General features: G+C 39.7%; 3 protein-coding genes and 1 pseudogene across 5 annotated transcripts in view; 2 read left to right on the top strand and 2 right to left on the bottom strand.

Moving 5' to 3' along the window:
* Positions 1-12,872: 12,872 nt before the first annotated feature.
* On the top strand, positions 12,873-161,534 carry LOC128358286 (pleckstrin homology domain-containing family A member 7-like). Of its 3 annotated transcripts, XM_053318510.1 has the most exons (27): positions 12,873-13,150; positions 13,362-13,438; positions 13,674-13,731; positions 93,451-93,534; positions 115,468-115,582; positions 123,161-123,265; positions 125,387-125,459; positions 129,164-129,264; positions 137,976-138,157; positions 140,452-141,006; positions 141,469-142,021; positions 142,942-143,025; positions 145,625-145,678; positions 147,148-147,213; positions 148,775-148,855; positions 149,482-149,631; positions 150,099-150,200; positions 150,631-150,742; positions 151,305-151,435; positions 151,589-151,783; positions 152,261-152,357; positions 153,125-153,216; positions 154,171-154,434; positions 157,855-158,028; positions 158,824-158,957; positions 159,282-159,415; positions 160,792-161,534. In XM_053318510.1, the coding sequence occupies exons 1-27, from the start codon at positions 13,068-13,070 to the stop codon at positions 160,812-160,814; spliced, it is 3,879 nt and encodes a 1,292-aa protein (XP_053174485.1). In that variant the 5' UTR covers positions 12,873-13,067; the 3' UTR covers positions 160,815-161,534. The 3 variants fall into 3 exon arrangements, with proteins under 3 accessions (XP_053174485.1, XP_053174487.1, XP_053174488.1); XM_053318512.1 differs by lacking the exons at positions 12,873-13,150; positions 13,362-13,438; positions 13,674-13,731 and adding an exon at positions 55,360-55,799; XM_053318513.1 differs by lacking the exons at positions 12,873-13,150; positions 13,362-13,438; positions 13,674-13,731 and adding an exon at positions 57,991-58,087.
* Positions 161,535-162,023: 489 nt separating this feature from the next.
* LOC128358287 (NLR family CARD domain-containing protein 3-like) lies at positions 162,024-167,172 on the bottom strand (annotated as a pseudogene).
* Positions 167,173-169,512: 2,340 nt separating this feature from the next.
* Positions 169,513-173,538, bottom strand: c5h11orf58 (chromosome 5 C11orf58 homolog). The gene is made up of 5 exons (XM_053318514.1): positions 173,402-173,538; positions 171,596-171,679; positions 171,422-171,482; positions 171,088-171,197; positions 169,513-170,137 (listed from the first exon to the last, which is right to left on the bottom strand). Exons 1-5 carry the CDS (start codon positions 173,453-173,455, stop codon positions 169,889-169,891), a joined length of 558 nt encoding a protein of 185 aa, XP_053174489.1. The 5' UTR covers positions 173,456-173,538; the 3' UTR covers positions 169,513-169,888.
* Positions 173,539-177,142: 3,604 nt separating this feature from the next.
* LOC128358350 (transcription factor SOX-6-like) overlaps positions 177,143-239,136 on the top strand; it is a 109,142-nt gene continuing 47,148 nt past the window's right edge. The window contains exons 1-4 of the mRNA XM_053318592.1: positions 177,143-177,390; positions 216,357-216,582; positions 219,632-219,842; positions 236,562-236,651. Coding sequence (XP_053174567.1) covers positions 216,358-216,582; positions 219,632-219,842; positions 236,562-236,651 — 526 coding nt within the window. The 5' untranslated portion in view covers positions 177,143-177,390; position 216,357. The remainder of the gene's footprint in view (positions 177,391-216,356; positions 216,583-219,631; positions 219,843-236,561; positions 236,652-239,136) is intronic.

Here is a 239,136-nt window from a genome sequence, read left to right as displayed (position 1 = left end):
GTAGATACAGGTCAAATTTGACCCAAGAACAGCTTCAATGGACAAAAGTATAACTCTTCAAAATAAAATAAAATATTTTTATTTCTGTGCATTTGGGCCATTTTAGTAAAAGTGATCAAATTTCAGAGTAAAATACATTTTGGGTGTTTTTACAGTTGTCAAATGTCAAAACAGGTCAAATTTGACCCGAACAGTCCTTACGGGTTAATACACTTCCTGTTTCCTTTGTAGTTTGAAGATGACATCTGAATTCCTGCAGAGGGAGACAAAGTGATACAGAAAATGCTCCAGATAGTTGCTTCAGGTTTCATCAGTTCAACTCTTAACAGGCTTCATCTGATTATCTGTCACTGCAGACACTGAAACTGAAATAAAAATAAAGGAGGAGTCAGAAATAATAACTCAATGTCACAGACAAATAAAGGATCTGCACAATTTTTTTGAAACGTGGATGTCTGTGATCCAATATTCTAAACCCAAGAATAATTTGCAAGCTTTTCACTGTATCCCGGGACCTTCTTCAATAAATGATTACTCACATAAACTCATCTAAATGCGACAAATTTGATCACATGAAAGCCAAGAAAAAGCCAGAAAGTGAACCTTGAGTTTAACACAAATAAGTTTGTATGTTCCCAAGGTGAAGATGAAATGCTCTACTTTGGTGTTTGGCTGTGTATTTCTTTTGATGATCACATTTATCCTTCCTAATTTAAAATGTGTAATTCAGTTTAAAAACTTTCCCTGAGCAATTATTTCTCACCAGTTTCATTTGCTGAAACTAATTGAGCATATTGAAATTGAACTAAGCATCTCATAACATAAATAACTAAAGTATTTCTCTCCGGCTGTTGCTCAGAGTCTAAAGGTTAAGCTCTGAATCCGCTGGTCTCCCTCAGGTGATAAATTTAGTTTTTAAATTTGGGCAGACAGAGTGAAGCTCTATCGGGCCTGCAGGCTGTTACACAAGTCACAAGCTCTTGTATGGAGCAGAGCCATGCATTATTCACCCCACATTTACATAAGACACAATGGGGAGAACAGTGCCAGAAATGTGTACGCCTGAGCTCTCTCTCTCTCTCTCTCTCTCTCTCTCTCTCTCTCTCTCTCTCTCTCTCTCTCTCTCTCTCTCTCTCTCTCTCTCTCTCTCTCTCTCTCTCTCTCTCTCTCTCTCTCTCTCTCTCTCTCTCTCTCTCTCTCTCTGAGCATTTCTCTGACTTTCTTTGCCACCTGAGGTTTTTGCTGTTCTGCCAATGGATGTTGACGCAAATACGGACGAGGGCAAAGACCCTCAAACTCCTCCCCAAATCCCTGAAAGCCTTAGTTACACATTACAACAACAGAGAGAGTGTGAGGGAGAGAGGGAGAGAGAAAGAGAGAAGAAGGGAAAGACTGCCAGATGAAGAATTATATTGTTTCTGTGCACATTTGTCTTTTTTTTTTGGGGTGCCTTTCTTTCTATCTGAAGGCTCTGTTTGGTGAGGGGCTCGAAGTCAAACAAGGCTTTGCTGTATTGCTAAATAAACAGAGATCGGCTTAGACTTGATTTACTTCAGAATTCCTCGCCCATGATGTAAGTGTTTTATAAGTTGCCCCCAACATATAACGATTAAATGATTTATATAGCAAACATCACTTTCTTTAGTGTTACATTTTGTTGTAGACTTTTTTGCAGTGCACATGAGACACTCAATAATAAGCCATCACCTCTTCTGTTCTTCTGTAACCCTGAAACCCTAACCCGGCAGTCTAAGACACACATGTCATATCAACTGTACACATTCCTCAAAGTTCCTCAAACTCAAATATACTATATCATTAACAATTTTAACCCTTACATACTATTCAGGGTCAAATTTGACCCCGTTTTTAAATTTTAGAACTGCCCAAACACACTAAACACATTTATTTTAGCTAGATTTCTCTTAATGTGAAATGCAGTGTATAAAAATGGAAATACAATGCATCATTTTTTTTCATTTTTGTGCAGCTGATACACATTTTTAGTTTGACCTGTGTTTATTAAAATGTTGTTGTGTTCTTCATATTCTATAAAATATTCTATAACTATAAAATAGTAATAGACTATATTAATGACTGATGGTGAATTTATGAATGTGAATTGGTGTAAAGACTATAGAGTCAGAATATGAACAGTAAGTGAGCGTTTAAAAAAAGCAAATAAATACACATACATACAATATTGAAAGAAAACTTCATTGAGATAAGAAATGAAGCCATTGCACTGACTTGTATTATATAAAACATCCTAATCGCAAAGTGAAAAAGGAAAAACATCCCGGCCTCACTGACACTCTGAGGCCAGGCAGATTAACCCCGCTCGCCTACAGGAAGTTCTGGCATGTGTTTGTCGCTTTCCTGCCAACAGGAAGTAGCTATTCAAAATTTAAACATTAAATCTAAAATGTCAAGAAGAATCTGGACTTGGCATCTCTACAGCAGAGAGTTTCATACCACGAATACTGTAATATTAGACGGCTAAGAGCTTCAGATTAACCTCAGATAAACTTTTTAATGTATTTCCTCCCCCATCACTACATTGGAGGGAATCTGTTAACAGCCTGTATTAAAAACTAATTGTACTTTATGGGTACCTGACTGTTATTTTAAGACTACCTTTAAACACTGTGGGACTATCAAGCCTGTTCAGGCACTTGAACAACACATAAACTACACAGTTCAAATATTCATCCTAAAAGAAAGGGCTTAAAGGGCAGCTTCACAGTTTTTCAAGTCTGTCTTAAAACAACAGTCAGGCACTTAAATAAACACTGAAACCAGTTTTGCTTGCTTTAATTGCTCATCTTGCTCAAATTGATGCTAATAAAGATGTTTCTAGAGTCTAAGTTTGGTAAATGAAATAGATATCTTCCAGTGGTAAAGTCTTATTTAGTATTTATTTGACTAAGTTGGATGGCTGGTGTTTCATATTAGCCTCAGTTAAACTTGATTTGAGTCAGTATGAATGGGAGGAATGATTACAGCAAGAAAAACCTGTTTCAGTGTTCATATAGGGCAACTGACGAGTATTTTAAGACAGACTTTTGATAATATTATATTAATATGATAATATTATATTTATTCTTCAATTGCTGTATTGTTATCTAAATTAAATTATTGTGTGTTAGTCTTACTTAAATGACAGTAAAAAGATTTAATTTGATTGATTTGATCCTTTAATCCACCAACACCAACTGCACTTGTAACACAAATTGTCATCCGGTGGCACAGGAGTCAAAATTGTAGAAGCTATTATTACTTTGCTTGCCTGTAGGTGGCGCTGGTTGAACTTGAACTGCAAAAGCTCAGAGCTGCTGCTGCAAGTCTGAACCTGCTTGTGTTGTGACAGCGTCTCAGTGACACCGGCTGCTTAGCATGAGATGCTCCTGTGTGACCTCGCTGGTGTGAAGCAGAAAAGAAACTTTTAGCAGCCTTTTTCGCAGTTTAGTGACATCTCACAATTTGTAGGAGGAGAAGATTGAAAAATCTTACATGCATTTGTCTCTGGAGTGTGTTGACAGATTTCAATTCCACCTTCCACCTTTCATTTTGACATACTATATTCACCTTCCGTATGTCTTTTTTCACAATTGCTGTACTCTTGTTTATAGCAGTCCAATTGCAACACTAAAAATAGTTTAGCTCTGCAACTTTTTAAACACAGAAGATATATAAAAATGTTAAATAAAATTGTTTCTACTATGCTATTTGCCACTGTAACTTCAAATGAGATTGAGAGATATTTCTATGCTTGGTCACCTGAAACAAAAGGCAGATTCTTCATATGACAAACCGGTCAATAATGTGTAAAAGTGGATAAACATCTGCATTTTTGCCCAGTGGCTGATTGTGTGTAGTAAGAGGCCCCAAGTATTTGCAGTGGGTGGAAGGGGCTAAATCCACCTCCCTGAATCCTGTTCCTTGTCCCTGTTTCTGTGTGTTTGCTTTCTTTGTTTTCTCTCAAATCTTTCAGCAGTTGAAAACACACACACGCACACACACACACACGCACACACACACACACACGAACTGGAGATACTGGATGTCCCGAAGTGAAGCAGGGAAGCGACAGACACAAGATAAACACATCAGATGACTACTGTCTGTCTGCTTCATAAAAGATATTGTTCTTCAGTCAATAGTGTGGGATGAGACTGCTCATTTCATGTGGTGTGGTACATTTTTATTCAAATGAGAGCCAGTGGAGATCAAACAGCTGTCCAGTACTAAAAAAGAAATACGCCGACTGAAAACAAGATGACAAATACAACTGGAATGTCTAGAGGGAAATGTAAATGCCAACATGATGGAAAGCGCTACAATAAAATGCAATGAATTAAAAAGGAAGCTCAGAAATAATTACCATTGCCCTAATCCAGGAAATGTGAGCACTTACATCGAGGAAGGAAAAGATAAGATTATGCAGACGCATCTAGTAGACGTCTGTATCTGTTTGGTTAATCAGACAGAATCTGAATTAATGATGATACTGTTGAGAGATGTATGCACATACATTAATTACCAGTTCATAGTCACGACTCTGCATATATACTCATCATTATTTAAATGGATTTTACAATTTACTATCATAGAAGATTAAAAAAAGGGAGAAAGATCCCATTTAAGAAGCTGAAGCCATTTTTTTCTTAACCCTCCTGTTGTCCTCGACTCAAGGAAGGGAGGGAGGAAGAAGGATGGAAGGGAGGAAGGAAGGGAGGGAGGAAGGAAAAGAGGAAGGAAGGACAGAGGAAAGAAAGAAGGGAGGGAGAAAAGAAGGGTGGACAGAAGGAAGGAAGACAGGGGGATGGAAAGAAGGAAGGAAGGAAGGAAGGAAGGGAGGGAGGAAGAAAAAGAGGGAGGAAGGAAAGAAGGACAGAGGAAAGAAGGAAGGGAGGGAGAAAAGAAGGGTGGACAGAAGGAAGGAAGAAAGGGGGATGGAAGAAGGAAGGGAGGAAAGAGAGAGGAAGGAAAGAAAGAGAAGGAGGGACGAAGGAAGGAAGGAAGAGAGGGGGATGGAGGAAGGAAAGAAGGAAGGGAGGAAATAGAGAGGAAGGAAAGAAAGAGAGAAGGAGGGAGGAAGGAAAGAAAGAAAGAAAGAAAGAAAGAAAGAAAGAGACAGAAGGAGGGAGGGAGGGAAGGAAGGAAAGAAAGAGAGAAGGAGGGAGGGAGAAAAGAAGAAATAGTCAAAACAGACTGGGTCGGTTTGACCTGGGAGGACGACACAAAGGTTAAAAAGACTCAACACAATTGATGTCAAAATAACTTGTGATGAATTGTCTGTTGACTGACTAACACTATAATACCATAACACTTTAAGAATCTTTTTTGTCCTAATGCTGAATGTTTATTTTATGACAATAGAAATGAACTTCTTGTGTTTGTCAGTTGAAATAGTTGAATAACTGCCAAGTAATTAAGAATAGTAGAATAGTAAAGTAAACTCAAACTCTCTTATGAGTATAGCCTAATATTACAAGTCATACATTTGCCTTGGGGGGGGGGGACTTTATCTGTACAGCAATACAACATCCTCCTTCCTTTGACTCTTGATTTGAATAAGGAAAAAGTCCCTAATAAACCGTTTAATAGGGAAAAAGGGGAAGAAACGTCAGGAAGAGCAACAGAGGAGAGTTGTTGTTACCTTTTTATAAATGATATGAAGCTGAATGAGCCTAAGGTTTAGTAATGTGCTTTCAATTCCTGGGAAATAGTTTGTTTATATTTGGATCACAGACTGAAATTGTGTTGTGCTTTAAGTGTGTAGGTTCAACATTAGGACAACAGGTACCTGAACACACACACACAAACACACACATACACACTACAGTATTACCAGCCTTGATTTACTGGTGTGACTAACCAGTGATATCACAACTTGGCTGGAATCATCGTTCATTGTTCTTTTTTATTATATGAAAGCACTTAATCTTTTCACACAAATAACCCCTGTAAAATCTCCCGGGTTTTCAGTGGCGAGGGTGTGTGTATGTATGTGTGTGTATGTGTATCTGTATGTGTGTATGTGTGTGTGTGTGTGTGTGTGTGTGTGTGTGCCGACCTCCACCTGCCCTTCAGCTCTCCCTGCTTTGTCAGGAGTTTTTGTTGATGTTGAGGTGCCTCCAATCCAAGTGCTGCCAACCGAAACCAAACACAGGGAGCAGTAATCAAACACATGCATGCAAAAAAAAAAAAAAAAAAAAGTTACCAGATGTGAAAAATACTCTGATCCACACTCTGGTGAATTTAGGGGTGTTTTGGATGGTTAAATTAAGCCTGATGACCAGGCTGTCAGGAAATCTGGCAGCTTTGCCAGCTGGAGACAGGAGATTAATTTGGAGAACTGGCAAACTTGAATGATTACATAACAAAGAAACCAAACATGCTTTAGTGTCTGGGAATCTTTTGAGTAAATAAAAGAACATTTATACATCTTTTGGGAAGTGATAAATGATCAGTTTGATTATGATCAACAAGTATAGTCTTTCTGATCCTCATGCTGCATTCCAGTCTGTAGGAAATTACTGTTTTCAGTGAGGAAATTCCTGCTGACCACGACCTTAACAACAACTCCTCAGGTGAGCAAAGTGTGTTTTTTTTTTAAATAATAGGGCTGTGTGGAAAATGTGTCACGGTGTTGTCATAAGCACGCCACCACACGTCTCCTGCATATGGAGACACTTATGGAAAACGAAATTCCAATGAGCTCAGAGTTCCTGACGATTGACTCTGAACAAACTGAGTCTGACAGCTGACAAAGGCTCATATTTACCTTAATTTAAGACAGAGGAAAACCAACAATAACATGTTTGCTGCATGTAAACATTACAACTCAACATACCAACATACCAGCAGATCTGCTTATCACACATATACTGCAACACTTTATTATATATGCCTGTTATTTCCTGATAGTGTCCTGAACAGAACTATGTGATTTAGCACTACTAACAGGGAGAATGCTCATCTGCTACACCCTTAACCTTCCTGTCATCCTCCCGGGTCAAACTGACCCCGTCTGTTTTGACTGTTCCTTCTTTCCTCCCTTCCTTCCTTCCATTTGTCCTTCCTCCCTCCTTCTCTCTTTCTTTCCTTCCTCTCTCTTTCCTCCCTTCCTTCCATCTGTCCTTCCTCCTTTTCTTTCCTTCCTTCCTTCCTCCCTTCCTCCTTCTTTCCTTCCCTCCTTCCTCCTGTCTTTCTTTCCTCCCCGTTCCCTTCCTTCCTTCTTCCTCCCTCCCTCCCTCCCTCCCTTCCTTCCTTCCTTCCTCCCTCCCTCCTTTCTTTCCTTCCCATTCCCTTCCTTCTTTCCTTCCTCCCTCCTTCCTTCCTTCCTCCCTCCCTCCCTCCCTCCATCCCTCCCTTCCTTGACTCAAGGACAACAGGAGGGTTAATTAATAACTGCTCCTGTAAGTCTTGTATTCAGTGCTCAGCAGTTTGTCTACAGCCAAACATACAAATAATAATAAACTTTATTTCTATAGCACCTTTCAAAACCGAAGTTACAAAGTGCTTTACACAATACAATATCTAGGGAATAACATACACAAAAACACAATACAAACAATAATCAAGCATAACTAGATGCAACATTAAACAATAAATAAAACAACAAAGAGCAGTAATTATGCAATATTATAAAAATGAATGTTTGTACAAGAGTGTCTTTAAAAGCTTTAAAATGAGACACTGTTGAGGCAACAATAGTAAGTGTGGTCTTCTTCTGGTTTTAAGCCTGGACCTTAGAACATGTAAGAATATCTGATTTTAAGATAATAAGGTGTGAGGAGTTCAGAAATGTACAGTGGAGCCAGACCATGTACGCAGGGGCCCACGCCAGAGATTGAAAAGTTTTGACATTGGGCCCCACCTCACCGCACCACACAGGTCACACCAACCCTGCACAATTCCTGTAACTACGCCTCTACCTGTGAAGGCTCGCAACTCTCTTGTAGTCCAATACTAACTGTCCAATATCTACTGACAATGAGCTGTGATAATATAACACTGTGTAGACATGCAGGAAACATTCTGCATACTAATAAAGCCTTAGTTTAATTAAATGAAATATTCTATTAACCTTCATGTCGTCCTCCTGGGTCAAATTGACCCTGTCTGTTTTGACTGTTCCTTCTTTCCTCCCTCCTTCTCTCTTTCTTTCCTTCCTTCATTCCTTTCTTCTGTCCTTCCTCGCTCCTTCTCTCTTTCTTTCCTTCCTCTCTCTTTCCTCCCTTCCTTTATTCCTTCCTCTCTCTTTCCTCCCTTCCTTCTTTCCTTCCTCCATCCCCCTTTCTTCCTTCCTTCTGTCCACCTTTCCTCCCTCCTACCTTCCTTCCGCCCTTACTTCCTTCATCCCTCCCTCCTTTCCTTCCTTCCTTCCTTCCTCCTTTCCTTTCCTTTCTCCCTTCCTTCCTTCTTCCTCCCTTCCATCCTCCTTCCTTCCTTCCGTCTGTCCTTCTTCGCTCCTTCTCTTTCTTTCCTTCCTCTCTCTTTCCTCCCTTCCTTCTTTCCTTCCTCCATCCCCCTTCCTTCCTTCCTTCTGTCCACCTTTCCTCCCTCCCTCCTACCTTCCTTCCGCCCTTACTTCCTTCATCCCTCCCTCCTTTCCTTCCTTCCTTCTTCCTCCCTTCCATCCTCCTTCCTTCCTTCCTTCCTTCCTTCCTTCCTTCCTTCCTTCCTTCCTTCCTTCCTTCCTTCTTCCTCAATCCCTTCCATCCTCCCTTCCTTCCTTCCTCCTCCCTTCCTTCCTTAATGATGATATGTTAATAAGTATAATAAACTTTTTTATCGTCCTAACTCTTCACCCCCTTATGGCGCCCCTGCATGTACAGATTTAAAAGTTATTAGTAACATTTTGAGTTGGATTCTGTAACGGATGGGGAGCCAGTGTAGTTCAGCCAGGATGAGAGTCATATGTTGTCTATGTTGAGTGTTAGTGAGGAGCCTTGCTGCTGCAGTTTGTAACCATATAACTATGTGCTGAATAAAGTTATGATAAATGAATAATAAATGAATGATGAATTATATTTACATGTAGCTCTATTCTTAACAACTGTGAGTATCATTGCTTTTACTTCTCTTTTGGCACACTACCCGTTATGTTAAAGCAGGAAGGGAGCTGCTCCACCTGCAATACCTCACTGGATTAAAGATGTAATCTCAAGGATTCTGAGCAGATATTTTAGCTTCCTCTTAAAGGATAGTTTCACAATTTTTCAAATCTGTCTTAAAACAACAGTCAGGTGTCCATGAACAGTGAACTAAGCTTTTCCCTACTGTAATCATTCCTCCTGTTCATACTTCAAACGAGCTGTCAATGTAAGTAATGAGACCCAAAATCCACAGTGTGTCCATACAGTCATTTGAGCAAAAATGTATTTAAACGTTTATCTGAAGCTTATATGAAGCGGTCTATGGATGTATTGTAACACAAAGAGGGAGTTTGGAAGTAAAAAGACTGCATCATTAAAAGATATCTACTTGATGAGACTAAATAGATTTTTGCACACAAAAGGAGGCTTCTGGGTTTTTCCCCTCATCACTCATATGCTAAATGAATTATGAAGGGATCATCTAATGCTCAGTATGAACACAAGGAATGATTACAGCAAGAAAAACCTGTTTTAATGTTCATTTAGGTTCCTGTTGTTTTAAGACAGACTTGAACAATTATTAACCTGTCTTTTAACATTCTTTGCTTTTCTCTTTTTACATTTCCCCCCCTTGTTCTATATTGGTGGTGGTCTTTGCCCCACGTTGAAGAGCTGAATAGTAACTTTCTGACTACACTTATGTACGTATGTGTGGATATGTGACTCCAGTTTTATCTCGTCTCATCTTATTTAAGCTTTATTTGAACATAATTGTATTATAATATATCAGGTATCATGTACTGAATGTGGAGTTTTGGTATTTCTAACTAGATTTTTGTATTTTCATTGCATGCACCTCATAATCTAAGGCAGAAGTAACACTAAACCTGTGACAGTGTGGGTGGGATAAGTGATCTTTTTTGTAAAAGTTTTAAAGAATTTTGAAAGAAATGAAATCAACAGCTGCTCAATTAACTAAAAACAACATGTCTCAATTTTCTCTATAATAAACACCCAAGTTATTAAATTCTTTCCAGTAAACTTCGATGGAAATTATGATGAAACTCTGAAACTTCAGGGAAGCTTACTTAATATAACCCCCCCCCCCCCCTCCCCCATTTAAGGGAGCATTTAATTTATTCAGAAAGCAGCAGAAGGATGACGTTCCCTGCATGGCTGGACTCAACCCAGGGACTTAACAATTGCATGGTCAGCATCTTGAACCCCTAAGCCTCCAGCCATCATCATCATCATCACCTTTGTAAAGTTTATTGTTCAACTGTAACATAGCACAAGACATTTCATACACCTCTTTAAAATCCACATTTCAGGGAATATGTGGAAATGCTTTGTAATAAAAAGTCCATTAAAGTTCTTGTAAACATGTTGCACCACTGATTACTTAGAGAATAGTGGAATTGTGATATAGATAAGTAATTCAACTCTATTACTAATAATGCCACTATAAATAAAGTGCCAAACAACATGCAGGCTGATTTGAATGGTAATTAAAGTGTGTGAAGAGTAATTAAAAATCAATGCCTTTCTTAATGAGACTCCAAATTGGTTAAATTGAGTCTTTAATCTCAAAATCAGCCCATTACCTGTTAAATCACTTTAATACTTTGGTGGTTTATATTCTGGAGAGACTCAAAACAGCATATTTTCATTCAGTGTCCTCAATTACAACCGTGAAAAACAGCAGCTCCTCTTTTTTGTTTTCTCACTGTTATGTTGCCTTTAAGGACCGTCAGAAATGTTGTAACTATGAAAGCCTCACATAAGCAACCTCCTAAACTTACTGGTAAGACTAGGGGAAGTCTTCATTGACATGTAGCTGCAGAGATGAGACAGTAAGATGAAGGATTTTACTGATTCATGTAAAACTATTTATGATATTGAACTATGTTTAGCCTGCTGTAGCCTTTCCTGTGTTTCTATTTAACACAGTGACTGAAGAAAGACATGCAATGACTATATGTAGTGATTTGAAACTAAACTAAAATGAAATAAAACAATGGCAACACAATAAGAAAACCCTATGAGAAGCAACCTGAGTGAATTAAAACTCCAAGCACCACAACCAGTGTGGAAACCGCCACATAATTCAGTTTAACTTTGGTGTTAATGTTTTTTATATCAGATTGTGTTTCTTCTCAACTCATTTATATTTATCAAGCAATATTGACTTTTAATGAACTCATCGTGCCATTCATCAGGAATTATTTTATTGGTCCGATGCTTTGCAGATGCAGATGCTTTTGTCCAAAGCAAATAGCATACTTTCCCTCATATACACAAACAAGGTGCAATTTGGGGTTCAGTGTCTGGCTGAAGGAGACTTTGACAAGTGGAAGCAGGACGAGTGGGAAATTGAACCTCCAAACCCATGATTAAGGGAAAACCTGCTCTTCCGCCTGAGTGACTCCCACTCTAAGATTTTCATGTCAAGAGACACAAGCGCAGAAAGAAATGACTGTTCAATGTGCAAAGATGGTGAATCTGAGTTCTTTTCCAGTGTCATCCACATGAAGAATGATCCAACATATTTAACATTTTCTTCTTACCCAGCGTAAACACTGCTACATATCAGACACATTCTTTAATGATAATTTACTTTTGGGCCCCTAAATTAATGTAACACAGCACAGAAGGTATTTCAGTTTCTGTCATTTTGCATGTGGAAAATATAATTGGCCAATATATAGATGTTAAAACCACATTTCTACCAGTTAGCTGCACTATACTCTATATTCTAAGTAGGTATGACTCTTATATTTGTTTAATTCTGCCCAATCGTATTGCTTCTTGTTTTGGTTCATCTTCATCTTCATCTATCATCATTAATCATCTTTGAAGTTTTTTTTGCACTTCATGCAACAAACTGGGGTTCAAAACCAGTATATATATAAAAAAAGAACATAAATGCTTTTTTAGTTATTTGTGACATTTAAGAGACCACTGGTGGAAGTGCTCAGTCTTTTCTTTAAATACATATAACTAGATCACACCATTTAAAAATGCCAAAAGTCCTGCATTCAAAATGTAAATAAATAAATCAAATTACAAAAGTATTATATAAAAAAGTAAATAAATAGCATGACAGATGTCAGTGTTATTATTATTTCTGATTGTTACATGATGGATTGCGTTTTGATGCTGAAACTGGTGAATATGGAGCTTTTTTTAAAACTACTTTTATATAACTTTGGGTGGTCTAGCATATATCAATGCATCATACTTTACAAAACAATATCATGTTTTCTGGGTTAATAACTAAATTGCAAACTAATTCCCATCAAACAAATTGTAGTTCAGTAAAAAGTAGTAGTATTTACAACATCTTAAAAGATCTCTTCCACCTTGCCCATCACCTGTTTGACCTGTTGCCCTCCAGGAAACGCTACAGGTCCATCACATCACACACCACTTGATTTATGAACACTTTTTTAAAATCCCAAAGCCTTTACCATAATGAACTCTGAACTGAAAGTAAACCCCTGGAACACATCACAACTTAATGTGCAATCATTTATTTATTATTATGTACAATAATATCTATGAGCACTTCGTAACTGCATACACTGGCAATTAATGAGTATATGGTTTGTTTTGCTGTGCAGATGAGAGTATGAGTGAATGATTATTATTTTATCTATCTCCAATAAATAATCTAATCTAATCTAATCTAATATTTCCTTTTGAAAATGTATTTAGCATAAAATAAAAATACAACCACGTCATATAATGCTTAGATAAAGTGTTTGGTTACTTTTCACCACTGGAGGAGAAATTTACTCCAGCTCATACAGTCTTGAGTTGTCAATTCATCCACCGACACTCGGATGTACGTGCTTCAGCAGGGTCCCTGAAGGCGGCGCCGGCCCTGCCAGTGATCGCTGAGCTCCCGGGAGACTCCACCGACAGGGAATGAGATGAAATAGGACTTGAGACCGGATCATGGCGGCGCCTGTCGGGCGGGACACCTTACCTGAGCAGTGGTCTTACGGCGTGTGCAGGGACGGCAGGGTCTTCTTCATCAAGTGAGTGGAGATAATACGCGCTTTTACGCAGCGTCTCTCTCGGTTTAACGGGAGTGAGCGGTGGTCTGTTGCTGCTGCTGTTCCGTTTCCTTCCTTCCCTTTCCCCGGTGGTGTAACAGGTGTTTTTCCTCCTCTCTCTCCCTCTCTCTTTCCCTCTCTTTCTCTCCTCTTCCTCTCCCTCTCTCTCTCTATCTCTCTGTCTGTGCTGCAGCGATGAAGCACGGATCACCACCTGGCTTCATCCCCGCTCCGGTGAACCGGTAAACTCCGGACACATGATCCGCTCAGGTAGGCGGCTAAAGCAGTTTCACCTGTGTTCATGGTGCCCTCATGTTTACTTTACTGTGTGTGTGTGTGTGCTTGTGTATGTGTGTCTCTCTCTGTGTGTGTGTCTCACTGTGTGTGCATGTGTGTATGTGTGTATGTGCCGGGCCAACTTCAGTGCGCATTTTTGGGCCCAACCCCGAGCAGAGAAAACTTTCAGGTGTCCCCAACAAGTGTGTGTCGTTTGGTTTAATTTCAGACCTGCCACAGGGATGGGAGGAAGGTTTTACCAACGAGGGGGCCAGCTACTTCATAGAGTAAGTGTTTTATATATCCTACTACTGCTGTTTCTGTCTCCGTTATTGCCACACACAGTCACCTGCGCTGTACTTGAAGTCACCGTGGCAGCTTAATATGGCTCCTGCCTAATTCCCCCTCCGCTAGCAGGACTAATTAGTGTAGGGACAGTGTGGATTTAAATGGGTGTGTGTGTGACTTGGACTAACCTGCTGACCCTTTAATGACCCCCAATGCTTTCATTTATTGCAGGTGAACATGTGTTTGTCTTATAGTTGCAGTGCAGTATTTTCTGGCACTGTTACAAGTTGTTTGGATGTTTATATTAATGTCATACTGTAGCTTCTATCAACACACTAATGCGGTGAATTTTGATTATGTGATAGCCAACACACTTTGACTCGACTTGCTTTGTACTTTATCTGGTTATTTCCTTCTTATCCAAGAATGCCTTTGAAATACGTTTTGCATTCAGTCATTGCTGTGCATGTAAGCAGAGTTGGGAAGGTTACTTTGGGATATAGCCTATGTATGATATTACAGATTACTTACCATATTTAAAATGTAATAAGTAATGTAACTATTTCAATTACTTCATCAAAGTAATGTAACTTATTCCAATTACTTTTCTAATTGTCTAACAAATGATTTCAGCTGTAAGGGTAAATGTTCCCATTAAGCACCAAAATCTAAGTTCAGCTGTTTTTCATGGATACTGACATGATGTATTAGGGAGATCATTTCTTATAAAGCAAGATTTATCTCTCATTTGCAAATGTATTCATTAGTTCATGTAGATTTAGGAATATAAAATAAAGGTATTTTATTATAGTAGTCAAAAGACTGACATGGGCTTAATTGGTACTGTGACACCATTTAAGCCCATGTGTGCTCCAAATAAGCCCACATCATGATTAATTTACTAAATATAAAAAAATATTGATTTCAAAGAATTAAAAACAGCAATATATGTATTCAGTAATATGTTAAATATCTTAAAAAATGAAGAAAACCCTGCTCTTAAGCAAAATTTTAAAGGTCTGACTTCAGATGTAACCTCCTTTTGTAATGGTCAATATTTTTATAAGTAACTGTAACAGATTACAGTTACATTTATTTTGTATATTTAATGATGTAATGCCTTTACATGTAACTAGTTACTCCCCAACACTGTACATATATACACTCACCAGCCACTTCAGTAGATACACCTGTGTAATCCAATACAACAGCTCTGCCATAAATTCTACTTTTACGAAGCTTACACATTTTTAGCTTTTCTTGACATTGTCTGAAAGGTGATAATTCTACTTTATTTCTATTATTGAAGTTGTGGTGGGTGGCTTCGCTGTACTGGAGTGCATTAGTCACCACGACCGCAATAATAAACATAAAGTAGAATTATCACCTTTCTGACAATGTCAACAAAAACTGAAAATGTGTAAGCTTCGTAAAAGTAGAATTTATGGCGTAGCTGTTTTATTGGATTACATTACATTGCACAGTGTGTTCCTAATAAAGTGGCCGGTAAGCGTACAATCAATATTTACACTCACTGAGCTCTTTATCTGGAACACCTTTGTAGTTTCTAACTTTCCTGAGAAGCATCAATAAAGTATTTTATCTAATCTATGTTTGTAATTTTGGGGTATTTATAAAGAGGGTCGTGCAGTTTGATACATAATGTAAGAAACAACTTTATAAAGTGTTAACTTGGTTTTGTTGGTATTTTTTCTGCAGACCTTTCTCAGACAGAGGATAGTATAACATTTGCACATGTTCCTAATGAAGTTCATATTATGCATTATATATTACATATGATGGCCTTAAAGATCTTCTTTGACCCCACCAGGGATATATTGTTGTAATTGTCCCTTAAATTCATGTATCCTGTCGTTTTGTTGGCCCAAAAACGGTTAAAAATATTGTTATCCATCTTTTACACATTAATCATGTGTACCTTTTTAATTATAGACTGTAAACTACACCGCAGGTCTTGTAATTCCCAGAAAATAGTAGAATAGAGATGACGTATGAGCTCTGGTACTGTGGGAAGTTGGGAACTCCCCTGTAGTAGTCCATGTAGCTAAAAACTAATATGCCTCAAGGTGTGTTCAGACTGAAAGATGAGCAGAACTTTCATCTCACGTCATTCACACAGGTTTAACCACAAGACTGTTTGTGCAAGTCTGTGTTTATTCACCCAAAACAGTCAGTGTATTAACTGTACAGTTAGAAACTGAGGCACAGCCAAAGTGTAAGGGAGTGTCTGTCAGCCTCTGACTGAACTCAGAGCTCACAGGGAACTCAATTTCCCTTCAGTCTCTCTTCTTTTTCCTCTTTTGTCTGTAAACTTATGAAGTGCACTCATACAGTCCTGGAATAAGTGCAAACAATTTCAGGCTGAAACTTTTCCAACTTGCTTGGACTCATTTTCCCATTAGTTTATGTCATCCAGGTGAATTTGGGTTTGATTGTGTCTTTGCACTGACTTTGTATGGATTTCTGCCTCCTCTAAAATTCCCTCCACGTTCTGTCTTAACACACAATAATACAACAGCCCTGCAATAAATCCATGGAGGTTATAATGTTCGATTTTCCTGGCACTGTCTTAGACAGGTGTTCATTCATTTCTATAGTAATTTTGGAGGCTGTAGTTTGTCCTGCTGTTGAGTTGTACTGTGTAATACTGCAACACACTTCTAATGTTTTGCTCAATCTAAAGCTAAATGTGCTGTGTCTTTTTAAATTAATGTATCATTATGGATCCATTTGCATGATTAAGTAATGTGAAAATCTAAATCCAATCCTCAATGTGCTATGAGAGCCTTTGATACTTTTAAGATATGATGATTGGGGATGTTGGATGGTGTTACAGGATATCTTCGCTTTAATAAGTAATTAGGTGAAACAACTTAAAATCTTCAAATAAATATGCTAAATGCACTTGATCTTTGCTGTATTTGAAGTAGCAGAGCTGACTTGATGTTTTGTGGCTGCTCTGGTCTGTTGAGGCTGTTGTCTGTCGTGCTACAGTTCATCTCTCTGCCGTTTTCATGTGAAAGCAAAATGCTGAGTAAACAAAGCTCTTGCTCTTTGACCTTGATGTTTTGCATCAGTGAAGAAGATGAATAATTGTCTCCATTGTTGTCAGCAGTGTCATGCCTTTGCTCAGTCTGAGTTATTGTCGGCAGAACACAGAGGAAAGAAGCACCAAATAACAGCACACAGAGGTGAAGACACGAGTCATGTGACTTGGACTTTAAACTCAATCCAAACAGTTTGACTTTTTAACACCAATGACTTGTGCTTGGAATAACATAACATCCTTCCTAATCCCAAATATGAAAACATTATCTTCTTAAAAATGGAACAAATCAGCACTTAATTTTTATTTGTATAATTCGAATCAGTCCAACATTAACAAATCATGTTGCACAAGCAGGACAGATCGGTGACTTTGGCGGTGCAGGCCAAGAGACAGACACATAACACACTTGTTTTGTATATGAAACACAAAGTTGAAGACTTAAACCTGCAGTGCAGAACTTTAGGCCCCCCGCCCCCTTCTGGCAGTGAGAGTAATTACAAAAACAAGCACATTTCCAAATGAGTGTTATTTGATTGAACTGACCACATATTGGGGAATCTAAATAAACTAAAATAAACTTTCTCACCTGAAGAAAATATTAAAACTAATTATTAAAACTTAATTATTAAACTTAAAAGTATACAAAAATGCTATAACTGAAAAAACTGAATAAATATCGGCACATATCAGATAACATATCCGGTGAGACCATAGACTGTATAAAAGAAATGGACGTAACATCCGTGACGTCACCCATTGGTTTGTGGACTGCTGCTCGGAAGCCAATAGTTTTGAATCTAGGCAGCGCCATCTTGAAAATTTCAGGTGCATGCTGGGAAAAAAAGAACACGGATTCTACTTATATGGGCATGAGGCGGGGCCATGGGCAGAGTCAGGGGCAGAGCGGGGAGGTTGCGATAGGTTGCGAGGGCTGGATCTCGAGGACATTGGGCAATCAACTTGTCAATCACGACGTAGCCACACCCTAATGCATACCCTGCTTTATCGTCAAATATAAAATCAGGGAGGCCAAAATTTCACAAATGAACATCATACTGCATTGAAGAAGGCTTTAAACTAGCGATTGAGACCATGAACACATTTTGAAAACGTTTACTGAAGTTAGAAATCAAGTGAGAAGTTGGTGAATTCTCCATTGACTTGTATAGAGACGGAAGTCCTTTTGACACCAAAACGGTCGCCCCCTGGTGGCCTTTTGATAGAATGCAGTCCTAAGTTACTTCTGCGTTGGCCTCATTTTAGAGGATCAGAACTCCCTGCCTGATTGAGACTGATAAATGTGTGATAGGTCAGTATCGGCCAGTGATAGGGAGTGATGTGTTTTTAAGGCGGAAACAAAAGCAAATAGTGAACAAAACAAGAATTATGTAGTGAAAATTACAACAGCTTTTAGTCATGTATACCCATTATGCTTTGCAGAGATACCCGAGGAACCAAGCACCCGCCTGGAACATGATGTAATTTCCTGGCGAATCTGAGGGGGTAACCAATCATTGCTGCTTGACACAAAAAGGCATCATTACTGGTGCACCAGTGTGCGAATGTCATACCAGACACCGAACTCTGTACACTGTGAAAACATACAGAGACATTTATCTGGCAGTGATTGTGTAAACTTGTTTGGCAAGAGCTTGAATGCAACAGATGTTCATTTACGTAAAAGTTCTGCAATCCAGCTTCAACACAGGGGAATATATTTTATCTACAACATCACATTTTGGACTCAGCCATGCTTCCACATATCCAGTTGGCATACATGTTTTTTTTTAAATCTGCATGTGTGGGTTTGTTTTTAAGACTCTTTGGCGTGTAATTCATTTCTCTGTTTGGTGAATATTCATATTCAGACAGCACTTATCCTAAAGCCTGTGTAGGATTGTAAAAAGAAGCAAGTTGACGGCTATCTATTAAGTTTTTTGACTCAGTTGGTCATTAATCAGCTGTTATGAGGTGTTGTAATGTCCTTTAAACACCCTCAGTGTGATTTAGTGCTTTATGACTTCTCTGCGTGTGGAGACATCGAGAGATTAACTATACATTGGCAGATAACAGAGGTCAAGGGTCGTTTATTTTGCTGGTGATGGTATTTGCTTTCCTATAAACAGTTTTTTTTTGTTTTTGGGGTCTAAGCAGTTTCAGATTTTAAGGTAATGTTGTTTATATTCACACTTATTGCAAAATATCTTGTTTGACATTGTTATTTAAAATCCGTATGAATGAGACCTGCTGTTGAGTTTTGTGGTGTGTGTGTGTGTTTTTTTCTTTTCTTTGGCACATGAATAGAAACCACGCTGGCAATTACTGCCTTTCTGAATTTCTGATTAAATATTTCCTTTTTAAATGAAACCTTTCTTTTATGTCACACTTACACTTTTTTTTTTTTTTTTTAAACATGTAACTCTAACAAGCTGAGGCATCCAATTGGCTTTCAAGCTGTTAGCAGGCAGTTATTGGTGTGTCTGTTTGTTTGGCTTGAAAGCATCTTGTCAATTCTCTCAAACATAATGAAGACTTCAAGGCAAACAACCATCAATAGAAGGTAAAAATGAATTTTTCCCCAAAAAAATAGTTCATTTTCAGCCATGCTTTAAAGATATTCAAGGTTCCCCGTAGAGTCCATCTGTTAGTTTCCACTTTGATGTTGAGGAACGTTGATTTATTCTCAACTTCAATATAAAAGATGAACTTTGTGAAGACCCTACCATTTAAGATTTCATCATTTAAACACTACCTGCTTCCATCACCTGGTTTGTAGCCAGATCAGAGCGAAGCATTTGTAGGGTGTTTTTCAGACGTGTGCTGTTGAATCAGACTCTGGCTTGGTTTTCTGTCTTGGTGCGATTGATTTGGACAGATGTTCAGATCTGCCTCAAATCAAATCTGGACCGTACTCTGCACAGCTTCCATATCCAGGTGAGGCTTTGCATACGCTGAAATCATTAGCGGCCAGCAGCTATCAGAAAGGGAATCGAGGTCTGACCTTAAGTAACACAATAAAGTTTGTTATATTTTAGATATTTGGCAGACAGGAGCTTCTGTCTTATGTTCCTGCTGCAGCTCCAGACATTGACCAAGCTCTCATGTGGCTTGTATTGATGCATTTAAGCTCTCTTGGTTTTTTCTCTCTGTGTGAAAAGAAACCAAACCAAGGGCAAGAACACACCAAGTTTACTGACTTGTACCACTGAATTGGACCACAGAAATCGAACTGTAGGTTTGAAAACGCCTCCAGACTCTTATGGGAATCAGTGACAGATGCCTGATTGTGTTTATTGTAACTATGTGCAGGAAAATTCTCAAGTTCAGTTTTAAAAGGCTCCATTGAACAGGGAGCTGCTTCCTGTATAAACTATAGTATTGTACAACATAGTGGTGAATATGAGTTGGTTCAAGGTTCTCATGTGTGTGGATTTCCTGCTTTACTTTTGCTTAACATCACTTTAAATTGAATATGTTTTGGCTTTGAAAGTGTTTAAAATGCAGTTTAAAGACGTGACCTTGGGATATCAAAACTTGCAATGGACATTTCTTTTGGACCGTTTTCTACTTTGTACACTTTTTTGCTCTTCAATTTCCTCTTTTGAGAATTGATTAATTGGGGAAAAAAGTTATAACGATATGCTCATATTTAAAATTTAAAGATGTAACTCCTAAAAGATACTTCAACTCTTTTTTTTTAAATCAGCATAAAAACATGTAAATAATTTAATCCTCAAAACCAAGACTGTGAAGATGGACATTACAGTCTCGTTAAATACCAAATAAAACGGTGCGTATGTTTCAGTTACATCATGACTTAAATAACAGCTTGATATTGAAGCATCAGGTGCTTCATGGATTTGTTTACGTCCACCAACTTGAGGTGTAAAAGGAAAACCTTGCTCCAAGAAGAGGGACAAACACTCCTCGTTTTCTGCTCAAGTGGGGCCTTTGATCTGTCTTCTTCTCAAAACTTTTAATTGGCTTATGAATGGTATTTCTTGAACAGAAATAACAAGGTGAAGCAATAACAACCTTGAAATCCAATATCCTATTCACGTTGAAGGAGGACTATTTATCTAGAGGCCATGTTTATATAACGGCCCCCCAGGGCTCCACCACTGTCTGTTCTGGAGCCTCTTCTATCCAAAAAATGTTTTTCATGTTTTTATTACTCACAAAAAAGAACAACACAGCTCCTTATGTGTCTCGGTGTGCTGTTCATTGTTTTTCATTGTCTTTGGACGAGTTTTTGGGGAAGAGAATAAGCCCAGTTTTATTCCTCAGACAGGACAGCGTCTGTTGATGATGCTACATTTCACTGTGGATTTGAGCTCTTCACTTCCTCTGATGCTTTTTATCTGTTTTATACCTTTTTTTTTTTTTTAAAGGGAAATATCCTCTGTGGTTTAGTATCAAAACAAACTCAGCAGATCCAAATCAGAGGCCCTTAGAAACATTAATTCATCTCTTACGCAAGATGAATAACTTTTTGTTACTTGTTGGAACAAATCTGAAACTCCTTGTAAGAGCTGCCACTTATATAATTGCTTCCACTTTCGGAGCAATTATTACCTTTCACACTTAATCCAAAAATGAAGTGTTATCATTTGTTTCCAGTAAGTGAGATCTTGCCAGGTATGAATGGGGCCTTTGATGCTAACAACTCAGAGCTGATACAGTTCAGTTGCTCGATGTTTTCTTGTATTGTGCTCAATTTAAGTACCCAGATAATGGTCTACATGAATTTTTGCTCCTGCATGTTTTTCTTGAAGATGTTCCACTATAATACGCTGCGGGACATGTCAATAGTCAAAACCCCAAAGATGTGAAGTCTACAATAAAAGCAGAACATTTTCATATTTGAAAAGTTGGAACCAGTGAATGTTTGACACTTTTTCTTTGACTTAAGTGATTAATTGATCAAAATTGTCAGTTTTCTGCTCCAAGTGAAAAGCTCCTTGACATAACTTTTGTGGCGATTTGGTGCTATATAAGTAAAATTGAATTGAAAAGTAACTGAACCTGAAATTATGACTCTCTAATTGACCTTATGTTGGTCATATTGATATGTTTGATGAATTCATTTTTCATACAGACAGTCACAATACGACTCAAGAAATGCAGCAAGGGTTGGGGGTGCAGATGAGAATGGTCTTGTTGGTTACATGGCAAAACTTTGACTTCATTTGACTTCAAACACAGGACACGGAAATAAAGTCAGAAAACAGCAGCGAGTGGGGAGTGAGAGAAAAAAGATGTGGTGAGGCAGGCACTGTTGCTGTAAATGGAACCTGTTTACCAAGAGCTGAGTACAGTATGTTGATGGGGTTAACCTTGAAGTTATCTTTAACTCAGCCCTGGACCTGTAAAGCAGGCGCTGTGCCTCCTGAGCACAGGCAGCTTGTTTTTAGATGCAGCAGTCTGTTACTCAAGCATCTGTTAAAATCAGATTTATAGGACAAGCCATGAAAGTGTGATTTAAATCTGTTTGGAGACATTTTACCGTTTAATTTTCTATCAAATACCTAAAAGTGTTGCCACATAACTTATAGATATGGCAAATATTCAGATGTTTTCTGTTTATTTTTGGTACAAATAACTAATAATAGGTCCACTGTGAGGACCTGAAATGTTGAGCACAGCTGTATTTAATAAGATAACACTTGATTAATCATTACCAAGGTATAAGCCACGATCAATTATTATATTGACGTTAGCTGTTATCACACCAGGGTAGTAGGTAGAACGTTTAAAAAAAAAAGAGCCTCTGAGGTACAGTAGTATCAGTAAAGAGTTTGTTGCGTGTCTAATTAGCTAAACGATCACAATCTGTCCCTCAGTGTGCCAGGTGAAAAAACACTTATGAATCACAGCACCAAAATTGTGTTATTTTAGTTTAAACACAATCAGCTTCAGTAATTCACCTCAGCGTGTGTTGATGAGCTCATTGGAGACGTTACAGCAGCATCAGCAGTCAGATTGTTTGTCAGCCTCTGGCTATTTGCTTGGTACTTTGTTCCAGTCTGTCCCTAACGTTCACGCTCAGTTCTTCCTTTGCCTGGACTTGTTTTTTAATAATCCCCCCTTATGTCCTCCCTCCGGACAAGTGGGACCGAAAGTATGAATTTGGTTTGTTTGACGACATCCTCCACCGCGGGCTGAGCTCACTCTCGCATACCTCTCTCTTCAGGAGTTTTACTGTGTGCGTAACAAGTTTTTGTTTGTTTAAAAATGTTCAAACTTTTGCACTGTTTGCTCACGCTCATACCTGCATATATGCACACAAACGTAATGTGTGCCCCCCCCCCCCCCTGACCACACTCCTCCCCGTAGAGAGGCCTGCAGATGGGTCTTCCTCCTCCCCTATCCTGCAGTCACTCCCAGCAGGGGGGCTTCAAGTACAGGGAGGTGGGGAGCAGAGCCGATCAGATCCAAGGAGGGATAAACCTCCTGCAGGATCGTCTGCATGACTGGCTTCACTGAAGGGGATTGAAGGAAGGCAGGAGGGCGAGAGGGAGAAACAAAGACATACACACACACACACACACACACACACACACACACACACACACACACACACATACCCACACACACACGCACACAAAAAGTGAGAGAGCCAGCCAGAGAGCAAGAGATGCCTGTTGGTAGTAGGAGACAGCTGGTCCAGTCCCAACAGCCCTCAGCTCTGTCCTTTGTCATTATCCTGTGGGTGTGTGTCTGTGTGTGTGTGTGTGTGTGTGTGTGTGTGTGTGTGTGTGTGTGTGAGAAACATACACAAGTGCCCCGTTTAATCAGTCTGTAAGCACTTTCTTACTGGGAGCACATTTGACTTCAGTGTAGTACTAAAATGATCGGTCAATTGATTAGCCAATTAACAGAAAATTAACCACCAACTATTTTTTGAATAGTTTCAGGCATTTACTGAGCAGTCACATTTTCTGGTTCCCTGAAGGTTTCGCTGCTTTTCTCAGTTTAATATCAGATAAACAAACTATTTTATTTAAAGACGTCACATTGAGTTCTGGGAAATTGGTGTTGGCATCACTTTTTCTGACATTTTAACTCTTTAATTAAATGATTAATCAATTAAAGATATTCAACAAAAAAATGATAATTAGTTGCAGAAACTCACTTCTGGTTTGCTCTGACATGTGTCAAATCAAGTAGACTCTTTAATCTTCTGCTACATGGCAAAAGCTGATATTCACTAAAACATGACAGGGACCTGGTGTAATGATGCCAGCCAAACACTTTTAAAGGGTGTGCATTTTTAAAAACATGACTAGATATAGTTAAATTTCAAAAATGAACTTTCACACTCTGAACTATCGTACCATTCACATATCACCAGATCACATATTAGAATAAACTCTGTCTTATTTATAGCAGCAATTACAAATTCAAATCTTTGTGTTTGCTCCACATGACTTCAGTGTCTTATATAATAATAACAATAATTTTGCTGTCTTGCTGCAGATGTAATCTACTCTATATGTGTAAGAAAAATATCCCAAATCCCAAATATTTATCATCTCTTTTAATCTGTGAATTATAGAGTGGAAGTGGTGGAGGGTCAGATGCCTATTACTACTATTCAAGCCACTGTTCTGTTTGTGCATTTTATAACTTTTGTATTTTATTAGAAAAGTACCTCACTGAGAATAAAAATATGCCAGCAAAGTTAAAACATCAAGCAGCAGGATGAACGTATGAACTACATAAACTATGAGGTGGAATAATCAAGATCAAATTCATGATGTAAGAATTATAAGATAAGTGCAATAAATGTATGATAACAAGGAATAAAAACACAGTAGATTAAAAACCTAAAAAAAAATAAAAATGGATACATCAAATATTAAAACATTAATCATAGTACGTCCTAATATTTAATCAGTTCCACATTTCGAAAAGCAAGACATCAAGATCGCCTTGCCTCTGATTCTTAATAAAAATTTAAAGATAGCACTCTTAAAACTTAATTACCACAGAATGGCACTGACACTGAGCGACACAGGAGTTTGAAGTTTTCCAAAGGTGATGCTCTTGGCAGAAACCTGGAATTGGTTGTGCAGTGATTTGAAGACTGCATGATTGGCAGCGTAAGCACAATGATACTATCACGAAGCCGTGACAAAGAGGCTTATCTCAAAGCAGCTTACAATAATGTCAGGAGTATGGCCATGCAAGACTTAAACCCTTTAAGGCTCTGTGTTATACTGACTGCAGATACCATCAAGACATTTGGAGCACTTTTTGTCCCGTAATGTCTTTTTTTTTTCTTGATTAAAAGGTTTGCTTGAACAGGTATGCTTTTTGTCAGCAATGCGTGGGTTCACATTTTTTCTGCTGTGACACACATTCAGGCCCAATGTGATGACAGGAGTGGTTTAAAAAGATGAAAGAGCATTTCTATTATTTTTTTTTAAAGAAATACAGTAGATGATATTCTTTCTGTGCGCACATTAAAGGACATTCATACTCAAAAGGCAAGAGTCAATGATTCAAAATTGAACCCAGACTTTACCTGATCCACTTTTGAGTCACACATTGCTGTCACATGACCTCGCTCTTCATTCAGCTGCTAACTACTAGTTGCCGTAGTTAGCAAGGTTGTTGTGTAGCAGCTTTGGTTGATATAGTAAAATAGCTTGTTTAAAACTAGCAAAGGACACCTTCATTTTGCCTGAGAAGTTGAAACATTGACCTTAACCCTCCTGTTGTCCTCCCGGGTCCCTTCCTTCCTTCCTTCATTCCTTCCTTCCTCCTTTCCTTTCTCCCTCCTTCCTTACTCCTTCCTTCCTTCCTTTTTTCCTCCCTCCTTACTTATTTCTTTCCTTCCTTCCTTCCTTCCTTCCTTCCTTCCTTCCTTCCTTGACCTGAGGACAGCAGGAGGGTTAATGAAGAGTGGGAACACAAGACGCAACTATAACACCAAACATACCTGATTTTAGAGCCACAAAAATGGACGAGTTGAAGTCGATTTGAGTCCTGATTAATGGCGCTAATGATTATTTTAATTATTAATCGATGCATCGTTTTGCCTTCATAATGTCAGAAAAAAGTGAAAAGTTATACCTTGGAGCAGAAGTTTATGTCTATGAATTTCTTGAGTTGTACACAATTTAGAGGGATTCAGTTTATTATAATGTGTGACCCCAAAAAACCTTTGTGACACACATTTGAGAAGCTGCAACCTGAAAATGTTTGGCAACTCACTAATTAACACTTCAGTGTCTCCACCTGCTCCAGGTTAAGGACTTGGCTACACAACAAAGGTGCTATGTCTCCCATTAATACCGAGATGCTGTTCTTGTACAGAGTGCCTCTCTTAATAGACCTTTTAAACATTGGAGATTTATGAAGTAGACCCCTCTGTATTTGTCTTTGAGGACCCCTGCTTAAGGCTAACCTTCAATTACTACATCAACATCAAAAACCCTGCAAGCAACTAATATTATGAAAAGAAAGGATCAGTGATGAGTCACAGCAGAATATATTCCTGTGTCCCTGGAAAGATCGTGTTTAACTGATGTGAGCTAGGCAGCATATAACAAGCTATTTCTTTTTTTCTTTTCCTTTTCTCAAATCTTGATATTTAGATGAGGGTTGCTCCATCAACAGGTCAATACAGCATTGAGTACACCTAGATATAAATGTGGTGTACAGAGAGAGTCACGCTGCATTATACCAGGATCAGACTACATGAATTGAGCCTGACTTTGACCTGATTTTATTGTTGCAGACAAATTTCCTGCATCTTGCCCCATTATGAATGTCAGGAACGACCAATGGACCGTATGGTGTGACATGATTGAAGAACAGTTGGCATCTAAAATCTATTATGTCAGAATGTGTTTGTAATTTTGACCTAGTTTTGAAGTCTCCTATGACTATTCCTCAGTGTTGACCAATAGGATGATGGAGTGCTCTGTGGCCGGTGGCTGTCGGGCAGATCTGAGCCGCGTTTAGTGTCTCTGACGGTGGGGAGAGCAGTGAGTGATGTCTGATTCCTCCACAGGCTGATTCAGGCATGAAAACTCTCCGCTGTCTGAGACACTAAAGGTGGCTCAGCTCAGCTTGGCCGGACAGCCGCTGGACAGCTTTGACTTTCTGTGACGGTGTTTACATACGTGCAACTTCAACTTAATTTACATAGCACCTTGAACACAACATGGTTGATCCAAAGTGCTTCACACAGAGGAAGAACGCAAAGAAAATAGAAAACACAATGGAAAAGAAATCAGAAATAAAAATACCTGGTTATAAAATACAGAGTGACAGTTAGACACAATTAAAAGCTGAGAAGTAAAAGTAAGTTTGAAGGATCTTCTTGAATATTACAATGGAGGGAGAGAAAGGAATGGTTGGGAGTAAGAGAGAGACAATTCAGTCACTGTGATTGTTAAACCACCTACAATTGAAACCCACCTTTTGTATCTTCAGTTATCAGAGCAAACAATTCCTGAAACCCAATCGTTGTTCCTTCCACGAGACCTTCTGTTCACATACAATGACCCTGGTAGCTAGCTACATTTATGTAATGTTCTTGACATGTTAACACATTTGTTCCCTCCATTTCTCTTTTGAAAAGATAGACAGCCCAATCTGACTCTTTGTAACACCAGGAAACAGCTCCAACAATCATATTTTCTTTCTTTTCTTTTTCATTTCCGAGCACAACACCGACCGCCGATATCACACGTAGCGCCTCTGTAGCCATGATTGACAATTTCTTTACTCACTTCCTCGAGGACTTATGAACTCGTGCAAAGTTGTGAAGGATAATTGGCTTTGGGGGGGTGGGGGGTTATACTTGTAGTGTTGCCAGTCTCCTGAAAAGACAGGGCAAGACTTTATTGCACTATAATTGTTTAATCTGAGATGGTGATCATCACGAAATATCATGTAGTCTGATCCCGGCATTAAGGGAATCTACACCAATGGTTTATGTGGGTTCTGAGGAAAAGCACCCCCACCCACCTTGAGACATGGTGGAAGATCTTTGTGAACCTGCTAATAAAACTAATGGATCACATTAAAGGCGTAAGGACATAGTGGTTGGTTTGTGCTCGCCATCTAACGCTCTTTGTCCTCAAATGAAAAACAGGCTTTGTTTTGCGGTGGAGCCGTGGCTAAACCAAAGAACCAACAGTTCCCTGGCAGACAAATAAAGGCTGGAAGAGAAAGCTTTGTCAACAATAGCTTTTCTGTTGTTTTCATTGGTTGGAGGTGCTAACCACTTTCTGTGTTTGCTTTCGGAACAGCAGGAAAGTTAAAGATTATTTTCTTGTAAATGTCAGCCCAAGGACAGCGTTCATATCCAATGTTGTCTTCACTGGCTGTATTCCACACATTCAGTGATGTTCCCTCCAGATATTTGCTTGGAACACCTGCTACAATACAAAACGTTGTCGTCAGCGACATACGCCAGGGTGGTATTTAGTTTGTGTCTTACATGCTTTGGCCCCAGTTTCACTCTCATTCAGCAGACTTTAGATTACGAGGGTGAATCAGTAACTTCCAGAGGTGCCGGAGGTGAATCATTTCCTCACTTTCTTCTTGGCTTAAGTTCATTTGTTACAACACATCTCATAGCTTTATAGGTTTTCAGAATTTCCTTTTTCAGGCTGTTTGAATATGACTTGATAAAGCTTGAAGGTTTTGAAGTGGTACCTGCTTCACAGCTGGAATGTCAGGCATGTGTAAACAAGCACACTTAAGATGTTTTAGCTGTGTATTGATATTATTGAAGCTTGGTAGTGGTTTGGCTTGATGCAGTAGTTTTATCACACTTTGGTTGAAGTAAAGCCACGAGAGTAGAGCCTCCAAGAAGATTAGAAGAAAGGTAAAAGAAAAGTTTGGAGAGGTTGAGGTTTTTTTGTAGATAATGACTTAATAAGACGAGTACATCTTCATGAAAGCTTCCCAAGAGACAGCATCTGTTGAGGCAGCTTCACTCTCGCTTACTCTCTCGTACCTCTTCTTCACACTTTCTCTCTCTCTCTTTCATTGCTCTGCTTCTTGTTCTCTTTCTCCTTCAGTGTTTTGCAAGCTCATTTTTGGTTGGTTTTTTTCACTCTTCCTCTCATGTTTTATACCTTCTGCTATACTCTTACCTCCAACCTCATTTATTTTCTGTTCCTGTCTGAGAGGTCAAGAGAATAAGAGGCAGTCTTCCACTCGATACTAAAAAGCCAGGAGTACAGTTTTGATATATGACTTGGTGTCATGATTATAGGTCTAACATTTAAGAATAAGGCTGTTGACCTATACTTTTCACCGCTCTACTGGGATATTTAAATTTCATTGTTATAACCCAGAAACTGTAGTAAAAATGTCCTTAAATTCATTTTGATTTATAGCACAAAATAAGCAGTGATTGCCAATTTCTGTTTTTGCTTATTTTGGGCATTGATTCAAAGTGGAAAAAACCTTAAGCATTGACTTGAGGCTAATTCCTGGGATGAAATCCTCCACATATATCAACATTGACACACCATCTTTTTATAGTATGAAAAATACAATCCTCCACAAAAACTGATCTGATGCACTGAATTTGTTATTTAGGGCAGATACTGTTATTATTTAAGAGGCATTGCTTGTGGTGATAATCCACATTGAATCCAGATGATTTGCCAATGCTACTATAAAATTCAATTTTTCTGTTATCTGTCATATTTGTTTAAGTCAGAGCAGGCTGCTGACTCAGATTTCAGTGCCACAGCCGACTTTACATAAAGGGGGATGCCAGTAAATGCAATGCAGCGAGAGTTTAGGAGAAGATACACTTCAATGATATCAGGAAACGGCTCTGGAAATACTCCGAGTTCAGGTATCTGAATCATTGTCAGAGCCAGATTGATGTGGGAAGTCGACGAGGTAGCAGAAACCGTCAAGACCAAACACGTGAAAACAGACTAAACAAGACAACAACTAAACACACTGTTAGTTAGACTCATCTGGGTACGAGAAGCAGGTTCAGATTGGGCTTCAGGTCCTCAGAAAGAGCCCTTTACAGACTTTTCCCTCAATTAACACAGATGATGCCAATTGAAGGAGAATCATTGAATTGAGTGAATTAGTAGGAACAAGGATTGTAGTGCATTGAAAATCTATTTAAATACGTAGTCATGGTAACCCAAATCGGGTCATATTTGATCATACGCTGTTGTTGGTCTGTCTCACTGAAAATCCGATTCTTTGGGTATACAACTGTCTTTAATATTTTAGAAGAGTGAGTGAAATTTGGAAAAAGTTTCTCATGTGAAAATCATAAAAAATGCATCATAGATTTGAATGTGAAGGCTGTGAGCTGCAGGTATCAACGAGAGACGCTCGGTGAGAGTAAGAAGTGAGACGAGAGCAGTGAGTCAATGTTTATGCCTGAATCACTGTGTTCATACTGAAGCCCCACAGACTCAGTCAGCATCACCTCTAGCTAATGATTTATCACGAGCTTTAGTGTGTGTTTGTACTTTTAAGAATTCATTCATCGGAGCACCATACTGGACAGAAGATGAAATACAAACTGCTCGACCTGAAGGGCTCTTTTGTTTTATTCTCTTCAAACTCGCTGTGAGTAAACTTTAGAGCAGACATCAGAAATCTCATACATCAGTTCAGTGTGTCTCTGTAACATATTCATCTAAGATTACCTTTTGTTTTTGATGTCTTTTTTTTAACATTTCACATTTAATGAAACAAATTACCTTGAACTTGAGGCATAGCTGTGGAATATTATATTGCAGCTATATTTGATAGAAAACGAGGACTACTTTTGGTTTCTCTTTTGGAGGACTATTTGTGGTTTCTGGAAATGTAAATTACCGTTTTTAATCTTCAGATAGTGTAATTAACGAATGTCCCTGCTATCATGATATGTCTTTGTTTAGTTTTCTCATGAATAATAATTAGATGTTGTGAATAAACTCTTGTATCTGACTCTTTGTAGGGGTTTTTACATGCATATATGCATACTGACAATTCGGTACATGATGTGACTATTCAATCTGTGAAATGACTGAAAATCATCACCCCTAATTTAACAGTCCTTTGGTTTCTCCTCATGTGTGGCCTGTGTGTGCTGTAGCGAGGCGGCCAGAGGGAGACTCATGATGGCTGGTCTGTGGCTTAATGCTCAGTATCAGTGACAGCTGGTTTGGTGTAAGTGTTCGTTTTCAGACACGGCGTTTTAGTCACCAGGGACTGTTTTGAAGACCTCCTATCGGTTTCTCTTTTCTTTTCTTTTACAGTGCGGGCTTGTAATGAATTTTCATGCTGAAATGAAATGCAGATATAGCTGTATAATTCAGTTTTTCAGACTCCTTGGGGGTCATAACCGCTATTTGTTTTCTAAAATTCAAAATATTCAATAAAAATGTCAGTTTTTTTGCCCTTTCCAAAGAAGACCACAGTGTAAATATGATTTTGACTTGTTTCCAATCTTTTCATTGTTTTTACTGCATCTTCCCTCACAAACTTGGTTGCTGTGTATTTGAAAAATAGTTCAAATTTTTGGAAAATATGCTACAGCTGATGGGGAAGTGATTAGCTTAGCTTAGCATTGAGACTGGAAACAAGAAATAGTTCCAGCATCTATTTCAGAACTTTTGAATAGAGCCAGGTGAGCTGTTTCCAATGTTGATGATTAGCTAAGCTAATCAATTGCTAGCTCTAGCTCAATATCTAACATACAGTCTATTCATCTTCTCATTTAACTCTCAAGTAAGGAAGGTGAAGCATATTTCCTAAAATCTGACTATCTTTTAGAGGGAGTAAATGCATTTTTACTGTTTTTTTTATTTAAAGAAACCTCTCACTTTTAATTAAAGGGTAGTTTGGGGGTATTTTCAAGTCTGTCTTAATAAAGATGCTGTGTCAATACGTGGAAATGGGTTTAAGACAGACTTGAAAAACCCTGTCCCTGTGTTTCAGTCTCTCCAGAAAAATAGTTTAAATTTTTGGAAAATATGCTACAGCTGACGTGGAAGTGATTAGCTTAGCTTTAGCAATGAGACTGGAAACAAGAAATAGTTCCAGCATCTATTTCCCTGTAAATTAAAGAGTGTCAGAACTTTGAATAGAGTCAGGTGAGCTGTTTCCAATGTTTATGATAAGCTAAGCTAATCAATTGCTAGCTCTAGCTCTAGATCTAACATATAGCCTATTCATCTTCTCATTTAACTCTCAAGTAAGGAAAGTGAAGCATATTTTTCCTACGTTTTTTTTATTAAAGCAACCTCTCACTTTTAATTAAAGGATAGTTTGGGGGGATTTTCAAGGCTGTCTTAATAAAGATGCTGTGTCAATATGCTGTGTCAATACGTGGAAAGACTTGAAAGTTCAGTCTCTCCAGAAAGGGTGGAAATGATTGAGCTGTTGGTCTGTTGGTTATTGCTGCACTTTCTCAACTACTTAACTACTATTTTTCAGCTAGTGATGTAGCACTTAAAGTCTTCTCCGGTTAGTCACGTCTGCGTCTCAGCTCATTTGTGGTCGTTGAAGATTTCAGGTTGTTTTTCCACGATAAGCAATGTGTGAAATGAGCAGTTTCATATTTGTTTGTTGAAGTGGAAACAGGGTACCATAAAAGCGTTTGCTATGGTCTTCTAATCCCTCTTTTTAAAAATGAGGATTTATTTTTGGAGACTGCTCTCTCCCTCCTGTCTTCATCCTCCTCTACCTCTTTTCTCCCAGTGCTTATACACATACTGAGATTACTCTTTAGGGTCATTTCAGTACGCCACATACACGTGTGTGTGTGTGTGTGTGTGTGTGTGTGTGTGTGTGTGTGTGTGTGTGTGTGTGTGTTCCATACTATCTTTGAAGTTAGTCTGAAAATGAATGTCTTGAATATTTAACCTTGCCCTCAGGCTGCAGTATTAATCCACAGACCCTGACAGAAGAATCTGAGTACAACACAGATCTGTCAGGCTGATATGTGGTTTATCTTGATGCTCTGTGGAAATATGAAAGATTGCAAGCATCGACAAAAGGGGGGATGACAGACAGCGCATAAAAGTGCTGCGCAGCTATCTGGTTGCATATTTCATAAACAAATGGATGAGCAGAGGACATGGTTTGGTACTAGACCAACAGCCACTCACAGTGCAGAAGTTAATCAGAAAATAATTAACAGCCTTCCGGCCTCATCCGAGAGCTCATGAATCCATTATTAAAAAGAAAAACCACAAAAGGATTTATGTGCTTGTCAACGATCCCAAAATGAAGAAAGGAACACCTCCCCTATAAAAAATAATAATTGGTTGGAACAGATAATCAAGCTTGGATCATTGACATGGTAATCCTATTGTGATCATCATGATTTTTTCTTGTTCTGAGCAGACTCGCACCACACACCATCGCTTCTTTTCTTTTGTCCTAATCAGTATGTAATGGTACAGAGTCCAAAAAGTTGAGTGGTTTCTTTCTTTTCATTAAAAAAATAAGAAAAGAAAGCCACTTTAAATATTTGTGCAACATTTCTGTGACAAATTATGCTTGAAATAAATGCCACATCCATTCCAAGTTAAGTTTCTCTCATGCACACACTTGTACATCCATTGAAATGTCAACCACAGCATTAAAAAAAGAAGATTTGTGTGCACGACAACCTTGTGTCTGTTGATAGACTGGGAACAGCTGCGTTGGATTTCCTGCATGTTAAAGGAGAGGAGAAAAGAAAGTAGAGTTATGTGTGTTATTTCCCATCACTGTACTTTATCAATTTTAGACCACTTGCTGCTTTCAAGGTACTCAAGCTGTCAGTGTTAATCTCTTTTTTTAAACTTAGAAAAGGGATTGTGACAGTATAGTGTTTAAAGTACTTCAAGCAGCCTTATAGAGAGTGTTATCTATGTGTCTAAGAACATGAATCTTGGGAAATTAGATTTTTTTTTGGGTACTATATACCTGCCCTACTGCCTGTTTGGCTGCTATGGTTACACCTCCAGCCATCCATTGCTCTTTTAATTGTACATCTTGTCTGCATACCACATCATGTCTGACGTACTTAGTCACTTTAGGATGCAGTTTGGTAAATGAGTTCAGTTGTAGTCACGGATATTTTTACATTGTCCATTGATAAAAATGACTGTCAGGACATGAAATGAGTCAAATAGAAAGTGAAGGGGAAATTAGCACATTGGCGTCAATGCATTTTGCTACATAAAGTGATGTAGTATTATTCTCAGAAGAGGAAGTGGATTGTTTTTAATATAACCATAGTTTAGTCAGGAGTAATTGACTGAGCATTAAGCTTTTTTACAGCAATGACATTCATAAGAGAAGAATATACAATCAATTATAACAACCACAGCAATAATAATAATTTATTAAATAAAGCGAATTACTAACAGACATTTCTGGCAAGAGTGATATAGCAATAAAACAGTAAAATGGTGGAAAATGTCAAATAACAAATAACAAACAAGTCTGCCAAGAAGGATATACAGCAACAATAAACACAATAAAATGTAGAAAAGGTCAACTAAAACCAATAAATAGCAACAGTGTCTGCAAATCAACCATAGAGAGTTAGACCACTCTCTATCCACTCACCATGAACATGCACGGTAGCAACAAAAAAACAAGAAAAAATGGAATAAATGAACGGAGAAACATGAACTGGAGAGGCTTCCATCAATTGCTCTATGGGTCAATGAATGGTTTAATGGGTAGGAATAATTCACTCTGACCTTCCCTGCTTCCAGATCCAAATTAAATACCTATGAGAGAGTCTTTTAGTGGCGAAATAGGCAACGCTCTTCACCTTCATCAAAACACCATATGAGGAAATGCTAAACTGAAATGACTTGATAATTGATTTATGGAGGAAGAAACAATGAAATGATGAAGTGAAAATGAAAATAATTGTTAGTTGTAGCTCTAGTTGAGCGTACAAATTTAAATAATGTATAGGTTTTCCTTTTGATGGCCTCTGGTCAGTAAAAAAAAAGGAATACCTAAGCATATAGAGAAATATGGGATTATGAAAACCCAGATTTTTTCACCTCAAGACAATTTATGAGCTTTCTTTGTGTTTTCAGCTGCATCTCTCAGTCTTTATCAGTGAATGGAAAGAGGCTCAAGAGTCTTGTATAAGTGAAGTGAAGGTTGACGGGAGATAATACCTCTACCTTGTGTCAGAATGTCTGTGTGTTTGACGTCACCTTGGGATGACCATGACTTTCTCTGATCAGTTTCTTCATTGATTTACTAATGTACATCAGCACCAGTACATGCCATTTCCTCTTTCTGCTGCTTTTAAGTGTGGAGTACCTTTTGGCAAACTTTAAAATGAATCACAGGCTATTTGATGAAGTGAAGTGAAGTGAAGATATTTTTTTTTCTAGCAAAGGGTCCTTTTATCTACCGAGCTCTAATTCCTGTGGCCTTGAACTATTCCAGCCTCTCATCTTCTCAACACCTTGAAAAAGACTAAAGTCACCTTTGACTTGCTTCCTTGTATCCTCATCCTTTTTTCTTTCATCCTTTTTTGATTTTTTCTTGGTTTTCTCATTTTATCCGGTTATCTGGTTCTCGAAATAGCTGTTGCGCAACAGTTGTCACACCATGAGCGACGAGCATGAGACGGGGCTCACAGTTCATGAAGGAAGAGTGGCAGTAAACAAATCAACATGGTCTCTCTCAGGCAGTCGGCCCTGACCGCCGGGGACCCAAATCAACGATAAAAAAAAAAAAAGAAAGAGTGTTTTTAAGATCTCAACCATGTTTGCTGCTCGGCTTGCCACACGCACTCGGCGGTTTCATCTCTGTGCAATCAAAGCGTAGCTGAATCAAATATCCACATCAAAACCAGCATAGTGTGGTCACTTCTTTATAAGCAGAAAACGGGCAGTGCAACCCACAGAAATGGTAAACAAATTATGCAGATTTGTTATCGTGGTTATGTAACGGTTTTATTTTAGATGCATGCAGTGGTGTCCCAGATCACACTATTCTTCATCAAAGGTCTGCACACGCGCTGCAGCAGCACATGACATGCTATGAAAACAACAGATATGGAGAAATGCATAAAATATACATGTACTGAGTCTACAAATGCCCAGAAGTTTGCAGCACTTCTGAACAAGCCCACACATCTTGAACCGTAGGACAAGCTAATGTTGCTCTTCTCTACATGAGTGTTGTGTGTGTGTGTGTGTGTGTGTGTGTGTGTGTGTGTGTGTCTGTGTGTGGACCGTGCATGAAAAAGCTTGGGACTGGAAATTGCGGGGTGTCCATCTGTGTTCAACGCGGAGCAAAGGAGGAAAGACACAAAGAAGGGATTGAAGGCCACAGATGCACACAGAGAGGGAGAGAAACAACAAGATGGTTGATACAATGTTGTGGCCCTTAAAGTCTGGCCCGGTCGTGGGAGACAGTAACACTTCTGTCAGAGTAAAGAGATGGGCGAGGCTGCCAGGGCCAGGCCACCAAAAACATTAGCTATGCAGCACAGAAAGAGAGAAATCATGTGAGGAGCACTGGGGAGGTTGGAGTCAGGGGGAAGAAGGGTTGACACTGGTTGGGAGAGAATAGCGGCATGCAATGGACTGAGAGAAGAGCATGAAGAGACTAGACAATGTTTAGAAGTCTTCACAAGGTGATTGAGAGAGCCTCAGTGTGTCTTTTAAGATATACGGCCTTGCTATGTTTTTCTTTTCCTGAGAGAAACATTTTTTTTTTTGCAATTCTGAATTATCTTTTTCTTGTTTTTTTTTGAGAGAGGACAAACAAACAGGAATGGAAAGTTGTAAACCAAGGTTATAGCCCCATGATTTTTTAGAAATATAACAGCGCTGCGATAAAATTGCTAATCATCTAGCGAACAGCTCCTTTTTGCTGTACAACGATGGGTACCTGCTGTAGCCGCGACCCCACACGGGAGGCCGGTCACGAGCTGGTTCCCATCAAACGCCACGTCTCTTGGCCAAGGACGACCAAGGTGGTCACTAGCCTTGACGATCATGAATTCTCCACATGGGATCTGACATGTGACTCGAGGTAAGCCTGATGTTAAAATACTACGTTTTTACTAAGCACTAAGACCTCCGTGGTGAAAGTACTGTGGGTTTGATCCCATATAGAGATTCTTTATTGTGGCAGGAGTTCTCTCGGTCGTGCTTGAGGAGCATGAAGTGGATTACAGCTCGTTAGCTTCTTTGTTTGCAGGAGAAGCACAGTTCCCTTTGGTATAGTACATTGCCCTCACGGCACATCATAAAACAAGTTGTGTGTAGCGTAGTTTGTCAGTTTTATGGGGTTGTAACAGGACATGAGAGACATAAAAATAGACAAGTACTGTGTACAAGTTGCGTATGTGTCTTTTTAGTGAGCCTTGTGTGGTTTAAAATATGCACTACTGTATACACACACATCCTAAAACACACTCACGGTGTCGTTTTTAAACTCACACTGACACACACTCTCACATTGATCCCCAGTTGAATGCTAACATAAGATTGATTCAGCTTGACAAGAAGTGTATGACAGCTTTAGCGGCATGCTCAGCACTTTCCTCAGTGCCTCACTCAGCCGGTCAGCCCATAAAATAAGGTGAATTGCCTCCTGCTATGGGATGAGGAAAATGTGGATGACAGAGGAGGATGCATTGTCCCAGAAATAATTGACTATTACTACATTAATAATCTCTATTTGTCTTGCAGACATTGTTCTGACTTCATTGTGAAATCTAGACAGCACCTGTCATCGTTTTGGGCACAAACAAGCAAGTCTCATCAAAATTACACTTGACTGCGTTCAATGCTTTAATGCTTTAATGCCTGAACATAATCTTTTTAAATTTGCTCCACAATGTAAGGGAAAGAAATTTGGGCCAGATGGAACCGTAAAAACTGAATATCCACATTATGCCTGCAGGAACAATTTGACTTTCAAAACACCTGTGTAAGGCATTTGCATCACAGTGAAGGACCACTGTTTTACATTTAGAAAGCTGAACAGAGTGAACATGTAGGCTACACTGAAGAAGGCTAAATATTCCAGCTGCCTTGATAACTCGGTTTGAGTATGAGGTTTATTTATTCTTAATCAAACGAGGTGGCTGGAAATGAACCTCTGCTAAAACTGTGATTGTGAGATTTTTTTCCCCTTTATTCAGATATGAAGATTCATTTAAATAAATCAAACAACTGCCTGATAAAAAAATCATACATTATTTTTAAAGCTTAATATTGTTCAATATGCATTCAAACACATTTACATTGTTGTGTATGCTTTTTACACTGAAGTTGAGGTGTAACACAAAGGCTGTGTTTCTCTGTTTTCCACAACTCAACTTTAGTGGACTAAATAATAGAAACTCCAAATCAATACAGCAGAGACAGAGATATTCTTACCTTTTTAGTCGGAAGTAAAACCTAGCATCTAACTCAGGGCTCTTTTGTTAGACCCTGGGCTTTCTGTTAAAAATGTGTAGTCTCTATGGAAGAGCAGAGATAACCCTGATGATGCCATCAGGTTTTTTTTTTTTTTTTTTTAGACTAGACACAGCTCCCTTTAGAGCAACAGAAGATGTTATGCAACTTTCCCCACAGGCTGAAAGATCCTCACAGCAACGAGTAAACTGTTTTTGATATGTAAAATAGGTGGAGTGTTCCTATTAAATATGGTATGATGAAAACATACAGCATTTAACCCTAACATACTGTTTAAATGTAAAAACCTATAAACATTTCTTTTAGCTGGACTTTCCCAATGTGACAAACATGAAAATTAAATGCATAATTTTTGTGCAGCTGATGCACATTTTTCTGGATGCAAATGAATAAAACATCATTCAAACATGTTGTATTCTACATATTCTATTAAAATATCCCCCTGGGCCATGAAATAGTGATTGTGCATGTCTTTTTTTCCTCCATAAATAAATAGAATACATTCTGTTCGCTCTCTACCAGCTTCATTAAGGATTAATCAAATATTTATTAATGACTAATGGGGAATTAATGAATGTGAATTGGTATAGAGACTAATTATGAGTTAGAATATGAACAGTATGTAAAGGGTTAACACCTCAAACAAGCCTCAAACATCATGTATTCAAGTATTAGTGTGGAAGAGAGGCATTGACCAGGTGTCTCAAAAGTTATCGTTGAGATAATTTAACAAACACATTTTCGACTTTTCAGCTGACAAACAAATCTACCAGAAATTCATATTGAATGAGCTTTGAAAATATTGGGGCAAATATGTAAATCAGCGTCATATTATCAGACAGCCAGTGGTGGCATCACAGAAACAAGATGGTTTCATGTTTGACACGGCAAACACTTTGTTCTCCGTGCGTCTCTCCCGGCACCAGTGGTGGGAGTATCTCTCTGGAGGCATCTAATTCTGTCAGCATGAATGTCTGTCATGGGCGGAGGACTGTTGCTTTTGTGTCTAGAGATGTAGTCAATTATTCAGGAGGAGGATTTAGCTATTTAATGTTCTCTTGATGTGACACCGTTAATGATTTTTGCTATATCAAAATAGAAAGGGCTCACTTTTCGGTTTCTCTCGTCACCCCCCCCCAAAATCGGTGACTCACCCGCACTAAAAATATTGATTGGATCATGACAGAAATGGGAAATGTTTGTCACTGAGTCTCCCTTTAGGGGTGTAACCTGTTTGGATGTCAGATTTGTTTTTGCAGTCACTCCAGGGTCTCAACAAAGTCCCCACTGTAGTCTGTCTCATGCGTGGGTGCTGTTAAATTCTTGTGGAAGACTTCACTGATTCAATCTCTAATTTCTCAAAGGGCGAGTTTATTTCTGTGACACATTTCTTACGCAAACACAATGAAAAGTGGCTTACGTACTTGCACAAAAGACATAACACTTTAAAAACACTCATTTAAAGAGATAAAAGACATCACTGAGTGCAGAGCGCAGGTTATATAGACAATAGTCAAAGTTCTGTAGATTGAGCTGAAAGGAATTGAAAACCCACATTTTATTCTCTGCTTTTAATGAGAATTAAGTCTTTTATCCTGTGGGTGTTTGCTCCAGCTCCGTTTCCTGAGGAAATGCTGCTTCTTGATGTTTTTTCAGAACTTTTTGGGGGAGACCTAAGAAATAACTGTTACCGTTGTGCATCCTACTAAAAATATGAGTATAGATACATTTTTCTAAATCTGGTCCTTCAACAAACCTTTGAATGTTTTCCCTGTTCATACATGTTTGTTTTAAAGATCATAGTATAGGCACAGAGAATAGCAATATAAAAGTCACAGTTTACCATTTTATTTCATGGCATTTGGATAAAGTTTTTACATTTTCTTCATGTTTACTTTTATTAGGATCCCCATTAGCCTGCGGCCTTGCTGAAGCTATTCTTCCTGGACCGACCTGAGCATAGAAGTACACAATGTATACAAAGTATAACATTATAACATAATAAAGTATACTTATGCATACATATGTACACACACACAAAATCAAAATACAGTAGTCTTCCATTGATCTTGTCCCTAACACACACTCATATGGAAGATTTGATAAATTCATGCCTTTTCACATCTTCAGATATAATAGCTACGTACATATGATACACCATATGATCAAAACAATGTTATTACTATATCTATTTATTTATCAATATTTATAATCGTAAGAGTGAAATATTAGTTAAGCACTGATCCAATTTTCTCTTCGAATACCTTAATTCTGAGTCTGTTGATACCAAGAATTTATCAAATACCAGTGGCGTCTTTTGTCTAAATTTAAAATCTGTATTCCACAATGTGTAGATCTCATTGGAATAAGTTAATGTTGGGTAACATGAGGTCAGAGATGGTGTAAAGCTAGACTGGGACAGCAACCTATTAAAAACTCAATTTGACAATTAAATTGACACAGAAACTGCATTTAATGTGGATTGATGATGTCATGGCCAATAACCGATCCACTTAACGAGGTGTGTATCGGTGTAGTTATGGATCTGGATACTCTGGTAGCTGCTATCTCAGTTCATAAATTGTCACTTAAACAGAGCACTCACTTCTCTCCTCGAAAGTACACCTGCTGTGCATTTGATTGTAGAAGGCGGACTTTGTTATTGCTTGATGGAGTTGTTAGTGATTAGGTCTGAATCTGTTTCACGGTCACAGTTTCCACAGTAGCTTAATGGCTTATTGTAGCATAATTTTTAATATAAGTATACTGGTTAATATAGAAAGGCCAAGCTGAAATACTTTACCATGTCAGCTATTAGAAGTTGCAAAGAATGTACTTGCAGGTCACGTCAGATACATGATCTGCAGAGGCTTTAATAAAGGGTATCATTGCTCCATTGATAAAGAATGGGCAGCTTTTTCAGTGTTGTCTGTGACACCTAAAATAGTCGGTCATGCTCGTATTGCACCACAGTCCACAGTCAAGCCACCGGGACACGTTCAGTCACACGTTTCTGTCAGTGTTTTTGCCTGACAGGCTGTTTACTCATTGGCCGACCTGTTTTGTATTCAGGTAGTGAATTGGCTGTTAGGTTGCCGCCAAGCACAGTGTTTGACTGAATCAGGTTAGCAGTAAAAAGCAGTCCATTAGAAAAAGCACCGCTTTTGTCTAACCCCTGGGGTGTTCTAGTAAAAAAAAAAAAACCCACACACTGTGGCAAGACCCGGTGAGAAAGAAAAATCTCTAGTTATTTACTTTCATCTAGAAACCACAAGTTGGATAATTACATGTTTTAAAGTGGATTTAATATGTTGATTGTCACAACAGCATGTACAGTAATAAAAGATATGAAAGCAGCGGTTGTTTCAATGTTAGTGACCACTGCCATGTACCACATTGCTACTGCTCAATATATCAATGTATTTGTTGACTGTCGGCTTGTTAGTTTATATAATGCAGCGCCTGTTTCTTTATTCAGACTCTTAATTCATTGTCAGCTCTGACACACTTTGACAGTAATACTAATTATTGTTAGCCCAGTTATAATCACTCAATAATCTTTTGACATATACTGCAGGACACTATGTTGTATATTGCACAAAACCCAGGCAGAGTTGTATTTAGGGAAGCTGTAATGAAGCTGTTGTGTAAATTCACTTCTGGGTCATTGGTTTTTACAATCGAGGATACATAAGGTATCATTTTTACCACACGGCCCCCACAGGATTGAGTCCAGGACATAATCTGTCTGCCTAACTGGTTGCTATACAAGCAAATTATAATAATTTATTCAGATTTTTCTATTTTGTCCCGAAATGCTAATTAGCATGCCAATACCAATTATAGAGAAAGGCTCAAGTTTGTGCACATTAAGTCACTCAAATCTAAAAGAGATAAGAATGAAGTTGTTGATTTGTTGAAACTGTGAATGAAGCTTTGGTTTTTTAGCTTATTTTTTTTAATTCTTCAGTCTGAACGGAGACATTTAAAGGATGACATTTCCCTGATTGTGATGCTGTGAATTTGCTTAACACACAGACTACCGCTTCACCTACAGGAAGTGGCAAATTGGAAACCTAATACAGAAATAAAAACCATCCCTAACAGCACTGAGTGAGCAATTTATGCAGATAAACCTAGACTTGGCAACATTGTTCTTGGCACTTCCTGGTGCTTTGACTGATAATCATTATAGAGTGGCTGGGTTTTGTGGTTGTTGAGGGTAAAGATTTAAGTTAGTTATCATTACCTATCACTGACAATTCAATCCACCACTATCTAATGTTGCTTCTTTCATTCAGACTAATCTCACCTCATGCTGAGTCTGTTAGCGTTAGCTTATCTTAAATAAATGTTGCCGTATGTCGTGAACATGCCTTTGTGGCCCTTTGTCCGTATTGATTTTACTGCTAAGTGTCTAACAGCGTCTACTCTATTAAAGAATGAGGGAATTTAAAAAGGCTATTCTGGAGATGTCAGCTATGTTGCGTATTTGTCTACTTTTGATTACCGAACGAGAACATCTCATTATGTGTTGCATGTTACAGATTGCCACATTACTTGGCTTTTTAACAGAAAACACAGATGTCTTTTTATGCGTTTTTGCTTTTTTGGCAAAGACATTTAAGGCATCTGACGCATGTATTTTTAAGTATACCTATTGTTCGTAATGGCTGAAGGCACACTAAAAGCCTTATGAGGTGTGTCCAACTGCCTTGACGCCCCTACTTTGACTTGATTTTTGTAGCGTCAGATGAGGACCCAACGACCAAAGCTGTTTTTTCTGCAGCCAAAAAAAAAAAAGAGAGATAGCACGAGCAAGAGAAATATGTTATTTTATGGTTGTTTCATGGTGGTTATGTTCTAAAGCAGAAGTAAATAACCATCAAACATTCAACAGATGCTCTCAGTTTCATTATCCTCCTCGAAATTTCTCCTTTTCACACATTTAATACATCCAAGTAATGCAGCAGTGATGTTAAATAGAAAGAACAACAGGGCAAATCTGTGTTGGCATTTCAGATCTGATGCCTGCAGTGCAGCACAGGTGCATCAAATGACGTGCATCAAATGAGGCGTGTGTATTTTGGGCCTTTAAAGCCATGCACCAAGACTTTTCTGCAAAACAGCTTTGCTCCCTCAATTTCTCTGCGATTAAAAGTAAACTTTAGACCTTCACTTTATGACTATGTGTGACATTTCCAAACAATGGGAACATGATGACAGAAAAATGAGCAAGTAGAGAAGTTCACCAATCATTTCCCCTTGAAGTTAAAAAGACAGGAAAAGACTTTGCTGAGCCTGAATGCTCCTAAAAAACACTCGCCCCTTGTTCAGGGTGTAATTGTCCCTGCTTCATCTTACAGCTGTGCAATTTTGAATGCCTCATTACAACAGTCACCACCCAAAAACAGGCTCATTATAGCACACGCTCACCGGTGCTTAAATAGTGAGACCACTTAACACATGCTGGAGGTGCATATTAATCAAAGAGGAACTAAAGGCTAAGGCAACATTTTTTTTTATTGTCGGAGTTAATTTAGTTTTGCTTCTTTTCATTTCATGTATTTGCTGTTGCTTTGTGGTTTTAGCTCCGTTGTGCTGTTTTGTTATGCTGCTCAGTGTTTCCCTGAGATTGACTGTTTTGGGGCGTTGGTGGTGGAGGAGGTGGTGGTGGGGGTTGCTGAGCCAAACTCAGCAGCCAGACATTTCTCTGTTCTCAGTTTACAGTAGAAACAGCTGAGATTGAAACTAAAATGAGAATAGCTCGTCCACTTTAAAGGTCAGTCCACCTTAAGGGAGTCTGGTCAGGCGCTAACTTTGCTGCTGATCCCCTTCACTTCACTTTTCCATCTGTTGGGGAAACAGCAGACAAGACTTTTCTTGGTCTTGGGTAACTGCAATATTTATTAACTGACACACTGAAGACTGAACTATACATTTAATGCCACATTGATAACTTGCTGCTAACCTTCCTCTGCTCTGCATTCATCATCACTTTTCTGCTGCTCGCTCAACTCGCTCAACCACACTAGCTGAACACACACATTATGCACTGTAGGCATGGACCGGTATGAGATTCTGGAGGTATGATAACCATAAGAAAAAATATCACGGTTTCACAGTATGGTGGTATTGCGATTACAGCTCTAAAATGTTCCTAAAAGGAAGAAGAATAAAGACAGACATGTTAATTTAACCTGAATATACACTGTAATGACAGTGTTAGGGGTCGTGATACTCTACGCTGCAGCTGTACCACCTCAGGAATTTCTGACCAGCACTTTCTGTCTATGACCAGACAAAAAACAGCGCATACCTTAGGAATGGTATGACAGAAAATTTGGCGGTTTCGGTTATCGTGACTTTTTCAAATCGCGGTATACCTTGAACATGGTTATCATCCCATGCCTAATGCACTGCCATAAAGAAGCTATGCTACTCCTATACCACTACCTTTTTTTACATAGATGTCATTTGAAGAATGAGGGAGAGGGAGGATTCTGAGATTTGATGGTATTTGATGACTGAAAACAATATGAGGGTGTTATCATGCTCGCACAGTGTATGAGCGAAAATCATTAGAAGCCTATTGATATTAATGATCGTGTGAAATTTAATACTGAAGAAGGTAAACACTGGCGGAAACACTGCTAATGACAACACCTCTATAAACAGTGTGTCTATCTGACCTCTCCAGTGACACATTGTGTTGTGGAAACAGTAAAGTGTAACCTTGCATTTCCTTTGGTGTCACCACCGCCGATGATGGACTGACAGGGAGCTCTTCTTCTGTTACTGACAATAACTGTCCGACCATCACTGTCAAGGCCCTTTGAAGGCTATAGTAATTGAAAGGGGGTCATTTTTAGGGTGGGAGGGGGAGGTTGCGCTGCCTCATTCTTCAATCACAGTGAAGCAGCGATGGACTGGTCATTATCATTTCAATCAGAAACCGAGTGAATACAGTTCAGAAATCAGAATAAAAGAGTAGCATAATAGCAAATTTAATGGTTCACAAATTATATCATCAAATGCACTGGGCATAATTTTCACATGCCATCACAGAGTCTGTAGACATTGTGACTGCTATTGAATCTTATACATGGCCTATAGAGGCAATCATCGGCAGAATTGCGGGTAGCAGTCGAAGTCTTAATACACCTATTTTGAAAGCATGAATTGAATGCCGTTTCCCAGTTTAGAGTCATTTTTCATATCCAGGTTATTAGCTCACACTCACAGACGGTGCAATACAGAGCAGAGCAAGAGAATACAATCCACTTCAATTTAATTTAAAGCATATCAAAAGTATTTACAAGACAGTGTTAGGGAGTAGTGGAAACACATTTCTTTGGCTGTGTGATTGGGATGTTCATGCAGGCCAGCAGTGTTAAGGTATTTTTTAAAAATAGGTGTCATGGTTAATGGTAGAAGGACCCCCCGCCTCTCTCAATGATAAGATCAAATTAGAGGTAATAGAGGATTGAAATGAGGGAACAGAAAATGATTCAGGAGGCGAGCTGCGATGTGAAATGCTCGACTTAACTGAAATCAGTGATGGAGGATAGAAAATGATCTATATAAATGCTGCTAGATATTTCTATGACCAACAAATGGTATCTGACATAAGTATGCTAGATGTTCTTTAATCAGTTTAACTTTTTTTACTGCAAGCTGCTGGGCCTCAAATTAAACTTATATGCCAGTTTTACAAAGTAAGAATGGTTTGATCAAGGTATGCCATGATAAATATCAATAATTGAATATAACCTTAATGCATTTTGCGGATTTTCAGCAGTTGATTGGTATGGAAATTGGTACACATGGTGCTCAGAGGACTTTTGGACTTCAATGAAGCCCTGAGTTTCCCTTTAGCACTCCTGTAAAGTTCACATTTGTGGTTCAGAGTGAAATATCTTAACAACTCTCGGAAGGATTTGACAGGAGATTTACGACAGATATTCAAGATCCATTTAAGATACTTTCTAAAGGCGGGTAATCCTCTGCATCCGCCTCATCTGTACCTTGTCTTTGTACAAATATTTGCATGTTAACCTGCTCAGTGATCATGGTGAGCATGATAAACACTCCTACCTACCACAACATGCTATCATTGTGTTGATGTTCAAACTCAAGGGTCAAGAACAGCCTCATTAAGCTGCTCACATGGCTGTAGACTATTATGCCTGTTTAAAATTGAATTGAAAGCTTTATTTAAACAATTGAAATTTGCTTTATTTTTCAAAACCAACCAACCAACAAGTAAATTGGTATTCATAGCCGATACATGCAGGATCTGAACATTTTTTACCTTAACCCTGACCTGACACCGAAATGGGTAGTATTAAAGAAGACTTAAAAATTCCTTTGAGACTTTACAGAGTCACTACAGCTTGGAGTGGCAAATGCTGACAACTTCTTCAGATTTAATCTCGCTCTGAAAGGGATTAATCAATCATCAACTGATTATTATCATACATATTTTTAAGAGGAAGTGGCTGATCTAGTGCCAATTCTTCCCCATAACGTGTATCCGTCTTAATAAAAGAGGATAAAGTAGAGTACAGGTTTCACTAATGTACTCTCAAGCAGATGTCAGCTGTCGTTTATTTAATATCTTCTCATTTTTAAAACAAGTTTCCTCTTTCACACTTCATTTGATACTGTAGTTGGAGAAGCAGATTGAGCTGATGAGAGTTCGGTCATCTGAGTGATGATCGGGACTTTGTTGTGCTCACTCAGCGACATGTTGTTTCAAACTCAGACCGATCAGTCAAACTCAGAGAGACTGAGAGAGGTTGGAAAGCCCTTAAAAGCATTCACCTCATCTTTTTTTGCCTTGTGTTTCTCTTGTTTCTCCGTATAATGGAAATTTCTTTAGTAAAATTGAAATCCTCTGGCTTGTCTCTCTGGCTGTAAAAACTGCTCGACTTTGAAACTGAGCCTCTTCGTGAAGGAATAACAAGCTTATGTTCTTTCATTTACAAAAGAGGAGAGTCATGCTGATTCTTCCCTTTGTGTATTAGATTCTCAATGCATAAAGAAGTGTGTCTCTCTCAGAGTGAAGTATTGTGTTGTGTGTGTTGGACTGGCTAAATATGACGTACATTAGCCTTCTATTGTGCCAGCAGCTGATCTCATTATGATAGTCCATACCTAATAAACAGTATATTTCTGCATTTGCAATGACAGTGAAACAATAATCTGTTGAATGTGCTTACAAAACCTACAGGATGAAATGCTGCTGTTTAAATTCTGTTTCTCTTGTTGTATCTCATTTCTGTTTACTACACAGCAATAGCCAAATGTTCAAACAGGATCATCACAGTTTCATTCTGTCTTTGTTGATTATGCATGTCATGCATACCAAATAGGGCTTTTCAAGTGATGTATATGTGATTGAGGAGCCTGCAGTCTGTTCTGCCACTCAGAAATGATGAAGAAATAAGAAACTTTGGCTCACAAGAGACAATAAATCTTTAAAAAAAAAAGCTAAATAACTCAGATACATTTCTATTTTAGTCTGTAGCTGAACCAAAGAAAAAATTGCAGTGTGAGTGTATAAAATTGTAGGGGGGGGGGGGGGGGTATAGGCCTATATCTGACAGTTGAATAAAATATAGTACAATTACAGTTACTCCTCTCTTACTAAAGAAAATAGTAGGTAAATAAGTAAATAGTAAATACACAGCTGTTTGTGTTTAAAACAGGAAGTGAGCGTGAAGAGAAACAGTCCGATAAAGCGGTAAAATACCTGCCTGTGTTTGACTCCACTGCTGCTGTTTACGAGTGGAAAACAGATGTGAGCCGCTTGGCAACGCGGGTTATTTAGCTACAAGCTAGTTAGTTAGCGCGCTGGCTCCAGTTACAAGTGACGCCACTCCGAGGCAATGGTAGAGGAAACAATGGTATTAATGAGCTGATAAAAGATTTAGATTGCAGCTTTCAATTTTACTGATTGAAATTCTCTTGCAGGCAACTTTTAGTGAGCTGTAGCTAATTAACGTTAATTCCACGAGTTGGTCAAATGACTAAATGAAAGTCTTTTGTCGTCTGTGTGCTTTATTCATGCTGGTGTCACGACTATTTATACTCACCCAAAGATGGTTTCCTGTATAATTTTGAATTTTCTACATATAATACTTTACTTTGTTCTGCATGATTGTATTAGATTTTCTTTATGATGATATTTGATGCATTTTTTTGCAAGTCCTGGAAGTTTATAATAGAAAATAATTTCAATTCAAATTTCAAATGTAATGTCGGACAGAAAATAGCAATTTGCCCCAAGTAAGTTGGGAAGCCCCTCTTGAAACACTAGTCCCAGTAATTACATTCGACATTTATGGCAGTAGCTAAGATATTGCTAATAGACTTGTTTTGTCATTTTCTGCATGATGCAATAATTCAAAGATGTTTGCCTCGAGGTGTATGAATCTCAGTTTGTCTCCTGTTGCTCAGCACCAAAAGCACGACTCACTAATCAGATACGGGGGAACCGAATCCAGCAAATCCAAATCTTTTGAAGAAACTGTCTTTGCTTTTCTGTTAACTCTGGATCTGATCCACCATATAAAAGATTTCTTCTAATTGTGGTGTCATATTCTAGCTTGTGAGATGGAAAGATGCGAGGCCTGAAGCCATGATGAAAGGAAAGAGCTCAGAGGAGGTGTATTAATAGTAGGACTAAATCTTGTGTGCGTGTGTGTGTGTGTGTGTGTGAGAGAGAGAGAGAGAGAGAGAGATTGAAGATTGAAGAATCTGGATCAAAAGATCCCCGGGGATACTGACACACACATGCACACACACATTATTGCGTCATTCAAGCTAGCAGAGCTTCTCCAAAGACAGATGAGCACATTATATGAGCCTGATAATACGACGTCTACCAGAGGATTTTTCTCAGCTACATCACATCTGCTGTACTCTCTCGTCTCCACACGTCTACAGTACATACAAATCTACTGTTTTCACACTTCCTCTGTGAACTGATTTTTCTTTTCAGTCAGTCCATATGTCATCTGGAGACATGCAGCGTATGGCCATTACTGTATAGCTTTATGGTCCGAGAGCCCTGACCAACTGAATGATTGATCAAATCCTCCAGAGAGAATTAATCCTGAGTCCCACCAGCCATTGACTGAGCAGGGGCGAGGCTGTAGAAATACTTTTCTTGTCAGAGTAAAAGGTTCTGAGTTTGATACTCGCTCACTGAGATTTTTATCAATTATAACTTGTTTTACATGGATTTCTGTCTCAAATGAAAGAAAAAATTAGCTACATGTGAGGAAACTTTAACTGGATTTTTACATTTGGTGTCCCATACACTCAGGGCATACATTCATCATACATTTGACATTAACCCTCCTGTTGTCCTCAAGTCAAAGGAAGGAAGAGAGGAAGGAAAGGAGGGAGGGAGGGAGGAAGGGAGGGAGAAGGAAGGAAAGGAAGGAGGAAGGAAGGAGAGAAGAAAGGAAGGAAAGGAGGGAGGGAGAAATGAAAAGAGGAAGGAAGGAAAGAGGGAAGGGGGAAGGAAAGAAAGAGAGAAGGAGGGAGGGAGGAAAGAAGGAAGGAAGGAAAGGAGGGAGGAAAGAGGGAAGGAAAGAAGGAGGGAGGGAGGAAGGAAGGACAGAAGGAAGGAAGAACAGGGGATGGAGGGAGGAAAGAGAGGAAGTAAAGAAAGAGAGAAGGAGGAAGGAAGGAAGGAAGGAAGGAAGGAAGGGAGGAAAGAAGGAACAGTCAAAACAGACGGGGTCAATTTGACCCGTGAGGACGATACTAAGGTTAAGTATTAATGGAAAAAGTCCATCCCTATCTTTGAATCTACACTATATGGATAAAAGTTTTGGGGCACACCTCTTAATAGTTTTAGAGCGAGTGCAGAAAAATGGACTAGAATTCAACTTTTTTTTTTTTTTTAAGCAGTTGGAGGCTTTGTGCTTAAAAGATTGCAGAATCTAAGCAACATTTTATTTTATTAGCTGCTGGAGAGGGAAGGAGTACTGAAGAGGCTTAGTAAATTTGTAGCTTAATGGATGAAGTGCTCGCCCCTTTTCTTCTTTAATTGTAGTTTGCAGGTTTTCTGTGAAGATTGGATTAAATCTACTCCTCCGTCTTAGACCTGGTTGTGGGGTTTGTTAATCCTCAAACAGAGAAAAGGGTACAAAGTTTTTAAAGGCAGTTATCAGTGGTATTGATCGGCAGGAGTTTGTACACAAGAAAAAGGTAGAAAAGGAGCAGGTGAGTGTTGCTTTTAAGGATTTTTTAGAAATATGGACTCAGATTTGACCTTGACAGCAGGCTCCAGGAAGCAGAGGTGTGTCAGCTGTGTGTGTGTGTGTGTGTGTGTGTGTGTGTCTGTGTGTGTGCTTTTTAAAGGGGGCGGTGGTTGAGGTGAGGGGGGGGTTTGTTCTGTAAAAGCCTGATAAGCTGAACCACAATCCCAATCACACTCCTGCCATCTCACCCACTGACATGATTCAAACACAGCCGTCTGCGAGATGACAGCAGCTGCATGTGTGCTGCATGTTTGTGTATTTGTATCCGTGTTTATGTCTATATGCATGTGTGTGTGTGTGTGTGTGTGTGTGTGTGTGTGTGTGTAAAGATATCTGTGTGACGCAGTGCAGAAGACTGTGTGCCTCTCGTGTGTGTGTGTGTGTGTGTGTGTGTGTGTGTCTGTGTGGGTGGCTAGGCGAGCAAAGGTGGAGCCAGTCCACCTGCCTCTTCAAACAAGAGAGAGCGAAGACAGAGACAGAGGAGGGAGAAAAGCAATGAGCAGGGTCCCTTGTGTTTTGTAACGCTGATTAGATTGTGCTCGAACTAAATTCCACAGCAACAAAAGAAAAAAAAAAAAAAAAAGAACAAAAAACAAAAACCAGCAGGGGTCCTTTCCTGCCACCTCCTCTGTTCTTTTTCATCCCTCCCACTACCTCATCTCCTTTCTCCCTCTCTTCCTTCCCTTCCCTCCCGGCTTTCCATTTTCAGCCCCTGTCCCTTTTTTTTTTTTGCTACCTGTTTTCTCTTTCTTTACTCTCACAACAACACGGAGGTATGATGTAACCGGGCAATTACACCACCGATGATGATAATGGTGATGATGATGATGTTCCTTCAGGCTGTGTGAATCAATTCGAGTCTCTGAGATGTCAGAGGTCAGCTGGCAAGATGTATGACTCCTCACCTCATATATTATTTGGAAATAATGGTCTCCAATTTTAGTGCAGTTACCAGGCTTTAACCCTGCTAATACAGCTACTGATGACACTTATCAAAACATTTGATATATGTAATAAAAGTAAAAGTAAAAAATCAAAGAAAGTGAAGATAATGTGCAGAATGTGTTTGCCCTATTATCCTTTTACAAGAAGTAATTAAGGCTGCTACCCATAATTATATTCATCATTGATTAATCTGCTAATTATATTCACAATAAATTAAGTCTGTAAAATGTGCCAATGTACAAACGATGTGTATTAAAATGCTCAATATAGCAAGGTGATGCCATCAAACAGCTTGTTTTGTCTTGGCAACAGTCCACCCGCAAATATATTCAGTTTACTGTCATATATGAGGAAGAAAAGCAGCAGATCTACATGTTAAGATGCTGGAACCAGAAATAGTTTGATGTTTTTTATCAGCTGATTGACTCAATTGTTGGAGCTCTAGAAGCAAAGTCACCATGTGTTTCTTTTGAGTTATGAATAATTTTCGTATGACATATTACTGCACTGATGAGGGCAGAGTTGGGCAAACATTTCAAATGACTGATGACACAATAGTAGATTTTGATTATGTATTTTTTTATATTATTATTATTTGTGGCATTAGAAATCTAGTATGATAATGGTTGATAATAGTTTCGAGCCACCTTCCAGATGGAGAATTGTGTCACTCGGGTCTATTTTAAGTGAGCCTGGCTCCCTCTGGCTCCTCTGTGCAGCAAATCAAACACTGATTTTCAGAGGTCTGAAGTGGTAAAACTAGTTTAAGACAAAAGACGAAGGTCAGAAAAGAATTGAATTTCCTGTAGAGAAAGAATGTTTCTTATTTTATCTTCTTCATCATTTTCTTGTGCCAAGGTTGAAAGTTACTTTGTTCCTGGAATCTGACTTTTTGAATTCTTTGAATACTTTATTGCTTATGACATATAAGTGATCAGTGTACTCTAATCACTGTAACTTCTCTTTAATAAGACATTCAACAGGGCGTTGCTGCTAAATCTGGTCAACTTGATTTAATTGTTCTGTTTGATTATTGGGTTATGAATGTCATGACCAAACACTCCCTGACTGACTGACTGTGTTGTTTTTATTCCCATGGCTAATTTTAAAAATAGTTTCTTGCATATGTGGAAGTCACATACTTTTGAAATTAGCCCCTACTCTCATTAGGCTGAGGCACTTCACACGGGACACTGATGCAAGAGGATAGTAAGACTATCATAACAGGGCGTGGGATGTCATAAATGAAGCATACATGCTCTGAAGGGAAAAGCCCTACCAGTAAACATTACACTTTTCCACGTATCATCTGATAGTTGAAGTCACGCTGAATCATACACCAATTAACAACTATCATCATTAAAAGATCAGGCTTGAGAAGTTCAAATCCCTTTAGTGAATACAAAGAAAAAACAAATATTAATGAGGTAATCCAGTGGCTGCTTTTGGAGCCACTATCTCCCTGTGCGCGCTCTGTTTTTATATCAGATTACATGTCTGGATTTTGACCCGCAGTGAGCGATGCTGACAGTTTGCCAGCTCCGAGTCTCTGTCACCACCAGCCTTTCCCCAGGTGCAGCAGAGTCGTCCTTGCAGTAGGGTCATGACAGCGCTCTGCTTAGTAGGGCACTGGAGTAGTCCACCTCTCTAGGGAGACAGCACATCCTTGTTTAGCTGCACAGAGGTGACCTCTCACCTGCAGGATTCATCTGCTGATTGGGAGGTTTGAGTCAGGCTGCGAATAACCCAGAGTAGACGAAAAGAGACTGTGTCTACTTTTAGTTCTGTTTTCTGTCTAGCTGTCTGGTTTCTCACACCATTAGTGTTTTTATATTTCCCTTAGTTAGTTATATTTTCAGACCTTTCCACACTGACCATGTTTACAGGCACTTTATTGCTCTTTGCTTATTGTTTCAAATATTTTGATTAACAGTAAAACATTCATCTTTAAGCCTCGGAAATATAACATGTCTGTGCAGTATGGCAAATATTACTTTTAACTATTGTAAGGCTCCAACTAATGATTATTTTCATCATCAATTCATCTGTTAATTATTGTCTTATTGAATAATTGATCAGTTGTTTCATCTATAAGATGTCAGAACATGGTGAAAAGTGTCAATCACAGTTCTTAAAGCTCAAAGTGACGTCCTCACTCCTCAAATATATTTTTTTGTCCGCAACTCAAATATATTCAGTTTATTATCACAGAAGAGCCAGAAACTATTTATAATTGAAAGCTGGAACCAGAAAACAGTTTGGCTAGTTTTTATTTCAGAAATGACTCCAATTGATTAATTAACTAATCAACTTACTGTTGCAGCTCTACTGATAGAATTACATCTAATAAAATAAACATCAATAGAGCAAAATTATTCCAGCCCTATTTTTTTTATTGTGTAGAAAATTGAAGGCTTGGTATCAAATCTCTGCTGTTTTTGTACCAAAATGTGTTTATTGTACCGAGTAATGAGGATTTAAATCTTAATTATGGTAATTATAGACTGTTTAGTTTTAGTTTGCTTGGGCTTAGGCAACATTTAAAATTCAAATTTGGCTTCTTTTGTTAAATTAGAAAAATGTGCTCATATTTTTTAAAGTAAGGTATCAAAAAAAATATTGTTTCAGTATTAGGATAGAACATTTCCAACCCAACATTAACTTACAAAGTTTTATTATTTGACCTTTTATTTTTATAATACAACATGCTCTACATCTTGACCTACAAATGCATAAACTCATAAAGAAAATGCAGTTATGGTATGTGTATTTTTGTTATTTCCTGTTTTTTAAAATCATTCACAGTGATTACGTAACCAAACTTGCCTCGAGTCATAATTGCCCCGGCAAAGGTAGACTAATGTGTTCACATGAACTCTGCCGTTTGCATTCAGGTCTTAAATTACACTGTAATCACATTTTTTTTTGTGTGCATGTAAACACCGTCACGCTCTTTTCCTCTTCCTTCTCTTTCACTTTATCTCTCTCTCTCTCTCTCTGTCACACATTGTCTCTCTCTCTCTCTGTCTCTCTCTCTCTCGCGCTCTCTCGCTCTCTCTGTCACACATTGTCTCTCTCTCTTTCTGCCCCTCTCAGCGGTGTGTATCCTGCCAGATGAGCGTGAGGCGGGAAAAGGAATGCAGCTCCGCTCTGTTTACCTCTTGCATTTTCTCTCTCTCCCTCCCTCTCTTTCTCTCTCTCTCTCTCTTTTTCTGTCACTTCCCGCTGCTCTCTCTCTCCCTCCCTCTCTCTCTCTCTCTCTCTCTCTCTTTCTCTCTGTGAGTATGCTCAGTCATTCAGCGCTGTACACTGCTGTTGATTCGTGAGGCTGGAGAGCCGGTGGGGAACCAGTGATTGGGGAAATAAGCACTTGTGCTGGCGCCGGCTACCACAGAGACAAACTAGATACAGCGGAGGGACGCAGGGACAGTGGATTTTAATCTGCACATGTTAAGAAGAGATGGATTTGTGGCGCTGAGAGAGAGTGAACTTTGGAGAGAATGTACTTTATGTGTAAAAGATATAAACAGCTCCTATTTCACATCAGAGACTGCTGAAGGAATGGAGACCTCTAAAATCTACTGCCCGTCTTGAACACTGTCTGATGTGCATCTTCGCCTGAGAGGTCGAAAACCCCCGGAGGTACGAGTCAGATCATTGAGATGTGAGGTGGAGGCACATATTACGCACGATTTAACAGGCAAAAAAAAAAAAAAAGATACAGCTCAGCAAGGTTAACCTCAAAGACATCTGTTATTTCTGATCACACCTGAGACGGGAGGGGAAAATGACTGGCTGGAACCTGGATTAAAGGAGTAACCTGTGATGTCAGATTTCACCTGGGGCAGTCGTCTGAGACTCTGCTGAGTATAGCTGTGGCATTTTCGAAGGAGTGGGAGGAAGGGGGGGGTCGGGCCGGAGCAGACTTCATTTCCAGGTGTTCAAACCAACCCCAGACTTGACTCACCTGAAATCATCCCCTTCTTCTCTTTGGGTTCAACCCCTTCAACTCATTTTCCCACCTCGTCTTGCCAGTAATCCCTGCTCTCAAACACACACACACACACACTCCCACTCACACTCACACTCACACACACATACACACACACACCAACACCTCTCTCGTTCTCTCGCCATGGAGCCACTCAAGAGACAAGAGAAGAGACGCTGATTAATGTGACTCCCAGCAGCCTGAGTCTGATTCCACAGCACTAGAAATAGAAAGCAGAAAGAAGCGGCAACGGCGGCAGCGGCATTTGTGAACTGTCATCACGTGGAAAGAAGAGAAGCACCATGTGGAATCAGTCCGGATACTGCAATCACATACCTCACCCCGGATATCCCTTCTACCATGCACCCTGCAGGTACGCTATCACAAACCCAAATATCCAATGTCCGCTTCTCTCTCTTCTGGTATCACATGTAGGGACTTTGCTCTGTAACTTGTTCATGTTGCTTTCCTTTGAGCTCCTGTGTCTCAGTAAGTCTTCAGTATTTCTACACTGGAGCAAAATTCTGTATTGTACTGTATTTGATGATAAAACAGATTCTGATTATATTAATCTGTGGTGCACCTCAGAGGTCAGTGGTGGGCCCGATGTTTGTTTTTTGTGAATTGTTAAAATTATTATCGGCATTAGAGGTAATTGTTTATCAGTTGAGTCATACTTAAAGCATCCAAAAGTCCTTTTCAAAGCAAAGGTTGTGACCAAACTGGTTTTCCTGGATTGTTTGTTTTGCACTCAGCTTGAACAGAATAAGGAAACTGGTTTTGCCTGTGCACAATAGTAGAAGTTGGGAAAAGGGCAGGAGGTTTATTGGTCAGTGTGTCAATGATACTTTACAGCGGTGCTGCTTTCAATCACGGTGCTGGTATTGTGTTCCCTTTAAAAAAACACGCCTCAGGTTTTTCAGCTTATCAGTCACATGAGAGCAACCTGTTTTCTAGCTTTTAAAAAACACAGGATTCAGCAAATTACAAAACATTTTACGAGTCCTCTCCCACTATAGGTCCCTGGTTACCCCCCCCCCCAAACAACACCACCACTACCACCACCACCACCACCACCACTACCGTTCCCTCCCAGCGATAATGACATCATTACATTTATCACATGGTTTCAGATGTGACCCACTCTCAAATGAACACCATCAATCCTCATTCCCTGAGGGGAGAACAGGAGAACAGACCCTTGCCTACGCCTCTTTCCTGTCGGATGCTGTAATAGTCTCATACCTCCTAAAGACTGCTGGAGCTCAACTAGCAGAATACTGATTCACCATAACTAGTTATTTATGAATTCCAGTGTGGTTAAGTATAATGATGATATATATTATACAAACGAATAATGTGATAAATGATAAACATATAACACGCTAGCTGTACGTCTATGCTAGTGTGAATGTGGGCTTTGTAATAGCATTGATGTTGTATATTTTTATCTTTTATCTGTCCACGGTGTGCACATTGTGTTTGTGAATTTGTTAGTATGAGAGCAGGAGCAGCAGGAGCGGCAGGGGTGGTCTGTACCGGAGGGCAAGAGGGGGGGGGATTTAGCTGATGAGTGAGTCATACCTCTGGGCAGGTCAATGACCTGTCAGATCAGCCAGCTCATGGTAGAGAGCAGGCGGGAAAGAGAGTACATAGGAATCCAGGAAATAGCCCTGAGCTCCAAAACAAACTAACCATCGCTACTCACTCCCACTCTTAGTCTCTCATGGTGAAGTACTCTGACTCACGCTCTGAATGTTCCACCTGTAGCCTAATCACCTAGTGGATTCAAGTCAAATTTGGCTTTTTCCTGCGTAAATGCAATGTCCGACATACTTAATATGCAGAAAAAACAAAGTGAATAGCTGCAGGTGATTAACTATTATTATTCAAATTTATCTCCCTTCTTTGTCAGTGGTTATTTTTATTAACTATCACTAAGCAGTGTCCTCCTTTTTTAGCTTCAGTGTCATTTGTGTCCTGTTTCTCATTTCCTCATCTTGCTTTTTAATCCTTATTTGGGTTTTTACAGTCCTCTGGGGGCATTTTCTGTTTACCTGCACATGCCTCCAGATTGACAAATTGAGGGCTGAAGAAAATATTAAAGTTACACTGATGAAATGGGGGAAATGCTGTAAATTCACAGTTTAGGTTTTATAGTGTACAGACAATTGCACCAAAAGAAGATAGTTGTTTTTCTTGGCTGAAGATAAGGCTTCAATATTTCATTTGTCACTCCGTTAAAACGATCAAGTATTCCAACCATTTTTATTTATGAACCTCTCTCTAAACTGTCAGACTGCTGCTCATCCAATTTTAAAATGCTTTTTTCAATAATAAAGTCTAAAAATAAGAGGATAACATTGCAGGAGTAAGATAAGAGAAGCGGTGGGAGTAGAGCGACGTCCTTGTGTGGACTCAGTAAAAGTGAAATGATCTCGCTCGCTGAGGCTGCTCTGGTTAATGATTCCCTCACCTGTCAACACGGACGTTACTGACACCGCCAGCCTCCGCCCACATTCCTCTGTTTAATCCAATGTGTTTGCATTCAAATGACGAGGCGTTTGTTCACTCTTTTGAGGAAGTCCTTAGACAGACTCCGTTGTATGGTAGGCTAATCCAACGTAAGCCAGCGGCATCAGTCAACCACAGAGGCATGAGGTGAGCGTGAAAGCTTAATGAAAGCCTTTTACGTGTGTGTGTGTGTGTGTGTGTGTGTGTGTCAGTCAGAGTATTGATTGTATCTGTGTGTGTGTGTATCTGTGTTCAGGGCTGGTAATTGAGTGTTCACTTGTCATGTTTTCTGAGTGGGCGCTCTAATGTGTTTGGCCTTTTTATGAAATGTGTCAATCGGCTTGATGTACTGTATGGTGATTTTTATATGTTGCACAACTACACACACGCATTATACATTGTGTGTTTGTGCAACTGCATATTTTGAAGCAATGTTTGCTGGATAAAACCGAGAAACCTGCATGAGAGTGACGGAAGGTGACGGGTGACAAAGGTCATAACATAAATTGATAACACTGCATGAGGTGATGAGGTGTGTGCACTTGCGGGGTGTGTGCATTTGAACTGCATGTGTGGATTTTACTTGTATACTGTATTGTGTGTGTGTGTGTGTGTGTGTGTGTGTGTGTGTGTGTGTGTGTGTGTGTGTGCGTGTGCGTGCATAGTGCAGGACTGTCAGCTTCACGTTGGCTCAGGGATGTAAATGGATTTGGACTTGTTGCCCTGCAGGAGGTCAATGGAGCAGATTGTCTGAAAGCCTCATCTCTATACACACACACACACACACACACACACACACACACACACACACACACACACACACACACACACACACACACACACACACACACACACAGTCATTTCACAATTCAACTTCCAACAACTTATAATTGAGTGGTTTAAGTTAAAAGCCTCCCTTAACCTCTCTTAGATATTTAGATGGCAGAGTGAATGTGATCACCTGCTAATATCGAAACGTGGACTGAATTAATGTGTGTGACAAATGAAAGTCGGCAAGAAGAAAATCTATTACATTGGCGCTACCCCTGTCATCTCTGGTTGAGAGCATGAAATACATTTGTCTAAAAGGAATTCCTTGCCGGTGAAGGAATAAAGATGAACTTTTACTGTTGAATCACGGCTGAAGGCAAAGCAGAAGTAACCGTGAGGATGGATTGAATTAGCTGTTAAAAGAGGGACACTAGTCATACAAGAGGCTGTAATGTGAGTTAGTCACAAGGAGGCTTTATTTCTGGTTGAGAAAAAAAAATATTAATTGACACTTCAGAAGAAAATGTTCCTCAAATTCACAGAATATGTTTAAACTTGACACTCCTGATAAATTTGAGAACTGTTTTAGCATCTCAGTGACCTGCCAAATATTAACATATAATCCAACTATTCTTTTTTTTTTCCTTTTTTACAAATCGCAGTACATACTGTGCTGTAGGTGGTCATAGGAGCCTTTTGATTTAGTGTTCTGGGCAAGAAAAATGGCACAGTTTTTAATGAGAAAACCACTGAATACCCAGCCTGAAGCAGTGTAAATGTTGTAAACTCTCTAATGCAGCCAGGCTTTAGAGAGTGTGCCAGCTTCGTATTGCCAACCACACCATTAACTGCAGCTAAGATAACTGAAGGTTGGAGTAGCTAGCCTAGCCTGAGGGAGACTAGCCTAGCATTTGCCAGACTAATTCACAAATGTCTATTAGTCTGGAAACTCTCAGTTAATTTTCTGTTTCCAAAGGGGCGTAATCAACAGGGAGAGACCACAATGACTCTGGATGCAATTGAATAGACCTACAACCAATTAGAGCAACACAATGTGTGACGCAACGTTGATACAAGCAAGATGGGTGGTTGCTGGTTTTGGCTCATCTTTTTTTAACATGGGTCACAAACTTACTAAACTTACTAAAATATGTTTCTGAAAACACTTTATGCAAAAAATTGGCAATGCACTAACAGACTCTTGATTTATATTTGATAATACTTCTTAGTTTGACAGTTTGATCGAAGCATTGTGAGCTCTGGAGATCATTTTTATTGACAAAAGTCAAAACTGTTAGTCATTATATCAAACTAAATGATGATGATTGGCCCGTCCAGTTCCAGGTTGGGTGGAGATCTGTCTGAATGGGAGTGGGGCCAGAATCATCTGCCAGAACAAATAAAATATGAACTCTGCAGATTCGTCTGGTTCCCAGGCTAGTTTGAGATGAAGAGGGGAGGAAAGCTGCCTCCAACCCTCCAATCTTCAATATTGGGAAAGAAGAACAAATCTTAGATGCTAAAAATCAATCAAAATCTAATTTCACGTGTCTAAAAGTGAATTTAACATCCTGGTTACACACGCATACACCAATGCTTGTTTCCTATGTGTGCAGAAAAGGGCACAGTAGAGACATCTGACCAAGCATCTTATTTCGGGAGTCTTCAGGAGAATCTGCCATTCAGTCTCTAGCTGTGTTCAGAAAGTGCTGTGACTGGATGTTTGATGTGATTGACATTTTGACAATATGAATTCCCTACGAGTCACTCTCAGGGAGGGTGCCCTTATGTCACAAAGTGTCAGACTGTCAGTGCCACTACAGAGAGAGAGAGAGAGAGAGAGAGAGAGAGGGGGAGAGAGAGAGCTGTCATGACTGTGGTTGTTTTGACATTGTGGTTTGTCTGGTGGTGATGATGCACTGAAAGTATGGCGGGTTAACCACAGATGCCAGTCAGTTTTCACTACAAAGCCAGCAACCACATGAAAGCAATACTTTCTGGTTTCAAGTCAAGTCAATTTTATTTGTGTAGCTCAATATCACAAATCACTAATGTCCCTCGGGGAGTTTTACAGCCTGTATACAAATACAACATCCTCTGTCCTTTGACCCATGATTTGAAACATGGGGGGAAACAATTGGCTGAAACCTCATGAAAAGCAACAGAGACAGATGTGCAGTAGACATTATTTGTACAGAATAGAGCATAAATTAGAGCATAAAGCATTAAACAGGATAATAAAAACTACAATGGATTTATAAATATAAGTGAAGAATGTGATACAGAGGACACCAAGTAGCTTCCAGGTGCCACAAGAACAGAATAGGACCTGAGTCACGCAACCTCCATCACCATGGAGACCTGGCAGGAGGACAGACTACACACGCACACAGGGTTAGACTCACATCACACCATTCACATACACGGAAGAAGAAGGAGAACAAGAAAAGACATTATACACACAGGAGAAAGAGAGAGGGAGAGAGAGATGGATAAAGACATCATTCAGAGAGAGAGAGAGAGAGATGGAGAGACACGAGGTGAGGCTGGATTTGGGGAACCAGATCAAAACCTCAGGAAATGGCACCGACAGCCAAAGAAGAAGGGCGGTTCCAGGATTGGTGCCGGTCCAGCAAGAGATGCCTGAGAGACCAGAAAGGACAGAGAGGAGAAAACGAGGAGAGAGATGGGGAGGGAAAATATTTAGAAAGTATCAAAAGATAACAACAATGCAGTAGGCCTGGATAATTCAGTGTTATTGCTTATCCCTCATTGCTTTTAATGATGGAAGAATAGTAGTAGAGCAGCAATTGGCAGAAAATTATTCAACATCAACAACATGAAATCTAAATGTTTGCTTGTTTCAGAGTCTCAAATATAGAGATTTTCTGCTTTTGTCTGTTTTATATCATTGTAAAGTGAAAATCTGAATTTTTAGAGTTGTTGTTTAGGCAAAACAAACAATCTAGAGGGTGTTACTTTGGTCTCTGGGGAAGTATAATGGGCATTTTGAAAAAAATAACTGGGCTTTTAAAGACTAATTTAAGTCTCAAATGAAGAGATTTTCTGCTTTTCTCCGTTTTATATCACTGTAGAGTGAAAATCTGAATTTTTAGAGCTGTTGGTCAGACAAAACAAGCAATTTGAGGACATTACTTTGGTCTCTGGGAAATCAGAGTAATGGGCATTTTTCACAAGCGTCTGGGCTTTTAAAGACTGAATTAATTTATTAATCATAAAAGGGACTGACTAATGGATAATGAAATGAATGATTGTTAGTTGTTTCCATTAATGGCATGTTTTAATAAAACTGTTAGTCCAAATAAATAATAATGAGCACATTTGAATGAAAAACTAACACAGTTTTAAGAGTTTGGTCTGGTGTCAAGGTGTCTTCATACTTATAAAGTAGTAGGTCCTCCTGTGAATCTCTAGTTCCCTGTGTGTGTTTCTTTGAGCACTTCATTTACTACTCTGCTCCAAATGAACAGTTTCTTTCTGATGTAACTACAATACTAATGAACCAGCAAGGTCAGCGATTTGTTTCCACACTTTGTTTTCCTGTTTGAGGTCCTGGTAGCTTGTTAAAGACACCTCATAAAGAAACCCAGAGACCACAAAGATTTGTTCTGTCTTGATCTTGTGTAAAGTTATTTGATGTAACGGAGTGAAGTGGTAGACAACACGGTGCGCCTGTTTCCAAAGGATTAAAAACAAGCATGATTGGATCTCACCTTCTTGTCACTTGCACTGCATCAGCATAAACATTAGCATAAAGTTGAACCTTTCTCAGCTTCACACTGTAGCACCAGGTCTCATTCATAATGAATATCAGCTTATTACTATCCCAGCTTTTGAGTGTGTGAATGGCCCATTAGATGTTTAAATGTGAAGCTAATCATCTAATTAGGCAGTTTAAATGTGGTTCTTGCATACAGTACATTAGTCAAATATTGATATATATATCAATCATATCAAGCATAACACCCAGTCCTGCAATGTGAAGGATTTTAAACAGAAGGAGATCAGAGTTTCATCTGAATCTTATCAGACTGTGAGAACACAAGGTTTGATTTGTTAGTTTCTCCAGAGAGGTTGCATTGCGAAAGTGGAACTGTTAAGGGATTATTCTGAAAACATTTAATTTTCACTTAACCAGAAAGGAATAATAGTTTCATGGTGTCTCTTATTGTTGTTGTTGGACGACAAAGTAGCATCTCCAGATGTTCAACGTTACAGCAATAGCCATGTTTGTTTGTGTCTAAATGCCATGCATGTTAACATTAGTCATCAGGGTTAGGGTTACGGGAATACAACTACTACTACTATCAATAGCAATAATAATGCACTTTAACATTTTAATAGCACTATACTTTTATAGCCTTTCAAGCCCAGAGTTATAAGGTGCTTCACAAAATACAATAGCAAATAATATCGGTGCAAAGATAGCCAACATAGAGAAATAAAGCCAAAATTTGAAAAGAACAACATACACAGAAGTGGTCAAACTCAGACAGATAAAACAAAATGTAAAATTATAACATTAAATAACATTAAATACATCATATACATATATGATTCTCTGATCCAAAGGGTCCCAGTGCAGAATTAAGGGTTAACATTTCTGAAATATAAAGTGAAGTCAGTGCACGCAAGGACTTAAAAGCAATCAATAGAAACTTAAATTGAATTTTGTAACAGATGCAGAGCCAGTATGGTTCGTCTAGGACTGGAGTGAAGTGTTTTCTATGCCAGGTGCTTATTAGAAGTTTTGATGCTGTATTCTGTACCAGCTGTAGATGTACGACTGCTGCATCGATTAGGCAGGTATTGCAGTACTCTAGGCAGGAGAAAATAAGGGTGTGGATGAGTTGTTTAACTATGTGTCTGTGGAGCTTTTGTTTGACTTTGGCAATATTAAAGTAGCAGGATTGAGCAGGAGTCTTAATGTGTGCACCGAACTCAAACTCCACACTTGGACTGGTCATTTTAATAATATGTATACAGTATATATTTTTTGTAATCAACTTTTTATTTTATTCATACAGCTTGCAACATTACAATAATTACATCCATGTTAATAATAATATTCAACATTAATATCACAAACTTATACACTACACATACCTTACCTACTCACCCACCCCTCTCTCCTCTCTCCCATATCCCCCCTATAAAAATAAAATAAAAAGTCAAAAAGTGATGATCAGGAATACAAACTGGACATACAGAGTTACCATAGATGAGAGTCTTAAAAGTCATGACAGTAGTTTTTTAACATCCTCTGCGGCTTTTTCCCACATCTCCAACATTCTTAGCTTAGCATTATTAATCCGAGCTGATGACGACTCCAGGTAGATCACTTCGAGAAGAGCTTGTAGCCAATGTTTTATTGATAACTGGTGCAGTAGAAGCCACCTCATAACAATGATTTTCTTCACTGTAGTCATGTCAACCAACCAAATTTATTTGAATAATATTTTAATGATAGGTGGTGTTGATCTTATTTTCATTTTGTTCTATTTTAAAATGAGCAATAAAGAGGATCCACTTGGACTTTGAGTTTGGTGCACCATCCCTGCAGAGAATCCACATTGTTATGATTTCCAGGACTAAACAGGACATAAACTGGGGGTCATTGACATAACAGTGGTAGGACACAGGGGTGAAATGGTGCGTAACATAGTCAAGAGGCAACAAACTAAACAAAATAGGGCCAAGGACCGAGCCCTGTGAGACCCCACATGACATGAGAAGCAGCTGAAGAATTAAATACCCTAGTCATTAGCTCAATAAAAGTGTCAGGTCAATTCAGAAATCAAATCAAGACATTGGTGACATTTTTTAAATAATTTACCCTGTGTTCATTAGCTAGATTAACTCAATGAATCTGCAGTATATATTATGCTTGGCTGGTGTTGTAAAATGGCAATGATATCCAACCAAGCTCATTTCATATTCTTGGATGGGACGCTTTATCTAAATGTCACCCTGTTCACAATGCTAGACGTGTCCTTATTTCAACCTGCTTAATTCACGACAAGTGGGAGGAAAAAAAAAATCAGTATTTATCAGGGACATGGAGATTTCACTCAAAGTTTGGTGGCTAAATCCAGCCCAGAAAGCTGCTGCTGCTGGTGTGACTGTAATCTGTGTTTTTTCATGTTAGTTTCATCAGACCTACAGTTGTGTGTGTGTGTGTGTGTGTGTGTGTGTGTGTACTGTGGCTGGAGTGAGGATCAGGGATAAAAGGATTCAAGGCAGATGTTAGACGAGTAGTTTGGGTTAGAGGAAGATGAGAAGATCTTGTCGTCACCATCTCATCAAATTGCACCTAAAATCTTTGCTGGATACGAGTTCATTGGAGTCAAACAGTGCCGTACAGATGGATGGACCTCAGCCTAGAGCACCTCTTGAGGGCTGCTGACTTCAAAGGCTTCACCTCTGTTTGAATTGGAGAAGAGGAGAGATGCTGAGCACTTGTTGGAGAAGTGTGGCTCTCTGCCTGGGCCTTGACCTTAGAAGGTAGGAAAGGATCCAAATCACAATATCAGTGCATCCAGGTTTTGTCTTTTGCAATGATACTGGTGAAGATGTGTGTATACGTTGTGTGTTGAGCATACAGTTACAGTAATGAGAACTGATTAAGAGCAGTATTAGATAGACAACACTCTTGGCTTGTGTCTTTGATAGGGCTGCAACTAATAATTGTTTTTATTATCCATTAATTGGTGGATTATGTTCATGATTAATAGTTTTGTCTGTAAAATATAATTTCTTAGAACAGTCTAAACCCAGAAATATTCAATTTTCTCTCAAATATATGACACAGAAAAGCTTCAAATCCTCACATTTGAGAAATTAAAACAGTATTTTATAGATTTTGCTTTAAAAAATGAGACGTTTTAATTTTCTATTTTTTATTTAATTGATAGATCATCTAATCATTGCAGCTATAGCCTTTATTAGTGACTCAAAGGCTTTAGTAAGCACCCATAATGTTGAAATCTGATGATAAATCTGTTACACCAACATACTATAGCAGCTGATATAAACCTGTTGAGGATTTAGCTGTCTATATGTATGACACCAGTGAAAGAGATTTTTAATATGTCATGTGTCAAGACATTGTGTCTGGGTGATATCTGAAATTTAAAAATAATTGTAATTAATATCCTGTAGTTTGATTCAGATTTTGAGTGCCTTTTTTGTCCAGTTTGTTTTATCTCAAGTACAAACGCCATTACATTTGAACCCAGGGGATTTTTTTCCCTACTTGCTTCAGTGTGATATAGAGTACTAACTCTTAATAATTGGGCTATAATTTGCTCTCATGGGAAATCCTTTATTGTAATTATCTTATTAAAGAGGGAATGGTGTTTACCAGATGCTGTAAATGGATTGTAAAGAGCCTACAGATCCCAAGTAGCAGTTTTATCAGTGGTGTGTGAGCATAGGGGGGAAGAAACAAACCCTTAATTCTATTCCAGAGGTGGATGTGTAGGATTTTGATATCAGCCCCGGCTCCCTATTCTCCATCTGTTTGTCACCGAAACCCTTTGAGCTTGCCAGTCTCTCAGGTCTCACATTACGCCCCAGCTGGCCCAGTCCGTGTGGGCAGCACAGCTCTAATCCCCGCCTAATCTGAGACAGCTTTGTGTGTAATCAAAGAATCCACTGTAGATTCATGAAGAGGCGGGGCTGTGCAATGGAAGAAAAAAAAGACACAAGCAGGTTAGACGCTATATGGTTCCCATCAAAACTCAAAGGCAGGTTTCAGATGGCTGGTGGACCAAATCTCAACTTGATTATTTCACTTCACAGAAACTACACTACACTTCACAGAAAGAGTTGATGTTATTATCAAAAATGGTTATTTAATGCAGGGATAAGGATGAATTTTGCATATGTGTAAATGTCTGAATTGTGTGTTTGGGAAGGTCCTGTATGTCTGTTAGGTGCGGTCGATTAAGCAATAATCGATAATTGGCAGCAATTTTAATCACTGACTAATCAAGTCAACTTGCATAATCCTGTAGTTCCAACAATTTTACAATTTCTTTGGTTTATATGGTTTAAAAACTGAATATCTTTAGGTTTGGGACTGATAAAACAAGATATTTGAAGACATTATCTTGGCCTCTTGGAAATTAATGGATAGTTTTTCATTACTTTTTGGTGTTTTATAGACTATAGATTTATAGCAAATTACCAGTAGATGAATCAATAATGAAAATAGTCATTAGTTGCAGCCCGATACTACTCATAAAAGTACTTGTGTCATTTGGTGAAACCCCAATATATTATGCTTGGGACACCAGCATGGCGTTACCAGGCGGGGAGTTCCGGTCCTCTGAAATGAGGCCAACGCGGAAGTAATTTAGAACTGTATTCTATCAAAAGGCCACCAGGGGGCGACCGTTTTGGTGTCAAAAGGACTTCCGTCTCAATACAAGTCAATGGAGAATTCACCAACTTCTCACTTGATTTCTAACCTCAGTAAATGTTTTCAAAATGTGTTTATGGTCTCAATCGCTAGTTTAAAGCCTTCTTCAATGCAGTATGATGTTCATTTGGGACATTTTGGCCTCCCTGATTTTATATTTGACGATAAAGCAGGGTATGCATTAGGGCGTGGCTACGTCGTGATTGACAGGTTGATTGACCAATGTCCTCGAGATCCAGCCCTCGCAACCATAGCAACCTCCCCGCTCCGCCATTGGCTCCGCCCATACTTCCACCCATGGCCCCGCCTCATGCCCATACAAGTAGAATCCGTGTTTTTATTTTTCCCAGCATGCACCTGAAATTTTCAAGATGGCGCTACCTAGATTCGAAACTATTGGCTTCCGAGCAGCAGTCCACAAACCAATGGGTGACGTCACGGATTTTACGTCCATTTCTTTTATACAGTCTATGGTCGTTACATGTAAAAACAATCTACTGTAGAGGAAAAGAAAAGAAAAAGTAGGACAAATGGTGCAACCCAAACACATTTCCATAGCTTGTATGTTGCTTCCCACATTGGCAACCTCCAAACAAGAAGAAGCTCTGTCTCGCTCCAGTCTCAGAAGACTCAGTGGAGAAAGAGTGGGCCGTAGCAGAACTGGAGTGATTCTCCTCAGTGTCAGTAGGCAGACTGGATTCTTCCTCCTCCTAATGAGCCATAAAGTGCTATCTTATACCTATGATTTGTCACAGAGGTCCATACTACTAATATTTCTGCAGCAGTTGCTCCTAAAAATAGAACCAGGCCGTTGTATACAGTCAACTAAAAAAAAAAAAAAGCTGTGCATGTGCAACTTGAGATATAGAAAACGGGTGTGGACATTATTTTTAGTGCCTGCATTTCTCTGCTGTGCTCTGATTTTTAGTTTTATAGGCACATTTGATTCTCGTTTCCCTCGTGGGTGGGTGAGGAAGTGTTCATATCTTTGAAGCCAAGTTTCCGTGAAGTGTTGCATGTTGCCGTAGTGACCGGATCCAGCAATTCAAATCTAACAATGACAAGAGTTTGTTTGTTTGGTTTTTTTTTGAGATTTTGTTGAAAAAAAAAATGAATTGAACTTTTTGGGCTTTTATACTTCATTGCCTGAATTAATCTGATGGTTCATATTTGGGTGGTAGCCTGTTTTTCACCTCTGCTTCTGAAGCCAGTGGCAGAATAAGGCTTAACTCTTATGCTTTTTCCATTATATCTTTGACTACAGGCGTAATGCTAGTTTCACTTTACTTACTAAAAGTATAGATTAATCCAGCTTACTACAGGCTATTGATGAAAATACCAAAAATAACTCCCAAGTGTCTGTCACTGTGCACAAAGCCTACACACACTGAAACCTTTTCCCTTCACATCATCACGTTTAGTAATATTGTGAGATTTATTACCAGTTCAGTTGCTTCCTCTCCTCCCATTATGATTAATAGTGATTGTGAAGCTTGTTTGAACTGTACTGCTGCCCTTACTCCTCATCTTGATGGGAGCACAACAGCTGCAAATCTTCCTTCCTCCCTCCCTCCTTTCCTTCCTTCTTCCTTCCTCCCTCCTTTCCGTCCTTCTTCCTTCCTTCCTGCCTTCCTCCCTCCTTTTCTCCCTCCTTTCCTTCCTTCTTTCCTTCCTTCCTTCCTCCCTCCTTTCCTTCCTTCATTCGTCCTCCCTCCCTCCCTCCCTTCCTTCTTCCTCCAATCCTTTCCTTCCTTCCTCCCTCCCTCCCTCCTTTCCTTTCTTCTTCCTTCCTCCCTCCTTTCCTTCCTTCTTCCTTCCCGCCTTCCTCCCTCTTTTCCATCCTTCCTCCGTCTTTTCCTTCCTTCTTCCTTCCTTCCTCCCTTCCTCCTTCCTTTCCTTCCTTCCTTCCTTGCCTTCCCTCCTTTTCTCCCTCCTTTCCTTCCTTCGTCCTCCCTTCCTCCCTTCCTTCCTTCCTTCCTTCGTCCACCCTTCCTTCATCCTCCCTTCCTTCCTTCCTTCCTTCCTTCCTTCCTTCGTCCACCCTTCCTTTGTCCTCCCTCCCTTCCTTCCTTGACTCGAGGACAACAGGAGGGTTAACAGCATCACATAGCCTGTTACAGCGGCCACATATTTTCTTACTCTTCATCTTGATGGGAGCACAACAGCTGCCAATCTTTCATCAGTCTCTGAACAGATCTGCTCAGCCGCTGTACTGCTGTGCACTCTGAAGCATTTTGACAGAAATCACAGCCCAAGACACAGGTGCAAATAGGGTTGCAGTTGCACATGGAAAGTATGTGAAACAGCAGCTTCTAGGTGTGTTGTTCTGTCAGACCGACTTCAGATGAATTTAAACAAGACTGAATTCATTATCTTTGGCAATCATGCAACAAATATTTCAAGCAAATCCAAATATGAAGCATGTCAAAATGAAAATGTCCTACTCTATCGTAATACTGTATAAAACTAAGGATTTTTTTAAATCACAGGTCACATAAATCCAGTGCACAGTTAACAATAAGCAAGCTGTACTAATGCTCAGTTAGTGCTGGGATCAGATTACATGGTATTTTTGTGTTTTCATATTTTTAGTATTGTCTTTTTTAAATAGTGTATTTTTCATTAACGTAAAGCACTTTGTGATTTTGCAAGGTGCTATAAAAATACAATTTACTGACTTACATAAAATGAGAGGTTGTGCAGGCAGTGATCATTATCATTACAGATTCCCCATGCATGTCCACTTATTGGGCTGATATTGTTATATATGTTATAGCACCATTTTTCTCATCACTACTGCTGCTGCTTATGTTTAATATTTAACCCACATCCACCCAAGCATCCTCTTCCCTCTTCTCTGATGGTACTGTTACTGTATATTTCATTTGCTCATGCTCAAAGATGTGTCGTTACCTCTTTCAATCACCTCGATCAGCGCAGGATACCACTCTAATTAAACGTGGGTGCCGGTGGTTTGATTTAGTCATATTAAATGTCAAAGGATTATGTAGTGCCAGATCAGGGTGCAATTTAGTATTGTTGCATGACATTTAGAAGCATTTTCTCAAATAAATCAATAAGTCGCACGTCAGTAGGCCTCCAGTGGGGAAAATGTTAGTGTTAGTGTGGAAGAGGGCGGCCTTTTTCGTCTGTATGTATGCGACTGTGCTACTTTTATCTGTCTCACTCACTGATTGTCTCTCTCCACTGCACTTTGTCATGGCAGCCCAAGCTGTATAATCTACGTCTTTCTCTTTTGCAGTTATTGTTCTAATGGCTCTTATAGATACCAGTAGCGTAGGCAGAGATCACAGTGTAGGTGGGCACAGAGAAAATCAGGTGGGTCTAACCCGTCTAAGCCCAATCATGCTTTATAGGTACTGAAACGCATATGTTAACCAAAATAGGCCATTACATTTATACTAGCCTGAATGTACCACACTTTAATCACACAAGCCTAATACATCATCAGAGGTAATGTTACAGGCACCAAGACCAACATTAACCTTCGTCTTCCTTCCTTCCTTCCTCCTTCCTTCCTCCTTCCTTCCTCCTTTCCTTCCTTCTTTCCTTTCTTCCCTCTTTCCCTCCTTCCTCCCTCCTTTCCTTCCTTCCTCCCTCCTTTCCTTCCTTCTTCCATCCTTCCTCCCTCCTTTCCTTCCTTCTTCCCACCTTCCTCCCTCCTTTCCTTCCTTCTTTCTTCCTCCCTCCATCCTTTCCTTCCTTCTTCCCACCTTTCTCCCTCCTTTCCTTCCTTCTTTCTTCCTCCCTCCCTCCTTTCCTTCCTTTCCTCTTCCCCTCCTTCCTCCCTCCTTTCCTTCCTTCTTCCTTTCTCCCTCCTTTCCTTCCTCCCTCCATCCTTCCTTCCTTCCTTCCATCCTTCCTTCCTTCCTCCCTCCCTTCCTTCCTTCCTTCCTTCGTCCTCCCTCCCTTCCTTCCTTGACTCGAGGACAACAGGAGGTTTAACAGCATCACATAGCCTGTTACAGCGGCCACATATTCTCAGAAAGAAAGCTGACAGACACAACAACATTATTAATCAAGCGAATGGGTAGAGGTACCGGCACCAACATGCTCAGCAACATTAAAAATGACACCTGAACACAGCCTGGCACGGAGGCCACATAAAACCACACACATGCATGAACGCGCACTCACACACTATCGGGGATGAAAAGGGTCGCTGAGGACTAGATACACGTACACCCAACGTGTTGTGTGTTATGTATGTGCATCTGAGTGTGAAGCACAGCTCAGCCATGCAGACACACGTGTGACTCCTAACACACAGGCACGCATGCTTATGTTTGCTGTGTGTTGTGCATGTGTATATCCACCTTGACACTTTCCACCCCCCCATACACACACATACACACACACACAGAGATGGCAGATGCCGCAACATCAGCATAAAATCCAATTGTTCACCCAACAAAAACTACACCGAATAAATAATGATATTGAAATGAGCAGTAGGCTTGTACAGTCCTAAAAATGTAAATTACATTACTATTGATGATAACAGGATGAGACGATGGGGCTAAGTGTTGAACACTGAAATGATTTCATTATAGTCCACCGCTTCTGTCAGTTGTCTTTGTAAGGAGAGCAGGGAGAAAGAGTTCAATCTGTATGTCATCACTGATGCCCTGATGTCCATTTTTATCTGGCTGACAGTACATCTTGTTGCTGTTGCTAACGGGGAAGGGGTTGAATTAGCGGTCACATACTTGTTGTCACTACCTGACACTTGTTGAGGAGAAACAGGTGCAGGAGTAGGTGTCTGAGGTTGAGAATGATGGCTGAACTTGAGCTGAATTCTTCTTCCTCCAGCTTCTCACATGTTTTTTGTAACTGCTTTGGAAGAGGAGGGGCCCAGACTCACCTACGCCCTCTCACAGCTACGCTCCTGATAGATACAACACATGAATCAAACACTACCTCTAAAACTGTCTTCTCTGTCTTGAGTAAATGCAAATGAGAAAAAAAGGAAAATTGGTCGTCAGGTATCTCGGAGCTCAGAACTGGTGCCTCAATTTTCTTTACCATGTACTCCGTCACCTCTCATTTCCTAAACGACTGCACTGCGGATCCCATTTGGAAGCCGCACATCTGTCCTAACTCATATATTTGTGGCAGCACTGTTACTGAATCATTCAACGAAACCCACAAAGCCCCTCTTTGAGTTGGATTTGCAGAGCAGATTTCAAACCCACATGAACGTGTTGACACTTGAAGATAGAATACCATTGAAGCCTTAAAGTTAGAGAAACTGTCACATGTGTTAATAACTTATAACATTTTAATGTTGTTTACTGCAGTATATAGGACCAGCTCACTTGTTGTTGTTACAGTGAGTGCCCGTGGGACTTCAACGTCATGTTAAATTCATAACCGCTCTGACTCGCTCTTCTGACTGGCTTCTTCTCCATAGAAACGGTAACAAGGGCATTTAGGTATTGTTGTATTCCAAGCCGGTCACCTTGCCAAAATTACTGGCAAAAAGTAATTTCAAAAAAGTTGAAATCATTGAAAGTCATGGTCTTATCATTTGAATACAAATTATAAATAAGAACATAGAATGGGGGAAAAAATTCTTCCCGGAACAAGCAAGCCCTCGTTTTCAACTCTATATCAGTATAATGTTTTCTGATATTGACACACTGTATATCATGATATGTGGAATGTGTGCAAAATGACTTCCAACATCATATAAAGCTCACAACTTCAATAACACATTTTGGCCTTTTCTTGTACAGTTTTATTTCAATGTGCCACAACACCCAGGCTAATTCCTTGTACAGTATGTGCAAACCTACTTGTCAGCAAACAATAGTCTGATTCATATAATTGTCCAGTTCTAGCTGTGGTGACAATGTAAAAAAAATAAATAAAAGAAAAATGATGTGTCATTACATGTTTTTGGGCTTTTTTTGTGCCTGTAGAGAGGTAATGGGAAATAAAAGGTTGGGATGGAAATGATGACAACAAAGGTCCCTTGTGATTATGTGGCAAACCTATTAAACCTGAAGGCCTCAAATTCAGTTTATTTTCTGTCAATTTTCATGATGTATTATGTGATTTTACGTTTCACTGTACAAGTCGTCTTACTTTAACCCGTGTGCAGATTTGTCAGCTTCTCTTGTTCTTTTTTAGAAACGCTCTGCTGCAATATTTCTAGTATTCCATGTATTTCTTTGATTAGTTAATTATTCAAACAGTTTGCTATCTTCTTTGTGCTTTCTTTCTTATCTGCCGGTTTTGTTTCGACTCCCACTGATACTGGCACTCACACTCGCACGCACACACACACACACAAAATCCCTCTCTTCTCTCGGAGAGACGGGGCCCGTCAGGACGCTGTGAAGTGTTTTGAATGTGAATGCAGTGTAGACTTGTCTTCTATTAGCATGCCAGGCTGCCGGTCCCCATGCCGACTCCCTCTGTGTCCGGCTAAAAGCTGCTCTCCTGTTGTCCACATAAACACACACATACACACACACTTTCAGAAGAGGTGTTGCTTGCAGTAAACACTGTAATCTCCTTCTTTTGCAAAAGCCCACCATAAAATCCCAGTGCTATTGGACAATATTTATTGCACTGGACAGAAGTGGGGGCTTATTTCAAGCTAAAGATGGCCTCATCTTGATGTTGCTATAGCAACAAAATGTCCCAAAGCAGTCTCTTGTGGGACCAGGGGGGTTTGCATCTGCCTTATGGCATCGCCAGTAGCAACAGAGGTGGACGCCGCTCCGTCTGCTGTTTCTGATTGGTTGTGATGGACATCTCTATTACACCACCATCTGCCCCCACCATCCGCTTACCCCATCCTCCCAAAATACAACCACAATCAAGATAGAACGACTCATCAGGGCTGAAGAATCCCAATCCTGCTACTTGATGGAGCTGCAATTAACTGTCAGGGCTGCTTTATAACCCGTGTGTCTGTCTGGGCAGCGTAGTGGTGGGGAGTAGGGAGGGGTGGGCCGGCAGCCAGAGAGCAGCAGAAGAATACAGGAAAGATGACAATGATGAAGATTAATGAAAAGCAAGCAATTTGTCCTACATTCTTAAATTCAGAGATATGATTTGTGAAAGCAGGATGTTGGGAAGGGCATGAAGGAAGGAAATGGTGTAAAAAATGAAATGTGCTCAGAGCAGGCGCACAGGCAGAGTCAGAAGAAATGATTGAGAACAAGACATACATGTATAGTTTAACCCGCAAAGCCACTTGGATGCCCCTTAAACAGTCTTGTACATGGGCTTTTGTGGGAAACAAAGTTTGATTTCTCTGGAATCAATGTAAATATGATCAGTTCGAAGAGAAGGACAAAAACAGTGACTCATATGACACAATAGATTTAATTAATGTGGATTTAGAGGATGCGTGTCCTGCCGATGTGCCAGACAAGTGAAGTGAACACAAGCTGCTATTTCAGGATAAGATCTACAGAAACAAAGTGTTTTTGAACACTTGCTTTTGTCTGATACAAACAGGAGAGAGAGAGAGAGAGAGAGAGAGAGCATTTTCTGTGACACCCATGTCTATAATGCATCATAAACATACTTGTAATGCATTATAGTCTTCTTATAGAGCTGTAAAATTATAGTTATAAACACTCATAAATATTCATAAAGATTTATAAGGGTTAGGGTTATTTATAACAGTAATTTGTTGTTAATTATAAGGTCAAGTATCATAATACTTCATAATTGTCACTCACTGACATCTTTTTGCAAGGATCACAGTGTATTATAATTATGAATATATGAGTGCTTATTACTATAATCACAAAGTGCTATAAGTAGATTATAACACATTCTAAGTATGTTTATAATGCATTGTAGACATGGGAGTCAAAGGAAATCAAAAAGCTCAGCCAAAATGGAATGTTTGAATGTTGCAGTATTAATCTTCGCTACTTTTTAAACTTTGACATCCCTGCAGTTTTAATATTGCAATGAATATAAGTGAAATACACATGTATAGCTGTATAGAGATGTATAAATGTTTATGTATGGATGAGCTTTGTACATTTCTGTGCTGTTTTGAATTGATAGTAATGGTAATGGCTCCTGATTGACATTGGCAGTTGTTCAGTTTGTCAGCTGGCTCAGATGTTATCTGGTCAGGTTTTTGTTGCTCCCAAACAAAACATATCCAGTAGATGCCAAACAGTGAACAGTTATGCACAAGCTTGAGACTGTAAGATGTTCAAACTTTCCCACGATTCCCTCTCATTCATGCTGATTTTAAAAGATAAGCTCCACAGTTCATTCTTGCCATTTGCGAGGTCGAGAGGAGACTTTTTGTATGTATTCCCCTTGATGAATGACTCGGATTATCAAAAATATTCTTAATGTAACATATTTATCGTCTTGGCGGCAGCTGTGGCTCAGGAGGTAGAGCGGTCATCCTCCAATTGGAAGATTGGCGGTTCGATTCCCGGCTCCTCCTCTAGTCCACATGTTGATGTATCCTTGAGCAAGACACTTAACCCCAAATTGCTCCCGTTGCTATGCCAACAGTGTGTAAATGAGAATGAATTCCCCCTGATGAGCAATTTGGCACTCAGTGTGTGAATGTGTGTGAATGGGTGAATGAGATGTAATGTAAGAGCTTTGAGTGGTCGTAACAACTAGAAAAGTACAGTCCATTTACCATTTTGGTTACACATTTAAACCCCCCCCCCCCCCCCCCCCCCCCCGAATATTTTCACAGTATGTTTACCTTTTACATATCTCTGCTACATAATCACCATATTGAATTTAGTGTTTATTTACGATTTAATCTTTAATCCCGTTTTTGAAGGGCAGTGACTCCTCTCAACCTCCCTCTTCTACGGGATGTGAGCCAGTTCTCAGATGTGGGCCGTCTTCTCTCTACAGCATCGCTTATGTTTTTATTTTTTGTTGTCGTCGGCATATTTGCATTCGACTCCACCACTTCTCTGCTCTGTTTACTGTGATCCCCGGTGTTTGTGTGAACAGAGCAGTACTGCCATGTCCACATGCTGTCAGGACAGACAGGATTAGAGATGGTTGAGGCAGATACTGTAGATCACACATAGAGCAACTGATACCTGTTGCTTTACTGTCACAGTTTTTTTGGGGGGGATTGACAGCTGACAGATTCCTTCTCTGACAAGCTGTTAGTCGACACACAGGAGAGATCAGAGTGAAAGGGCTCTTCAGTTTTAATAATGAAAATATATAAATGTACTTGGCTTAATATATATATATGCTATGCTCTTTTCTTTTTTATCTTCTTTTTGTGCTTACATCTTAGTTTTTGACAGCAGTAAGTATTCCTATCAAAAGAATTAAAAGGATTAAAAAGTAGTACTTACAATAATTGTCCCTATCTTGTATCCATCACATATATATTAACCCTCCTGTTGTCCTTGAGTCAAGGAAGGAAGGAAGAAGGAAGGAAAGGAGGATGGAAGGAAGGAAGGAAGGAAGGGAGAAAGAAGGAAGGAAGGAAGGAAGGAAGGATGGAGGATGGAGGAAGGAAGAAGGAAGGAAGAAGGAAGGAAGGGAGGAAGGAAAGGAAGGAAGGTAGGTGGGGGGGAAGAAAGAGAGAAGGAGGGAGGGAGGGAGGGAGGAAGGACAGAAGGAAGGAAGGACGGATGGAGGAAAGAAGGAAGGAAAGGAGGATGCAAGGAAGGAAGGTGGGGGGGTGGGGGCGAGAGAGAAGGAGGGAGGGAGGAAGGAAGGGAAGAAGGAAGGAAGGATGGAGGAAGGAAGAAGGAAGGGAGAAAGGAAGGAAGGAAGGTATGTGGGGGGGAAGAAAGAGAGAAGGAGGGAGGGAGGGAGGAAGGAAGGAAGGAAGGAAGGAAGGAAGGATGGATGGATGGAGGAAAGAAGGAAGGAAGGACAGAGGAAAGGAAGGAAGGAAGGAAGGATGGAGGGAAGGAAGGAAGGAAGAGTCAAAACAGACAACATGAAGGTTAATGACATGTGATGGTGTAGCTGACATTACTTTACCTTTTCTATCAATTTATAAAAATATACATAACAAGCTTAATTTCAAAAGCTGCTGAGTACTGCAGAAAACCTCTTTAGTACCAACTATGTTTTAATATTCTTTAATAGATGTTACTGTAGTGAGGTTGGGAATAAACACGACTCACATTTGTTAGTCTTAAGTGGTGATTCTCATGTTTTGGTTTTAATTAAATTTTATTGCAAGCATTACAATGTTCAAGTGCCCTTCAACAAACCGCTAAATCCCAAACAGCGTCTGTAAAGCCGTTCCGTAGGTGTCCGAAGCAAGAGAGAATTTACCAACAGGGATCAATAGAGTATCACATTATATCATTAACCCGTAATGTAGGCAGCTTTTCTGCTGCTTTGAGGCTCAGAGCAGCCGCTTGAGTTACGGATACGATATTTTTCCTCCACTTTACCTCTTGATGTTGACCTGCGCCCACATAGCCCAGCCGCAGCTGAAGAGCAGCCAGCACATTTTCTCGGGATGCCTCGTTACTATGCTGATTACGTGAACTCGACCACTTTTTTTCTCTCCTCTTGTTACTTAATCATCCAGTAACTTATTGTTTGGATTATGTAGAAGTTGTTTATTTTTAATTATACAAATCCACAAATCCTTTGCAACATATATTCCCCCCACCCTCCCCACCACCACTAAATAGCCTCCCTTAATCCTTCCTCTGCCGAACAGCTTCTCAATGGGCACTCAATGAATCTTATTTGCTGTAAAGGCACAATCAGCAGTGTGAAGGCTCATTTTTTTTAGTCTGTGCAGGCACTTTCGTAATGAGCCTAAGCATTGCTCACTCTCCTACATGCTCTTCTTCCCCGTCACACAGCTCCATTCCACTGCCATTCCTGTTTATGCTAAATATTTTCATTATCTCTGCAATAAGACATTTAATAGGCACTCTGCTCCTCAGCCCGGTGAAGAGCGTCTATAATGAGAGTCATATTTTGAATTTCGGACATTTTTTTTTCTCTGCACCAGCCAGCTGTAACCATGTGGGGGGAAATTAAACTGTCTTGTTAACATTTCTCATTCAAAGTAATGAGCCCTGCTTGTTCTAAGGTTGTTCACCCGTTGTATGTTTTTAATAATGGATGTTGATCATTTCCATTTGGGGGGGTTGCTGGAGGTCAAATGCAACATTTTTTTCATATAATATGACAAAAAAAATGTATTTGTCAGTATATGTTATTTCAAATTCTACTACCTCGCTCCCTTTCTATGATCGGCTGTTCACTTACAGTGTAATTGATGCCATATCCCATGCTAGAAAACGGTTAACAAACAAAACAAATATCCATGTAATTTCAGCACATAATTAATGTTAGTTCAGCAGCACTATTAAAAAACACCGCCCTTCAATTTAGCACCGGGACTCATTTTGTCCTCATATGATGCGTTGGAGTTGGAGTTGCATTTGCGGTGTTGTTGAAAATGCCTCCTGGGCTTCTCTTGCAGCAGCACTGGGAAGCCTTTACCTTTTTGTTGGCTGTCAACACTGAGAGTGATGTATTGGTGAAGTGTTTATGTGGTGAGACAAGTGCTTCAACTGCCATGGGGGGGGGTGGGGGTGGGGGTGGGGGTGGGGGTGAGAGCCGTTCAGTGGAGGCTGAGAGTTTTTTTCTGCCTCTTTGACTTTGGCTGTTGCTGATTGAAGGGAGGGATGATGTTATCTGACAGTATTATCATCATTGTCAGCATTACATTTTTGAACTACATATCTCAGTATTGATGTATGCAAATATGTGACAGGTTATGATTGAACTTTATCATCACAGAATAATATAGTTTTTATGAAAGTAAGTGGAATAGGAAATGTTTGCTGGATCCTGAACATGCATCAAAAACCAAATACTCAGGTGTCTGTGTGGGAGATGATTGTATTTGGCTGGGAGAAGTTTTTCACGTTGTTTGATTTAAAGTGAATTAAAGTCACTGAATTTTTAAAGAAAAGTTCAAATGAGGCGTCGTGATTCAGTTTCACATGTAGCAACGTCAGGAAACTTTCAGGTGCTCTTGAAAATGAAAGAAAAACTTGCAGCACAAAAATGAATTGTTCTCTAATTAACCACTTTGATTTCTTTGACTTCGATGGCTCACTTTGAATAATATCCTGCAGCTGTACAACAATACAAATTCAAAATAGTACATTTAATGAAACTAATGCTAGTGATGTGAGATGTAGTTATAGAGTTTCATGATTAAATGGGGATATTTGGAGCTCTTTGTTCAGTGTGGAACAGATGATCATATAAAGAAATCTATCATCAGCCAACAGTAGCAAGTTAAAAGTCGAAAAGTATAGAAAAATGTTGGATACCGAGCAGTCTGAATCCACTTCTTTTTGCTTACAGGGATTACTCATTTTTTGACACTTTGCCTATATATATTATATATATGATTGAGAATATGGAAAAGCACAATAGATCCCCTTTAAAAATTAATTAATGGAATGTAAAACTTATTTGCTCGATACTACACTTTATATTGCTCTCATCAGTTATAAAAAAGGAAGCATATTACATAATATTTTAATATAATTTGAAATAATGTCCAATATTGAACAAATGCCCTAAAATCTTACAGTTTGAGATTTACACCCCTAATATGTTGTCTTATCACTGTATATTCTGCTTTTATTCACATTTTGAAACCATTAGACTTGTTTTTCTTTTTTATAACAAATTGTAAAATGCAGTTTTCAATTAATGCCCACATAGCATCAAACATCAAAGCCTACTATAAGTCTTCAAATCTTAACTAATAATTTCCAAAATGACCACCAGAACATTTATTAAGATCCTAAATTTAGCAGACACATTTAGTCCTTTTTGAGTTGGAGTCAGCAACTGGCGGCCATCAGTGGCGTTGTACTACTTCTGCACTGGCACTTGTTCCTGGACCTTATGCTCATCTGGGCCTTGGCAGCAGGGTCTCCGCCAGTCATGTCAGTGATGCTCATGTCCTCAGTTATTACAGGCATGGTGGTGTTGGCAGTCTGCCAGCAGTCCTGAGCAACTGCCCTGCCTCTGTCAGCCCCACCTCATCCCCTGTCTGCTGCCGGAGATGCTTTTTTATTTTACTGGGTCATGCTGAAGCCAGATGGGGGAGCTGCCTGGCAACATAAAGATGCTGAGATATAATGAGCAAATGATTCTTTGTGCATCGCTTTCTGGAGCCTTGAGGTCATACACCCGGGTTGTAGTAGTGCCACTTTACCTACACTTCCTGTCTGAAGAATAAACAGTGGTTGTGAGACAGAGAGGGTTGTTACGTTGTGGTGTGAGATGAGTCAGTAACGAAGTAAAGAGCAAAGCTGCATTATGCAAACTGCAGATGCATCTCCACAGTCCTTTTTGAGTTAAAATACTGAATCATGTTGTATATAGACAAGGGAATATTTGATGCACTGTAGATTTTTTTTTTTTCAGTAAGCTACATGGGCAGTGGCACCACCTTCCAGCTAACTCTAAAAGGCTTGCACAATTTTTCATCAAGCAACAATTTGATGTTGTCGTCACCACTGAAAAGAAAATGTGTCCGACGCATTTGAGGGACAAAAGACTAGCATTATGTGTATAATAATAGGTCTTGTTTTTCAGCCTGTTAGACTGAGATGTGTAATAAGAGATGTGTAATAACTCCCATGACAGTGATTTTTGTGGCAATGGGCACATTGGTAGCATTCAGCTCACAGACCAGCATAAATCTGGTTTCACTGCTTAACCTGGAAAAAAAACCTCTCAGGGGGCTTTATACACCTTAATTCAATCAAACAAAGGGACAATTCTGAATGCGTCCCAGACTGAGTGGGAGTGAGGGAAGGAGTGATGGAGGGGAGAGTGTGTGAGAGAGAGAAAGAGAGAAAGAGAGATGCTGCTGTGAGAAAATCAAATGAAAGAGGTTGTTTGTGTTTGTGATGTGTGCTGGATGTGTGGGTGCGTAGGTGGTAGTGGATGGCTGTGAAACCTGAGCAAGAGATGGTGGCAGCAGCATGGAGCTGAACCAAATGTGTCACTGCCTCATGCTCATTGGGCCAAAGAAGGAATTCACTGGCAGCAGCGGCCTGCTAGGAATTCAGCAGGGTGACTAAGTATATGTGTGTTCATGTGTGTGTGTGTGTGTGTGTGTGTGTGTGTGTGTGTGTGTGTGTGCCCATGTGTGTCCATGTGTGTGTGTTTGTAGCGGTCAGATTGTATTCCATCTCTTTACCCCCTGTCCAGTTATAGGCTCGAGCTAGCATGCTATCACTCCCTCCTCCTTGTTACGGACAGGAAGAGCGAACAGTGAATGCAACACTTGCCCACGTTCACATAGCATGGAGGGAAAAGTAATGACTCTACAGCCGTAACCATGTGGATACAGGTAAAAAAAAAAAAGATGAAAAAAGAAACTAAACAATCTGTGCTTTTCTGTTTTTTTTTTTGTTGCTGAGAAAGCTTCCTGCATCCTGCCATAGTTTTATTTTTGCAGCACAAGGTGGAACTGAGCTCTAGTGTTACAGCAGAAGTGCTTCTCTGTCACCACTGCCACAGCCATCAACAGAGCAAACACACAGTGTGTCTCGCAGATGTTTCTTGGACTCATAGTAGTTATTATACTTTACAGCTTTGCAGTAATAACTTTATATGATGCTGTTTGTCTGGGTGTTGGGTCATGTGTTGACGCAGCACAGCTTTGCCTCAGACAGGATTGTGGACTTTTTTTTTTAGTTTCTCACAGCATGTTTGCCAGAGTTTCATTATTGTCCACCCTGAGCCAAAATTCTACTAAAGAAAGCCAGCGATGATTCAGCTCTCTATTCTGATATTTAACATCCAGAAAAATACACTAACTGGTCAGACTGGTAAAATAGAAGATATGCATTTAAAGTGTCTTTTATTGCTCAACCAAATAGATTAAAATTGTATGGTTTCATAATTTGACTCCAACAAAATTCAGTTAGCAAGGATTGATGCAGACTAATTATTAATATAGTGCACAATGTTTGATTCTAAATGAAAATTTGATCAAAACCTCATTAATACTTGGCTTCAATAGGAATGTTCACCACTGTGTGTTGATAACTGAAATGTAAATATCCCCTAATCTGTGATTGTGAGAAAGAGAAATACATATTCTTGTCTATTCTTGAAAAAAAGAATGCATTTAGTATAATCTGTGAATTTGCATATTTGAACAATGTGCATCTCAAGTCCCCACAGCTTGATTTATGACCTAAAATTGGTTCATTTGTATATCTGACAATAGGAAACACAAAAGAAGTCATGTGAACTAGAGCTAAACCAATATTTAACACATCTAATTGCTCAGCACTAACACATTAAGTATCTGCTTAGAGAATCTTTTCCTTGTTTTTGTAAAAAATAATTTCTAGCTTGAAGTTCATGCTTCATTCTGTGAGCGCTGGAGGCTTGAAGCATAATCAGGTAGCTTTCTGGACTTTCAGTGGCTGTTAAATAATCCGAGCTGCAGTGCCAGCGGTCCACTGTGTTGCAGGCTGCACAAAAAAAAATCAACAGTCATAATGTTTTAACCTACTTTTGTTCTGCAGCCAAATCAGGACCCCGTTTGCAGCTGTGGCATTGTGTAACTCAATTAAGGGACGCTTATTTAAACATTAGGAAATGCACCAAAGTGTCATTTAGTTCTTGGCAGCGGCTTGTTTGTGTGCATTCTTGTGTGTGTGTGTGTGTGTGTGTTTGTGTGTGTGTTTTTGTGTGTCTTTTATCAAAGTAATGAAAGGAAGTGACTGGTGTTAGTCTGTGACCGAGAGCAAAGAGTAAATTAGTTATTTTACCACGAAGAGAAGAGTAATTTAGCTTTATATTGTATTTTTTTTTCCAATTAAGGTTTGAATCCAGTCCTCTGCCTTTTTAGATGTGAATTGAAAAGGTCACATGTAAACCACACAGTCTTTTATCTTAAGTAACGTTACATCTACACTTATTTTTAACCAATTACAGTAAAATGTTAGTACTGTACTTGGTTGTCTATTTCTGAAACACACAATCTTGCACTGTCACCCACACATACAGTAAATGCAAGCATCATCATTGCTCTCTCTCTCTCTCTCTCTCTCTCTCTATCTCTCTCTCGTTCTCTCTCTCTCGTTCTCTCTCTCTATCTTAATGCATCACACACACCCATGCACCAACACGCACACATTGTTAAACATGTACAGTGTGCTGTGAATGGGAATGACCTTGCTGTGTGTTTCCCCATTCGGCACTGGCAGCAGTTCTCCCCGCCCTCCCTCGCTGCACTTCAAACACATTTCAACTGGAAAAACCTTTTAAATAGACGTGACCTTTTGACTAAGAGAACACCCACTCACCAAATCATTTAGAAACACTCTGTCTGCACCACATCTGTTAAAACACAGGCAGGTGTAGGTGCAGTGGCAAAAAGATACAAAGACAAATTCCTTCCTATTTATCTGCGATAAGGGTTTCAGTCAAAGCCAGCGCCTCCACTTTTTAATACATCAGTCACACTCGCTTAGAGGTGTGTCTTATCGGACATGGTGACACATTGATTGGTGCATCATCAATAAAAGGAAATGTCCAAAGTGCCATGTATAGTATTTTAACTTCAGTAAATCATTAGCACATTAACTTCAGGCCTTGGCAGAGTCATTAGACAATAACTGAATGCAAACAGGAAGTGAAAAGACTCTCTGTGTTAGCTCTACACTTTATCTAACATAATTTAATCAGCTGGATTGCTTTATGGCAAAAAATGATATACACTTAACCTCTTTAGTATCTTGACTTAGTTTGTCTTATTATAATGAATGCTCAGAGTTACTAATGTCGCTCATCTTGCATGCTTTACGAGATAAATCTCAGTCCGCCGATGCAAAGTAACAACATCCTGTCTGTGTCAAGAAGCAACAGGATGATTAATTATCGAGGGACACTATTTAACTCTGTGTCACTGTGTGTTTAGCAGACTGTTACTGATTATTCATGTGTGTGTTTTTGCTCTGTGGTCATGTTTTGTAGCAAAAAAGCTTGTTGAAATGATTGGTAGACCATCTACTTATCATAATGTCTACATATAATGGTTACAAATCAGAAAAATTCTTATACATACTGCTGGTGTCAGAACAAAATCAATGAATGAGTGAGGAGACATTAACAACCTGCATGTACCATTAGTGTGAGTTGCAGATGACAATTATAGCCGTGGTTTATGAATCTGAATTGAAATAGAATAAAAGTTAGCATTTGACATTAATATAGAGCTCCTTTAAAAAGACAAACAAGCTGGAAATGACATTAAAGGAAGAGGACTAAACCTCATTCCAAATCAAGTCTTTCTTCTTTCGCTTCTTCAAAAACAATTTTATTGCTGATTTAGATAATAACGTTGTCAATAAGTAATTACAGAGGTCAGTGTTCAGTCAGTGGTGACTCAGTTTGAACCAGAACAGCTACAGAATGAACGTTAGAAAACCTTTGCAGGAATAGTTTGATTTTTGGGCTTTAAAGGTACACCCGGAGGAATGAAATGTTGTCTTTCTGTGTGCTGAGCATTGTGAATGGAGAGAATGAACTTCCATTCTACTGTTGAACTTGAACCTTATTGGCAGCGTTTAAAAAAAAAAAAAAAAAGGCTTTGAAGGAACACTTCTATTTGGCAAGAAGAGTGAGAGAATAGACTTCAACTGAGTTTTATGGTTTCAACTCTGCCATTTATTAGTCTCTTGATGGTTTATTTATTGAATGGATTAATCATTTAGTTCACAAAGTGTCTATTGAAAATAATTTGCCAGAATCAGGAGTGACATCTACAAATGTTAGAAGGTTAGAGCCTGACATTTCTGCTTGATAAATGCATTCATTGATCAATTACTTACATTTTTCGCATATTAATTTTCTTATAATGATTAATCAGTTGGCACTTTCTTTCCTAGTAACATTGATAAACAGGAGTAAAGTAACTGCAGTTCCTTGGTGACACACAAATCACATGACACAGCAGGTGCAGTGTGTACGCTCGTATGTCAGCGAGAGAGATCATGCGTGGTATGTGTGTGTGTTCATGTGTGTTTGCATGAGAGGAGGGTTGTGTTGGAGAGTGAGTGCTGTCATGGGTTGCCCCCTTGTTTACGTAACCCCCCGACGGTTTACCGCTCGTCCTTCATAATGTCATGTGAAAAATAAGTCAAACAGAGGCGCACTATGTGTCAGCTGACAGCAAGTCAAGATGGTCTGCTGCATGGGGCAAGAAGGTTTAGCTGACCCCCTCTGTTTTGACTGTTCCTTCCTTCCTTACTCCCTTCCTTCTTTCCTCTGTCCTTCTTTCCTTCCTTCCTCCCTTCCTTTCCTTTCCTCCCTTCCTTCCTCCCTGCTACCTTCCTTACTTCCTTCCTTTCCTTCCTCCCTTCCTTTCCTCCTCCATTCCTCCTTTCCTTCTTTCTTCCTCCCTTCCATCTGTCCTTCCTCCTTTCCTTCCTTTTTCCTTCCCTCCTTCCTTCTTTTCCTTCCTCCCTTCCTTCTTTCCTTCCTTTCTTCCTCCCTGCTACCTTCCTTACTTCCTTCCTTTCCTTCCTCCCTTCCTTCCCTCCTCCATTCCTCCATTCCTTCTTTCTTCCTCTCTTCCATCTGTCCTTCCTTCCTTCCTTCCTCCTTTCCTTTCCTTTCCTTTCCTTTCCTTTCCTTTCCTTTCCTTTCCTTTCCTTTCCTTTCCTTTCCTTTCCTTTCCTTTCCTTTCCTTTCCTTTCCTCCCTCCCTTCCTTCCTCCCTGCTACCTTCCTTCCTCCCTGCTACCTTCCTTCCTCCCTCCCTCCCTTCCTTCCTTCCTTACTCCCTTTCCTTCCTCCTTTCCTTCTTTCCTCTGTCCTTCTTTCCTTCTTCCCTTCATTTCCTTTCCTCCCTTCCTTCCTTCCTGTGAAAAAAAGTCAAACTGAAGCGCACTATGTATCAGCTGACAGCAAGTCAAGATGGTCTGCTGCATGGGGCAAGAAGGTTTAGTTTGATTCCTCTTGTCATTGCTTGTCTTTTAGTCTGCTTCAGCTACAGGAGAGCTGCATGATCACATGAATCAAATACTTAAAACAACATAAAAGGGAGAGTGGCCTTTAGAGCTTTTTCTTTTTCTCACTTGACAAAGTAATGAGACATTTTGTTTGGGTATCTGTGTTTGGTCAAAGGATTAAATCCATTAAAGCACAAGTCACACATCCTCTTTCAGATCTTTCACTCTTGTGCTACAAAACTCCTTATTAATATCTTAAGAAGCTAGTGTGAAAGAAAGAGCTGCCATTGATTGCTCTGCTTTTGCCAGACATGATGATGCCATGTTGTCTGAACAGTTTGTCTGGTTGAGTCAGGGTAGTTTTTCCATCACAGACTGTTGGATCAATAACAAAGTTTTTCGGTCTACATCTCAGAAGGTGCACGGGTGAAAAAACTGTGATGAATCTGATGCTTTTGATAGAGGCACATGTTCCCTGCTGGGATCAGTGCTGAAACAAGTGTCAGAATCACTAAAAAAACATGTGCTATACTCTGTGTGTCTGAGCTCAGCCCGTCGGTGCAATCACAATCCTCTGTTGTTTGTATCTGAGAAAAAGCCCCGCTGTAGCAGATGGAGCTGAATTTGGCTTCAGATTTGAGAATTTCAAACAGACTGTAACGGTTAGTAGGAGGTCTCTGCAAGTTTGATAAATTTGTTGGATTAATATCCTGCAGACAGTCTGTGGAAAATGCAAACTGTGAACACGTTTCACTGCATTAAGCTTGACATCTTCTATGAATAACAATTTGTACATCTGCAAGTTCACAGTAATTAAATTTAAAATGTTGATGCCACTGTAACTAATTTAACCCTCATGGACTGTATCAAATGTATAAATACCCATAAGACAAATGTTATTCAATTTAAACTTGCCTCTAAACGATGTGTGGTTATATGATGGTGAGTCACTTATGCTGTTATATAAAGTGAATGATTGCGGCATTGATCTCAGCCTTGGAAGAAGAACCAGTATGTCCCATCGACAGCTGGAGACACCGAAGAAGTTCCAATTTACACTTTATCATCAATCAATCCTTACCTTGTGATGCAGCTGGATTTACAAGATCACAAGAATCCATCTTGTTATCCTTCTTGTGTCTGAACCAGCCGTCGTTTACACTAATCAGTGTCCTATGAGGATTCTCGTGTAATCCTGCTGCCTCGCTAGGTAGGATGCTGAGAGACAGATGGCTCATCCAATCACCTGTCAAGTAAATTTTTTTGAAAGTGTTTGCCCTTTTTCAAACAGTTTTGCAGAGGACAACTTCTCATACTGTTCTGTGTAACAAACCATCTGGTGCATCAGGTTACATTATTCCTTCTTTTGTCTTTTTTAAAGTTGCATCTACTTTTTTTCTCCTATGGTACATTTTGTAGTAGAATCTAATTGATGTGATTCAAGTGTCTTAAAACATTAGTTATTTTTTGTCCCATTGCCATTACAATAACATTGGACTATGGACATTGGACTATTAAAACCAAATTGTATTGTGTAAAGGAGGAAATAAACCACAAACCAAACAGAAATGAAACTTTATTACATCTAATACAGTATCTGAAACAAGCCAACAATCTTATATGTAACAGCAACGGTCCTGTTAACATGCATCCAGTGGGGTTTATGCATATGAACTCCCTGCCATGAATAATGAGGGGAGGGGGCTTCAGTACTTTTTGGCATTTTTTGGTACTTTGTAGCATTGAAGGTCATATTTATCATCTTGTTTAGTTGAACTTTGATCAGGCTGTTTGTAACCGAAATGAAAATGTTGCCAATCTTTGACTGTCACCGAAACTCAGTAACTCTATCATTACAGGTATTTCAAAATATCAAATTATACTTGAGCCCCATAAACACATCACTCACTTTCATATTTACACCCTGGCTAATCTGACTCCACCCTTGTATGTTCTAGACCCGTCACGCTCCCTGCCGCCCTGCAGGTAAACACCACGTCTTACACGGAAAGCTGCATGTGTATAGTGTCAGCATCAAGTAGGCTATTTTAATCACTAGGTGTTGGGCTTTTTGAGAGGTAGCTCTTTTAATGATATGGCTGTTATGTAAGTCTGTCATAGCTGGAGAGCCAGCAGGGGAAGGGAAGGTAGAGCAGTGTCTCTGTTGTCCTTGGAGATTGAAGCTTATGGGACTACAGAAATATTTGGATGAGTGGAATACATTTGTACAGTAAGCTCTTAGCTGATGCTGTATTTCAGGTGCACTTACAGTATCTCTTAGCCACAGTGAGCTGTAGCTAAATAATGTAATACAAGATGAACACAATGAAAGGCTGAGCACAGGCTTTTGAATTCAAAGCCTTCAAGCACCCGTATTCTCATCTGACCCACATGGACTACATTATGAATGTCTGTTATGAAGTTTTGTGTTTGTGTATTATCGGTTTAAACATACTTACAGCTCTCTTCATCAGAGCTTTCAATGTGTGAAATGTGGTAATGTATCATATTACCATTCCACGAAGTAACAGGATATGTCAAAACAGAAATATGTATCACAAAGACACACACTCTTTTGTTTTCTGATAATTTTCCATGACAATTTATGTAGGAATGAAGTGTATTTCTTAAAGGGCAAAGCAAGATATCAAGATGTCAGCAGTTTGGCGTGCAGAGACTGTACATGTTGCCTACTGTAGTAAGTCAGAAGAAAATTTAATAGAACTGTATTTCATTCTTTAAAATAGACATCAAATGGGTTACATTCAAAATACATTATGGTCAGCAGACATTTTTTATTTGATGATATATGGTAATTTGTTGGAAATTGAATATACTCTAAAAGCTGTATAATACACTCTATTCCTTACATATTAGATCACTGAACACTGAATTGAGTTTTTTAAGTGATAAAATGCTGTTTTTAAAGCTGTGCAATGTCAGTTTTGGCCACTTGGAGGCAGATTTCCACAACAAGCTAAAAAAATCATACATTTGACATATTATGGCCGTACAAAGTTAGTATGGCTAATGTGTTAGCTACATCTCATCCAGCAGGAAACAAAGGCTATGAATTAAAATAATGAGCTGAAAGGTGTGTGATTATTGAACATGGTCAAATACTAATTTGTGCAGCTTTAACTTTTTGGTTGACCCCTTTCATCTTTTAATACCTCATCTAATTCTACCTCAGTTAGTCCCCAACTCCTAGAAAAAAGGTACTGGACTTGACCCATTTAGCATTTAACAAAGGTCTCAACAGTGTTCAGTATGGAGATAGAAAAAGCAGCAGTGAGAGTGTGTGGTAACTGGTAAGGCAACTTTTTCTTACATGTGGTGTCTGGATTGCTCTCTAGTATATTGATCTTACGCTCGATCTTGGTTTCATTTATAAATTTCTTCTTGTACAACTCATAAGAAATGGTCACTCAATGTAGAAGCCCTTGCTCTTTTATTCTGAGGAACTGACACCAAACTTTTTAGATATCGAAAACATATTTATTCAACTCTACTGAAGCTAGACTCATCACATCTTGCTGTGAGTATGAGGGAAAAATAGACAAAATGCACCAAATGGCAAAAATGGTGCCAGAAATGAAGAGGTACATTGTGAACAGGTCTTTTATTTCCAGTGTTAAAGGCCATTGTTAAAAGGGTGCTACATAAAGCTTTTAGAGCTACTTTCAACTGTATTTCCCTTTTGCAGTTCAGGTCATCGTTGCCTCAGCTCTTGTGAAATGACACTATCACGTCTATTATATATTGTACTATTTTGAACCTACCTGCAGAATGAAATCACAGCCGCTGATAAACAACCTCTCGGGACACTGTATTCCATGAAGCAATCAGACACGGATTTATCAGCTTCCCAAGAGAAGCTCTTCACGTGTCAGCTCAGAAATGAACATGTCTTTTGTTTGAACATGCATAATCGCTATCCAAATTTACTGCTGAGCTCACTGAGAGGATTTGAGGTGACTGTGTCCTCAGCGGTGATAAATGCTTCTTAACTATTTAATAGTCTTGACAAAGAGATCCGAGTTAATAGGTTTAACATACTGCAGTTAATTTAATAAGATCACTGTGAATTTGACATGTATTTATGAGTTCTTGCACGTTTCTGTGAATGTCATCGGTGGATAATGAACCTAATCTTTTAACTCAGCAATATAATGGGTGATTCATTAGTCGGTCTTAGTGTGTTGTTTACTACACAATTTGTTGGTTGTGGGAATGTAAAATGTAAAATAGCTGACGTCTGTAAAATGAGCACATTGCAGAAGAACGCTGCTTTTAGTGGAATATGTTTATAATAATATAATGGACCATTAATATACACTAATAATGTCATAGTGTGTTAATCCTCTTACCATGATTTCCCAGAAATGTAATTTAAATCCGCATTTACGTAACATTTTCCTGCCAATGTGATTCATTTTTAAATATAATCCATTTATAACAACCAACAAAGACCTCTTCCATACATATTCATCACTTTTTTTAAATGTCCAAAATGTCCATGTGCCAAATGAGACACACAGGTACACAGTTTTTAAAGTTTTTGTATTTAATTTTTATCATTTCTAGATAATAGGATAAGTTGTGTTCATGTTTGGAAGAAGGATAATTCTGCCTTTTCTTTTTTTTTTTTTTTTTAAAGAAAATGTCGGGGAGAAAATGGTTTTTACTTCAGTGGTTGTTCACATTGTTGATCTGTAACCATAATGCAACATACATGATGTCACCAGCATCGACCCCAGGTAGTTGTTTATCAGTAAAACAACGCTGACATCACCGGAGCTGCCATTTATAACATCTGCTGTTGAATTTGATGGAGCTCTGCAAGGAGAAAGTCTCCGTCATAGCTCGTGGCTCAGAGGCCTGTCAGGGTGATTTGTTTTCCTGTTCATGCTATAACTGATTGATTATAATTCTGTCCCATTCAGACAATTATTAATTCTTAGAGCCCCTCTGATTCGGCTGCAGGGTTCCTTGTTACAGTGAGACAGTGAGCGTATCCCCCTGAGAGATGCTACTATCTGGTGCACTGTGTGATTTTGCCCTGTAAAACACACTCCTCTGGCAGCGTGACTAACACCATCTCCGGTGCTGAGCTGCTCTCCTCCCTTGTGGATTGGGGAGCAAAGGTTCTTTTATGCTCCTCATCACCCGTTTTTGCATTACAGAGATTTTTTTTTATGAGGAGCTGTCAAACATTCATGTGTAAATGTGAGTACAGACCCCTGTAGGCCACTATAAGTGATTAGTCAGGGCTTATGAAACCTATAAATTCTTTACATGGTCCAGATGAGAAGAATTAAGCTCTCTCTCTCTCTTTTTGTTTTGAACGACCAAATGTATCGTGCTGCTGTAGAAAATGTGAACATTATTCAGCCTGCAGTAGAAGAAAAGGTTGAACTCATCCAAACCCTGGCAGAATTAAATAATAACAACCACTAACTACACTGGACTGTTACTAAATCACTTTTTTGGGCAGTATCATCAGTACAAGTACGACAAACTAAGACAAACTAAAATATATAAAGCAGGGAAGAGAGGAAAGGTTTAGATTACTCTGAAATATTACTGTTTCAGTTTTGAACTATGAGCATCTACAAGTATTACTACTACTACTATTAATAATAATGATAATATTTATAATTATAGAATAAAAATATAAAAGTAGCTTCAATGTAGCAAACTATGATAATACCGATATAATAATTCAAATAATGTCACGATTATTATTATTTTTTATTATTATATCTTATTTATTGATATTATTGATACCTTCAATGTAGTGGAGCTTCATATATAGCATTTCATAGCTATATATGAGTTTATTTATTTATTGGGTTTATATGTTTAATTGAAATATTTCTGAACTTCTATTAATTTATTCTGTTTTGTCTGCTGATCATCTGAGTCATTTGACTAATTTATTTGATCTGATAGTGTTATTTATATTCAAGCAACCAACAGCACCACGACTGAATGTAGACTTGAGCTGCAGTTTCTCATATGGTCTCTAGATGGTGGTTTCAAGTAAACTGACTCAAGTGAAGTCGAACCTAAAACATTGTTTGAACTGTCAAAGATGTCGACAGAAACAGAAAGACAGACTTCAGTAACCATGCCACCAGTGTGATGCCAGTGTTTTCTTACAGTCTATATTACTGTTAAGATCACTAATTACACCAGCAGCAGCAGTAACTGTAGCAACATGTCATTTTCAAAAGAATACAGGAAAAACCACACTAACAGATGTCAGTATGAGTTGAATGAAAGGTGTCTACAAGTGTTATTAGTTGTGACCAGTTTCATGTGACAAGTTGTGTTAAGGGTCTCATGCTGTGTGCTATTACTGGCGTTGTAAATCCCTGTTTTGGAGCCTGCTGCTGCTGCTGCTGCTGCTGCATGCCTCCTGGGAAAGCTTGTAGTCTTGTAGGATTTGATCTTCTGCTACATGAAGCAGGAATCGGTACAGCATGAGTAATGTGAGCTGCTATAGTGAATGGAAAATAGTGTTACATTGATTTCTGGTAGAGATGGGAAAGGTCCCTGAACCTTCACATAGATGAGGTTTGTTTACTGAGTGTGCACGGTGTTTCTGATTTAATATTGCGCCTCTGTTGGTGGATGGATACCAAGCAGGTGTACTGGAGCAGTTTTTAGGAGACAAGAAGTTTTCTCAGGGTTTGTTTTGCGTCACTGCTGATTCTGCTGCAAGCTGCATGAAGCTATATTCATCATGTGTATGTATATAACAGCCAGTCATCTGTTATAAAGCAGTCACCCTCCTGATGAAGGGTAAAGCAGTTCACTTCACTCCCTAAAACACACACACACACACACACACACACACACACACACACTGTGACCCTCCCTGCCACCCCGTGTTGTTTACCCAGCTGAATGCTTTTACACTCTGGTTGAGGCTTAGAGTGACTGGCTGAGTCTATAACTGATGGAGGCCCAGGCCCACACTGTCCAGCATTTTGTGCTGAGCCAAACACTTTGCCCCTCACAGGCTGTAGGGGATAGGTTGGGCGGGGTGGGGGTCCTGCAGCCACCCCTCACATTCTACACAGAGCTGGGAAAGTCAGGGACGAAGGCCCATCAGGGTGGGGAGGTTGGACAGAGCTTCTAAGCCCCGCTACTCCTCTAGGGAATGATCGGCTCGTGTCTGCCGCACTTGTGAACACAGTGGGGTTGAAATCCAGGGTGATGCCTTCACAGTGTTTACAGTGCAACCAAGGTTGCTAATTTTGTCTCCTCTCTCTCCTCCCTCTGTCGCTGCAGTCATAACCAGAGGACCACGACATTTCGCCATCCTGTGACTGGGCAGATTTCTCAAGAGAACGTGGATTTTCTCCTGCAAGAACAGTGAGTGATTGAGATTATTACTTCTTCTTACCTGATCCACACGCAAACACAAAAACCTCTGCTTTTGAAACGAAAACTGTATTTGATGTCAGATACTTTGGGTTCCATTGACTTTCTCCAGCTGTTTTCAGATATGTCAACATAAAAAATTGGCTAAAATGTGTTTTCTATTCTCTTCCAAGTGGTGAACGTCACACTGTGAGCTGTTTGTTTTCTCATTCTCTTTGAAATGATGAAATTAAATCGAATGATACTGAAAACAAGAATAATCCAGAAGCTTTTAAAGACAAATCCCACCACTCCTGCAGTGATGACTGTTTCACGGGTTTGTTTTTCCTGACCTTCGATTTAACTTTGAAAACATCTTACCCGTGCCTCTAAGCTATCATTTGCACTTTTTTTTTCTTCCTTTACCAAGTTGTATGCTTTCATTGAGCCGGGTAGGCAGCATGTTTCAAGTAAAGTTCGCTGTTGTTTTAAGTCAAGATGTGGTGCCTTTCATTTTACCGGTGCTGACTTTTAAATAAAGAAGTGAAAGGATAAAAATGTTGCTGGTTTTGTCAAGGACATGTACTGTAGTGCTGTTAGAGTATGCTTGGTGATGCTATAGCAGGAATCAGTAAAATGTTAAAAGGATGCTCTCTCTGCCTGTTTTGGACCATTAGAGTTGAAAAGTGCTGCTAAATGTAGTTTTTGTTGCATAGCCCCCCCCCCCTCTCTCCTCCCCTCCCACAGATCATCAGCATTTTCCTTCAAACTTATTTGACAGGAAGTTGGTTGTACAGGGTTGAATGCTTAATCATGTTTTGCTGAGAGTTGGATGAGAAGCTCTACACCACGCTCATATTTGTTTACACCTTGAATAAAATGTTTTATTGTAGAAAAAAATATGATTGTCTACAAGGTCATGTTGTAAAAACACACTTTTTCCTATTAGTACATATACTCAGCTATACATGAATTCAAAGTGAATGGACAGCTAAAAAGTTATGCAAAGACTTCATCTAACTCAAGACAAGATAAACAGTAAATAAGAATAGTGATGGATGGATAGGCTACTTCAAGAAGAGGAAAAGAGGAGGAGAAGAATATAAATATAAGCTATAAATACATAAAATAAATCAAACACTCAACACTGTACTCAGGATGTACGATGCTTTTTTTTCCATATGAGTAAACAAAGATGATGAGCGATGGATGATATATATGTATGGAGCTTCAGCCACATACTAATTAGCTCATCTTAGCATAAAAAAAACAGCAAGCAGAGGAAAATTGTTAAAATTGGATCTTTCCAAAGGTAACCTGGCAACCGCGCAGTGACGTCAGGAAGTCGAGGCAGCCAGCTGAGAAATTGTCCAGCAGATAACCCCCCTGTAAAACCACAACTTGTCATTTTCACACTAAGGAGGATATAACGTGTTAATTACAAGCTGCAGAGGTGCTGGTAGGGAAATTTTGAACCTTTGGACAGAGTCAGGCCAGCTGTTTCCTCCTGTTTCCAGTCTTTATCTGGAATGGCTTCTGGTTAAAAGATGTGTATTTATCTTCTTATCTAACTCTCTGCATGAAAGCAAATAGGAGAATTTCCCAAATTGTCAAACTATTCCTTTAATTATAGAGTAAATTTCTGTATTGACACTGCTAGGTTCTTGGGTTCAATCTGTCCCTGGAATAAGTATAAGTAAATATAGTTAAATATTTAGAATATCTCAGTCTGTTTGCTGCTCAATAAACCACGCACAGCATGTTTGTCATGATACTGGAACCAGACTCTGGTACTGCTGGTTGTTTTAAAGCTGCAGTCAGTGAGAGGCATGTCCTTCTAAAATATCAACTTAAAGGACCACTGTTAAATTAAAGAGTACGGTTTAGACCTGCTCTATGTTAAAAAGGGCCTTGAGATAACTTTTTTATTGTGATTTAGTGCTATATAAATAAAGATTGATTGATTGGTGTGTAGGATTTAGTAGCATCTAATGGTGATGTAGCAGATTGCAACCAATTAAATACCTCTCCCTCTCCCCTTCCAAACACGTAGGAAAAACTATAGTGGCCACGAAACTTGCAAAAGACATTAAAGGCCCTATTTAGGTTATGTGCTACTGTAGAAACATGGTAGTTCCTATGTGTTCCTCATTCTAATATAGCAAGGTAATTATACACAAATTAAAACATAGTCATGAATATTATGTGACATTTCGGCCAGGTTACTTCTGCTAGATGCCACTAAGTTCTACACATTGCACCTTTAAATAGTATCAAAGTATCCTTGCATCAGTTTCCTGCTCTCAGCACACTGATGCTTGCCCTCATTTGCTAGTCAAGTAATTCTTTAAGAGTCCAGGTGAGAGTGCAGGTGTCTGTGGAATAAATAAGTGTTTACTCACAGCTTTTTAGGAGGTATGTTTTGCATTCTTTGGGTTTCATTTGAGCAGAAGACTTCCTGCCAGCGACTAAACCCAAACACAAACCTTCACTACAACAGAGAGAATCTCTAAGGTCTCAGTTACATGAGATACTCTTTTCTTTTGAGGCACTGAAGGTGGGATACAGGTCAGTATGACAGGTGAATTTTGTGTAAAAGCATCTTGTACTGTAGCTTCAGTATATATCCACTAGAAAAAAAAAATCAAGCTCTGTGCTTCTTCACTCGGAGAGCTTTTTAGGAACTTTTTGCACAGGCTGGATCATTTGTTAAGGGGGGTATGTGCATTCCTCAGGCTGTGAAGAAAAATGAGTCCACCTCTTGCTTTTGGCTCTTTTTTTTGTGAACCAGTTTTGGTGAAACATTACTCAGAATGCAGTGATACATTTGACATTATTTCCTTGTTTTGTGCTGTAATTGTGCTGCTGTAGTCAACTAGAACCAAACCGTTGCTCTGCATTTGCCTACGCTTCTTCCATTTCCTTCAGCTATTCAAATCCACCTGCACATAGTATACTCTCAGGAGGTGAAGATGATTTTTGAATGTTAGCTTGGATTTGGTTAAAGCATCAAACATTCAAGATATTCAGGACTGAATTAATTCCTTTTTGAGTAGGATGTATTTAAATGTGACTTACACTCCACTGGGAATGTGGTTGTGACAATAAAGTGGTGTATCTCATCGTGACCCTCACATTTTGGATCTTAAAATTGCTGTCATAGTACAGTGAGTGTTGTGAATAATATTATAAAGTCTTGTGAGAAGAAGCATCATTGTGCTGCTGCCCACTGTGGATCTGCATTTTTTAGATTTCTCTCCATACTTAACTGTTTTTGCCTGTAGTTTCAAATCAGGCCCCAAAATGTTCAGTTGGGGGTCCCATAAGGATCAATATAGGGGCCCCGGCATTTTGCTCTACATATAATTAATGCACAAACCACGAAGCAGTCAGCTTTTAATGATCTCCAAGCCTTCATAATTTATTGGAGCTCTGACCCCGATCCTCTCATGCTCTCAGCAATAATGTAATTGTTGCAGTATAGTAGTAGTGAGCTGCAACAACTGATCTATTAATTGTACCATATATTTTTCTCAAGCAGAAATACAAAACATTTCCTTGTTTTAGCTCTTCACCTGCAAGGAGTTGTACCTTTTCTGTATGTGACAGTAAATCTCAACATGTTTGGGATTAGGACTGTAGCAAGTAAGCAATATGAAAGTCTCAACTTTGGCTTTAAAAAATATTTTCTGACAGAAACAAATGACTTGAGAAAATAGTCTTAAGATAAATCAGCAATTAAAATAGTCATTAGTTTCAGCCCTGCACTTTAGCATGAGTTCAACATTAGCAATATGTTCATATCTTCAATCAGCAATTGCCAAGACGGCCACACAGACTCCGCCTCCTGTGGGCTATTCCTCCATCGCCTGAGAGCTGTTGAGATATGTAGACAGGTGGGAGGCGGGTGGGGTAGGTAGATGGGTAAAGCATGTATATTTTGAGGGTTTTCTATCATATTTTACACATGTTGCTGGCTGCACACAAACACACACATATTGACATAACATTTACCAAATAGTGACAAAACACCCCAAATTATGTGTAAATGCTGTTTTAAACCATATTTAACCCTCGTGTCGTCCTCCCGGGACAAATTGACCCCGTCTCTTTTGACTGTTCCTTCTTTCCTTCCTCCTTCCGTCTTTCTTTAATTTTTCCTTCCTTCTTCCCCTCCTCCCCTCTTTCTTTGCTCCCTCCTCCTTCCTCCCTCCTTACTCCTTTCCATCCTTCCTTCCTTCCTTCCTTCCTTCCTTCCTCCCTTCTCTCCTAAATTCCTCCCTCCCTCCCTCCCTCCCTCCCTCCCTCCCTCCCTCCCTCCCTCCCTCTCTCCCTCCCTTCCTTCCTTCCTTCCTTCCTTCCTTCCTTCCTTCCTTCTTTCCTTCCTTCCTTCCTCCCTCCCTCCCTCCCTCCCTTCCTCCCTCCTTCCCTCCCTCCTTACTCCTTTCCATCCTTCCTTCCTCCCTTCTCTCCTAAATTCCTCCCTCCCTCCCTCCCTGCCTTCCTTCCTTCCTTCCTTCCTTCCTCCCTCCTTACTCCTTTCCATCCTTCCTTCCTTCCTCCCTTCTCTCCTAAATTCCTCCCTTCCTTCCTTCTTTCCTTCCTTCCTTCCTTCTTTCCTTCTTTTCTTCCTTCCTTCCTCCCTCCTTCCTCCTTTCCTTCCTTCCTCCTGTCCTTCCTTCTGTCCTTCCTTCTGTCCTTCCTTCTGTCCTTCCTTGACCCGAGGAAACAGGAGGGTTAAAAAACATACAATGCAAGAAATGATGAATGCTCAGATGCAATCCTTCCTAATTTAATGGCAGACTGTAATTCGTCATGCTGCAATAGAAGCAGTGCCAGTAAAAAGTTTGTATTTTTAGCCGTGAAAGGCTCTTTCAGATTTTCTTTCTGACATGTGGGCAGGAAGTTCATTTCTGTCAGCCTCTCTTTGTCCAGCAGACACCACACATACACACCTCCACCTCCTCACACGTCTTTTATTTCTTCCTGTACACCTAGAGTGGTATAGTTGTCACTGAGCTTCTTCATCTCTCCCAGTCTGACTTTTGCTTTTCTCTCTGCATCACTGTCGCTCTCTCTCCCTTACTTTCGTGTCCTCTTTCTCACCCCCCGCCCCTCCTCCTCTCCTCATTATATGTCTTTCACCGCCTCTCTTTTACTCCATCTCCCCATTCCAGACGAGGAGGGACCAGGTTACATTCTTTCCCCGCTATGTTCTGATGGATCTGTCTTATTAGTGGCTGCGTAGGTGTGAAGGGAGCTTGTCCAAGCCGCTCTGATAATGTGTCAGTACAACACTCACAAACGTTGGTGTGTGTGTGTGTGTGTGTGTGTGTGTGTGTGTGTGTACGTGCCTACGAAAATAGATGGGTGAATTCAGTACAGGTTTATGATAAAAGAAGGAATCGGGGTGTGTATACTGTAGTATGGAGTACGTTCATTTAGAAGCAGAATACCTGTGTCTCAGTTCAATATAGCACTAATACACCTGAGGACGTACTTCAGTGTGATTACGTAAGGCACCTCTGAGAACTATTAGTTGAAGTACCAACTTCATAGTCACAGTAAAGAACATCCTCAAGGGTAATGTGGCTTTGGAAGACACGTTAAACCCACTCATGAATATTAACTGGAACAGCTTCCTGCCAGCTTGTGGACAACAATGATTAATTAATCCCCTGGTCAGTTATAAAGCATGACATGAATCACAGCTTTTAAGACTTATTGGCTGCAAATACAGTATCTGTTCTATATTTCATTGAGACTTAGTTATTATTTTTCTTTTGTTTGTATGTATATGAAACTGAAGATGTTTAATGAAGATGTTGAGCAAATTGTCTTGGGGAAAACTTTCATGAATAATGTTTTTACAGCTCAAATGTTGGGTTTACTTACACATCATATGTACAGCTGGGCCTCATTTAGAAAACTCTTATGATCTCATGAGCATTTCCCCTGGTATGTTTATCTTTTGATTCATAAAAACACCAAGACTAGTTCCGTTCGGAAAGCTTCATCATATCTGGATGTGTATCGTAAATCTCTGATGCACTGAGTGGATAGAGAGTGAAATAAAACATTATAGCATATAGTCAAATACTCACAATCGAAATTGCTGCATGAATACATCATTTTCCTCAGGAGATGAAAATCACTCAAAAGTCTCTCAATATGATGAGCATGGTTTATGATGTCTTCCATAAGTGCAGATAAGAAAGGACTAAGTGACTGGTTTCAAATGTGGCTCACACAATTTGACTTTAGAAAACAACAGCCTGGAGTAAAATCACAAATTGTAGTTTTTACATTAAATCAGTGATGTTTTGCACTGCTGGTGTGTGTGTTTTTTTTTTACATTGTTAAAAGCCAAGCTAGCTGTTTCTCCTTCTTTCCAGTCTGTTTGCAAACTGAAACAAAAAGCTTCCTGGCTCTGGCTCAAAGCTAAAGCTCTAGTAAAAGTGGAATTGATCTTATTATTTATCTGTTAGAAATGAAGTGGAAAAGTGCATTTAAAAAAAAAAAAAAAAAATCGAACTATTCTTTTAAGATGAAATTTGATCTCTAGATTGGCTCCCCTCATAAAGATTTCTCTGTAAACAGGCAGATCTGTTGTAATTGTGTAAATAGAGCTTGGATTGTCAACGTCAGGGTTCATATTAATTTAAATAAACTTCTAGCCAAATATTATAAAGATTAGTGCTGTAACCAACCATCATTTTCATCTGTTAAAGTCTATCAAATGTCAAACAATAGTGAAAAATGCCAAATAGTCATATGTTCACAGAGCCCAATGTGACATCTTCTTATTGCTAAAAAAAACTGGGGGCTAATAACTGACGGTGTTTCCTAAACAATTTTTTCACAATCAATTACAATCAACCAGTTGTTTCAGCTCTAATAAATATGTTCTCTTTATCAGCCACTGCATATTTAGGACTCTTTAATCCACAAAATATGAGAGGGATTTCTTCAGGCTTGTTCTTTCATTCACAGCATGTCAGCACCAATAATTATTAAATGCATTAACCTTGTGTATGTTATCGCTGTTGGGGTTCAGTTTAATAGATTTAATGTGACATTCACCTTTAAAAAAAAAAAAAATTTGATTTAATTTTTGCCGTGTCATTCCATTCATAACGGTGGGATTATAATCATTTTTTTCAGAGGTACATATCTGGTTATAAATAGTCACAAAATTCCTCTTATCCAATTACTTGAGGTTCAAAACCCAGATTGTGTAATTACCATTAAAGCATGTAGGAGGCATGAACACGACACCTTCTGTTTGCTGTGAACCCTTATTATCCAATTAACATCGCACCGCTGCAAACAATGCAGGCAAGAAGATTTCAGCTATTGCCCCGGGCTCTATCCAAAACATCTTGTGTGCTGCTATTTAAGGCTTCAATAAGCCCGCTTGAAGCACTCCAGATTTTCACTGAGGTCGAAGCACTTCTGTATACTTTTATGTTCAACCAAGGATGGAGTTTTGCTCACCTGAATGTTTTTTTTTTCATCATCACCCTGCCTCACATTCATATTCTAATACACATATTTAGACCTTTTACTGCCGGCCCCTGAGCCCCTCTCAACTGGAGCAGCGCTAACCTTTAGATTACTGCCACCCTGTCAGCACCCCATGCTGTCACACAAGTTGTGAAGCTCATATTCTGGTTTATATCTGTCACCTCAGCTCCCAGCTCCACCTGCAACAGCGAGGCTTCTTTTTTATATTTGATGTCAACGTCAACTTTGATGGAGGCATCAGCTCACAGGTCATCAAAGCAGAGTTGAAACTCCATCTGAGAGCATTATTAGCAGCAGGGGTGTGGTGTGTGTGTGTGTGTGTGTGTGTGTGTGTGTGTGTGTGTGTGTGTGTGTGTGTGTGTGTGTGTGTGTGTGTGTGTGTGTGTGTGTGTGTGTGTGTGTGTGTGTGTGTGTGTGTGTGTGTGTGTGTGTGTGTGTGTGGAGGCCAGCGTCAGTGGGCTGCACACTAAGGTTTATCATGGATTAAAGTGGCTAAAGTGTCAGGACTTTACAGCTCCTAGGAGTACCTTATCAGCTCTCATTTTGGCAGCAGAAGAGATGGAATAACTTCCTTCTCTGCTGCTGTCTGGCCTTCAGTATCTGTCTGTGTCTGAAGTGCGTCTAGGTCTATCTGCACCACATCTGTCTGTCTTCTTGTCATCGAATCCAAAAACATGAAAAATTGAGTTTTTGTCATGGAAACTAGAGTGATGTAAAAGCTAACTTGAAGAAATTTGAATCTCAGTTCTCTTAATTTAAAAATGCACCTTGATTTTTGAATGTCCTGCAACCACAGTGTGATGTACAGCAGATCTCTTATCTCCTGTTTTTCTCACTCTAGTCTAGATTTCAGAGCCAGTCTTAGAGCAAAATCATATATTTCCAAGTTAATTCCATACAGTTTCATCTATCCATGGTAGATCATGTTTCAGGCTTTTTCTGTATATTCTTCTGCATCCTCTGACGTTGCTATACATGCCAATTAGCTGCTAGATGTTGCGCTATAGCACAGACATCTGGAGCTACCAAAACAATGAACAGAGAAGCTAAGATGACGACGCACACAGAGAGAGTGTGGCTTAATTCCCAGCTCTGGACTCCTCTATATCTTTACATAGCAAATAGTTGTTTGCTGACATCCAGTGAGGCTGAATATCATGTATCTCACCTTTTAACCTATAAGTTTAAAAATCAACAATATATCCTATATCCTTTTTGCTCCACAATTTATTCCAGAAACTTTTAAAAAACTTAAAACTTTTTAAAGCATTCCAATATGTTTGGGGGAAAAAAGGCCCCATTTGTTAGCTATAATTATCATTAGTTTTGAGTTTGACATGGAGCCCGTCTGTGTGTCGTAAACTCTGCTTCTATAAATAGCGATCAACAGAATTCCTGACTGTCACTTCACGTCTTCTTTTCCCTTTGTTGTGTTTGTCTTTCTCATTTCTTCCTCTGTGTCACCTCTTATCTGTCCTATTTGAAGTTCTCCTCTTTTCTGTTCTCCTTCTTGTTGTCAACATATTTCTCTCTCTCTGTGTCTCTGTTTCTCTCTCTCTCTCTCTCTTTGGCTCCTTCCCTGCTTCTCATTGATATGGGATCTGGCGATTTTTTAGGGTAGCTACGCCAGCAATGTGATGTGACTGCACACATGGTGCTTCTCCAGGGGTGCAGCATGGCAACGCTTTGGTTGACTGTTGCCATAGCAGCAGTGTGGAATTGAAACACAGGGATACACATGTAGATGGAATGTGTTGGTGGCAAAGAGTGTCTCTCCCACCCACTCGGAGTATTCAAAACAGTCAGTCGGTTTAATTTGATTCAATTCAACCGTGTTGTACGAACGGCATTCTTTTACTTTAACTAGATTGCAAGAGCACATACTTTTTTCTTTAATTGAAGTACTGTCTGAATCACGTTTCTCCCAGTGTAACAAGAACATTATTTTAAATTAAGGTATGGCACGTTTGGCAAGTTGCACAAATGTCACTGGCTACAGAAAAAAGTCACTTGATGTGTAACATATTTATTTTCAATGAAGTGGAACCACGATCTTTCATTAACCTTACCCAGAGTACGTCTGTTGCTTAAACCTCACCAGACAGACTCAGGATCTGAACCCGCAGGTCTTTGGTGTCAGGGTCCTGCATCTTGCCTCCACCTCCACCACCTCTATCTGACTTCAGTGTGATATATAAATCTAGCATTTAATCAAAGGTGTGAACTTAGTTGTAACTTGAAAATAGTTCTGTCCCCATCAAGGTTACCTCAGAGTAGACACTTTTAACAGAAATGGTACAAACTCAGGCATAGAGCAGACGCTGAAGGAGTCAGGTGGGCAGCAATGAAAAAGGATAACCTGTTGCATTATGGGAGCTGAAGGGTTTCTGCGGCATGGAATAAAAATCAAGATGTATTTTGGATTGAATTTGTCCCTCAGTGTAATGGGATTGCAAAAAAACCCAACAACACAACCTTCAAGTCTTCAACTGGCATATTAAGATCTAAAAGAATGACCAGAAAAACAAACTCCTTTCACTAATACAGGACTTTCTGTACTGTAACAGCAGATTTGCAAACATGACCAAAAAGGCAATTTAGCTCCATCGACATGATGGAAGAGGATTACAGAGCTATGACAGCAATGTCAGTAAAACAACATTTAAAGTGGAGAAATAAGATGCTCTAGGTGGATTTTTATTGAAAAAGTAATCTTCTGAAATGAGGACACGGGCTATCCTATATTTAGAAAGAGAGTTAGTACTATTCATTTAGAAATAAAATTGGGTAAAAATTGGGTTTAACAATGTGGCCATGCTGGAAAATAATGTTGTCCACTCTGTTTGAGGATGACTCACTTATGTTTTTCTCTCAGATGATTTATTGTAATATTTCTGAATATTTGCGGGCTGCAGATTGAAAGCTGTATAGTGGGAGTCTGACTATTTAAATGCTGCGTGGGCTCCAAAGCACTGTTGATTTTTGACATACATAGTTGCTGCTGTACAGTATGTGTGTATTTGACAGTATGTGTGTGCGGCTATGGTAGTGGGAGTTTGGCGAAGTTTTGAAGTGTCTTTAAGTGACTTTTTCTTATTATATTGTGAGAGGTATTATTAAAATCCAGGAAACTTTTGTGGTAAAATGTCAGAATTACTTTTCCTGTGTGATTAAATCTCCTCTGTGGCCTCTTCATTCACAACATGGCTGCCTTTTCCTCCCACAGGCATAACAAGTGGAGGCGAAACCTTTTCCTACTGATGTACAGCCAATAAATGCCCTCCAACCCATAATGTACTTTCACTTGACTCATTGCCAATGTTGCTGAGTGAGATTAATATGCAATGTTTTTCAAACCAATCTGGGTTCCTGCCCTGTCATACTCTCGCTGGCTAGAAGTGCATCTTAAGCGTTGGTGCATGAGTATTATTCGACTCCTCTTTCTCTATCTCTTCCTCCACGCTGTAATTAAACCTCGTCAGAGTTGAAGCTCAATCTATATTTGAATCGAGGCCAGGAGGTGAATGGCATGTTTGCATTCACTCAAAGATTTCACAGAAACTTAAAATTGTTTGCTTTATTTGTTGCAGACGTCATTAGTCGTGTTTGGTCCCATGTTTCCGTGTAGTTTTTTTTTAATGATGGGCTGCGAGCGTGAGGCTTGCACACTTTATTTCAAGGCTTCTAGCTTTTGAAGTCACTTCAAAGGATTGTCTTTTGGGTTTGGGGTGAAACAACAGCACGGAGCATTTTGGATATATAAGTTTATTTCTTTAAAAAAATGATTGCCCTGTTAGATCCCAGTCATGCATCATTTTCTCTATTAATTTGTTAAAATTCAGCCCTCAGTGGATTGTTGTGAAGTTTTTAAAGGATGGAGGAAGGAAGGATGGAGGTGGTAAATGAGTGCTACTATTTGCCTGTTTGCAAACACAGACATCATGTTGAGGCTAGCCTCTGCTCCACAACCCTTACAAACAATCTCTAATTAAGCTTTTCTTCCTTTTGGTCCTTTTCCTTTTGGAAAAACTAGACTGGGTTAAAACCTGGTGTTATGCTGGACTGTGTGTGGTCACTATGTGAACATGTGGCCACTTAGTTACAGGGATAGCCAGTGCTAGTGTCTATGATGTGAACATTTATATCTGCAATTTTCTGTAGTGGTCCCAGTAATATTCACTGGTAGAGTGTACTAAAGTAGCGTACCGCATGAGGTCAAATTGTCCCTTCTGTTTTGACTGTTCCTTCTTTCCTCCCTTCCTTCCTTCCGTCTGTCCTCCCTCCCTCCCTCCCTCCTTCCTTCCTTCCTTCTTCCTACCTACCTTCCTTCTTCCTCCCTCCTTTCCTTCTTTCCTCCCTCCCTTCCTTCTTCCTCCCTGATTTCCTTCCTTCTCTGTCCCTTCAATCCTTCCTTCTTCCTCCTTTCCTTCCTTCTCTGTCCCTTCAATCCTTCCTTCTTCCTCCCTCCTTTCCTTCCTTTTTCCTCCCTCCCTTCCTTCCTTGACTCAAGAACAAAAATAGGGTTAAGCAATGTTTGAGTTAAAAATAAAATGCAGCTAAAAGAACAATTCTTGCCACGCGTACCTTGTTTGATTTGAAAGAGAAAAGTTATTTTAACTATTCTAATCATCTGTCAACTCCCCCTGCTATTTAATCTCTGTGGATTTCTCTCTGTGTTTTTATCATAGTGATGGTTATCTGTGGTGTTTTAATTCCTCATGCCTCTGTGCACCTTTTTTCTGCCTCTTTCCCAGTTGATGATCATGGAGGTTGTTGTGGAAGTTGTAAATTGAATGTTTTGACAGCATTTTGGATGCAAATTCATGAGGCTCATTTCCATCCAGTTACCGCAGTTACAGTCAAATCAAGCATTCCTGCAGAGCAGCCGCACCACACTTAACTCACATAACAGCTACATCAGTCGCATGTTTTACCTGCAAGACTTGTGTTTTAATGCTGCTGTTCATCATTTGTGATGGGAAAGCATCAGGGAAATAAAAAGCTTGCATCCTGGTATTAGTTAAGTTATAAATCCAAACACACAGTGGAGCATCTCTCCTGCTGGTTGCTGATAGGACACAGTAGAGATGTTGGTATGCGTCTGTTTAAGGAGATGCTCAACTGACTTTGATGCATTTAACACCAGAGCTGAGAGCGTCTGAGCTTGTAGTCACTCTGCATCATTCTGCTGTCCTCTGCTTCCATCATCTCGCAGGATTCATTATGAAAGAGCAACGGCCAATAGGGGAAACCCATAGACGGTATAAAAGAAATGGATGTAACATCTGTGACGTCACCCATTGGTTTGTGGACTGCTGCTCGGAAGCCAATAGTTTCGAATCTAGGCAGCACGGCCTTGAAAATTTCAGGTGCATGCTGGGAAAAGTAAAAACACGGATTCTACATAAATATGAGCATGAGGCGGGGCCAATGGTGGAGTGGGGGAGGTTGCGATAGGTAGCGAGGGCTGGATCTCTATTAGAAGCTGAAGCCTCTGTGAATATAACAAAGTTAAACATTTATTGTGAGCATTCAACAAAGTTTGAATACTTATTTGGAAATCAAAGAACACTTCTCAGCTGCCTGCGTTGCATCTATCTTGTTTCGTACAATGGAAGCATACAAGCTCAAAGATTACATGTTGTATTACTGACTGGTGATGTGTGGGATTATTTTGTTTATGATCTAGCTTTGTTGAGGAATCAGTTCTGATTGGAGACTTATTTCTTAATAACAGGAAATAGTTTCATATCTTATCATATAACTAATGATGCCTGATGCCCAAAAATGATACTAGTTGTGACACAAAGAGATAGAGAGAAACGGTCTAAATTAAATTCTGTTTAAATTATACGGGTTATGTTACAGCCTTAAGCTCAGCAATGTTGGGTTGTAACAGGATGTTAAATACTGAGACCAACTGGGAAAATCTTGGCAGGGAAATTAAGTGAATAAAGCTTTTTCTCTCATCAGTGATGAGTGTGCCCTTTAGCAAAGCACTGAAATCAAAGCTTCTCCGCTTGAGCTGTTTTATAGCCAACAGAATTTGGAAACTCCCAGATTGACATATGGATTTTTAAAGCATTACAGGATGTTGAAATATTGAATTATGTCTCACCATGCAACAACAAGCTGGACAATTATCAATGCTGGAAATGTGAGGTCTCTTTTATATGCATAATAAGTAGATAAACAGGTTTACCCTTACATACTGTTTTACTCATGATTAATCTCTACACTAATTCACATTAATACATTCTTAAATAAATCTTATGGAAAAAAAGACATTCACAATCACTATTTTATTGGCCAGGAGAACATTTTATAAAATATAATGAATACAACATGTTTGAATACTGAGTTTTGGTCAAATTTGCACATAACATAAAAATGTGAAAAACCCAAAACATGCAATTTAAATGTAAAAATGTAATGCAAGGGTTAATTATTTGTTAGCCGTAACAGTAAATGTACATTAAATTGATCAGAAATTAAAATATTGTTATGTATTGGTGGACAGAAAAAATTAAATTAAATTTGATGGAAGCCAATTTAGGTTATGATGTTAATTTTTTTTTTTTTTTAAACATCAGATTTTAACAGTGCACAATAACATAATCCTGCTTAAAATCTTATCCTAACCCACATGCAAAGAATAAATAACACAAATATTTAAGATGGTAATCTTTAGACAGGAAGAGAAACATTTGGGAGACTGGCATTGGTAACATGCCCACATGATCCAAACAAGCCTGCCAAGTCTTGAAGAAACTGATATTTAGTGAATTTTAAGAGAAAATCAAAATCAAGAGAAAAATGGGATACTATATCAGAAAATAGCCGTATTATAATTTTGTGCTGTATTTGTGCTTGTATCACTTTTCTGCTCCTTTTTCATAAGCACTCTAAGGAACAGCCAGACCATTGATGCCACACTGATGGAGCCGCAGCACAACATGTGTAGCCGAGTGTGACTGTGTCCTTTCATTTGGTCTCTCTTGAATCACTCGATCTTTAAAAAAAAAAATCTTCTCTCTTTCTTCTCTTTCTCTTGTGTCTTTGTCTTCTCAATTTAATTTACTTCACTTTGATTTTTTTGTTCACTTGGTGAGAACCCTCAAGTTGCCGAGACGCTTTTCAAAACCATCAAGTAGACTTTTAAAGGCTGCAAAATATAGTTTAAAAAAGGGGGAATTTTAAGTAGCTGAGAAATCAACAGTTGGTTGTCACTTATTTTGCTTTCACTCTTGATTGCCTCTCTTGTGTGCTTTTTGTTTTGTAGCTGTTTCTATTTTTCCGTCACGCCTCTTTGGTTTTCTCTCTCTCTCTCAGATCCTTGTGTGTGTCACTGTCTCTCTCTGATCTCTACAGAGAGGTAAACAGATTACCACCCATGACCCCATCCTCTTTGGGCATTTGAGGTAAATAAGTGGGTTATGTTTCCCCTGGACCTTCAGGAGCTGTGTTACACATGGATTAATTCACAGAAAGAGAGGTCATACCTTTTTACAAACCTCCAGAGTTGAAGCTAGCCTACATTCAAAGGCCAAATAATGTCCTCCTCCTCCTTCCACCATGATATCAAATGTGGCTTTTCCCTCTGTGAAGTCCAGGCATAGACTCCCAGTAGAAGCTGTGTCCCTTATGGCAGACTGATGAATTGAGCCTTGTATACTTCCCTGCAGAGAAAGGAAGGCTCTTAGATATCTATTTTGCTGCGAGGAAATCAAAGACTCACTTTTACCTCATTTCACTTTCCGGCTCTTTCTCCATCACCCCTCTCTGTGGCTCTCCTCTGTCTTTCAGCAACAAGGTCATAAACATTATTGTCTGCCTCTCACTCTTCTGTAGCTTTTTGAGAACTTTGTCTTTGCGAATGGTAGCATATTAACCCTCCTGTTGTCCTCAGGTCAAGGAAGGACAGGAGGAAGGAAGGAAAGGAGTAAGGATGAAAAGAGGAAGGAATTTAGGAGAGAAGGAAGGAAGGAAGGAAGGAAAGGCGAGAGGGAAGAAGGAAGGAGGGAAAGATGGAAGGAAGGAAGGAAGGAAGGAAAGGCGAGAGGGAAGAAGGAAGGAGGGAAAGATGGAAGGGAGGAAGAAGGAAGGAAAAGAGGGAGGGAGGAAGGAAGGGAGGAAAGGAAAGAAGGAAGGGAGGAATGAAGGCAAGAGGGAAAGAATGAAGGAAAGGAGGGAGGGAGGAAGGAAGGAAAGGAGGGAGGAAGAAAGAGAGGAAAGGAAGGGAGGGAGGGACGGAAAGGAATAAGGATGAAAAGAGGAAGGAAGGAAGGAAGGAAGGAAGGGAGGGAGGGAGGGAGGGAGGGAGGGAGGGAGAGAGGGAAGGAGGGAAGGAAGGAAGGAAGGAAAGGAATAAGGATGAAAAGAGGAAGGAATTTAGGAGGGAAGGAAGGAAGGAAGGAAAGGAGTAAGGATGAAAAGAGGAAGGAATTTAGGAGAGAAGGAAGGAAGGAAGGAAGGAAAGTAGTAAGGACGAAAAGAGGAAGGAATTTAGGAGGGAAGGAAGGAAGGAGGGAAGGAGGGAGGAAAGGAGGAAGGAAGGAAGTATGGAAGCAGGAGGGAGCAAAGAAAGAAAGGTGGAGGGGAAGAAGGAAGGAAAAATTAAAGAAATAGGGAATAAGGGAGGAAAGAAGGAACAGTCAAAAGAGAGATGGGGTCAATTTGACTCAGGAGGACGACACAAGGGTTAAAAAACAGAACTGAATAAAGATCTCCAAAATGTCGTGTTTAAACATTTGCTTTGACAAATAAGCTATAAAAAAAGTAGAGGAATGTTTTTTATTTTTGAAGAAGGGAGTGGTTGAAATGCCATGCGTTGGTATTTAGAGAGCATGAATTATAACCAACATTAGCTCCTAAATCATTCTCCCTGGTACTAATTATCGAAAAAAAAATGCTTCTGTTTAAAACCTTTCCGGTGAATACATAATTTTTTTTTTACTTTGACTTTGATGAAAATGCATCTAATTTACATTTTTGTAGTTTGTGACCTTTCAGAAGTTTGCATGAAATTATCTTGACGGCAGAATAAAAACAGCTAATATCTCTCTGGCTTTAAACCCACCCACACCACACCACATCCTAGAGCTTTACATTATGCAGCTGTAGATAGAACTGTGTAAATGTGCTGAAACTGAAGGTTGTGTTAATGTAATGTACAGTCTGTGATATGGAGGGCAGAGAAGAGAGGAGGGTGTGTTGGAATTTTTTTTTTTACAAGATAAGATCAGATTTCGTCCGGAAACATTCCCAAACCAATTAATGTGTCGTTTGTTCCTAATAGAGCAATTCACAGTAAGACAGATTTGTGTTTACAGAAAGAACCATTTATGAATTTATTTGAAGGAAGAAAAAGATAGCCTTAGGTAATGAGGTTGGATTCATAGATGAGGAGATGCATTACATTGCCAGTGTTTTCTCTTCTGAAACTAATCAGACAGATTTATACACATACTCCGCCTGGTGTCAGCCCGTCGACAATAAAACATCCTGGATGGAACGTCTCATCTGTCTCACTGCAATGCGACAGCACCAATAACAGAGCTGTCATCATGCAAAGAGATATTCTCAATGTGTAGCCGGCAAGCAGGTAGTCACGTTTTTTTGGGAGGGGATTTGTTGCCTGACTAAAAGTGTGTGTGTGTGTGATCTGTTTTCAAACCTGTAGCATACATACATGAGTGTTTGTCTTTATTTTCTTGTGAGGTCACACATTGACATGAAGCATGTATACAACCTAAACCCAATAAAAAAAAACCTTAACCTTAAAACCTTAACCTTAATTCACCATCGAATTACACTTTTGTCAACACTGGTTTTCAAGTGAAATTGGTTCTCTCAAAGATAGACAGACACACACACACACACGCACACGCACACGCACACACACACATACATACATACACACACATACACACACACACACACACACACACACACACACACACACACACACACAAAACTTAACTTTGTCCCAACAACAATACATAGTCCCATATGTCATGTATGGTGGAAGGAAGGAAGAGGGGAAGAAAGAAGGAAAGGAGGAAGGAAGGAAAGCTGGAAGAAAGGAAGGAAGGAAAGAGAGATGGATGGATGGATGGATGGATGGATGGGAGGAAGAAGGAAGGAAGGAAGGGAGGAAGAAAGAAGGAATGGAGGAAGGAAGGAAGGACAGAAGGAAGGAAGGGAGAAAAAAAGAAGGAACAGTCAGAACAGACGGGGTCAGTTTGACCCGGCAGGACGACACAAAGGTTAAAGGCACATTTTCAGGTTTATATTTATACTCCGGGACTCTTTGCATGATTTACAGCTAATAGTGATCTTATACTGGCCTTTTATGCAGCCTCTTAGTTCAGCATCTGTCTGAAACAGGCTGGTTTAGCTCCTGGTAAGCACTAGAAGGCTCAACAGGCTACAGAAACAAACAGGAGTAGTTTGATTTCACTTGTTTGTCTTGTTCTGTACTTGAAATTGAACTCCTCAAACACATCACCCATTGAATGACTTCAGCAACAACTTTAGCAACAAAGTCTACCAATCTAGGACTATTGAGCATTTTCTTTTAACATACATTCACATCAAGTTTTAGATCTTTGACCATGTTTAACAAGGACATCAAAAGACCATAAAAATAACTGAAAATCCAAAAAAAAAGCATTATTTGCCCCCATTAAAATTTGCACAGTTTGAATCAAACAAGAAAAAAGGAAACCAAACCAATTAAATGGCCGTGAAAAAATAAATGATCTCACTCTGCAAATTAAATGGTAAAGAATAAAATAGTCTCAGGCAACAACAAATTAGTACAAAGTGCAACTTAATGAGATTCATTAGTCTCTGGTGGAGTAATGTTTGAGATAAAAATATTCTTATAATTGTGTTAATGTGATGTTGATGTGTATATATTCTGAGGCAGAAGGAGCGCTTTTACAATTTGTCTATGGACATGACGCATTCACTTGAGGAGTCCTATATTTTATATTATAAGGGAAAAAAAGTACTTTAAATGGTCATCTACCTTCAACACTAGTGCTCAGAGATTGGTCATTTGTCTGGTGTCTGGTATATTGTCTTTGATCTGTGAATAACTGAAGGACATTGGCAGGTGAGTAGAAAAGCTCATTCAAATAGTTTAATAACCACTCAAAATTATAACACACTGACTGGGAAAGAATGTATATTTAATAGAGATTCCTCAGTGTTAGTCAGGCAACACAAACTCATGTCTAAGTATTATTTAACCCTCCTGTTGTCCTCAGGTCAAGGATGGACAGGAGGACGGAGGAAGGGAGGAAGGAAGTAAAGGAGGGAGGGAGGAAGGAAAGGAGTAAGGAGGGAGGAAAGGAGGAAGGAAGGAAGGAAGGAAGGAAAGGAGGAAGGACACAAAAAGGAAGGATTTAAGGAGAGGAGGAGGAAGGAGGAAGGAAGGAAGGAAGGAACGAAGGAAGGAAAGGAGTAAGGAGGGATGGAGGGAGGGAAAGAGGAAGGAAGGAAGGAGAGAATGAAGGGAGGAAGGAAGCAAGCAAGGAAGGATGGAAGGAAGTGAGGAAAGAAAGAGAGAAGGAGGGGAAGAACGAAGGAAAAATTAAAGAAAGAGGAAGGAAGGAAGTAAAGAAGGAACAGTCAAAAGAGAGACGGGGTCAATTTGACCCGGAGGACGACACAAGGGTTAAAGTCGTAATAGCTTCCTCAGTTGATTCAATGAAAACCATTTTTTACTAAAACCAAAAAAATAAACCTGTAAAAAAAAAAAAAAAAAAAAAAAATCAAGTCTTATCAGCTAACCCACAGAAGCCACTGTGCAGCATTTAAGCCTGTGTTTGGTAATGAATTTAAAGTCATTCATTTCATGTGGTACCTGTATCCTTAGCAACTGAAAGAGCAGAGCTGTCCAAAATACACCGCCACCAGTCTTAAAAAAAAAAAAAAAAAAAAAAAAAAGAATATGATATGTCGTGTCGTGAGAGCTGCTTTTCATTTCTTTTTAATCTTTTGGTGCAACAAAGGCTTAATACTGTAAGAAGTGCTGAAGAAATCAAGACAAGGAGATATTTTATTTATATTTAATTGTAGCGGGTTAGCAAATCTGTTTGAGGTTGAAATCTGAGGAGAATCGCTGTAAGGGATGCACCTGTTGAGAAGCAGACTAGGATGAACCGAACGTCTTGGGGGTGAAATCAAAAAGCTCAACAGGAAGATTTAAATGCACCTCACATCTGTGTCTGGTGTCACATTTATGATTTCACTTCTCAGGTTCTTCAGTGTCTTTAATCCTCCCTCATGTTTCTATTATCCGTGGTTTATGATTGTATAAAACATGTGTCATGAATTCATTGTATTTTTTCAGAGAAGTCAAGGTGTCTGATCTTTAACTAATATATGAACAGTTTGATTTGTGGTGACTCATTCATCCATTATTCTTTTGATCACAGATGAAGCAGCTCTGTTTGTTCAGCCTGGTCTGACCTCAAGTTCACAGCTGTCAGTTAATCATATTAAAGTTCTAATTGTGTTACTATCCACAAAACTTACATTTTACATTTTATTTATATTTATTTTATTTTTTATATTATATTGTATATTATATTTAATTATATAGTCCATTGCAGTCCCAGATTTGAACAAAAAGATGGGACAGATATGTTGAACACAAACCAAAAACATAACAGACATGGTTACAGGCATCCATTATCATATTCATAGTACTTCTGAATCAGTTAGTGTTTAAACATCTTTCATACAGCATCCATTTCTTCCACTTACTCACAAAGATGCTTTCCCTCATTCTAAGCTGGTAGGTCATTCTCTCCATGGTGCAAACCTCTCTCATGATTTCTAGCCACTGAGTTATACTGGGTGGTTTAGTCTTGCACCAGTTTCTTATTATTGCCTTTTTGAATGTGATCAATAATATTTTGGTTAAATATCTTTTTCCAGTACATAGTCATTCAAACTTCCAAGATACATAACTCTACATTCCCTAGGTATTACATATCCCAAATCCATCCCATTTTAATGTTCAACGCTATATTGTCCTCACATGGGTTAAAAAAAAGAGTTATGTAGCCCTTTTGGACAATGACATGTTTATAAAATAAAAAAAATAAAAAAACTTAAATTACATTACAGTCAGTCTGAAAAATGGTTGTAGTGAAAAGTTGACCTTTGGGATATAAATGGTTTTCATCCAGCAAAGACCACGTGTAAAAGATCCAATCTGGATTGCTGTGGGACTCAAAGCGATCACAGCTATCATTATTTCACCAGTTAAATAGAAATCTAGGGAGGAACTAGACCTTGAAATGGAAACTGCTGCCTATCACTGAGGCTGCTCACCTCAGAATTAACTTATTTTTGTTATTTGTTCATTTGGGTGACTTACGATAAAACTCTTAAATTAGGAAATTTGGGGATGTCCTGTTTACCCAGCCATCTCCTATGATGTCATATCTACTGTATGTTTCCTGTTGGTTTTTACTCTTATGGTATAAAAGGCTAAATGCCACAATAATGCTTCTATATCTCATGATAAGTCGTTATACAGATGAGAACCAAAAAAAAAAAAAAAAAGAGGATACATTTAAAAACCAGCAGTTGTGTAGTTTTATTTTATTTTGCAGCAGATATTTGTGGCTGCTGCGTATAGTCTACATTTGGATTGAGGACCGCTGCTCGTTTATCTTCTGCAAGTATGTCGTTACATAACAGTCTGCTCTGTGCACTTTCATTTTTCTGCAGTGAATCAGGTTTGTAAGACCATTTATCAGCTTCCTGCTGTGAAACACTCATGTGAGGTAATAGGTCTGAGCTCACCTGAGGGTACAGTAAGAAAATAAATCTTGCATGCTCACATACACACACACACACACAAATACACACCCACACACACTGAGGCCCAAAGGATTTGTCATAAGTCTCTGGGGAAAGTCCCAAACTCAAAACATGGGAGAAGCCATAACATCCTCTGTCTAGAGTCTTTCTCCTCCCCACACTTCCCATCAGTCCCTTTCCTCCTTGATCAATTCATCACAGGTCAGACTGAAACAGCAGATGATTGTGAAAACAGAAAAGGAAACTACACATAAAAAGTTTATTGACCACATGGGATTACTGTTTTTCTCTCTCATGTTTCCTGTGTCTCTCCACAATAAAGGATTCAGTAATGCTGAATGAAAGCAGAAACCATAGGAGTCATCACACCCTCAGTAGTTAAAGCAAAATGCTGTATGGAGGGGGCTGCATTATGGTCCTGTCAACCAGCCCTTTAAAGAAATAGTGAAATAAAAAGTGTGAGACTATGTGGTGACATATGTTAACTGTTTTAACGCTATATCAAACCCAAGTCGACCCATGTTTATCCTCCTCGGTGGTGTGTAATGGCATTTCTCTCTGTGTTGCCAGGCTGCAGGGTGCTCGCATGATGTCCAAACCCGGAGGTGAGCTCTCAAGCACCACTGTCAGCGAGGCCTCCACTGCCATCACCTCTTCGACTGTGGACACTCCTTCTGCCTCAAAGGTTAGCGTCTGTCTGTCTGTCTGTCTGTCTGTCTGTCTGTCTGTCTGTCTGTCTGTCTGTCTGTCTGTCTGTCTGTCTGTCTGTCTGTCTGTGGTTTATTTAATTTGGCTGTGGTTGTATATCTAAAGCTCTTCAGTCTGTGTTGAGGTTTAGACAACCATGTTTATTGTGATTTTCTCTGACGTAACTGTACAGTATATTATGTGTATGTGTAAATGAATATAAGTCCATTTTAGCATTTAAATACAGTGTTTGGTTTAGTTTCAAAACACTCATTTCGCATAACAGGCTGTAATCTTTGTCTGAGAATCAATATTTATTTTGGTTTCAGTTTGATTAACTAAACAAAAAAACCCACAAACCTGATTGTGTCCTATTTACATTTGTATACCTCATTAGTTTAACTCTTATCCTTTTGGTGGTTTTGTATGTTTATTTAGTGTCAAAGTAGGGAGGGAGGGAGGAAGAAGGAAGGAAAGGAGGCAGGAAGGGAGGAAGGAAGGAAGGAAAGGAGGGAAGAAGGAAGGAAGGAAAGGACGGCGGGAGAAAGGAGGGAAAGAAGGAAGGGAGGAAGAAGGAAGGAAAACAGGGTGGGAGGAAGGAAGGAAAGGAGGGAGGAAGGAAGGGAGGAAAGGAAAGAAGGAAGGGAGGAAAGAAGGAGGGAGGGAGAAAGGAAAAGAGGAAGGAAGGAAGGAGGGAAAGAAGGAAGGGAGGAAGGAAAGGAGGGAGGGAGGAAGGAAGGAGGAAAGAGAGAGGAAGGAAAGAAAAAGAGAAGGAGGGAGGGAGGGAAAAGGAAAAGAGGAAGGAAGGAAGGAGGGAAAGAAGGAAGGAAGGGAGGAAGGAAGGAGGGAAAGAAGGAAGGAAGGAAGGAAGGAAAGGAGGGAGGGAGGAAGGACAGAAGGAAGGAAGGGAGGAAAGAAGGACCAGTAAAAATAGACAGGGTCAGTTTGACCCGGGAGGACAACACAAAGGTTAAAGGGTAGATATTGTAGTCTGTTAGTACCAAATACAGTGTTCCATCTGTAAAGTGTGTTGGTTCTTTAGTATTCAGTCCTGTCACACACACCACTGTTAGTTGATGCTGTACACCTGAGTAACATGAAATACTCACAAGAGCAGAACAACTTTAAGTTCATTGATCTCCAAGCAAAGAGTGTGAAGATTGACTGACATCTGTGTCTGGAGTGTAATGTACTATAAGGGAGAAAATCACACAGGGAAAAAAAGCTAATGGCAGAGGTGAAATTGTCTTTTTTTTCACTTTACCTTTAATTTTTTGAAAACCTTTCACTCTTTCTGTGATACATCATCTCGCTCCTCCTGTTTTGTGCTGTATAGTAAAACAATATGTCTGTTTCTAGTAGAGCAAAAGCCCATTGAAACAACACTGGGATGCATTAAATAAAACAATTGTGCAGAGGCATGCAGTGAATTAACAGTATGCTCAGCAATGGTCTTCTTTACTAACATGAATAGTTTTGATGGGTAAAGTCAAATGGGCTAATGTGATAATGATGTTAAAGTGTCAAACACAGCAACCTTTCTTATGACTCAGAGCATAGACTGAAATCTTCTCCTCTGACTGTCTCTCCGTCCTCATGCTGACAGGTTTGCTTTCTCTATCAGACTACATAGATTGTGGAAAGGTCATGCCTGAAGTGTCTGGGTTTTAAATAACTTGTTAACTACTTAAATTAATTTATTTTCTTTTAAACCTTGTATGTTTTTTTATTTCCAATCCTGATTTTCTCAAGCGAGTGATTATCTTATGCTCAGATGAGCTCTGTATGAATAAAAGTGAATATTAGTATTAGCATTATTGGCAATTTTAGACTCATCATTCTTCTGTGCACCCACTGATCGATCAAGCCGCGCACGGTGGATGGCGATGAGTTAATGATGATGAATTAAAGGTATTCTTCGGCTGACCAAGATCCATGACAGCCCCGGCAGAAATGAAGACAAGAGGCTTAATTGGAGAGAGAAGTGGAGGATTGGTGCTAGTGGGCATAGCTTTAGTTTGATTAAAGCAGGATTTAAAGCCAGGCAGGTAGAAGTGATGTAATTATAATGGACCCATACCTGTCTGTCACACTGAGAGGGTTACAGAAGGGCATTTATCACCTTTAAAGACTGCTTTGTTTTACACGGCTCCTTTAGTAAGCTCAGAATCTCCTGTTTGACAACTTGTTAATGCAGCATTTAAGCTAACTGTTACGCTCCGATGTGACTCATACAGCTAATTACCAACAGAGTAACCCCACAGTTTATTACAATACTATGCCCAAGGAATAAACCTTTTAAATATTCATAAATGGTAAATTTTATTTGATTTCAGTTTAACAAAAGTAAAATGCTGCATCTTTGTTTCTTTCATAGTTGGTTAGTTGGGATTTTTTGGCCATGTTGGAGGCCTTATGTTGTATTCTTAAATGCTGCTCGTGTCAGATCGGATTTATATCACTGTTCATATCCATTTTTAGGATTTAGCCGACACAGATCCAGATCAAATAACAGTGATGTCGTGAATGCATGTGTGGAGTAACGACAAAACGCCACACAGTCACATTTCATTGGAGCCTGTACTTTTTTTCCTCCTTACCCCAACCCCCCCCCCCCCCCCGCCACTCTTAACCTTGCATGTGGTTGTCCTTCAAGTTGTCATTGGCTCAGGCAATTTGCTGCTGCTGTCAAAATTATGAAATCCGTCGGAGCGTCTCAGCATAAGCAATGCTTGCAAATTCCAATTTGTGCCTCGGAAATGCGGATCTCATGTCTGCTACATTCCTTCCAGTCTGCTTTTGTGCAACACCACGTCGTAATCCTCGTGGAAATTGGAAAGCCTCCCTTTTTTTTGTTTCTCTCTTGTTTATTCATTTTTCTTCCTTTTTCCTCGGCTCACTCTGTCTCTCTTGTCTGTCAGTCTATATCTTACACTCTCTTTCACTCGCTAACACACTCACATGCACACACACAGCTCCACAGTGGCATGAAATCTCATCCTGCCCTATCAACAGGTGCCGTGGGACTAGAATTGAACATGTGTCATTGGGTGCAGTACCCAGATGACAGGGCATCCATCAAGCCGCCTCGTTGCCGTTTACACGCCCCGCATTTTCCTGGCCTGCAACCCCCCACCCTCCCCTCCTTCCCCCCCAGGTGCTCTGGCTCATCACCCCTGCCATTTGAACAGCGGGAAAATAGTGCGGATGCCTCATTCTGACAAGGAAAACTCTTAACAAAAGAATCTTGTCTCAGAGGAAAGATGCCCCCCCCCCCCCCCCCCCTTCGCATACACGCCGCCCATCTATAAAATGAATCCACATTTTAGAAAAAGTCGCTACCATTCTGCCTCTGACTAAACATCAGAGGGAGCACAGGGACAGAAATCATCCCATATCCCCTATGAGTTACGTGTCACAATTCTCCTTTAAGCACTTGTGTTCAGAACCAGTCAGCACATCTTTTTTCGGGGGTTCATCAAAGTCAAAGTCATTTAGGAGTTCCTGCCGGGTCCCAGTTTATAGTTATACATTTATGTTCCTCATCATTTCTCTGCTCTACTTGAAAAAAAGCTTATCTGCTTCTTGAAAATGAAGTGCCAGTTTGAACATTAACACCAGCATGCATCACGACAAATTGTTGAACAGTGGCATGTTGAAGGATTTGTTTGTCACATAAAGGTCTCTAAATTTAATCTCTTTTTATTGGCTGAGGGAAAAAGAGTTACTGTTATTCTGCCACAACTACTGCCATTAAAACTAGTTTTTTTTATGTATCTGTAACCCTTGAGGTGACTTTGCATCTTTACATTCAGATAGTTAAATGTAATTACAAGTTAGCTGGTGGAGTTCAACAGTAGAAGATTGTACTTACCCTTTAAACTCCATTCCCTCAGGTACTGAAATAGATACGGTAATTATAAGATATAGCTATTACTGCCATTATCATATTTGTTTGTATGAGTTTATCAACAGAATTTAACTACTCCTGCAAGAAGTCTACATTTTACTTATCACAATTTCCAAGAGCTAAAGCTAACATCTTTATAATATTGGTTTTTTAGAGATATTTAAAAATGTGCTAATGTACCACTGAGAAAAATAAATCTCACATCGGGGAGCTGCCATGTTCAGCTACATTCAGCCACTATTCACCACCGATCAGCTCCCACTCGGACAGATTGGGATTAAGTATCTCCTGTAAGTACATGTACTCTTCAGCCAGACTTCTAAAGCGAGGGTAAAGCACTACTCTTGTTTAATTACCTCACTATCCCAGATGATTCTTGTCTGGCTTGGGATTTGAACTTGCAACCTTCCTAGTCTTAAACCAGGTGCTTTAAGCTTTTAGGTTGTCTGATTGTGTGTCATTAACGTAACAAATAGCTGCTCCCCATCCCGAATCGCTCACCTACAAGACAGAGTGCTTCTTGGCAGCAGGGACCACAGTCTGTTCCACAGAATTACCCACGGCCTAAAAATAGACCACCGCATCGCACACACACACACACACACACACACACACACATATTTGCAGACACACATTTCCAGGCTAAGATAAACATATTAAACATGCACTGACATACACATGCTGTATATTTACAGAAAAGGGACGCCACTGTGACAGTATAGAAACCACTGTGCCTTTGCATCATGCTTGGACGACCAGCCTGCCTCTAATTAGCGAGCGTGTTTGCTGTTTTCCAGCTGTGGGTGCCTCCCAGTGCTGCTGCCAGTTCATATACACACACTTGTGCAGCCGTCACACCAAATATTTTATTATAATCACAGTGTGATGGAGGTGGCAGGGTTGCTACGTGTGTGTGTGTGTGTGTGTGTGTGTGTGCTATGCTGTGCCAGTAGGAGTTTGCTTTCTCCTGAGGTTTCAGATAGAGGATGGTGTAATGAGATTGGCTGAATATGTGCATAGTGTATAAGTATGCTTACTGGCATATACACAGCAGGCGTGCACACAGATGCAATAATGCAAGACTTTCTTGGTTTGCTGAGAGAGAGAGAGAGACAACCAACATTCATACATTTTTATGAGTGTGTAATGGAAGATGAATCAATGTCAGTGCCTCAGAAGTTGTACATTTTTTTCCAGCGGGGCGGGAACAGTAGTACATAAATATTACCAAAGAGCTAAACACTGATTATATACATCAGCTCGGAAGATAAAATATAGATGTAAGTTTCTTCGTTGGTTACTAGCAGCAAAGTTTCATGTGATCTGAAGCTTTGTCCGCCATCTTGGAAAAGACTTGTGTCTACTAGTGTAGACTAGCTACTGTCAAATGTGAGGATCTAGTGGTCATAGTGAGGTTTAAGACTAAGCAGAAGTACCAAATTGTTCAAGAGATCAATGAATAGGTTACATTATACCAGGAGTGTCAAGCTAATTTTCATTCAAGGGCCACATACAGCCCATTTGATCTCATGTGGGCCGGATCACTAAAAGGAAGGAAGGAAGGACGGAAGGAAAAGGAGGAGGAGAAGAAAGAGAATACAGGAAGGAAAGATGGAAGGAAGAAAGGGAGGAAGGAAAGATGGAAGGAAGAAAGGGAGGAAGGACAGATGGAAGGAAGAAAGGGAGGAAGGACAGATGGAAGGAAGAGAAGACAAGAAGTAAGGAATGAAGGAAGGGAAGACAGATGAAAGGAAAGAAGGAAGAAAAAGAAGACAGGGAGGAAAAAAGGTAGGAAGGATAGACTGAAGGAAGGAAGGAAGAAAAAGAAGAAGAAGGAAGGAAGGAAGAAAAAGAAGAAAGGAAGGAAGGAAAAGAAGACAAGGAGGAAGGAAGGACAGACGGAAGGAAGGAAAAGAAGAAGAAGGAAACTGGGCCGGATTGGACCTTTTGGCGGGCTGGTTCTGGCCCACGGGCCGCATGTTTGACACCCCTGCATTATACAATACACTGCATGTAAAGGTTGCATACAGCTTTGGAGTAGCTGAAGTACATCAATAAGGACAGAAAGACAAAGTGTTCAGAGTTTAATGCAGCTTTACATCAGACCATGTGGGCAAATTCCCCGGCTGACTGAGTCCTTTCTGTATCAATCTGGCATCTTCTTTCTATGTTTGAGTGGGATTTCTCTGGGTTCTGTGGTCTCCTCCCACAGGCCAAATACATCAACTTCAACTTTATTGATATAGCACTTTGACCACAACATAATTGATCCAAAGTGCTTCATACAGAGGAAAAACATCAAGGATAAGAGAATTGGATGCTCTAAATTGTTGATATGTAAGGTCTGCATTATTATATACAGTACATACAGTAATATTTATATTAGATTAGATTTAACTTTATTGTCATTGAACAAGTAGATGTACTTCACAAGATGCAGTTGGTGTGATGTGGATGATATGAATTACGATGAGCGTTAGATCCCATTTTGTACTATAGAGAGGTCTTGGGTGAAAATCAAGTGTTTAGGGCTCCCATTTTATTAAAGCCAGCTCTGCTCTCACCCAGTATAGGTGGGAATTTCATGGGATTAAGCCCAGGATAAGCAGGTATACTTTACAGAATAGATTGATATATATTAATTAAAGGGACAAGTGTTCTGACTAAATGCTTAAATGTACGTTATGAAACATCTCTTATATCATTGAAACCTGCACTTGCTTTAGGACACTGTAACACACACACATTTCCTTTTGTGGTGATGATAAAATATGTCTCCACTCTATGATAACCCTTTGACCTTTTTTAAGCAATTTCGCTGCCATAGTTACTGCTGATATAATGAGACAATTTGGGAGATTTTGCCTCCCTTTGACGGTAGCCGTTCTGGTTGACTGGTCAGACTTTTCAGCAGGTGTCCCGCAGTCAATCCACTGACCTGCAAATCACATTTCGATTTTTTTCTAACCTCCTACCTGATAGTCTATTGAGTCTTTGTCATTGTCTAGCAAATGTCATAGCAACCATGGCTGACAGTGTCATGGAGGTCCAGTGGAAAATTGGCTGTGCTCAGATAATGGTGGTAATTATATAACAACTGGGGCAGAAAAAGAGAGCTACCTCAAAAAGATAATCACGGTGTGAATGACGGCCCATTCAGTGAGGTTGTAAGTAAGACAGAAGGATCTAATGAGGCACAGACAGTCTGTTACCAAATATATTACTGTGACACAGAGAACTGTCTCACTTTTGATTACAGCTACTTTAACCATGATTCTGCTGCAGTAAATGTTCTCCATTGAAACCTTAAAGATTTGATTTGGTGCTATGATGATTATCAGATTAATTAAACACACTAAATTAGAGTTGCAATTAATTACTAATGTTGAGGCACAACAACTAGCGTCACTGAGCAAATTAGATGTGTTAACTAAGCAAATGTTTTGATTATCTAATTAATTAATAAGCTGGCAATAGAAAATATAACTGGATAAGTCACAAAATAATCATCTCATGGTCAATAACTGCACATGTGTAATCAATCCATATTCTTAGGATGGGATGAAAATGCTGAGATGTTGTCATTTGACACGTTATCAATCATTTGCCACCATCGCTTTGGACTTAATGATGATCACTTTCTATACTTCTGTGTGTGTCTCTCAGGGCACCCGCTCCAGTGCTAAGGTGCACAACTTTGGGAAGAGAGAGCAGGCCATTAAGAGGAACCCCAATGTGCCCGTCGTGGTCCGAGGATGGCTGTACAAACAGGTCAGGACACACACACTCACACACACACACACACACACACACACACACACACACACACTCTCTAACATCAAAACTGTTGTAGCTGACAGACTTTTTAACTGTGTTTGTAATTTTCCATGTAAGCAGCATTTTCTGATGAGCTCGGTCAAAGGTCAAAATAAGTTCACAAGCACAGTCAAATTAAGAGATTGCATTTGGGCCTACCACCCACAATGACTAGGTGTAGAGGTCTGGTGAGTGGCCAGACAGTCAGTGGCAGTGCATTACAGCCTCATCAAAATGACTAAAAATGTGGGCTGATTCTATGCATGGCACCAGTTCTTAAGTTCAAGGTTGAAAGCAAGAGGTAAACTCTGGGTTTTGTAATCTACATGCCTTAAATAACTGATAAATAATTGAGCTGCTGAATATTATTTTTAATGATTGGGTAATTTCATTATGATTGTCTAAATTAATTAATTAATTAAGTCTATATAATGTCAGAAAAATGTAAAAAATGTTCAGAAAAACAGTTTCCAAGGTGACATCGTCAAAATGTTTTGTTTGTTCACCCCAATTATCCAAAAGCAGATAGTAAATTTATAATTCTTTTAAACAGAGAAAAGCAATGATTCCTCACATTTCACTGGAACCAGACACAAATGACTGAAATTATTAAACTGGCTATAATCTATTTATACCAATGGATCAAATGACAATGTTTAATGTGAGAGATGAACCTACAGAGAATCATCACCTCACTTAATCTACATCTAACCTTAGCTAAACTGAACTTCCATAGCAAGTCTCAGCTCATTGTTTAGCCTTTCTGTTTTGGTCCACTCTTAGCACTCTCATAACATCAACCCACTGTACACTTCCTGCTCAGCACCAAATGGCAAACAGAGACAGTCAGTGACTAGCTGGTGAACATAGTGGAGAAGAGACAAGCAGCCAAAAAAAAAAAGCCTGAAGAGAAAGTGAATATTGGATTTGGGATTCACCAGGTGGAGAGATACATGAATGAATATGGATTAATCAGAATACAGACACCTTCCCTCTAACAGTAGTGACAGTTTGGCCTGTAAATGTCTCTTTAACACACTACAGGGATGAGTTCCAGCTTTAGCCTGTGTGCTCCTGTAATATTTCCTCCAATGGCCTAGTTTCCTTTTTTTTTGTCTTTTTCTTTTTTCCTTTGGCAATATGGAGCTCCTGCTGTTGATCACAGAGAGACTATTACTGGAGACTCTATGTTTATTTGAAGTTGTACTTAAAATATCTATAGTTGGCATCATCTCACTAGAGAAAGCCTGGCATCCGTACAAGACCAACAGTGAGTGATGTTACTGCAAAGCAATTATATTTTAATGACCACACACAGAGTTGTACTCACACAAAATGCAGTGTGCAGACAGAAATGCACACACAACGAAAATGGGCAGCCGCAGACAATCGCATGAATGTACAGTCAGTTAGTGCAGTGCAATTATATTCTAATTAGAAAAAAAACTGTAAATGCTGGCATGGGTATCAATGCACATGGGCATACACACCCACACATTGTTAGGCCCAATGCACATAAACATACACATAACCCTAACCCCATACACACACACAGATACACACTGTCAATACCAAATGGACAAGGACTTATTTCCTCTTTTTCATCCACATGCACACATAGGATATGGTGGTGGTTCTAGTTTCATACATCTTCAGCCAAAGAGTGTGAATGTTGGTCTGTGTTTGAGGTGATTTTATGCCGTCTGTATCTCATCCTTTCTTCGAATGGCACAATATCCTTCAGAGAACATGAAAGACAAAACGGGCAGGAAAGCAGCCGTGGCAGGCCCAGCGAGCCAGTGAATGAGGATAAATGATCAGTCCCTTCCTCTCTTTCTCTTTCCTGCTCACTCTCTTCATCCTCTTCATTTTTTTTATCATTGCTTCTGTTTTCCTTTACTGTATCTCCTGTCTTTAGGCCCTCTTTCCTATCTGTTCCTATCTCATTACTCTTTCCTTCTTTTCCTATTTAAGATCTATGTCTGCTCTCTCTTGTTATCTCCTCCAGTCTGAGCTACTTTTGCGTCTCATTATTCATACATTACTTACACTCTTTACCCCTCTTATGCTCTGCAGGACAGCTCTGGGATGCGTCTTTGGAAAAGGAAGTGGTTCGTCTTGGCTGACTTCTGTCTGTTCTACTACAAAGGTGAGTCTCAGTTTAAAAAGTTCCCTAAACTCTTTGTCTGTGTAATGTCTGCTGGATCCGGCATGTGAAGAAACAGGCTGATGTTCACACTTACAGTACCGCCTGTTCCTCCTCCTGTCTCTTTGTGTTTCCATCTTAGTAGGGGTGTTTGAAAAATGAAGCTATGTATACTTAAAGGAGCACTATTTGTCAAAGAGCTGAAGTACAAATTTAAGAGGCTGTGATATGGAGCATCACTAGCTAGTGGAGCTCTTTAAAAGGAGCTGCACATGCTCAGTGCAGTCTGCCTAAAGCCGGGTGTACACTGTGTGATGTTGGGCTTTCCCAAACGAATGAGGACCAACGTAAATGTTGCGACACATCTGGCTGTGGCTCCAAAACAGTGGTCCTATATTTACCCTGTGAGAGAGGCTCAAATATGGCCTCTGTCAACATCTTGCAGCCAAAGATAGCCCACATGACTGCTGCTGCTGTCTTCTAATCATGAACCAATAGGAATGCAGTATGAAATAAAGAACTGATTAATGGCAGCAGGAGTCTTGTCTGTATGATGTGTCCTCCAGCTGTTATCATGACCGCGCTAAGAAGACATAGCATGAAGCTATGATTCTTGGCACGCTGATGATGCCTTCTTGTATTTTGACTTGCATCTCACCCTATGATTCAGTAGATGTGATCATCATACTGTCTACATACATCAAACCTGATGTCGTACCCAAGATTATTAGACCCATGTCTCAAAGACTGGGATAGGACTGTTGAAATCTCACAGTCTGTCTACTCTCACTACTCTCCAGAGACTGAAAACAGGATCACTGTTGTTAGCCTTTGGAGCCATTTCCATACAAATTGCATTGCCCAAAGTCTGTAGGGTGAAGGAACATGTCACCCAATGCAGCGATGTGGCTCACTGACATGTTTTTAATCATTTTTGGACAACAACAGAGGTCTACAACACAGAGGAATGAGATATATCAGTCTTTGGATACACACTTGATACTTAAAAGTAGGATGAGTTAATTGTTGGTTTGGCTCTGCTCGTTAGATTTGATCACTTGGAGTTCAAGATCTATCTTTCTTTATAAATATACTTTTTATTTGGTAGATAAAATCTCTTCTCATTTTTATAAAGTATATTATTATTATATTCTTCTTAAACATTTGTTTATTTAGTGGTGTGTGTTTTTTTCCCAAGCAAGTATGTGCTTATTTAAATACTGTCACTAAACACTGATTAGTTTTGCTGGTCTACGAGCAATTGTTTGTAATTGTGTTAAAAGAGTTTTTTTAAGTAGTTTTACAGTACCATTATAAAATCGCTTACACATCACTTTATATACTGTATTTGTTTTTTTAACTGAGGGGAAGACACACTGCCAGGGGAAATGTTTGTCTCTTGAGGAAATAAATATTGGACATATACATATACATATATATGGAGTATATAAGATGCTCACAGCAAAAAAAAAAAAGTAGTTTTATTTGGGTTATGATGATGCTGCATTTGAAGTGAACTGCTGCTGACAAAGGACACCAGTGATTTGATCTAGACAGGCATTAATCTGATCTCTCTCAGTGGGAGATATATGGACAAATAAACACACACACACACACACACACACACACACACACACACACACACACATACTCCCTCACCATCAGTCTTCATCCCTTGGCTGTCTTTATCTGCCTCTCCACGCCCTCCTTTTTCATCTCCATATTCTGAAACGGAACATTTTGGGACACGCTCCTCTGCCTCCTCGCCCCTCGACAGGAGGATGAAATCAATTCTCTCTTTTTCTCTCTCCCTCTCTCAGTTCAAAGGTTTTTCCTCTCAACATGAAAACACTTGATTTGTCTCCAGCACCACTTATCCCCTCCCTTCATCTTTTGTTTTTGTACAAACAACCTCCCCTCTGCTTTCCTTTCCCCCCCTCTCTGTATTTGTCTGATGGATTCTCCCCTAGAGGTCATGAGATTGTTTGATTGTTTGGTGATTTTTTTTTTTCCGGAAAACTGGGAGCATTAGCACCTTGGTAGGGGGTTTCTATAATTAACAAGTTTCACATTGTATTTTTATGCTGATTCCAGTATTTCAAGACTAAATGCATTTAAATCTGACTTAGTTTGAGCCAAGACAGCAACAAGCAAAAGTAGGCAGATAATATATAAAGGCAAATAAGATATGAAAAATCCAAATTAGCAAAACATTTTCTTTTTTTGATTTTTTTGGTGGAGACTTGGACTCTTGACCTGAGTGTTTCAAAAGTTCTTGATATGGCCAAAGTGTTCTCCGTCTTGTCCTTGTCCAAAACCCGTATATAAAGATGGATGTAGTAATATCTTATGTTTCTTCAGCTAAATTGTGCTAACAGGGTAGGTATAGAGGCAACAATAGTCCAACTCCAGACCAGCCTGTAAAGTCAGTCAGCACCCACATGGCACACATCAATGCTACTATAAGCATCCAGCAGCTGTCAGCGGCATTGTACTTTAAGGTGCTTCCACATTGGTTTCATCCTCAAGCTGTAGTAAATGGTGACAAAATAGTACCATTCTTGTGCTGTTTGGCTGTAATCTAACTCCACTTATCACAGTCTGGTCTGCCCAGTGTGTGTGTGTGTGTGTGTGTGTGTGTGTGTGTGTATGCGTAAGTGAGTAAAGCAGATAAAAAGACCTCACCGTCTCGCCCACCATTTAGGGAATGTCTCCTCCAAAGGTCCTTGAAGTATTTTTAACCAATTACCCCTTTAACCCAGAGTGCCGCCTTATCACCTCTCAGCACAAACACCCACATGCACATGCAGGTGCCATGCTCGCATATTTTCATATCAATGCTAGATTTTATGATGTGGTATTCGGCGGGTGCATGTACTGTACACGCTAACACACACATGCTTGTACATATTATAGAGTGCTGTCACAATGTTCTGAGGAAAACAAATACATACATCTTTATTTATAGGCACACGGTTACATACATGTGTCTCTATGTTCATATTTCTATCTTTGTGAGGACCATAAAAAATTTAAGGGTGTTTTTGAAAAGTTAGGCCATTTTTTAATAGTCCTTACTTCTTCAAAGAGTTGTTGTAGGGATAAGACTTAAAGTTTAGGTTAATGGGCTGAAGACTACATTAGGTTATTTAAGGGTCCTTACAAATCCAGGTGTACAAATGTTTCTGTGTGTGTGTGTGTGTGTGTGTTTGTGTTTGTGTTTGTGTGTGTTCAATATGATCTCAGCATGTAAACCGGATGGGGCTGACTCACAGGAATGGCGGCTGGCTGCCAGTTGGACCAGACCAGCTCAAGCTCTGTGATACTGGGATACCAGAGTGATCATTTAATGTTTGGCACAACACTCTGGTATGAATGACGGTGTGTGTGTGTGTGTGTGTGTGTGTGTGTGTGTGTGTGTGTGTGTGTGTGTGTGTGTGTGAGTGTGATGATACTGGTGGCAGGGAGTGATGAAATTAGTGGGTGATGAGTGTTATTTATTCTCTCGCCCCTTCCTTTCCTCCACATCTCTCTCGTTCCTTTTCTCACCTTCCACACCCCTGATAATCTACTCCTGTGCTCTCCGCCATTCCTCTGCTGTTTCTCTCTCTCACTCACTCACTCACTCACTCACTCACTCTCTCTCCCTCTCCCTCTCTCTCTCTCTGTCTCTCTCTCTCTGTCTCTCGCTCTCTCTCTCTCTCCAGATAGCAGAGAGGAATCGGTCCTAGGCAGTATTCCTCTGCCCAGCTATATCATTTCACCCGTGGGACCCGAGGACCACATCGGCCGCAAGTATGCCTTTAAGGTACGCCTCCCTTTGTTCTATTTCCATTCATGCGATAAGCGTTAATTGTCATCTGCCTTAGGGTAGCTCAACCTAATTAGGACAAACAAAAACATGTCCAATTAAAATTCAAGCTCTAATGATCATTTAAAGTGATGAAAACAGGACTGTGAGGTTGTTAACCTCCATGAAAGATTCTGTTGAAGCCAATTTGACTGAAAACGTAAGCATGTCATGAGATGATGTGATGTAGGGACCAACACAATTCCTTGAAATTACTGCAATGAATGTCATGTCAGCCTGCATTAGTTTGAAGTCAATTTAAAGCTGTTGACACTGTTTCGCTGACTGAAGGATGCATCGTTTTAAGCAATTACTCAAAAGCTCGAAGAGACTGTCAGAGTTAAAAGTTTGATTCCTGCTTGAGCCCATATAACATAATAAAAATGTGTTTCCTTAAACTACTTTAAAGCAGTTTTGATAAAGGTTTCCACCATGTGGTTTATGTTACGTTCCACAGCTGAAAACCCTCTTTTACAGGTGTTAATTGCATTGACTGAGTGCTAGTGTAACTCACACCTGTTGTATGTTATTCAACAGACTTCCCCAAGAGATATACTGTCAAACATCATTTACTTCATATTGTGTATTAATCTCTTACTTTGAGCACCGGCTTTAATGTACTATCAGACAAATTTTGCCTTGAAATCAAAATGTTTAATTTTTTTTATTTTCTACAATTTTACAGTGAAACCATTTTTGTTTGGCTGATTTTAAACATAAAAACTGTTAAACCTCATAATTGACTATGTAATATGGGATAATGTATTTGTTAGTTTTTTCTAGATTGACAGTACAAAACAATCAATCACTGCCTACCCACTAATCCGACATCACTGCGGTTTGTTTCAGCACTCACCACCTGTTGTAGTGACGTCCATTACCGTTGAATGTCTGTCAGTGTCTTTATTGAGGCAGACAAGCTCCTCTGGAAAGGAATGAAGCTTCTCCATTCCCTGAGGACCAGAGTCTTTTTAAGTTGAGCGCGACACGTGTGAAGTTAAGAGGCGGGCTTACTGTGCAGCACACACAGATGAGTGTTTGTCCACATGTGCATACACTCTACTGTATAGGCCTCAGCTTCATGTATACATTTGAATTATACACACGTATATGCACAGGGGGTTTTTAAGGTCCCAGAGATTTTGTTTGTCTACTTTAATGGGACCAGGTCATGAGTTTAATGGCTGCCATGTTCCCTGATCTACACATAGACCCCCTCCCTGCTCACCTCATACAGGTCACTACTGGATAAGAACATTGGATTACTGTCTTATTATTAAAATGAAACATTTCACTGATGTACCCACTGCAAACTGGATAAATTGGGCATCTACTAATGAATTTTATTAAACCATTAGATCTACAGTTTGCACTTCCTTGTTACCCTGTAACTCATTTACTGATGTCCTTGGCTCTAAACTCTCTTAATTTAATATACCTACCTTGTCATAAGTAATTAGGGATATACATGAAAGATAAACACATTTCAATCCAGTTTGAGGAAATATCATATTATTCTAGCAAAGCATACAGTACCAGTCAAAAGTTTGGACACATATATATATATATATATAGTATATATATATATTCAGTATATTATAGTTTGCCTACTTCCTTCACATGTGCTCATCAGTGGGTAACTGAATGCATCCCACTTCAACAACACATCGATTCAACAGACTTTGTTGTTTGGTGTCAGTGGGATTCAGTTTTTTGTTTTTTCCCCCAGCGAGGGCAGAGGGTGAACACTCTTTACAAAGTGTCTGCCAGCCAACATCAGCTCCCCTGTCATTTTTATGCCTCTTGTTCAACACGACTGCTGCTTTCTGATACTGTCCAATATATATTGTTTCCACTTGAGACAGTTCTCTCAGAAACCATCTTTGCCTGTGTCGTTTTTGATACCAGAGCGAAGAGTGGAAGTGAACATATCTCTGTGTGTTTGTGTGTTTGTGTGTTTGTGTGTGTGTGTGTGTGTGTGTGTGTGTGTGTCTGTTACCATGAGTGACAGAAACAGGAGCGAACTGATCATTTCCCACAGTTATCTCTCACTCACTTGCATTCTTTATAACCCACAGCTGACATGAGCGATTGAGAGTGTTTGTTTTAATCATCCTTGTCTACTAGACAGGAGGGAGTTTGCTGGAAGAAAACACTGAGGGCCCAAGACAGTTGCAGAATTTTGATAAAACTCGGGTCAAAAAAAGTCAAAATATTCCAAGTAAAAGAGAAATAGTGTAGTGTATTCATCCATGTTTTTCTCTGTCTATACAGTGTAATATCATGGTGAAATTAGGGCTGGGGGCGATATAGATAAAATCAAATATCACGATATTGACCGATATTTGACCAAATACTTCAATATCGATGTCGAAACAATATTGTAGGGATGACTATTATTTTAAGCTTTCACAATGAGATTTTTGATAAATAATAATCAGTAATTTGGATACAATGACAAAGTGGGTCATTTTACTGTAATGCAGCCTTTAAAACCAGGAAAAGACAACATTATATATATCTCGTCTCATATCACGATATTGATATAATATCGATATATTGCCCGGCCCTCGGTGAAATCACACTTCATGCATGAGTGAACATGAAAAAGGGCATTTTGTCATCTTAATAAAGATAAAATTAGCATATTCTTAAATTACTTTTTAAACCTGTAATTGAAACTTGAGCTGAACTGAAACCCAACTATCTATCACAGGCAAGTGTCCCAGTATACTTCTTGAGAGCGATAACACTGTCAGAACCGCCCTGCTGTAGTAAACCTCACCCATCTGGTACTCAAGGCAGGTTAAAACAAACTCCTATTTAAGAGTGATTTAAAATGTTGTTACTCCCCGGGGTCTGTAAACATCACCAGCAGGACCACAGTTAGCCTCCTGAGCGAGCCAGATGGTGGGTATTTAATTGGTCTCTGAGTGTGTGAATGCTTGAACCCATTGACAAGCAAAGCCAACCCCAAATGCATCATGACCCCACAAATTCAAGCTCCGAAGGTTCCACACAAAACCCAAACCCAACCCACCCTCCTCCCCTTCATCCCTTATTCACCGAATCCTCTTCCCTCTCTTGTTCCCATTGGTTGGCTGCCCCGACTGGGACTTCCCTCCCACCCCGTGAGTGTGTCGCGTCGTCCAGTGACAATCCTCCCATAAATAGGTACTCTACCCTCTCACGTGTTCTCACTTTGTCAAGCTCTGTACCTTAAAACCTTGTTGTCTACCGTCGGTGTGGCTTTTTTGGGTCCAAACATGAGAAGAATATACGGCAGCTTTGTATATTCCTCTGTTGTTGTTTTTTGATGCATGTCTTAAGAATAACTTTTTTGGCTGATGTGGTTGTGTTTTTTTTTTGTTTTGTTTTTGTTCTGTCTTATTTAATCCCCCCCCCCCTCTTTGTCTCTCACCCACTCCTCGTTATCGCAATGTGAATCTCTGTATTTGGCTTATCTGGTTTTTGGGCTTAACGTTTATCTATGTGCCGCTCTCCCCATCGCCTCCATCTGTCACATCTACTGTACCAGCATGCAGCTCTCTCTGATAGCTTGGAGAAAAAAAACTTCACTTTGTTATTCGGGACTCATGTCACCTCATGCTATTGTTTCGGAAATGAAGAGTGGGAAAATCATTTTCATGAGCCGTAGGAGATTGTTCCGTGTAGATACAGGCTATGCCACCCCACGGTCAATCAAATGGAGTTTTTCTAAAGCAGCTGTTGTTGAAGGGAACTTTTAAAGTAGAGAAACCGGTTATATACTAGCTTCCTAACTTGATTTATTCTTTTTTTTATTTTAATTTTTTTTACAAAGAGAGTAGAAACAGTAAATGTTTTTCTAAAAGCAGATATGAGCAGACACCCAGAAGCTATTATTGGCTCCATTGGGATGTTTTTCAGTGTAAACTCAATTTCTATAGTTGCAGGTTTAAGAGAATGTACCTTATCTGTAGCTTTGTGCTGCTCTGGCTGCTGAGGCTTATCTTTATAAGCACAATGAGTCTTTAAATAGCGTCCGGACAAAATGTGTGTGTGTGTGGTGTGAGAGTGTGTGTGTGTGTGAGAGTGAGTGTGTCTGTGTGCGTGTGTTTGTTAGGGGCTGTCCACAGGAAAAGAGCCGACACTATTATGAGCCCTTCTGAGTGCAAGTAGCGAGTGATACTTTCAGCTGGTGGAGAACGGGAATGAGAGGCTGGAGGAGAGAGAGAGAACACAGGAAGGGAAGGAAGTGATTAAGAATGGAAAAATAAAAGGCAAATAAAGAGGGGAAGCGATATGAAAAAGCAGGGAGAGAGAGAGAGAGGTGGAGATGAGGAAGGATGTAATGAGGGCTTGTCTCGGTGAAATAGAGGACAGGAATAACCGGTGAGTCAAAGAGGTCCTGTCACATTTTCCCATGAAGCACCATACAACAAAATAACGGAGAAAAACAAATAGTCAGGAACACCCTTAAAACTGCCACTAACTCCCACACAGACACAAACCAGCAGAGAGACAAAGAGGCTTTAGCTGTGCATGGATTCAGTGTGTAGGTGTGTTGGTCACGGACCCGGCGCTGAATGACCACTCAGCATTCCTCCCAAAGAGAGGCGGACTCTCCCAATGTTATTTTAGACTGCTGGGGGTGTGTGTGTGTGTGTGTGTGTTGCATTTTGTCGCTGTTGTACATGTGTGTGCCTGTGTGTTCTCATGCAGCTAAAATAGGAAAACATTTAAATAAGGCTTTTAAATCTTTGTATGTGGTCTGATGGAGGTTGAATAAGTTGGAAGAATTAGGGTTAAACTTAGAGGTAGGGTTAGCAATACAAAATAAAGGTTTAGATCTAATTAATGCTACATTCTTGGGGGGTGTTACAGCTTAAATATATATGCATGTGTGTGACTTCACATGCCCATATCTCTGCACGTGCCTAAACATCTGACTAGTGGTGCAGTCCTCTGTCTCTCATCAAGCAGCTTGTCCCATTGTAGCCATAAGAGGCCGTCTGTTAGAGTGCTGCTGCTGCTGCTGCTGCTGCTCCTGTTCCTGCTGCTGCTGATGGTGGTGAGTGAGCGGGCGTGTTTTGACAGCCGCTTCCTCAGGATGCTGATATTCCACTTGTCGAGACTTTCCAGGTGTTTTTTGGCAGCATCTGCTATTCAAAGATGACAGGCAGCTAACTAGTTTTCCTGCCCGTTTCCTGGCCTCTGATGTACCGAAAACACATAACCATGCCTGACAGTGACAGGCTGACTGAACCCCTTCGTATGGTTCACAATCCGAGGTTGTCCTCAGCGTCTCAGTAAGACCAAAGAGTCTGCAGACTCAGCTGAAATTTAGGGAGAGATAGCATCAGAATCCAAATCACCTTTACGACCAAGTGCTAAGACAGCAGATAGACACGGCACAGTACGTGACTTGTGTAGTGCAGTTTACATAGACTAGATTTTAATTCATATACAGACATAATAACTGAGTTTAAAAAGGCTTGTGTGTAGGGTTGGCAATATACTGCTAAAAAAAATGAAATTCTGACTACTAGACTGCAAATACACAATGAGTGTTTTCACGTAGTGTTATATCTCACTGATTTGACATAATTGTGTACTACACTGTGCGTGTGGTCAGCTTCAAGCCTTGGCCTCGATATACCCTGTAGCAGGATGGCTAATGCTTATAGGAACTGATGGGTAGCAAAGTACTTGTCCAGAAAGACCTAGGTCACTTGCAAGGTTATCGTGACCTGGACGAATCAAGTGAGTGGTGCTGTCAGCTCCCCAGATCTTAAAATATGTACCAGGATCAGAGCCAAGTACATACTCAAGAGTAGAAAGCAAGGGAATTATACTTTAATTCATTTTATTAGTGTTTAGAAGCAGCCAGTGAAATGAGTTTGTTTCAGACAGCAGAGCTTTTAGAGGGGAGGTGAATTATCAAGCTGTTGGAGAAATGGGAGCATTTATGTTTGTTTGTGTGCATGTCTCATAGCTTTGTGCTGGGATTTCTTCAGACGTTATAGGAACAGGGATAGAGCAGCGGGGGGGGGGGGGGGGGAGGGGGGGGGTGACAGTCTGCATTTGTTTTATTCATGAACTCGTTCAGTCTGTAGATTTAACAGCATAAGCAGGGGTGGTGTCTTTTTGTTCTTGGCTGTCATCATGCTGCAAGACAAGAAGCCAAAAACAGAGAAATGCTACCACTGAATAAACCAAATAAAGAAATCACAGTCACAGTTGGTCCCACCACCACACTCCACAAACACATACTGTCCTGCATTTCTTATTTAATGAATGAAATAGAGTACGGGTTAGATTTAGTGTTTAATTACTTTTCATTTGTATGCATCTGTTGGTGAGTAGGCTCTCTCATTTGTCTTCCAATCCCAGCCAGCGTAACAGTGAAGGAAGGACGGAAGGAAGGAAAGGGAGACGCGGGACATTTATAGAGCTGTGCTGTGCTCAGTGGGCTGCGACTCACTTAAAAAGAGCTCTAATAACACACCACTTTCACTGGGGGGGGGGGGGGGGGGGCATCTTTATCAAGGATACAAAACACTTGAACTTTATTAATTAAAAAACAGCTGTTGGTGATGCAGCGTGACTTGAATTTCGCGGCCAGTCGCGTCTTTTGATATTATGTCATGTTATCCGTGTGGATTGCTTAGCCAATTATAATATCAGTGACATCATGTTGAGATATTTTGGGCGCAGTTAAAAAGGATTTCAGTTGCAGGAACACTATCTGACTGTATGACTTATCAAACGTCTTGGCGTTGGCCCCTCAGGGCTTCACTTTGGACTCGCAAAGTTCAACAAACTTAGTAGGAGAAGCAGAGATACCAACTTCTTCTACTGATGGTATTCTCAGTAGATTCAGAATGCAGGGCAGCCAGAAACATGTTGATTTTTTTGAGCGGGGAAAAAAGCTTCTCATTTTTCCTCTGCTGGAAAAACCCATCTCCTTTCCTGCAGTTGTTATGCTCTTGCTAGTGTTACTGTCGTCTCCACCTACACAAACAGCATAACCCTTTGAATATAACTGCCTCTCATGTGGTCTCTGGGGTACAATGAAAGGAAATTGCTGTGGAGAAAAAGTCAGTATGGAAAAAAAAGTCAGTTAAAGCTGCATTAATAGATTTTTCAGTCACTTGGGTGCACTGGAACAACCTGTAAACTAAACACTGATATACAGTACTATCACCTCATGAAGTAGTCAGGCTACTTTGTCAGCAATCAATAGCATATTTAAACATCCATTAGCATTCATCTGGGTTTTGTTTCTGGGCAGTCCAATATTTACTCACTTTACTATGTTCACCAGCTAGTTGCTTAGTCTGCTGTTTGATGCTGGACAGGTTGTGTGCAGTAGGATTAACAGAGCTTTTTCACTGGAAACAGCTACCTGCTGTGACTGAGGGTAACATGAGGGTAATAAGAGCAGTCTGCAGGCAGGAAAACGATTGGCTTAGAGAGGCAGAATTTGGGTGACAATTCTCTGTAGTTTTATCATAATAACTGACTCTACATATTACAGACATAGTCATTTGATCCCCTGTTAACATAAACATATCGATTAGTGCAGCTTTAAAGCTTTAAAAAAAAAGATTTTGAATGCACCGGACATAGAGTGGTGATTAAAGTGGGACTACAGGCATGATTTAAAATAAAGATCTGATAAAATCATAATATTAATATTTAGTATGCAGTTAAAAATTACAAAAAATAATGATTTAATGTGCCCCATTAGCTCCTACCAAGGTAGCAACTGCTCTTCACAGGGTCCTCACTGTGATATAGTATAAACACAAGTCCTTCCACATGTGCACAAACAATTGATTGTTATTAGACCGACAGTATTATTATGTGTCTTGCTCGCTTGCAATTGTTATAAAACATCAGACATCAAATTTTCTGTTTAGTATATATAGTATGATTCATTTTATATTGCGCCACAAAATCCCTCCTCATGATAAAATGGTGCAGTCGTACTCTTGTGCTAGATCACCTTACTAATAGCTTTTTTATTGCGCATACAAAAAAAATATCTGTCTTAAGTCTTGAGTGTGCCTGTCATAATCAAGCCACTTAAATCACAGAGTACAATTACTTTGTCACAGTGTGGAATCTAATCAGGCTTGTATTTCATACTGCCTCTTCGGAGAGCTACTTTTCTTTTCAGGACTGTCGTGCTTCATGTTCATTCATGTCTTATTTTGTGAGATATATACAGTTGGAAAATATACTAAGCAGCTATTAACAAAGACAATAACTACACACTGTTATTTGCCATCTCATACCGTTCTTAGTAGGTTTCTAAGCTGCAATAGAAGGAGAAAAAAAACATTCATGAGGAGACAGGTTTGTAAGGAGGATTTGGGTTTTGGGGTTCTTCTTCTGAAGCATTTTTATTCTACATTGTACCGAAGTATCTTTCCTCTCATTGGTCAAACGTTGTGGCTTTGTTGGTTGTAACTGGCTGGCATTTTTGTCTCTGTATTTCTATCGTCTAGTTTCCTTCATTGGCTCTTTCTGTAGTGGTTGTTGACATTGTTTCTCTCGTTGGACAGCATGGCATCTCCCTGTCTCTTTGACCAAACTTTGAAGCTCATCTAACTCAAAGAGCTGATTTCTCTTCCCTGTCCGACCATGACGCTGACCTCTCCTCCTCTCTCTTCCTATAGGCTAACCACACTGGTATGCGCTCGTACATTTACAAGCAGAGCTCTGTGATTGGCACGCAGGCGGAGCACACTGGGATGCGGACGTATTACTTCAGCGCAGACACCCAAGAGGACATGAACACTTGGCTGGGTGCCATGAACCAGGCTGCACGGATGCAGAACCATGCTGACTCTCTGATCAGGTAGAGTACACCTCTCTCAACTAGCTGACCGTACACATTAGAAGCAATCATTGCCCTAAACCAGACAGCTGCAAAATGCCACACTCAAGAGGCCCCACTGAGAACAAGACTATAATTAGTCACTGCACACTTACCAAAGACTTCATCATTAAAATAACTTTGCCTAAAACATTTTGACTGTTTTAAATCAAATAAAACTTCAGCTTTAGTCAGAAAAGTAACTTCCAGATCATTTCTTTTTGTGTCTGTGCTGACACAACATTGACTTCCCTACCTTATGCAATGAGCTCCCCACTGTGTTTGTTGCTGGTATTGTTATCCCTTCAAGTCTTACAAAAACAAATTTGTTTAATTGAGCTACATTGTTGATTATCGTTAAATCCCTAATTTCAAAAGTGTCTTGAACGGGGCCAGACAGAAAATACACACATACACAAACTAACGCATGGAGTCAGAGGATGTGATTTTATACTACGTTTCCTATCGGTAACAAGGACATAATTGGATTTTCCTGTATTTAATAAAAGCTTTCTTCACATAAATAATTTCCACTTAGCCACACTACATTGCTCACTGACATAAGACAGTGGAGAATCAATCACAGTTCATGAACTTTCTAGCATTTGTTGTTTTAAAATGACTTCTTGCAGTTTTTTTGGCCTTTTTATGCTTTTGTCTACTATCAAAAACATGACCTTCTCTCATAATCCCTTCTGACCTGTTAGACAGGTTTTCATACAGCAGGTTGTTGTTCTAAACACTTTCCACAGCATTGTTTTGTTTCAGTATTTAAGTTTGTTTAGGATTTGTTATGCCTTTATTACATTATAACAATAGCAAGTTGACAGGAAATGAAAGATCCAACAAAAGGCTGAACTTTGCAATTCATAGTCATCATCTTACCCCCTGAACAGTGTTTTTGTCCCCTACGCAGCATCAGTTTGAAATACTTGCAAACGTGATCCAGAAATCACCTGAGCCGTGCCATCGTGTGTGACATTGTTTGTTCATGGTGCTCAATGTAAGAGCTACAGTTGTTACATCCTATAAACACATACTGAAGAAAGCGTTTCCATAAGTCTTTTGTAATGTCACTAAAGACGACACCGATTCCTGGGAAAAATGGTGACGCAGTACACAAACATTCCCCCTCCGCTGTTTACAGCTTTAATAAATCTGCGTCAGTCCTAGTGCAACAGCATAAGAGCGTAGTGTATTTGTTTACATGCTCACTTGCTTTCAAAGAGTACATTCTGATGTTGTGAAATGCTGCTTTTGAACGAGCAAGCCGCTGACTTCCCTCATGTATTATTCATGTGTTGACAGAGGAAAGTGTCACAGATCAAATACGTCCCATCATTCACTGGCAGCCTCAGACACCCGCAGATTGTACCACTTCATTTTTTTTCTGTTTGTTTTTCGGAAGGGGAAATCCCACAGGACTATTTTAATTTGAACTGAATGACAGAAGGAAAACCTAGCAGGAGACGTCCTCTAGTTGGATTTATTTTTTTATTTAAAAACCTCTTTTATTTTGCATCTTTCTTGTTTGAAGAGACTTTAACAATAATATTACTATCTGCTTGCATGTTGCCCTTCTTTTCTCAGAGCCAACAACACACTACTCTTTAACTAAAACATAATGCAAAATCACATATGCCCCATTTAATACAATCTGATTTAGACAAACCAGTTACCATATTGCTAATTTGTAATGCAGGCAGGGACATCCCTGTACCTGAGGCTGTTTAATTCATTTTAAAGTAAACTTTGGTGTGTGGTTCATTGAATTTCAGAGACATGACTGTCTCTCTAGCCCGTTTGCCTCTTGTCACAAGGGATTTAATTAATGAGTTTAAAATCTAGTTGTGGTTACAAGGCTTTGCTTGTTATCCCTGATTTAAAGCGGTCTTTGTTGTGTATTAAGCCCTGTCCTAAAAGTTTGGGAGGAGGCTAAAGGTGTCTCTCATGTGACTGTCATCCAGTTCAAATTAAATTCAGCACAACAGAACAAAGGCAAAGACCCCTGATAGGTAGGAACACAATGTCCATGGCATATCAGGGAAGTGATCAAACGAAACAGGATTTGCACTTACTAAGTAAAAGCAGCTGAAAATCCTTTGAGAGGTTTGAGTTTAAAAAAATCAACTGTCAGGAAAAGTGCTTTAGTTAACCACTTTCTGCTTCTCTTAGGAATGAAACTATCATAATGTTGTAAAGAAAGTCACAAAAAAATATGAGTTTAAAAGTCCAACATTCATCAAGGCTTTCTGTGTAATCTCTACTCTCCACAGACCATCTGACAAGTTAGAAAACTTTAACATAATGCAGCATCAGACAGTCTCACAGACAAACCACATCAACCACCACAAGACCAAGACTGCGGACACTGATGGCAGACCCATCATCCACGAAGTTCTCCTGGAGCCCATACACCGTGACGCAGACGAGCGCTGCAGCTTCCACAAAGAATCTCCTGCTACAACCATGTTGTTGGAGCACCACATAGGAAGCAGCACCCTGGAAACAGACACACATACTTCCCTCCCCGCCAACCCCACAACCTCCACCCTCCCACAGTCAGACCACATGTCGGCCTCGGCTCCTGTATCCAGGGTGCCGTCCCGGGCGCCGTCACGCGCCGCCTCGACACTGCCCTCCAGCGTTTGCACAAGGAACGGCCTGGTCTCCACGCCCAGCCCCATCCTGGAGCCTAACGGGATCGCAGCGGGGACATACCAGAGGGCCCCAGCAGCGCCCCCTTCTGACACACACAAGCCTGTGCATAGGAGAAGCACTCTGGAGCAGGTGGAGCAGTGGGTCAAAGTGCAAAAGGCTGAGCACAAAGGGTAGGTCACTGTTAAATACTGTACACAAAAACACTCTCATGAGATGATGTGTTTACTTCATATTTTGTGAACTTACAAATTATTTATGTAGCTTGATTTTGAGCTAGCTATGCAGCACACTGAAAAGGTGGCTAACACTTCCATTCAACTACAGTGAAAAATCCTTGTCAAATATGCACTCTATGAATACTGTGAGGAGCTTCCTCTAGTTGTGCTTTCTTCTAGGTTGAACAGAAGCAGGAATTCAGTCCCTTTTGAGGCTGATTAGATCGACATTGTGTTGAACTCACTCTCCATTTTCAATTGGATTCTATTATTGTTCAGAAATACTATGAACAGATGATGTACTTTTAGCCTATTCATTGCTTTGGAGATGTAATTTCCAGTGATGTTAACCCCTTAAATACAATGGCAGGAAATGTTAGATGTGTGAAATCTGAATCTAATGTTCCTACTCAATAGCCCCCCATCCAGAGACAACACCCTCCCCCGCCGTACACCACCAACTCAGCCCAAGTACACCACCATAGATGCATACCAGACCCTGCCAAAGACTCCTCGCCACAGCCCCCCGACCGCACGAATTGGCGAGTACAAGTACGCTCAGGACCGCCTGAGCCACTTCCGCCTCACCCCAGAGCAAGGTGCCGCAGGGTCCAACACCGTCTGGCAGCTGTACGAGTGGCAGCAGCGTCACCAGTTCCGTCACGGCAGCCCCACAGCGCCACTCTACACTCCAGCCCCGGAGTACCCTTTCGGTCCCCGGCCCCCATCGACCGTGCCTCCCTCCTCAGCTCCTAAGTCCGATGGGCCGCCCCGCTGTGTGTCGGTACCACCTTCATCTGCAGACATCCCTCCACCCGGGCCCCCGCCAGGCTCCAGCCGAACCCTGTCACCCACACGGAGGCCGCACACACCTGCTGAACGGGTGACAGTCAGGCCGATGGGTGATAGGTCAGTGGTGGACATCCCCTTCACTGTTTCTCCCCGCAGGAGCAAATCTCAGCTGTTCAAGGTAAAATAATGACTGACAGAAACAGAAGAATAATGCTGCATGACTGTCCAACAAAACACTGGGAAAAAAATAACAACCCTACAACTGATTTTTAAAATAATATCTAAATGTGGTAATGCAGTAATCAGAGAACAAGAGAATCTAATGGTGGACTCCAACTTTGCCTGAGCTGAGTTGATAAACTTCTTTTAGTATTTTACTTTTACAAAGAAGTATCCATACAACACACATGCACAATTTTCATTTTCAATTCCATGAAAGTTTTGCCCGAGTAATCACGCAGGTCGTAATACAAGAAAAGATAAAAGTAATAGAAAAGAAAAGAAAAGGGCCGTGATGTATGAAGACAGAATTCATCAGGAAAGAAATGATTTCTGTTGCATGCATTGTGTGAAATTAATTCCATCTTGCCTGTTGTTTGTTCTCTTCCCAGGTTTGGATCATTAACACTTTTTTTTTTTTCAAGTGCAAAATATAAAATAGAGTAGTTAGCCATCCATAACAGGTGTCAGTCACTCTGACAGTGTGTGGGGAGGTTGGATCTGTGCTCCACTGAACAGAATAATTGTTTTAGTGACTTGGGGTACAATATCAGACACATTGTTAAAGCAAGCCTTCTTTTAAATTACTTCAACTGTTTGAGCAATAAGTTAAATAAATATTGAATTAGTAAAAATGAGTAGTAAACAATATTCAATAGCAAATATGCATATGTATAAATACATTCTTGATATTTACACAAATTGATGAAAATTAACAACTGTCCATTAGCATTTGCATATCACAATTTCAGTATTGAGTGAAAAAAACAAATTAACACCCACATGCACATATACAAGTATTTTTTAGCACATCCATGTTATTCATTGTGTTGTATATAAAACAGCTGCATATAAAATGTGTTGTCCATGTGTTATCAGGCGGCAACTATCGAGAGACGGTCAATGCCTGCATCTGGCTACATCACACACACAGTCAGTGCACCCAGCCTTCATGGCAAAACGGTATGTCTAATAAATAAGAATATAAAACATGCTTCGATATACTGCAAGTATTAACATTTTAACAAACATTGCAATTGGTATATATTTATATTTCTATCACTTAAAATACTTTTTGTCACTAACTGGAAATTTGAACCCGAAACGTCAAATTTTTAAGACATCTCCAGATGTTGTAGAAAGTGTTCCCACTTTCAGCAGCTGTCAACAACTAGAGGGATCAGTCACCAGAAGTGCATTGATTTTCCACTCTGACTAGTCTGAAAAGTGAACTGATATTGACCAAACATTAAATAGCCTTTTGTCGGGACTGACCTCTTTGGCTTTAGCTGAACTTTTGAGAGACTTGCCTTTTACCCAGCCTGTCATGAACAGTGTGTTGTTGTGTGTGATTTTTGTTTCAGTGCTATTAATCCTCCTAAATGAAGCTATTTTTCAGCTTGCTCAAAGAGGCGATCAGCCAGTCACATAACACAGTAGCTGCTTCCACTATGGAGGCAAAGGTTAACAAGAAAAAAATCACGGAAGTTTGCTGTGGTCAGTATTGATGCCAGATTTAATGTCCTGTAATGCCTGACAGCCCGATGAGCTCACCCTGCTCCTCATTCAGCTGCGCCGGCACCAGGCCAAGATGGCCTCCGCACGCCAGCACATGTTAGCCCAGATCCAGCGGCTCCACGGTCCCAAAGAGCCCTACCACCACAACCACCTTCTCACTACTGCCACCACCACTAGCACCAGCCCCCTTCTCAGCTGTGGCCCCTCTCCTGTATCCCACCTCAGTCATTTGGGACTCTCAGCCACCCTAGGCCCCTGCAACACCCAGGTGGGGGCCCCTGTGGCACGCCTGCCTGCCCCCCATTTTACCAGGGGCTGGTAGAGGTTGCCCCTAAACTCATTGCAGGGCTGCATTACACCTGAATCAGGCTGTTGGGAAAAAATCCTGAATATGTGACAGAAACATTCCTGCACACTGTCTCACTTTGCTGGAATATTTATAAAAATAATTATTGTTTTGATGGTGTTTCTTTCAATTTTGAGAAATCACCTGTCTGAAGAGAATGAATTCAAGCATTTTGAGGACTATTCTTCTACTGCCACCATGTGGTTACAATGTCATCCAATTCTTGACAACATACTGTGAAAATAAGTTCAAACGAATTTCACCTGCTGGCTTTCCTGTAGTTTTAAACCCCAAGCAAGATCTTTTAAAATATAACATATAAAAAATGCCTTAATATAATATTAACTTTAGTAGTTTAAGCATTTCCAGCTAAAACAGAAACTCATACATCAAAATCTAAAAATTGCAATTGGCATTATTGCACATATGTTATACAGCATCATTCAAAAGTTTGGACACACCTTCTCATTCACTACAAACTTTTGACTGGTGCTGTGAATAAATGAAATTGTCTTAAATTCAAAACAGCTGTGACGTGCTATTTTAATACATGAAGGCTATTATTGGTTTTCTGGGTTTTTTTGCATCCCTCTAGTGGGAGTTTCAAAAAAGACGGTTGGGGAGATGGCAACACACACCACTTAGGTCCACCACCAGTTCTGACCGGGTTACTCTGAATATAGTGAAAGTGATTTTCATTGGGGTTGGCACAATTATCTACAATCACAATTTAATGTCATCAGAATAACATGAGAGATAACATCATTAATCATTAAAATGCTACTTATTGTGTCTTAAATATTTAAACAACTACACTCACAGAAAGGTTTCATAATGTGTCAGGTTTGCAATTAAAGAATACATTTATTTTCCACTGATTCTAAACCCCTTAGACCAAATGTGTAACTCTTAATTGGTTCAGTTAATCCCAACTGTGACTATGTACAATCCTATAAATGTGAAATAGGGCTTCAGTTTACTCAGGATTAAAGGAAACTAACCAAAACACACAAGTTAAAGCAAATAGCTGATCACAGTACATTAGTGGCAACCTCTACCTAAAAGCTCCAGTGTTTTAATGATGTGACATCTGGCATGGTTAATCTGTGAACGCTGGCCTTGCTGCTGTCATACGTTGAATCATCTGCCTCTTTTCCATGTGCAGTTCTTTGCTGGTCAATTTCCATACTGTGCTTCTAGTTATATTGTGTGTAGCATGTTGTGCGGCTAACTATTCGACGTCCACAAAGCCATCCCATGCTTTGGCTAACTGGCTGGTTGTGGATGTGTCAGTCAGTTTGGTCCTCTAATGCGTGAATCTGTCATTTTCGGCCTTTTTTTTTTTTTTTTTTTCAAAGTTTGTAGCTTGTTGAGTGATGTGAGCTGAATTCAAAGCTGAAGTTTTCAAGATCTGCTTCCTCTTATGGATCTGGTTTATGCTGGTCTTATGTTTGTTGCATTGGAGTGACTATGCATCTCCAAAAAAGATAAATGAATGGATATTAATTAATAACTGTATGCGTGATTGTGTTGTAATGCATGTTAGCATAGATGTGTAACCGCAGCTCAGACATCATACCAGACATGCAAATCTCACATGATCCTATTTGAATAACTGCAGATAAATTATTTAATTCTCGTTGACAAAAAACAATAATCTACAGTACACTCCCCGTTTTCCCCCATCTCACCTTGTAGGCTGATGATACCTATATGCAGCTGAAGAAGGATTTGGAGTATCTGGACTTGAAGGTGAGAGATATGAAGATGTTATGAGTCATTTTTACTTCTTTTAATTATCTTTACTTCTTCTTCTTTGCTTTGTTTTCTACATTTGCTGTGGTTCTCTTATTTAAAATGACTCTAGCTCAATCTAACATTCCTGGTGTTACTCACTGACAACCACTTCTAACACTCTGGCCCATTTTTTTGAACTGTTGAAAACCAAGATATTAGTGTGTCGCAGCTACAAATGGAGATGTTCAAGCATCGATGTGGGGGGACAAAATATCCCCCCCAAGTACTTGCAGTAGACTTTTAACTCTTGCGTGGTTGTAGAAGCATCCCACGTAATCAGCCCACGCCATTTTGTGACTGCGGCTCTGTGTCTTTGTGATTCTGACTCCCAGATCAGAGCTCTAGAGCCCCTGATCCTCGCAGTTCACAGTTTACTACTGCACTGCACTGCTGGGCCTCTCAGGCCTCTAATGAACGTAAGCTCTGTCTATGTGTGTGTGTGTGTGCGTGTGTGCCTGTAACCAGAATATGTACTATATAGAGAGACATGATGTTGTATGTAGTGTGTCTGTGATTGTGTGCGTGCGTGGGTGCGTGCGTGTGCGCATTTATGCTTGTGCATGTTTGTAGTGTTCAGAATAGGGACGCACGTAGTCAGTATGTATGTATGTATGTGTGTGTTTGTTTTAGAGAGTCTGTGTTCTAGATAGACCATCCCATTGCTCACAGCGCCGCATTCATGGCTTGAATGGCATCAAACGTCTTATCTCCATGTGACCTCTGACCCACCCGACTTCGCACAACCCACTGTCCGCGTGGCGATGTTGAGGATGCTGAATGGTGGGCATGGGATGGCTCGGCAGTGCATGTGTTGTGGCTGTGGCTGTGGCCCGGTGGTTGTAAAGCCAGCTGCTTCTACCATCGTCTCTGAAACGCTGCACCTCCTTAACAATAGCACACGGCTCCGATGTGCTATGTTTTTTTTCCAACAAGAAGCACATGTACTTATAAAATAAATAAAACCAAATCTGAGTACAAAACAGAGCTTGTTTCAGTGAAATTTGTTCTGATTTCTTAATTTACATATGTGCTCTGTTTTTATATATTTTTATTACTGCCATGATGAAGGCAAAAACAAATGTGTTTCCTGCACAGAAAATGTGTTCTTCTGACTTCTTTTGTACAGAGGGGACATTGTGTATAGATGATTTATGGATACACGAGTTTGTGCAGGGCTTCAAAGTGTCCATAACCATCGTGGTCTTCGTGGCAAGAGCTGACCTTGTGTTCTCACACATACTGTCATGTACCTGAGGTTGAGAGAGTGTGTCACAGATAGTCCGCCTCAGCCTTGTAGTAGTTGGTAGCTGTTCTCTGTGTTTCTGTACCTCTGTTATTTGAGCCCCATTCAGTGCCATGGAGTCAGCCACTTTTGTTTTTGCTGTGTTACCAACATCTGGAAATATTTATTTTCCAATTTCCAGGTTGCTGGAAGTCAGACGCTGAAGGAATCAGGGAAACCTGTTAAAGTTGCAGAAAGTGATGTGGATGTAAGTACAAAGCACTGATGTAAATACAAACCAATTTCATTTCTGACACAGTCATGGGTGTTGTTTTCTGCCCTATTTGTTTTTCTATTAGTCAGTAGCTTGTCTTTTTTTGTGCTATTTTTTCATTCTATAGTGATTTTTAGATCAAATCTGACAAAAGGATCCAAGAATTTTCTATTACTGTATGTAGTATGATGCAAATAGGGCAGCTTCTAATGATTTATTTTCATTATCACTGCAGTTATTATTTTTTGTTTAATGGAAAATTAGTTTTGTCTTTGAAATGTCAGAAATTATTATAATCTTTAAGACCCCATGGATATCAACAGTCTAAAGTTCAAAGAAATTCAGTTTACGATTATGTAAAGAAAACTTTCAAATCTTCAAATCCGAGAAGCTGCGATGTGCAAATGTTTGGCAGTTTTGCTTGACTATAATGATAAAAAAAATAGTTGCTAATAAATTCTCAGTCTATCGCCTAATTGATTAATTGTTCTAACTCTAGATTCAAGTTCAAACAATACAAATTCACATGCAGAATTAGCATCTTTATGTATTTGCTATCCGTAAAATAACTATTGAGTTCAGTCAGTTCTGTTTTGTTCTCTCCAGACAAGGGAACATGAAGTTCTTGTTTGTTTAGGGGAGCAGCACTGACTGTCATGGTTCAATTGGGAGTAAAGTGATGGTAATTAAGGCCAAACACAATATGGATATTGTGGAAGATGTGTGGGCGAATGTTGCAAGCTATATTACTCTTTGCTTCAAGAGGCAAATATCATGCAGAGTGTTAATAGGAAAACACCAGAACTCTTTCAGATCGGTAATCCAGACAATCCCCTGCAGCGTTTCAAACTGTTCTTATTTCTCTTGTGAAAATATTTCTCATCACGAGCTTCATACACAGCTGTTTAAACTATTTATGAGTGCGTTGTCTTCGATGAATATTTGATTAGACCCAACAACAACAACATCACTGAGGAGACAACAACAAGATTAATAATTTATTTGTTGGAATATAAAAAAACTAGCATTGAGTGTAAAAATGTATATGGATAAGCAATTTGTTCACATCAAGCTGTTCAGTTACAACCTCATTACATGAATGCTGTTGAGTTGTTTTACCGCAGGACGATAAAGTGACTCAACCTTTGCCTTAAAGTTTGCTCAGTTTAATCAGGGATTAATTAACAATGCTCAGATCCTCCCTGACACTGTAATTAAAAGTGTCAGGCAGGTCGCAACCACTCTGCATAATGGGTACACTCACAGTAATTAAAGGTGAACGAGACCAGGGGAGACGAGAGAATGTGAAACACGCATCCATGCACTCAAAAGATATACACATAAATGCATACACGCAGATACATGTACACATACACGCCTCTCTACAGCTGCAGAGACAAGGGCGAAGTTGTAATTCAGTTAATGGACCACTTAATTATCAAAGGTCAACACACAGACACTCACTTCACTGAGCACTAGAGAAGCATTTTATCCCTAAGAGCATTCAATGGCCTCCCTCTCTCCTCCATACTCAGCTCTGTGTCTTCCCTTGCAGGTGAAGTTGAGTCGGTTGTGTGAGCAGGACAATATCCTGAAGGATCTGGAGGCGAGGATCAGCTCTCTGAAGGAAGACAAGGTAAATAGCATGATGTTTATACAAGCTGTAAATGGAGCCACCTCATTCTACTGGCTGATGGAAGAAAAAGGGTTACACACACTACGAAAAGATGACATGATATGTTGAAGTATACAGCTTAGAAATGTCTGTTAACCTGTTCAGCTACAGTACAGTGGAGTTTTGACATTAGATATTTTGACAGTGACAGTCTCTCGGAATCAAACAGAAACAGCTTCTCAGTTTTCTCAGACTCTGAAGTCTAAGGAAAATCCAGTACACCATTTACTTAGACTCTGACTCAATTTGTTGAATAGAAAAGCTACAGTGGTCCTCTGTAACAGCACACATAACTCTGTTTGAAGGCAATATCCTCTCCACTTTTTTAAGGGATGCTAAAAAAACAACAAAAAGTCAATCGTAATACAATAACCCATGAAAGGAGATGCACACCAGAGCATCAAATACAGCTCAGAAGTAGAAATAGAAGAAAGTTAAATGAGATCTCATGATGACTGTAAAAACATGCTGCCCTCTAGAGGCATTTATGAGTAAGTGTTATCTGCTAGTGCACATGTTTAGAGAACATCTCTAAGTTTTTTTTTGTTGTTGTTGACCTTGTGCTGTCTGACCCTCTCACCCTTCAGGACAAGCTGGAGAGTGTGTTGGATTTGTCCCACCAGCAGATGGAGCAGTACCATGAGCAGCCGGCCCACGCCCATAAGATCGCCTACCAGCAGAGGCTGCTACAGGAGGATCTGGTCAACATCAGGGCCCAGATATCCCGGCTCTCCACGGTATGTGTGTGTGTGTGTGTGTGTGTGTGTGTGTGTGTGTGTGTATTTGCGTGTGTGTGTGTGTGTGTTGATGTGACTTCAAGAGACAGTGTGCATCCATCTTTTTGATTTACATAGCTGTGTGTATAGTTTGGAGGAATCAGACATCACTGTATAGATCTTATCACACAATTGCAAATGTACTTAAATATCTGTCCTTGTGTGTATATAAATGTGTGTATATGTTTCTAGGCATGCATTTGTGTTTGACGCATACAGCTGCAGGTTATTGTGTGTATATATAGGCTGATCTGTGTCTTTACTGATGCCTATAATTCTGGGATGCAACTAACAATTATCTTCATTATCTGTTCATTAGTTTCTCGATAGTTGTTGTACCTAGAAGTTGTCAGAGAAAGGTGAAAAAAGTTGATCATGATTTTCCAAAGCCTGAGGTGATGTGTTGATGTGTTGATGTGTGTTTGCAGGAGATGGCAAACGCGTGGGAGGAGTATGGCTGGCTGGAGAGATCAGTGGAGCAGTTGAGGGCGGCACTGCAGGCACATATGAGCCACAGCGCCACCCCACAGGTGAGATCTGGTACTGCAGCTCAGAAGAGGTTCACATCCAAACTCAAGGCCTCTGATGAACCATCTAGATCTTATTGTAGGCTGTGTATGTTTTTTTATATACATTTAGCTTTGTACTGTCTATATTCAGTTAAGGTTTTGAGACAGTATAGTTATGAAAATTTCACTATATCCTCTCTCTCTAAGAAATCGCTCCTGTGTACTTGGAGTGACAGCAACTGTGCAGTTTCAGTGTCTTACATTTGAACAGGACACTTAATTATCAAAGAGTCTGGACTTGTTCATTTTTAATTAATTATTAAATTGATTAATTTTACAAATCAGCAAACTGAACCAACTTTAACGTAGCTAGAAGTGAAAGCTGTACAAACAACAGGTGAATTGCGTCTGAACTGTATATCTTTATTTGTCTCACTGTGTTGTTACACAGCAAGAGAAAGCTGAGATGAAGCGTGAGCTGTGGAGGATCGAGGACGTGATGGGGGGACTGAGTGCCAGCAAAGCCAACTACAGAATCACCATAGACTCCGTCCAGAACCCAGGTAGGGCGACCACAGCGAACCTGGAAAAGGGCATTTAATGCTACAATTGACGGTTTTAACAAATCTGCATCAAAATTCAGTGAAAAGAGTTATAGAGGAGCAATAAAAGTCTTAACTTGTTAGTCTCAGTATTAAACTTCATTCTGTACACCATCCATGTATGCTACAACCATTTACTTTACTTGTGTGCAATAAATACCAGAGCTGTCACACATTCACTGTCTACTTGAGATTCCTGTGATGTTTTGAACTCTTCACATATTAATATCAGTAAACAGTTATTATTCAAGGCAACGTATTCTCTGTGGATATGGTACACTCATGATTTTTATCTTAGTTGAGAAATCTGCTTCTAAAGATTAGATTATAAGAGCACTCTGAAGCTGCCTTTGGCTTCTGTAGCTTTTTGCTGCATTCATTGAAATCTGTGGCTTCATGTTTATTTCAGTGCTCTTCTCAGTGTGAATACAGTCAGACATTTCCCCCCAGTTCCTGACTCTAAATCAATTTCAAACCTGCTTAAATTTAAAAACTTACCTTCTCTGTTCTCACGCTCCACCAGAGAGGAAATTAGTGCCTTCGGTGTCGGACCCCGCAGTGCCTTCTCAGAGCGCAGAGGTCCAGCCTCCTCCTCGCAGCTCCATTCCAAGCACCCTCTCCCATACGTTGCCTCACAGCACCGTGCCAAAGTGGGTGAGTGTCCCCCTACCGACTGTAAAAACTGCAGCAGAATCACTTCAGATTAAGTTTAAGTACGGGAGCGAGTGTGAAGTGTGTGTAAAACAGCATTTATGATTTATTCTACCTCTAAAATACTACATTTTTTTTGGCCGTGTTGGTGTCCAGGCAGAGGACAACGCTCCGCCCCGGCCACCACTGCCACGTCTCTATGACTATGAGGAGACACCCCCTGTGGTGCCGCCCCTCCCCAAAGAGGCCTCGGTCATCCGCCACACATCAGTACGCGGGCTTAAACGCCAATCAGATGAGAGGAAGAGGGACAGGGAGAGCGGACAGTATGTTGTCAATGGAGACTGTAAGGTATGTTTTCATCCTGTATTAAGGAAAAAAATTCAAACCTTCGACATGCAGTTGAGTTAAATTTAATGTTTTATCTTAACCCTCCTGTTGTCCTCGAATCAAGGAAGGAAGGGAGGGAGGGAGGAAGGAAGGAAGGATGGAACGGAGGTAGAAGGAAGTAAGGGAGGGAGGAAGGAAGAGAGGAAAGGAAAGGAAAGAAGGAAGGAAGGTAGGAGGGAGGGAGGGAGGAAGGAAGGGAAAGAGGAAGGGAGAAAAGAAGACAGAAGAAAGGAAGGAGGGAGGGAAGGAGGGAAGGAGGGAAGGAAGGAAGGAAGGAAGGAAGGAAGGAAGGAAAGGTTAAATTGAGCAATTAGATTTTTCTCTATGGTTTTATGAATCTGATGTACAGTCTTCTTCTTCCTGTAGAGCTCCTACTTTATACAAAGAGTAAGAAAGAACTTAACCTTAACTTCACTGTGTCATGTTTTCTGGTTTCAGGGGGACTTGAGGTCCTACCTGAGTGAACCAGAGCTGCCAGCGATGAGCCACCACAGCACCGGGTCTGACATTGACTACCAGTATTTCCAGAGCAAAGGTATCTGAACTATATTATTTACAACAGAAACACACACGGCCGAAAATACAGAATAAACTCCAGCAGTCTCACACATCCTCAGCACAGCTTATTATAAAATGTAAATGTTGGTACCGAGTAACACCCGATATCTTACAGCCTTGTTTTGTATAATAAGAACTGTGTCTTTGTGTTGTCATTTCTAATCAACATTTTAGTCTCAGTGTTGTGAATGATGGAATTACTGAGAAAAATAGTGTTTAGTAAACTTTAACTGACTCATTAAAAGTAACCCTAACCCCTTTTTGCACATTTGTATTCACAAAAGCATATTTGTTATTGCAAATACCAACCTTTTCAGTCTAGATGATTAATCAGTGAAAACGAGAAAATGTTCTACTAATAAATTATCCATTAATAATTGAATCTATTGTTACATTTTCTAAAGAGATGGTTGTAATGATTGCAATGTTATTAAAATTCTTCAAAATCCTGAGACATGCCTTCGCAGGATAAAGAGTCTAATTTTGTAAATACATAGCAATTTAATGCAGGAATGTCTTTTTTCAATGTTTAAGAATTTATCTGAAACTGTTTATACAACATGGTGAGCAGGTTTTGTAACCCTTTTATTTTTCTGCTTCTCCTTAAACTATGTATTCTTTCTCCCTTTTATGAAAATATTTGTTTATTATGGCACATACATCTGTGTCCTCAATGTATGACCTTGCTGTTTTTTCACTGTGCAAATTCAAACTAAACTTGAACCAAACTTGCTGATCGAGCAGGTCTGTCAGGCACCTCATCTCGACTGAACCAGTCCAACTCCATCTCATCCTATGTGACCCTGAGGAGAGGCCCCGGGAGCTCCTTAGCCAGGGTGAGTCAAGACATCAAGAGTTGAGATAATCTGCTGATACCTCTGATCATAAAAAAAGATGGAAAAAGTTTGTTTTTGTTGAAGTTGTTGTCAAATTGGAATTAAAAGTGTAAAACTGTCCTACACTGAAGAACTTGGATTAATCTACCCTGCAAATGACAGCTTCCCCATGTGTGCAGCTCTCAGGATTTGTATCCAGCACAATACCTATTCATACAATTACATTTTGTTGTAGATCATTTGATTATTAAATATATGTGAAAGCTATTATTTCATAGACAGTACGAAGAGGAAATATACAGTGTAATGTTCAATCACCTGCTGAAATGGTGTTTCTTGAGTCTTGGTGATAAAAAACAAAGATTTGTTCCATGTTACATTTTATATGTAGATAGCAGAATTATTTGTCTGCATTCAAATCCCGTGAAAGGTGTAAAAGCAAGAATAAGGTCCTCATACTGCAGCTCCTAATTCAGGTAGATTTAACAGCATACCACAAGAGACGTTTCAAGCTCAATGCTCTTCTTCAGACTCGTTAACTTGTGGTATCCTATTAAATCTACCTGCATTGGGAGCTGCAGTGTGCTGACCTTTTTTCTTGCTTTTTACATATTTTGTTTTTTGGTCCAGCATGTGCTTTCTTACTCTGGATCTGCCCATCTACCACAAACTTTTTCTGAATCCTGTGAAAGGTGCACATTTGTTTGTGTATCCTGATCTGTTGCTTCCCTCAGTGCTGTTTTCTGTTATTCTGTTATGTTTTTTTTCTCCTGATTTTCTCTTGCTCTATTTCACTTCTGTATCTCCATCCTTCAACCTCCCCCATCTCCTCATAAGCTACAGTTGTTATCTTTCTTTCCATTCTCATCCCATTTCTTCTGAACCAACCATTCATCTCCATTTGTCCGTCCTCCCATTCTCCCTACATCCTTCCCCACTCTTTTCTCTCACCAGGAGAGACCCAAGAGTGCCTTGGAGCGTCTGTCTTCGCCCACAGAGGCCCAGCAGCTCCCGAGCAACCAGGCTCGCGGCCGAATGAGCGCGGAGGAGCAGCTGGAGAGGATGAAGCGCCACCAGAAGGCTCTGGTCCGCGAACGCAAGAGGAACCTCAGCCAGGGCGAACGCTCCTGCACGGGCCTCTCCACCTCCACTGCCACCACCCATCGCTCCTCCTCCTCGTCTAGACTGCCCTCCAACACCTCCGATCCTCCGGCCTCCGTACGTTACCCGCCACCCCCGCGCAGCAGCAGCAGACACAGGGAGCACCACCTTCACCACCACTGCTGCTATGACACCCTACAACCCCCAGCCACATAATAACCTAGCAGGAATGCTAACACACTAGCACTCTCTGCCTTGTGTAACCAGTGGTTGTTGATGCTATCTGCGAGCACTAACAAGCTTGAAGGGCAGGACTGGTCAGGCTTGGTTAATGCTTTAAGAACAACAGGAGATGAGCATGAGGAAAAGGGGATTGTGGGGGATATATGCCCAGCAAGTTTGGGACAGGGACAGAATCACTCCCTGTTTATTTTATTTCTTTTAAAGGTTCAGGGGTTAAATTGTTACCACTGCCCCCTGGTGGAACCTCACTGACGCAATTCTGAATGTAAATCCATTGAAAAGAGGAGGGAATGGGAAGACATGACTGTGGCTTCCTTTCTCTGTTTTAAATCATCAGAAAGTAGAGAAAAGAGCCCATTATGTACATCTACATACTGTGTACTTGTACACTTTTATTTATTTACTGAGGGATATTTTCAGTATACAGTTGTATAGTTATATTTTGTAGAGATTTGGTATATAGAGCATATAGAGGACTGGGGGAAATGTTGGAAAAAGAAAAAAAAAAGTTTTCAGGTTTGAAGAAATGAAGAAAGAGGAAATGCTAGTGGCACAGATCATGATCACAACCTCCCTGCTTTCTTTTTTCTTCAGATGAAATCCAAGTGCCTTGTTTTGCTGATAATCCTTTTGCCTTTGTCCCCAATTTACCTCCAATCATTTCTGTTATTTCTTTAAAGCACGCGTCTTCGATACAGAATCACACAAAACGATGCAAGAGATAGCTTTAAGGTTGCTTTTTCCTGTGTAATAGCACAATGAAGTCAGGAAGATGTGAAGACTCTGCTGGGTTATAACTCCTTAAAGGAATACTTTGACATTTGGCGTTAAAACTAAACTAGCTAGCTTAACGGCTAGTTGTGCCCCTTGGTTTTTTAGTGAATGGTAAACATGCTAACATTACTTGGGTGAAAAAACAAATGTCAAAGTCTTCCATTAAAATAACATGACGCATAATAACAATCAGATTAGTATCATGATTACAGACTAACACGCACTCCTAACCAGACTGCTGTGAGATCTGCCTGTAATCTGACTTCATTTCCCATAAATCCTTTGAAGTGTATTTTCCCTGTAACAGTGAGCAATACCTAGTTAATCATGTTATGCCACTACTTTACTTTACTTTAGCTCATATAACCATAAATACCAGGGCATATTTTTTATTTTCTCTACTCCACCAGCATAAGACATGTTTACACCATTTTATATTTGAATTAACACTCTCATTAATGCAGCCTTTTTTCTTGTACGGACTACAAAGTTATTTTTTAATTGTTTTGACAGTGGATGATAATTTTAACATTTGCCACAATTAAAGTTGGAAAGAGAAGTTTTACTCGTATTTGAGTTTAAGTGGCCTATGCTGTGCTGGTTTATGCATCATAAATATAGAAGACAGGCTCAAGCAACTGGGCTGAAATGCAATAATACAAAATAAATGTATAATAAATATATAAAGATTCAAATAAATATGAGCAAGGAGTGGACAACTTTGTCATGGGAAATCAGCATGGGAAGAAGAAAAGGGACAGTATGAGTCATGTATAGTGGCAATAATTGACTGATTTGAGGCAGCAACTTTTTCTTTATTAATTGTCTATATTTTATTGAATTAATTATTATATCATTAAAATATTGCCCATCACAATATGCAAGATAATTACTTTAAATTACTTGTTTTGTCCAACCAACAGTCTCATTACATTTACAATGATCGAAAACGGCCAAAAAACAGCCAAAGCATCAAGTTATAGATTATTTATCATGGAAAAAATCATCAAAACTCTTGGTGATATTTTTTCATTTAATCTAAATTCATTATTTCAGGACTAAACAGGTTGCGGTGCATGTTTTTGGTTCTCCATGGCACTGCTGTCCGCTTCTTGTTTTGTTTTTTTCTCACAAGTATTAATCTGGGATGCTTTTCCACCATATTGCTTTTATCCTTCCACGGCTACATACAGTATATCAGATCAAAGAGAAAATAGTTACAGGAGGTTGCTCAGTTGAGTAGAAATATATTAGAGAACTTAGAGAAGTGAACTGCTAATCACCACCTAATTCTGTGTAATTGAGAAGCAACGCAAAACTCTTTTTCCCTTTTTCTTTTCTATCATGTAGAGATTTGCACTCGACAATAAAGAGTTTCTTGCTTCTGAAACTCCTCTTGGCTGTTTTCTTCCTAATCTGGTGGGGGGGTTTGATGAATCCGTGTCTGCATGCTTTCTCACTCTTTCTCTCTCTCAAACTCTCTCACTCTCTGTCCCCCTTTTTGTGCGATTGATTCTCCTGAGCACAACAAGGCATGGGATGTAGTGTTTCTCAGAGCATGTGAATACACCAACCGATCAGACCCTGCTGCAGGCTATACTGGAGTTGGATGGATGCATGCATGGCTTTGATGCTCCTTGGATGATTACTCACAAGTACCCCTCACCACACACACACACACAATCACACACACGCACACACACACAATCAAACGTCAGAGAATAAAAGTCAAAGTATGCTTATAAATGAAAAAGTGCTGGTGTACATCGGAGAGAAGGATGTGGTATGTTTGTAATTACAGCTTCCAGAAGCACAGACTAATCATCTGCCTGGGTCCCTCCTGTGGTAATGATACTAAACATCATCCTTTCAAATCCCTGGATGAACTTCTTGCTATAATTATTTCTGGTTGCACAAACATCTCATAATTATCTCCTTTTCAATTTAGTTATTGTCTCCCTCTACCTGAAGCACGAATCACTGCAGTGACATTACACCTTTAACCACAGAACTTAGTCCTCTATGTTGCATTTTTATACGCCAATATATAGAAATCATCCTAATATCTTGGTCTGAGTATTATAAACTAGCAAGAGACTGTCAATATCTGTCTCCTTTGCTCATACCAGCAATGTTAAATGTGTTTTCTTTAACTTTATTGAAGAGTAAAAACATGATGTAAGTCATTTAAATCCACTATCACTAATCTATTGAAACAAAGCCAGCAGTCGTGAAAAAACAAGTACTGTTGTAACTTGGTATTGTAAAGTGATTCAGCAGATATCCTGCAAAATCAGTGCTTATGGGACAAAGTCTAAAAAGAAAGAAAGACACCGATAGGGGCAGACTGTCTACATAAAAATTGAGTTAACTTAGATAATGGTATCAACAGCTCCAAATTTACTTTTTAATTAATGTTAAACATGGGAAACCTTTTTGCATCTATGTCCAGAAAAACAGTTTTTTTTCCAGCCCCCCTCTCTGACTAGCTGTGTAATCCTGACTCCTGCCTCTTCCCAGGTTTTTGATTGGCAGGAGGAGCGACCCAGGGCAGAGGGTCAGAGCGACGAAGGTAGGAACCAAGTGAAAGAGAGAGGAAGAATCCAGTCAGATGAATGGGTGACAGTACCGGTCACACAGATACGAGAAGTGGATGTTGAGCCTCTGGACTATGATCTGGATATCAGCCGAGAGGTATAGACACACATCTGCTCAATCTGTCTCAGTCATGAAAAATATAAGTGACGGGTCAGCCTGCTGGTTTTTAGGAAGTCAGTAAGTGGCGAAGTGAAAAGATGCAGTATGTTAATTCTCTACTAGCTTCAAATCTGTAGTTTACAGGTGCTCTAGAGAAACATTCATAATCTGAAATAGACTGAAGGAGGAATTTATAACCCTGTATTAACAGGTATCTCAGTCAGTCATAAAAAATTACAATTTTTATACTGAGCTTGGCATGTTTTCAAGGTCAGTTTGCATTGTCACAGTCACAACTTTTTAATATTTTACTTGCACTGAAGGTTTACATGGTTAATTTTACAGTTTAGATAGTGTTATTTATCTGAAACCCATTAAAAGTATCTCTAACCAGAGTAATAGTTAGAGACTATTTGAAGTGAATGGGGAAAAATAGTCAGTGTCACATTATTCCTGATGCTCAACATTTCTAATTTCACAAAACCTCTCTTAGTGCACATTTCTTCTTGACATCATTCACCATCACTTATTCTAGATTTCTTAAGTATTGAATCTAGAAGAAAGGCTCGGCTCTGGTGTATTAATGTGGCAATAATATGTGATATCCATAATAATAAAAACACAAATGAGCCTTTTAATATCCAATAATCTAGCCATAGTTTATTAGATCTCAAACTACATACATGATTCACAAACCACAGAACTTATGCATGAAAGACGTATTTGGCCAATTACGTGAGAAAAAGCTGACTGTCTATCCATCAGTCCATAATGACTGTCCCACCATTTTAGCTGTCCAAACCTCGGAAAGTCCCCATCCCAGAGCGCTATGTAGAGTCTGACCCTGAGGAGCCTCTGAGTCCGGAGGAGCTGGAAGAACGCAGCCGCAGAACTGAGCGCATCAAGAACCTTCTGGCCAAATCCAGGTAGACAGTGATTAAATCCTGATACTTCACAGCTGGGTTTACACTGAGGAAGATGTTTGGAGTTTAATATGTGATAGACAAATATTCTGATGTACTGTATGTGTAGTACAAGACTGTCAGAAACCTAATCATTGTGCAATAATCAGACTTTATATCAATATAATAATTTCAAAGGCCATAAATGTGAGGGAAATGTACCAGTTACGTCCAAATAAGGGCTTTCAGATTGATTGTATGTCGTGCTTACAAGAGAGATGCTTTCAGTATGCCGTTCAAGAATACACTGATTTATATAGTCCTCTATGTGTGTGTCTCTCTTCAAAGTGTTCACAACATGCAGCCGTCGGCACCGATGGACTTCAGTGAGCTGGAGTCAGCTCTACAGCAGCAGGAGAAGATCATGACTGTGTCTCACGCACTGGCTTCAGAGGCCTCGCGCAAGAGCAAACGCGTGGCAGGTGGGTGAAGCCAGATTTACAATCACACAAACTTTTATTTTACAGCATTCTGGAGACATGATGCATCCACTGGTCCTCAACTCTTTGCATCAATCATCAGAGGTAGAGCACATCTTCTCTAAGCTCTTATACACCAGAGCTATCAGTCTAACGGCCACATGAGGAAGTACAGAATTTCCAACTTTGCATAACTTTCCTGATTTTTATGGTGTAAAATTTAAGTTATTTCTCACAAAGGAAGAAGTACAACAACACAATCAAGAAAAGGGTTATCATTGATGTAGCCTACTGCAGTCAAAGCATATTTTCATTCTGCAACCTATTCACATGGCACTGTGGAACAGGAGTGGACATTTAGTGTGGATCATCTATGATTGTCCAAGTGGAAACATGATTTATTGTTGTCCCTGGTGTGCAGGGACTCAGTGGCTGGAGAGTCGATGACATATCTGGTCCAGGTATATCTACCATTTCCTTTTTGGTCAGTGTGGATTCATTGCATTCTATGTGTCAGTATGTGCTGTTTTGGTTTGGTGGAGGGTGTACACAGATTGGGGACAAAAGGTACTCAAACTTTTCTTTCTTTTAAAATACTCATGTTGTCTTTTTACTTTCATCACATTTACAATCATGTTCATACAGTAGATATCTTTGGAACATGAAAAGAAGATGAATCTGTGAAGACAAAACAACTTACTTAAAAGTAACATCAAATTTTACTTTTGGCTGAACACTGTTCAGCCAACAGTGTTTTGAATAGGAACCCATCCCTGAAAAAAATCTGTGTGCAGTCCTGGTTTCTGTGTTTTTGGTGAAACTCTGCTCAGCTGTTGTTTTGGTCAGTGTGGCTCTGGTATCAAAAGGGCTGCTTTGGTGAAATATTGTGGCATTCTTTGTGCAAAGGGTGTTCTGGTGTGTGTTATGTGTGTGTTTTTATATGTAAGATTAAAAAAAAAACTAGATTAAACTGCAGGATTCATGACATTCATTCGACACAGTGGTTGTTCATCTCCTGCATTATTCAAGAATACAGCATTTTACAGATCCCTTGGGTTATACTGTTGTGGTAAATGACACTTTGCTTTATTGTCAGTTAAAACTATACATTATAGTTGTAAATATTAAATGACTCATGTCTCATCTAGGTATCAGATTGTGCCAAACTACAAACTATAATTAGAAGCTGCATTTTCTCCTGGGAGCAGTTTGTCCTTATGAAATCTACTAGAAATTAAAATCAGATTCTTATGCAAATGAAATATTTAATTTGCATCTGTACTTCATGATGCAAATTGAAAGTTTAATTAGCACCTACAGTACACATCTCCACTGCAATGACAAACACTGATGTTGTCCTTGTGTTTTCCTCCCTTCAGCCAAAGCTGCTGCACAGCACTGAACCACAGGATGGACCAGCACCACAAACCTGAGGACCTTCTTCATTAACAGGAGGGATCAAATCACTTTTTGAGCAGTTGCCAACTAAATAATTCACTTGTAATAAATTCCTTTTATATGAGTGGGAACAAGATACATGTTTGTAAAAGAGTGTTGATTCATAGCTTTGAAATAGAATTCAGTTTTTACTGCTTCTGCATTTACATTACACAATTAAGTAATAATTTATAACATGAGTGAATTGCTTTTATCTGCAAATTACCTGTTTTTCAGCTTGGTCTGGATTTTTATGAGTCAGTAACAAAAGAGTGGAATGAAAGTCAAAGCCAATATGGTAGATTACAGTGGGCAGGTTTTGACATGAATCATTTATTTATTACTTTTGTTTCCTTTTGAGTGACATGCTTGATGACCAGTGGCTACTTCTGTTTTTTTCTCATGTAATTCAACACTATCACCCAATAATCACAGTCCGGTCAACCAGCAAAAAATGCATTAGAATATAATATGCAAACAATTCATACATCAAATAAATAAAATAAATGCGAGATAAAACAAGATACTTGTTTCTGTGTCCTCGTATCATACGTCACAGTTATACACTTACACAAAATAACTAAACCTACAGTTAATCTGATGCTATTAAGTAGAACAGCATAATTGCATTGTCTTTTTATACAGTTGTAATGCAGTTTTGTCTTTGTAACTTTCTATCATTTGTCCTGTACATATAAAACCCATTTTTCCTGGGAAGATACTCAAACTGCTGGGACATATATTGACATATCTACAGTATAAACAATAAGCAACATTTGACAAAAAAAAGTCTTATAACAAAGTCCACTCACTTGATTCTCCCCAAAAACTTTTAACCACAACTCAGCTGACAACTGTGTACACCAGTATGGACTCTAGATAGTGTGTTTCTGGGGGTCTTTTTTTCATTTTTTCAGGTTGTTTAGGCTCACCCCCGAGAGGACAGGGTAAAGAGCTGAGATGTCCCTAAAGAGCAGTGGTAGGTTCTCAACCTAGAATAGAGTTTGAGTTCTGATAGGAAACTAAGTTGATGGTAACAGTTACTGTATTGAAAGGAATTTACTGTCGATATAGTTTGAAATAGAATTTCAGAAGTCAAGACCATCTGAAATGTCTTTAATTTCAGCTTTTATTCTATGTACATGTTTTATGAACACATACATTGAATTAGGGGTATTTATGGGTATTGTGGCTGGCACAGTGTCAATGAAGTATCATCATTTCCCAGTCTAAAGCCTGCATAAACTGGCTCAGTGAATTCAGCATGGAAGGTATGTAGGTGAGTCATGGTGTTTGATGATACAGCGTAGAAGGACAGGATGCCAGCTGACCAGTCTAGAAATACTCCAACCTTTTTGGACTTGAAGTACGGGGCAGGTATGCTTGCAATATTCTTATTGTGCCAGGCAGTGTAGTCACCTTGACAGTAGCGCAGACTCCAGGACTGGTCATTGTAGCCTAGTACAGAGTCACCTTTTGTTTTCCTGGTGATTCCTTTGTAAGCCACTCCTATACCTGTCCATTCTCCAGTCCACTCGGCCTCCCAGTAGCAATGAGAAGACAGACTCTCTTTACATAGCACTTGTCCCCAGTCTGTAAATCTGTCAGGGCTGTCAGGATACGGCTGAGGTGTTTTCATTAGTGACATTTTTTTGTTGTCTTCAGAAAGAGCCAGCAGTGAATGGGCCGTGTTTATGTCCATGGTAAGCTCACACGCATCTGATGAAACATAAACAATATAAGATAATCAAATCAGGCATATATATATTGTGTTTGAGGATGAAAGTGGCTTTGGCTGCCTATGTTAAGGAAATAGTCATTGATTTCTTGCAAAAAAAAACCTTCCAAAAAACTACTTACATTTCTTCAGAGCTGATTTTAAGTAACACTCTGCATTTCCATCCAAGCTAGGAAAGACAAAGAGAGGTTATTTACAATGTAACAAAATCTAAAAAGGCAACACACACTTACTTTCACATTGACTCAGTGTTTTACCTGATAGTGAGGTGTTCAATGTCCTTCTGTACAGATGACAGCAGCTCCATTCCTAGTTGCCCTGGATGATTGTAACTCAGATCCAGCTCCTTCAAGTGGGTTGGGTTAGACCTGAGAGCATTTGCCAAAAATCCACAACCAATCTCTGTGATTCCACAGAAGGGAAGACTGAAATTAAAGGGAAAAAAAACCCAAAATGTAATACTGTACACAGAATGTAATACAAAGTTGTATTCACCTAAATTCAGACTGGGTATGTGATTAGTTTGTTTCAGCTGTATTTCAATTAATGGTCAGAGGTGATTGACACAGACCTCAGTTTTTCCAGTTGACATGATGGACTTTCCAGTCCTGCAGAGAGCAGTTCTACACCTGAGTCTTTCAGGTCATTGTCACTTAGGTCCAGCTCCTTCAGACATGAATTGCTTAGAACTCCTGCAAGTGCATCACAGCATTTCTCTGCAAGGTTGCATTCTTTAAGCCTACAAATAAAAAAAATAAAAAAAACAATTTAGTGTGTTGCGTTAGCATAATGTGCTGATAATGTGTTTAATTTCAAGACATAACAACCACAAAAATGAGTGCATCAGCAACAAGCAGTCCCCAGACTATTTTTTACATCGCTTTTCCCTGGTTCAAATTTCACAGAAAATCTGCAGAACTGCTTTACAACATAACCAACCCGAAGAGCAAGAGTGTGTCACAGCAGGAATTGTTCAGTGAGTGAATAATGGATCTTACATTTCACACTAGTCTTAGACTCTAAAATGAAAAGAGAAGCCAAATAGAAGCTAACAGGAAATGTGGTTTTGCATCTCAAAAAAACACCAGTTCTGAAAGGAAAAGCCAATTCTCTAAATTACAGCTTGATCATCAATGATGTATTGATATTTTGAGATGATGCAAATGGCACCTTTACAAAGTGATATAACTGGACAATATGAACCAAATGTGCATTTTAAAAAACCTTTAAGATGTTTATAAGAAAGAAAAAGTTCTAACATGACATTAAACAGTTGTGATAGGTGCAGAGGATAGTGGTTTTTCTGTACTCACAGGGCCACTCTGGATTCTTTGATCACTGGTAACAGTCTCAGAAGACCCTCTTCTGATCTTGAATATTTCCTCAGATCAAACTCATCCAGCTCTTCCTCTGAGGTCAGGAACACAAAGACCAGAGCAGACCACTGTGAAGATGACAGCTTGGTCTCTGACAAACTGCCAGAGCTCAGGTAGTTTTGGATTTCCTCCAAAAGAGACTGATCATTCAGCTCACTGAGGCAGTGGAAGAGGTTGATGCATTATTCTGGGGATGGATTTTCCCTGATCTTCTCTTTGATGTACTCAATAATGCCCTCGTTTCTTTGTGAACTGACCTTCATTGTGGTCAGTACTCTCTTTAACAAAGTCTGATTAGATGTCTGTGAGAGGCCAAGAAGGAAGCGCAAAAAAAGATCTAGGTGTCCGTTCTCACTCTGCAGGGTCTTATCCACGGCGCTCCTGAGGAGACTGGTTACACCACTGGGAGCCTCTTGGGTGGTGTTGGTGTCTTGTGGCTCTAGCAAGTTCTGCTTACAGCAGATGAATGTGTGAAGAATGTACATTGCAGCAAAAAACTCCTGTATGCTGAGATGCACAAAGCAGTAGACCCTCTCCAGATGAAATTCATTCTCTGAGATCTCAGTAAAGATTCCTGAATATATGGCAGCATCATCAACGTTGATATTGTACTCATGCAATTCACTCTCATAGAAGATCATGTTGCCTTTCATCAGGTGCTCGAAGGCCAGTTTTCCAAGCTTCAAAATCACCTCTTCATCAGATGCCTCTTTCCTTGCTGAGTACTTGCGCGCTCTGATCAGTGAGTTGTACACCAGAAAGTGTGTGTACATTTGTGTCAGAGTGTTTGGCATTTCTCTTCTGCCTGCATCCTCCTCTACTCTCTTTGTTTCTGTTTCTTCTAAAATCTTCTGCAGAACGGTGGCAGATATCCAGCTGAAGACTGGTATGTGACACATGATATGGAGGCTCCTGGTTGACTTAACGTGTGAGATGACTCTACTGGCCGTGTTTTGATCAGAGATGTTTTTCCTGAAGTACTCTTCTTTCTGGGGGTTGTTGAAGCCTCGAATCTCTGTCACCCGATCAACAAGATCGACTGGAATGCGATTTACAGCTGCGGGCCTGGAGGTGATCCAGATGTGCGCAGAGGGCAGCAGGTTCCCCTTGATGAGGTTTGTCAGCAGTTCATCCACTGAAGCGGGCTCTGAGATGCTGCTGCAGGGCTCATTGTGGGCAAAGTCCAGAGGAAGCCGGCACTCATCCAACCCATCGAATATAAGCACCAGCTTGTACTTGCCAAAATTTGAAATCCCTGATTCTTTTGCCTCTGCAAGAAAATGATGAAGAAGCTCTATCAGTGTGTACTTTCTCTCCTTCATCAGATTCAGCTCCCGAAATGGAAGATTAATTAGGAGTTGGATATCCTGGTTAACCCTTCCCTCTGCCCAGTCCAGATTGAACTTCTGTACAGAGATAGTTTTTCCAATGCCAGCAATTCCTCTGGTCAGGACGGTTCTGATGAATTTGTCTTGTCCAAGGAGGGGCTTGAAGATGTCTTCACACTTGATGGGCTTGTCTGCTGCTGCTTGTCTCCTGATTGCAGCCTCAACCTGCCTGACCTCATGTTCATCATTCACAGCTCCACTGAATCCCTCTGTGATGTAGAGCTCGGTGTACACCTTCTTGAGAAGTGTCTGGTTTCCGTGCTTTGCTGTTCCCTCATATATGTATTCATACTTTTTCAATCTGAGTCTGACTTTGCGTTGGCAGACATCAAGTTCACCGTAAATGTCTAGTTACACAAAGAAAACACAGATGATGATATCATGCATTAGTGCATTCATTTCATTACTGAAACCTCAAAATGAATCTGTAGCCCCAGAAGTTCATCATCAAGTTATAACAGTATATTTTTGGTCAAATTCTTCCCTCATCAGCACTTTGGCGAACCAAATCCAATAACTTTTTTTAACGATCCCCTCCAGACATAGAGGCTTCAGGTTCCCACATCATTCCTGTCTAAGTTGAATACTGGATCAGGATTCTGTCCAAACTAGTTGTGATGTAATAAATCATGATTGTAGGTTCACGTCCTTAACTTGATTTTTGGTGAGAATAGAGAAACATTGTTCTTTCAGTAGATGCATGTAAAAAAGCCTTCTAGTGTCAAACTCTGAACAGTGAGGAACAAACTTCCAACAGAAGTAAAAATAAACAAAACACATTTTAGATTGGAGGGGGGACTTTAAATTTGGGAATGAAACTAGTTAAATATAAAATAAGAACAATATATCAGATATTTGCATTTTCCTACTTTTGGTACTTACATCTCTCCAGTTGGTTAGCAAGCTCTCTTTGGCCAATGTCCCTTAAGACATACAGTGTAATCTTCAGCGCGCCCTCACTGGCACTGCTGTCTTCCTTTTTATCATCAGTAGTCAGTCTGTCCTGATCCTGATTTTCACTCTCAGAAGATTGTGACAGGTGTGGAAAGAGCATCTTTTTATACCTTCTGAGATTACTCTGCAAAATTTGCATGCTCTGATTTTCCACCAGCTGCAATGGAGAAAGTGGAATTAATAAAGCTTTTATACTGTAGGTTCAAAAACAGAAGACACAAACTCAGTAACAATTTAATTGCTATGTTACAAAACTTAAAAAACTGTTATTTTATGCACATGAAATACCATGGAGTTTATTTTAGCTTTGATGGTTTCAGTGGTAAGATTAGAGATATAGCCCACCTTAGATATGGCATGTGCATCCATCTCTGTTGATTCTGAAGAGTTGTGTTCATCTCTGGAGATAAATAGGAAAAATAACATTATTTTAAGAGGAATTTAAGTCTGTTAAAATTCAGCCACTATTAATAGAAAATAGCCAGAATATACTATATTTACCTATCAGCTGCTTCTTTGCAGAAGTCATGACGACCCTCAATGGAAGCATCACTCTTCATAGATACACAGGATAAGGCAGACAGGTCTGATTTCTCAAATTGAACTGAGCTGCAAAGAAAGATGCATTAAGGTAAGTAGGATTTATTCTTGTTGGACCACACGCTTGCACATTACTTTTCATGGTGACCCATTCAATGGTTAATAAGCAATTTAACTTTGAACTAAAATGTCAGACATTTCAATCCATGAAGCCATATATAAACCATACATAAAGACCCAGAGTATGTATATTTGTACCTATCAGCTGCTTCTTTGCAGAAGTCATGACGACCCTCTATGGAAGCATCACTTTTCAGTAACACGTTGGATGAGCCAGGATGCTCAGGATGCTTTTCAGTGTTTTCGGCAGCATCCATTTTGGAGGTAGCATCCAATTTGTTTCCTTAAGAGACACGTTATATTTAGAACAATGGTTAATCTCTGTGGACTATTTACATTCCGATTTTGCTCAGTATTCAAGGTTCCACAAATGTATTATCATATGTACAGTAAACACAACATAAAGTGGTTATAAAGTGCACTATGCATTATTGCATATATTGCAAATAACAGTGAGGATAGCCTACTGGTCATAAAAATGCATTGTATATATTATTGAGTAGGTATATCGTTAATCTGCAGTGAGCGACAGCAGTCAAAATATATCTGTGCGTGTAGTGTTCAAAGTTTACAGTCAGAGTGACAGAAGCCTGATGAAGTGTGGATAGGAGCTGTTATCTACCTTATCTGCCTATCTTGTCCTGAATTTCACACTCTCGTAGTGTCCGTCTGATGGCAGAAGTGTATTTTAACAGTGACTTCAACCAACTGCTGACGAATCTGAGTGAGTTTACAACAATTGTGATTATGAGTGAAACTTCTGAAAACATTTCAGTTGAGACAGTGTTACTGAGTCAAGTGTTAATTAAAAATTAATGTAATAATTTGTATTTTCCTTTTGATCTAATCCCTTATTTATTATTTTATTTCTATATACATACCAAAATAAATCAATACTACCACCACTAATGTTTGCAATAATCACACAATGCGGTATACTTAAATTCTGCACAAGTAAACCATCCCAAAAAATAAACAAAAAACTGGCTCTGGGACTTAACCCCGGATCTTGTCCACTCCACCTATAGACTGTATCCTTTGCATGCCAGGGTGCCTATCACAAAGACTTGTTTCCTTTTATCTCTCATCAGTTACTCAATGAGCCGGAAACTGACACTAACAAAAAATATCCCCAGAAACAACTGGAGTTCACAATCCTCGCAATTTCGCAAACATAACCAACCTATCTTCATTTTATTAAAACTTGTACATCACTGCATACAATTGTATATTCTTAGCTTTAATTACATATCTCTTGGCTGTGACACGATTGGTTTCAGTTTCTAATCATGTTGTTTTACATTTCTCAATACTGTGCAAATGCCACTTTTCTTCTCATAACCTTGCTTTATGTAATCTCATTTCCTTGTGTTGTGTTGTTACAGTCAAAAGAAAATGACGCATTAAAAAAACGAACACTTGACAACACAAAAAAACAAACCCTCAAACTAAATAAGTTTGATCTATACATCAAACTACTTTAAAGCTAACTCCATCAATATCAGTTTAAATAATCTGCTGCATTTACTTTAATTCTTAATGCAAAAACAGGAACGTCAGAGTCTTACCGTGTGATCAGCTGTTTGTTTGCCTCGGCTGATAAAGGCGTGGTCTCTCCCTCAGGTGCGTTTATTCTGACGTCTGTGTTCAGCTTCTCATCAGCTGACTGCATTGAACTGTGTCTCATAAACTTCTTTAACAGTGTGCTTTTAGTACATGCAAAGTTTAAGTGATGAGGATAATAATACTGGTATGAAAACTGTTTTCCGCATATAAAAAATAACGATCAAAGTGACGGTAAGAAAAAAAGACCTTTTAAAAAGTCTGTTTCTATGAAATGCAACCCTAAAATAACGTCTGATCCCGATGTTAGATAAACCCTCCTTTGACATCATTGAATCAGGGACTCATTTACTCAGTCCTCCTGTTATTGTGCTGTAATGTGCCTGTTTTGTTGCACCAGTAATGTTGCATTCACTTGCAAACATTATGTATTACACGTTTCCAAATAAAATATGTTGCACCATATTTTGACTGAAATGTACAAAATCAATTTACCGAATTCACAACAGATAGTATCCAAAATTGAGCTTTAATGTATTTTAAAGATGATTTTTTCTCCTAGTTTCAACTTCTCTCTTTACACCCACCTAGTGGTGGACACAATTCATTACCTCCAAATGAAACTGATCCCTCTACACAGAATTATCATTTTAGCGCAGACATCTTGTATTTAACACTTGCAGAGATTAAATAAGAAAACATTCGTAAGCCTGACAAGTTGTTCAGGAGGACATGTTTACAATTTATTAAGTTTTACATGAATTTATGTCTGAGAACTGTAACTCCTGCACTTTTTGCAAAAGCTTAAAATACTCTTGCACTCTAAAGTTTTGAAAAACTCTGAAAAGACTTTCCTGCACAAAACCAACACACTGTAAGTTTACTTTTAGCCCACAGGGAAACATAATGCAGAATGCAAAAGGAGAAAAAAGTGTCTTACATTTAAACCATGTTAGAAGAGATATGTTAAGAACAACAAAAGCATTACAATGGTGACACTTCCTTTTATTGGTTTTCCATCAAGAATCACAGAATCCACAATGTGTACCAATCATGCTGAAGGGCAAGCAATCCTGTTCCATTAAACACAATTCAAGGCAAATGCAGTGACTGTTAAAATGTTCAAATAAAAACTGGATAATTTGCCATTTTAACATTGAGTGACACCACATAACCAAAAGCAGACATGATTCTTTGACATGCACACCGGGAGCCCAAAGCCCAAAGAGGAGACCCATTTCTACACAGTAAAAAGGACTAAACTGATGGAGGATCGCCTATAGGTAAACAAATAACGTCAAAATGTACAAATTTCAGATTACAAAAAAAAAAAAATCTTCCCTGTCCACCCCCCTCAACCCTATGCAGACTTCACAAAAGCCGTTTTGTATCCGTGTTTCCGTTCTTTATTCTGACTGTTTGAGCTGGGCTTAGCCTCGTCTGAGCTCTGTTCATCGCTGTCTTCTTCTTCGTCCTCGCTCTCAGTAGGCTCTTTTTCATCAGCAGACTCTTTTTCATCAGAGGACTCTTTTTCATCAGTAGACTTCTCCGGCTCAGTTGCTTTTGTCTGGTTCTCCAGTGGAAGCGAAGGATCTGACTCTGGCTCTGGCTAAGAAAACAAAAAAAAGAAAAAAATATTTAATTTCTCTTATGACAACAAATGATCTTAAAAACATGATGTAAGAATAATAATCACCCTCTTTTAACTCTGTGTTTATTTGCCACTTTGTGCTGAGCAGGTAGTGTACAGTGATAGTACAAGTGTGTTGATAGTGAACCAAATCAGTAAATTTGCAGTTGGACAACTAAAAAATGAGCTGAATCAGTGGGACTGTTCATATTACTGGCTGGAATTCTTGTGTGTGATTACTGTTCACACACAATTCATTATGGAAATCACCTGAGAATAGGTGTCCTAACAAAAGTAATACGACACGCCAACATACACACGATTGATTTACACAGTAGTGTTATAGTATATGGTTTAAATCATAGTGAATTCAACTATGCAGTCTTATGAGGTTTGAGTATTACATTTTCAAAGGCTCAAGAAATAAATAATTACATTTCACATATTATATTGACTTGACCTGTTTTTGATATCTTTCTTTTCTAAGAATATCCATCTAATTGGTCACAAATTGCAGGAACAGCCTGTATACTAAGTGACTGTGATATATTATCTTATAACTGCTTCATGCAGTTCACACTGGATGTTGCCTGATCACAGGTTACCACAGCATATTTAGGTAGTAACTATCATTCAGAGAGTAAGTGGTGCTTGTTGGAGGGGCATGCACCATCTTACTTGAGGTATAGGTACATTCATGTATTTGGAAACAAGAATTATTTTAGTACACTTTCATTTTTCTCTCATCAATATTGAAAAGCATTCCATGGTGAGCAACAAATATGCTGAATGGATTTAAAGAGGATGTCCACTTTCACTGGATTAAACCACTGGACAATGTTTATCAGCAGTAAATCTATTTTCAATACTCTTCAGCTCTGCCACATTTGAGTCTAAGCCCTCCCCTCTGGCATTGGATGACCCCTCACCTCACTAAAACCCAGGCCGCAGTGTCTCCGGTTCCGACCCGACAGCTTCCCGTCCATGCCCTGCTGATACTGCATCTCCAGCTGCTCGTTCATCCTCCTATCTTCCTGGCCTGCAGAGGAGACATTAGTGACAGCAAGCACACCCAGCCATTACAGGCCTATCCATGCATGGATAGATCTGTGCGGCGGATGTGTAGTTGGGAAAGCCGGGTTAATTGCATTGGGAATAAGGATGGGGCATCATGACTAAGTGGCATGGGACAGTAGTTTATTAGAGTCTTATGACAGCAGAACAAACACAGCACTTTTAGTGAATATACACTGAGGCGCTTACCACTGCGGAAGTGGGACGTCGACTTGTGGTCGCCAATGACAAGACGTCCAGTGGGTTCTTTCTAGAAAACAAACACAAATCTTAACTTTGGTCAATTTTCACATTTTGCTATGCATTACAGGTTCATAATAAAGTGAACTGAATATTAACTGAGCCACAATAAACTCAACAAACCTTGCCAGCGCCCATTAACCGTAAAAACTTCTGCTTCCTCTCGTTGCTTCCCAGATCAGCTGATGACCACTGAGTGGATCCATCCTGCCATAAAAAGCCCAGTTATTACTAATGGGATTCAGGCCTTAATGTCACATCACATTAACAGAGAAATAATCATGGAAGCCGTTTCTAACAAACAGTGTCCAACCATCAGGTGTCCTTATACTTTCTAGTGATCTGTGGTTTCTCCTAACTGGATACAAGTTTAATGACGTTCATTTGTGTGTTGATGTTGGGATTCTGTCGGTCTAATTGTGAGCACTGTGTGAGTATAACTAAGCATAACCGAGTCAGGCATAAAGGATTAGAGATTATAACAGAAAAAGAATAGCCTTTTAAGTTAATAAAATATTGTTTACAGTCAGTATTTCTCACAAAAATGCATCTTGTGTATCATTGAGGTCTAAAAGCTGTGTTGAATGAATTTCCGTCCCAGTGTTGGATGAAGTACTTGGATCATTAATTTCAATAAAAACACCAATACAGCAATGTAAAACTACTCCACTACAAGTAAAAGTCCTGCATTAAAAATACTTAAAGTACATACAAGTATTAGCAACAAAATGATGTTAAAGTACTGCAGTATTATGAGCTTGATGTAGTATGCAGTATTACAGTAAAAGTAGTGGTTTGGTCCCTCTGACTGATATATATATGACATTATATCATTATATTATTAATAGTGAAGCATCAGTGTTAGAGCAGCATGTTACTGTTGTAGCTGTTGGAGGTGGAACTAGTTTACACTACTTTATATACAGTTAGCTAGCTTACACTACTTTATATACAGTTAGCTAGTTTAGTCCAGTGGTTCTCAACCTAGGGGTCGGGCACCTCCAAAGGGTCAGCAAATAAATCTGAGGGGTGGTGAGACGATTAATGGGAGAGGTAGTTCTGATACACGAATCTCTGTTTTTGGACTTTTTTGGAAAATATTTAGAAGCATTTGAATTTATTGAAAAGAAACCATGTCAAAAGTTTAAAGGGAAAAATCACTATTTGGTGGAGCTGTTAACAACTCATAAACATCTGAAATGTGACCATGACTACACACTGCTTTTTGTAAAATGTCAAAAGCCAAAAAAGTTGGAAACCACTGGTTTAATTTTTAGCAATGTGTTGTATTTTAAAAGCTTGTTATATTATTCATTGTGTCACATCTTCATCTGAAAAGTAACTCAATCTGTCAAATAAATGTAGTGAAGAAGAAAGTACAAGATTTCCCTCTGAAAAATAGTGCAGTGGAAGTATAAAGTAGCATCAAATGTAAGTACTCAAATAAAGTACCTTAAATACTTGAGTTAATGTACTAACACTGGATTAAATTCAAACTGATGTGTGAGGATAAGATCATTTATAGTGCAGGTACAATGTAGTTTTGCATAAAATTATTTAAAGTGACTAGTGGTGATTATGATACATTCAATATAAGACACTGAACACTCTTCAACTCATGGCTCTAACTGGGTAAAATACTGTCAATAAAAGACTCATCTTTTTTTGTAAAGTGACAAACGTAGTTTTGACTAGATAACCCCAAGTCCGTGCATGTTACATTGATCCGATAAATACTACGTGTTGTGCAGTAAAGCTTTAAATCAGAATTGAAAAGAGAGCAAACTTTGTGAGGACAACAAACTAAAAACGTGTTCAGATTTACGATAAACGTCGTTAGCAGACGGGCTAACGCGGAGGCTAACCTTATCTTAGTCATTCACAGCTTCCATCAACTGACTACATCCAGTTTTTTATCATTATACTCACGTCATCTGGAGATGCGGGTCGCTTCATCCCATGTCTGTCCTCCGGAGAACTCATTATGACCAAAATAATTGACTAATTCTCAGTAAAATATCATGCCACCTAGCATTAGCTAGTTAGCTGGATTGTCAACAATCCTGTGTATCGTCACTTCCTGTTCCGTCTTCTTCGTCTCTTTGCTTTGCTATGGGTTACGTTTTTCTCTCTGCTGCCCCTCAGCGTTAGATTGTGTTACTTCACCTAGATTAAAGTCGTTGTAGTGGCCATTTATCAGGGGGAAAAAACTAATTAAACTTTAAACCAAACATAATCAAAATGCCACTGATGCACCATGGGGATGTGATGTAATGCAGGCCCCGACAGCCCATAGACTTTACATTGTGATGACGTCACACATTTTTAAATGGCTTTTCTCTGCTCGAGGAAGGTTTTACATAACCTCCATGGATTAAAAATGCATAATAGAAAGAGTCGTGATTGATTGTCTGCTGTTCAAGATGTCCTGTCAACTGTTTTGTAGAAGTCTCTTGGTCTATGGAGAAAATGCTTTGTGGGCTGCAGGGTATTTTTCCCTGCAGCCCAATGGGAAGTATAGCCAATGGGGAAAATGGGCTGATAGAATGAATGGTGGCGCCCTATCCAACACTTATAATACATTAATGGTAGCTCCCAGCTCCCAGTCTAATGAGTGTAGCCAATGTGAAAGTGGAAGTGCCTTAAACCTGTTATCTTTAATGGCCAGCAGGGGTTGCAAAAATAAGCCTAATTATATGGAAGTCTATGAGAAAATGAACCTATGACCTCAGTAAACACTTTCCCGATTGAGCGATTGAGTTTATGGTCTCAATTGCTAGTTTCAAGCCTTCTTCAATTCAGCATTATGTTTATTTTGTAAATGATGGTCCCATTTAGAGTAAAATAGATGATAAAGCAGCATATACTTTCCTACCACGTTGATAACATAACGTGACCATGGTGTAACCCGAGATTCACAAAGTATCGTTGTTGCTGTTTTTTTGCTGTGTGTCCTTGTACTTGTTCAGTATTTGGTTATTTTCATAGTGAAAATTAGCATTAGCATTAGCAGTTAATCATAGACTGTGCCAGGGTCAGCTCGGCTCCAACCTCTCATCCAAATATATTCACTTCTGGCTCCAAAAATCAAAGATGGTGACAGTCAAATTGCAGAACTTGAGGCTTAAAAACGGCTGCTCACCAATCCCCCAGAAGCAGCACCGGGCTTTGAAGCCAACTTGATTTATTGTATTATGTGTGCAACATGTAATGCTATTGGGCCCAAAAATACTTACATTGTGAAAGGAAAACATTTTTCTGAGCGTCAAACCTGTGAAATGAATAATTTTAACCAGATTTCAAAAGCTGCATGATTAGATAGTTTTATCGCCATTGAAGTTAGTCAGAGCACTAAACCAGAAGTATCCGGCTTGGCTAGCTGAAATAGTAAGTTTACTTTATGGGTCCAACAATGCGGAAGCTATGCAGAAGGGGAAGAACATTTTTTGGCTTCATACACCACTGAGCATCTTTCATAGGAATGAACGGAGCTCTGCCTCTGATGGTGTATCCAGTGCTCTTTATACTGTACATTGATGCAGTCCACAAACCAATGGGTGACGTCACAATGGCTAAGTCCATATTTTTTTAACAGTCTATGGTTTGTACCACGACCACTAGCATGCTTAAACAATATGTTGAATGGCTGAAATGTTTTAAAATTAGGATACATTGACAAATAGAGCCAAATTAAGACTAGGGGCTATAATTAGGCCGATTACATTATGTTTAACTAACCTTGTAAACGTCCAGGGGCGTTTTAAAGGATACGTTCACAATTTTTCAAGTCTGTCTTAAATTAAAAGTCAAGTGCCCATAAGATAATTGAAAGCAGTTTTCCTCATTGTAATCATTCCTCCTGTTCATACTGACTCAAACGCACTTTCAGTGTAAGTGATGAGAGCCAAAATCCACAGTGTGAACACAGTGGCTTTGTGCAAGAATACATTTAGGCTAAAGGTTAAAGGTATCAGCTGTCTGCCTGAATTAATCAAATAAAGTGGAGATCTGCCACATTTACAGTCTTTTTAGCATCAAAATCCACCTTTGTGTTTCCTCTGACAGGGTTTCACTTCATTTGACACATTCAGACTGCTGAAGCTTCATAACTTCAGATAAACTTTTAAAAAAACAATACTTAGATGATGACCTTCACTTTGGAGATTGATGTAGACTATTTACAAAGGTTGACATTAGAAGGCTGTTCTCACATTTGTCTGCTGCTGAGGGAAAGTAATAATACATAACAATAGCTTTATTTGTGTAGCACTTTTTGAAAAACAGTGTTACAAGAGTGTTTTATGTCTCGAACGTGTCTGTTTTGCCATCTTTACACAAAACCTCCATCTCTGAGACATTTTTATTTTTTTACGAAAAACACAAAGCCAAAAGATGAATCTGAATGATAATGAGCCTAATTAATTGCTTCATCATTTTGCAATTGTCCATAATTCCATTAAATTAGATTGGGATACTTAGACAGACTATCAATTTCCACAAGCTTTGAGGCTTCACAGATGTAGCCAACAATACTGAGTGGATGATCTGCATTAAAACTACCAGAAGGGGGCGTAAGAGTCAGTGTAATAGGGGAAGAGCCCTGAGGCGCTCACACCTCTGTCAGGACGTTCAAACTTCATTGAACACAATCATTGAGATATTAAACGTCAAGTATCAACAAACAGCAAGTGTTTGCGTTTGGGCTTGTACTATATTTAAATGAGATTAACACTCTTTATCTGATTATCCAAATGGAGTCATGACACTTTCTTATTATATCTTTCAATAAAGTATATTTTTTCTTTAGACACATTAAGAACAAAACAACTTTCAAGACTTTATCTGCTTCAGACAAAACAGAAGAAGAATCTTTTGAAAGAGAAAGAGATTTAATCACTAACTTGATCTCAGATTTTATTCCCAATTTGACTAAAATTGTGTTTTTATTGATAAACGAGCGCTGATGATGACACTTAAATGTCCTAAATATTAATACAGAATAACATTTATTTTACATTTAATTGCCTCAACTGTCCTCTAACACAACATTTATTATCAATAGAAAAAAAAATCATCTGCCTATTTTTTTGTATGCTTTTCAATTAGGGTGATTTCTGACAGACACAGTCACACATGAAGAACATTGTAGCCACAGTTAAATGAAAGTAAAAATTACATTTGCATCCGAAGTGGTCATCAGGAGCAGGTGACCAGTAGAGGCTGAACACACACACACACACACACACACACACACACACACACACACACACACACACACACACACACACACACACACACATACACACGCACACAGAGAGAAAGAGAAAGCGATGAGAGAAAAAGTTAAAATGGGGAAGAAGGAGGACAATAATGTAAACCGTGTTATATTTTAATGAACAATACACTCAAAGAAAGTGATACAGACGCACAGAGACAGATAGTGACTGAGAGAAACAGACAGAGAGAGAGAGAGAGCGAAAGAGAGAGAGAGAAGGAGAGAGAGAGCGAAAGAGAGAGAGAGAGAGAAAGAGAGAGGAGGGGTTAGCCTGCCTCTGCCTCTTTACCCGACACTGCCCCGCACTCTCACTTAACCTCCACATAGTGCCGGACGGGAAATAACTTAAAATAGTTTTTAAAAAATCCTCCGAATGACAGCTGCTCGAGCTCAGCGTCACTTCTGACAGCGACGTCGAAGTGTTTTATTTGAACATCTGATCCTCGGCAGAGCGCAAACAGAGGAGTTACTAAAGTCCCCGACATGCCTCAGCGATGGTGACTTTACGCACGGGATTTGAAGGCTGTTTGAACTGACTCCTCTTGTTTGGTCTCAGCGCTGAAAGTCTTTATCATCGCCCTGAACTATCTGCAAGTTTGCAAGAAGCTCGCAGCGAAGCGAAGTGCCTAATAAGTGACTACAGGTAAGAAAAAGTCCTGTTACACCCAGCGTGGACCACACCGGGATCCGCGCGTCCTAATCTGAACTGGTTGTTTTGAAAGTCGGTGCGCACCATGTACCTCTTCTACAAGACACGCAGCGATGACAGCAGCAGATTCAGGCTGTATCAGTGTCTTTAATCTTGCAGTTGGGCCGTGATTATACTCGGTCGAAATACTGGTCAAAGAATTATTTTTTAAAGAGTTTTGTATTTAAGATACCAGAAAACGTGACTGAAATATTCTTTAGTTATTTATGAATGTTATAGCTGACTTAAAACTGGGCTATATGCCACCAAGAATCATCACAGAAAGTTTAAAGGTAAACCTTAAGCATGTATATAAAAACACTATATACTGTCTTTATTATCAGTTGTAATTTAATAGTTGATCATAAATAGGGTTGTTTGCCCTTATAATAAACAATACTAAACTTATAATAAGCAGACTATACCTGTATGGTTGTGAGATGAACTTGAAGCTCAGTGATATATTTATGAAAACTTTTGCAGAAGTTGTGGTCTTGCAACACAACACCTTCATTCACAGAAGCACCTCAGAACCGGTGATGGGATGTTGAAATATACAATTATCACCTACCTGTGATCATAAAGAGACAAACCACGTTAATGCTATAAAAGTATTGACTTTCAAGTAATGTATGCATCTGCTTTGGACCGTTTGATACAGCTTAAGTTTTAAAAAAGTAAGGTATTTAAGTTTAATTTAAGCAAAAATAAATAAATTAAATTAAATCTAAAAAAAAACTTTGCAAGAAAAGCAGAGCATTAACTTAAGTTTATTAACTGTGTTGGTCCTCCTCTACATCGCTGTCACGCACTATTGACAGAAATGGCTCAGCGGTCTGAAGCCCCAAGACATTATTCTGCAGGCTTTTACCCAGAAACACATGAAATGAGCTTTGCATGAATTGCTGCAAATGTACAGTAATCACTTAAATGCTTCTATTGAGCCACCAAACCGTAATATTAAAGCACTTTTTTTTTTAAATTGGAGCTGCAGGAAATTAAAGGGAGTTTAAATTCATCCCATGCAAACCCACAAGAAACTGTGGGATGACACTATTGGTAGTTTCATTTTCGGCCACACAGCGGTAGCCTTCTGTCCAATATCGTGAACGCCTCGCGCTCTGTCGGACAGCCTGTGGTCCTCGTGCGCGTCCCCCTGGTTTCGCTGGACTTCGAGAGACGCACCTTTTTGCCTGCGGCCACTCTGCCGGGCCGCGTGTTTCCCCACACATGTATACAATAGAGAGAAATAGACAGTACAGGGAGGAGAAAGAGGGGCGTCTTTAGACCCAAGTTAACTTTCTCCCCCGGAGGTCACGGCGACTGACCCTAGAAGAATGCATGAGTCATAAATTAAAATAGATCCGGAGCCCTAACACGGATCCATTGGGAGACAATACCAGGGGGAACAGGACAGTGTCCCAGCACGGCAGGAGAGTTGAGAAATTAGTCTGTAAGTTTCTTTTTTTTTCTCCCTTCATTTCTGATGTTAAGTGCCGATCATTGCCTTTCTTTATGTTGTGATCCACAGCGTTTAAAGCTTGGATCACAGGCTTCGTCTTTGCTTTCTGGGTGATAAAACATCCACTTGTCCGTTATTGCAGCCTGGTAGAGTGGCAGCGGTGTTTTAGCTACTGTGTTGAACCTAATTGCGGGGATGTGAAGGAGAGCCATGGGCACTGACTATAGTTTCTTATCCCGAGTTAAGAGCCTGCAGCTCGGACACTCAGCCACGCGTTTGAACGATGTCAACCCCCCCTATGTGTGAAAGTTTGCCCCGGGTTCACGGTGAGGATGCGACAGAGGGTACAGGAGGACACGTTGAGACGACGGCCTGGATAAGACTGATAGAGTCACTTCAGGGTGTTCCCCATATTTAGAGCCACACTACTCCTCTAAGATAAGCCGCCGCTCGTCTGCTGATAAGGAGCTTTTGGAGAAACAGAGTGAGAGGAAGAGAGAGAGAGAGAGAGAGAGAGAGAGAGGGAGAGAGAGAGAGATCTCAGACGCATGGCACAAATGAGTTCGGAACCGCTAAAAGAGGAAACGCACAGTCCGGATAATTGTCTCACTGATTTCCTAAGCCATTACATCTTAATCACTTGTCATGTTTGCAGTTTAGGGAGCGTGTTTAATTTCTCAGCATCAACTTTAATTGTTTTACGCGTACACATTTTTTTTATTTGCACATCAAATCACTTCTTTACTCGGGGTTATAATTGCCCGGTTTGACAGATCTTCCAGTTGCCAGTTCGGGCTTGCCCACACCGGCCTGCGCAGTAAATCACAATTTCCAACAAGTTGTTTAATTGTTTGGACTGTGGCAGAACAATTTATAGACCACCACCCCCCCCTCCTCTCTTGTAAGTGAGAGTGTCTGTCTGAAAAACAATCCGAGCAGAGGGGGGTCGCTGAAGTTGATCTCCTATGGCATTTTGTTTTGAGCAGGTGCTGCGGGTTGAAGTTCCCTCATAAGGTAAAGTGGCATTAGAGTGTCCAAATGGCAGACTTATATATAGGCTGCCAATTCAGCACATTGTCCCGGGCTACATGGCTGCGCTCTCTCCGCTGTCTGTGGGAGACCTGCAGCTTTTTTCTTTTTTCATTTCTTCTTCTTGTGTGGGGATCCGCGCTGACAACAGGCGCACAAGCAGCGGCCGGTCACTGTGCGCTCTAGGTCTGTCTGAAATCACTATTATTATGTATATATTATTATGAACTGTGCGTAAAATGCTCCTCATATGTAGGAGAAAGGATCCACTTATCGACACCTGTAATATGTGATAAATTAGAATAAATTGCAAGATGAAAATTAATTCTATATTATTAAAGAGCTTAAAATAGATTTTCTGTGTTTTAAAAAATCATACCGACTATTTTTCTCAGTCAAAAATAAAAACGTGGCTTAATTTTTTAGGCCTGTGGACTCACAGATAATGATTTTATTTCATTTTCTGATTTTCTGATTTGATATAGCCCGAGCAATAAAATTTTCTGAGTGCATCACTGACACAAACACACACACCCACACACACACACACACTCACACACTCACACATTCACTCTCTCTGTCTCTCTCTCATGCCTTCAAGCCTTTTTCCAGCATCAACACAAGTTTAATTCTTGTTAGAAATCACAATACAAATTGTAGCTATTCTTAAACTAAATTCCACTTTGAAGATCAAATCATATTTCTTTTTCTTTCCCCCGAATGTTAGGCCCTGACAAATGTGCATGCATGTGCTAACCTGATGCAAGGCCAACCTTAGAATCTAATTCTCATACTCAGAAATATTCCCATCGCTCATGTTATTTTAATATACCACACAGGCTTTATTTATTGGACTCTTGAGTGGCCCTTTCCTCTGGTTTGGTGATGAGGGCAGAAAGGTGACAGAAAGGTGTGATTGGAAAGACTAAAGATGAAGTGGCAGCTGAGAGAAAGTAAGTTAGAAGAAGGGAGAGATTGAGGAGGAGAGGGAATAATCTGAATTTTGTGATTACGAGTGTGAGTTTGCATTTATCTGATATGCAAGAGAAACTGTATTTAATTACAGTTACAAGATGCATCATGAGGTCTCACCCCATTTTTTTTGCAATACTGTTATTTTATTCACCCTGTCTATTGAGCTGAATGCCTGTCTTCCATCTGACCGTGGTGTTGCAGACTTAAGTGTTTCCACATGTTGTTTTTTGGAAGATGTCATTCACCTTCATCGGAAAACCGTCACTCCACCATTTTAAGCTTGTGGCCGATCCAGAGAGACCTAATTATTTGTTGTCGGGCTCTTTGAAAAAGACACCAGCCCCCAAATTGGACATGTGTTGTACAAACACAAATTAAACATTTAGGCCTAAGTATTTCTCCCTGGGTCCTAAGTGCATATTAGTCAGCCTATACTTATCTCTGGCCCAACGGCACACCCAAATTGCAGTGTTACTGCTGAAAAAGAAAGGTTGAAGCCCCAGAGAATGAGCACTTGAAGCACGCTGGCAGATGCCCATAAGTTTCTCAACCAAATAGCGAGATTAGGTGTGTGCTTACATTTACAGGCTTTTGTATCCTCTATGTTTTTGTGATGATTGTTGACATCATCAATGTCAAATGTTCCGCCATGTCTGAGAAAGGGTGATTCTGTGCATTTTGACTATTTTCAGGGTGCTATTCTAGATGTGAGAGTGTTTTAGGTGTGTGTATGTGTATGTGTGTGTGTGTGTGTGTGTCCGTCGCATGGGCCTATCTGCTTTGTCTGTGTGCATACATGTCCTTGTGCACAGTTTTGTGTGTACAATCTCTGGGTGCCTAGTATGCCCTTGTCGTGTGTTTACTGGGTGGCCGCTCTGCATGCACGTATATATGTTCTGTGTGTGTGTGTGTGTGTGTGTGTGTGTGCAGCTGACTGGGCGTACTGCTGCTCTGTAGATCCCTCCTCTGTTCTCCACCACCACATAACCTTGGAAACAGCTTCCTCATTTTTCCTCAGAGCGGAGAATAACGAGCCGCAGCGTTCATTCTCCTCTCTCCTCTCTTTCAATGGTCGGGGTAACCTTTTCTTTCTGCCGCTGTTTCTCTAGCACCTGCTCCCCACCATCCAATTACAAAGCTCCGAATGAGAGCTTACCTGACACACCAGCTCGTGATGATAACAGCATCCTCTCACACACACACACACACACACACACACACACACACATCCTCTTCATTTTACATCTTTACATGCAGTATTTAGTCTTTGTTTGATTTCACGGTGTATCTTCATCATCAGTCCTCAGCAGCTCGTATTGTTTGGCGTCCTGATGAACAGAGCTCAAGTTCACAAAGTTCGTCCTTTTTCTTCCACTCTTTTCTTTCTCCTTGAGTGTCGTTTCTTTGTGCATCAAGGTGTGTGTTGCTGTCTTGTGATGACTAACATTTCGAATATTATTCATGTACCCGTGAAGCATTGAGTATGATTTATAACAAGAGCCTTTGACAAATGACTCTTGCAGTGGTAACACATCCACAAATCTTGAGATAAAAATAAGAAGGGATGTTTAAATCCACTCAAAACTTTAATTTAATTTGCAAATGCATTTAAAGATGACGACTGTTGCCCACTGTGTTGCTTTTTTTGCTGGTTTCCTGTTCATTGTTTTGTGATTTTTGACATCTTGACTTGGAAAATTGCAGCATCGTTCTTGCTGCACGCTCACTTTTTCTCAAGTGGAAAAACTCTCCACTGACACATCAGCGAGTGCTGCTGTTTCTGCGGCTTGTTTAGAGTAGTTTGAGGAGATGTAGGAGTTCAATAATTGAAGTAACATAAAATAATTCCTGGAATGCAGTGAACAAATTTCAGCTTTTGATATACTGTATATACCCCTGGACTGCAGGGTGGAATTTTCCTTTAGTGCTTAAGTACTTTTGTGAGACCAAGTCAAGGTTTGTTCATGCATACACAAATTAAGGGGAGTAAATTTGAGTCATTTTAAAAGAAAAACTAAAAGATCAGCAACAAAAAGATATATTTTTCATTTATTGCTGCTTCTATAAAGGCTTCCAGCATCTGAGTCAGCAAATATCCTCACATAAGTCTGATTTTGTGGAGAGGAGTCGCACTAAACTGATCCAAAAAAGGATCCTGATGCTGTCATGTTATCAGCGTAAGGAACACTGAGGGTGGGGTGCCCAAATGGATTGACGAATTTGAATTCCAATGCATCGTGACCGAGAGTGATGGTCTGATTAAGAGAAATGAGGGAGAAAAAAAGTGAAGATGCATTGTGAAAGTGCAAAGACCAAAGTGGAGAAAAGGTCAGGCAAAAACACCCATTTATGAAATCTTCCAAAGACTTAGAAAGTGAAACATCCCCTGCATGACTAATATAGTTGAATTAATATGTAAATACACAATTAAACAAATTAAGTTACTGTCTTAAAACAAAATTAAGATAGAAAGCATTTTAACACTCTTACAAGCTGGATTCTCTTAGTCTTAAAACTGAGTGTTGACTCTTGATTAATGATTTTTTCTCCCCTAAAGGGACATATAGCATTTAAAAAAAAACAAAAAAACTCAATTCTGATGTTGCATGCAAAATAGATTATCCTCACAAGTTATTTTTCATCGCTGTTTGGTAATGGAAATCCCATCATTGTAACTTTATTGTTTGACTTTAAGGAGGCAGTATCATTGTAAAAAGCTTTAACTCAGCCTGCTTTTTCTCTGATGCACTTGATGGACGTCTAAGATTTGCCAGACTCGGTCTCCAAAAGTAAATATTAAATGCAAGAAGTCCTGGAAAAATCTTCCCCCAGAATTGATTCTCGGTTAATTCCTGGACATAAATTACTGCGTTGAAGTGCTGTGGTCAGTTCCTTTTGGTTCAGCCAATCAGATTGTCTGGTTCTGGTATTTCTAACAAGACTGCAGGGTAACCAGGTGACTGACACTTGTGCTCTGGTGGCTCTTTATCTGTCAGTCAGTGTGGCCTTGGGTTGCAGCAGCAGCAGATGCTTTGGAAATTACACTGCTCCTGTTGATTTTATTGGAGAGGGAAATCGCATGTGAGCATGTCTGCATGTCCAGGAGCTTTTATAGTCACCCTCCTATTCAACTTATATCTCTTACACGTTTTCTGTCTGTCCGCCCCTGCTGCTTCCACTTTGTGTTTTATTAAATGAAGCCAAGACTGAAGGTGTAAGTACTTCACAACAGAGTTGTCAGTACCAGACAGCTGTTATCTGAGATAGATGAACTCACATCTTCATCTTTTTTGTCAAATAAAGACAAAATGAGCCAGGCCTTTGTATTTCATTCAGGCAAAAATGCTCTTGGTGATTGTCATATCAAATAAAACAACACATATTTTACTATGCTCATTATTCTGATATGCGATTTACATGACAAAAGTAAGGGTGGTTTTGGTCTCTGCTGAAGTGTCACTGTTTTTCAAGGGTGTTAGAGTGCAACATGAGGTGTATGCATTGAAGTTGTATGTTTAAGAGTTGTTTATGAAGGACAAGTGTTGTTCATTATCGGTACTGTTCAGAGCTGCCTGGATTCAAACAGATGTTATATTTTCGTTTCCTATTAAATTTTTAGATTGGGATTAAACACATAGTACATTTTCCTACTTGATGAGTTCATCAGGAAATATAAGATAACTCCTAACTTCAGTAAGTCAGTTTGAGGAGTCAATATCAGAAAGTGGGTGTCATTAGCAAACACTCCTAGTTTATTCTATGCTGGTTAAGAACCAGATGGATGGGGTTGGTCGGATGCGTAAGAAAATGAAAATACCTGGAAGTTTTGATATGTAAGACAATACAAATACCTGGAAGTTTTGATATGTAAGACAATACAAATACCTGGAAGTTTTGATATGTAAGACAATACAAATACCTGGAAGTTTTGACAATTGAGTGGAGTCAGGAGTGTTTGCAGATCCATTTACTCATCATTTGTATGATTGGCAGCCAACTTGACACACTCTGAAATGTCTTAACATACAAACCCCACCCTAGTGGCACTCCCTGCAGCTTAAAACAAACACCAAGAATTATTTGCTTTACCTTTTGATGAAAGTTTACTGTCAATGTTGCATCAAAAACCCGTAGTTGCTTTGCCTTTTTAAAATTTGATGACAGTTTCTTGCTTTATCTGCTGCTGACAAAGAGTAGAAATACAAGTTGTTCCCTGAGCCATTGTTGCATGCATGCACACTGCAGGTTTCTTTTTGAACTCCTTTTGTAAGTGAGCCCGATCAAGAATAGAGAAGAAGAAAAAAAATGTGCTGAAATGTTTGTGGCAAAGAAAAGGGCCTCCTGTGCTGTTCCAGTGAGCCTCTCTGGGACTGATTTGAGGGAGCTGCTGAAAGCGGGGAAGACTGCTCAGACTGACAAATCAGTACCACTCGCCACTGTGCATGCGTGCTTTGGCTTGGACAACAAGCACACATAAGTGGACTGCACACACAGACTATAAGGTACACTTTACAAAATACATATAGAGATAAAACATACTGAGTGTGCAATCACATTTTCTTTGGTTTAGACCACACAATGAGGACTTTATCTCGTTTAATTTTACATTGTTTAACCATAAACAGCCTGAGCCTTGATAAGTCATCATTGTGCAAATATGGTTAGAAAGTAAATGGAACTAATAGGAAGATATAATATAAAAGCCTGGATATGCCAGGGTATGTAAACTTTATATTTTAAGGCAATTAAGATGTTTAATTGAAGAAATCAAAGATCAAAGGCTGAGATATTCTGAGTTTGCCTCTAATAAAAAGTTGTAATGCAGATTTAAAAGTTAAGCTATGTTTAAGCTTATTTTATTATTGCATTTTAATAAGCAAAAAGTAAGTTGATTCTTGAAGAGCATTTTTCATTTGTTCAACTAATTTGTATTGTACCTTATAACTTCCTGCTAGGTGTCAGCGTCTTGCTATGTTAACATGGCCATGATATTTTTGGTGACTCCAAAAATATGGATTATGATGGATTACCTTTTTTCTTGTGGACAAAACATGTTTTTTTGTGATTTTCTGTTATTTTTATACTTGTTTAATGTTGGATGTTAAATGTGGTCAAAGGTCCAAAACTTGAGGTGAACATGGATAAAAAATGCATCCTGAAAGTCAAAAGCCCTGGTTTCAACCCTCTTTGAAAGCCAACCAATTAGTACAGAGTGGGCTCATTTGTAGGGGGGGGCCTTAAAGAGCTATAACAGCTTGTTAAATTCAGAGGCTGAACTGAGGGACTGCGTAAAGGAGCAGTATAAGATAAATAAGGGCTTCTTTAAACTGTTAACCATGCAAAGATATTCCAGTGGAGCCACAGAATATAAATATAGACCTTGAAATGGGCACGATACATCCCTCAGTTAAAAACAGAAGTCATTATTGAAAATTTGTAACAGTTAATTTCTCACCCTTTACAGAGGGCACTGAAATGTTCTTGGAATACAACCAAGACCTTTCAGGAATCTGTGGTAATGTGGTACAGAATATGATGTTCCCATCTGGACAAACAAAGTGGGACTTACAAAACCCCCCCCCAAACAAACAATTCCAAACGATCCTGTAGTCGGTAGGTTTATGGACATTGTTTTTATAGTTTGATTTGTCTTTCCTGCTACGTCCCTTCATAGAAGCATCACTCTCCTCAAAAGCAGGCCAGCGAACCTTCATTTTACCACTCATAGTGGTTTGGAGTAATGGGGCGTGGCAGCAGGGCTCGGGGTGCGAGGCCTCTGAAATGACCCTGTGGTGAAGTAGTGAGGGCCAGGATAACGTGGTCCCACCCACCACTCCAGAGCCCAAATCCAATTGGTCATCAGCCAGCTTGTCTACGCAGGGCGTTGCCATGGTTTCTAGGCTGTAAAGAAGTCTTTAATTGAGCCGTTGTCATCATGAGATGGTGGTGAGTGTTTTGGCTCAGAGTGGAGAGATAGAAGCAACATTAAAAAAAGAAAAGAGAGAGAATGAGGGAGGCTGTGTATGGACTGTGTGGCTCAGAATAGAAATGCACCGCTTGTCGGACAGCTTTGAAAGCAGCGTGTGTTCGTGAGATACACACATCAGGTTCATTCCTTGTGTCATGAAGTTCCCAGGGCTATATAGTGCCTGGGAACATATTCATAAATGACATACTCCTAACATGCTCCTGGCTCATGTCTATTTGTATATGGTATACTATGTACGGTACACGCTGTTGGATTAGCAGAAGTGTGGAGTGCGGTGTTCAGTGATGACGGGGTGTGCAGAGGAGTGGCGCTGGCTCGGGTATCGAGCTGACTGGGCTCAGACCTCAGGTTTCCAGTATGTAATTCAACACACTTTAGATGGTAGGACAGACGGCATCGTTGTGGCCTGCTGACATTTGTGCCAAAAGGTTTCACACTCAAGAATATAAGATACAATATGAGATACAAGATGCATTTAATGCTAATGGTAGCAGCACTGTGTGTGTGTGTGCGTTCTTGTGTGAGCCATCTGAAGAGAATTACAAGCACTTCATGGGACCCACCTGTTGTGCTTTTCGCGCATCTAATGCTAACCTCATGTTTTGGGAACAAACCATTCAATCTCAGATGAGAATACATTGGAAACGATCAATCAGGTCAATTGTACGACTGTATTGTCAGACGTAGTTAATTTGTCTTGGCTCATAGTCGGTGTGTAACCAAATAAAATGGCCCTTTGCCACAGTCCCTCAAGTTGATGGTACCCTGTAGGAGGGCCTGCCATTGGAGGAGGGAAAACGCTGCCTCAGCAAGCTGTTTAGTCTCATTCTCAAGGAGCTTACACTGTGTCTCCCTGTTTAATATGGGAAACATACGTAGACTGGCCTGTGATGTCAATTGTTATTGCTGGAGGCCTGCATAGGAAAAATCTCATTTGCCTTTGTAAAGCACTGTAGTGAAAAGGAGCTTATGTCATAAAGACGCTATTGTGGCTGTTGCGGGGCCCCGGAGTGTGTGTGTGTGTTTTTAAGTGTCACTACTTTGACCCATACATTGTAGATTTCACGTGTGTTTTCCTCACATTTATGCAGGTTTCAATGGACAATGGTTTCTGTGCCTGTTTGTTCCACACAAAAGGAGTTAAGCACAGCCTTTTGTGCAGGAGATTTATGAATGAGAGCTGCTATTGTAGCTGCCATGAATGATTACATATTTCTTCTGCCTGGGTCTCTTTGATTTTATGTGCCCTTTGTCATTGTGCAACTTCCATGACTTTTGCTGGTGGAGGATATGGTACAAGATAATAACCGTGTTGATGGAGGGTGTCATTATGTGTTTTAGCTTGAGGAGAACAAAACGTTCAACCAAACACTTACATTTAAAAAAGAAGAAGAAAAATCATGTCTTAAGAGACTTGTTTAACTAATCATACATATCAAATCAGTGCAAGGCCAGTTGATACAGAAATGTTCTAGTCATTACTTGATAAGTTTAATAAAATCTCCACATATTCTCAGTTCCACCTGTGGAGCTGTTTCTGGAGCCATTAAAGTTGTACTGGGACATTTCCAGCTGCAAATGTGTGATAAACAAACTCAAATAGAGATGGAACACCATGAAAAGCTAAGGACTGAAAAATGCAGCTGTGTAGATATCAGATCAATAATTATTAGCCATGTAATCCATCTCTCAGACTGAATCTCACAGACTTCAAGTAGCAATTCTGCTTCCAGACAGAGCAGCAAAAATGCACCTCTAGAAAAAAAATAGTGTAAAATTTAAGTGAAGGAAAAAAAGTCTAGATCTTATGTAGAATATTTGCATCATGGTTAAGGTTTCTATAAAATGAATTATGGATATTTATTCTTTGGAAAAACATGTCACCACAGTGCAACAAGTAAGAGCAGTGTGCGGTGGAGGGGTTTGGGTATGGCGGATGAGATAAACGGTGTGTTTGATTTCTCTTATGAATACAAATTGTAGAAATATGAGGGAGGAGAAGATTGAAATAAAACAGTTAATATTTATTGCTACCACAGTTTTTCTATTCGTTTTTTTAACCATTCCTGACGACCGCCTCCTCCATCTTAACAAGCCTCCCCTCACATTCGGCTTCTTCGTGTTTTACGGAGCAGCAGATTTGTGCGCTGTCCTCTAAATCATTTCCCTCTCTTGCAGATTGCTCCCTGCTGGAGTATTGGCCTGACAGCCGTTTTTTTTCTCTCTCTCTCTGCTTCCCCAGTGGACTCATTTACATTTATGCACGCAGCAATTAATTACAGGCTGGCGCTGGCCTTGTAAATTAGAGGGAGCCGAGGTCGACCTCATTAATTGCCCCTGACAGTTAAAGCCTTGTTTGGGTCGTGACAAGGTTGACTTCAGGCTGGGACAGTGGTGGCTTAGCGGTGGTTGGCTGATCTTCATACATCTGATATTAATTTGCAGCAAACGTTTGTTTTCATGATGAATAAATGATTCTGTTGTGTCTTAATCTTTTTTTTTTTTTGCTGGATGCAGAAATGTTTTGCCACCTTTACTTTTCATATCCAAGAAAATGTTTCTCTTTGCAGTCATAGGTCATCATTCCAGGCCTTGTTTTGTCTTTAGCATATTGCCCTCTGTGTGTGTTTTGGGGGTCTTTCATCCAAATACTTGTAGAGGGTGTTTTTCTATAGACCCAGAAGTCAAGCAGGCGACTTCTCACGGTATTGGCCTTTTCATGCGAAGACGCTCCAACTTTTTCCGGCTCCTTCTCTCACAAGGCCCTCCTTTCTTCTCTGTCACGCAGCGATGTGTTTGTGCATACCTCACTAGCTTGACAAAAGAAGGGAGAGATCCTATTCACTTCTGCCTTTGACATTCACCTCTTGTTTTTACAATCTTTCCAAGGCGCGCTGTTTGCACAGTGGAACAGGCTTTGTCTTGAAGAAGCGGGACAATGGCGAGCGCAATAATGTAATCTCCTAAGGGTAGCGAGCAGAGGGGCGAGGTTTAGATGTATGTGCTGGCGCTTGCCCCTACCAACCTGTCCCTCCCTCCCGCCCTTTACTTTAGCAATATTTCATGTTAACAGCGACTTGGGAGAGAATACGTGTTGTCACTTAAGCCTCTGTAATGTTCACCTAGGTCTTTGTGAAAGAAACACAAAGGTTTTTCACTCATGCAAACATCCCCTTCCCTCTTTCCACTTATTCAGCTTATTAAAGGTGTGCTGAGAAGCGGTTTGCCCACCCACGTGTGCAACCTGACCCCTTTTTTTAAAAATCAACATTACCAAGAAACATGTTTGTTGAAACACTATCTTTGCATCACTTTAACCACACATGGTTAAAATAACGATTGCTAACCACACATGGGATGCAGAAAACAAACCCTGATCTCTGGTGTCACAATTTTGTTCTTTGTACACTCAATCGACCGATCAACCAACTGATCAACCAAACCCAAGTGTCCCAAAACCCCAATTCCTTCCAACACCTTTCATCATGCCTCAGGAATTTAAAAAAAAAAAAGCTCTCAAAAAGACAATTAGACAAGCATGCCCACTTCACACAGTGATTGAGTGATTGTCCAGGTGTTTGGAGGTGAGAAATTAGGCATGGTTGGAGCACCTCTCATACTCTCATTTTTTATTCCTACAAATGAGTGCAACCCCATGAATGCCTTTTTAAAAACGGGTTAGGGTTAGGCTGTTCACCATCATACCTATTTAAGTGATTATTTGGTCTCAACATTATCTACAATCTTGTGCAATCACAGTTTATTAAATTTATTAAATAACACAGCAAATGTTCAGAAAGGATTCATGTTTTCTCCTAACTGATGTGGCAAAGCAAATCAGTACTCTACAATGATATTTTGTAGGGGATAGTTAGTGTTGATAGTGATGTGAATCCTCAGAAGTTCTAACTTTTACACCCTGTCAGTCAAAATTTCAAAAGTGTGAAATGTGGTAAAATTATAGCCTGGTGATAACAGGAACATAGGTTACTTGCTCACAGCCCAAGAGTGAAAAACAGAGAAATAACAACAGAAACATTACGAGGCTCATACTACATGGTGAGTGGTCTTCTGAGAGTCAACGTTTGCTATAAGCTCATCATTTATGGGTCAACTGAACCTCATTCTGGTTTAATTGCCCATATGATTAGTTGGAACCATACTCCGTTTCCTATGGTGCAGACATGGAAGTGGCAGCACAGAGCCTCATGTGGTGCTTAGCTCATTGAGAGAGCTTCTGTCTCATAGAGTTCCATTGTTCTTACTCCAGTGTGTCTGCGTCTGCACAAGTGGCATTGACAGCTGCTACAAGACAACATTTGGGACTGTGCATATTTTGTTGCGTGAATGCGTGCATTCATTGTGCAGGTGCAGGCCTCGCTCTGAATATAATACAGTGTATCTCCCTTTCGGGCACCTAGGGTGACCACATCCCGACGAACCAAATGTGGGACAGACAGTATGTTTATGTAGGACAATGTAGGACATGTTACTAATGTGGAGATTGCATACACAGATTGGCACATCTCTTTATGAGCCACATGCTCTGTGTTGCTTCCCCACTGTATTCTCTGCTATGTGAAACTCTCTGAGGTCCACCTTGCACTGGCTTCTCCCAGTTATAAGTAGTTTTCCAATCTTTGTTGTAGCTGCATTTTCTTTTCTTTACGGTAGTTTCCATTATATTCCAGCTAAATCTGACTGCAGAGCTTGTGACTTTATGGTGACTCACAATTTTCCCCCGTCGATCCACATGTGATCAAACCACAAGACTGACGGTGTCCCACTGTCAGGGATGGTAGAAATTGTCTTTGGGTCCGGCCTCTGGGAACAAAACTTTTTTTTTATATATAATTATTTATTTATATACCATATTTCTTTTAAACTAAGCTCTGTACCAGTTACTATTACTGGCTGGCAACTCAGGCACGACATCAAATATTCACATGGCAGCGGTCCATCTATCTGCTCCGTCAAAAATGGCATGATAGCATGACCTGGCAAATATGTTGCACTGGTTAAACAAAACACAGCACCACCTTAGCTGTGTGTGAGTATTTTAGCTAACACATTTAGATGATATCAATATCTGAGAGGGGAGCATAGCTGCAGAACTGCCATCCAAAGCTTCATTTTTCGTCAGCTAGACAAGAGAGATTGCTGAAGTTGGTGCAATCTTTTCAGACCACATGGGTTATCAGGAGCAGAAACGGAGCTGCAGCATGCAACATACATAGTAAACAAATATGCATGCTGCAAAGGCACAGTTCACCGTAGAAACATTTATAATTACTGAAAGCAGCGTCTGTAATTATTAAAGTAAATCATTTAGGAAAACACACACACACATGTCAACAGGGGTGGATTTAGTGATTTGAGGGCCACAGGCAAACTTTGTTTTGCTTTGCAGAGTAAAGAAACAACATTTTAATTTTGGGACAGTTTACTCTCATTTTGGGACCGTTAAAATAGTTTTTCAGGACGGTTCTGGGTGAAAAAAGTTAAGTCTGGAGCTATATATCAAACACAGTCCGGTGATGACAACCTTCCCTGCTTTCTTCACAGCCACTGGATAAAAGCCAGATCGTAGAAAAGTGTCTGTCCTGCAGTGGTTTGACTTTTGACAAATAGAGCCAATAAAAAATGCTGGATGTTGTCTCAGTATGTGGGACGTTGGACAAGAGAGCAAAATGCTGTCCAGTCCTGCAATAAAGTGGGACACCTGGTCACCCTCTGTGCAGCATATCTCTTACCTCTCTTGTTACTATCTGTAATGCTATGATGTCACAGCTTTCCCTCTGCCAAAAGCAAGTTTCTGGCCTTTCGTTTTGCTTCTCTAAGTTTCTTTTCCAGACAGGTGCTTTTTTGCTGCTGGCTCAACGGTAGGATAACATGTGCCATTTTACAGCTGTTGGACAGTGGGCCAAAAAGGTAGCTGTTATTTCCTGCAGTTGTCAGGAGGAGCCTGGAATGGCTTTATAGCCCGGGTCTCCTATGTCAGCTCACCCTGAGAGGTAGACAAGAAGAGCAATGGTTGGAGAGGGCAAGTGGGAGAACACGAACATGACAGTGAGAATGAAAAGAACAGAAAAAACAAACGTAATGTGCCTTTATAAAACTGTGTATGTAAAAGAAAAAGAACAAGAGAAATCTTAAAACAAGAAGCAACTGTTAATATGGGGTTGAGGACTGAGACAGCATGTGGTAGCTTGTCTGTAGGTCTGTTTGGGTGGTGTGAGTTTCCAGTGACCTGATTTTGTCCACTTCTTCAGGTTTTTGACAGCCCTGTGTACTGCTGGACTGGGCAAATTGAAATGATTTTAATTACAGTTTATTGGATAGATTAACATGACCAACAGCATTTTGTAAAAATAACAACACAATTGCATCATACAGTGTTGTGGCAATATGATTCCACTGCAAGCCATCAGATGATGATACTGAATTATCACCCGCCCCTTGCTTTGTAGGTTCTTTCGCTTTTCCTTTGAAAATTATTAGGCCTCATTTTACAGAAAGATCTTCTTAACATCATATGAATAGTATGCAGTGCACAGAGGGTTAATTCCCACATGCTTGAAAATCTACAGGGACCAGTACAGAAATCTATATACATAAACTCCCCTGCCACACCCTCAATGTCTGCAATATCTCAGTTAGTTTAGATAACAATAACATACAGCTTATCATTTACATCATCGTTATGCTCTTTTAGCCTGCACCATACTTTTATATGATTTATCCAATGGATGACTGCTACATATTACCAAAGAGGAAGTGTACTTTCTGAATACAGCTTTGTATATATTTACATCTTATGCACATGCAAAAACGCATGGCTCTAGTGTGCACAATGCATGCACATCAGTATGAATGTGGGTGTATGCCAGCACACAAGACTGTTACTGTGTGTGTGTGTGTGTGAGTGTGAGCATGTGCATTTTGTGGCAACTCTCCTCTACTGGGCAGCCAGCTGTCTCTCTGATTACCCAGCATCCTCCAGGTGTCAGATCTGCCATCTGCAGATGAGTGGCAGGGCGTGTGGAGCTGAGGAATGGAGGGAAGAGAGGGGGGTAAAAAAAAAAAAAAAAAAAGAGAGGAAACAGAATAACTGGTTCTGCAGACAACTGGAACGTGTTCAGACGGGTCAGCGAGAGCCACAGAGTGTGAACAGCGCTCAGGGGATTCTAGCTTGCAGGCAATATTGCTCTGTTGTCTGCACACACAAAAAAAGAAAAGAAAAAAGTGAGAAGTCAGTTCTTGCAGAAATGTTTGCAGGGATGATTCACAGAAGTGTTTGTTTCTTTTTTGCCAACTATTTGTTATCATTATTAATATCACAAGAACTGCTTAGTGTACAAGCCTTTGAGTTGTTCTGGTCAGAATTGCCCTTAATTGTGCCCTGAGAGAAAAAATGCATCCAAGAGAGAATCATTTGCTTGATTAAAGACATGAATAAAAGATCATACATACCCAGTGTTTGCTTTTTTCTTCATTGTTCTCAATTAGCCTCAAATTGTGGAATCAAAGGCGCGTTAGTACTGCAATCTTTGTACAATTTAGATGTTGTTTTAAGCTGCCGTCTTGATGCATAGTGTAAGAGAAATGCTCCTGTGGTGTTTTTTTTTGTTGCTTGTCTGTGTGAACATAGCCTCTCTCTTTAAGTCTTCTCCTTACTCAGTTCACTTCTTTCTTTTTCGTTAATTAGCGGCCTCCCATTCTCAATTAAGACTACTTCTCATCCTCTCTCAATTTGGGGCCCACTCAGCACCGTCCCATTCTGAACACGGTAGCTTCAAAGCGCTCCGTCGGCAGTTTGACCCCCTTTGATGTTATTATTTGTTTTTCTGTGACCCCCCAGTTTAGCAAATGGCTGTCTGTAGTGCGTGCTTGTGTGCGTGTTAGGCTATAATAAGGCTGACCCCAGGTTAGCTCTCTCGGAGTCAGGCCGCCCAGGAATGGCAAGCTGTCTATCTGATAAGGCTGATTTTTATTGGTATCAGTTTTTGAAAAAAAAAAAAAAAAAAAATCAGGCATCACTAACTGTATTAAGACAGATTGCGGCCAATTTTTTGACTTCAAAGCTACACACAAGAATCATGCTGTTTGTCGTTTATTAGGCTTTGCGTGGCAGAGTGTGTGCTGTTGTTTGTGCAGTGAAAGTGCTGTTGAGAAATACACTGATCCTCTGTTGGCTCTGGTTGGATTTTACACAGGCTCTCTGTTCTGTCTAGAAACATCCTCTACAGAGGGACCTCAGGTGGGTCAACAGTGTATTCACTGGGCTCCAAAAACAGTTTCCAATTCAAATTTTCATACTTTGTCAGACCTTGATTTGTTTATTTGATGTGAAGAATTTGGCAAGCGGTCATTAACATGATATGTATGGCAACACACTCGTTCTGCAAAAGGTTGGAATTACAAATAAAAATGTTCTTACTTACCTCTATCCCCCCCCCACCACCACCACCACCCTAATAAAACATAAATGGAATTTAATGGTGCTCACAGTATTGAAAAAGGGCAATTGTAAAATGTATCCATCCATTCATTCACCTATTTAAAAAAAAAAAAAAAAAAAACTAAACAAAACTCCCCCCAAAAAATCAGTGTGTCCCAAAAAGAGCAGTTCTCTCTCTTTTTTCATGGCTACCCTGTTTACATTGGGACAAAAACAGCAAAGACAAAAATCCAACATTTAGAAATAAGAAAATTGCAGGGATAAAATGGAGAAAGGGTATAAAAAAGGGGAGGGGGAGCATCACATTAAAATTGGAAAAAACAGCAACATCCCAGTGTGCCCTAATAAAATAAAATTCACTTATAATGGCAGAACTATGGACTATGACTGTGGTATATAATAAACTTTATACCAACATACAAGACAAAAATTATGTTTAAAAATATATATCTTTCTTAATTCATCTGTCACCAGTTGAGAGATGACAGGAAAATGACATGCAACAAAGGTCCACAGCCAGGATTTGAACCGGCGACATTGTGGTTTGGCACCTTGTTCGGTGTCTAAAAACCATAGCGTCACCAAGTTGTTCCCATTTGTTTCTGAAGCAATAATAATTTTTCTCTTTTTTTTTTTTTTTTTTTTTAGGTGACGTTCATGAATTTTAAAGTCATCCACAAGTGAGAAGAGGGTGTTGGAGTTGAAGTCTCTTATTTGCGTGAGTTACCTTCATTGTTAAAGACAAATGATATTTATTTTACTGCACTGTAACACTGCCAGTGTTCGTGTTTGTGCCATTCTTTGGCACTGTTTGGATGATTGCCTTCACCAAATAGCAAATAATAAGCTCTCATGGAGAATGCATCATTTTGTCCTCAGAGCAGAACGGAGCAACTCTCTCTAATGTCTGAACATGCCACGTTTTGCACCAGCAGTTGTGTTAGGAGAGCAGCACGCAAAGTCTAGTGTGTGTGTGTGTGTGTGTGTGTGTGTGTGTGTGGGTGTTAGTCCATGTTAGCAAAACGACTCTGTGATAGCCCAGTACCTCTTGCCTCCATCGGCACATACAGAGCGCTTTTGATTTGTTTCACAGAAAATGCAGACCTCCACTCCTGTTAGTATTCTGCCCTGTGCACCCTCAATAGCTGCTTTCACTTGGGTGAAGAAAGGGATCTTTTAAAGACTCTCACAGGCATCACTCCAGGAACCTTTCAGCGCCGAGACCTACAGTATGCCTTTTAATGGACTTTCTCTCTGTGAGCAATAAAGATTATATCTGGAGTCAAATAGTGCCGTAGGTAACACTAGCCCAAATTAAGCTGGTGAGGTCGCAATGGTCGATCTAGATGGTTTCAGCAGCGGTAGGAGACATAAGAAATGTACAGATGGGAGAGGTTGGAGAAAAGAGTGATCTGACCATCTGGCTAATCCCCCTGTTTAAGAATGCTTATTAAGGCCCTCTCTAGTGGCCCTTGAGCTGTGTCACTGCTAGGTCAACAAGTGGCCTGCGTGATTCTCGCTGGCAACTTGCTCTCTGAGTGGACAGACAAGCTTCAGTGTTTTGTTGTGGGCGATAATCTGTGTCGATAATCTGTGGTTGGTGAGGGAGTTCGGTTTCAAAGACTTGATTTGTAGCTTGTGTAAATCGTCTTGTATCACAGTCTAGAGTTGTGGTTTCCAACCTCGGGGGTCAGGATCCCACCAAGGGGGCCAAAAGATAAATCTAAGGTGTATGATGACTAACTAGGATAGAAGAGGAGAATAAAAAAAAAATAGATAAAGGTTTTTTCTGCAGAGCATTTTTTTTCCAGACTTTTTTTTAGTTTTTTGCTGTTTTTCTTGTGAATTGCTTGATATTTTTACTTCTTAATTTCTCTAAAAAATATTCAAATATAACATAATAAAGAAGAATCACTCTGGGTTAAGTGTTGACAACCTGTTGATCTATACAACCTGTGACAGAGGCTTCAAAGTGGGATGATCTGAAGCAACCAACTGGAATAATTTAAGGAATTTCAGGTGATTCATATTTTTTGATGTTTTGACAGATGATATATTATGCTTCAACTGCGATTAAATAATGAAATCATTTCAGCAATTAAACCAGGCCTTACAGGATTTCTTTCTGCTTAATTGCACTGCGTTTGAAGAAAGGGATTGTGTCACGATTGGGGAAAACCAGACTACTTAGGCTCGCTTTTAATTCCATCAAACATCCTTAATTTCATCAGTTCATCTGAAAACTTGAAATCACATTATTGTGTCTTTTAACATGCAATTGCTTTTCAAATCTAATTACATGGCGGTAAGATGACAAGTGGACCCTCCTAACAAAATTATAGTCTTTATAAGGTACCGATCCTGTCGTGACAGCAACAATTTATGGTATCTTTGTTTTATAGGACTGTGGAAGGAAAGAAAATGCGGTGTGTTAGAGGATTTACAAATTCAAGTCCTTGGCTTACTGTACATACCTGACAGCTTTAGTCAGAAGAGGATGGATGCGTCTGTGACAAATGTTTTAGATGATCTGACATCATCAGAGAATTTAGAAAATATGTCTTGAAAAAGAGCCGCATTGTGTTTACCTTCAGAGCGTGGAGAACTAGATCCAGATTTGTATTTGTGTATCCAAAATCTGTTTAGTGCTGGATTAGGAAAATATGATCACAGCTCATTTAGCCCTAAATTTATGCAATGTGGTACATCAGCAAGGAATTTCTACATATATGCTTTTTTCCTCTGTGATATACTGTTTGTATGCTGAAGATGTAAAGTTGTAGTGCTTTAAAGGTAGCAGCGTGAAAGACTGAGAAAAAGAAGTCTGCAACTGTTTGCACCATGACAGGCCTATTTGTGGAGCTCTGTTGTTACACAGCTGCTGTAATAGCAGTCATTTGCAAAGAGTTAGAAAAGTGACCAGACAACAAGCAGCCGTTGGACTGATTTGTGGTGAGCTAATGAGCTAATGATCTAATGAACCCACTGAGGTTACCTGTTTGGCCTCCCCAAAACAATGTCCTTCTCTGCTCTGTGCTTTTTCCTTCAGCTTTGTACATGAAGTTCACTACGTTACAGTGTAATCAGCAACACTAATGGGCAGCGTCTAACAAAATTTAGTGTAGTTTCTCAGTACTTAACCATACGTTAACAGTGAGCTATTATGTCTCCTTGAGCTCGGACATTTAGTTAATTGATCTGATTTGTCCACAGATATGAAATGTCCACTTAGGTCTAGAGTGGACAGAATGCCTTGCAAGTTTGTGGTAAGGAAATTATTTAGCGGTGGGAAAAGGGAGCTGAACTTCAGCAATCTGCTACGGCCACGCTTCAAGTCAGAGCATTCGTTCATGCGTGCCAGCTCACCAGTACATGTGCAACAAGTATGTTTGTGTGTTATGTATTTAGTTGTTTGTCAGGCTGTGTCTGTATCAATTTATTTGTGTTTGTGCTTGCATGCATGTTTGTGTTTTGCACACTCATGCCTCATCAACATCCCATCTGAGGCCCATCTGGTTTGCTTTGAAGAGGCTCGTGGAGCTGCAGCGGCCGGGGCTTTAAAGCAGGGCCGGGCCAGCAGCGGTTCCTCCCCACTTACACATAAATCCACGGTACAAGGCCCGCTGCCAGTAACAGTATAGACCGACCCTCGTGGCTACTTCCCAAACCACCCAGGCTCATACCCCACTTTCTCTCTTCTATTGCCCTTGAAATGGGGCCTGCTCTAAATATTATCTCCCCCTGTGCTTTATCCCTCCGTTTATCCCTAAGTCGGCAGAGAGAAGAAAGGAGCCGTGGGGCTGAGTCACTTTTTCCCCTCTCTTCTCCTCTCTCCAAAACCACAGGCAGCGGCAGCGGCTTCCTGGAGATGAGCGCTTTTGTCTGTTGTGTGACCGCTGCGGCTTTAGGCAGATCCTCCTCTGATGAGGTAATGCACAGGCTAGATGAGGAGGCAGAGTGAGAAAGGAGGGAGGTGAGGGAGGAGAGCAGCCTGGGGATGGATCTATATTTTAACCTTTGATTTATCCAGGGAAAGACTTTTCTCTAAGAGTATGCACGCTCTTTTTCAACACCAGGCTTCACACGGATGCCATGGCACAAATTCACACCTCCTTAGAGCTGGCCTGTGTGACCAGTTGGTGGCTGCTGGTCTCCACTACTCGAGCATATGTGTATTATGTGCTTTGATGACGAGGCCCTCATATTTGAGTAAGGAGAAATCATTACTACTGCAACAAGTTACACTCCTGTGGTGAAATATGACATGTTGCAACATTGATGATGGAAAATGGACAGTTGTTGAATACGAAGCCAACACATTTGGAATATTTGCAACAAATATTTCTAACGTCTGTTTTTCGTAAGGTTGCAGTGGCTGTTACAGACATAATGAGAGTCTCAAGGGAGATGTAAAGTTGCCTTGAAACATCTACTCGACTTAATGCGAGTACGATAGTGGTTGATGTATTGATGGATGGCAACACTTCATCACTTTCCCTCATATGCCTGACAAAATAGCATTCTTCTTGTGTCTCTGGTGTCCTTTTAACGGGACATACAATCAACCTCTTACAAACATTTTTTTTGTTTTGTTTTGCTGAATTATTAATCCGCTAATGCAAAGAAGTGGCTGGCGACTTCGGAAAAAGCTCATGATACTCACCCCAGGCCAAGCAAAGAGAGAGTTGGCAGTGGAAGGAACTGTAGTACACGGGGAATTGGCAAGGCTACAATTGGAGGAGAACAGGGGAAAAATATAGAAAAAGTAAAGAGTAAATGTGTTTCCTGAGTCCACTCTTACCGTGGCATTGGACACGCTGTTAGTGATGAGTTATGTTTCATTTTTTTGGGGAAAGTTAGAAATCTGTGTTTTCAATTTTATTTGTACTTTTTTACCGAAAATATGACAACAATAAATCAAATTAAACTTAAAAAAAATAAACAAAAGTATATAATGTCGCATTAAAGAAGTAATCATAATTCCTGAAGTCCAAAAAACATTTCTAAAGGGACAATAAAGAAGTGTTCAGTAATTGTTATAAATGTAAACTACTCTTTTCATTGTTCATTCTATGTATTATCATGTGTAAAAAATTTTATGTGATACTGAAGAAAGTTTCCACTCAGCTTTCACAATTGGCTATAAAAGTTTTGGAAAGAAGCCCAGCTTGTGCGTGTGTGCGTGTGTGTGTATGTGTGTGTGTGTGTGTGTGTGTGCGCACTGTAAAAATGTATGCAGCTACCCTCCTTCATGTGCTTATGCTTTTTTCCCCCCACATTTCTACGATGACAACTGTTATCTGCATGTCCTCCTGTTTGGGGAATGCCATCAGACTCGTTGACATTCATTTAATTGCTTCCTGTTTTAACTGTCATGGGTCATGGAGGTCAGAGGTCAGGGTCAATCTCAGCTGTTGAACTCAGGTTCTAAAGAGGACACCACCTGCTCCTGAGATCATGGTGATCCAGCATATTATTCTCTTCAAACAATACGCTTCTTCATCAGTTTACATTCTTCAGCATGCTGTAGCTGGAAAAATGCCGTTCAGCTCTCTTCCTTCAACACTTCATTTGAAAACAGAGGTTTTTTTTTTTAAATTGTTGCCTGTGAAGGTAGAGATGAAGGTCGAGACACAAAGCAATCTCATCTGCAACAATAATTCTGATTTCACAATCATTTCTGAAGAGACTTGTGGTAGGAAAGCTACCACAACACCAACACCAACACCACATCCTCATTATTACAGTATTCTCATTACAGTAAAAATCCTGCATCTCATTTTAAAGCTGCCATCAGCCAACATTAACTGGCCTTAATGGCTGCTGATTGCATTCTTACACTATCCAGCCCCTCCTCCATTTTTAGTGATCTGATCGTTTAAGTACATGCTAGCATAATTGAGGTCTCTTCATTGATTAGATTTGCACCAGCTTTTAACAAAGCCTGCTCGAACTTAATCCAATGAGCCCCATTGTAGCGAGACCGGAGGGATGACATCGCTCCTGCTTAGCTTCAAAATCAACTGAGCTGTCGAGCAATTAGAGGCTACGCTGATAAAGAGGCCGGACAACTTCAGCTAATGACACAATGTTTCTCAAAGCTCACAAGATAATAAGTGGACAATTGAGCATTCACATAATGCTATTGCCTTTTTGCATAAACTGCAAACTTTTATAGAATAGGCTTACTTCTTTCCGTCAATTAGACTAAATGACATTGTTTCCTTTAGAGTTTTACTAAACCACATGAGGCAATAAGGAAATCATATCTTTTAAAGTGAAATAAAGCAGTTTCAATTTGCCAGTGAAGCATAAGTTTTTGTGTTTGACTAAGTCTTAATGCTTATTTAGTTAGACTTATCAAGTATGGGCCTGCTCTGACTGGAGCTGTCACATCCAGAGAATCACTTTTATAATAAAGCCCTATTGTAGCCCTTCATCTCCTCTGCTTTTGTCTGCTCAGCAAATGTACCTGCATTAGCTTGTCTTGTAGATTGGCACAAACAATACAAATAAAATTGGGTGTAATTCCATGCACTCAGTAGGCATGACCCAGTGGGACTGGAACAAGCAGTCCAGCAGGGCGTATAGAGGTGTCGTCTCTGGGCTGTGTCCTCTGGTGACACCTGCTCGTCCATAATCACAGTTAGAAACTTATCTTCCTCATGACCTGTGGCTGTGTGTGACACACTCAATCCTCTAATCCTCTCCTTTGTTCTCTGTCACCGTCAATTAGTCATGTACCAGGAGTCAGTCAGAGGAAAGTGTGTGTGCCCGTGCCCGGAAACTCTAATGACTTGCTGTGGCGTTACTAAGAGGATGTTACATGTTCTTTGTGCACTTCTGATTTAGAGCTGAATCAAATAGTCAAATGATAGAAAATGAAAACCAATAGGGTGATTCAAATATTAAGGAATTATAGCATAAACTGAACATTTCTTAGAGGAAGGCTTCATTTTTTTTTTTTTTAGTTTTGAGACTTTACAGGCATGTTTTAGACTTGTTGTAATTGATTTCTCCTCCAGTCAAACAGTGTTTAGATTAAAGAACAGGAACGTTTTGGGCTGAGCAAAAGAATCTGTCTGTCTCTCTCTCTCTCTCTTTCTCTCTCTCTCTCTCTCTTTGTATCTCTTCTTCTCATCTACTTTGTGTCTGTTAACTCTCTTCTATTCTTAACAATAGGATTTCACATGCAGTAAAAATAGGCCTGGACAAGTTTGAGCTCACCTGTTCAAGCTGTAACTAATCCAGAACTATTCCTATAGTTACCCTGAGGTTCAATGATCAGGCCCATAAGGTGCCAGAGGATGAGCAGGCACGCTGGTTTGTTGGAGAGAAATATGGAAAGAAACGGAGAGAGAGAGAGAGAGAGAGAGAGAGAGAGAGAGAGGAGAGAGAGAGAGAGAGAGCGAGAGAGAGAGAGAGAGAGAAACAAACAAGTGATTTTGGATGTAGGCCCAGTTTGTGAAAGACCATTTTGGAAATGAAAAGCTGTTGATTACGGTCTCTGGATGTTTTTGCAGTGTTTTTTGTGATGTAAATGTACTTTATTGAAGCTTTGGCAGAACAGGAATAGCAGGTCAGAAAATGGTGAATTTGTAAAGATATGTCACGCTAAGATAACATTACTCTTTGACATGTAAGAGTATACATGCCGTCTTATCTGGGTCCTATGTTTACACGCGATTGTTGACAGTAGCTGATACGTGGTGCGATAAATGTGCTTTGATTTACAAGGGGAAACAATGCTGTATTCTGTGAGCCAGAAACACTTAAGACTGAAGTTACTGTGATATGAACACAGGCCAAATGTACGTATGTGAGCCTGTTCAAGAGGGCAAGCAGCTCTGGAGTATGTTTGTTAAAGCCTTTGGATGAGGCTCCAAATACTTGGCTCATTTTCAAATGCTGGATCACTTGCTGATAATAGAGACAGATTTTTGATGCTGGTGCCAATTTGTCGTTATTAAAAGATATGGGTTTAGATACAGCAGTCAAAAGTGCTGTGCACAGACATCACTGCAGGAAAAAAAATATACAAATGCAACTGATTTATCATCTGGATGCTATTAATTTAACGTATGGAGTCTTACTCAATAATTAATGTCTATTGGCATGTGACCCTATATGCCATACAGTAAACAGCATGTCTCATAACTATGTATGAGATCTTGTAGTCAGCTAATATATGGCTCAAAGGCCCAGAGACAAGCCCTGGGTCTTAATAAATCAGCCATATCTAATGAACCCCCTAATTGTGATTTACAGCCTGCAAGCCCAGTGCTGTGATGGAGAGAGAAATGGCTAAAAAGAAAGAGAGAGAGAGAGAGAGAGAGAGAGAGAGAGAGAGAGAGAGAGAGAGAGAGAGAGAGAGAGAGAGAGGAGGGGAGGCAGGGGGTGTTGGAGAAAGAGAAAGAGAAAGAGAGAGCAGACAGAAGACAAGAGAGTATCGTAGTCCAGCGTAGCACCGAGTGAAAAGAAACGCTGCTTTATTAAAAACGCTGCTCCCTTCCAGCAACTGTGAAATTCTTGCGTGAGTCTCATGAGAGGTTTGTCCAGATAGGATACTTTATGCGATAAAAATCAGAACAGCTGGACAAGGAACCGTTACACTTGCAGTCCAACCAACCACACACACACACACACACACACACACACACACACACACACACACACGCACACACACACGCACATGCACGCGCGCACACACACACACACACACAGAATATTTATACATTCACTTTAAGTAGTAATCTCTGTTCCAGTTTCCTTTTCAATTTTGTCATTTACTGCCTGTGGTGATTTTGCACTTACAGTGAATGCGGTACTCTAATGTCCTTTTCCATGGATTTTTTTTTTTGTTGCTGACATTTCACTTTTTATTTATTTATTTATTTTCTTGCTATCGCTGCTCATGCTGCTATACTCCAAACTGCTATACTCCAAACTATAACTGAAAACATGCAGCACATTGCCTTCTTGCCAGAATACTTTTCTCATTAAAGACCTATATAACACTGGCTCTTCTTAACAGTTTGTACAGTAGAATAGCCTACTCTATTATTATAGCTAATTTAACTGATGATACTGAACAGCGAAATAAAAATTTATTGATATGAAATATTTTGCCGCTGATGCACAAATTGCCAGACTTTCCACACTTGACGTCATTTAGTCATGTTGGACTGAAAAACCCACCTGAGTCCTGAATATTTCCCCTGATTCAAGGGCTTAGGTCCATGTGAATACGGCTGCTGCGATAGGCTAGATTAACACCTTACATGGTTTGAAGTGAGGCCTTGTGTGCCGTGAACAATGTATATTCACTGTGGGCTGGTAATGGACAATGGATACCTTGTGCAGTATTGAGAAGCTCTAACCTTGCAGCACACACTCACACTTCTCTATAGTCAAGGGTGTGACTGTTTGCATGTTGTTCATGTTTTTACATAGTCTTGCTCATGTTCATATTCCAGAAGAAGGTAGAGCGTAGTGATTTATTAGATTTCCCCACCCATTTTTCTCTGCCATGAACTGACCACAGAAATGCCTCTTGAAACATTTAATCTTTCTATCAGATATATTTTGTAGACTCAAACAAAGTACGGTAGTTTCAAATCACACAACCTCCCACAATATACACATAAAGCCAAACACACTTACGTACACTCTCTGTAAGGCGCAGCTTCAGACAGACCAGGGGACACACTGCGGAAAGGATTAGTCTGGATTGTGGCAGCTCGACATACCGGGGGACATTGACATGCCTCCAACTGCCAAACAAGACAACTGCTCCTGGAGAGGAGAAGAGGTTTTCATGGTTCTCCACTGCTTGTTCAGTTTGACCTATTTCACTTATCCTCCACCTCTTTTACACTGCCTTCACATGCCTCTAAAAATGCTGCTGTAAAACTTATATTCATGTTTTATATCTCAGGGACTCTGGATTGCTGAGTTCAAGAAAAATGTTAAATGAATAAAATCATCATTACCTGGAACAGTCCAGTCAGCAGATGAAGAAAAGTTTAGTCCTGGATTTTAGATTTTAATTAAGTTTTGTTACATTTGTTCTTGATATATTTTCTCTTTAAAGTTCTTGCATTAGTCATTTGTCAAATTTCATAATGTTACTCAGATTGTGTAGTAATTATTTTGTATTGCCTAAACTTAAAAATCCAATCATTCTGTAGTGTTGTACTTGCTGTAAGTCTTTCTTACTGTATAAATGTTAAACAGTAAATACATTACTACACATCTCCACTTTTCCTCTTGATGTGTTTAAATGTGGTTAAAGTACTGTTACGTACTCTCAAAATGAGTGCAAATTAAATCCTGTGTTCTGAACACAGACGACTTGTTATGACCATCTGTACACATTACACATTTAGGTCGGTCAATAATTGAATAAAAATATGTTGTTTATCAACCGACTGAAAGTAGCATGCCGATGAATAATACAGGCATTTCATGCTAACAAAGCTGAGGAAATCCTCAAAGCTCTCTCTCACATAAGGAACAAAGTTTATTGTCAGAGGATAGAGAGGCAACTGGGATTACAATGGAGGCATCCAGTGAAACAACTTGTCAGTCCTAATCTGGGATTAGCAGGCTTTCTCGCCTCCTGGGCGCTCTAAAAGCCACCTGTTTGGACACTTCTAAAGATGATGTTACTATCCAGAGCTCCTTGTTTGATTCAAATTCTTTTGTTTGCAACAAAGTTTTAAATTAGTTTGTCCCTTCATTTTAAAAATGAAGTACAACGTTCAAATATACTTATAGATGGATTTGCTAAAATAACAAATAGTGTATTGATTAAATTATTGTGTTGTGTTTGCAGGGCTGGTCTAATGGTGCAACTGTTTTATGTCTTTGCATCAGTGTCATCAAGACATTTCCCCAAATTGTTTTGTTCTTTAGGATTGCAGTGAATTTTATTCTAATTAATTATGTATCATGCCTGTCTTTTCAATTATCTGACATATCAACTAAAACTGAAATTATATTTAAGTTGATTGTTTTACACATTTGTGTTTGAGAGAGATTTATTCCCTCTGTGTCAAAGTGTCATCTCAGCTCAACATTCACTGAATTATAAATGTGGACCAGGGATGGACAAATGCACTAAATTAACAATGTTGAAGAACAGTTAACATGGATGTCTGATTATTGTTCTTGGCTGTGGTGGGACCCTTGAGCCCTCTAATGACTTATTGAAGCTCGCTTTTTTTCTGCTAGCCTCAGGGCTAATGCAGTCACTCTGAAAAATGTGTGAGGGCAGCTGTTGTGCTGTCGTTTCGTCAAAGGCTTTTGTCATGACTTTACTGTTGATCTTGAAATAGGCTCTTTACTGACAATGATACTTGTGAAATGTATTTCACATCAATAAACATGTGTATATTACTCATATTAGCTGAGTTCTTGGATGAAATATCCATTTTCATCTCCTTTTTGGACAAATATTGAGCAAGATCACGTTGGAGGACAAGGATTTTAAAATACAGTTAATGTATGTTTCATCTATATTCTTAAGATAATAGGATTTCCTCTTGTTTGCAGCCACTGTCAACTATATGGAGAAGTCTCAGCACATGGCTTAAAACTTGTGTAACAAGCTTATTAGCGCTTCACAGCAGCATTACGTCTCCAAAGAGGTCAAAGGTAACTGGTGTTATAATAAGGATAATGGTTTGAAGTGACAGGACAGGTGGTGGTTCGGTGCTGCATCAGCTTCCCCTGATAAACAGGGTTATTACCTCCTGTAAGGTGTTTGTCAAATGGAAAGCTTTATGTGCTTTAAGCTGCATAGATTAGAGGTTAAAGGAGGCAAGGAGAGGATGATATGTGTTGGAGGAAAGGAAGAAAGTTAAAGAGATAAAAACAGAGAGAGAAGATACAAATAAAATGAGGTTGGCTGCTCTCAAAGAAATGCTATCACTGTTACTGACATGGATGCTTCCTCTTCCCCTTTTGATGTCTTAACTATACAATAGTTTAATACTTAATAGAATAGTTTATAATGGTTCCTTATCTTCAGGGGTCATTCCTTACATTTTTAAAGCCAGCTGCTGTACAGACTCTCCTTTTCTGGCCAAGGTTTTGGAGACAGTGGTCCATACTCAGCTCATATTCTGAGTGCTCTCAAGTTTTCCACCATATCACAGCACAGAAACTGAATACCAAACTCTATCAGTATGTGAACACTTGTGTCTTAACTATTGTACTGTTGAAGCACCACCTTCTGACACCAGCATTGTCATTGTAAGGTACCATTAGGAAACTGCTCCTTATTGGTATAGGCATTGTTTTGTCCTCATCTAACAGATCAACAGTTAAAATAGGGTTCCTCAGGGTTCTAGTCTCTGCCCTGTACTATTCTTCTGTTATATCATTTTCTCGCAAGACTTGAAATTTTGCCGACTTGTTCAGTATTAAAGCGGTGAGATGTGTTTTGCAGTGTTTCACAGTTAATCAACATATCCAAATGACCAACATAGGTTAAAATGGCTCCCCACCAATCAGCAGATGAAATATATCATATGAATGGCAAAATGTTTTTAATAGTGAACAGTGAGTCCAGTTGTCTTTGACTATCTAATTATACATTTCATCAAGCTGCCAACAAAGATGCCTAGTGCTGCTTTAATTGCTTGTTTCTTTATGTAGTGTACAAATCTGCCGTTTTATGGGCAGAATTTTGGCTGTGCATATGAGCGGGTACTGTAGCTACCTGGACAATGTGGTCTACTTTAAGGATTATGAGACAAAATGTTCACACTGACCAGGTCTTCTAACTACCTTTCGGCGGGAGGGCAGCAGACAAACAGTCCTTTTGAGCCACCAAGTGTTGACTTTGGTCTTCAATAGTTTCTTCAATGGTTTACTCTGTGTCGTTGCCATAAAGTAGATAAATGTATATGTGTACTGTATTTGTGTTAGCTAGGGGTGTGTTCCCGTGCCAGGAAAAATAACAAGCACAAGGGAGGGTGTTGGTCAATAAGGCCACTTCTGGATTTCTGGGGGTCTGCGGTTTTGGTCCAGCATCACTGAGCTACAGAGCTTTAACACAGAGACCCAGCATAGTGGTGTGTGTTTACGCCCACTGTACAAACGACACATTCATCACTTTTTGAGTGTTCAATCATTGGCTTTGATTGATATTTTCCATCGGCAGGGCTAATGGACACATCAAACCTTATGTTTGCTCCAGCTGTCCATCTGATGAGAGACAAAATCCGTAAACTCTAATGTGTTTTCGTCTTGAGAAAGTGAATTTTCCCCCACGGTGTAGTGAATATTTTGTGGCAATTTTTATATTTGAGGAGATTTATTTCAAACCAACATATTACCATTCATTCCTCACAAAATTCACACTCATTAGCTACCTCAAAACCTTTGCTTACAGACTGGCATCTTAATTATGGAACCAGATAACCAACCTGCTTAATGTCAAATAACTTTGAGTGGGGCTTCTGTCCAATAGCGGGTTCAGCCTGTAGCGAGAGCTCCATACAAATGTTCCAGTTGTTCCTCTGCTTCTTTCAAACAAACACTTGACACTGTTGACGATAGAAACTTAAAATGTTACACTAGAGAGTAATAAGACATCATTTATGGCCCTGTAAACATGTTGTTGCTGTCTGGTGAAAACTGATGACCAAATATTTAGTTGCTTTTTGAGGCATTTTAAAAATTGTAAAATTGTCCTTCACCTCTATGGAGAGGGGCATTTACCCACTGAGTTCAAAATGTAGAAATAACTAATATAAACTATTATTAAAAAGCAACTATACCTTATTCCTACTTGTTTAGAAATGAAATCACTTGATTAAATAGGAAGTAAGTCAATGTTTCTCTTTATACACTCTGAAAGCTGCCCCTGCCCATCCCCTTTGAGTGTGTTTTAAATACTTTCTTATGAGGTAAATATATAGAGCTCTTAATTATAACATACTGAAGACTTCTGTTTGCCTGAGAATCAAGAAAGGATTTAGAAGTGATGGTTGATTAATGGAAATGCTATTCTTCTCCAACCATGGCACACAGCATCCGCCTTTTGCTTACCTTCTCTCATTGTTTCATCTAAGCCATGAAAAAGGTCAGACACTAACGCCAGTCGCATGCGATAAGCACCTACAGCTTTGAAATAGTGCAGCTACTTGTTGGCTCGGTGAACTACAGAGCCACACAGCTGCCTCTGACACTGAAATCATGTTAATGGGTTGGAATTTCAGAAAACAAAACTGCTATTCTTGCTATTACTGCAATGACGAAATGGGCTAGTTTGGGGGTATATGGCGATCCTATTGAACATTTCTATTTTGGGCAAAAGAGCCGAGACGAGGGAATCTCTGGGAGAAAACAGGCCAGTGTGTGTGTGTGTTCACATTCCACATGTCTGACCTATGACAGTGCCCTCTGTTTGCAGCGCTCTACGATGATCTAATGAGAGTCCAGACAGACCCAAGATTTAGGAGCTTGGAGAGCTGTTCTCATACAAGGGCAATTCTCTTCCAGCTCTTTTTTCATTTATTTATCCAGGGAAAGTTACTGAGCACACATGTTCTTTTTAGCAACGCCCTGCTGCTCATTCACACCTGGGAGTCGCCTGGTGCTAACCACAGACTCCTACTGATGGCGACCAAACAACTTCACTGCACCAACGAGGGTTAAAGGATAATTCTGGTTTAAATATTAACATGGATGTCATCTGATGCTGCAGGAAATCAGTAGCAAGAGCATCACACAGGTTTTAAACAAACATCAAGGTCAGTCGACGGTTTTTGGGAACGAAAACAAGTACTAGTGGTAAAATTATGATCCAAACTGTCAGTTGTAAACATCTCTCACAGTTTACAGATTGACTTCCTGGTGTGTTCATGTTCAAGTTGTTCCTCCAAATAAAGTTCTAAATAATATGACTCAATGAGTAGACTGCTTGTTTCCTGCCCACTCATACTTTGTTTTACCCAATGTTGCCATGTTCCCAGATCTAAGCAATTAACTTGGCAATTATTACTGATAAAAAATGATGATGTAATAGACCAAGATGTAATAAACCAGAGTTATTCTTGCTCAAGATAACCGAATGACAGTTGTTGGATGATACTCCAAAGAAGCCACAAAATGATGTCTTCCTTTTTAGTGATTTAGGTTGTTTCATTACAGTGTTTTAATATAGAGCACCCCTCTGTGTTTCTATTAAAACCCCTTTGCTTTCGTTCACCATATTTTCTTGTTGGGAACGTCTAACACACAAACAATTCCAAGGAAAGTCCACCCCCCCCCCCAATGCCCCCCCACCCCCCTGTTTTTTCTGTCCTCTCATTCTCTGTCTCTCTTTCTCTTTGGTATTTCCCACTTCCTCAGCTCTATCCAGCTGGGACGACTGGAGATTTTACACCCAATTGGTTGAGTCGGGGGCCTTTGTCGGAGCCCTTCTCTTGCTCCACAAGTGGCAGAAGGGACCTGAGTTGTGAATGGCGCTTTGTGTACTGTTTTTCTAAGAGGGGGCCCTCTCTCTCCCGCTCTCATCTGTCACAGGTCCCTCTCCGTCCGTGCTCCACAATGCCTGATTGTTTCTGCCAAGTCACCAGGTTCCAGGCCAGATCTGAACAACGCTTTCCTGCCAAATTCCGACCCCGGTTTTCGTTTTTCTTCCACTCACAAAGGGATTCTAAGTTACTGTCCACGTTTTAGAAAGGGACTTAGCTAGCTATCCTTCAGCAATAGTTTGTTTGTTGAATGTGTGTCTCTGAGTTAAAGGCTGTAAGAATAGCAGCAAAGGAAGGAAGGGAACTTAAACCATAATGCTCAAAGAGAACAGTAAGTAACATCGCTGAGCATACCTTTATTGTGATTATCTCTTATGTTAGGTATACAGCATGGACTAGTGCTGTTCAACTGAGACTTTTATCATCAAGCTGGTAACCCTGCATGTGGGACGATTTGCACAACCTGACTTCATGCTCAAAATCTCTGCAAGGCATGAGGACGAAAAATTAAAACTCTTCACTCAACAGTGCATGCTCTGTTTAGTTATCAAGCAGGCAATCTCACCCGTATCACTTTCCAAGAAATATCTTAGACAGGAGAACTGCTTTCAGGGGATAGAGTTGATGTTTTTCTAGATGTCTGACAATATGAAAAGCCTGTTGGAGAGCCTCAAGGCGATGTGTGTGAGACGTGAATGTGTTTTGCAGTCATCAGTGTAACGTATCGATATATTACTGTTTCCTGAGAGTCTCCACGTAGCCAAACTCATTCTTTTGTTGGTCTCATAGGGAGAAGGTTGCTCCTTCAACTATAATCACTCAGTTTCTTCTTTCTTCTCAGTGGGGAAAGATCTGATATTGTGAAGTACAGCTTAACGACCTGTGGTCACAAAATGTTCTTCACTCTTCTTAAAGCTGTCCATATTTTAGTACACTGAAGTCACACAGTATTACAAATAAATACTCAAAGGGAAACTTTCCTAACCATAAAAGTTCATGTAAACTTCCAGTTGGACTCGGAAAAAATATGGAGTTACAAGATTTTTACTTCAAACATGGTGATGTCCAGTTTTAGTGATGCACAACATCCCTGACAGTAACAGCTGCAGGCTAACGTATATCTGTTCCTCATGTATGGATTATTATTACTATATTGTCTTTTTTTTCTGTGTGGCAACTCACCATGTGACACTCGTTAGTTTATTCTGGCATTTGCGTTGGTGTCGCCCTTCTTTCAACAAGTAGGCTCTCCTAATGCCCTAATGTAGTTATAATTATTCCATTTGTTTGACACCTAAGTAAACATTTTGATAATGCAGCCTCTGCACTGTAGAGTTGGCACGTTTTCTTAGTAACTTGCTCTTTAATTTTTATTAGGCGTGCTCTATTAAATCATTAGCAATGTGGATATGTTTGTGTATTCATTTGTATTCCCATAAAGTTTTTAGTGAACTTTAAGATTATTGTCATTTCACATTAAAACAACTGGATGTTTCATTCTTAACTCAACTACAATCTGTTGCTGTTTAAGAATGACCCTTTAAACCCTTAAAATGTTGGTAATTCTTATTTAAATAACTATGTTTGATGATTTCTAGGCTTAAAAACAGACTCAAAAGCAGAGCATCACCACTCACCTAACAAGTCATCTAATAATGAGCTACAGTAGCACGTTGGTTAAGCGTAACCTTTGCATTTGCCGTGTTATTTAAACAATGGTGTCATCTAAACACAAGTAATGTGATTCTTTGCCTGATGACATGCTCATGAAGCACACTGTTTTCCCGTAGCAGCCAATCACAAAAGGCCTTGTGCCCTGCTTATCAACAAACCCTGGTACTGTTGCATGATGAAACCATATCAGTGGCAGCGAGTTATGAGGCTGGGCATTCCTGGCCATATGAGACACCAGTTCCAAGAAACTAAGTCTTAAGCTCCCCCATAAACACAGCACCAGCAATATTGTCAGCTAAATATAGGCTCTCCTCTGTCTTCTCCCTCCCTGGATCCCCATCGCTCTCTCATCGCTCCAGTATGGATTTCGTGAGTTGATCATGGATTAGTGATTTGCTGTTGTCTAGGGGTTTTTGTAATCTCATGTACCCATTTCGCTATGTAAAACAACAGAGGTATGGACATTTAAACCTCTGGCTGATGGCTGTGACCACTTACAGCAGTCAAAACTATCCTCACTGTGGGCTGAGTGAGGATAACAGTGGCAGCAGGGTGTAAAATTGAATACATTTACTACAAAAAAACAGATTCAGAACAAAACGTTGAAAAACAAGATTACTCTTCTGCAACATAAAATTTGTACAACCTGATTGCACCAAGACTTCAACACTGCACAGGTCTATCAAGTCTTTTTGGAGCTTTTATTTGTGAAAATACAAACATCAATGCATCATTGTGGTTAAGCAAATAGTCAATACGTGTTCAGAACAGAAAAAGCAAAAGAATTTCAACCAATCGATAAAGATATTATTGGCCAAGCAAGATGTTTTTATTTGGTATTTTTCTCACTAAGGTTTGTGACATGACTCATCTCTACCTTTATATAAGATTACTGTTTATGTTAAGGAAAGCCATCATCCAGTTTATTCTGTTCAAAACTGTGAGAAATGTCATACTTCTGTAGTTTATAGTGTAGTAAGTCACCATCATTTTCAAAGAGGTTGCCCTTTAAATTCTGATTAGTTTTAATAATAATAATACACAATTACTGCATGTAGCTCTTAAGCATTCAGCTGGTGTCACGTTTAGCAATTTATAGTGAAGTAACAGTAGAATAAGCTTTTCTTTTTAAATTCTTTGCTTCTGGGATGATTCATTTTATAATCGCAAGACTTCAAGGGTCAGACTCATACTCTGAATTTGGAGATAAAGGAAGGTGATAAATGAGAAGAACTAGGGGGGGGGGGAGATAAACATTAAGGATGAAGGAGAGAAGAACATGTAAAGAGATAAGGGTTTCACAGGTTTTTCGCTCTCTACAAAGGTTTAGTGAAAGTTAAAGCACTATAAGTGGTTCTCTGACGTCTTCAAATCAGAGTGGAGTGAGTCTCAGTTTTCATGCCTTGACACCACTCAGCCCTGCTTTGATTTACTGACCTGCATAAAGGGCTAACTGGACGCAACACTCTGACACAGGTTGTAAAAGATCACATGCACAGAACACCATGAACCTCTGAATCATTTTACAACATTCAAATGCACATGGAAATCAAGTCTTTTGCATGACACATTACAACTTAGTCAGATATATAAAGTTCTCACAATCGTCGTTTGGATTTATGCTACCATGCACTTGGATTTACCGCCCCCCCCCCCCCCCCCCCAGCCCCTCCCTCCCCACTTCATCTTCTTTCTCTCACACTGACATTTGGTTTCACTACATTATCTCACTCTTTATCAACTCCCCTCTGTAAATTCTACATTTTTCACCTTTTGCTCGCCTCTCCGTCCATCCATCCATCCATCCATCCATCCATCCATCCATCCATCCATACATTCTGCAACCCTCCTGTTTCCCTTCAGACATTTCAACTGAGGGTCAGATTTACGTTTAAGGGCACCCAGGAGGCTGCATATTTCAGAGATGGACAGCCTGCTGTGATTTACTGAGCGCCAACACTGAAGTAGCAATCTGTTTTACTTCACAGAAGTCTGTGTGTGTGTGTGTGTGTGTGTGTGTGTGTGTGTGTGTGTGTGTGTGTGTGTTGGGTGTGAAGGGGGCACTGTTTTTAATGAATCAGAGCAAAAACAATGAATCAGAGCAAAAACAATTCATAGGGCAACTTTGCGTGGGTGTATGTCTGCTTCTATGGGACTGTTTTAGTGTGTGTTATCACTTATGAGGACCAATTAAACACAGGGATTAAAAAGATGAGGGAAATCCTTCAAAGTGAGAGTGTTTGTACGGTTAAACTAAGAATTTGGATGGTTTGTTTATAGTGAATGCTGAGTTTAGGCTACTGGAGAGGATGATTTAGGCAATAAATGTGGTCAATGAAAGTCCACGTAAGTATAGTGCAACAAAGGGAAGTCATTACAGTAAATGATGTATTAGTCTAATGACTCTCCCAGCTTGAGTCTTACATTAGAAAAAAGAAAAGAGAGATTTTCCACTGCAACTCGGTAGCACAGCGTCTGCTTTTTTTTAACAGCTATGAGGTGATGAGAGGCCTTGATGCTGCTGCTTAATAGATGAATAGATTATCCCTGTGGCATTATGTGTGCCTGTCTTGACAAATATCATGAATGTGTTGCAGTCATTATAAGTCATTGTGGATGAATGTCTCTGCTAAAAGCCAAAAATGTGATTTTCAAATTTTGTGGTTTTGTGGTTCTGAATATTTGAATGCATGGTTCTAAAATTTCCAGCATTTTTTTTTTTTTTTTTTGTGGCTTCAATCTACTGTCAGTGGTGGACACAATTTAAAAATTACTTAACATGCTTAACATGATTGCTGATTTCCAATAACCAAGCAGCAGTTAAGAGTAAATGCTCAAACAGGACACATGACTATAATTTGTGTGGCATCCTATCAATATGACGCCAGATGTGGGAACAAAAAAAGAAACTAAAAGAAAGAAATAATAAGCATCACTTACACAGGCATATTTAAGGTTTAATAGAAAAATAAATGAATTATAATTTTTTAAAAAGTTATGTCAAGTACATATTTTAGGAGCATATCTACAGTATATACACATTATTAAGTACACTACATTAAGTCATATAAACATGAATTGTTCACATCTGCATGTAGACTATAGGGCTGCAAATAATGATTATGTCCATTATTGATTAATCTGTTACTGATATGGATGAATTGATTAGTTATTTGGTCTATAAAATGGGTTAAATGGTGAGAAATGTTCATTATCGTTTCCTAGGTGACCTCCTCAAATGTGTCCAATCACAACATCCCAACAATGTTTAACTTACTCATCAATTAATCATTATAGAAAAACAAAGAAAAGAGAAGCTGTTCACATTTGAGAGGCTGAAACAAGAGAATTTTGGCATTTTTATCTTAAAAAATGACTCAAAACTATTGATCAGTTATAAAAATAGTAGCTGACTCATTTTCTGTGGATTGAGTAATCGATTAATAGACTAATCATTGCAGTTCTAGTAGACTATGGTATATTAATGACACATTTCATACCTAAAAATTCCCTTTAGTATAAAGCAATATTTTTCACTTTGGGCATTTCAGCTTCATAACAACCACACTTAAAGTCTCACTAGTGATCAATATCTTTCACTCTTTATCTTTAAGAAATCAGCATCATAAGATTAGACATTGAGCAATTCATGGGTCACTTCAGTTTTCGGTTGTTGTGTTTAAGGTCTCCTCTTTTCTCCTCTCCTCTCTTCTCCTCTCCTCTCCTCTCCTCTCCTCTCCTCTCCTCTGCTCTTTTATCTCTCATCAAGATTTTACAACATGCACTAAATACAGACAGTGACTACCAGAATTAAAAACCCTTTCTTTTCCTCCTCTGCAGAATGATGTCTTCCATGCGAGCAACGCCTCCCTTTCACCCACCATCTGAGGAAGAGGAAGCGATAGGTCACGACAGCGCGGCCTGGGCCAACGATGAGCGAGAGGGTCCAAAGGAGTCGAAGGCATCGCCGTCCCCTTCTCATGACCAACCCCACCCTGACGAGGCGCAGCCAATAAGAGAGAAGCAGACAGATGCTGAGTGGGAGAATGTCGGGCCTGCTGCGATGGTGAGAAGTGAATTACACACAGAGTTGAGAAATTGACTATATCTTATCTTGAGATATGTTGCTATAACTCAAATCTATAAAACAAATGTGGTGAGTGTGTGTACACAGAGTACGCAAGTCAGGGCACATGGCTCATAAAACACTCATGAAATACAAGCAGGAGTACACACGGTGTGAGAAATCTCATGCATAATGATGATTGTGCACAATTGAATGCACACACAGGTGAATGCACACGCACACACTCGCGAGCACACACACACACACCAGTGGTTCTCTCTGGTCTGTGTGCTGCAGGCGCTGCTGTAGGCAGTCCAGTGAGGGTTCTCCTCTACGGAGTTATACCCCTTGGTTCTTCACATCTCCACAACTTGTTCTCGTGTGTGTGTGTGTGTGTGTGTGTGTGTGTGTAGTGTGTGTATGTGTTGAGGTGTTACTTTCTTGGCTCCAGGTTCTCTGGGTCTAATAGATGAGGCATGTTTGGCTTCAGTCTCTGAGGAAAGGGGAAACCTCTGAGAGTAAAGTTTGCTTAGTTATCAGTGTTGTGGCAGAATATATCTAACATTTTTCAGGCAAAAATATCCTTTTCAATTTTCAAAAGAAGACATTTTTAATAATTATATATTTTTGGTAATTTTAATATTTTAACTAAACATTATTTTCAGTGTGTAATGAAGCAGTTAAACACCAAAAAATGATTTGCAAACTTCAAGCATCACTACATCAGTGACAGAGTTTAAAGTCATCTTGAAGCCAAATCTTTTTTCTTTCTTCCCTGTTTTTTTCTCTCTCTCTCTCTCTCTTTTTTTACTGTATGGACCACTGTATGTGACTACTGCCCCTCATGTGCTTCCACTGGAGACTGATGGGAACCTATAAAGAAATGATTCTTTCAAGTGTGTTCTGGATTAGAAGTAAATGTAAAAAAGTTGTTTTGCTTAGAAAATAATTAAGTGCATCGGTTGATTTAATAGAAAATGATGTTGTTTATGTACTTTGTGTCACCAATCCTCAGTAATGAGAAATAAGCTATCAAAATGAAATGAGTGAGAGAGTTTAGAGTTTGATTGCCAATTTAAAAAATGAAAGGCAATTTTTTTTTCTTCAACTAATTAAAATGAGACAAGAATAAGTTCACACCTCATTTTCAGATCTCTCCTAAATGTCTCCTGCATTACAAAGTGTGAGGGAACTTTAATACAAACAGACTCTGTCTTCTACACATTAAGTTGACCTGATCTTTTTTATTTCTTGATTTTTTTACTTTAACATTTAAGGATATTGCCTTTGTATCCAGAGTGATCTTCAGTCAGTGAAAAAACAAAAACAAATCAGGGTTCAAGGACAATATTGGCAAGATACGAAGGGTAATCTGCGTTCTCTGCTGCAGTGACCGAATGTGTGACCTTTTGCTTTTTAATATGATCTGTCCACCAGGCTTTGTTTTGCCCTGCTTGTATACATAACTCCTGGGACACGGTTACATACGGGCCTGAAAAAACACACCTGAACAATCCGCAAGTGACACACTATCTCCTAATCCTCATTACAGAGGCATCCTCCGCTTAAAGACAAAGTGCACAACAGGGCCTCCTGGAGCCATTTCAAGGGCGTCTTAAGATCCTGCTGTTAGCCAAAGCCCCTTGTCTTTGAAACATAAGCCTTCTAAAGTTCTTGGAGATCCCCCCACTCTGTAAGGGGAGGAGAAAGCGTTCAGAAATAGCCCCTGTGTTAGAACACCTGTGCTAAAGTGTCTGTTGTGTGGGACAATGTGGTCGTCTTGGAGGGCTTATCCTCTCGGTAAATATAGACCCCTTGTGCCTCTCACTTAACTCATAACGTAGCAGAGAAAACAAATGCTCCGGTCATGTAGCATAAAATAGAAAAGGCCCATTAGATAGCTATCATCAAGTATCCTATCAAGTAGTCTGAAGCTACTGTCACTGTCATTAAAACAAGAATTCACCAACAATCTGTGGAAGAAATGTCTTGCATGAATGTTTAGGTTCTTCGTATTTAACATTTAACATTCTTTAGATCTCATATCAGTGATCCACTCTGCAATCCTTACCAGTTTGGTTACTCTTACCCATAGTTTATGCAACCCAATATAGCTGTCTATTAAAGCCAACACTGGTTATAATGGCACCAACATGTAGATTTGTGTCTGTGAGGTTTTGAATACAACAATGGCAAAAAATCCATGCTTGCAGAAATGAAGAAAAAAAAACACATTAATGTTATATTTAAAATAATCTCTAAACCAGTCACCTCATTAAATTACGCTTCTAAAAAACATGATCAGCATATTAGCAGATTTCCCAGCATACATTTGAAAGAAAGAAACATGCTCGCTGTTTGACTTAAATGCCTGGTAAAATAAGTCATAGTAGTTTCTTTTCATAACAATAAAAAGAATACAAACTTTAAAAGGTTAGTATTGAATCAGTCCCTAAATGAAAATTAACTTTAATCTGAGCCTTTATACAACATGAAAATATTACACTTGACCTAATATTTAATTTCAAGGCAGCTCTTTCACTTGTATTATTAAGTTGAAACAACAAGTTACATTGTACAGTGTGTGAATGTTTCATATTCAAATAAAGATAATATGGTCATCCAGTATAACTTAGGCTATAGTAGTACATGATTGCATCATTGATATTAGACACAACCAATATAAAGAAATGTAATAAGATGACATCAGTGTGCTCCAGATGACAGATAGATTAAGTACTGTAGTCATTGCACTCTGTCAGAAGTAAAATACAACCCTAAATTTGACCTTTCACCATCACACCAGCTCGTACTAAGGTCAGGCATAGCTAAGCAAGTGTCAGCTAACTCCAACATAATACTGTCGAGATATTCAGTAAACAAGAGGTGAGGTAAGGTGTTTACTCTATGTTGAATTAAAAACAGGTCAATTCAATGGCACAGCATGCATTTAGTGTGCTGATCATGTACAAACATCCTGCATCAGTGTTAATACTTTGTAGCCTACATGTTCTAACCTTGATGTGCTTCCTCTGCTGTCTCTTCACAGGACAATGAAAGCAGTAAGGGCTGCTCAATCTACTCCTACCGTACTAACTCTACCTCTCCACCCAAGCCAGAGGAGTGTTCCAGGGATCGCGGGGAACCGATGATCGGCCTCGCTTTCGGTACGCCGGAACGCCGCAAAGGAAGCCTGGCAGATGTGGTGGACACACTGAAACAGAAGAAGCTCGTGGAGCTGACCAAGACAGAACAAGACGGTAAGAGAAAGTCTTTTGGTTCTTTTTCGTGTGTGTATGAGTTTCAGTTGTAATGTCTCCAGGGAAACTTGGGGGCACACACACTGGAAGCTGCAAAGTATATATCCCTGCTTCCACTTAACAACATCAATGGAACACAGTGGAGATAGTTTTTGTATCTAAATATATGTTTTCGGCTTTATCTGAAGGGCTTTGAGAGATCTTTATGAGCAGGTCTGAAAAATAGTATAATCCCATGAATCAGGATTTCATCTTTCTACTATTCTATTTGGAAGCAGGGAACATACAAGATTTTTCATTCATGTTATCTATTTGAATTTCCATTACTCGAGCAGGAATTCATTTAGTCCTTTATTCAAAGCAGATTTTGTAGCATGGATGCAGTTGCAAGTGTAATTGTCAGAATTATTGATTCTTCAGTGCCAGATTTGTTTTTCTAGTCCTTTGAGAATTATTATTTGTCCTCTTGTATGTCAAAAATTACTTATGCAGCTTTCTATCTAGCCATCAACCAACATATTCGACGGAGGTGATAAAATTACACACCAAAGAGGCAAAGGATGATGGATATGTTGTTATATTAAAGTAATTCACTGACTCTGATGTATGGTCACGTCACACTTGGTGCAATAGCCCCCCGTCTGACCGGACCTTATTTGCATTGTCAGCCTTAAAATTGGCTGTCAACTGGCTAAGAGTCATCAGACTGAAGAGCAGCACATAAACAGCAGGTCCAACCACAGCGAATGTGCCAGTTGATCTTAAAGTGATAATATCTTATAACAAAGATCCATATTTCAGCCTCAGAGTATCTTTTATAAAACATTTACAGTTTGCCATGTTGATTATTTTAAAACCTAGAAACGCTTATAGAGTTCTAGAGTTCAGAGTTCCTTCCCTTACATTTGATAGACAGGACTCTCATAGACAGACACTTTTAAGTTACAGATATAACGAAAAACAGTGTTATCTGTGTATTTCTCTTTCTAAACACATCCTCTCCAGAGGCTCTTTGAACGTCTAAAATTACAACTGACAGATCCCTCGCTCGTTGGATCATAATATCAATCAGTGAAAACACAGGTTTCTCTTTCTCCCCTACTCCTCTGATCTACACCACTAACACAGGAAAAGCGGTGAAGTCTCCATGCCCCAGCTTGCCCCTTCCCAACCTTCGGCAAGCCAGATCTAAAAACCATCTAACACACCTCTTTACTGTTATGGTGCACATAGTAATCGTGATGATATCAGAGGAGTGCTTGATCTCTCTCATTTAGAGGTTTTACTTTGTTATTGATACAGTAAAGTGGGCCAGAATGGGACAGCCACAGGCATAATACAGTAGTACACAGAGTCTTTAGTTGAAAGATAGGTAGCTTTGCCTCTTATCTCCAGTATAGAAAGTGGTTTGAAAGGAAAAACGTATGTGTGAGTGTGTTCAAAAGTGTTGTGACATCTTCCTGTCAAATCAAAGAGGATGTGAGTGGAAGGAAATGCTGGGGGAGAACTTTTCTTTTTTTTTAATCATTTTTTTCCCTTCTCATATTGCTGCTTTCAAATCCAAGAACTACCTGCTTAGTTTTCTGAGATTGCGCTTTTCTAATGTTATAGCTGGTTTCAGTTGAGGATATTAGAATTAATTTTCTTTTTGCTGCTGAGTTTGTACAATAAAGTGAAATAATCTGTAACAGCAAGTTAAGTTTTCGCACAATTTCTCTTTTTTTTCTTTATCCTCAGTGTGTCCTCAGTTTCCAGCCCTCTCATTTGACCAGAGTATATTTTATAGATAGTAACTGATTTTGATCATAAACTGCACCTTTTCTAAATATGCACTGTGCACTAAAAATTAAAGGTGCATGATGGATTTAGTTTCAAATATCATGGGCTATATAAATGTTTTAAAAGAAAGCTGGGGTCTGTCCTGCCTAATATCTGAAAAAAAAACCAATCCCTAGTCATGCATAGAGTCTGGTGTGTGCACAGCCTGACAGATCAGCAGTGGATTTTACACCCACAGATACATCAGCTGCACCACAGTTCTTTTGTGATGTCCAAATATAACGCTGATTTCCTGTATATTTTTCCTCCTCTCTAGGAAAAAAAAAAAAATAGAGCTTTCTATTGAGTTTGGTTCATCCTTTGCTAATTAGCGAGGCTGCTATCCCCAAGGACTCACGAGTGGCATTGATCAGGCTGCAGACACTTAACCGAGACGAAAACAAACGAGATAAACGTGCAATATAATCAGGCACACTGAAACATACTGTGTTAGCATGAATAATAACTCTTGTCTTTTAGCCTTGTAAATGTTCATGTGAATTGCTGTGATCCTTGAAGACTCATTATGAAAAATGTCTTTCATGCAGTGAGCTGGTAATACATTTCATTTTGGAGATTGACAGGTAGCTCTGCATTTTTTTCCTAATGAGTTTAGTTAAAATGGGTGGAGGTGATCAATAGATTGCTGAGGCTGAATGCTTCATTATGTGACTTCTCCTTCAGAGGCATTTAAACCCCCCTGACAGTTACATTCAAAACGGATGAGCAATAAAGCTCCACACCCTTTTTTCTTTGTCTCATTTGTTAATTTGTGTGAATAATGCTTCTTAATCAAATAACAGCTTTATTTCCATCACTTTGATTTTTGTCTTTTTTAATTTTTCTCCGACTACAAAAAGCCATTATAATCCTCTTGAACAGACAACCTTCCTCACATCCCTATTTAAAGCTTTGTTTTTGGTACTTACCGGTAAAGGCAAAGGATTCCTCATTCATAACCTGTCAGATTTTCTTTTGTTTTGTTAAAGGAATGTGACAGGAGTGCAAGGCCATCCTGGTAAATAGGCTTGGATACTGGATGGTGTGGCACCAATGAGCGATCAATCTGTATTTCAAACACTTCATGGCAGAAAGCTCCACAAATTTATTCTGTTTTTACTCCCAGGTCTTTTTTTCTCACTCTTCAGCGGCATGAGTTCACTTAGACTGACACTTACAACATGGTTTTATTCAGAATCGTCTTGCAGTACGACCAGATTTGATCATCAGCACTCAAATGGCAAGCACATTAAAGCCTGAACAAGGCCGTCACTTGCCTTGTCCTCCGCCTCCCGCTGAAAAGGGTTCTGTCGTCTTAGCTCCCCCAGGTTAGATTGGCTGTATGATCAAATGGAACAGACCCTATTAGCCACTGAGCGCTCACTTAGCCTAACATGGCTGACCCCTCTGTGCACTGTAGCCCTGAGCTAAAGTGTGGACGATGTCGTTGTTAGCCCTCGCACTGTGCTCACCCCCTGTCGGGACGCTGTTAGCTGTTCGCTACTCAGAGGAGCCTTAAGTGCCTATGACAGTTCTAATGAATAGACATGGCCTTGCTTTGCAATGTGTGAGGTTTTTTTTTCACCCAACTGCTGCCTCAGCTTTTAAAAGCTTTATCAAGAACTTTACAAGACTGTGTCAGCTCGCTGTATTTCCACACAGCTGGTTGCTGCAAATACATCCTTTTTGCATGGACTTTCAAAACATAGCAGGCAAGAAGGTGAAGGTCTGACGTTTTCTTGACAATATTCTATTTATGCTGAGCTGTGCCTGTATTGTGTGGAGATTTAGATACAAAGACTTAGTGCATACAAAAGACTTCCTCCATAATGTTAAAGCACTTAGCGCATGTTAGACAGGTAGGCTGGTTACTGAATAAAATGTTCAAGGCCAGAACGAGGGAACATTGGAAGAAAAAAATGTGGGCACCAGACATGCCGGTGAATTGAAATGCTATTCCATCCTGTGTCATTTTGTATCTAAAAATAAGAGACAGAGAGGATGCAAAATAAAAAAGATTGAATAACCAAAGAAATAACCACAATAATAACTTAACAATGGGTGCCTTAATAGCAATTTTTCATCTGAATTAATTGTTAATCCCTCGATCCTAAAAGGGCAAAAGCTGTCAGGAGTGGACATAGCTCTCTGAATGTCAAACCATTCTGGGATGCTGCCTGATGGACATTAAAACCGTGAAGTGTGCAATCAAACTCCCTCAGTTTTGATGACTGAATTATCATTATCTGTATTGTTTTGCCTCATGGGGGCCGACACTGTTAACAGGCCCTGGCATGGACATGGTACCCCCGTGCCAACTTAGTCAGCCATCTAATGTGCCTAGAGCTGCTCTGGCGCCTGGCAAACACTTAACATCACTCTAATCCCTGCTTACACCAGAGCTAGTATGAATTACTGTACAATTCATGTGTTTCATTTGCAAATGAGCTCGGGCTCAATTACCACCCCCCACCCCCTGCACTGCTGCAGAGCTATAAAACAGACACAGGTGTGACTAATTCATGAATTCAACTGATGTATCTCAACTGGACTAGAGTTAAGTCTCAGTCTGTCGTAATAACAAGGAGCCATCTTTTCCTAACTGTGACAAATGAAGAACAGCACATCTACCCCCCCCCCCCCTCCCGCCCCCTCCCACAATCTGAGATAAATGCATGAAGACTGACTGGATGGAACAAGGCTTCAAGTCAGGCAGTGTCATATATTGGATGGGACATTGCTCTCATGTTTTTTCATGATGGCTGAACATTCACAGTGTTGACAGGCAGTTTGACAGTTACCCATCAGTCTGAATAGGCATCGAGATTTTTTAACCATTTTTTCATGAATTGAATCAAGTCCATTGCATAACAGCCACACAAGCCATAAGAGCCTTTATCATTATATGTATTTATTGTAGATATACAAAAAAGTGTTAGTTAGTGGATGGCATACGTTGGATATACATAAAAATCCAGACCAAAGGCACAATTTCAGATTTCTAAACTACATCAAGCTACCCACACATCGTATTGAGACAGGAAATATCACAACATTACAATTTTTAAAGCAGCAATGCACTATTAAAGGCCCTGAAAACGTCCTTGTGATTGTGAGGAAATTGGATTCTACATAATTGCAAAATATATTTTCATCAAAAACAAGTTTCAGTTATATCACTCCAGAGATTTCTTAATTTGTGTTTTTGTCTGTCTGTTTTTCTTTTCTTACTAGCTTGAAATGGGAAGGGTATGGTTGGAAAAAAGGAGCACCAATTTAGCAGCATTTAAATCAAACTCTGATGGCAGTCGTGGGGCTGTTTGCAGGTGTTGACAGGGCCACTGTCAATCAAAGGTTATTAAACCACACCCACACAATCTTCACGAAGCTAATTAACTGAGTTTTTAGTGTTAAACAAGGATGTTTTAGGATCTTAGTTAAAGCCACTGTGTAAATTAAATTCAACAAATAAATTAAACTGTGAAACTCTTGGAAAGGTGTAGTCAATATGCAGGAAGAGGAAACAAATTTGCTGTTCTCTGAGCGCTTCCAACTTTGCTGCCTTGTGACCTCTAGCAGCTCCTGGTGCAGCTATTTTATGAGTCTTGTTCATGTACTGTGTGGTGAGCCTGTGTTGTCCAGTTTGGAGGAGTCTGCACTATGTCACTGAGATGAGGCCAGGCCAGAGCTGGGCACCCAATCACCCATATAATAGCTTCCCCAGCTGGAAGAGGGGGTCAGAGTGAGGCCAAGCCTTCCTCTAACCCTGCTCCTCTGTGACAATAGAGACATTCTGCCAGGCTTCGCTTTGTTCTCTCTCAGCGCTGAAAGCCTGTTTCAACATCTCTGCTGTTACCGCCACTCAAACTGTGGAAAGTATGTTCTTCACTGGAGGGGGTCTAGCTAGTTGGCGAATTGGGAGACATGCATCCTGGATGTTATGTACCTCTCTTTGTCTGACAACACCTGAGCTGCAAATGTTCAGTGTCACTAAATAAAACATCAGCTGCAGGATTCCTCTTTTGTTGCAGATCATCATGGATTTTAATCTAATGAGCAGTTTAGTTACCAGCCCAAGCCTGCAGCCCAGGTTAAATCATCTGTAGGATTTTTTCAGCTAAGATGATTTCAGATGAAGCCAGAGTGCATGATGGAACTTTTAGCGAGGCCTGTGAGCTCTGTGTGCCTGATCTGTTTGTATGTGAGCGTGTCTGCGTGTGTGAGGGCTTATGATTCATACACTCAGGTGGAAGTAGTTGTGATGACAGCTTAACAGGCGAGTTGGGTCGGGCCTCAGAGCTAAGCTTATTGGCTAATTAACAAGGCCTTGGCTCTGGCACTATGTTTGCCTTCCTCTATGGGATTGGCGGCTTGAGCTGTTGTGTACAGGTAGAAGCTTTGTCTGTGTGTCTGTGTGCAGATTAGCATCGGAGACACCGGTAAATAAAGTACTGTCCCAGCTTGCCATATTAGAGGCAACAGGGCAGTGTGTAGAAAGGCTTTATTTCATCTAAACATGTACTTCATTTTTAAATCTTGAACTTTTAATCTTCTTATAGCTGGATTCAGTGGTCAGTACTGCTCTCCTCATCTCTGCCAGCAGACCAACTCCCTCTGGACTTCTTGTGGTTGGTTTCAATCTCTTCTCCTGTAATTGATAGGGATCTCTTTACTAATGATCAGCCACAGCCTGTGGGTCTTGACTACAAATACAGTCAGTGGGATATGCCTGGTAGCCCTCTCCTGCTCAGTTTGGCTGCAGGCCAGCCAGCATATGGTATGAGTGCATGCAATGTGGTTTGCCAGAACACTTTTGAATGTCGTCCAAAAGAATCAGATTAAATAGTGATTTTATCAAGTCCTCCTTTTTTACTAGAATTTCAGTAAAATGGCAAATTATTCACCAGATAATTTAACATCTGGCGAGGGACAACATGATATAACTGTAATGAAAAAAAGAAATAGCGTGTGTCACAGCCAAGAGAGATTATGTTTGAGACCGGTGGAGTGTGTTTGACACGGCTCTTCAAAGATGTGGACTTTCAATCTGTTTCAATGCAAACTGTGATGACAACTATTTGTCCCCAGTGTACAGTCAGACACATGGCTTTGATATATATGGCATCTCCATTTTAGCATATCATTCATACAAAAATGTTGTTAAAACAAATTTTAAAAAAAACCTGCCACAGAGGTTAAATAATGTCACTTGTCTTCAACATGACTCTGGTTCATCATCAGAAGCTCTTGGCATTGGCCCCACATTTTTATCCTTCCCTTCTGATAGTGAACACATGATTTGAACAGTTAACTCAGAAGTATAACCTTAACCAAAAATTATGATGAAAATAAAACACATAAACAATAGAACAAAAATGATGAGTCGTATAAAAGTAAAGCAATTTTACTCATCCTAAATTGGTATGAGATAATTTCACTCATTTCCACAAACTGCCATGACAACACTGAGGACAAGTCGTATTACTCAGTGGTAGTGGTAGTGATATTAGGTCCAGGCATTCATACTGGATCCACTTGCCTTTCCTCGTCTTTGGTCAGCTGTGGAGCAGTTGTAAACTCGGCCCACACTCACCTCTGGCCCCCTTCTCTGATATTTGGCTCCATAAACCCCCTCATCTCCCCTCTGTGACCCAATCCAAGGGCTCCACCCACATCAGCTCCCCTGAGGGCCCGACCCAAAACAACGCTTCTATTGTGTCTGAACCACACATCGCGCTGTGTGCATGTATGTGCATATGTCTGTGTGTGTGTGCGCTAAGTAGGGTAGGGTTTCATATATCATGCCTAAAGTGGAACCAGAAGCTCGGGTCTTGAACTGGTGTTTTGGAAGCGTGCGTTTGACAAAGAAACAATTTTGCACTCTGGATATAAGTTTCTGTTTTTGTTTAGTTTATCTAAGAGTAGAAATGTAAACTTCATGGAGCAAGATAAAGTGGGACAAAATTTAAACTATACGACCCAAATGCATTCAAGTTAATTGGTATTACATCTTTTCAAAATCACAAAAATGAAATCATCCTGCAAACTTTGGTCCATCCTGTCAAAATAAGAGCATTTCAAAAACTTTACTTCCCTTTTATATGAAAAAAACCACACAAAAACTTTGTTCTTAGTGAAAAAGGTAATTTACATTCATCAATATAACCATTTATACCTCTATACGCCCGAGCTTTTACAGATTTTAGAGCTCATCAGTCATTTGAGCATGACCGTTCTCCACCACACACTCAAAGAATTAAAGTGGTGAGGTTTAAAATGATCTGAAAAATATTTTCTTAGATTTTTACTTAAAATCATTAATATAAGAACAGTAAGAACAGTGTAATAAAATGTGTCAGTAATAAGATGTGTCATCTCCTACAAAGTGTCTCCCTTCCTAAATTTAGATTGGAGTATAACGCATTTGGCTTAATTCCATAATTCACATTTCCTGCAGCTCGATGATTCACTCATTCTTTTTTTCAGCCTGTGGTTTCCCCAACAGACTGGTTGTTGATATCGTTGCTGTAATGCTGGGCAGGCCTGACCATTCTGACTGTACAGCATGAATCAGCAGCCATGGTTTTTCCAGTATTAAACTCACACCTTGAGCAGGAAAACTATCCTTTGTCTAACTGAGGGCAGCAGGGGGTCTGACCTGATGTTTTAGACTGTGCAGCCACTTTATATCACATAAAGTACTTTACACTGCTGGGAGACAGGGTATTTTTAACATTGGGTAGCCCTAGCAAGAATCAGCCCCACCCAGGCAATGCTGATGCTCCAAAATACAGTCATTAAGTTTTTGTATGCTTTAAAGGTCAAAGGTCATGGCTAGGATGTCAATTTAGACACTTATTTATTCATAAAAGCTGAATTCACACACTACAGGCTGCTTCTGCATCATGTTGATTGCTGAAATGATAGGTTGATTAATTTATTAGTTGATTGAAAGAATTAACAACAACAATCTTGATAATTGATTCATTTTGAAGCAAAAATACACTGAATTTAGATTATTATCAGAATATTTGTTTATTTTATTTATTTCTATGGTGTTAAACTAAACATCTTTGTGGATTAGATTGTAAGCCAGACCAAAAATGTATCTAAATATGTCATTTTCCCTGACATTTCATAGATCTGTGAATGATTGATTCATTGAAACAATAATTAGCAACTATGCCATCTCTTTCCTTTTATTGCTTTTTGTATCAATTGCGATAAAAACTTTTTTGTTTTCGATGTTACACATACAATATTATACATCAACATGAATTAAAGGATCATCTTAACTTTAAAATTACAGCTTCCATTCATACAAAGGTAACATATGGCTTTTTACAGGTGGCCCTCTTTGTTCGCTCGGGCATATCACTTCACAATAAGCATAAGAATGTGGTGTGTGTGTGTGTGTGTGTGTGTGTGTGTGTGTGTGTGTGTGTGTGTGTGTGTCTGTCTGTGTGTGAATGGTGGGGGATCGATGATATGAATAGAGGGTTACACAGGGCTACTATCCTTCAGAAGCCCCCAACCCCCAATCCAGGAGGGGCGGCTGCTTTCTCAGGCCATGTTCTGCGACAAGTGAGTCTGGGTGTCATCTGACAGATGAAAATAGTGTGTGTGAAATGGACACCGTGCTAACACACAGCCGGGCTAACCACTCCGCAGTTTAATGGTTTTACAACACTGAGTGAGCAATGGCTAGCTATTGGCTATGTGTGTGTGTGTGTGCGTGTGCGTGCGTGCGTGTGTGTGTGTGTGTATTATAAACTCTCTGTCCAATGAAACGTCTCAGCAGTGTACCGATGTTCTTTAATCAGTGTGTGTGGGGCACATGTATATCCAACTGCTTCAGAGTGCACTAGTATTCTCATATCAGTGTCTGTATGTGTGTGTTTCCTCCTTCTGGCTGGCCTGTCTCCTCATGTTTGGACATATGTTGAGTTTTATTTCACTGAGACATCAATCCTGCTGGCCAGCTGTTAGGACAGCTGCTCTCTCTGTGCCTCTCTTGCTCCATTTCTCTCTTCCACTCTGTCCACTGCTTTCGCTCTATCTCTATCTCTGTGTCTTTTTTCATATTTGTCTGTCTCAGTCCTTTCCTTTTCTTAATTTTGCTGTCTCTCAACCTGACTTCCTGCCTTTGTTTCTATTGTGCTCTTCAACCCTTTTCTGTTTTTTATCTTTATGTCTTCTTTATGTCTTCTTTTTTTCTTTCTTTCTTTCTTTCTTTCCTCTCTCGCTGATGCTGTGGGGTCTGCAGCTGAAGTCACACCACTGACATAAATTTGGAAGTGCAAAGTGTAGCTGTCAGCTTCCATTTACACACGTTCGGTAGTGAAGTGAAGACGCGAAATTGTTTTTTCAGCCGTGGGTGTGTTACACAAACATCAGGCACCCACTAGAACATTGGCTTTTGTTATTTCTAACATTAACTAATTTTTCAGATTAATGTTTTTTTTCTCTTTACCTTGGCTCTTGACTGCAGACTCAAGAGTTTCTGAGCTCTGGCAGTGTGCATTGTGTGTGAGAGAGAGTGAAAGAGACGCTATGTTTTCATCCAAATGTCAAGTGATTTATAAGGAAACTTTTGAAATGTCATTAAATATAAAATGCGTATTAAATATTCGTCTCTAAAGCAAATTAACTGCTTTCCTGAATGTAGACCTACTGCATGTCAGGAAACAAATGGAAAGTCTCTCTCAAGAAGTGTTATTGTTCATTAATACAATCAAATGATGATCATATTTCATGTTTTTACCTTCAGACAAATACTAAAATAACAAAAACCTAACCTAAATAATGGACGTACAGCCATAATGGAGACGTGTCTTGTTAAAAAATAACATGATTTTTCAGAGAAGCTGTGATAAGAGACAAAACAAGAAGCTTGTCCACTGTAAACGAGTACAGTATAATACCTTTATATACTGTGATAGAGAAATGGGAGGGGTAGAGGTAATTCTTAAGTATTCTCGAAGTGAAAGTCCAAATATACTATCTTAGGTGACAGTTGAAGCATCTCCAAGGCTCGGGTGAACATGAAACTTTCTTGATTGAACCATGTGTTAAAAACACAAAAAAAGCTCAAGGTACAAGCTTGTGTACATACAAATGTAAGTGGAGAAGTTTATTTATAGCTATTAGCTTTTTCTGTGGACTCTGGTAACATCTGGGAATCTTGTGTCACAGTGCGGTGACCATACACCAGCATAAATAGGCATAAGTTACAAATGATCAGGAATAGCGCTTTCCTCTCATTGGCCACAGAAAATGAAAACATCATAGTGTTAGTGTGGACTTTACACCAGTGTAGCTAAGATATCCATACTGTACATCTCTGTGGTGCAACCCAACATAGACACAGCTTCAGTATCAAACTAGTCTCAATGTATTATTTAGTGTGGACTTTACATCCTAATTTAATAGTAGAGCTGGTGCAACAGGTTGCTGATTTGCATCTTCCTTAGCAAGCTGACATAATGATTAATCAGAAACAGAGATGGAATAATTGATGCCTATTAACTTAACATGAACTGGAGCCTCATTAGATCATCCAGGAAACTCTAGCGTTTGTTTAAAAGAACACTTTAAACTAGGAATATATATAGTGGTGAAAATGTCCCACTTTGTAAGGACATTTTTATCAAAATGGTTTGCTTCTAATTCATTCTGCGAGAAACTGTGAAACACAGAGAGAAAGACAGAAAGAGAGCAAAGAAGGGAGAGACTCAGACTGAGTGGAAGCCTGTGGCACACCGTGTTGTTTTTGGCAGTGACTGTTTAGGAGTGCTAATGCTTGCCTGCCTAACACACACACACACACACACACACACACACACACACATACACACACTGTACGTTGCCTGTGGCTCATGTAAAACACCCCAAACACCGTCTCTTGGCAGGTTGGCGTGTGGACAGGTGATAAAAGTGTGTTTACCCGAAACACTCGCTGCACGGTTTGCTGGCTGCCTCGGTGTTGATTTACTACGACTCTGTTTCTTGATCCACGTCTTATCTCCTTCTCCTTCCTTCTGTATATCCTTCACTTCATTTTATTGCTCGCTCATCCTCTTTCTGGCTCTGTCTGTCCTTCCTGTCTTACCCTTATTGGTGTTTTAACCTTCTACAACCAATGAGAAATTGATCTCGGGGTTAAGATAAAAAAAAAGAAAAGTCCAATAATCCTAGCGTCTTTTATTGTTGAGAATAAAGCAAGTGATTGACAAGTTGCTTTTTTTGCTGTATCAGCATTTATACATCAGTAAAACTTAAAGGAAACATATTTTTTCGACCTGGTCCCTAATTTCTCATCTTTTTGTGTCTAAGTGACTAATGGGGCAAACAACTTTTAAAACTGGTCCAATACTGAGCAAGAACACTGCAGCTGGCATCCACAAAATGCATCCAGATTATTATTATAAGTGTCTTTATATTATAGAAAGGACCATATAGAGAAATTAAGAGTTTTTCTTTACCTTTCCCTTGATCCAGTGTGTTTGTCAATGAGTCTAACCAAGTCTCGATCGAGGAGAAGTATTACCCTGAAAGCTCATGAGAGTTGAGTCGTGTCAAAATCAGTTAAATATTCAGTCATGACAGAGTTGGAAAGAGGAGTGCCAGGAGGAGTTTGTTGGGTTAGATGACAGAAAGCATCATCCAACACAACAAACTCTCGCATGGTTTCAGAATGAGACTTTTCCTCGAGCGAGACTTGGTTAGACTCAAGAGAAAAATGTTTTATTTATTTTTAAATTTTCAGTATTGAAGTTTCCTTATAAATTATGTGGGTTTTTAGGAGCTTTTTCATTTTCTCTTTACCTTTTCTAGCTCTCCTCTTTTCTCTTCATATCGCCTTTTTCCCCCCTACTTCCTATTACTTTTCAAACTCACTCTATCTCTCTCATTCCTCCATTCTACTCCTCATAAAACTGTATATTTATTGTAGATCCATTTATACCCCTCTACTCATCTTCCTCATCATTGTCGTCTTCCTTCCTTTCATCTACCCTTCCCCTCTTTCCTCACCCCATCCATCCTCTCCCTCTCCCCCCCTCGTCTTCGACCCATCCGTCTTCCGTGATTCTCCTTCACTTGATAAAGGCGCCGGTGTTCGGACAGCGAGGAATTTTTATCCACCCTCCAATCTAAACAGCACTTGATCCCTGACTTGGTTGCGGGGATAGATAGAGAGCCATCTAGGGTAAAACATCCCCCTCTCATCTTCTCTCATCTCTCTCTTCTTCTCTTCTTCTTCTTTCCCCTCCCCACTTACACCTCAGCCCCCTTACATCCTCTGTCTCCTCCTCTGATCTGTTTATCGGTACGGGGGGTATAAATTGTGAATCAGAGTACACACACAGTTGACTTATGCAGATGTATCTTGGAATTACAGGTTGTATTTCCCCCCTTAAGTGCTCCCATAAATTGCAGTCCCTAATTTTCTTTTAAACTAGGCTTGGTGAGCGAGCGCACGTTGGCGTCTTTAGGTCTTGTGATGATTAAAAAGCCTCTAATCCTGACCCCGTCTTCCAGCTTTCCCCCCTCCATTGAACTTGAATGTACACACATACATGCCCACTGGAGCCAGTTGTCTAATAAATGACTGTCTTAGCCCCTCCTCTATTACAAAATACTTTATTTAGATGACGCAGCCGTACTTGCCCTTGTCACAGACAGGGTCTTATAGTCTACCAGCAATCCGTTGCCTACTTAAGTGGTGCACAGACAGTCACCCCCTCCTCCTCAGTGTCACCTAGACGAAGGGGCTCATCTTTGACATCTGTAATAAACCCACCACTCTTCATTGCCCCACTTCCACCAACAGCCAGCCAGTGCAATGTCTGTGTCAAAAAGCTGCCATAAAAGTATTATAATGAATGTTATAATATAAAAATTAATGCATTTTTAAATTATATTTATCATTTTGTACTTTCACTGAGTTAAACCAACTTTAGTGATGATCCTTACTACCAAATATTCCAACCAAATATTAATTGTCAGAATTTTTTTTTTGTTTTTTTTGTGGCAAACCCAACAAAAAACAAACACAAAAACTGAATTCTTTTCTGTATACTAAATGCTACAAGGATTATTTTTATATATATAGTTTTGAAAGTTTTGTGCCCTCAGCCATCACTGCCATAAATAGCTTGGGCACACTATAACAGACTTGTATTGTTGTGATGTTCTTGTTTGTTTATACTCTGTTATGAGTGCTGCTTGTGTACATGCTGTAAAAGTACATTTCCGCCATACAGGACAATAAAAAAATTAATCTGAATCTAGATCTAGAAAAAATCGGGTGGATTCCACTGTCCGGAGGGTGGGAGGAAATTGTATTTATTATCTTATTTTACTGCAATGTTGACCATCTTTTTGGAAATACCCGATGTTTTATCCAAATATGGGAAATCACCATGAGAAATTACTGTAGTTATTTCTTTGTCTTGAGGCTGTCTGCCACACTCCTTCTCTCCGCTGCCATTGTAACTCTCTTTGTTTACATTGATCCCATGTGATCTGGACGGCTGCATTAGCTTATTTACAATAATTATAATCCGACTGTAAACATGCAAGGCTTTAATGGACTCAATGAGGAAGTTGTGCTCGGTTAACGGACGGCATCTCATGACCACACAATGGGCCCATACGCACAAACTAAACATTAAGCCATTCACAATAGGCCATGTGCCCTTATGAATGCCTATAGTGCCTTTTGTCAGGATAAAGGCACCACAAATGAGCTATTGTCTGACTTAACTATTCTAAATCAGGCAAACCCTCAGGGGCATGTTTTCCACACAGCGCCCAAGAATGTCTCCTTCTTCTGTGTGTGTGTGTGTGTGTGTGTGTGTGTGTGTGTCATTTTTTTTACGTCCTTGGTGACTGAGGCGTCTGCGGAGGGCCCTGTGTGACCATGACACCATTCGTGGCGCTTCCGCTGACACGAAAACCAGAGTACACACACTCACACCCACGCAGTTGTAAGAGTGTTTGAACATGTAGTGTATGCACAAGGGAGCAGTTTTACATGCAGGCACATGGGGACTGTATACCTAACAGCGGTGGGAGAAATATTCTCCCAAATGTTTTACTCCAAATTATAATCCTCATGATTTCAGTTGTGGTCATTTTGGCCAGACGTGGTAAATGGTGGTAAAGGCAAGTGGGTTTTAATAAAGTAAACATGCCTTGAGTAGCTACTCTGTCAGAAATGCAAAAGAAGAAGAGCAACTTGTCCGTTTATAGCGCACCTAAACAAACCCCGGACCAAGAGGATTCAATGTGTCTAGAGATTAAAGAAGACGCTCAACAACATCGGGCTGCAACTACTGATTATTCCCATCATTGAAAAATCTGCAGATTATTTTCTCGATTCATTGTTTTGTCTTTAAAATATCAGAAAATCTGGAAAAATGTGCACTATAATTTCTTAGAATCAAAGGTAACGTCTTGTTTTGTCCAACGAACTCCTTAAAACCCAAAGATATTGAGTTTACTATCACATATCGCAAAGCTTCAAACATCACATTTAAGCTGAAGCCTGCAAATATTTGACAGTTCTGCTTCAAAAAAATGATAAAAAAACATTATTCAATTAGCAAAATAGTTGCCCATTAATTTTCTGTCCATCATTTTAACTTTACAACATATGTCAGATATTGTAATGCTAAACTTGTGATTAAATATTGACCTCTGCATTATGCAAAACATGTACTTGTAGCAAAGTATCAAAAATGTGATTTGATAGTAAAAACTAAAACAATTGTAAAAAGCACATTACAATATATAAAAGTATCAAGTATCACTATTATTGTTTTAATATATTATATTGTTAATATATTAATATTATTTCTAATGTATAAAGCTATATATCTAGTGGAGGTGGAGCTAATTTGAGCTACTTTATATACTGTGTGGTATTTTAATCCTTTGTTTATAAACTCACTGTATGTTTTATATTTAAACTACTATAGTAACCATAGCTCTCAAATAAATACAGCAGTACAATCCCTACATTTCTAAATCCCTATGAGATGTATTGAGGTAAAGGAAGTAAAGTACATGTGCCTTGAGTATGTCAACAGTGATACCTGTCAGAATGGATCATTTCATTTTGTTCATGCCTGTCTCCCTGTCATGCACACACACAGTCACACACACAGACACACACACAGACACACACTCACTCATGCTTGCATATGTACAGATATCTCTCTCTCTCTCTCTCTCTCTCTCTCTCTCTCTCTGAGTTTGCCTCTGTGCTTAGCTGCCTGGTGAAGAATTGAAAAGTTGCCATTGTTTAAGTAAAGTTCACAGCAGGACTCAAATTGAACAAATGAGACCTTATGAATCTTATGAGACCATGTGTCTCTGATGTCTATGATCCTGAGGCTATGAGACACATTGTGAGAAAGAGGACAGCCACAAATAAGACCCCGTCTCAGAACAATGCAGACATTCTCATTTGGTCAGCTGGATGGCTGCTGCTGTTTTATTTTATTTTTTCTGAGGAAGACGAAGGAGGAGGAAATGATCCTTAGTTCACATTTTTAGATATGTAACAATCCATGGGAATTTTTTTTCTCTCTTGCCATCTTCCCTCTGTTTCTTCCTTTTCAATGCCCTCTTCTACAGTATCATCTTATACATTAGCAGTTTCATCTCAAGATAATGATACATGCATCGTTTTTGAAAGTACATTCGAGAAATCTTTGTGATATTATTTCAAAACATGTTAAAGAAATCTTGTCATTTCAAGAACATGCCATTGTAATAATTTTGTGCTTACGTCGGTTGATATTGAACTCCACGGACCTCTTTCATCTTCACATCCTTGATGATTTTAAAGAACAGCAAAAGTGATGGTGATTATTTTTGGTCTTTTTATAGAACCGTCCTGCATGGAGAGACTCCTCTCTAAGGACTGGAAGGAGCGTGTTGACCGCTTGAATGCTAACGAATTGCTGGGTGAGGTCAAAGGTAAGATCAGTCTCTATTCACAGAGATAACATTCGTGTCACGGCCAACTGAATCTGCATTTTCAGTCTTAAACACTCAATAACTGTGAGATATCAAAGTTTTTCTGGATGCAGAACAACACAAAACTATGTTTTTGTTGCAACGTGGCCTTCTGCAACAGGTGGCAAAACAATACATGCTGAACATGAGCTGAGAGACAAAGAAAGATAAAGACAAATTAAATACATAAAGACAGAAGTAAATAAAGAAAAAGTGGTACATTTCTAAAACTTACAGGTCCACGGCATCTGCAAAATCTCTTCTTATTCTCTCTGGTGGACCCTAAACTGAAGAGTGTTATTTTAAAAAAAGCAAGTGGTATGTACTACACAAGAGACACAGTTTTGCATGTCTAAATTTGAGGGTAAGAAACGGTCAAACATGCTGTAATTCTCTCCTCCGTGTGTATACTTTCGGCATGTTTCTGCATATGAAAGCAAAAGAGTCAATGGTCGCCAGGCCTACCTGTCATGTCTGTTTAAACAGTACAGGTTGTAATTGTAACTCTGATGAAAGGGTGTGTATGAAGAGAAGAGGTGGGACATGCTCCAATATTTTTTGACAGCATTTATGATGCTATAAATCGCACCAAGGCAAATGTATTCTGGACATGTTTCAGGATTCAAAAGTGAAAATAGCAGCATTGTGAGTGGATCTTCGGTTAACATTTTATTCAACAGCTGCAAAAAGGAGAAGGGGAGGAATTAAATGCATTTGAGCAAAGAAGTAAAAATATGTAAAGTATTGTGAACATATCTCACTTCCCCCTGCTTGATATGCGAATAAATGTATATGTGCTATACATCATTTCCATTTGTAAAGACTGAATTGGTTGTTTTAACTGGCAGGAGGCAGTGATGTACTTCCCATGTCTAGTCTGTGGGAAATTAAAAGAAGAACAAGTTTGCAAAGACCTTGGTGTGGGCAAAATCAAACCTCTTCAGCTCAAATTGAAATCAAACAGTGCGTTTCATTTGTACTCCATCCACGAGAATAGATGTTCCCCCGTTGTTGCTGCTTCTTCTTTTTTATTTCGCACTTAAATATGATGTGGGTGGCGAATGAGTGCGTAGACGTTGACCTCCTTGTCCTTCGGTCTGACCCAAGACACGTTCATGTACACACTGCTAAAAGAATGTGGTCATGTGCCACCCAGATCACCTCCGAATGTGGTCTGACAGATCAGATCTCAGTGTGTCCTCAATATGTCTCGGGTTCATTCACACCTGGACTCAGAGCTGACCACTTGTGATCAGATCTCCCAAGACACATTTTAATGCCGGGTGTGAACAGGGGTCAATATGTGCAGTTTCAGCATCAATTCAGGTGTAACTGGTGTAATTTTTATTAATTATCTGATAAAAGTAAGTATGCAGGTAGGGGTGCAGTATTTATATGTGTGAATCTGATGATTCTTTAATTGTCTTACCCCCCTAACATATGCTGTATGCAAAATAAATATTTCTATATATATATCTAAATCTATATATAGTGTAGTATGAATTGTGATAGAAAAAAATGTAACTTTAGAAAACTGATACATTTACTAAGTGTTTTTTTTTTCAGTCTCCGCAGTAACAGCAGATTCAGTTTGTGTGCAGTAACATTTAGTTGCTAACGGCTCTGCAGACGAGCTCCTCTCAGTGAGAGAAACCGTTTGTGATCGTCTCCCGTTGAAATGGCAAGCATTTCCTCTGTGGAAAGTGGAAAAAAGAGACTACAGAGAGCCGTCTACAGCAGAACAGCACCGACATTGACTTTCACTCCAGGACAGAGATCCGACTCTCTCTCTCTTTTTTACATTCACATACTGATACCCTCCATCTGCATACACAAACAGCACTCATACACACAAACTACGCACACACATATATGCTTACTTAAACATCTTTTGCAAAGCATCGTTAGGAATCTGTTGTACGTATAACCATCTGATCTAATTACTCATTATGGGACAGTCTGTATTAGTGAGCCACACAAATGAAGATAAAAAAGACTATTAGCCTCCTAAAATGTAATTCATATAGCTTATTTTCATTTAAACATAAATCATATAAGTTCAATTTGTAGGACATTTAATCTCTGGAACACTGTCCTAAACATGTCTTGCTTTTATTTAGTGAATCTGATAATTCAATAACTCATTATCCTAAAAGAGGACTTGGCAGAAATAAGTATGTTTACTTTATTAGTGTATAATCTCATGAAGAATCATTGTGTTTTTGTTAGCTTAATATGAGCCCTTTATATAGCCATATGCTTGGAAGGAGAGGGGTATTCAGTTGGTTGTAACCTCACCACTAGAAGCCACTAAATCTTACACACTGGTCCTTTAACCGACCAGTATGTCTGTTTATATCCTATTTCTGTTGGGCATATAAAAGGGGGTGTGATGGTACATGTATTAATCCCAGCCTGCTATGGTACGGACTTTACAGTTTGGTGC

This window comes from Scomber japonicus, chromosome 5 (assembly GCF_027409825.1).
Source record: "Scomber japonicus isolate fScoJap1 chromosome 5, fScoJap1.pri, whole genome shotgun sequence".
Taxonomy (NCBI): Eukaryota; Metazoa; Chordata; class Actinopteri; order Scombriformes; family Scombridae; genus Scomber; species Scomber japonicus.
This window is presented reverse-complemented; position numbering and strand designations above follow the sequence as displayed.

What these genes read in the sequence shown, in the direction of transcription:
- LOC128358286 (XM_053318510.1), top strand. Translation starts at nt 13,068, where the DNA reads ATGGCGGCGCCTGTCGGGCGGGACACCTTACCTGAGCAGTGGTCTTAC. An exon ending in CGGACACATGATCCGCTCAG is followed by an intron (nt 13,439 to 13,673) that starts GTAGGCGGCTAA and finishes GTTTAATTTCAG; the next exon opens with ACCTGCCACAGGGATGGGAG. An exon ending in TGGAGTATCTGGACTTGAAG is followed by an intron (nt 145,679 to 147,147) that starts GTGAGAGATATG and finishes TCCAATTTCCAG; the next exon opens with GTTGCTGGAAGTCAGACGCT.
- c5h11orf58 (XM_053318514.1), bottom strand. Translation starts at nt 173,455, where the DNA reads ATGAGTTCTCCGGAGGACAGACATGGGATGAAGCGACCCGCATCTCCA. An exon ending in GACCCGCATCTCCAGATGAC is followed by an intron (nt 171,680 to 173,401) that starts GTGAGTATAATG and finishes TTTTTATGGCAG; the next exon opens with GATGGATCCACTCAGTGGTC. An exon ending in GGTTAATGGGCGCTGGCAAG is followed by an intron (nt 171,483 to 171,595) that starts GTTTGTTGAGTT and finishes TTTGTTTTCTAG; the next exon opens with AAAGAACCCACTGGACGTCT.